The 259,900-nt window shown below is 43.5% G+C and overlaps 3 protein-coding genes across 11 annotated transcripts; 2 read left to right on the forward strand and 1 right to left on the reverse strand.

Annotated features, from left to right (window-relative positions):
• Positions 1 to 54,029: 54,029 nt before the first annotated feature.
• SLC46A2 (solute carrier family 46 member 2) lies at positions 54,030 to 65,961 on the forward strand. Its single transcript, XM_055271438.1, has 4 exons — positions 54,030 to 55,329; positions 57,421 to 57,504; positions 58,223 to 58,379; positions 65,062 to 65,961. The coding sequence occupies exons 1-4, from the start codon at positions 54,201 to 54,203 to the stop codon at positions 65,117 to 65,119; spliced, it is 1,428 nt and encodes a 475-aa protein (XP_055127413.1). The 5' UTR covers positions 54,030 to 54,200; the 3' UTR covers positions 65,120 to 65,961.
• On the reverse strand, positions 64,273 to 189,757 carry SNX30 (sorting nexin family member 30). Of its 4 annotated transcripts, none has more exons than XM_063636121.1 (10): positions 189,335 to 189,683; positions 140,897 to 141,088; positions 127,865 to 127,975; positions 114,301 to 114,459; positions 109,130 to 109,325; positions 106,856 to 107,055; positions 94,589 to 94,675; positions 81,079 to 81,231; positions 76,672 to 76,727; positions 64,273 to 64,488 (listed from the first exon to the last, which is right to left on the reverse strand). In XM_063636121.1, exons 1-10 carry the CDS (start codon positions 189,488 to 189,490, stop codon positions 64,437 to 64,439), a joined length of 1,362 nt encoding a protein of 453 aa, XP_063492191.1. In that variant the 5' UTR covers positions 189,491 to 189,683; the 3' UTR covers positions 64,273 to 64,436. The 4 variants fall into 4 exon arrangements, with proteins under 4 accessions (XP_063492191.1, XP_063492190.1, XP_063492193.1 ...); XM_063636120.1 differs by lacking the exon at positions 64,273 to 64,488 and adding an exon at positions 70,510 to 75,194; XM_063636123.1 differs by lacking the exons at positions 64,273 to 64,488; positions 189,335 to 189,683 and adding exons at positions 70,510 to 75,194; positions 185,232 to 185,854.
• A 33,190-nt stretch (positions 189,758 to 222,947) lies between these two features.
• INIP (INTS3 and NABP interacting protein) lies at positions 222,948 to 259,263 on the forward strand. 6 transcript variants are annotated; one of them, XM_063636134.1, is made up of 6 exons: positions 222,959 to 223,102; positions 224,557 to 224,637; positions 242,890 to 242,982; positions 247,648 to 247,750; positions 253,269 to 253,359; positions 255,233 to 259,263. In XM_063636134.1, the coding sequence occupies exons 2-6, from the start codon at positions 224,613 to 224,615 to the stop codon at positions 255,326 to 255,328; spliced, it is 408 nt and encodes a 135-aa protein (XP_063492204.1). In that variant the 5' UTR covers positions 222,959 to 223,102; positions 224,557 to 224,612; the 3' UTR covers positions 255,329 to 259,263. The 6 variants fall into 6 exon arrangements, with proteins under 6 accessions (XP_063492205.1, XP_055127469.1, XP_063492204.1 ...); XM_063636135.1 differs by lacking the exon at positions 253,269 to 253,359 and having other exon boundaries at positions 222,948 to 223,102; XM_055271491.2 differs by lacking the exon at positions 242,890 to 242,982.
• The last annotated feature ends 637 nt before the right edge of the window (positions 259,264 to 259,900 follow it).

Raw genomic sequence — 259,900 nt, forward strand, 5'->3', positions numbered from 1 at the left:
TGAAAATAGCAACTGTAATGTTGGGACATAAAAAGCTTAAAACATTTCTTCATCACCAAAAATTAATACAGTTGCTTTGTATTCAGTAAACCTGTGGTGCTTTTCTTGGCACATCAGAGACACATATCACTTTTGTTGAGGATTCTCAAGTTCTACCTTTACGTGGAATGTAACATGAACTTTCCCCACAGATTGTTTAAAGTGTTGCACTAAGTTTTTAAATGTAAGCAAATTTTTCCTAAACTGCCCAAAAAATATTGAGATACAAATATTCTATGATAACGTGGGTATTAAAAATTAGGCCAGGCACGGTGGCTCACGCCTGTAATCCTAGCACTTTGGGAGGCCGAGGTGGGTGGATCACCTGAGTTCAGGAGTTTGAGACCAGCCTGGCCAAAATGGTGAAACCCGTTTCTACTAAAAATACAAAAAATTAGCCAGGCGTGGTGGTAGGCTCCTGTAGTCTCAGCTACTTGGGAGGCTGAGGCAGGAAAATGGCGTGAACCTGGAAGGCGGAGCTTGCAGTGAGCCAAGATCACGCCACTGCACTCCGGCATGGGCGACAGAGCAAGACTGTCTCTAAAAAAAAAAAAAAAAAAAAAAAAAAAAAAAAAAAAAAAAAAATTACCCGGATGTGGTGGCAGGCGCCTGTAATCCCAGCTACTCAGGAGGCTAGGCAGGAAAATCTCTTGAACCCGGGAGGCGGAGGTTGCAGTGAGCCAAGATCACACTATTGCACTCCAGCCTGGGCAGCAAGAACAAAACTGTCTCAAAACAAATAACTAAAATAAAAATTAGAAGATGTTCTACTGGGACAACATTCTGTGGCATATGATTTATTTCTGGTTCCCCCCTGGGGCACAGAGAATTGCTCTCCCTATGCCATCCCCTTGAAGTTATGTGACACCAAGTGACTTGTCTGGCTGGTAGCAGAAGTGATAGATGTCACTGCTCGGCAGTAGTTTTGAAAGTCAGTTTGCAATTTATCCATTTTACCCTCTGCCACATCACCACCTCACAATGGCCACTCCACCTGCCTGGTCCTAGAGGACAATGACCCGAGGCCCAGAGTCCTCAGCTAGCCTGTGATGAACATCTAGGACAAATAAATTCCTATTTGTCCAGTTTAATCTGTGAAAGAAATCTTTGTGGTGTTAAGCCACTGAAATTTCAAGGTTACAATATAACACAGCCTGTCCTGCCAAGTACATGAAGTCAATCTTGGATACTCATGTTTTGCTAGGGAAGCGAAATTAGGTTTTTGAATTGCCAATGAGTCACACCCAATGTTCTCGTGTATTTTGTAATCTCTTCTAATTATGTTATTGGTTTGCCTTTCTCGTTCTCAATCATATTTTTACTCTCCTGCTATCTGAATCAACTTTACCAGAGATTTATATATTTCAGTTTCCAAAGAGCCAGATCCTTTTAAACTTCGCTGTTTCTAGTTCATTCAGCTTCAACATGAAGGAAAAAGTCTAGCATGGTGGTCAAGGTCATGGGCTTGGAGCCAAATTCCCTACATTGGAATCCCAGCCTTGTCAGTGTCAGGCTGTGTGATCTAGAACATGACTGATCCTCTTCTGCTTCTGTTTTCTCTGTAAAATGGTATGAGAGCACCTAATTCACTGAAAGGACTACTGCATGTAAAGCCGTGCCTGGCATTTGTATATGTTCAACAAATATTACTTATAATAAGTGTCTCTTCCTCTTTCTTACCAAGCTACTGAAATTAGCATCCAGCTCATTTTTCAGTCTTAAAAATATGCAAACACATGCCCTCAGATTTCAGCGTAAATTGTGTCCCATTATTTTTGGTATAAAATGTTCCCTTTTCATTGTTATGGTTTATCTTGATTTCTTATTGAATCTAGGTATCTATTCTCATAATTTCTCAATTCAAACTAAGAATTCATCTTTATTTCATTCCTAGTTTTATTAATCAGAAAAGACCCTTGAAAATTTTAAGTGGACAAATATATATCCTGTATATTCTACAGAAAGTATGTTCTTTGCATAGTTGCTTTATTCATATACTTTGTTTTGCCTACCAGATAGTCTGGTCATTGTTAAGAGGTATTTTCAACTGCCCCACTAAGATTATTCTTATCAAGTTTCATTTGTTTTTTGGGAGGTTTTTTTTGCTTTTACAGTTGGCTAGAGGTAGATCAGGTTTGACTACCATATTTCCAACTTAAGTCACAATTACAGTATATAAAATCCCAGTTTGTCCTGTTCCTGCTTAATAGTCTCAACCTTTCTTAAATTCCCATTTGTCCAATAACATCACCCCACCTGTTTTTTCATCTCTGCCTTCCCTTAATCTAAAAACAGTTGTGCTCTTTAATCCATGCTGACAGTCCACTTGGTAATAGGCAAAATTCATCTAGCTTCCATTTAGCTACTTGTATGTCCTATTTATTTTTGCTGAATTTACTTTGTTCCTTAGAGTGGCTGACCTGATATTTTTTCGCTTGTTAATTTAGAAGTGCTACAATTTTTAGATCTAGGAGCTGCTGTTCCACTCAAACATCTACACTTCTGTTTAATGTACTAACTATAAGTTACAAAGTGACCTAAGATGAGGTACAAGGAGCTGTTTTGAAAAGGTATTAGCTATTTCATGTTCATATACGTTGAACTGGATTAAAGTGGACTTCTGGGGGTTGGGGGCAGGGATTTTTGGGGGTACAGGAGGGATGGGGTCTCACTCTATTGCCCAGGCTGGAGTACAGCTGTATGATAATAGCTCACCACAGCCTTGAGTCCCTGGGCTCAAGCCACCTTCCCACCTTAGTCTCCAGAGTAGAACTACAAGCATGCTCCACCATGGCAAGCTAATGTTTGTATACTTTTTTAAAAAAACAGGGTTTTGCCATGTTGTCCAGGCTGGTCTTGAACTCCTGGACTCAAGCGATCTGCCTGCCTCAACCTCCCAAAGGGCTGAGATTACAGGTATGTGCCACCGTACCAGCTTTTTTTTAAAGACTGGGTCTTGTCATGTTGCCCAAGCTGGTCTCAAACTCCTGCCCTCAAGCAATCTGCCAACCTCAGCCTCCCAAATAGCTAGGATTATAGGCATGAACCATCATGCCTAGCATAGAGACCTTTTTGTAATATGCAACGTCAACACACTACATGTAGTAGGAAATCATGCTCTTGGTGTTCAATAACACATTAAAACTTACAGAAAACACATTATCAGGATGTGCAAATGGGGCAAAGCACAAGCTTGCCAATAAATTGAGTTCTTACATCTAAACAATTCTTAGGTATTCCCTGCACTAGTAACATTACCTCCATCTTCCAGGCAATGTTCCAACTTTCCTCAGGCTACCTGCTGAATGTATTTAACGATTTTAAAACTTAACATTCTAGCAATGCTAGCAATATCCCTAATACTTTCAAGGCACAGCTTATGAAGTAATATACTTACACATAAGATGTTGTTTGGAGCTAATGTTAAGGGACCCACCAATCAGATTCCTGTGGTTTGAGGAATATATAGTAGCTATATGGTAAGGCTGGTTATATTTAAGAAATTACCTCTCGTGCTCAGTTAGACATGGAACATTGGGCATATGGTTATCTGTGCTCCCTCCTGAAACCCCACTAAAACTCCATGAACTGAAAGGTTGGGAGGGGTTAGAAGTCCAGGGGGCAGAAGTAGCATTCAAAGACAAAAAGTGTGAAAGGAGAAACAGCAGAGGAGGAGGGATGCCATTTTGACTGGTGGCAAGCAGGTGTGCTAGGGCTGAGTTAGCAGAGAAAGCTGGAAGTGCAGCAGCCAAGGAGAAGGGAAAGCCAAGAAGTGCAGAGTATTCCAGCACAGCTCTCTGCAGAGGCTCCAGTCCAGGAGAGAAGCAGGGCAAAGGGGATATCTGCATGGATGGGCCAGAAATGCACTTAAGCCCTGCCTCTGCTGCAAGCCTAGACCAGAGACGGCCCAGACTGACACCAGTGTGGAAATAGAGATGGTGAGAAGTGGCAAGTTTCTGGATATATAGAGATACAGCCAACAGGATTTCAAAATGAAAGAATGACACATTAGATTTCTGGCCCAAGCAACAGAAAATAGTTAACATTAGTTGAAAACTAAGAGTTGCAATTTTTTGGAAAGATCAAGAGTTCAGATTTAGACATTAAGTTTGAAATGACTATTGGACAGCCAGGTGACAGTAGTAAGCCATTATCTTTATTCTGGTCAGGAAGCTAGTCTGTCCTCTGCCCCAGAGAGACCGCATCTCTACCGTCCCTGCTGGTTTGCCATACAAGAGTCCTTAAAAAGCTGGTCCAGGACATAAGTCATCACAAGATACGTAGAAACGCCTTTGAGGATTGCCCTGCAACAGCATCATTCCCTTGTTTCTATAGGGTCTTGGCTTCCGGCAGATTTTTTTCTGTGAGCATGCCATTCAACCAGTATGATTAATATGGCCAACATGAGCCAAGACAAAAATTCTAGTTTGTGCTCTAAGCATCACAATTAGACCAGCCTGTAATATTGAGCTTAGCTATAACCCGCAGTGTTCCAGCTGAACAGATTTCAAACCATCAACATCTACCTTAGAAAGCCAAGTAGCTTGCTCCTTAAGTTTCTGTATTAACCCAAAGCATTAACCCAGGTGGACAAGATGTATTAGCAATTGCACAGACTGCACCTTGCCTCACAAGGAAGAGGTCTAGGGTGAGTCACATCCGTAACAATCCTGGCCAGTGAGCTAGGCTGGCCTGGGTGTCTGCCAGGACCCAGGTAGAATTTCCCTAAACACTTCCAGGTCTCCTATGACCACCACTAAGGGTCTAAGTCAATGTGTTTTAGGAAAGAGGCAAACTGAAGTACAGCTTGAGTAGAAGCTACAGTTATGTAGAACAGAGCATCCCTGGACACAGCGTTTACAATTTTACCTTACCCAAAGTTAGATCTATACCACTTAGCACAGGTTGACAGTGGCTCCAGCATAGCCTCCCAGCCAGCTGGTAAGCCTGAAAATTCCTGGTTCCATCTATTCTGGGGGTCTGCCTGAGGAGAGTCAGTCTAGATTGTTGATAATGCCAGCTGGGTTGCATTTATCCACTTGACAAAATAGATCAGCTGTCTGGCTGACAGTGGCAGTCCCAGCAGTGAGATTGCTGTGGTTTGAGGGACATGTCATGGAATTTCCTTCTGTACCAAAACTTCAGGGCAGTTCTGAGAAGGGGGTCATTGTTCAATGACCCAACGTTCATGTTCAACATGAATTTCAATTTTCCCAGTGTTTATCAAAGGTAAGTGCCACTTTGTGGATAAAGCCATGACGACCAACAAATGCATCATCTAGAGGACGGGGCAAGACAGGCATTTAAACCATCAGCTGTCTGGCTGAGGATGGCAGACCCAGCAGTCAGATTGCTATACTTTGGGGGGGATGCCGTGGATTTTCCTTTCTGTACCAAGACTCCAGCACAGTTCTGAGAGGGGTGTCATTAATGCCCCTCTTTCTTTCTCACCTCCTAGGGTATAAGGTCACCTCAGTTGATGCTGGCTTGTCTGTTGCTCTCCCATCATCTCCACAAAATTGATGTCCCATCCCAGGAGCTACAACTTCAGCTATTATCTAAGCATTCCCTGCTCACACCCAGACCTTCTGTAGATCAGGTGAAAGGGATAGGACACTAAGATTTAACAGGTTTGAGTCCCCAAGACCTCCCTTTTGGCTTAGGGAAAATAAGCTCATAAGTAACCTGAGGAGGAATCTATGGAGAAACAGTCTTAGACGGGGGTCAGAGCTGACAAAGTCAATCTTCCAGGCAGGGAAAAGGGAACTACCTTTTGTGATATGGCATGAGCTTGTGGCAGGAGTCAGAAGTTTGGTGTGCAACAGTAGCCTATGCATCAAAACACACTTCAGTTCAATCAGCAGCTTGATTCTAGTTAGTTTCAGAACCAGCCTTTGCCATGGGTATCTGAGGGAGTGACCCAGATAGTTTCCAGTTTGAGAGGACTCTTTGATCTGTTCTTCCACTTAGAACATGAACTGGCAAACAGCTAGGCCATTTATAGCCCAGGAGTTTGAATTCTGCTCTGAGTGGGGCAACCACATTCACTCTTAGCTCTGCAGGGCTGGCTCTGAGGCTGAGGACTTGCATCAGCCCAGTGGACACTGAGGTTTCAACTCAGCCAGACCCTCATTGAGGCAGGCTCAGGCAAGCACAAAGGAGGGCATCTTGGGCCAGTGGCTTTTCCTCCCCAGTAGCAGAGTAGGTAGGATGCAGTTTCTCCATAGGAATTACAGCTACTTTTCCACATAAAGCCAAGATACCACTGGGTAAGGACTGTTTCATTCTTGGCTATGTCGTGGCTATTTCTAAGCAAGGCTTTTGGGGTGCTTTCTACCTTGTTAGTCTTTGGGTGCAAGCTGACCCATCCCAAAATGATGATTTCAGGACTAAGTCACAAAGCCTCTAGAGATGAGGTGTTCCATTTCAATGGGAACTCAAGAAGCAAGCCAAGAGCTACTTTCCAAAAGAGGTCTACCTGGGTAGCCCTGTCAGAGGGGCCACAACTCCAAGACACCAATGGCACCTCCAGGTGGGAGGCCGACTCCCTTTGCCAGAGGCCCCAGTTGACAAAAGTCAGACCTGTTCCATTTCCAATGCCCAAGGAGTCCAACAAGGCATTGTAGCTTACACCAGTAAGCCAGGCCCATTACTGTCAGTCTCTAAACAGCTGCTCATGGCTCAACCAGTTTCATTCACCCAACATCCTGTGTCAGCTTTAGTGACTCCTTGACCTTCCTTCTCCCCACTAAGAAGAAAGCAAATGACTAAAAGCACTACTGGGGCTACTTGTTTCAATCCTACCCCCCATGCCTTAGTCTCATTAACAGGACAGTGAAGACTTACCCTCACACTTGGGCAGCAGTGTTCACTACCAGACATAGGGTCTCAAGGGACTTGCTTCTCATCTCCCCTGACCCAGCCTGCAAAAGATCTTTGTCCTTTCTCTTGCAGAAATCCAGGTTTGTGTCTCATTCTCATCACCAAAACTTAAGAACCATCAAGAGTCAAGATTTTACCCTATTTTCAAGCTAACAAGTTATCCTGCCACAGTTTTATAGATGCCGAGACAGGAAACACCTGGTCAGAGAAAAAACGACTGACTTACTGCCTGGTAGGTGGCACAAGCTTTGTGTTTGAGTCCATTTCCCCCACCCCCAGCCTCCCCTGTGCAAGTCTCATGGCACTGAGGAGCAGCCTTGAGTAGCGTAGCTCTGGCACAGCTGAGGGATTTGAAGCTTAGGGAACCCCAATCCCCGATCATTCAAAGGAGCTGCTAGTATGTCTGATTTCACACCTATCAAGATAGACTTCCAAGAATATTCAGGAAGACAACCTAGTTTTCAATGACTTAATCTAATTCTGGTAAGATGATTTGTCCCTGCAATTAAGGGACACTGCCCTCCTATTCCTTGTGCTCCACCTCCCAAATCTTGCTGTGTTCTCGGACACAGACCCTCAGGCTGGGTGGCTAAAATCCAGAACTCGACTTGACCACCAGCAGCTGTTATGCAGTTCTGACAGGACTGCCTTCCTGCATGGGTAATTATTTTCTGATGGTTTAACTCTGCCTTGCTCAATGCTGGGAGTGGGACCAAGTTTATAAAACAAATGGAGAAACGAATTATCTGTTCTACTCTCCTAGATTTTCCCCTTCCCTAGCCTCCAATGGCAAGAATCTGGGAAACTACCTTGTTCTGACAGGACTGTTCTTTTCCCATCCCTTCAACATGAAGATTTTGCCGCAGTCTTCAGAGTCCTAGTCCTCACAGGTATCAATTTCCTCAAAAACAGATTTGAGGCCTTTGAAGTCTGGGGTATGTCAGGAAAATCTGGTTAGATGAGAGAAGAAACCAGAGCACCACAGGCCTAGGATATGGGCTGGCAAAAGTGGATTTGGTGGTTTGGTTATGTAAAACAAATAATAATAATAACCTGACATTTTAATTGGGGTCTAGGCTCAAGCCTGTGTTTCATCCGTTTTTCTTGAAAACTCTCAAAAGATCAAAGTTGTGGCAGAATTTGAAGACACTTAGGATTTGGAAGAAACATAGGCTTTTGTCACCATTACAAATTCCACCGTAACAGTTTAAGTTCCAGGTACAGTTGTCACTCCAAGATGGTTTTTCCTGAAAGCAACCTATACATGTTGAGTGACTAAGGTTCAATCATTCATAACAGACCCACCCACTATGAAGTATCTTTAAGTCTCCTACCAAAGACTAACCTCATTCTCAAGGCACCTAAACCCCATATCCCAAGATAGTGAAGCTTATCAAGTGCCTGTTTAACAGTACGCAGTCATACTTCATCTTATTATACTAACTCTTTGGAGATGTCCTTAGTCCTTTTGTCTTTTAGAGCTGCTGGTCATCTGAACTTGCTGGTTCCCTCCAGCCATTCTCCTCTGCATTTGGTGGGCAAATCTGGGTTCTGCCCAGCCAAGGGTCCTGCTTCCCTGGAATCCTCTGGAAAGGAAGGGAATGGGAAACAGCTGGAATTGCTAGCTAATGCCTGGGAGGTTACCTCCATGTGTTTTAATTTATGCCCCAGGATCCTACACACAGGAGAGGAGATAGCCTTAGCATAAAGATTCTCAGCTGGGGTGGGGAGGTAGGTCTTGTATGGCAAGGGGACATTTGGCAATGTGTGAAGACATTTTTGGTTGTCCTAACTAGGAGGTGGGTGCTACTAGCATCTGGCAGGTGAAAGCAAGGGATGCTGCTGAACACCCTACATTGCACAGGACAGCCCCACCCCAAACAGAATCATCCAGCTCATAAGGTCAAGAAACGTTGCAAGGAGGTAGTATAAGTCCATCCTCAGATGAGCTTGATGGGCGTTTTAAGGTATAGCATTGCTGTGAAACAAGTTCTTCATGAGATCTCAATACAGGTGCACTGAGTTTAAATGATATCACATTAGATTTGAAAGAGCATTACTGGCCGGGTGCAGTGGCTCACACCTGTAATCCCAGCACTTTTGGAGGCCAAGGCGGGTGGATCACAAGGTCAGGAGATCGAGACCATCCTGGCTAACATGAAGAAACCCCATCTCTACTAAAATTACAAAAAAAAAAAAAATCAGCCAAGTGTGGTGGCACTCGCATGTAGTCCCAGCTACTCGGGAGGCTGAGGCAGGAAAATCACTTGAAACCAGAAGGCAGAGGTTGCAGTGAGCCAAGATCACACTCCTGCACTCCAGACTGGGTGACAGAGCGAGACTCCATCTCAAACAAAAAAGAAACAGCATTACTACCTTCCTGCTTTTATCTCTAAAACTCCAGTTTTTGCCTTCAGCAGAAAATCTGATTCAAGTCAAGTCTTGTCACTTCCTTCCTGACTGTTTCTCTTTGTCTCTAAGTAGCTTCAGGATTTTTTCACTTCTTCCCTTTTCCCTGCTCTTCTTTACTCCCTAAGAATAATTTAAGCTCCCAGGGGGGCTTAGGCATTCTGGTTTGGGAGAAGCAGCACCTGGGCCACTATCATCACCCACTGAGGCTGACTTTGGAGGAGTGCAGCTCTGCTGGAGTTAGTCTGCACCCACTTTCATCATTGCTGAAGCATTCACAGCCTATCTCCTGCTCCTGTCTCCAAGTCTCTATTCATCTTCTAACAGTGGGCCATTCCCGCCTGCCAATTCTCTTTATGGGAAGAGTCACCATTCCAAAGCAATAATGAGTTTTCTCATGTTCTCCTGGGACACTCTGGAGTCCTGGGATATAGCAGGGGATGGGGAGTGGACTATGTCAGGGCTTCTCTTGGCCTTCATGAGCCCTGCTACCATTTCCACTCTGCCACCATTGCCCTAAGTGCGTGAGGCTCTTTCCTAGCCTAGCATCATAGCTATATGCAAGTGACCTTTGTTCTCTGGTCCCTCTGAATATGAACCTGGGGTTGCTAATATAACCCTACACCTCAGGGAGGGGGTGTAGGGTTATGTACAGGGAGGAAGTAGCTCCGGGTCCCCCAGGAACACACACCGGCACATAACTCTTACAATCCCTTCAATCCATTGCCAACTCAGGTCTTTCTTTTGTGGTCAGAGACATCACTCTTCCACATCCTTTGTTAGGAAAGCAATGCCTTCCAGACAGAGGCACTTGTGAACACAGAGTCCAAAACAAGTGGGCACACTTTGGCCTCAACTTAGGACAGCTGTAACCGGAAACCTTAAGAAGAAAAGAAGAGTCTTCAGTTAGAAGCGTGTTTAGTTGTGTTTTTATGTTGAGAAGCAGATAGAGGAAAGAAAAGAGAAAACACAGGAGGAAAGCCAGCTTCCTTGCTGCAGCTCTATCAGGGGAAACCAGCTACTGCCACATCCTATCGCCAGCCACTGGGAAGTGTTGGGGATGGACACTGCCAGCTTCACACTTTCTCCAAAAGCAGCCAGGAACCTACAGAAGTATATAGACCGTCTGGATTTTACGTGATGCTGAAATAATGTGAACTAAACAAGACTGGTTTCTGGGCCTCATTTGTCCTGGGTGCTGTAGGTTGGTCTCAACATGCCCCTCGGTTCAGCACCATGACTGACAGTTAGTAGATACAGAGACAGAGAGTACGGCTGTTCTTCCAGCCTGAGAACAGAGGCTACCTACCTGGAAGTCTCTTTTGAAGCCAGAAATCCCACTGCCAGCAGCCCGAAGTCCACTCTCTCAGTTCCTTAAAGTGCTAAGGCCAAGCATTTTGAAGTCCCTGGAGGGTAGGGCTCACGTACTTAAATACTTTTCTCCTTTAGCCAGCTCTCAGCTGGAGCCAAGGCTGTTTCAGCCTAAAGCTGGGTCCAGTGACTTCAGCTGTGTGGAAGCGAAAGCAGCAGCCTCTGATCTGTGGGTTTAAAGGGATGACTGGTTTCAGGAGCCTTTTAGGAGCCAGGAAAATGGTTCTGTTTCTCTGTGTAAGATGCTGATGTACCTAAGGTTAAATTGTAATCATCTTAAGCTTGAAAATCAGTTTTCTATTTCCCTTTTCCTTGTCTAATGAATATGTTAAGACTTTTGCTACATATACATGACCCCTTGAAAAACACATAGCGTGTTTTGCTTGAATTAATACTTTATGTCAATGGTGTCATTCTACTTTTCTTTCTGCGACAGATTTTCCTCGTTCAAATCATTTGAATCATTCGTCTTTGTCGATACATGAAATCTAGTTTTTTCTTTTTTACCAATCTAGAACACAGGTCGGCAAATCCGAGCAGCACCAAATCCCACTCACTGCTTGTTTTTGTAAAGTTTTATTGGGATACAGCCAAATCCATGTGTTTACACACTATCTTCGGCCACTTTGGGGCTACAGTGGCAGTGTTGATTTGCTGTGACAAAGTCTAAAATATTTACTATAGAGCCCTTACAGAAAAACTGTATCAGTCTCTGCCCTGTGATAGTCCATTGAATTAATTCTCCACTTTTTAACTTAGCAGTACTCTGGGATTGATTGATATATATGTTCTTTTCAGTCTTTTAATACTAAATAATGCTAAATAAACGATCCTATACACATATTTGGCATGTGGACATGCTGACAAGTGAGACTCTGAGATGTTCATGCAGATCTTGAACATCTTTCATTAGATTTATTATAATTTATCTTTTTCTTCCATTTCGATGACACATGGTATCTTTTTAAAAACTAACACACTTTACAGCCAGTGAATAAGGACAGAAATAATTGTTCACATTGATTTTGTATTCATTAACCTTATTGAATTAGTAAGAATTAGGCTTGACCGTGTGTAACCAAAACCTGATGAAAAAAACTTGTCCAACTATAACTTTGTCTTTTCCATACCAAGGGCCCTCAGAGACGGTACAACTGCTCAGTTTTTTGTTGTTGGTGTTGGTGGACAATTAAAAAAAATTATGTGCAACATAATCACGATTTTCAGTTAAGAAAATGATTGCAAACTTCACACAATTTTGGAGGTGGAAAAGTATGGTTTAAATGGGGACTGAAACACAGGTAATATGTAAAATCATATTAGTACTAAATTGACAACATCAATATAAAACCATTTTAAAAACTAGGTTTCTGGGTTTTATTGGGATGCCTTAGCATAAGTGCTCCTGTAGAACAATCTGGAGTCAGGAGGTGCATCCCCATGACCCTGATGTTGGTCTCTAACACAGCCTGCACCAGAAGGAAGCACAGATCCTTGAAAAGTAGCTGTGTCTTTGACTTGGAACAGGTGAAATTTGTGAGCCTGGAACATCTAATTATCGGAAAGCGAAGATACTTTCTTAGGTTCTAAAGTGTAGCCTAAAAGAACACAGAGACCAGCTGGGCGCCGTGGCTTACGCCTGTAATCCCAGCACTTTGGGAGGCTGAGGAGGGTGGATCACCTGAGTCAGGAGTGAAACTCTGTCTCTCCTAAAAATACAAAAAATTAGCCTGGCATGGTGGCAGGCACCTGTAATCCCAGCTACTTGGGAGGCTGAGGCAGGGGAATCGCTTGAACCCAGGAGATGGAGGTTGCAGTGAGCCAAGGTCACACCGTTGCACTCCAGCCTAGGCAATAAGAGCAAAACTCCGTTTCAAAAAAAAAAAAAAAAAGAGAGAGAGAGAGGCCAGGTAGAAGCAGCTCGCATTGACCAAGATGGGACAATTTGGATGTCAAAAGAAATTTTAAAACATAATTAATTAAAGTAGTCTTCAAAAAATGAGTCCATAATGATATTCAGAAGAAGAAAACTTTAAATAACTAGTGTTATATTTTGGGAAACATAATCAGAAATATTTATATAAACATGTTTGATTGTACCCGTATTTTCAAATAGGAGCCTGTCGTTTACAAAGACTAACAGACTCAATGTCATTTTTAAAAGAATTTTAAAACTTAAATCCCATGCTTGGAATACCCTTATCCATCACTAGGGATCAAGATACTCAGGGGCCAAATTTAAAAGGGTCCAGCCGGGCGCGGTGGCTCACGCCTGTAATCCCAGCACTTTGGGAGGCTGAGGCGGGTGGATCACGAGGTCAGGAGATCGAGACCACGGTGAAACCCCGTCTCTACTAAAAATACAAAAAAATTAGCCGGGCGTGGTGGCGGGCGCCTGTAGTCCCAGCTACTCGGAGAGGCTGAGGCAGGAGAATGGCGTGAACCTGGGAGGCGGAGCTTGCAGTGAGCCGAGATTGCGCCACTGCACTCCAGCCTGGGTGACAGAGCAAGACTCCGTCTCAAAAAAAAAAAATAATAAAATAAAAATAAAAAAAAAAAAGGGTCCAACTGAGGCTCTTTGTCTCAGAGAAGTATCCGTGCTTGTGAATACTGGTTTTCACCAACATCCAAATATTAACATTGGAAATCATAAACATCTAGTTTTTTCTTAATAATTTAAACTCCAACTATAACTCTTATTATTTTCTCCACAAATCCAGTGATTTTGTAGAGTAAGAACACTCTCCCTAGTTCTTCATTTAACAGATTAAATCCCTCAAATAATTAGCTCCATTTACAAACTTAATTAACTAATTTCCATTACAAATTTAAACCACATAAAAAAATTTAACTTTTCTAATGCCACACAAGGTCGACTTACAGACTGAACCTGTCTTTGACTTCTTGGGGAAACTGACCTAAGAGAGAAATGATGCAATTTGAATTGAAGTGATCATATACTCCCTGATCAGAATCTCTCTCTGCCTGATCAGGTTAACTTTATCTATCTTACAGACCACCATTCCACAGTCATTTATTGAAGGAATTGCCTTTTTAAAAATATGATAGCCACACCTATGTGGTGGCCCCCTCTAACCCTCACCTACCCTTGTGTATTCCCCTGTCTTGAACAACTTGCTCTGGGGAAGGCACCTACAATGTCAGCACACTCAAAGCAGCCCTATGAGAGGTCCACGTGGCAAGGAACTGACATTTCCTGCCCACAGCTAACACCAACTTGCTGGTCATATGAGTGAGCCACCTTAGAAAGAAGACCATCCAGCCCCAGTCAAGCCCCTCAATGACTGCAGCAGCCTTGAATGCCAGCTCATGAAAGATCTCAAACCAGAACTGCCAGCTAAGCTGCTCCCAAATTTCTGACCCACAGAAGCTGCCATAATGAATGTTTATTGTTTTGAGCCACTAGGTCTTAAGGTAATTTAAGTCAATAGATAACAAATCAAGAAATAACATGGGTTGGAGTTTTTCAAATTAGAAAAGGAATGTATGTTCATTATAGAGAACAAAGGAAAAAACTAAAAGCACCCAAAATCTCTCATTCCTGCCCTGAATATATCTTGTATCCACTGGACAACTATCCTGCCAGTCTTTGTTCCAAGCATGTGTTTCACAGGCATATATTTAAAAGTTGGGGGCCAGGTACAGTGGCTCATGCCTGTAATCCTAGCACTTTGGGAGGCCAAGGCAGGCAGATCATTTGAGGTCAGGTGTTCGAGACCAGCCTGGCCAACATGGCAAAATGCTGTCTTTACTAAAAGTAAAAATAAAAAATTAGCCAGGTGTCATGGTGCGTGCCTGTAATCCCAGCTACCTGGGAGGCTGAGGCAGGAGAATTGCTTGAACCCAGGAGGCGGAAGTTGCAGTAAACCGAGATTGCACCACTGCACTCCAGCCTGGGCAACGGAGTGAGACTCCATCTCAAAAAATAAACAAATAAATAAATAAAGTTGGGACCATTCTACACTATCTTTGCATGTAAATGTAAAATACAAAATAATTATTTTAAATTTGGATATGGAAATTTCTTTCATGAATTGTCAGTTTATATCTTTTTCATTTACATTGGGAACCTGGTCTTGTTAAATGGGAACACTTTTCTCATCAACCACATACTGTTAATTTTTTCCCAATATTTTTCATCTAAGTATCACTTTTACTGTGGTGACCAGTGTCTTCATGGTCCATGACAGGAAAGTCCAGCTTTGACTTGGCCTTACTAAAGTAAGGCATCCCTGGATTCTGCTGTTTGTGAGTGCATCTGGAAATCCTCAGAAAGATGTCAACAGGAATAGTGGCCAACCCTGGGGGCCAGAGGTCTGGGAGGCTGGTGGCAGGAATGTCTCAATCTTCCAAAGAAGCAGAGTATCTGCTATGTGGGCAGCCCATTGCAGTCCCGTGCTGGGTGGGAAGAAGCTGAGCCAGGTACACTGCTGAGCCAGGGGCTGTAGTTCAGGAGCAGACACATGTAGGAAAGAGCCTTCTGGAGACTGCAGCTCTTCCAAGGCCTCCAACACTGCCCCCATCTGAATGAGAAGCAAGGAGACCAGGCTAACGCTGGCACCAGAGAGGAATTCTCCAGGTGGGGGCGGATGTCCAGGCTACTCAGCCCTTTGGATGCTCCTACTAATTACTGCCACCACCACCATGCTGGTCTCAAGGTTGCTCCTCCCTATCCCAGCCCAAGACCCTTATGGTCAAATATATTCTTCCACGTCTAGAACACCCACCCAGAGAGCTCACATGAAATCAGAGCCCACAGGCATATGAGCCCCATCTGGACTTCCCCACCCTCCCACCCTTGCCAGATAGGAAGCCACTTGGATCTTGTGGGCCTCCTGGACCAGCCCAGCCCTAACAAATCCATCAGCATTCACCTGGAACACTGGAGATCTGCCCCATTCTCGCAGGAATGCTCGTCTTTATCCTGCTCTATAGCTAGTTTGCTGTCTACTTCTTTCTTCTGAGTCCCAGACTGCATCTAAATTATAGTTTCAGATTCTAAATGGAGTGGGCCAATGGCAACAGGGGAGTCAGATAAAGGGATGCTGGTTTTTGTTACCTCTTCCACTCGTATCTCCAAACTTGGATGTTTGTCCAGGTCTCTGCAGGCAGAAGTATGTTTGCCCAGTGCTGGCAGAGAAAGGCTTTATATAAATCTCAGAAGGTGGTACTCTTTGATGCCTAGGGCAAGATCCTGCTGGGATTTGGGTGTAATCAAATACAATTTCCTCTGGAGATTCAAGATCCTGAAAGAGGTTATTTGTGTAGCAGTTGGGGCATTGGAAGAGAGTTGCACAGAACCTATGTAAAAGATTGAAAGTGGCTAGTAGGAAAACACCTCACTAATTCTTTGACCTAGCGCAACCCCTCAAGCGAGAGTCACTAACTCGTTTCATTCACCTCTCAAAATACATTTCCTCAACAGTATTCAATGGAAAATCCTGTTGACAATTTTTCAGTGATCTCAAATTTTAATTGAATTCTTGCAAGACGAATGGTCCCCACAATCAAGCGTCACCATCCTCAAGTCTTCTATCCACCCCCATCCTCTCAAAAAAACAGCTTTTCCCTGAAAAATCAACCATTTAACCCATATTTTCCTGAACATTTCTTGCATGTGCTGTTTTCACTTCCAAAATTATTTTCGTCTTAGTAAAATCTCTTAGAACAATAAATGAAAATGGATAAGATCATAAGCATAATGGAATTTTTAATCCAGAAAAGGACATATCGGATAAACAAATAATGAGAATATAGAAAATTTAAATAGCCATCATTAACAATCCAAATATAATAGAAAGGGGAGACTGTAAAAAGAACATAAATTCACTATAAGAAACTGGGGATCTTTGACGAAATGGCTGATCTCTGGGGCAGGACATATCCAAGGTAATCCTGGGACACCTTGTTGTGCTAAAAAGCAAACGACAAACCATAAAGACTACTAAGACCTTGTCAATAAGCACTCAGAAACCAACTTGAGGAGGTTCCCTCTGGCTTAAAATGGGACAATTCAAGCACCAGTGTCATGGACTACAATGGATTTAAGCACAAAACAAGAGCTTATAATGATAGTTAAAAGAAATTTTTAAACCCCATTGATCATCCTGGGAGGGTGCTAGAACAACTCAATACTATGAAAAACAACAAAGAAAGGGGAAAAATCAAATATGTATCTGCCTTTCCATACAATCTGTATTTCATAACTGATGGGGTTAATTTCTATTTACAGAAACATTCCAGCAAATAAATAAGGAAGAAATAATAGGATTTAAAAATTGACATTTGCAACTTCTGTATCTAGGCAACAACCATCAAGGGATGCTAGACCATTAGGAAAGTTGATTGCGACTTTATAATGGGTGGAATAGATGGTCAACTGTAAACCTCCTAATTAGTCTTGACATCACTCAAAGTGGAACCAACAGACACTAGCTTCCTAATGTGAGGCAGCCGAAACCACTCAGCACCAGCTGTGAGGGCTTCACACCTAAAAAAGAATTGAGCCTTAATCTCATCAAACCTCTTGATCTAACTAACCATTTCAGGAAATGTGGGAGACAAAGGAAGCACCCAGCAAATTTGGAATGTCATGTTGAACAGTCTACAGTGCAAATACCCCAGTTACCCATGAAAGAAATGGGATAGAAGGGTGGGAACTTTTTTAAGAACTCAGAGACTTAAGAAACAATGAAATGCCATGAATGGACTCTGGATTCAGATAATTCAACTAACATACTTCTTTTGAAACAACAGATAAATTTGAATATTATCTAATAAAGGGAATTATGTTGACTTTTGTCAGGTGTACTAATGATGAGGTGTTTTTACATACTGAAGTATTTCTGAATAAAACAACATGATGTCTGGTTCTTGCTTCATACTACTCTGGTCAATATTTTTAAACATGGGGCAAGAATAGATATATTAAGATTGTCTTGGTTGGGTGCAGTGACTCACACCTGTAATCCCAGCACTTTGGGAGGCTGAGGCGGGCGGATCTCTTGAGGTCAGGAGTTTGAGACCAGTTTGGCCAACATGGTGAAACCCCGTCTCTACTAAAAATACAAAAAATTAACCAGGCATGGTGGAACGCACCTGTAATCCCCACTACTCAGGATGCTGAGGCAGGAGAATCACTTGAACTGGAAGGCAGAGGTTGCAGTGAGCTGAGATCAGGCCACTGCACTCCAGCCTGGGCCACAGAGCGAGACTCCATCTCAAAAAAAAAAAAAAAAAGATTGTCAAATGTTAATTACTGAAGCTGGATGGTGTGCCCAGAGAGGGTTGGTGAATTATTCTTTATGCATTTATTTGCAACTGGGCTGGAGGGTAGTGGGGTGGGGGACAAATCCATCTTCAAATGTAGGCTAGCCATTTGCAGCTAAAGTCCTTTTAGTGTTTCCTGGGCAACTCCAGACGACTCTTCCAACCATGTGTGGATGATCTGCTAATAAGAACTTCATTATTGCTTTGAAATACTGAATATAAAAAAGTTCCATTGGATTTGAAATGAATTTACCACAAAATTTCAACATTACATTTGTCAATGAAAGAAAATAAGTGATGTTAACTGTAATTTTAACTTTTAGAAAATTTCAAATGGTTGTAAAGAAAAATGGTTAAACACTTGGTCACCTACTGATGTAGAGTTTCAGTGATGAGAGCTATCAAGAATTTGAAGAGGTTTTTACTTAAAACTCTTAATCATAAATTTCACAGCAGTATTTCCAGCATAAAAACTGATAGTAGAAAGCTGAAGTTTTTCATCTGAAAAAAACTTAGATTGTCTTTGGAAATTTTCTGTAAATCAAATATTTAATATATTTTCTAATATTTGCATTTGATATTTATCATAATTATATAATGAAAAATAAGTCGCATATGATGCTCCTAAATCTCCTCTAGCACACCACAGTGCATCATGTCAATATTATCACTTTCTATAAATGCCAATAGTCTGAAAAATACTGGGAAGCTGGGAAGCACTGCTATAAATTCATTAAACAAATAATACAAAGCTTTGCATTCTTTAAGATTGAAGGTTATGTTCCAGGAAGATTAAACAGCAACTTTATAGTGAATAGTCCAAGGAGAAATTTAGAAAGCATTTTGCCTCTAAGAAGTAAAACCTGCTGACATGTGAATATCTTTAAAAAGAAGAAAACACCATTCCACCTCAAAGCTGATCTTATTTCTATGCGCCGCAGTTTACAATGGCAGCCATTTTCCTTCCCTTTCTGGGGAGAATAACGACCAGCCCATTATGGTGAATTCTCACAGTAACTAAGGTGATCCTTCCCTGTGGCGTGAACACTGTGAAGTTAGGTGTCTAGCATAATCCTGTGTTTTTTTATTTTGACATGTTTGAGCCACTTAAAGATAAATTACAGAGCACTGTGTATCAAGATGACAAAGACAGTCTTAAATTCATTAAAGTGTTGTGAAGGGCAGCGGGTACTTTAAAATTCTAAACAGGATTTGTCAACATGAATATTTTTCAAGAGATTACACAGGTCACTCGATAGGGCAGAAGGGAAAACATGCTTTACAATGGTGACATCTGGCGGTCACCATCTAAATCAAATGATTAAGCATCATCAATAGTGGGGCAATCTGACATTGCGTCTTCTTATGTGATACAAAATGACTCCCACCGCATCGCCTATGACACATTCTTGCTAAAAATGTTAAACTTGAACTTAAGCCGTTAGCCCTAGTCTCCAATTTACAGGAAATTCAATGGATACAGAAACAGGTTAAAAAGCACTATGAGGAAATTATCAAACAAATCCAGAAGGTGGGGTGCTTGAAAAGATAATTGTCTCTTTAAAAAGTCAGTATCATAGAAGCGAAAGTCAGGGGTGTAGAAAAACGAGGGAGAACTGTTCCCAGGGCACTGTTGATCACTGATCTATTACCTGAAGTTTCTATAAATGCCAATAGAACTGCATATTTTGGTAGACGAAGTGAAGAACTGTAAGGTGTCTTTTCTTTCATTGCTTCTCCCAGTAACTTCAGCCAGAAGCAGCCTCTCCAAGGTTTAAAAATAGTCAACTTCTCTTTGATTTAATATCTTCATCTATAAGATTACTACATTCGTCCCATAATTTGGAAAAGATTGAGAAGAGCTGATTGCAACAGTAACACAGTGCTCCTGAGGGTATAGGTCTGAATGGTCACCCTCCCTTCCTTCCCCTGATCCCAGGCAATCTCCAGGTTTCCATGGGCCCCAGAAGAGCAGGGAATCAGATCTGGTCCCAGTGGCCGTCACCTCACAAACAAAACAATTGTCTCCATTCCTTCCCTGAAACCCACTTTTTCCTTTAAGCCCTCAAAACAGAGCCAGACTGTTTTCCCTTTCCCCAGACAATGGGGCTACTCACCTGTCCCCCTCCCCAAAAGGAGGCTACACTCAGGGACTCCAGAGGAAACCCTCTCTTACCTTCTAATGAAGGATACCCTAAGTAATTCTTCTAAGGGACCTACCCTTTCTTAGGGAGCTTCTTCAGAAGCTGCCTCTAATAAATACAAGGAGTGGAATTATTGGTTCATTGTAACAGAAGATTGGTGGGGGAAGAGGACCCTACAAATTTAATCTCTAGTAATACATCACTCTGGTAGGATACACCACTGTATCTTATTCTGAAACATGATTTTTATTTCACCTAAAAAATAATATGACTTCACACCTTCTAAGTTAGCAATCCTCAGAAGGGAAAAAATAGAAAATAACAAGTGTTGGTGAGGATGTAGAGAAAGTGAAACTCTTGCACATTGCTGCTGTGAATATAAAATGGTGAAGTCAAGGTGAAAAACAATTTGGCAATTCCCCAAAACGCTCAACATAGAATTTCAATATGACCCTGCAATTCTACTCCAGGGTATATACCCCAAAGAGTTAAAACAGCAACTCATACAAGTATTGGTCCACTCGTGTTCATTACAGCATTGTTCACAGCAGCCAAAATGTGGAAACAACCCAAGTGTCCATAAACAGATGAATGTATAAACAAAATGAGGTACAAGCACACAATGAAATGGATTCAGCCCTAAAAAGGAGTAAAGTTCTGACCATACTCAACATGGACGGACCTTGAAAACATTATGTTAAATGAAATAAGCTAGATATAATAGGACAACTTAATTTTTTTGAACCCATACATATTTATTGATAATCTAACTTAACCATGACCCAAGTTAATGGACAATACAAGAGGTTTGCATGTAACCCAGAAGTTTACAAGTTAAAAACTACAGAACAATCATTTGACATAAGACTCAAAGTCTGTCCTTCAGGTCCAGACCCCTAAACTTCATCCCAGCCCTTCTCTCCAAGACAGGGGGAGTCAACCACTTGCTAGGCCTCTAGTGATTATTTGCTTCCTATTTATGTGTTTTCTCCTGATTAAAACAGAAAAATTAAATCATGATTCTTGTCGTGATTTGTGTCCACATTTCCAGAGCAGCTGATGCTGGTGCACCAACAGCTCAAACTTCACCCCGACTTCAACTCAACTCGGCCAGATTCCAACTAGGAGCTTGACTCACTTCATTTTTTGGTGATGAAAAATGTGAAATAGTCTAGTTTTTCAGTCTCTTCCCTGATTTTTTTTAAAGGGCATCTTACTTACCAAAATTCATTTTCCTAGTTTTTAAGCTTATTTTCTTTTGTTTTTTTTTTGTTTGTTTTTTTGTTTTTTTTTTTTTTTTTGAGACGGAGTCTTGCTCTGTCGCCCAGGCTGGAGTGCAGTGGCGCAGTCTTGGCTCACTGCAAGCTCCGCCTCCCGAGTTCACGCCATTCTCCTGCCTCAGCCTCCCGAGTAGCTGGGACTACAGGCGCCTGCCACCGCGCCCGGCTTATTTTTTTTTATACATTTAGTAGAGACAGGGTTTCACCATGGTCTCGATCTCCTGACCTCGTGATCCGCCCGCCTCGGCCTCCCAAAGTGCTGGGATTACAAGCGTGAGCCACCGCGCCCGGCCAAGAGCTTATTTTCTTTTGTAACTAAGCTTTCTTCTTTCAAAACATTTGATCAAAACTGGCATATAGGACAGCTTATATAAAATATCTAGAATAGGCAAATTCAGAGAGATGGAAAGTAGATTAAAGCTTACCAGAGACTGGGGATACAGTGAGGAAATGGGAAGTTATTGCTTTGTGGTCACAGAGTTTCTATTTGAGGTGATGAAAAAGAGTTTTGGGAACAGAGGTAATGGTTGCACAGTATTGTAAATGTAATTAATGCCAATGAATTGTACACTTTAAATGGTTAAAATGGCAAATTTTACGTTAAGTACACTTTTACCACAATAAAAATTTTCAAAAAAAATGTGAAAAGATAGCCAGCATATATTGTTAACAGTTTTATAGTATTCCATTGTAGAGCAGTACTATTATCAGTCAGCTGTTAGAAGTTTGCAATATTTGCTCTTTTATAAAAAATGAACACCTTGTACATATACCATATATACAGCTTTATGTACTTGAATGAATGGTTCTGTAGAATATATTCCTAGGAGTAGAAGTAGGTGTTAAAGAGTATGGACTTCACAAAAAACTTAGGTGTGTTTACACACACACACACAAATGCAAAATTTGGGCCTCCAAAGGGGCCATCAGTTTAAACTCCTGCGGCTGCTGTATGAGTGATCATGGCTTCATTGTAGCCAGTGGGCTATTGGCCACCTTTTTATTCTTTGCCATTCTGATTTTCTCCCATCTTATGATAATTGTAATTTTTGTGTCTTTAATTATTAGGGACATTTAACATCAACATTGGCCTAGGCCAATTGGTCTTAAATTGGATGTCGAGTAATAAGTACAAAATTCCTGAAGAGTCAAATTCCTGTCAAAGGAAATAGTCAGACATGGAAAGTGGCCAAAAGCTCTATGGACATCAGCAGAGGAGACTCCAGATCCAGGGTTAGGAGTGGTCAACAGAGAAACTTGTGTGAAGGCCTCCATCTCACCACATCCAAGGTTGACACTGGTGTGAGGGAGGTGGAGATGGTATAGAAGTTTCCTGTCTCAGAGATCCCATCCTGGAAACTCAAAGATCACTGGTGGCAGGAACCTTGGAAGTCTCTGGGATAACATTTTGGACAAAGCAAGCTTAGGGGAGAATGAGATCATGATTGCCTCTTACATGGACAGTCAATAAAGGAAGGCACATTCTCCATTGGTTGTTGGCATTCAAAACATGAAGAAACCTATTCTTTTTTTTTTTTTTTTTTTTTTTTTTTTTTTTTTTTTTTGAGACGGAGTCTCGCTCTGTCACCCAGGCTGGAGTGCAGTGGCGCAATCTCGGCTCACTGCAAGCTCCGCCTCCCGGGTTCACGCCATTCTCCTGCCTCAGCCTCTCCGAGTAGCTGGGACTACAGGCGCCCGCCACCACGCCCGGCTAATTTTTTGTATTTTTTAGTAGAGACGGAGTTTCACCGTGGTCTCGATCTCCTGACCTCGTGATCCGCCCGCCTCAGCCTCCCAAAGTGCTGGGATTACAAGCGTGAGCCACCGCGCCCGGCCGAAACCTATTCTTAATGCTTTCCCAACCTACACTAAGTGAAGCCACGGGACAAGATTCTCTGCATAAGACTCCCGTAATGACCACACTATCTGGCCTAACTGTTATCATTTCCCTTTGAGCTCTAGCACCTTGAGATAACATGCTGTGGCTTTAGATATCAAGGTCTGAGTGATCTAAACCCTCAGGCTGACCTGTAGGACAAGAGAAACCCAGCATTCCGAAAACGTATGCTGGTGACTCTGAGGCTCTTACTGACATCTGCTGTCTGGATAGCAGATCTGCAGGCTGTGACTCCCTGAAAAGTCCTTCCTCCATGTAGAGAAAGAGGACCTCCTTTCAATCCGTGAGCCAGTTATGAATCTCATCATGATACAGGATGAAATAAATTTGGATCATCTTGGAGATGAGTCTTAGCCTCCTGTAAATGAGAATCTCCCTCGGCTTCCACAAGTGTTAGATTTCCATCCTCCATTTATGCTTTGAACCTAAAGTAGAGTACGCAATTCATCTGATAGCATCTGAGGCTTTGATGTGTGTTTGGGGGAGGGGAAGGGAGATAAGGATAGATAGCTATGGTTGCAGGACGCTTTCTGTTTTGATCAGTCTTCTACCATCATTACCAACATTTTCTGGGAAAGAAGAAAGGACTGATGATTGAGTCTAGATATTTAGATGGTCCGGGTTGATTCATGGCCATTGAAGTTTAATAAAGGCCCTCCTTTGCTATAGTAGGAGGTTTTTAATCTAGATGTTTAAGGTGGAAGTCTTGGCATAACAGCAGGCAAAAGAACCGACTCTTTTCTGAACTTTGTGAAATTTATGGTCTTCTCTTGCAGAAGACATACAATTCCAATTGTTGTTTGCTACATCATCCTAAGGCTCAATAATGCTCCTGAGCTACAGTCTCTAACTTTACAATCTCATTAGACATCCTTCCTGAATGATGCATATATAGTTAAGGGACAAGTCAGCAACAAGCAAAAATTTCTTGAATGAAATCTTGCGAAGCCATCTCTTGGGGCTAGAAGCCAAGTATTTCAACTTAAGTGAGTGTGGCTCTTCCTCAATGGACTAACTCCTCATTTTATTATTGGCAAAATGGCACGGTCTCTCAGGTCTCATAGCTCAGATATTCCAAACATTCAACTGCCCTAAATCCAATGTAATTGGTTTTCAGCTTATGTATCTTGTTGTGTTTCAATAGCTCCTTTGAGTTTTCGGAGGTTAGATTCCGGTTCCTCTTTATACCCTAAACAGTAATTCAACAATTAAGGGGGTAGATACTTCCAATTGTATCTGTGTTACTGGAAGAAGGAAGAAAGATCCAGGCCTTTGTCTCTGGAAATTTCTGAACTCATGCCAGACCTCTGCAATCCATAAAGAAGTACACACACACACACACACACACGTGCACACACACACACATCCCAAGATAACAATAAACCCTTGGTTCAATGCAATCTTCCTTTGAAAAGGACACCATAGATATATGTGAAAAGTCCCCTTATTCCAGGCTGGGGTATAAGAAATGACTTCCCACAGAGGTGACCCAGAGCCCAACATTCAAACCCCTCCATCTGCAGATTATCAAGGATTATGGTCTTTCCTCCCCTGGGTCCCTCTTCTATGCAATGTTTAAGAACCCTAGGGTAGCTACTTAGTCATAGAGTCAGTCCAAATTAATTTTGCCTTTCAATAAAAGCTAGAATACCTGCTTTTTGAGGAGGAGTAAATCATTCTCAAGGCCCTGCTTTTCTCAATTTCCTGCTGTTACCAGTAAAACATGCAGTGGCCAAGGCACAATGAAGCTATCTGAATAGGGCTTCCAGGCCTCTTCTGCCCAAGGAATTGCTGTGGAAGCAGGGGTTGAGGGAGATTTAGATTTCAGAAACAAGACATACATAGAGACAATCTCTACCTTAGGTGAGGTTTCCAAATTGAAGAAAGCATAAGAATTAAAGATCCCAGGGGAAGATGAGCTCAGGGCTAAGTGAGCTCACAGCATGTTCAGGTTGGTCACATTCATCTGGGGCCAATATTCTACCTCCTACTACCTTCGATCAACCCTGTTTCTTTCCCTGAGTTTGCCCAGCAGAAAAACAAGAAGTCCTTTGACTTCCTGAGAAAAGCTCTGTAAGTATGACAGAAATTTCTTAGATGAAAGGCCAGGTGAAGGCATAATTAAGGGAACTAAGAATACGAAAGGCAGGAGGAAGAGAGAGATTTTAAATGGAACAGGTTATAGGAAATAGACATTTTCCCTAAAACAAGCACAAGACGTTAAAGAACAAGCACCAAAGACAGAATATTTCAATTTGTCAACATGCCACACGTGAGCCCAAAGATGATGTTTTAGCAACACTACAGAGTAAAAATGAATGAAAACATGTTGATGACCTGTGGCTGGGCCCAGTAAGCATCAAGGTTGGCACAGGAGACTCTTTAAACCCAGGATTCTCAGATCTGCCAATATGTTCCTGAAAATGATGACCCTGAAGTTGTTAGTTTCCATCAGTGGAGCTGGTGAGGCTGTAAAATGTTTCCCCAGCCCAGAAGTTTCCATGGCCCCACTGGGAGAATCACAGTGGTGGTTCCAAGGATTTAGGAGGAAAGCCACGATCCCTTTGGGAAGAAATTGTTCTTTTTTTGTGAAACTCTTCCTGACTTGCTCCTGGGCTCTAACAGAGACTCTCTAATCAGATAACCCCATGATCCAAACTGTCCATCACAAGCTGGCTGCCACCCTATCTGCCCAGGATAGACAAGCGTGCCCAGAAATGCATCCTCAAATGGGACAGGGCCTGAAGAGTCCCTAAAGGCATAAGATGCATGAGCAGACAGTTTATACTCCCTACCTCAACCCATACCTGCAGCCTCACGAGGAGCTTCCTATGATTAGTAACTACAGATCAGTAACTATAAAATTCTTAAATATGGCTTATTAATGGATTTGAATGAAGTGCTGGTAACACTCATAATCTGCAGTGGTATAATAACTCACTCAGTAGTGTCCATGAAAGACAGTAGAGGAAGACAATCCACCTTGAGGCAGGCCTATTTTTGTTTGTTCATTTGTTTGTTTTTAGTTCGATTTTTTTATTCAAAACCAATTGTGGATTCATATGCAGTTATAAGAAATAGTGCAGAGAGATCACGTGTATCCTTTACCCAGTTTTCCCCAATGGTAATATCTTGCCAAACTATAGGGCAATATTACAGCCAGGTATTGGACATAGGGTAGAACATTGGATATAGGACAATATCACAACCAAGTATTGACACTGATGCCGTCAAAATACAGAACAGTTCTATCACCTTGGCAGCCCTGCTTCACTTTTTTATAGAAGGAGGGCTTCCCTCCCTCTGCCTCATCCCTGGGGCAGGATTTTTAACACATCTTATTGTCTTATCTTGCTTTCAGAGAGAGGGAAACTAAGGTCAATATCTAATCCATCCCTGATTAGTGTCTAATCAGATCCAATGATCAAGAATTTAAAAGGCATTACACAAGATGATGGATAAAAAAAGGAAGACTGAGGAGGAAATATGCAGAAGGATCTGTCTGATGGTCCTAGACTATGAGAATCTATGTGTGCCCTCTGAGTGTTCTGCAGAAGTCTCCTAGTGCTGAAGGGGCTCAGTTGGGCAGATAGAATAATCTAGTTTGTAGATGTTGGTTGGCCTTTATTCCAGTGAGCATAGTGCTTGCTCCAAATATCCATGATGACAGTGAGGAAGGTTATGCCTGGGTTAAACATCACATATATCCCTTGCCAAGGCTGGCATGGCTGCCACCTCCAGCATATCATATCTGAAAAGGGCTAGTCATTTGTCCCTGGGGAATTAAACATTTATTTGCCTCCTTTCCTGTCATACCTTTGCCATATCAACATCCACAGCTTAACTAATGTCTTTTGTGCTCTCATGATACATTTTATATCACCATTATGTTGCTTTTAACCAAGAAATATGTGTCAAAGTAAAAGTAGTGAAGAAATGAGCTGATATTCAATAAATCAACTGGTTTTACAAGCCTCTTTATTCAGAATCAGCTGGCCTTATCTAAAGGCAGAATGGCTCATTGCGGACTCACCTATGACTCCTCCTTGGACATAAAACCCTGCAAGGATAAGGTTTTCCAAGATACAGTATATGTAGTTTCTCCTGTATGCAGGATTTATAAGTCTAGAACTCAAGGGGTAGAGGTAGGAGTAACATCTCTTGTGATCATATCTAAATAACTCACTCATAAATTGCTTACCTCTTATATCTGGATTTGGGGATCCGGTTGCTTAATGGTGTTAGTATTCAAGGTTAGAATGCTTCTATGAATTCTACTGAAGTGGAGATTGTCATCTGGCCATTTGAGAAATCTCATACCATTAGGTGGACAGGCAATTTAAGGGGGTCACATTGTTAGCTGGGTGACTTATCCTTATTATCATGCATAAAAAGAGTTTCTGCCACATGATAGGGGCCAGAAGGCCTATGTGTAGAGTTCAGGAGACTCCCAGTGGTAAAGTTAATGGAAGAGCATGCAATCTTCTACAAACAAGACCAGAAAAGGGGTCAAAGTCCTCAGAAATAAGTATTCAATAACTCCTATGATAAACTAAATTATTGGTCTCAATTCTTCACTCTCCTGAAGTAGAATTTTCTATATCTTCTCATGATGTGTGAAGGATACTTTTCAGTCTCTTGAGTTTGGACTTGACCACATGACTTCCTAATGGATGTTATCAAACATGATGTGATCAAAGGTTTGAAATACACTGGTGTAGTTGAATTTGTCCTCTTGTATCCCGGCATTTTGAATTAATAAGCATATGTCTTTGGTAGTCACTTGTTGAAAGAGGATGAGATATATGGCGAATGGATTTTGACCTAACCCACAGTTTAATGCCAAGCCCAGTTAAATAAACCCAGGTTAGATCAGATGAGCCACAGCTAACCCACAGACCTGTGAGTGAGAAATAAATACTTGTTACTGTAAGTCACCTAAATCTTGAAGTTGTTTTATATATGGTATTACTCTGGCAACCGCTGACTGATACAACATCTAGCAAAGAATCCTGACTAGCTGAAATATTAGCCAAAGGCAAGAGGAATATAAAATTCATGGCAAAAAAACTCCTCAAATATCAGTAGTACCTGAGGATCTAATAATTAAGTGAGGATTACAGCTGCTACCTTTCTTATTATGTATCATATACCTAATTTCTCTTCTTTTTTCTTCCTTTCTTGACCATTGAATGCAGGGTATTATCAATGCAAGTTTATCAATCAGCCATGGATTTTTTAAATAATAGAGGATCATCTCTAGAATTAGAAAGAAACAGATATTAGATAGAGAGCCTAAACAAGAGTCTCGATACAATGAATTAATATGGTTTCATGTTTTCCCTCTCTTGGAAAGAGAATGAGTATATTTTCCCTTTTATACTGGTTATATTGTCAGGCAGGGATATTTTAAAAATTATATGGAAAGAAGTGAATGTGGATATAGTAGACAGCCAAGAGGCAGAATGTAGAAAGTGTAGACATCACTGTCCTCTACATCTGCCCACTAATCCCCAAAACAACACTAGAAGGTCAAGGTAGTGAATACCCCAGCCAGGAACCAGAGCTAGGAGTACATGACTGATTCTAAGAAGCTGTTAAAGTCACAGAATTAGAACGTATATAATGCTAAGGATTTTAAGACAAGGCTAGAAGGGTTTTTCTGCCATCTGGCTTGGAGGAAACTAGTTAGATGCATTACATTTGGGTTTAGTGGGAAATTTTAATGTGGGGGACCTATTGCAACCTGATGCGAGAGTCCAGAGAGAATGGATAAGGGCAGATCTCTATAGCTTATCAGTCCTCTGTCATATCTACAGTCATTGCAGCTTTAATCAATAATAAGGTATTATATATTTAAAATTTTAAGAGGGTAGATCTCTTACTAAGTCTTCTTACCACAATGAAACGAAATTCAAGAAAGAAAAAAGAAAGGGTGAGGACAGACTTTCTATGGCTGAAGACCCAGCCATGAATTTACCCAAACTTCAGGAAAGATTGTGGGCAGAAGGGTTGCTGAAAACTCAGTAATCAGAATATTCCCCTTTAACATTTCTGTTTAGACATATATTTTGCTTTTCTATCCCCTTTAAGTATGTCTGTAGAAACAATTTATTATATGCATCCTACAATTTCATCAGATTGTAGGTGTTTCTACATTGGAGTATACTTCATTTTACTTATAAGCAATATCATAAGGTACGATAACTCAAGCATCGTACCACCAATTGGCATAAATTATCATAAAACTCACAGGAGAGCTTGCAAGGCAAGTTAGATCAACAAACATTGTGTAATATTTTATGCAATGAACCAGTGTTGCTCCTCCCACAGTCAACCTGGGTCAACTTCCTATTTATAAAACAAAACATTATCTAGCATTGTTGATTTGGAAGGCCTGCCTGTTCTGAGATTTCTCCAAATTGCCACGATTTGTGAGAAAAAGATCAATCATTTAGTGATTGTATCAAAGGGGAATGGATAACTTCAATAGCCATCTTTTTCCTCTGTGTATTAAATGGACTTGAACTGGCAGAAACAGTCCAGGGTAGTGCCGGGTATATAATAGTTGCTCTAAGAAGATGCTTTATTATATCATAGTGTTATGCATTAATTCAATTCAACAGCTGGCCTTTACTAAAAAATGCCAGAGATCCTTAAATGTTTGGATTAGGCGTGAGCAAATGACAAAGATAAGGAACTCTTGCATAGAAATGCTGAACTTGAGCAATGATTCTGTTGATTTTTAATCTAAAAGACTTTTATACTAATTAGCCTGTTTAAGTGTGAATTGAGAAATTATTATTTCCAGTATTTCACTGGGAAATGAGGCCTTATATTTAACAGAATTCATGATGTATAATAATAGATTGTGAAAAGCTAAATTATATACCATTTTAACCGTGTAGACAACATCTAGACCAGTCAAAACACTGAAAGATTTTGGTATGGCCTTGTATGAGGAGAGTGCAAATGTTAATAAACACATACTTTCCACTTTAAGTACACACTCTTCCAAAATAAAGTGGATTCTTATGGAACATTATCCAAGCTGGAAATAGACAATGCTTGTGGGTTGCTCCTGGCTGGTCATGCTGAGCCTGCTGGTCCAAGTGACAGAGTTGGCTTCAGGCCAAGGAAAGTAAGATCAAAACATTATGCGAGGAGGAAGAGAAGGAGAAATGAGTCTCTCCTCCTCTTTTTTGTCTGTACATAGAGTCCACATCAATAGTGGATTATTTAGTAAAGCACATATTTATATGCCAGGGGTTACTTTAAGTCACAAACATAGTCTTGATTCTGAAATGATGCTGTCCACTATGATATATTTAATCAACATTTGGATGTTCGTTGTAAAGATACGTCTTCTCCTTTCTTCTTTGTCTTCTTTTTTGTTTTGTTTTGTTTTGTTTTGTTTGTTTGACAGAGCCTTACTCTGTCACCCAGGCTGGAGCGCAGTGCCACAATCTCGGCTCACTGCTGCAACCTCCGCCTCCCGGGTTCAAGCAACTCTCTTGCCTCAGCCTCCTGAGTAGCTGGGACTACAGGCACAGACCACCACACCTAGCTAATTTTTATATTTTTAGTAGAGACGGGGTTTCACTATGTTGGCCAGGCTGGTCTCAAACTCCTGACCTTGTGATCTGCCTGCCTTAGCCTCCCAAAGTGCTGGGATTATAGGCATGAGCCACCGTGACCAGCCCTTTCTTCTCAGGTAAAGTCACTGCAGGGAAACTGCAGGCTTCTAGGAAGTGTCTTTTTCTCTTTTTCCCATTGCTCCTCTCTCAGATGCCTAACAGCTGCTTGTGGCCTCCCTGGGATTGGAGTCCAAGGAGGGAGAAGGAAAACGGAGGAGGAAAAACTCAAGATATATAACTTGCCTGATGATATCATATTGCTTTGTGCTCTCTGGACTTGGCAGGTATCTAAAACCGATCCTTTCTCAAGTAAGTTCCCCTGAAAGGTTCCTCTGATGACCACTCCCATTCTGTAGGCAGAGCTCCCCGACTGCCTTCTTTCTACCCATACCATTCACCCCACCCAGCATCTTCCTGTAGGACAGCCCAGAATCTCCCCTGGCGGGCCATCTTCCTAGGCAGAATTCTTGTTAATCCAGACCAACATTTCTGCTATCATTTCTGAGAATTCATGGGCTTTGCTCTGCCTTTGTGGGAGAGTGCACTTATTTTCCAATTGCAGACTCTCCTGTATTTCATGGCCACTTTGGCTTTCTCAGCTACAAATCAGATGCCAGTTCCCTGGGTCTCCAATAGCCAAGAACATATGTTCAGATCTGCCAGGTTGACTGGATCCCTGAAGAATGTGGAATGATAGATTCTAAACTGGAATGATAGAGCAACCACAGATAAAGAAGACTGCCAGTCCAGGCCAGTTGGAAGCACACAGCCTAGAGTACACAATGAGCAGCCATCCCAAGCACAGGGTATGAAGGCCAGGGCTTGACTGCTATGAAAAGAAGAGAACTACAGTGCAAAAGAAGGAATTCCGTTTCTAGGGGCCCAACAGCTCAGCTGCAGGAACCCAATCTGAAGGATCCATTTAAAAGCAAAACATCTCTCTTCTATTCTTTCATCCCAGGATCCAAGAGAATAAGTGATCTCAATAGGAGTAACATTTGGATTATATTTGCAAGGTCCCTGGAAATGTCTAGGTCTATTTAAGGAGCTGTTCCAGGGAAAATAGTACACTTCAGGCTAGTAAGCCAGTGGGGGCTTGGAATGGGTAGCTTAAGGGTACTTTCTGAATATGATAGTGGACTCCAAGAAAGTGGGAATTTGTATCTATTTTGCTTGCTGCTATATCCCCAGAGCCTGGAATCTTTCTGTGTATTAAAGAATTAGCCTTACCCAAAGGGAAGTCTGGCCTTTGCCTCAGTTACTGGGAGGTGATCTCTAGGCCCAAAGAATGTCCTGCCTGATAAGAGTGTCTTTGTTTACCTAGGCTCCTTGAGAGACACTAGACTGTCTAACCATGTGATTTATCACAAGCATTTTGGGCCACACAGTATCAGCTTAATGCCCATAGGGGCTGGAGACTAAAGGTCAGGCATACAGGCTATCCACAGCATGTCTACAGGATGAAGCCCCAATAAAAACTCTGGACACCGGCTGGGCATGGTGGTTCATGCCTGTAATCCCAGCAATTCGGGAGGCCAAGGCAGGTGGATTGCTTGAGCCCAGGAGTTAGAAACCAGCCTGGGCAACATGGCAAAACCCTGTCTCTACAAAAAATACAAAAATTAGCCATGCATAATGTCGCACGCCTGTAGTCCCAGCTACTTGGTAGGCTGAAGTAGGAGGATCACCTGAGCCCAGAAAGGTCAAGGTTATAGTAAGCCACGATAGTGTCACTGCACTCCAGCCTGGGCAACAGAATGAGACCCTGTCTCAAAAGAAAAAACAAAAAACTCTGGACACCAAGGTTCACGTGGGCATCCCTGGTTGACAATACTTTGTGCATGTTGTCACACATTGTTGCCGGGAAAGTGTTATCTGCAAGTCCACTGAGAGAGGACACTACAGCTTCTGCTCTAGGAAACTTCCTAACTCTGCCCTATGCATCTCTTCCCTTGACTGATTTTAATTTGTATCCTCGTGCTGTAATAAACCATAACTGTGAGCATAACAGCTTTCAGTGTGTTCTGTGAGTCCTCCAACTGAATTATCAAACCTGAGGGTGGTCTTGGGAATCCTTCCAAATTGTAAGTGTCAGAAGTAAGGGTGGTCTTGAGGACTGTCTCCCTGACATCTCAGGTGTCTTTCACAAGCAGGTGTCCAACAAGTCCTTATTAAATGAGGGAATTCATGAAGGAATTTGTACATACCAGCAGATGAAGTCATGCCAGTTACCTAAGGGTAGTGTTTTCTCAAATATTGCATTAAAAAGTTTTGTGTGCACATGATTTGCATGACAAAATTAGACTTAGCAATTCTGTGGCCTCTTTCCTAAATACATTTAGACTTTTCTGGTCACATTTAGGTCACATCTTAAACATATTTCAAATACCCGACTGGTTCAAACACCAAGCATATTTCTGTGTGAAGAATGGGAATAAGAGCAATGTCATAAATTTCTTTACAGAGCATAAGCTGGGTTCAAAACTGGCCTGGAAGGAAGGTGTCATTGCCCAGGCTTTCTTCTGGAAATACTCCAGTGTGGACACCAAGAGGGCGGCTGGTCACAAAAGAGATACACCCTCCATCCATAGTTGTCAAAAGTGTCACACAGTCAGAAATGACCGCTCCAAGAAACCTCAAGGACACAGCATTCCAAATGAGTTCTCTCCTGAGTATGAGATCTTGTTATTTTGATGCAAGAGAAGGATAAAGTCTATAAGATATGACTTTGAGGCCTCCCTTTCACCCCAGGAGATGCAAAGAAAGGTCTCCTCTGTCTCTTTTGCACCTTTGAGCTCAGGGACAGATAATATCCCAATTAACAGGTTACTTTCCATAGACACTTCAGGCATGCCATTTACTCCCACAGAGTTTTTGAAGAGGAACAGCTAGGAAGCAGGTGCCATAAAATCATTAGCAGAGAACAGAGCATTAGTATGAACATGAGGCCCAGCAGCATTTGAAAAGAACTTCATATTCCTGATTTGTATCAGCTTCTTGATGGTCTGTATCTCATTTTTCTCCCAGGAGACAGTTCTGACCTCAGAAATCACCAAAGAAATATTGACTACATTATCCAGACCTGGGATCACTGCCCTTTCAACCTTGCAGCCCTCACCAGGACAATACAGTTTTGATCAGATATGCTCAACTGTTACAAACTTTTGCTTTGAATACCCATATTCTCTTTTCAAGCCAGAAATTTGAAGTCAATCTCCATTTTCAAACTTCCCAGGCAGATCAATTCTGCACTGGTATAATCCGGTCATCAGGTGAGGTCTCTCCCAAGTTCTAGAAAACACTGGCTTAAACTCCTATCCTACAGTTTATGGAAATTCAAAGTTTTCTCAATATTTCCTACAGGTTTCCAGTCCAGGGAGATTCTCATATTCTCAGCTGTGGGCTGGCAGTATGATATTACCAGAAGTTGAGGATTAGGTACATTGGCCCTGAAGGGGGCACGTGAGTGAATACCACAATATCCACTGCAGCTCACCTCTCATATTTCTCTGATATCCCTTTGGGAATGACTTTCCCATAATTCTGGTTGGCTTGGTTTGCTGGGAAACTTACAAGAGAAAGATTAATAGGACGAACTATAGCCTCTACTGCCGCAGCTATCCTGACACCATAAATGATATTCATCATCCCCTCCACCATTTACAATCCTGTCTTCTGCTCATTTTTGGCTAGTACCTCTGCTGGTCTAGGTGGCTTACCTGGTGAGGTGACCCAAACCATTCATCCCTAAGTATCTGAGCCTTGATTTACTATGCCTTTCTCAGACTGTGGCTGCTCCAATTCTCCATTTACCATTACCACTGGGTAATGGTAAATTACCAAGACGTGCTTCATGGATCTCCCGGGCACCAAACATATTCTTCCTGTCCCCCTTGAGTAGCAGCAGCCTTAATTTCCCCTGCATTCCCTTTCTTACTGCTGTTCTTTTGACACATGGAACTGGAAGTGCCCCAGTGACAGCCATAGCTTAAATTTCAGTGGGATTCTTACTGTCTCCCCTGGTGGAGGCAGCCCCTTTTAGTACTAAAGCTGCAGGAATGGAAAGCACAAATTTCCCAAGATCACTGAGAGAGATGAGAAGTGGGGCCAGGCCTACTTCCATCCCCCAGTTTCCAGGCTCATGTGGTCTACCTTTTGGGGACAGAAAACAGCACCATGAAATGGTTATTGATCTAGGGTCTCCTGGAGGATGGTACCCCATCCTTATAGGTTGTTAATTCTAAACTGAGATCTTGACGGTCTCATAAAGGCCATTCTGCCACTCTAAGAGGGTGGCTTCTGGGTGACAGTTTGTGATAGAAGAAGTGGGTCCTATGGCCAGGTGTCCACTATATACCTTTTTTTGCTGTGAAGTAGAACGCTTAGCTCTGATATTTTGCTGTTATCAAACACTCCATACGGTCTCAGATCATGGTACTGGCTGAGGCCCCACAACAGGAAAGACAACCCGATACACAGAATACGAGTTGAGCCTGGTCAGGATGGTATCTACTCCTTCTATTGTGCAAGAGATCCAATGCAGTCAAATAGCCACCAAATGGCAGCTTAGTTTCCTAGGGGATGAAGCTATATCAGGATTTCAGTACTGGTCTCTGGGGCTGATAAGCTGGACTTTGAGCAGAGGCAACAGCCAGATTAGCTGTTGTGTCCATGCAGAGTCTCCATCCCTACCACTATGGCTACTCTATAAATGCACTTATTATTCCAACACCCAGGTATGTAATGACGGAAGCCAAATGATGTCAACCGGCTGAGTCACTTGGTCTGTATTGGTTGGATAATGCCTCTTCTATAACAGATACTCCAGCTGGCTAACGCACATGTGAAACAAAGATCTTCACACCTCCCATAAGTTTGCCCACATGCCTCCTCCTCAGAGCTCCTTAACCCTGATCTTTTAATCTATCTCCTTCCAAACCCACCAGCAGACCATTTGCTACTGCTCATGAAACCATGTATATTCATACCTTGGGGAACTTATATGACCAGACATACCTGCTAGAGATTTCCCCATTGGTAGGATTTCTCACTGCTAGCTTTCAGTACCACACATATGTCCATCTGTTTTTGTGTTGATATAAAGAAATATCTAAGACTGGTTAATTTATAAAGAAAAGAGGTTTAATTGGCTCACAGTACAGAAAGCATGGTGCCGTCATCTGCTTCTGGAGAGGCCTCAGGAAGCTTACAATCACGGTGGAAGGTCAAGGGGGAGCCAGCATATCACATGGCAAGAAGGAGCAAGAGAGAAAGACAGCAGAGGTCCCAACCTCCTTCAAACAACCAGACGTCATGTGGATTAACTGGGCAAAATCTCACTTATCACCAAGGGGATAGTGCCAAACCTTATTCATGAGGGATCCACTCTCATAATCCAATCAGCTCCCACCAGGCCCGACCTCCAACATTGCGAATCACATTTCAACATGAGATTGGCAAGAGACAAACATCCAAATCATATCAATACCTAAGTGAGGGTTGTGATGCAGCTACTGTCCTCTGGTTTGTACTGAGATATCGAGTTGACCCATTTGTGAACCAAGCTTCAACCTTTTTTCCCCCTCCATCAGCTGTCATAAGAGGTCCCCCATGTGGCTGGTGCTGAAGGAGAAGCACTGGACAACATGGGATCTGGACCACCTGCTCTTGTGGCTTGCTTGTTCCCTCTGACCCTACTTGTGCCCTGTCCCGCTGGTGTACCACTTCCATCTTATAGATTGCTGCTGGGCCCACCCAAACTTATGATGTGGTAGTCTGAAAGAAAACTTCTCATAATGGACAGTTCTGGTTGCATGATCATCTGATGTCTCTTGCTCACTTGCTTCATATTCACCAGGACCCAACAAGGATGGTGGAGAAACTGCTTTCTGAATAGTGTACAGTCATCCCTCCATATAGGTGTGGGATTAGTTCCCAGAATCCCACAGATATCAGAATCTGTGAATGCTCAAGTACCTGACATAAAATGACGCAGTATTTGTGTATGATCCTCCAGTATGCTTTAAATCATCTCCAGATTACTTAATACCTAATACAATGTAAATGCTATGTGAATAGTTATAGCACTGCATTGTTTTTTATTTGTATTATTTTTGTTGTTATACGGTTATTTTTCCTGGATATTTTTATTCAATGGGTGGTTGATTGAATCCATGGATGTGGAACCCATGGATACAGAGGCCCAACTATGTAGTTCTCTGCTATAGATAGAATAGCCTTTCTCCAATAGGCACAATATCCTCTACTGTTCTCCTTCATGGGATTTGGGATTTGGGCAGTTTAATATTAGTTCTCTCTCTGGCATAAGTTATAGTTTAACCCCAAAAGTCAGAGATATTCTCCAGCTATTTTCATTGATGGATATCAAAGATAATTGGTCACTGCATACCTTACCTCACAATTAAAAACATCACTACTATTATGCCCTCCAAGCATCTCCCTAGTAGTCTAAACAGCCAATTTCCTTACTCTGTATTTAGGAATTTTCACCCAAATGTCCTTGCCCATCCTGTGGACTCTAGAGCCAGGCTGTAAAGTAAATTCTGCCAATTCCCATGGGGAAAAGCTTTCGGGCACAATGGTATTGAGCTTTCTACAAATACCTTTGTACTATGTATCTCATAGTAATTTTCCTCTGAGCTAATGACATTATTTGGTTCCTTACCTACACTCTTTCCGAGTGATGACATTTATTCTCATGGCATTGACTACTAGTATTTTAAACCTTAAATTAATCACCCTTTACCACCCCAGGATCTAAAAGCATACAGGTTATCATTTTCTCTATCCATGGCCAATCTCTTTTAAAAAATCATGAGTCTGATAGGCTAAGAGCGATCTATTCTTTAATTTTTCACGTAATACTAACAATGTCGAACATTTGTTTCACATTCTCGCTGTTAAAATGATTTCTTCCTATTTGGTTTATCTCTTCTTGTCACTTGGCCTTTGTACTGGATGCTGTGAGGCACTATCCGGACTCCCCTTTCAAAGCTGATGCATTCATTCTCTCACTGTCAGTGGCTAAAAGATCTCAGCAGAGTCACTCTCCGGGAACTGGATTCAGCAGAAGAGAGCTGCCTAGCCCAAAATCAAGCCCCCTTCTCTCCAGGGCAGCCTGAATCTAATGGCTGATCAATGTTGTATGGTGGGGAGTATAAAGGCTTGGCCCCCTGGCCTCAAGGTGGGGCAACATTGAAGGATCCTGTCAGCTCCCCCGTTAAATTCGCTGAGGCCTTTGTTGCAACTACATCACAAGTCAACACCTCCCTCTGACAGATCCCACTTCTCTCATCCCCCTGGGTGTTGATCCCCAGAGCATGTTATAGCCCAACGAGTTCACCTTGCCCGCTGCCTAGACAGAGCTGACTTATCAAGACAGGGGAATTGCAATGGATAGAGAGTAGTTCACGCAGAGTCAGCTGTGCAGGAGACTGGTGTTTTATTATTACTCAAATCAGTCTCCCTGAGCATTCACATCTGGGGATCGGGGTTTTTAAAGATAATTTGGTGGGTAGGGGCTCAGGAAGTAAGGAGCTGTGATTGGTCAGGTTGGAGATACACTCATGGGGGTCAAAATGAGGTTTTCTTGCTGTGTCTTCTGCTCCTGGGTGGGATCGCAGAACTACCTGAGCCAGATTACCAGTCTGGGTGGTGTCAGCTGATCATTGAGTGCAGAGTCCGCAAAATATCTCAAGCCCTGATCTTGGGTTTTACAATAATGATGTTATCCCCAGGAACAACTGGGAGAGGTTCAGACTCTTGCAGGCAGAGGCCGCATGACCCCTAAACCTTAATTTCTAATCTTGTAGCTAATTTGTTAGTCCTACAAAGGCAGTCTGGTCCCCAGGCAAGAAAGGGGTCTTTTTCAGGAAAGGGCTATTATCAATTTTGTTTCAGAGTCAAACCATAAACTGAATTCCTTCCCAAGGTTCGTTCGGCCTACACACAGGAATGAACAAGGACAGCTTAAAGGTTAGAAGCAGGATGGAGTCAGTTAGGTCTGCTCTCTCTCACTGTCATAATTTCCTCAGTTATAATTCTTGCAAAGGTGGTTTCAAGCACTACACAATAAACCTTCTGAACACAAATCTTTCTCTTAAGTCTGCTTTTCGGGGAGCCCAACCTAGGCACCCATTTCTTAAAGCTGGGAATATTTGTCTTATTCTTAATGATTTTTTAAATTTTTATTTATTTATTTATTTGAGACAAAGTCTTGTTTTGTCGTCCAGGCTGGAGTGCAGTGGCACGATCTTGGCTCACTACAGCTTCTGCCTTTCAAGTTCAAGCAATTCTCCTGCCTCAGCCTCCCGAGTAGCTGGAATTACAGGTGCCCACCACCATGCCCGGCTAATTTTTGTATTTTTAGTAGAGACGAGGTTTCACCATGTTGGTGAGGCTGGTCTCGAACTCCTGACCTCAAGTGATCCACCCACCTCGGCCTCCCAAAGTGCTAGAATTACAGACGTGAGCCACCGTGCCCAGGCGATTGTTTTAAACTTTAAAATTGTATTAGTCCTTAATGTTGTATGGGTTAATTGTCACTCAATTTATTTTTATTTTTGCAAAACAAGTTAAGTAGGTGAGGTAGTAGAACAAAGAACATACTATTGTTGTAGGGCAGGAAGAGGTGGGAGCACCTATGTGCACATAGGGTGACTTATGGGGCAAAAGGGTTAAATAAACAGCTTCCTGATTCCTAATCTCAGCCTTGCTATCAGCTTTGCTCCCGTGAGTTGAAACATGCATATAAAAGTCTTTAATAGACACAGTCAACTCTAATCAGATGATTTTAAGACTATGAAACGCTGGGTGAGTGGCCTGCGGAGAAAGTACCCATTAGCCCCACAGTGCACTTGCAACAAATTCTCTGCAGGATAGGAATGCAAAGGTTGTTCGCAGTTCACACAGCCTGGGCTTTCCCTGAGACTTAGATGTGTTTCATCCCGGGCAGCTCCTCAGGAGGCAATGGAACAAATGACCTCCTCACAATGTGACCATGCAGATTCCAGTCTATGCACCTACACCCTGGGCCTACTTTTAGCACCAATTTCCTCCCAGTCCCCAATCTACAGGGCTCTGGAGTCCTGCTCCTTAACGCGCAGGAATCCTAAGGCCCTGAGAACCAACTGTACTCTCTTTTTCAACCCTAGATTCAACATTTTTGTCACTCCTACACCCACACACACACACACAGAGAGAGAGAGAGAGAGAGAGAGAGACACCACTATTCTTTTCCTGGCAGCCACAGTGGCATGCAGTTGCCCTATCTGACCAGCAGTCCCTACCCCTCACAGAAATGGTAGCTCTTCTTCTTCTGAGACAAGACATCATGCTTTGGGTTTTGTTTTTTTTTTTTCAGTTTTTTGTTCTTGTAGAGACAGGGCCTCACTGTATTACCCAGGCTAATCTCAAACCCCTGGGCTCAAGCGATCCTCCCACCGTGGCCTCCCAAAGTGCTGGGATTACAGGTGTGAGCCACCGCGCCTGGCCAAGAGTTCATATTGGATATGGAAGAGATTGTTGGCTCCAGTTGGGGTCAGTGACAGACTCCTGAACTGAGGGGCTCCAGTGTCTGATCCCTTTTCTCAGCACAGAATAGGTGTTCCAGTATCTCAGTACTCAGAGGCAGTGAGAGAGTGAGAGATTGAGCCCTATCCTCTACCTCTACAGCAAAACTGAGGCCACAGCTAGAAAGGGTTGAGGACTGAATTTACCAAAACAGAGTGCTAGGAGCTTGGGGTTTTGGAAAAGGAGGAATTGTGGACAAGTTGAGGATTGAACTATCTCCATTGGAAGAGAATGAGTAGTCATTAGTCATCTGGACCCAAATCCCCAAAAAAGTCTAGGCCTGTGCTTGGCTGATCTTCTACATGACAGAGGGACAGAGTCAAGAATCTCTGCTTTCAGATGTCAATTACAGCAGGTCTCATTTTCATAGTGAAAATTGGTAAGTTTGAGAAAATTCACCCCACATAATATTTTCCCAAGATATGTTCAGTGGAAAAGTATTTATCTTTAAGTAGTTTAAAAGCTCAAAACTGTCCAGAAAACAAGACAATGCTCTCTCTTAGGGTGTCCTCTTCCCATATAACAGCTCATCTACATCTGGCCCATCTCACCTTCTTCCCAGCAGCCTTCTCCAGCTCAGAGAGGCCAGCCCTCCATCTCTTCCTCTTTACTGTATGATGTTCCATTACTTGCTCACCGTCTCTCTCTGTGTCCTAATCTGTTTTTGTTTTCTTGTTTTTTGTTTTTTGTTTTTTTTTTGAGACAGGGTCTCACTCCGTCGCCAAGGCTGGAGTGCAGTGGCACAATCTCAGCTCACTGCAACAACCTCCGCCTCTCAGGTTCAAGCAATTCTCCCACCTCAGCCTCCTGAGTAGCTGAGAATACAGGCACACGCCTGTAATTTTTGTATTTTTAGTAGAGATGGGGTTTCACCATGTTGGCTAGGCAGGTCTCAAATTCGTGACCTGAAGTGATCTGCCCGCCTCCGCCTCCCAAAGTGCTGGGATTACAGGTGTGAGCCACTGCCCCTGGCCTCTCTGTCCTAATTATTTAATCAGTTCCTTGCTACTCGCTCTTCTCTCTAAGACTAAAATCCTTCCCAATAACCACGTTAAACAGTGTTCCTCCCGAAAACACACCCCCAGTGTACTTTGTCACATGTACCCGTAAGCTTTTGTTCATGTATCTGTGTTCACCAAAAACTTGTGACCTCCTTGAGGGACAGAGACGCCATGTTGCCCAAAGACATCATAGTCTGTGTGAGTAGTGTTGGGTGGCGCACGTGATGGAATGAATGAACAATGACGAATGGCCAAGAGGAACATTTCCTCAGCTCGCTAGGTGGCGCTCAGGCATTTTTCAACTACACGATGCGGCAGTGGTTCAGAGGTTGACCACAGCAATCCGGTGAGCTCACTATCATTTTCTTAACTAAGTAAACCTTTATTGCAAGGACCCTGGAATTATAGACTCAGATTCTAAAAGAAGCTTTGGGTTTTCGTAGCCTCGGGGTAAAACATCTCTGGTGGAAGGAGTACAATTCTCACATAAACAGCTCTATCTACTCAGTCATTTGTTCATGTATTCACCCAAGAGGCATTCATTGAGCACTTCTGTGCCAGGCACGATGCTCCCTACTGAGGATGCAGGTGGGGAAAAAAAGGAAAAGATGTGATCTCTGTACCCAGGGAACTTTCAGGCATTAATCAAAAATTCATACAAATATCATTACATTATAACAATGGAAAGAGCTACACAGGAGAGGTACATGCTGCTATGAGAACATCTAATAGACCAAGACAGGAAGTTCAAGGAAGGCTTCTTTGAGAATGGGATGGTTGAGCTAACATCTAAAGGGAGAGTGGGCGCTCATTAGAGAAAATGGAAATGGGATGTCATAAACAGAGATAAAAGCATGTTCTAAGGCCCGGAGGGGAGTTGGAGGAAGTGAATGATGGAGACCTGGTAGGTGGACCATTGTGAGCAAGGGACCATGTCATGTGAGATGAGGCTGAAGAGTTAGGGAGGATCAGACCCGGTAAGCCCATCATAATTCGGATTTTGGTCTTTATGCCAAGAGTAGCTGGAAGTCATTGAAATATTATAAGCAGAGAAATGACAGAATCATATCTGTGCTTTGAAAAGATCATTTTAGCTTCCATAAGGCTAACATATTGGAGAGGGCCTTAGGGATGTAACAAACAAGTTAGGAGATGATAGTAGTGAAGCAGGAGACAGAAGCTGGTGGCTTGTACTAAGGTAAGTTTGGAAAGCTCTGACTATTAAAAATTCCTTCCTTATACCAAACCAAAACTTACATCCAGTGGTCCCAGCTCTTGTTCTGGGACCACAAAGAACCAGTCAATTCCACATCAGTGTGGCAGTATTTAAGTAGCTTAAGGAATGTATTGTGCTTTCACCTCTTCCACTCTACCCCACCTTGCCCCCATTACTTAATCCTCCTTTCTTGGGTTTAAAAAGCACAAGTCTTTAAACAGGATCTCAGATAATCTGTATATGAATTCCCTTCACTGCCCCTTCTCAAGACAATCTCAGTTGGCCAATAAAGACTAAATCCTTCAATAAACCAAAGCTCCTGGAGATTAAATGAACACAGAAAATAGGATTGATATTTTAAAGCCATAATTACAGCATGAAAACAAACTAAAAATAGTTAAACCTACAAACTGACAATTAGAAAATTATAATTTTACATTTGACATCTTCATCAGGCTAATAATAACAGAAACTAAAGTTCATTGAGACTATTTTAAACATATTACATGCATTAACTCTTGCATGCATTAACTCATTTAGTTTTCACAATTCTCAAGGTAAGTCCTAATATGATTCCCATTTTACAGATGAGAAAATATCATACGAGAGACCTTAAGGTCACACAGCTAGTAAGCATCAGGATAGGACTCAAGTTCTAGTCTGATTTCAGAGCCTGCACTCTTAGCCACCACACTACACTGTGTTCAAGGGAAAGGAGAATTATCTTTAAACTTAGAAAGAAAAAATAAACATGATGACAAGGAATAAAATCCCCAAATAGAGAAGATAACCAGAGAACTTCTAATTGCTTGATTTAATTCTAGTCTAAAGCCCAGATGAAAAATATTTTAAGACACTGAAGGAACAGTCAGACATAGCCCCAAACATCAGTTGGTCATCCCCAAAGCCCCTAGCAACCATAAACTTCCTATCTCTATGGATTTGCCTATTCGGCACATTTCGTAGAAATAGAATAATAGACTATGAAGCCTTTTGTGTCTGACTTCTCTCAGCTAGGATGATGTTTTCAAAGTTCATCCATGTTGTAACATGTTTCAATATATCATTCCTTTTTACGGGATAATATGTGAAATAATATTCCATTTTATGAATATACCACATTTTGTTTATCTATTCATCAATTGATGGATATTTGGGTTGTTTCCACTTTTTGGCTATTAGGAATAAGGCTTAGCAGCCTGCTAAGAACAGTCATGCTCAAGTTTTTGTATGGACACACAGTTTCCATTTTCTTGGGTGCATACCCAGGAATGGAATTGCTGGGTCACAATAACTATGTTTAACCTTTTGAGGAATTGTCAGAATGTTTTCCAAAGTGACTGCATCATTTTACATTCCACCAGCAATGTACAAGGCAACATTTGTTATTGTCTTTCTTTTTTATTTTAGCCATCCTAGTGGATGGGAAGTGGTTTTGTGTTTTGATTTGTGTTTCTCCGATGCCCAGTCATGCCAAGCAAACTTTTCTTGTGCTGAGTGATCATTTATATATGTTCTCTGGAGAAATGTCTATTTATATCCTTTGCCCATTTTTAAATTTGCTTATCTATCCTTTTATTATTGAGTTGTAGGTGTTCTTTAGGTAGTCTAGACACAAATTCCTTATCATATTTATGATTTGCAAATTTTTTTTTCATTCTGTGAGTTATTTTTGTCACTTTCTTGATGGTGTCCGTTGTCCCACAAACATTTCTAATTTTGAGGAAGTCCACTTGTCCAGTGAGTTTGAGCAGAAGTAGTGGACGTCACTTCCTGGGCGAAGCATCTAATTGCCAGTGTGAGACTTCTAGAGCTCTCTCTTTAACTGGTGACCAGAAATGTTCAAGATGGCAGTAGTTTTGTCAATTTGGGTCCCTGGAGCAGACTCCAGCCCCCATCCCCCAACCTATAATAGACGTGTAGCCTGAGAGAGAACTAATTCTTGGTTGTTTTAAGCCACTGAAATTTGGGTTGTTGTTGTTGTTACCACAGCACAACCAAGTCTGTCATGACTGATAAGCACATCTTTTATAACTTCACTGGTTGTCAGAATATTATCAAATAAAAACTAAAACACTTTGAAAAGTAAACCAGTTTAGAGTTTAAAATTTCAGTTCCATGTACTATGGAGCACTTTATACCTTTTCCATATTCAGTCAAGAATTTGAAAGAGTCATTTCATGATATGGGAAAATGCCCATGTTATATTAAGGGTTGGGGGTTAAATTTAAAGACAAAGTGCTAAACGTTCACGGTGGTTATGCCTCCTTGATGCAGAGCTTGTCGCTGTCTTTACATTTATTTTGTAAAACAATAGCCGCTTATTTAAAAATGTATTTCCACCTCAGAAATGGCATTTATAAGCCAGGCAAGGTGGCTCAATGCCAGTAGTCCCAGCTACTTGAGAGGCTGAGGCAGGAAGATCGCTTGAGCCCAGGAGTTTGAGGCTGAGTGAGCTGATTGTGCTCACTCCAGACTGGGTGACAGAGCGAGATCCTGTCTCTGAAATAAATAAATAAATAAAAATAAAGACAGAAAAAAGAAATGACATTTACATGTATTTATTTTTAGAAAAATTGCAGCATGAACAATGTCTTCCATTTTATATACTTTTATCTTCCATTCTAACAATGTCTGTAAATAATCATGAAAAGAATTCATAATCAATAGACTATATTTTGGCCGGGCGCGGTGGCTCAAACCTGTAATCCCAGCACTTTGGGAGGCCGAGGCGGGAGGATCACGAGGTCAGGAGATCGAGACCATCCTGGCTAACATGGTGAAACCCCGTCTCTACTAAAAACACAAAAAATTAGCTGGGTGTGTTGGCGGGCGCCTGTAGTCCCACCTACTCGGGAGGCTGAGGCAGGAGAATGGCGTGAACCCAGGAGGTGGAGCTTGCAGTGAGCCGAGACCGCACCACTGCACTCCAGCCTGGGGGACAGAGCAAGACTCCGTCTCAAAAAAAAAAAAATAGACTCTATTTTGTACCATAATTTTCTAAGTAGCTAGCCAAACAGACACAATTTTACATGCATTAAATATGAGCACAATAGACTACATTAATTTTATGTTTTTTATTTAATTTCCAGATTTAGGAGTTAGGCATTATAATCATAAATGCAGATTTATGCCCGGTGAACCACAGACTATCTTTATTATCTAAGAGCCTCAATACACTCAGATAAAATGTGGCTTTATCTCAAGATAGTGGGTGAATATATGAAGTACCTCTTCTTCTTCCCAAAATATTATTGAATGTGGAGGGAATGTAAATAAGTATAAATAAGAATAACTGCATTGAAAAAAAGGCAAACAGGATAGATTCCATCAGTGAACCATCAAATGATTCCATCTGAACCATCAATGAACTTCTGGAAGATGCTATGCAGATAGAATCAGATTGAAGGCAAAATCCATGGAACCAAGAAGTCCCAAAACACAACCCAGAAGAAAGAGGAAATGACACTGTTCTCCTCCCTTATTATAGGGAGGTGATGTGGAGTAAACACCAGCCCCACCATATGATGACACAATCTAAATCTTCAAAACATTAACTTGATTTCCAGAAAGGGAAGCAGATGTATTTTGTTTTCTCCTCAGTCCTTCTGTGATTCTACAAGTTTGAGCAATATTTTCATGTGAAAATGACTTTGACTGTTTCTTTTATTCCTCTACACTAGATTTTTTTGTTGTTTTGTTGATTTTTTGAGATAAGATCTCCCTCTGTCACTGGAGCACAGTGATGTGATCACAGCTCACTGCAACCTTGACCTCCTGAGCGCAAGCGATCCTCCCACTTCAGCTTCCTGAATAGCAATAACTACAGGTGCATGCTATCATGCCCGGTAAAAAAAAAAAAAAAAAAAAAAAATTGGTAGATACAGTGTCTTACTATGTTGCCTAGGCTGGTCTTAAACTCCTGGCCTCCTAGTTTTAGCCTTTTTCACAGTTTGTGCTTCCCTGACACTTTTCACTCCCTGAAATCAGAACGTGATTATGTGCCTGACTTTATTTTGCTTATTACAGATTTGTTTTCAGGCCTATGCCAGCCACATCTCTCCAGGCTCTATTTTTTTTTCAGTTCCACAAAGCAAAATGTGACTGATAAAATGATGTGCAGACAAGCAAATACGGAGCTGGGATGACTCATATAAATATATTTCAGTTTTTAAATAGTAGAAATGCTGCCCTTTTTTCTCTTGCCTCCTTTGCTCCCTGATTTACACAATGCAGTTTGTTTGCAGTTTGTTTTTTAAGACATATTTTTTAGCGCAGTTTTAGGTTCACAGCAAAATTGAGCAGAAGATGTTAAAATTTCCCAGGTTCCCACACCTACATAGCCTCCTCCACTATCAATATCTCCTACCAGAGTGGTACATTCGTCACAATCAATGAACCTTCATTGACATATCATTATCACCCAGAGTCCATAGTGTACACCAGAGTTCATTCACTCTTGGTGTTGCACTTTATATGGGTTAAAGCAAATTCATAATGACATATATCTGCCATCATAGCATCAGAAAGATGAGTTCCACTGCCCTAAAAATCCCCTTTGCTCTGCTTGTTACACAGGGCACTTGTTGAGACAAAGCTTCAAGTACTCAGAAATTTTTTTCTCATGTCTTCATTTTTTTAACGTAGTGGAGATTTTCACTTTGATATAGCTGATCATGTGTTAGGTAAGGAGGATAGCTCAGAGTCTCACTCCCCAAATGAAGGGACCTCAAGTGTATCAGCTCCTGAAAGGGGGGATTCTTTAGTGCATACAGAATCCCGATGGTGATACATCAGTCCTTTCATGTCTTCTGCACTTTTCCAGCCCTTTGGTTCTCAGGAAACTGAGAACCTAATAATACCAGCATGTGAATTTACAGTGAGCAAAATGCAGTAAGAGAAATGGAAAAGTTTCTACTCTCAAACGGTGTGATAAAATGATGTATCGATGGCATACATAATGCCGAAGAGGTTTTGTGTAATTAACTGTTAAATACCAGCTTCTCTACCTGGGCTGATGAGTCAACAGATTTTACTAATAAATTTTATGCATTTGTAAGATTAACAAAGGATGATAAATTCAAGAAAACTTCTGCTTCAAGGGGCTATCCTAAAAAAGGAAAGACAAGATGTATTTAGTAACTTGTTCTGCATATTTGGAAACAAAAGGTCTGTCTTGGGTCCTCTGTTGGCATTTAGACCGATAGGGCCACACCAATCATTGACTCCATGAAAGACTTCACTTCTCTTGTTTAAAAAAAAAAAAAGTGACCAGGTGCAGTGGCTTACGCCTGTAATCTCAATACTTTGGGAGGCCAAGGTGGGAGAATTGCTTGAGCCAGGAGTTTGAAACCAGCCTGGGCAGCATGGCGAGACTCTATCTTTATAAAAAAAAAAAAAATTGAAAATTCGCTGGGCATGGTGGCATGCTCTGTGGTCCTAACTACTCAAGAGGCTGAGGTGGGAGGATTGCTTGAGCCCGGGAGATCAAGGTTGCTGCAGTGAGCCATGATCGTGCCACTGCACTCCAGCCTGGGCGACAAAGCAAGACTTTATCTCATAATGCTTTCTTTAAAGAAAAGGGCTGGTATCAAAACTTATGCCACAAAAATAGTTAACTTTAATTCATTTCAGAACTCTTTAAAAACAGTCTGAAACGTGGACAAAGACCCCACAGACAAAACAGAAAAAAAAAAAAAACTGCTCTTGCACATACCATATACCACACACTATACCTCATTAACACCTTGTAGAGCAGGATTTTGGTAAGACTTTTGAGCCCACTTGGATGAGGTTTAAAAAGAAAGTAAGAAATTGAAAAAAAGAAAAGAAAACCAAAGTTTCCTCTATCTGTGTCCTGATTTGCATCAGAGTTATTTCCTTTGTAGGGAAGGGAAACCACACAAAAAAACATAGGCTAGTAAGGTCATTCAGGTTGATAGCAGAGCCTGGAGTGGAGAGAAATTCCTTGATAAAAGAGGAGACATGGCCTGGCGTCAGTGACTTCGTGTGTAAAACAGAGCATATAGTGTTAACATGAGTGCCTTTTGATAACTCTTCAGACTAAAAGATCCTTAAGGGCAAAGGAATTTGCATCCCCCATACCTATTGGTGGGCCTGATACTCAATAAGTGCTTAAAGATTAACACAGGGATGGATGGATGATGGATTGGATGGATGATGGGTGGATGGATGGATGGATGGGTGAATGGGTGGATGGATGGATGGATGGGTGATAGGTTGGTAGATGGATAGATGGATGATGTGTGGGTGGTGGACAGATGAATGGATGATGGGTGGGTGGATGGATGGATGGATGGATGGATGGATGATGGGAGGGTTGATGGGTAGATGGATGGATGATGGGTGGGTGGATGGATGGATGGGTGGATAATGGGTGGGTTAATGGATAGACGGAGGATGGGTGGTGTGGATGGGTGGATGGATGGATGGATGGATGATGGGTGGGTGGATGGATGGAAGGGTAGAAGGGTGAATGGGTAGATGGATCGATGGATGAATGATGGGTGGGTGGATGGATAGATGGGTAGATAGATAGATGGATGATGGGTGGGTGGGTGGATGGATGGATAGATGTGTGGGTAGACGGATGGATGATGGGTGGGTAAATAGGTGGATGGGCAGATGATGAATGAGTAAATGAACAAACTAACCACTGAGTTTGAAAATGTCTTAGATAGAAATATAGGCTCACAATATTTGGTGGGAAACATTCAACAACCAAACACCTTCTTAAAATGCACCCCTTCTACTCATTACCTCAGAAATGAAGCATTGTGAAAATAGATAGACTCTGAAGTCACAGAACCCTAAGTACCTGGCTGTGTGTGACCTTGTGCAAGTGATTTAGCTACCCTAAGTCAAAGTTTCTATAAAACTGGGCAATGTTAGGGTGCCACCTCTAAGGGAAAAGGCCAATGAAACAATATTCCAAAAACATCCATGGGTGGCAGTCATTATTTTGACGAATTTACTATGGACAGGGCCTGACTCTCAGTCTAACTGTAATATACTTCATTTCATCAGTATACAGGGAGGGAAGCCATTTCCCAGATACAGACCCAGAAAGGCAGATAGATAAACTAAAATGCTAATTTATTAATTTATCAGGGGAAATTATTTGGAGAATCAAAGTAACTAGCACATTTTCTCCCTGTTTGCAACTATAATTGGGAAGTAAAACCACAATTAGAAAGTTGCTCAAGGTCAGGCAAAGAGACTTGGGCAACATCTTGCAAGTAATGATGGGACAGTCATTGGGAAGCTTGAAAGAAAGTCCTTGGTGGTCACTGACAAGACTTGTCTCTGTCTTCTTGAATGAGTTTGTACATCTTTACTTTTTGCCACTATATATTTATGCTTTAGGGGGTATCTTATTTTCATTGCTCCCAATTTTTGAGGGAAAAGCTTACCACAGCCCCTGAAATATTAACAATAAAGAGAGACAGAGTCTCTTTCTGTTGCCCAGGCTGGAATGAAGTGGTGTGATCACAGCACACTGGAGCCTCAAACTCCCGGGCTCAAGCTATCCTTCCACCCCAGCCTCCCAAATACCTGGGACTACAGGTATGCACCACTATGCCCAGCTAATTTTTAAGTTTTTTTCTGTAGAGACAGGGTCTCTACAGACCTAGGCTGGTCTCAAACTCCTGGCTTCAGGCGATCCTCCTGCCTTGGCCTTCCCCATCAGTGTAGTCTGCACATCAGCTGAAGGGTCTCTCTGCCCCTCAAGATCTGGGTCAGATGGCTTAACTCCCCAATCTCATAGCCTGTGCAGGTCCAAAGCCTATTCCAGATTTCAGTGAATCCTTGGGAGATTTGTGTTCTCATGGCTCCCTTTTCCTCCCTTGTGGTCTCTGCTCAGCATTATGTCAATCCAGAGATGAATCATAGCTTCTTTAGCAGTTTCTACCAAAATAAAAAACAAAAAATAAAAATGTCACTTGCACGAAACATTTATGAATAAACTTTTCTAAAGAACTCAGGAAGGCCAGATGCGGTGATTCACACCTGTAATCCCAGCACTTTAGAAGGCTGAGGTGGGAGGATCACTTGAAGCCAAGAGTTTGAGACCAATCTGAGCAACCTGGGCAACATCGTGACATGCTGTTTTTACCAGAAAAAAAATTAAAATTAAAATTAACTGGGTGCAGTGGTGCATGCCTATAGCCCAGTTACTTGGGAGGCTGGAGCAGGAGGATTGGCTGAGCCCGGGAATTCGGGGTTCTAGTGAGCTTCAATCACAACACTGCACTCCAGCCTGAGCAACAGAAGCAAGATCCTGTCTGAAAAAAAAGAAAAAAAGAAAAAAAAAAAGGAAAGAAAAAGAAATTAAGAACTGAGGAGCAAAGGGAGGTCACAGGAAGGATTCACATGTACATGATACAGCAAGATGTTTATAATCCACAGTAGACATTCCTATTCTTCAAAAGTTCCTTCACACCACCCTGATACCAAGAGTTCTAGTCCTGACCCTTCTCACCAATACCCGCTGATCTTACTTCCTCCCTGAACTTCTTTCCCCTCTCTTCTCCCTCCTTGGTTCTCTCTCTCACCCTTCCCTCTTGTTGACTCATGCATAAAGTTTCCACCCCCTCTCTGGAAACTCTTCCACAGCTGGAATCCTCAGACCTGAGGATTTCACTCTCTAACACTGACCAAAGGTGTTTTTCAAAGACTGTTCCTTTCTAAGATGAATTTAGGGGCCAGGAATTTTGTTAAGAAAATAAAAGTATTCCTTGCCTGAGTGTAAAGTGCCTGGGATATAGGTTCAACAGATAATCTATCTACTCTTTTGTTCCTCTCTATTTATGCAATACATTGTTGATCAACAATAATCACAACATGATTGTGTTGTTTCTACTCCTCTCCACATTCCAATGTGGGTTAAGAGGACATCCTCAAATAAAATCTTCTGGCAACTGTATTTTCCCCATAGCTGTAGGCTTGCAAAGACTGTCTGATGCCAAATACTAGTTTCCTGATTTACTGGCCTTGTGATCTTGTGCAAATTGCTTAACCTCTCTGGTTTCAGTATCTCAGTCTGTAAAAATGGGGTGATAGATCAGCTCACAGACTTCTTGGGAGGATTAAATTCATTCATGTAAAATGCTTAGTACATAATAAGGGCTCAAAAACTATTAGCTGCTACTTTTTTTTTCTTAGTTCCTTTCTTCTGGAATAGTGTGATTTTTTCAATCTAAACATCAGAGATTTAGTACTTGCACTTTAATGAAGCCAACCTTGCACTGGAGACTAGATTCTATCTTGGAGTGGCAAGGTCAGGGCTCCACTTGCTGGTAGCCTGGGCTGCAGAGGATGACCAGGTGCTAGCTCACCTGGGGCCTGCATTCAGAGATGGAGCAAGAAGTGGGGACATGATGAGAACATAATCCAACCCACAGTAGCCTAAACTGGGACAGACACTGACTACCCTGAGTCTAGTTCATTTCCAGGCCAGAGAACTCAGAAGCCCGGGGGTTCCTAGGGCTGGCTAGCATCCTGATAACCCAGCTCCCACTAGATCTGTTCTAGATCTGATGTGAATCTCTCAGAGGCCCTTCCAATGTCCCTGGTTTCCCAAGACAATGGGAAGAACTGAAATACCACAGACCCTCCCAGAGATGACAAGGGCTGCCCCCTACAGTCTAGAGCCCTAGAACGGACAGACTCCTTGATCAAGTGGCCAGAGTGGTCCATCTGGTTCAGGTTGTTCTCATGGCCATATTTGATTGCGGAATACCACCTGGCCCCATAACCTACTCATTCCCTGGAGTCTCCACCCCTCATAGGATCAAGGTGTTTGGACTGTTTGCTGTAGCCTCTGGAAAAAGTAAGAATGGAGTGGGAGAGCCAGGCTTGGGTTGGCTGAAACATGTATCTCCCAAGGTGACCCTAGGTGAAGGGGAGGAAGAAGGAAATGGGCTGCTGGGCCAGATCCACGGGGCACATCTTGAAGGACAAGACTAGGTGTGTCTTTCTCTTTGCAGAAGGCAGAGTTGTCTGGGCCTAGACACAAGGAGGCTGGGCCATGCTGGAGGTTGAGGGTGGCATGGGAGGAGATTATAGCCCACCTAAACACTACCAAAAGAGCACATAGATACGCTAAATCATTTGGAATCCAGTCCCTACTCCCTACATGAGTATATTATCCATGTGGCGTTTTAAGCTCTCCCTGCAGACCTGTGTCTCCCTTTCATGTCTTTGGGTTCCTGATCATCCACTCTGCCACAGCTACAGTGGATTGTGGGTAGAGGGACAGGAAGGCTGTGTGCTTTGAGTCTCCATCCCTGGGGCTGACCATGGAACAGGTCATGCTCCGTGGTACATTTTGGCCCCTGCACTCTCCATCACCCTGGTTTTCTTTGCAGAAGTAGGTACCTAAACAAGAAGCGAGGCCACCTGGGAAGTGGAGGTCCCAGCCCAGGGGAGTAAGCCCACAGACAGAAGAACAGTGACTACTAACAAGCAGAAAGGGACCTGGGCACCTGATTCAGAAGAGGACCCTGGTGACTCTGCCACTTCCAGTGGGCTCAAGCCCCTGCCCAACAGTCTAGTTTTATCATCTAGGGGGACATCTAGGGCTGGCAGGATCTTGCCGTCTCTCCCTTGGCCCTGGGGTTTGAGGCAGGAGCCTTCTAGACAAGGCCCAGGCACTAGGCCCACCAATGCAGGTGTACCAAGCAGGACTCTTCTCTAAGAGGCCTTTGGCTTGGAGAAGAGCCTGGACCTAGCGGCTCCCAAGTTTTTACTTCTCTCAAAGTGCTACCCAGCTGCCTATAGCACGTGGGTCCCCGTTGCATTAAATCTATAAATAAAACTTTACACCCCAATACTTATCCTAGGCAGAATCCTAGGCGTCCCACCCCTCGCCCAAACCTGCCTTCTTGGGATGGGAGAATTTTAAACGCTCCCCGAGCCAGTCCGGGGGAGCTTCCTTCCAGCTAGGTCTCAGCCCCTGCCCTGGTGCTGGGGGGTCCCCAGAGATCCGCGGGAGGTCCAGGCACGCCTGGCTGTGGGGAAATTCGGCCCCGTCAGGCGGCCGCGCTCACAGGAGCAGCGTGACCCGTCGGCCCCGGGGGTGCTGGCGCCAGGAGCCGACACTCGCCGTGCGCTCCCCCGCGCCTGGCTTCCCTGGACTGTCGCCAGTCCTACTCCGCCTGAGGTGGCGAGGGCGGGGCGGAGGGCGGCCTTTTCTGGCCTGAGGAGGAGCCACTCGGGAGGTCACTCGGCTGCTAGGCTGGCTGCTGTCACAGGCGCTGCGTGCCTTGGGTCCGCTCGCCACTCTCCGGCGCGCTCCCCCGCGCACGGCGCACACTCGCGCTCCGGGACTGAACCCTGAGCCGCCGTAGCAACCAAATTTGGGAGCATATCCTTGTCACTGCAGCCAGAAAGCCCCTCGATCCCCCATCAGAGAGGTCACATGAGGCCCGAGGTCACCTGCCCGTGGAGGGGCCACCTGCCTCGCTTCCACCCGAGGACCTGGGTTGAGCCCGTGGTGGCCTCGTCCCAGGTGGCTGCCTCCCTCTATGACGCGGGGCTACTCCTCGTGGTGAAGGCGTCCTACGGAACCGGAGGCTCCTCCAACCACAGCGCCAGCCCGTCGCCCCGGGGGGCTCTAGAGGACCAACAACAGAGAGCCATCTCCAATTTCTACATAATCTACAACTTCGTGGTGGGCCTGTCCCCCCTGCTGTCTGCCTACGGGCTGGGATGGCTCAGCGACCGCTACCACCGCAAGATCTCCATCTGCATGTCGCTGCTGGGCTTCCTGCTCTCCCGCCTCGGGCTGCTGCTCAAGGTGCTGCTGGACTGGCCAGTGGAGGTGCTGTACGGGGCGGCGGCGCTGAACGGGCTATTCGGCGGCTTCTCCGCCTTCTGGTCAGGGGTCATGGCGCTGGGATCGCTGGGCTCCTCCGAGGGCCGCCGCTCCGTGCGCCTCATCCTTATTGACCTGATCCTGGGCTTGGCGGGGTTCTGCGGGAGCATGGCTTCCGGGCATCTCTTCAAGCAGGTGGCTGGGCACTCTGGGCAGGGCCTGATATTGACGGCCTGCAGCGTGAGCTGTGCCTCGTTTGCCCTGCTCTACAGCCTTTTGGTGCTAAAGGTCCCTGAGTCGGTGGCCAAACCCAGCCAGGAGCTCCCCGCCGTGGATACCGTGTCTGGCACGGTTGGCACATACCGCACCCTGGATCCTGATCAGTTGGACAAACAGTATGCAGTGGGGCACCCTCCATCTCCTGGAAAAGCAAAACCCCATAAAACCACCATTGCCCTGCTCTTTGTGGGTGCTATCATATATGACCTGGCGGTGGTGGGCACAGTGGACGTGATCCCTCTTTTTGTGCTGAGGGAGCCTCTCGGTTGGAACCAAGTGCAGGTGGGCTATGGTATGGCTGCAGGGTACACCATCTTCATCACCAGCTTCCTGGGCGTCCTGGTCTTCTCCCGCTGCTTTCGGGACACCACCATGATCATGATTGGGATGGTCTCCTTTGGGTCAGGAGCCCTCCTCTTGGCTTTTGTGAAAGAGACATACATGTTCTATATTGGTGAGTCTGTCATTCTTGAGGAGGCAGGACATTGCTGGCCCTCTGCATCATGGGGCTGACACCAGGGATGCCATGGTCTGGGTGTCCTAGCTCAGCACCAGGGATTGAATCTGCTACCTAGGAGGCACAAGGGACACAAGATTATATGCCCCTGAGTTTATCTGTAGTGTATTGTTAATTGTCTATATTGAGAATGAAATGTTACCAGAGTGGTGTTCATGGTTCTGAGCAGTCAAGAAGGTGTGGTCAGTGGTCCTGGAGTCAGTAGGGGAGGCTTCAGGATGGCCTTCAACAGAGATGGAGTTGGGTTTCTTCCCCCACCTGCCCGTCCCATTTTAAAGGGATGGAATTTCAAAGGCTGAGCACTGAGGCTCTCGCCTGTAATCCCAGCACTTTGGGCAGGAGGTGGGAGGATCATTTGAGGCCAGGAGTTCAAGACCAGCCTGGCCAATATGGCAAAACCCCATCTCTACCAAAAATATAAAAATTAGCCAGGTGCGGTGGTGCGCACCTGTAGTCCTAGCTACTCAGGAAGCTAAGGCACAAGAATCACTTGAACCCAAGAGGCAGCAGTTGTAGTGAGCTGAGATTGTGCCACTGCACTCTAGCCTGGGCAATAGAGCGAGACTCTGTCTCAAAAAAAAAAAAAAAAAAAAAGTAGAGGGGTGGAATTTCAAGTAATTCTACTGAAAAGATCTCTTAATTAAAATCATTTGGAGTTAAGCAAGGGCTTTTTAAAAATGCGTAAAAATACTCGGTAAATGCCTTCCACAACCAATGTAATAAATTCTCCAAGGAAGCAGCATTAAGTTTCCATCTGAGGACACAGGTCAGACAACTACAAGCAGAAAGCTCGAGATGAATACTCCAATAGAACTTTCTAGAATGATGGAAATAGTTGCTATCCATTCTGTCCAATACAGAAGCCACTGGCTCCATGTGGCTATTGAGCAGTTGAAATGTAGCTAGTGCAACTAAAGAACAGATTTTTAAATTTGATGTCATTGTATTTAATTTAAATAGTCATATGGGGCTAGTGGCTATCATATCAGAAAAACAACTTCAGACAGTTATCTGAGGCTGGATCTTGGCCCAGGCAGGTCACACATCTTAGAAACACCTAACAAAATGGCAAGCTAACCTCTGGTCAGTTCTCAATTAAACAGCATAGGACAGAGTATGCCCTTCCCCTTTTGCCCCCACCTCTCTCTCTGTCTCTCTTTGGGTTTTTGTTTCGTTTTGTTTTGAGATGGAATTTCACTCTTGTGGCCCAGGCTGGAGTATGATGGTACGATCTCGGCTCACTGCAACTTCCACCTCCTGGGTTCAAGTGATTCCTGTGCCTCAGCCTCCCGAGTAGCTGGGATTATAGGCATGCACCACCATGCCCAGCTAATTTTGTATTTCTAGTAGAGACGGGGTTTCACCATGTTGTTCAGGCTGGTCTCAAACTCCTGACCTCAGATGATCCACCCACCTCGGCCTCCCAGAGTGCTAGGATTACAGGCATGAGCCACCACGCCTGGCTCTCTGTCTGTATCTGTCTCTCTCGCGTGTTCTCTCTCTCTCTCTTTCTCTCTCCCTCTCTCTCTCACACACACACACTGCATCTGGATAGTCAATAGAGCTTGAGAGCTATGCAGTGGGCGCCTTCATGGGACACATTGCTGGAGGCAATTTGCCAAAGCTCCCAGGACCGTCTCCCAGAGATGTTCATTAATGTCAAGGACAGACACTTAACTCCTGGAGAAACAAAGAAAGGGGCCTTGTGTCACTTTGGTGGCACCAGTTCCACTTCCCTAGGAATCACTCAACCGCACCAGTAAAGACACATTTCACCATCTGTCACCATGTCAACCGTGCCCGGCCACCTTGCAGACTGGTATGCAGCATACACAGCAGCATCAGAGCTCAGAGGGTCACAGAATGGTCAAGGGAGGGCGCTAGTGTGCCAGCAGAGAAATGACTTCCTCCAGGTCAAGCCACATTCGGATTGTGGGGAGATGGGGGTTCTAAGAGAGGCTTTTGCTAATTTCCTCCTTGGCCCAGCCTGGGCTACAGCAAGGAGTGTTCTTGTGTGATCTCTTTCAGCTCGAGCCGTCATGCTGTTTGCTCTCATCCCCGTCACAACCATCCGATCAGCTATGTCCAAACTCATAAAGGGCTCCTCTTATGGTGAGTAGTGAAAGGAATCTCTCTGGAATCTTCTGCCTGGGCTGTTTCAGAGCTGCTAAGCATGAGGCACAGACCTGCAGAAGGCACTTCAGACCAAAGTTCCAGAAGCATCTTTGAAGACACTAGAAACACTGGTTTCCATCCAGAGCACAGAGTGGAGACGGGGGTATAGGAGTGACTTAGAAAGTCAGGCACTGAAAAGCCACAGTCAAAGAAGGATTCTATCGTCCACAGGCCTTGGGAAGATTCAACTAGATAGAGGCAGGATTCTTAGCGAATTGATCCACACAAAGACTGAGAAGGGGCCAGGTGCAGTGGCTCAATTCCTGTAATCCCAGTGCTTTGGGAGGCCGAGGTGAGAGGATCACATGAGGCTGGGAGTTCAAGACCAGCCTGGTCAACATAGTGAGACCCCATCTCTACAAAAAAAAAAATTAAAAAATTAGCCGGGCATGGTGGCACATGCCTGTAGTCCCAGCTACTCGGGAGGCTGAGGCAGGAGGATTGCCTGAGCCCAGGAGTTTAAGGCTGCAATGAGCCAGGATTGTGGCACTACACTCCAGCCTGGGCAACAGAGTGAGACTCTGTCTCTAAAAAAAAGAGAGAGAGAGAGAGAGTAAGAAGGAAGGGTCCCCTAAGAGCTCTCCAGAGACTCAGCTAATGGGGAGTGAGGCAGGGACAGCAAGGCACTCTGGAGTAACCTCTGTCCCTTCCACAGGAAAGGTGTTCGTCATACTGCAGCTGTCCTTGGCTCTGACCGGCGTGGTGACATCCACCTTGTACAACAAGATCTACCAGCTCACCATGGACATGTTTGTGGGCTCCTGCTTTGCTCTCTCCTCCTTTCTCTCCTTCCTGGCCATCATCCCAATTAGGTAGGATGGGAGCAGCATCTGCTGCTTGGGCTGGGACCCTGATGCTTAGGTCAAGGAATGTTGGACCTTCTCCAGCCCACCATCACCGCATTATTTATTTTCAGCATTTATGCAGTGGGTCCTGAGTAGGCTCTCTCACAAAGAAAAAGTCATCTTGTTTCCCAACACTAAAAATCTGGCCATTTCAGAATTCCTCAAAATCACAAGAAACAGGGTCGTTAGGCCCTGGCTCACTCTTTGGCAGTTTTGTAATGACTATTTATATAAGTCCCATATACTTCCTTATAATTAGAGGCTGTGATTGGAAACCTTCATGAACCATCAGACCTCTTTTGTTCAGCTGCCTTTAGGTGAAAGTCATCAGACCTCATTTCAGAGCACAGTTTCTTCCCCGTGCCCTCACAGGGCTCCGTGCTCAGTGCTGCTGAAATCTCCCGGCCGCTGGACTATCTGAGCTCCAGACAGGGCCTCGGACAATTCCCTTGACTTCTCTGGGGGAATTGTCTCATTTGTAAAATCAGAGCACTCAAGTATTGGAGATAAGAGGCAGGAGGAAGGCTGGTCCCATGGTGACCACTAGCCTAGGTCATCAACAAAATGGAAAGACAGCACGGAATAGTTCTGTCTTCAGCCCTGTCCCACAGAAATACAGTAGCAGCCACAAATGCAAGCCATATGTGTGATTTTCAATTTTCTAGTAGCCACATTTTAAAAAGAGAAAAGTGACAGGTGAAATTAATTTGAATATTAATAATATATTTAACATGCACAATATCATCTCCACATCTAATCCATTTACAAAATGTGTCAATGAGATATTTCGCTTCATTTTTACACTAACTCTTTGAAATTCAGTATGTGTTTTATGCTTACAGTACATCTCGATTTGGACAAGTCACATTTCAAGTATTTACTAACCACATGTGGGTTGAGGTTCCCATATGGGACAGCACTGTTCTCTTTAGACTGTTAGGCCCTTTTACCACTTCCTTTGAAGTGAGGTTCTCTCATGCTCCTACCACTGCTGCCACACGAGAAAGGAATATATATATATATATACACACACACACACACAGAATAAATGTATCCACAGTAAGGCACAAGAATTTGATATAGATTTGCATTTTCGAGGGACCTGCCTAGTAGCACATGAGGACTCTACAGATCAGTAATGGTGGTATAATAGGCAGCAGAGTAGAAAATAAAGGAAGGCAGGTTCAAGGGAACAGTGACAAAGCCCTTTTGGAATTCTCACATCACATCATATTACAAATCTCGGCCTGAATGGAAAGTTGAGCTTCCTAGGACAGGAGCCGTCAATCATTAGGGCTCTTTGCATTATTTCATAATTGAGAAAAATAAGATAGGAAGACCAAATAGCTGAGAGAATGCATGGATCAGCAGGCATGACCAGGTCTCATTCCTAAGGTGCAAACTGAGCCAGCTCTGTCTTCGAACTGTCCGACCCTAAGGACTTTTCATGTGTTCCTGTTTTCGTATGAGTCCTGGCTGAATGGATTGGATTTTAGCTAGAGCTACCATGCACTGCAAACTCCTCAGGAGTCCCAGCCTCTGGCCAAATGAGTAAAGGATGAGTAGTTTTTGCCCGCTTGAAAACTATCCAGTCCAATTTTACTGGCAGTTGGTTAATGTAGTCTCTTTAACCTAAACAAAACCCAAAAATCAACAAAAGGAAATGAGTCTTACTAGTTCATGTGTGTCATAAAGACATCAAGAGACAAATGAAAGCAATGGGAAGATACAAGTAAGCAATTGATTGAGTGCTTATGCAGATAAGGCACTTAGGCACACTGTTTCCCTCTGTTGTAGACATTTAGCAATAGAGAGACACGTGCAAACAAAACCAGATTTTAAATTGGCTGCTATCAGGATCCCACCCACCAGAGATTCTGACTCAATTAATCTGCAGTGCAGCCTGGGCATAGGAAATTTTAAAAGCTCTCCAGGTGATTCAAATGTACAACCAAGATTGAGAATCTCTGGTGTAAAGGGAGTGTTTCCATTACTTTCCCTTCCGCAAAATCACTAAAGAAATGAGATCCTGAAAAAGTTTCACAGCTAGGAGAGGCCAAGGCTGTACCATCAATCTTCAAGGACAGCAACAGGAAAGACCAGTAAAGCTTTCAAACCACAGGAAGAAAAGCTACATTCCAATGATATAAAAACCCAGGCAGACATGCCAGAGCAGGGGAGGACTCAGAGGGCAGAGGCTGGACTGGGTCACAGCCGGCATCCTCTTCCTCGATGCCAGGAGAGATCCCAGCCTGTTTGCAATCCCAGGGGGCTGTGGCTGCACCTCTTCCTGGTACCAAAGTGAGCCGATTTCATGCCACCGTAAGAACTTGCCCTCTCTTGTTTGCTCTTTAGATGGAATAGGGAGATGCTGAGGAAATAATTGTGAGGTTCTGCTTATCTACAACCCTTTCCCCTCATGCCCTCCAATATACATGCACTTAACTAATGCCTCATTCTTCATAAACAGAAGCCAGGCTGGGCACGATGGCTCACGCCTGTAATCTCAGCACTTTGGGAGGTCAAGGCGGGTGGATCATAAGGTCAGGAGTTTGAGACCATCCTGGCCAACATAGTGAAACCACGTCCCCAATAAAATACAAAAATTAGCTGGGCTTGGCAGCATGCGCCTGCACTCCCAGTTATTTGGGAGGCTGAGGCAGGAGAGTCGCTTGAACCCAGGAGGCGGTAGTTGCAGTGAGCTGAGATCGTGCCACTGCATTCCAGCCTGGGTGACAGAGCTAGACTCCGTCTCAAAAAAAAAAAAAAAAAAAAAAAAAAGAAAAGCGAAGCCAAGCTATCCCAACAGAATAACCCAGTCTTCTCCAATCCACAGCCCTATGTTCATTTGCATCCATCTTCTTTTTTTAATGATAATAACAGCAAACTCTTAAACAGCCCTACGTGCCAGGCACTACTTTATTTCATATTTTTTAACTAATCTTCCCAAACAATCCTTCATGGTAATTACTATTATTATCCCTATTTTGCAGGTGAGGAAACAGCCTCCAAGGTATTAAATAACTTGCCAAAGGGTACACAGCTAGGAAGTGGCAGAGACAGGATTTGAAGGAAGCCAGACCGTCTCTCCCACCCACTACATGCATTGCACCTGGTATCTGGGTGCGGCCTCTCCTACCTCCTGAGAAAGCTCATTCCACTTCTTCACTCTCTCCTGAATTCTTCTACCAGGGCTGACATATGCTCTTCCTCCATCTCTCCTTCTCTTCATAGTCAAGTTCTCCCAAGGCGGGTCTGCACGTGCTGTCTCACTCCCCCACTCCCATTCACTTTCTACTCACTCCAGTCTGACTCAATTGATTCCCCCTGCTCAACTCCATCAGAGCTGCTCTCACTAAAGCCACTAATGACTTTTTAGCTGCATCCATTAACCTGCTGCCACCTTCATCTCGCGTGATTTCTCGGCGGCTCCTAATGCTGTTGACCATTCTTTCCTCGGGAGATATTTGTCACATGGCTTTCAAAGCACCTCATTCTTCTGGCTTTTCTCCCATTTATCTGATAGCTTCTTCTCTACAAACCTCCCATGTAGGAATTGTTTGGGGTTCTGTTCTGGGCTGTCTTCTCACTTTACATTTTCTAAGCAACCTAAAGTACTTCCAAAGGTTCACACTACCATTTACACTTCCAAAATAGGGTTCTTGATACCCTCCTAAGCCTGCTCACACTCCCGTCTTTCCAATCTCATGATCTCATTAAATGGTGGCACCACCCACCGAGGGTAGAAACCTTTCCTTCATCTCCCCCCACCTCCAATCAATCAGGCCTAATACATTGATTCTACCTCCAAAATATCTCTCAAACTTATGCTTTTCTTTTTATCTCTACTGCTACCCCCTAATCCAGAGCACCTGGATGACTGAGTTAGCCTCTGAACCACTCTCCATATATCCACTCTTGTTCTCCACTCCCACCCTCTCACCAGCAGGTGGCCAGAGCAAGGTCCTTAAAGTGTGAATCAGGTCATGTCATCACCTGCTCAAAGCCCTGCACTTGGCTTTCATTGCTCTTAGGATAAAACCCATATGTTTGGCTGGGTGCAGTGGCTCACACCTGTAATCTCAGCACTTTGGGAGGCTGAGGTGGGGGAATTGCTTGAGCTCAGAAGCTTGAGACCAGCCTGGGCAATATAGTGAGACCCTAACTCTACAAAAAATTAATAAATCAGCCGGGCATGGTGGTGCATGCCTGTAGTCCCAGCTAGTTGGGAGGCTGATGTGGGAGGATTGCTTAAGCCCAGGAGGTTGAGGCTGGAATGAGCAAAGATCACGCCATTGTGCTCCAGCCTGGGTGACAGAGCAAGACTCTATCTCAGAAAAGAAACAAAAACAAAAACAAAAAACGAATGTCTTAATATGGACGACAAAGCCCTGCAAAAGCTGGCCTGGCCACCCTCTCTCACCTCCTATTCCTGCCATTGACCACCCTCCCCAACCCTCAGCCACAGTCGCCTCCCCTCCCACTCTTCTCCCTTCTCCATCCACAGCTCTTTCCCACCCAACTAGTTGTGGTCTTAACTGAAACACCATTTTCTCGAAGAGAATTTTCCTAACCCTTCTCAATCTAAATTAGATCCTTCTATTACATGCTCCCAGAGCTTCCTATATTCTCCTTTGTAGAATGCAGTGATGATGATTTCATGATTAGCTGTTTAATTATGCTTGCCCACCAGACTGAAGGCTCCCTGAGGGCAGAGACCATGGCTATTTGGCTCTCCCTGTATCTTCTGTGTCCAGCACAGATCCTAGCATATAAGAAGCAGTCAAAAAGAATTTGTTTAATGAATGCATGCCCTGTCAGAGGGTGTAGCATCTCTCAGAGCGCTGACTTATGCTGACTAATAAGTCAGCACTGCTGACCGCCCACACCCCAGAGCTGCCTGGGGCTACCCATGAAGTCAGATGCTGGCCATGGCCTTGTGGCTGTGCTGCAGTGGTCCACAGCAGGGGTCAAGAGTCATGTGGCCCTGTGCTGGCTGCTTCCAAGTCTTCACTCTCCACTTGCCAGCCCTGTAATACAATGAGTCTTAAGTACAGTCAGTGCCTCTCCCAGCAGTGCACTAGCACTCATAGAAGGTGGGAAATCTGAGCATTGGGAAGTGTCTACAAAGTTTCCCTTAAAAGGCTTGGATCTAAGCGCACAACCCATTTTAGCAACTCCAGGTGTTGTTCATCCATCAAGAAGCGCTGTGCTGTAGCTTAGAACCTGAGGATTCTGGAGCTCAAGCAGATGAGAAAGCCCAGGGTGCCAGAGGTTGAAGGACATGCCTAAGTCACACTGGTCCAGGACTTCAGTTCAGACCTCCTAATTGCTGTGCATCCATTTATTAAGATAATTTTAAACAATGTAATGGATAAAGGAGCTATGGAAAGGCAGACAATGAGGCAGCTAATTCTGCTTGCAATTAGCAAGCAAAGGCTTAATCTTGACCTTGAGATATAGATGGGGGTTCATCCTCAGGCAGAAGCAAGATGGAAAGAGATTCCAGGAAAAAGAAAATGTGGATGCAAATGGCTCATGATGTTATGGGAAATGGAGAAGTTCAGTACTTGCAAGACTGGAATGAACCTGGAGTAAGAGAAGTTCCTTCAGACAATCTCTCTCCACTCAGTGCCATAAATTCCATTCTGATGCCATAAATGGATGAAAAAATTTCAGTCTACCAGGGATAAAGAGATGGCCTAATGGATGGAGAGGAAAAGGAACACCCTTTGTTACAGGACCACCAAGTTCAATTGCCCATTGCACAGTAACAGACTCCGAAACAGCGGGAGTTGCAGCAGAAAAAAGTGTTTAACGATATACAGCACCCGAACAAGGAGATGGAGGGAAACCTTAAACCCACCTCCCAGAGAGGTTTGGGGATGGGCTTCCAAGGGGTCTGGATGGGTGATGGGCTAGTGTAGGGATCGCTGATTGGTCAAGAAGTGAGGGGTGAAATCATGGGACAGGGAGATGAAGAAACGGCATTCCTGTGCTGAGTTGGTTCCTTGGTGAGGGTCTTCAGGCTGGTTGGCGCCAGCCATTCTGCTGGAATTCAGGATCTGAAAAACACCTTAAGCAATTCTTAAGTAAAAAGGTCCAGTATCAGAGATTCTTTTTTTTTTTTTTTTTTTTGAGACAGAGTCTCAGTCTGTCACCCAGGCTGGAGTGCAATGGCACGATCTTGGCTCACTGCAACCTCCGCCTCCCAGGTTCAAGTGATTCTCCTGCCTCAGCATCCCGAGTAGCTGGGATTACAGGCACCTGCCACCATGTCCAGCTAATTTTTGTATTTTTAGTAGAGTCGGGGTTTCACCAGGCTGGCGAGGCTGGTCTCGAACTCCTGACTTCAGGTGATTCACCTGCCTTAACCTCCCAAACTGCTGGGATTACAGGCGTGAGCCACCATGCCCGGCCCCCAGAGATTCTATCTAAAGGAACAATGGGGAAGCAAATGTTCAACATGCTCCTTTTAGCTAGCAGCTGCAGGGAAGTGGGTCACAGTGCACCAGCACACCTTGGTCAATGCCTACCTATGATTTTGCCTAAAGCCTGGCTTGTAATTCTTATTAACCCTGTGAGGGCAGTTTCACCTTTACCCCATTCCAGCTGTTCTCTTGTAACTCTCTGTGGTCAATTCTTACAGCATCGTGGCCTATAAACAAGTCCCATCGTCACCATATGGAGACATCACAGAGAAATGAAGATGCTTACCTGCAGGAGCTGAAAACACCAGCCATGGCCAGGCCCTCAGAAGACAAAAGAAGGGACCAGGGAACTGGTGACCAAAGCAACCCACTTCTTAAGAAACCCGCGTTCCAGCCAGAGTTGGCCTCAGAATGACCTGCTCTGGCTCAGGGATCCCTGGTGGATGGGGAAAAGCACTTTCCTGGTGATGGAAAAACATTCTCAGCTTTAAGACACCCCTATTAGGCAGAGACTGGGTTCTGTGACAGCACAGCATGAACTTAAGTGTTATAGGCAGCCTGCACATAGCAGTCCCAGGCCCTGTGAGGGGCTTCAGACTCCAGCTACAGCGAGCCTGCCCCTTTTCTTCAAGGGATTGTCTTGAGGGCTCCAAGGTATAGCTAACTAGTCACCTGGGTGCTGTGCTGAAAGTCCCATGGGAGAACTCAAAGCGTGCATTATCACAGCCTGAGGGGAATGTGGAAGGGATGTTTTGTAAGAACTACCAACAGTTTTGCACGAACAATGTCTTTTAAATTAAAATAAAACCTTGAAAAAAGTCAGCTTTCTTTCCTGAGTCTTCCTTAGCTACAAACATTCAGGAAGGCGATGGAGCTCAGGCCCTTGTCTTCTGGGTAGTTTTATTATTACTGTTGCTTTTAAGAAGCAAATGTCACAAGGCTTTCTTCAATGGGATATTCAATTGAGTACTTCCAATCAACAGTGCTTCCCAAAGTGGGTGGTGTGAAGGAAGAGGAGGTACATTAAGAGCTATTTTATTTGAGGTACTCATTTTTATAACCTCGTCTACTTGGATTTATAAAAGCAAACTCACCTAATAAAATTAACATTCATTGTATGAATGTGTGAATCGTTCTTTCCCAGGTCAGATTCTGTCTGTGACTACAGACTTGATGTTCTTATACAGGGTAAAACACAAGGCTAGAGAATACATTTAAATCTCAGGGTATTTGGGCTCAGAGAGTTTGTATCTCTAATCCTCTTGCAGGGAATGAACAAAACTCTATGACACATCTAATAAGGTCCAGGCCCCATGCTAGGTGCTGAGATACAGAAAGAATAGCACGTGACCATGTCTACCCTAGCAGAGCGTACTGTCTAACAGGTGAAGCAGACAGAACAGCAGATAGGGAGGTCTCCTTCCACTGGGAAGGAGCTAGCACGCTTGCACTGAGTCCGGCAACATGTGCAGAGCAGATGGGATGGGAAAGATGCGTTCAAGAAGTTCAAGATCACGTTCAACCTCTCCAACCTCACTAATATAAGGGAGCATAGAATCCAGATTTGGGAGAGCAGGGAGGGCATCCCAGAAGTGACTTCTATGATAAGGCTGGAAGGGTAAGTAGGAATTACTAAGGCCAGATGTTGGGGGACATTCCAGGCAGAAGGAACACCATGCTGGAAGGCCTGAAGGTGAAAATATATCAAAGGTTTAGGAATTCAGTGTGAAGGGAGCAGACAGAAGGACAATTATTACAGAGGACAGTAAGATGAGACTGGGGTGGTAAGGACGAATAACATAAAATATCCTTTCAAAAGAAGAAGATGTTTCTCTTCAGAGTAAATGGGGACAGCTGTTGGAAGGTGTTAAGCAGGAACACAGAGTGCTTAAATTTGCATCTTAGAAACAGCTCCCTGGCAACATTGAGGACAATGAATTGGTGGAAGCAGTGAGCAAGCTTGAAGGAAGGAGATGAGCTGCGAAGCCCTTGCAGTAAGCCAGATGAAGGATAATGGCAGACTGACTGGCCAGCCTTGGTGGCTCGGGCCAATAATCCCAGCACTCTGCGAGGCCAAGCTGGGAAGAACATTTGAGGCCAGGAATCCAGCACTAGGCTGAGCAAATAGCGAGACCACCATCTCTACAAAAAAAATTAAAATTACCTGGGTATGGTAGTGTGCACCTATAATCCCAGCTACTCAGCAGGCTAAAACGACAGGATCGCTTGAGCCCAAGAGTTCAAGGCTGCAGTGAGCTATGATTGGGCCACTATACCCCTGCCTGGGTGAGAGAGCAAGATTGTCTCCTAAAAAAAAAATTAAAGTAAAAAAGAAATAGCAGACGTAGGGTAGGAAGCTACAAGCATGGAGAAAAGTAGATGGATATGGAAAAATATTTGGGAGTTAGAGGCTACAGGAGTTGGTTAATGAATGGATGATAGAGGGTGAGGTAGTTGGAGGCCAGAATGACTCAGATTTGGGGCTCAGGCCACTGGGAAAAAGGTAGTGCCCCCCCCTCACAGAGTCTGGCAACATGAGCAGAGCAGATAGGATGGGAAAGATGAGGTCAAGATCATGTTCAACCTCTCTAACCTTATTCATCAATATACTCATTCCCCAACTCCTTACCTTCTGGTCCAGCTTCTGGACCAGCTCCTCAGCCTGAATGAATCTAATCCTTCCTACTCCTGAAAAGCCTTTTACTGTTTAGAGAAATGTCCTTTCTTGTCCACATTGACCCTGCTACAAACTTGTGTTTTTTAACCTGAGCTGAGTTCTCAAAGCCCAAGTATTGGCTCCTTTTCAACTCCAGCTGTCATCAGGGTAGGAGTTTCAAACCTTGTCAGCTTTCCCAGGGTCATCATTTCTTCCAACAGATGTTCTAACCCAGTGGTTGGTTCTTGGGCCAGCAGCAGCAGCATCACCTTGGAACTGGTTAGAAATGAAAATTCTGGAGTCTCACTCAAGTCAAACTCTAGGACTGGGGCTCAACAATTGGTGTCTCACAAGCCCTCATTTAAGAATCACCATTCTCGGCCGGGCGCGGTGGCTCACGCTTGTAATCCCAGCACTTTGGGAGGCCGAGGCGGGCAGATCACGAGGTCAGGAGATCAAGACCACGGTGAAACCCCGTCTCTACTAAAAATACAAAAAAAAATTAGCCGGGCGTGGTGGCGGGTGCCTGTAGTCCCAGCTACTCGGAGAGGCTGAGGCAGGAGAATGGCGTGAACCCGGGAGGCGGAGCTTGCAGTGAGCCGAGATTGCGCCACTGCACTCCAGCCTGGGCGACATAGCGAGATTCCGTCTCAAAAAAAAAAAAAAAAAGAATCACCATTCTCACCTATGGGGCCCGATTTTTTCTTAAGAATTTTCCCTGAGTCCTCCTTCTCTCCCTGAACCCTTAATTTTTTTTTTTTTTTTTGACAGTCTTACTCTGTTGCCCAGGCTGGAGTGCAGTGGCACAATCTCAGCTCACTGCAACCTCCACCTCCAGAGTTCAAGCAATTCTCCTGCCTCAGTCACCCGAGTAGCTGGGATTACAAGCACACACCACCATGTCTGGCTAATTTTTGTATTTTTGGTAGAGACAAGGTTTTGCCATGTTGGCTAGGCTGGTCTCCAACTTCTGGTTTCAAGTGATCCATCTGCCTCGACCTCCCACAGTGCTGGGATTACAGGCATAAGCCACTGCGCCCTGCCTGCATCCTTAATTCTTGAAGCCCCCAAGGCCCTGTCCTTGGTTCTCTTCCCATGCAATCTAGTCCATCCCCACGGACTCCAGAACTCCATTTCCAACAGCCAAGTCAACATCTCCACCTGGATTTCCTCAAGCCAAACCAAGTTCTCCCTCTCCCACCCCACCACCTAAGCTCATTCCATCTTTTTTGATTTTTAATTTTTGTAGAGACAGGGTCTATGTTTCTTAGGCTGGTCTTTAACTCTTGGGCTCAAGTGATCTCATGCTGTGGCCTCCCAAAGTGCTGGGATTACAGGAATGAGCCACCGCACCCAGCCTCTATCTTTCGTCTTTCTCTCCTGATTTTTATTTTTTATTGAGACGGAATCTCGCTCTGTCGCCCAGGCTGGAGTGCAGTGGCGCGATCTTGGCTCACTGCAAGCTCCGCCTCCTGGGTTCATGCCATTCTCCTGTCTCAGCCTCCGGAGTAGCTGGGACTACAGGCGCCTGCCACCGCGCCTGGCTAATTTTTTGTATTTTTAGTAGAGACGGGGTTTCACCGTGATCTCGATCTCCTGACCTCGTGATCCACCCGCCTTGGCTTCCCAAAGTGCTAGGATTACAGGCGTGAGCCACCGCGCCCGGCCTCTCTCCTGATTTTAGCTAATGGCATCACCCCCAAATCCCAGACTGTCAATCTTCCAGTCATCTCCAGTCCATTCTCCTCCCCTAAACAATTTCTTAAATCGGCTATTTTCACCTCCTTTTATCACTTCTTGCCATGGCTTTTGGAATTTATTCCTCCACATTCTCCAGGCCTTCAATCTGACACCGTCCTTCAGTATTCTATTTCCATCATCTTCTTAAAAAGAAAACAGGGCCAGGCACAGTGGCTTATGCCTGTAATCCCAGCACTTTGGGAGGCCAAGGCAAGCGAATCACTTGAGCTCAGGAGTTCAAGATCAGCCTGGGCAACATGGCAAAACCCCGTCTCTGAGAAAAATACAAAAATTAGCCAGGCATGGTGGCACGCACCTGTAGTCCCAGCTACTCGGGAGACTGAGGTGGGGGGACTGCTTGAGCCTGGGAGGAAGAGGTTGCAGTGAGCTGAGATCATGCCACTGCACCCCAGCCTGGGTGACAAAGCAAAAGAAAAAAAAAAAGGAATATCCTGTTAAAAAAACTGGCAAAGCATACATGAAGGATTGTTATCCTTAATATTTAAATTGGCCATATCCTTAAGGATAATATCCTAATAGCCTTAATATTTAAATTAGGAAGTCTTTAGAAAGGGGCTATCACAGTGAGAACCTGCCTGACATTTAAGTGCTTTGTATACCATATTGCTAGTCCTACCAACAACCCCACGTGGAAGTCTTGTTTTCATCTCAAAGATCATAATACCAAATGTTCAGCCAAGTGTGACTTGCCTAAAGCCACATACCTAGTAAGTGGAAAAGCTGAGATTTGATCCATGATCCATGTCTTATTCACCTTGCTGTCTTATTTTGTATGACTGCAGTCTTAATGATGTCTGCTATCAGTAAGTCAAGTTGAGCACCATTTTAAGTATACTCAAGTTCAATGCATTACCATCATCAGGTCAACTTAACTGGCACTGACTCAGAATATAATGTTGTGCTTTGCTATAGGATAACACAGGAAATCTTTCATGTAGTAAATACCTCGGCTGGCTGTCGGCCTGCCTGCCAATCATGATGGCTACTACACTAGGAAGTTTCTTCATCTCCCCAGATTGGTGCAGATGTAGAAGATGCAGAAGAGGGTAAATTGAGGGTAAATTGGGCCTATAAAGAAGTGAAGAAGAATAAAAATAGTTCAATTATATATATTTTTTCCTGTCGCTCTATATGTCTTGATTCTTATAGGCAAACTGAAAACGTGTAAAGAGAAAATAAGAAAACAGAAAAACAGGCACACATGTTTTTCTGCCTTACAAAAAGGTACAAATGAGGACATGACTCAAGATAAAGAAAGCATCTTTTATGGGTTTATTGGTCCTTTAAGTTAATTGAAGTAAAGAAACTTTAAATTTACAAGCTAATATTTATCAAGCAATACAAATTCTTTTGTTTACCTCAAAATGTAATACTAATTCCATAGTAAACAACAATTTTTTATACACAGATATATGAAAAAAGTGGACAAAAACCTCGTGCCAGCATCAAAAAGTCAACAAAAAACGATTCTTTTTCCATTTTACAATCTCTGGTTTCCATAACAAACAAAAAAAAAGGGTGACATTCTTTTTAAAGTTTGGTAGCTTCATGAAAGAAAGACTTCCATCTGTAAATAAATCACTTTCTTATAAACACACTCTCTCAAGCACTTTTTTTTTTTTCACAGCTTTTGTTTTGGCATAATGGCAGCATGGAGAGAAGGTAACATTTACACGGCGGACTACATCAATACCTCAGAAGGTTTTTATTTTAAAATTTTAAACGTAAAGAATGACTTTTAAAAATAAGAAGTGACAGTCCATAATGTGGACATGTCCAAAGCTGAAGTTTTTCATCTCTTCTTTAACAATTAAAATACAAGTTAGAAAGTTTGCTGGCAGTTTATTTCACAGGAATATATCAGATGGACATCATCTCTCAATTCACTCCCAACTCACAGCGATGAAGGGAACAGGCACACAGAAATACAACGGACAGGGAATCCACCAGACAGGACCCAAACCTCAGGGGTGTCCAGGCCAAAAGCGCCATTAAGAGATGCTGGTTTGTTATTGGATAAAGGCCCAGATGAGAGAGCCACTGCTTCATCACACTGACTCACATTTTGGTTTGCAACCCACTTTCCTCTCTCCTCACTTCCACATGGAGGAAAAAAAGTGATTTTCCTTTCCTCCTCCCAGTATCATTTCTGACTGAAGTGTTGCTCTAAGACTGTGAACAATCCTGTCCAACAGGGGTGTTGTTGGGTGTCACCTACTAGGACCAGCCTACAGAGAGCCCAAAATCACCTGGTGCGGGGGTGCTGCTGCCGACAGAGAATATGCAATGCTCCTCGCCACTGGTGTTAACACTTAAGGTTCTGTTAAAATGGACTAAATTATGTGAGTCAACATCATGTTTTCTGTTTTTGGCATTTCAACCCATGGAGAATTCCTATCTGAAACAAGCTGCTCTGAGGCTTGAAGATACCCCCCAGTATCTTCAAAAGCTGTTCCGCAGAATCAGGAGTAACATTTAATACTGTTGTCATCTATAGCATTCTTTGTTTCTAGTGATTTGTCGATGCCGATACTATATCCTCTAAAATCAAAAGTATGCCAAAAGGCACTAATCTTTCACACTTAAAAAAAAAAAGGTTTTGTGGTCCCTGTGTTTCCTTACATTGTCAAAAATATTATTTGGCAAAAGCAGTCCTTAGTTTTCCCCTCCCCAAAGCCAACCCTAGTGATGGCCCTCACTTTCTTGCTTGTTTCTTTAGGGGGCCTGAGGACTGACTATGTTAGATCTCTATATTATTGAAGCTGAACAACTGATTACATTTCTAAGACTCTTTCTACCCAGGACTTTTAAAACATTAGTTGAAGAAGAATAAGGCATATTAGTAGGTACGGACAAGCTCTCAAAAAAGTAGAGTTGGGCTTTAAAAGTCTGTGCCATTTTTTTAAATTCTGGACTTGTTGATTTTCAAGGGCTAAATACACAGAATGTTTATATAGGAGACAAATATCTTATTGGTTTGTTATTTTTTTTAAAGCACTTATTTACAGACTCTCTGTAGTAGTAAAAACTACCTGGAAAACATATTTTTCTGCCACATAGGGTTAGACAGTCATACTCAGAACGTATCTCAAATTTTTATGACGAAGAAAGAACAGTCTGATCCCCTGCAAGAAAGCCCCCACCCCAACCTTTCCAACACAGACAACTTACACACACTCTGATACGTGTAACTGTGAGACCAGGCATCCCTCAAACGAAAAGCTGATAATCTACAGGGCGGGTTGGTGAGAAAATGGATTCCTGGTTTATTCACTGAATTGAAAAAATCACAAGGCAGAACAAGGCAGAAGAGAACAATTCCAACACACACAACGCAAGCTGTGAGGCTGGCCCAGGAGAGAACATTTTCCTCAAATTTACTGATACATGCCTCTTGCCATCTGACAGAGAAGACATAAGAAATGAGAGGGTGTGTCCATCTGCTGCCATCTTGAAGGCTTTTGGAAGTGAGACAGGAAATCCAAACTCCCAACCTAAGTTTGTAAATGAGGGTGGCCAAAGCAGGGTTGCCCCAGCCCCGTAATTGGATCACCCAGTTTCCACAGGTCCTTAAAGTAGGTGTCTGGGAAGGTGGAGTCCAGACTGGTGTGCCCTGTCCTGACCACAGGCAGCCCATCTTCTGAGAGGAATCACCCTCAGTGCAGCCAGCAATCCACCTGGCCAGACTGGAACCCAGTTCTAACCCACCCCAAGACCCAGGGAGAAGAGGCCGACACAGACCTTGGAGGTTGCTCTTGACTTCCCTCTTCCTCCTCTCTCACCAACTCAAGAGACAGCGTAAAGAACGACTGTCCCACAGTCCAATGAATGGTGTCAAAACAGAGCCCGATGCCTGTGATTTCAAAGCTAACAATGGCAGGACCAAGTCACACAAACTCTGGATGTTCCTCGGGCTGCCATCCCAAGAGAGAAATTCCACTTGCAGACTGCCACATGGTCATTGTGCCCTCCTCTAAAGCAGAACTTCCTGTTATTTGATCACAAAAGGCAGCCTCACACGAAGTGAGCAGCAGGTGTGCATTCATGCAACTTCCCCATGTGGAGTGGGAACTGGGAAAACCATTCAAATCAACAACATCTAGAACACACTTTGGGTGGGGCTGAAATCTGGCATGAAAACAGACTTAGCTTATAGTCACCATGATCTCCAGGTCATGCCGGTTTATTTCAACTAAAGAAAGGTGTCTGGTGAGTTGAAGGAATGACATGGTGAAATATGGAGCCAGTCATCTCCATAATCACACTTTAAGTTGAACAGGAATCATTATAAAACTTTTATTAAAGGTTAAAACCCAACGCTAAGCCTGGCTGGGTGGTATGTTCCCTCCCCATTGAGGAGCAGCGGTTCCTCGCTCTGAGCAGAACAGCCTAGAATGTTCCTATAGATCTACATTAGTAAGAAAAAGCAGTGTCCATGCTTGCTACAAATCACAAGGCTCTCTTAAACATCATTTGCGTCTCTAAAATCTGCTCAGTTCCTAGGACTCCTCTCTTCTGTCTTCCTCTGGATTTTTAACCCGGATGAATGAAATCTACCACTTTCCAGGCCTGGGGCAGCTGCTAGGGAGGGCCTTGTATTCCACTGCCATGTATTCAAGCCTCAAAACCTATGTCTGTCTGTCTGCTTGAGGTAAAGTAAAAAATAATAATAATAAATACTTAAGAGAGGAGTCGTGATCTCAGGGCCACAATTTTGTGAAACCAAGAAGTGTGGGATGATGAAACCTCTACAAGGCAGTCTTTGGCACAGAAGCCTCCATGTGACACTTCTAGGGAATATCTCTTTTGTGCTTGGTCAAAACGAAGAGGCAAATGGTTGGGACTGCTGGCCCTCAGAGGCCTGGGGGAGCCTGCTTCACCACCTAACGTCCCCTTCCTTCTGGGCCAGCCTCCTCACCTCATGAGACACCAGCCTGGAGGCTGGGAAGGAATCCTTTCTCTGGAAGGACTATTTCTCCCAGAAAATCTGTAATATACACTGGACTTCTGGCTCTGCTATCAATAACATGCCAGGAGGACAGAAAGTTTGCCTTGTTCCAGGTCTTTCTGATGTCTTACAGCACAGGGCATCACATGGGGACCAAACAGAGCAAGACCAAATCCCACGGTGCCTGGCTCCCTTCAGTGCCAGCCATCTGCCTCTCACTAGGAGAGGGAGTGACCGCGTGCATCCCATGCCCCTTCCCACATCTCCTAGTAAGGAACCTGGTAAATTTTTTCAAGTGCTGCCTTCTTTCCCAACTAACCATTACACAGGAAATGTTTCTGGGTTTTGGCAACTAGCAGATAGTCAGATTTCATTTTCCTGTAACTCCAGTTTTTTCCAAACATTCATTACACTGGACATTTGTAAGGCATACCTTCCCCAAGGCAAAGCTTCCTATGTTCCCAAAGATGAGCATTTGCTGCTGGGCTGGTCTGGTGTCTTCTGCCAAATATCAGCAGAAGGCTGTCAGCTCGCCATTTGACACACACCCTGATTCTCCCAGCACAGTATCAGGTCAGACCCAGGCGTCCATACCCACACCAACACGATGGCTTAGAGGTAGAATAAAGCACGGAATCACTTGGGGGTACATGGGTTGTTCTTACCTTTCCGCATCAATGAGTCATTTCTAACTGTACCAAACTGAAAATTCACATCAAAGGACTTGAGAATGGCACAAATAGGGTTTAACACTACAGGCAAGTACCAACTGATTTAAACATTATCATTTAAACTGCAACATTGTCAAACACAATGAAACAGAACCAAGCCATCCTACGCTGTCCAACTGCGGCATCAACAGCACCACAGCCTTGGCCGATGCGAGGATGACCTGCAGTTAAAAGTGGGCTCCAGTGGCCTTGACGTGCTGCCCGCTGACCAGTATTTCCAGGTGAACTTGCATCTGAAGCAGCGCCTTAACACAGCTGTTTCATTAAAAATAAAACAAACAAAAAACCACCGCTTATTTGAGGCTCAGATTCGTAGTTTTACTGGGATGAGCCACGGATGAAAGAACACAAACATGACACGTAGCTTCATTTCAGCAGAAAAAAAAAAATGAGTTGGAAGATAGATCCTTGGTGACTGCTTTGTGATCTGAAAAGTAAACCTGATCATCGTCTGAAATGCAGCCTGTAACCACAGTCAGCAGTCCCCAGGAATCTGGCTGCACACTGAGGAGACTTTAGCTTAGCTGGAAACAAAGGGTTCGCTGTTGCATTTGTCATTTTCGAGGCCCGTCCAGGTACTGACTTTCCTTCCTGACCAGGAAATGTTAAGGGTTAAAGCACTTTATGTAGAACATTCACGCTGCATTGACAAATTTCGACTGTATCATAACAACACAACATACCAGCCCTCTCACCAAAAGCTTGCCCAGACATTCAGAGGACACAGGAGGAAATGTTAAAGTAGGTATTTTTGGTGAGGTAAAAGGCAAATTGCACAAAGCTGACACTGGGGGTGAAGCTTGGTATATGCCCACTGATCTCAACAATGGGGGAGCTACTCTGACTTCAAGACAATAGATATTCCCTAACAGGTCTAATCCCTGCTCTGATGACAGTGAACAAGCAAAACACTGAAGACCGTCACAGGGGGAAAAAAAAAAACAAAAAAAACAGCACTTTTTTTTTTTTTTTCATTTTACACAAAAAGTTTCCAATCTGTTGCATTCTAGTGTCAGAAACAAGCTTGGGGAACATTCCCCTGAGCTTCCCAAAGGCATCGCAGGAGGACAAGGACGCTGGCTTGCTCACTCAAGCGTGGACGCACGTTGACATTGATTTAAATGTCCCTATGTGAAACACAAACAGTAAGACGGTATCACTCATCACAAGCAGGCAGCAGGCCACACTCACAGCTACAGGTACTGTATGCTAAGGACTTGCCAGGGAGGCACCAATGCCTCCTAGTCCAAGACAAGTCAATGCCCACAGAGGCCAATTCCAGAGGGGCCAGGTTTCCACCGAAAGCAACAGCTGCCTTCTGTTCCTGCCTCCTCCTCATCCTTGAAAAGCAGGCCCCGGGTTCTCTCCCACAACTGGCAACTCAGCTGTCCCTAAAGAGGAAACTGTCATGAAGTGTCAGAGCGTCAGCTGCAGGTTGTCTTGTCCCTTGGTTGCAAATTTTCGTAGTGCTTCACTGAACAGGTGCCTTCATAACACGGAGGTATGCTGCTCTTGCTGAGAGATGATTCTAGCCTCACAGACTCCACCATGGAATAAATACTAATTGAAAACCACTGTGGGGTGAAAGGTGGGGGAGGGAAAAATACACAAAGGAGAGATGTTTCTGTGGTTGTTTTCCCAGCGCTGCGTCTCTGGCACTGCAGGGACATTCCGGTATGGGGTGCCAGGCCCTGTGTAGGTAGAAAAGTCTCCGTCCCAAGAAAGAACTTACTTGGCCTCTTGTTTCTCCTGCAGTAGTGGAATAATCGACTCCCACGCCATGAGGCACTGGAACGACAACATACACACACAGTATCAGCTTTGAGTTTCCGATTTCGGGTCAGCTTCTCAATTCTGCTCTTTCGTTGTCGATCCCGCTGGGTTACCTTTGTCTAATGATGCCTGCATGGGTCATCCATAACTATTACAAATGGGGAGGTAACAAGTGTTTGTTTTGAATGTGTCACCCCATCTTTATGAAAGACAGCAATATCTCTGCAAGGCTTAAATGCATTTATGTTAGTCTGTAAAGCTCATATCCAGTGAATGGAAATGGATTTACTGGAGGAAATTCTTTTCCTTTCAAAAAAGCAGAAAAGAGCCCCAGCAGGAAATCCCTGAAGAGGCCCTAGTATCTCGGCAGGGATGGAGACACTGCTCCAGGTGTGGGTGGCGCTTGTGCAGGATGGAAATCAGAGTTGGGGCAGGCCAGCCACCTGACTCGGAGCAGGTGGAAAGCCCACTCTTCCTCACCAACCTCAAGTTTGCTTGTTTGGGCCACACCTGAATCTCCAAAAAGGGAATATGGAAGAGGTAAGCCAGTGTTTATTGAGTTTTATTATGTCCAAACATGGTGACATACTTTACATTAGTTATCACCAGTCCTCACAGCTCCTCTATGAAGGAGAATTATTACTTGACACATACACACTGATTTCATGGATGGGGACGACAAGACTCAGGTTAAATAACTGGCCCAGACACACAGCTTCTCCATGGCAGAGCTCATGATTCCCGCGCTGATGTTCTCTCCACTACACCAACCTCTTTTCATCCCAGATCCTTGTGAAAGGCCAAGAACTCAGAACACTCTGGCATTGTCCTCTGAGAGCAGAAATGATTCTCCCTTTGGAAAGTCTCTTGCATAAAGAGAGCAAGTGAATCACATAAGGCTTCTCAGTAGCAGCCCAGGGGTGGAGGAGGACTTTGTACTGAGTCATTTAGGGAGGAGTCCTGAGGAGGTGGGAGGAGTTTTGGGGAAGTGGAGAAGGGTTCTGAGAAGGTGGGAGGGGTTTTGGGGAAGTGGAGACGGGTTCTGAGAAGGCAGGGAGGGGTTTGGGGGAGGTGGGGAGGGGTTTGGGGGAGGTGGGGAGAGGTTGTGGGGAGGAGTTCTGAGGGGGTGGGAAAGGTTGTGAGGAATGGGAGTTCTGAAGAGGTGGGAGGAATTGTGAGAGGTGAAAGGAGTTCTGAGGAGGGAGGAGGAGTTCTGAGCAGGTGGGAAGAGCTCTGAAGAGGAATCCTGAGGAGGCAGGAGGAATTCTGAGGAGGTAAAAGGAGTTCTGAGGAGGAAGGAGGAAGGAGGAAGGAGGAATTCTAAGGAGGTGGGAGGAGTTCTGAGGAAGGAGGAGGAGTTCTGAGGAAGGAGGAGGAGTTCTGAGGAGGGAGGAGGAATTCTGAATAGGTGGGAAGAGTTCTGAGGAGGGAGGAGGAATTCTGAGGAGGTGGGAGGAGATCTGAGGAGGTGGGAGGAGTTGAGGAGGTGGGAGGAGTTCTGAGGAGGGAGAAGGAGTTCTGAGGAGGGAGGAGGAGTTCTGAGGATGTGGGAGGAGTTCTGAGGAGGGAGGAGGAATTCTGAGGAGGTGGGAGGAGTTCTGAGGAGGGAGAAGGAATTCTGAGGAGGTAGGAGGGGTTCTGAGGAGGTGGGAGGAATTCTGAGGAGGGAGGAGGAGTTCTGAGGAGGGAGGAAGAATCCTGAGGAGGTGGGTATGAAGTCTCCCAGAAACTTTCTCCAAGAGATAACAACATAAAACCTTGAGTTCGTGTCCCGCATAGACCTTACATCTAAGTTTAATGAAAGATTTAAAACCTTGCACCTGGTACCGTGGCTCTTCTTGTAACCATTTGTCTTTTAAGTTGTTTATGACTATGTAACCATTTTGATTCTTTTGTTCTTGCATGTTTTTACTTCTGTAGAATTATTACTTTTGAGTCCCCTTCCCCTTCCTAAACCCAGGTATAAAAGTTAATCGAGCCCCTTCCTCGGGGCTGAGAGAATTTTGAGCATTAGCTGTCTCTTTGGCCGCTGGCTTAATAAAGAACTCTTAATTAGTCTCAAAAGTGTGGCGTTTTAATTAAATTCGCTGGTTACAACAAAGGAATTCTGAGGAGTAGTTCTGAGGAGGTGGGAGGAATTCTGAGGAGTAGTTCTGACGAGGGAGGAAGAATTCTGAGGAGGTGGGAGAAGTTCTGAGGAGGGAGGAGGAGAGAGGCATCCTAGGTCAAGCCGGAAAGAGGAGTGGTGAAATTGCTCCCTGATTCCTCCTTGGTGACTCTGAGGTTAGAGAGGAAGCGAAACTCTGAAGCCCACCTTATATACAGAAGATGGTCTGGGGTCTGTGGCATTCTAGGTCCTGCTCTCTCCCTAGGCCATCTCTTCAGATCTGCAATGGACTTTGTATGTCAGCCATGATAAACCAAGGCCATACCAGTTTTCTATTGGTCCTCAAATGTACCAAACTCTTTCCTACCCCAGGGACCTTGCGTATGTTGTCTCCTTTACCTGGAATATATGTTTTCCAAGCCTCTGTCTCTGAGACTCGGATGAAATGTTATTTCCTCAGACTGGCCTTTCCTGCCCACTCCACCTGCCCCTCCCACCCTTAGTCTGCATTATGCCCCCTGGTATTTTCTCCCCCAGTTTCCTGTTCTTTTCCTTATCTCACTCTGAAGCTGTGGGCTCCTTTGATGAACACATACCCTCCACAGGGCAGGAATCCCGCTGTTTATCAATTTGGTACACACTGCCCCTTGCACACAGCAAGTGCACAAAAAGCATTTGTTAAATATGTATAGAAGCAATAACAGGCCCCAAGACGGTGGCCCTGCCTGTGATATAGTGGGAAGACAGATAAACACATACTTAAGGCCAGGGTTAGGTCCTCCTGGGACCAGGACTTTAGGAATGCTGGGATTAATTACCAAGGGGAGTGATGGAGACATTTGACATAGTTAGTTTTGTAGTAGTGGGAAGGCCGCTGAACAGCGGAGGGAAGGTGTGGGAGTTACAGAAGAAAGGAACTCTGGTAACAGAGTGCACTACTGTGCTCCAACCTGGGTAACAGAGTTTTTGACCCTGTCGCAATACACACACACACACACACACACACACACACACACACACACATGAATGTATCTGTGTGTGTATATATATGTGCGTATGTATGTATGTATATATGTGTGTGTGTGTGTGTGTGTATATATAGTGACAGGGTCAAAAACTCTGTTACCCAGGTTGGAGTGCAGTAGTGCACAATCATGCCTCACTGTAGCCTTGAACTCCTGGCTCAAGCCATCCTCCTGCCACAGCCTCCCGAGTAGCTGGAACTATAGGCACACGCCACCACACCTGGCTCATTTTGTATCTTTTGTAGAGACAGTCCCACTACATTGCCTAGGCTGGTCTTGAACTCCTGGGCTCAAGTGATTCTCGCATCTCGGACTCTCAAAGTGCTGGGATTACAGGCATGAGCCACTGCACCTGGCCTCGCATTGGCTTGCTGGATATACGAATCAAGCAAACCTTGATTGAGGGGACTGGGCTGTAGCCTGATAAGAGTCATCTCTATGTGTGTGTGGTGTGTGTGGGGGTTGTGTGTGAGGGTTGTGTGGGGTGTGTGGGAGGGTTGTGTGTGGGGTGTGTATGTGGGGTGTATGTGTGGGGGATGTGTGGTGTGGATGGTGTGCATGTAGTCTGGGGGGTGTGTGGTGTATGTGTGGCGTGTAGTGTGGGGGGGGGTGTGGTGGTGGTGGTGGGGTGTGTGTCTGTGTGTGTGTGTGTGGTGCTTAACCTGGGGTCCACAGGTCAAGGGGATCCATGAGTAAAACTTTTTAATAGAATTGCTTTCCTTTGTAATCCTACATCCCTTTATTTTAGGAATTTAAAATCAATATTTTGAACTCTATTTAAAAAAAAATGCACAGTATTTTGGTGAGGGGTCTATAGGCTTCACCAGATGACCAAAGGGGTTCACTGCACAACCAAAGTGAAGGGCCCCTGTGTACAGAACCCCAACATACAGTAAAGTAACCCCAAAGCCTCCATTTGGTGGCAGCATCGCTGTGCTGAAGGTCTGACTGGCTCTGGGAAGCAACCAGCGCCAGGCCCAGAGAGCATGGAAGACCAACGGGCTGCTTCCCCAGCAGCATGTGCGAGAGGAACCCCTGTGAGCACCCCCTCTGCTGCCAAACCCAGCACTGCAGCCACATGGCTGGGCAAGAACATGAAGCGGGAGCCAAGACTAAGCAGCTACAATAAGGGAAGGAGATGAGACTAGCAGGATTCCCAGCTTCTGGATTTCTGGTAGGCCCATGTGAAAGGCTCTGACCATTAGAAGCCAGTCTTGTTGGGCACGCTGATTACCTTCTCATAATACTGGATGTTCTTGTCAGCCATCCCCATGAGTAGCTGCCGGAAGTCCTGCCTCTTGTTGTTCTGCCACCTCTCCATGTCAGCTTTCAGGTCAGCATTGAAACACTCCATCCGATCCTGACATTTCTCGACATCCGCTGGTACCTGGAAAAGGGAGGCACACATGGGTGCCCTGCACAAAGAACTGGCATCTCTTGCCTTGAGCTCCTCTGGGCACACATTTGTCAAAGGCCAAAGCTCTACATTAAAATGCCATCAACGCGCTCCCTCCTCTGGAGGCATTTATTTGAAAGCAAAGCCTTGGGTTTTCAAGTCTAAGGAGGAGCTCTGAAAAGGGGCTCTCCTAACCCAAATCTTCAAACCTATCCAAACACAACAGAGACTCGTGGGGGAAACACCCCCATTTACACACAGGAAGAAGAAACATTGCAATTCAGACTCATATGTCTTCGGTTCCTTTTAGGATTTACTCATCCACACTTGAAAGTGTGTGCAGACTTTGCAAATACACAGCATTTGTATTGCCCTGCTATTCTCCTGTGTCCCATATTGGAACTAGAAAAGAGGTAGGTTCTCCCAGATCACATGAACTATTCCATTGCTGTGACATTTGATGATGCCTTTCCTCATTAATCAGAGAATTGCAATAAGACAACTACTGGCCAGCTGCCTCCTCTGAACCCCACATTATAAATAAACTGGAGGCTTGTTTATGCTTTTCCCAATAGCAGATACTTTTAAATGGAGAGTTAGAGAAGTCTGAGAAAATAGGTGGAAAGTTATTTATGCATGTCAAAAAAATCTGAAATTCAAAGAAGAAATATACAGCAGGCTATTTCAAGTTTTTCTTAAAGAGGTTTAGAAGACTTTCTCAAAACGGAACTAAGTCACTTGAAGTTTCACAACTTTCACTTTGCTTTGGTGAATTTCACTATCCTGTGCAGCTGGAGTTTGGGCTTTGTGGCTGCAGCGCTTCCCAAAGCTGGCTTCTCTCTCCTAACTCAAGCACTCCTCTGGGTCCTGATGGTGGCCAGGGAGCTGACATGCCCAAAGCCAGGTCAAACCCCTGACCTGCCAAATGTATCCCAACCACAAGTGAGGCCTTGTATGTTTGGTATGCTGGGGCCCATGAACCAAACTGTCTCCAAGCCATGGCTCACCACTGGGAGTCCATTTCCACCAACTGGGGAGGTTTATACCCAAGCCTCGTGGGCAAGGAGCTGACCCAGAATGATGCCAATGAGAAAGACAGGCCTGAGGGAGCTGGACACCTTCAGGGTACTCAGCCGTCTTCTCCACAGACCACGTGGAGATGGTTGTAGAACACAGGAGTCAGGGAAGAGACACGGCCAAGGCAAGCAAATTTGAATGTGCCTGACACGGGAACTAGACATGGGTGAAACCAGGATGAGCTGGAGAGAAAGAGATAACTAGACACTCTGGGAAATTTAAAAGCAAGGCATTTTTCTGTTAAGATGGAGAAAGAGGCCTTCTACAAAGCACAAAAGCTTCTGGAAGAGGGAAAAAAAATACTGAGCTGAGTCAGTGGTTCATGCCTCCCAGCACTTTGGGAGGCCAAGGCAGAAGATCGCTGGAGGTCAGGAATTTGAGACCAGCCTGGGCAACATAGTAAGACCCCCATCTCTACAATAAGTAGGATGTGGTGGTGCTATGTTGTCCAGGCTGGTCTCAAACTCCTGGCCTCCACCGATCCTCCCACCTCGGTCTCCCAAAGCACTGGAATTACAGGTGTGAGCCACCACACCAGGTCAGAGACTGACTTTTTCTTCTGATGCCATGATTTAAGTCTCTTTTGCCTCCTCCCAAGACCACCCATTACTATTGGTTACCTCAGGAAAAACTGAAATAAAAACCAGAGTATCCCAGTCTTGCCTCTCCAGAGTCACTCCAGGAATCAGCCTCAATGGAAAGATGCCCAGCGAGCCAGGGTCTCTGGCTGGCCTCACCCCCCGACAGGCACAGGCCAGTTCCCTTACCCGTCTCCTGGCCACTGCTCACATTTGCATTGGGGTGAGGGTGCCTATGAGCAACTTCCTGTTTGCTTAACGAAACTTCTGCTGTGAGGAGAAAACGGAAAGCCCTGGAAAGAGAACCTCACCGGGACACGTGGAGAAGAGGGCAGCCAGGGTCTCTGAATTGGAGGACTTTTTACAGAGGAAAGATTCCCAGGCTTAAAGATTCCCAGGACTGTTCTGGAGATGGGAACTCTGACTGACCCACAAAAATCAGGGTCTAAACCACGGCTGTGGGTTTTATGACTGCCTGAGCCTCGGTCTGGGAAATATTTGGCTTCTCAGTTTCACAACACATTCTGTGCTTGGCACTGAGGAATACAAAAGTGCTTGGGTCTCAACAGGCAAATCTTGTCTCCCGTAACCTACAGTCTAGTTGGGAAGAAACAGGAACATGCCTAGACACTGAGGCGAGATATCGTTAAGTGTTGTCGCTTCCCCTGCAGCCCCCGTGATAAGCATGCTGAGGAGGATGGAGAGGGCAGCCAACCTGGGAAGATCGGGCCTCATGGAGGAAACAGCACTGAGGCGGCTCTTTAAAGATGACAGATGTGAGATGTGTGACCACTCAGAAGGCACTCCAGAGTGGCAGTACACGCAAGGGACAGAGGAGAGAAGACATCAGGACCCACCGCAGGAATCGTGCACAGGCCACAGGGCCCACAGAGGCATGGAGAGGGAACCGCAGCTCGCAAGATTGGCAGAGGGTGGCAGGGGATGAGCCTGAGGCTTATCCCAAAGGCCCGGTTTCCTGAGGCCCAGTTAACTCATGCCCACTTCTGGAGAACAGAAAAAGCCCCACACTTCCTCCAGCTGCAGTGGACAGCTCTAGAACCAAACTTCCAGAGCTTAGCTTGCACACCCCACCTGCCACTTACCAGGGGTGTGGCCTGGGACCTGGCCTCACCTTCTCTGTCTGGCTAATAATATCCTCCACCTCACAAGGCTGCCATGAGGCCAAACAGGCTAATATGTGTTAAGTGCTTTATGGCGTCCTAATTAGGAAGGGGGAGTTGGGCTGGCAGGACCAAGCGAAAGCAAAAAGAGAAGGCAGATTAAGCTGTACTTCTGCTTTTCTTCATGGTCCAGGACACATAGCCTTCCTGCACAAATATTAATAACACAATCTTCCTGCACCCAGCTATCACCAGACCCTCAGTTAATAGAAAAATGCAAGTTTGCTCACTGCAACCTTGGAGTTATCAGCACTGCACGAAGCCCTCTTCAGTACACAGCACAAGCACCATTCTATGAAATCCCCAGCAAGCCTTTGTTTCCTGGTAGTCAGCTCCCTTCTTGCTGATCTGCCTGTTGCACCCTTGCAACGTATTTTCCTACTTTCTCTAATAAATCTGTTTTTCTTTACCTATAATTGTCTTGGTAAATTCTTCTTACGACTGCAACACTGGTTCCAGATAGTCATTGCACACCTGTGACACACTTGTGCCTGGCATATAGTAAGTGCTCAATAAACATTTGTTAGCTCATATCAGTATCAATATTATAATTTGCTGTTCACAAAAGATAATCTATCCCTTGCACAGCTCCTCAAGCTTTATTCCACGTGTTATAAAACAGGTTTTCATCTTCCAAATACAAACTATATTATTATATGTTCTGCCAAACATTATGCCACCCTTTGCCAATGCTACTCCACCCTGAGATTTCATTAGACACCAGAGATGAATCATCTCCAAACTACATATTAGCACGAGATTGCACTGGGCACCCTGGAACTGGGGTTGTGGGTCTAACACCAGAAGGGAGAGGATGGAGTAAACCAACCTGGTGGAGACAGAACTGACAGATTTGGCAACTGGCTGCCCATGAGAAATAAAATACAGGGAGTCAGAGAGAAGCCTGAAGTTTCTAGTCTGTATGACTTGGGTGACACTAATGCCACCAAAGGCTCAGAATGAAGGACAGGTCCACAGATCAGAGAAAGGAGGGAGTTGCAGCCAGGGGAAGAGTGACACCTCCCTCCACAAAGCGGGGTGAGATAACAAGAAAACCAAACACAGCTCTTCTATAAAGGCTTATGGAAAAGAATACACAACCAAATTTAAAAATGAGCAAAGGACTTAAACATATCTCCAAAGAAGATAAACAGTCGGCTGGGCGCAGTGGCTCACGCCTGTAATCCCAGCACTTTGGGAGGCTGCGGCGGGCAGATCACAAGGTCAAGAGATCGAGACCACCCTGGCCAACACAGTGAAACCCTGTCTCTACTAAAAATACAATAAAATTAGCTGGGCATGGTGGTGTGCTCCTGTAGTCCCAACTACTTAGGAGGCTGAGGCAGGAGAATTGCTTGATCCAGGGAGGCAGAGGATGCAGTGAGCCGAGATCACGCCACTGCACTCCAGCCTGGTGACAGAGCGAGACTCCATCTCAAAAAAATAAAAATAAAGAAGATAAACAGTCAGTGAGGACATGAAAAGATGCTCAACATCATCATCACTAGTGAAATGCTAATCAAAGCCACAATGAGATAGCACCTCACACTCATCAGGATGGCTACTATAAAAAAAAATAACAAAAACAGAAAATAGGCAAGTTGCAGCGGCTCACACCTGTAATCCCAGCACTTCCAGAGGCCAAGGCAAGCGGATCACCTGAGGTCAGGAGTTCGAGACCAGCCTGGCTGGTCTCCGGGAGGCAGAGATTGCAGTGAGCCAAGATCACGCCACTGTACTCTAGCCTGGGTAACAGAGCAAGACTCTGTCTCAAAGAATAAATAAGTGTCGGTAAGAACATGGGGAAACTAGAACCCTTGTACATTGTTGGTGGATTGTAAAACAGTATAGCCGCTATGGAAAACAGTATGGAGATTCCTCAAAATTTTAAAATAGAACTACCATATGATCCTGCTGGATTCCACTTCTGAGTATATATCCAGAGAAATTGAAAGCAGGGTCTCAAAGATACTTGTACACATGTTTATAGCAGCATTATTCACAGTAGTCTAAAGATGAAAGCAACACAGATGTCCACTGATGAATGGATAAACAAAATGTGGTATGTATATGTATGTGTATGTATGTGTGCGTATGTCTCATATATATGGGATATTATTCAGCCTCAAAAAGGAGGGGAGTTCTAACACGTTACAACATGGATAAACCAAGGACATTACACTGAGTGAAATAAGCCAGTCACAGGACAAATATTATATTATTCTAGATACGAGGTATCTAGAATGGTCAAAGTCATAAAGACAGACAGTAGAACATGGGTTTCTAGAGTCCGGCAGGAGGGGGAATGGAGAGTTGTTTAATGGGTCAGAGTTTCAGTTCTGCAAGATGAAAAGAGTTCCAGATACCGATTGCACAACAATGGAAATGTGCTTAACACGACTAAGCTGTACACTTTTAAATGGTTAAGATGGCAAATTTTATATTCTGTATATTTTACCACAATATAATCTTTTTTAAATATATGGAGGGAAAGGTGGGGCTGAGGGAGGCAGGGCCCAAGGTTTGAACTCACAGAGAAGCCAGCATGTGTAGGGTTAATAAAGGACTCAGCAAAAGTCACTCAGAAAGGCAGAAAGGCGGGCATAGAAGGAGGAGGTGGTGAATCAGAGAGAATAGAGCCAGAGAAGCCCAGGGGTGGCAGGAGTTAGAAGAGGATGGAAGGATTAAAAATAAGAAAATAAGAGGAACTGGGGTGAGCTGTCTGTGACCAGCTTGTGAAGTTCCCCAACTTGAAGAAGAGGAGTGCGGGCAACTCACGCTCAGGCATGTATTCTTCTCGCCTTTGATTCTTTTTGGATAGTGTCTTTGTAACAATCAATTCACTGACCAGTAACACTAAGCATTCTTTTTATTTTTATTTTTTATTTTATTTATTTTTGAGACAGGTCTTGCTCTGTTGCCCAGGCTGGAGTGCAGTGGTGCAATCACAGCTCACTGTAGCCTCAATGTCCCAAGCTCAAGCAATCCTCCTGCCTCAGCCTCCCGAGTAGCTGTAACTACAGATGCACACCATCACACCCAGCTAATATTTTTATCCGGAGTAGAGGCGAGGTCTTGCTACCTTTCCCAGGCTGGTCTCGAACTCCTGAGCTCAAGCGATCTTCCCGTCTTGGCCTCCCAGAGTGCTGAGATAATAACAGGTGTGGGCTACCACCCTCAGCATTTCCTCTTACTTCAATGTTTTAATTTTCATGACTGAGGTATTGTTATGGTTGTGCTACCATGTGTCTGAAGGATGTTGACATGGCACAGCACTGCTAATGGTTGGGTGTTGCTTATCATGACACCAAGGAAAAATATCACCAGATAAGACCTCAAAAGACAAAAATTTATATAGAGGGGACAAAATTGCATTTTTCACATTGGTTCTCAATCTCTCATGAGAATTTCCATTACAGAATACAGGTTGTTAGTGCAATGACAGAAGAGTCACGTGGATGGGACTGTGCATTTCTGTGTGCTGGGGAACGGGACAGTAACTTAAATTCACTCAACATTCATTTAAAAATGCATTACTCAGTGAGCCGAGATTGAGCCACTGCACTCCAGCCTGGCAACAGAGCAAGACTCGGTCTCATAGATAGATAGATAGATAGATAGATAGATAGATAGATAGATAGATAGATAGATAGAAAGTAGATGGATGGATGGATGGATGGATGCATTACTGAGCTCCTTCCACGTGCCATGCATTTCCAAGCACTAGAACAGAAATCTCAACCTAAGTCTCCTTCTTGGAGCTGGGTTGGAGATGTCACATTATCTGCTCTCATGATGATAGTAGGTTAGGAAAATCTCCAAAGACTACACAAGACAGATATAATCCCAAAGCGTGGAGGAGAGGGGAGCTTGTGGCTGCTGTAGGACAGGCTCCAGGACCAGTGACAGCCACATGCTGCTGAGTGAGCAGGGGACAGGGCTCCCTAACTGGCAATGTGTGAGTGGCAGAGAGATTGGTCCTCTGCCCTCTGGGAAGCCAGAGCCCCCAGGCTGGTCACCTCCAGCTTCCAGCAACTGCGTTTTCAGTGTCTATTTGAGCTGCGAGGTGAAAACAATGAGACAGGGTCAAGTTTGAAAAGAGGCCATGGAACTGGGCAAACAGAAAGTCACTGGCTCTGTGAATGAATGCTTTTTTAATAATAGATAAAAACAAACTTCAGAGAATGGCCAGTGGGGAGTGAGGGAGGGAGAGATGAGGGCATGAGATGAGGAGCAGAGAGGCTGACAGCAAGAGAGCCATGAGCTTGCCTGAGCGATGACACGAGAGTGAAGCCCCAGGGAAGGCCACACGCACTCTCCATGCCTGCCTCGGGAAAGGCAGCGCACCCCCTCAGGGAGCACAGCTGCTGGGGCCTGCGCCCTGGGGAAAGGTGCCAGCTTTGGAGCCAGATGCACCTGGACCCCATACTGGCTCCACCATTTGTTGACTTTGGCACTTAAGTTCCACACTTCCCCTGACCCCGGGCCCCCATCTGTCACATGGGAACCACTGCACTGGCAGAGGGTGGCTGCGGTGGGACTTAAGTCAGCTGAGGCGATGGGGGAGTTCCGCCTGCTCTGGCTGGAGGCACCTGGTCTTCTGCCCCACGCTGAGGGTCCTCACTTGCCAGAAGGGTCTGGAGACAACAGACACCAGGCCCCACTCTCCGGTCTGCGGAAGCTCAGTATGTAGAAGTCTCCCTGCTGCCAGTTTACAATTGGGATTCTCACTTCACTACCCGCCGCCACGTCTTTCCCATTCTAGAACATTCACTATCCTGGTGGTTCTAAGAGCTGTCCAAGGTCTACAGCCTTCAAGAGGTTTGTCCAGAGAGCCCAATTTCCACTTTCCCTCTGCTCTTCTCTCAACCAGAGGGGCAACAGCTCTGTGCACCTTTCCATCCCAGTCACCTCCACACTACACACCCGCTCTTCCCACACCTATGCCCCACTCCTCTCCATGCCCACACTCCCCCTAAAACATCACACCCGCCCCCACACACCACATACCCCACATACACCACACGCCCTCCCTACACACCACACGCCCTCCCTACATGCCATGTGCCCTCCCTACACGCCACATGCCCTCTCTACATGCCACATGCCCTTCCCATACACACATCACACACCCACCCCCCACACACACCATGTGCCCATCGCCCCCCACACTGACACCCCAGGTCCCCTCCACACGGCCCATCTCTCCTCATCTGCACTCCGACACCACTCATTTAAACTTCTTCAGCTGGCACTACACCCAGGATGAGGCTACCCGTGGGTCAGGGCCTAAAACAGCACCCCGCTTTTTTTTATTTACCTTTTGAAGATAACTAGGAATTTTGTGAAGCCTTCTCCCTGGCATCCCTTCTTTGTTCTTTTTGGAGCTAGTTATATCGAGTGTATTAGCACTGAAAAGAGTCCAACGCGGAAGACAGGAAAAGGCAAGAGCTCCCTCTCTGTTACCCTCACTGTCATTCGAGGGTGTAGATGCTCCTGGTGCCATTTAAAATGCAATTCCTCAGCTTCTCCTTATCTTCTGTAAGAGCTCTGATGCCCCCCACCTTCCACAGCAGGTTAGATTCTAAGGTGTACACCAGGCTACGGCCCAACAGGTCCAGCAGAAGGCAGCCAGCCCCTACTAAATAAGTGCATGTCGCTTCTCCAACCTCACAATTAACATGGAGAAGGCCAAGTCTCCAGAGTCCAAAGCTCCATCTGCCTGGTAATCACCACCCCAGTGTCTGCTGAGCTTTCTCCAGCCTCAGCCCAACCACAAAGCAAAACTTTGCATTCTTGGACACCACCATTCTTCCCCAGCTCCAGAGGCCTCCGCACCCTCTGCCCTCAGCACACGCTCCTTCAGCCCAAGACGTCCTAGGACTCCCCTAAGAGGATCAACCTACTTTGAAATTCACAGGGAAGGTTGTGGAGACACGTGAGGCCACTTTCTTCTCCTGGGTTACAAAAAAGTGATCAGATTTTGATGCTACTCCATGACTCCACAGAAATCAACTTTCCCTCCTTATCCGGCGCAAGTGTTTCAAGGTTTCACCTGACAACGAGGTAAGCCCCCAGACTCCCTCAGATCTTCTGTTGGCCATGCCCATACCAGGGGCCCTCTCCTCCCTGGCACTCCTGCGACAGTCCCCTGAGCTACCTCGCTCCTACCATCAGTTCCCAACAGACCTGGCCGAGGCCTTGGGATAGAATCAGCCCTAACCCACTTCTGAATTCTCTGGCTTTTTAAAAAAAAATCTCATCAACAGCAGCTCTGGCTTCATGAGCTCACAAGCACATCAGGCAAAGCACAGCAAAACCTTAAGTTGCTCATTTCCTCGGCATCCACCAAACCTCCCGATGGGCTGTCGGGGAGGACAGGAGTGTGGAGGCTTAGGAAGGCAGGGGAAGCTTGAGGACACAGGAAACAATGTCTAAAACACTGTGTTCAGAAAAGGGACTTCTTTAAATATGTGACAGCAAACCCAGAAAACAAAGTTCTCCGCTCACATTCCTACTGCAGCCAGTGTGGACACGGGAGGCTCCTCCAACGGAGCATCTGTCACTATGTCAGACACTGTGCCGAGCACTTTATGGTATCACAACAATCACGTGTGTGAAGCAACCGAGGCCCACAAAGGCTGAGGAGATCAGTGCAAGCTGGGGCACAGCTGGGCTTTGAACCCAGGGCCATCCCATTCTAAATCCTGTGCTCCAACCATGCTAGACTTGGACAGGCTGCACTCTCCTCTGCCCACCAACGCAGCTGCTGCCCCAGACCCAAAGGCACCAAAGGATTTCTGCTGCTGCCACTGTTACATTACATTCACTGGCACACCACCAGGACAGTCCATTTTGTCTTTAAAAATCGCAGTTGCTAAATAAGCAGCAAAGTGAATGTGGCATGGCTCAACATCCCACCAGGAAGAGGGAAGGTGAAGACGGCCTGGCCACGGTGTGCTAAGAGAATGCAGATGTGTGTTCAGGACTGACTAGACATTTTCATGGACTGGGGGAAACCCTTAGCCTTTGGTAAGAATTCCCGTGGCCAAGAGGATGAGCCATGCGGGTAAGCAGTGTCTGGGAAGGCGGAGAACAGCAGCAGCCAAAGATTTCCACAGCACGGGGAGTGGACAGGAATCACCCAGACCCGCAGGAATGTGAGGCCAGGAGCCCTGGCAGGCAGCTGTGGGGGTATGAGGGTGCCAAAACCAGAGTCTCCCTCTGCTCGAGACTGCTCCAAGCCTGGTGTGTGCTTCCAGCAGCCAGCAAGCCAGGCACGGTTAAGACTTAACTCAGCCTACTATTCCAAACCTTCGGTTCCTGGCTTTGGAAAGGAATGTGTCCTGTATAGGGCTGAACATATTAAATGACAGCAGCAGCCTCTGGGAAAGCTCGTATTCAGTGCTGAGCTTGTACAGATGCTGTTTACAGAACTACATACAAGACGTCTTTAAAATGCAGGATCCTCGGTTTCCAAACTAGGCCAGCGGCAGAACTTGTTGGTTCTCCTTCCCTCCCTAGCCGAAAAAGTGACTTCCATTTTTCCTTAAATATTAAACTGACACATAAAATTACATACATTCCAGGCATATGACGTGATGATTTGATACACGTACACACTGTGTAGTGATGATCACAATCAAATTAATGAACACATCCATCACCACCCACACTGTGCATGGAATCCCCAGGATTTTGTTCACCTTATAACCGAAAGTTTGTACCTTTTGACCACGATTTCGCCATCCTGAGTCCTGGCAACCACCGTTCTACTCTCTGTTTCTATGACTTCAACTTTGTTAGATTCCACATATAAGTGAGATCATGCAGTTATTTGTTTTTCTGTGAATGACTTCTATCTTTACATTTGCGAGCTAAATGCAAACTTTTAAAATGTATACAAACAAATCATCCTATGTCATCCCTTTAAATCCCTTTGTTGAAAGGAAACTTTTAAAATACATACAAATAAATCGTCCTATGTCATCCCTTTAAATGAGACCGAGACATGGCTCAGCAGATGGCACCATGTTCCAGAATATCACATGCCAGCTCAGAACTCATCAGTGGGGCTGGCCATAGGCAGGCAGAGGGCAGCTGTGTGCACATGGCTCTGCATTTCTGTTGTCGCCTCCCTTGTGACAGACACACAGGATGGAAGAAGGCCGACAGCCTGTGGCAGGAGGAACCAGAGGGAGGGTGCCAGCTGCATACGCTGGGCCAGTGACCACAGTTCCAATCCTCATCATCTGCCTTTCCGCAGATATATGCAGCCTTTATGCTCTGGTGTAGATCACTAGGGGTGATGCTGGAATCAACACAACAAACATGCACAGGATGGAGAGCCACTCGGCATCAAAGAGGCTGGGCAATTTGTCCAGCTCCTTTGTGCCTCATTTCCTCACCCATGAAACAGGGAAAGAATAATGCCTTCCCTCTGGGCCTCAGATGACCACTGCAGTGATCCTGTGATGCAATTAACATTAAAGACACTACACAAAGCCAAGGTGTGTAATTTCTGAGGTGTGGGTTTCAAATTCCAAAGCTGGTTCCTTTCCAGGTATGTCTTGGCATGGCGGCAGCAGCAGGAACCATGGCAAAGAAGGAAAACCCCAGCAGCTCTGATGTGAAACCATTTCCCTGAAATGCGAGTCCCGGCTATTATCTTACTAACATTCCCCACCCTCACTCCCTTCTTTGAAAACAAACACACCTTCCACTTACAAACCAAAAAGAGGCAGAGTGATGGAATGGTAGGTGGCAAGATTCTAAAGTCAAACTGCAGGGTACCATCCTAGCTCTGCCAGTGCTATCTGTGTGACAGTGGGCCTTGGTTTGCTCATCTCTCGAATGGGGATGATAATGGTACCTAAACCTCATGGTTGTGGTATAGAATCAATGAGATCTTACACATACATGCACATATACACACACACAGTTGTTGCCTCGCTATCTGGTGGGGTGGGGTGGGGATCGGTTCCAGGACTTCTGAGATATCAAAATCTGTGAATGTTCAAGTCCCTTACATAAAATCATGTAGTGTTTGCATATAACCGATGCACAGCCTCCTGTATACTTTAAATCATCTCTAGATTACTTATAATACCTAATACAACGTAAATACCTTGTAAATCATTGTTATACAGGTTGGGCGTCCCCAATCTGAAAACCCAAAATGCCCCAAAATCCAAAACCTTTTTTTTTAAGATAGGGTCTCCCTATGCTGCCCAGGCTGGGGTGCAGTGGCCATTCACAGGTGCAATCATAACACACTGCAGCCTCTAACTCCTGGCCTCAAGGGATCCTCCCACTTCAACCTCCCCAGTAAGAGGAGGCCTGCCTATAGCCAGCCCCACTGATGAGTTCTGAGCTGGCCTGTGATATTCTGGAACATGGTGCCATCTGCTGAGCCATGTCTCGGTCTCATTTAAAGGGATGACATAGGATGATTTATTTGTGTATGTTTTAAAAGTTTCCTTTCAACAAAGGGATTTAGAGGGATGACACAGGATGATTTGTTTGTATATATTTTAAAAGTTTGCATTTAGCTCACAAATGTAAAAAGGTGGTAATCTGGCTCAACCCATTCTGCAATCCCACCCAGGAGCAGAAGACACAGCAAGAAAACCTCACTTCCACCCCCTATGATTCCATCTCCAACCTGACCAATCAGCACTCCTCACTTCCTAAGGCCCTACCCACCAAATCATCTTTAAAAACTCTGATCCCCAAATGCTCAGGGAGAATGATTTGAATAATAGTAAAACTCCAGTGTCCCATACAGCTGGTTCTGCATCAATTACTTTCTCCAATACAATTCCCTTGTCCTGATAAATCAGCTCTGTCTAGGCAGCAGGCAAGGTGAACCTACTGAGCAGTTACAAACACTGGAGCCAGAAAGCATCCTAGACAAGCTAGATTAGTGCTGCTTGAACTCTGTGAAGTAAAGGGCCACTTTTTGTTGGCTTTTGTTCCCCAATTCAACCAAGTTGTAGTCCTGCTGTGCAGAACCAGCATGCAGCTTGCTCCACACGCAACTCCTCACGTGAGTTTAACACGCTCGTCTTGAGTGTTCAACACAATATGTTCAACTGGTTCTACAGCAACATCAAATTCCTATAGAAGTTTCCAAGTGCGTCTATACTTTCCTCATCATGGATTGTACAGTTTGCGGGCCTATGAACCACACTTTGAAAGCACAGATCTAGGCTATTCTTTCCTCCTCTCTGCAATGCCATTTTATGGAGCAAGGAACTGCCAATGAATGGCAGAGCTGTAAGTCTTTTAAAAAAAAAAATTAGGCCCAGGAAACAGTGGAAAACTCAATCCCAAGTGAACACTAGGAACTCGCAGAAATAGGACAGAAAAGGGAGTGAAAAAGGACAACATCATCAATGTAGCCCAGCTGGCACTGACCACTCTTAGTCATACAGATCTAGAGACGAGAATTTACTCAGCACCAGCAGGGAGACTACAGCTTTGCAGCCCTTCCCAGGTGGCTTCCCTGACCTTGGGGCGGTCTTCCTTCCGCAGAGCCACAGCTTCCAGTTTGGCTTCATACTCTGCTTGAACTTGGTCCCTCTTCTTCAGTACACTCTGTGGGAGGCAGAGGAGAGAAGCATGTAACACTGAGTCTACAAAAAGGCCTCCCATCCCCAGGCGATTGCTTCTTTTCCCCCATGCCTCCCCAAATCAAGGCCTACCCCGGGCCCAGCCATGTGCTTCTAGGACAGTCTGGCCATGGCAGAAACTCTGGAGGAAGCAGGGGAAAGGAGGGAAGAGAGGAGAACCACTCCTGAGGCTGGAGTTTCTAGTAAAGTAACTAAAACCTGATGCTGAAAGGAAAGAAATTCCAGGGAAAGGCAAGTAGAGGAAACAGCACCCATCCATTGTCACACTGCTGGGAGGACTCTCCGTGTCACTGTGTGCAGCCAGAGCCCAGCTGTGCAGAAATGTGGAGCTTTGCAGGCTACAATGCTGGATGTTCTCTGAAATCTTAAAAGGAAAAGTCTAAGAGAACTCTTCACTCTTTAATTCACTGAGTGGACCCCTAGTGGACTGATCTGTTCATTGATTCATTCATTAGCCACTTACTAGTCCTCTACTCTGGTCCAGGTATAGAAAGAGCAGGGAGATGCACTCCCTACCTGAGGGGTTCAGTGTCACAGAGGCTCAGACACAGTATGCGCCTGTATGTGCTAAAGGGGCTATACCTGTGCAAGTCCAGAATTCCTAGAACCATGCAGCCAGCCCACCAGAGTGAAGGCTCAATGGGCCCCAAGAGAGCCAGCCCTGGATGGGACAGGAGTGAGGCAAGCCAGGCACCAGGGGTGCAAAATGTAAGGAGACACTCCCTCTTTGGCCCATGTGAGTACAAGGTTGGCGCCTGAGAGTGAATGCCCCCGTAAATCTGTGCCCGGGGCTCCCCTCACTTAGTCCGAGCTCTGCTGCTATGAACCCACCAAGCAAAACCGAAAAGCTCGCAGTAGACCTTCTAGAAAGGTATCTGTTTCATCAACGGGTTTCTTTTTTCTTCCTTTAGTAGAATCACAAGTGGCAAACCAAGAGTGATGAGACCTTTCTTTTCCACTAATTCAAAAGAAAGAAATTGCTATGAAAGTTTCTAATCATGCACTTTCCCCATAGGGGACCTTCCAGCAGAGTGTGCAGTCAAAGCAGGAAGGAGTCACTCCTTGGCTAAGCACGGACACCCCATATCCCTGCCTGTGCTAAAAGGTGACAGACAACTGAAGAGTTGAGAGTGCTGTGGGTTCAACCTTCTAATGGAATATGTCAAAACTGGGAACCTCAAGTCTTCCTCTGAAAAGTTTGCTTTGAGAAGTGTTTTATCATGAAATGAAAATGAGGTTAAAATCGCAACAATTTTTCATCAATTGCCACTCAGCTGTCTCCTAAGTGCCCTGACATTCCCTCCCCACACTCATTCATCTTTGAGTAGGAATATTTACAGTGCTGTTCAATGGAACTTTCTGCTATAATGGAAACGTTTTACAATCTGCACTAATCCAGGAACCACTGCCTGCACGTGCCTATTGAGCACATGAAACAAAGCTAGCAGGACTGGGGAACTGGATTTACATTTTTAAAGTTACTCATTTGAATTTAAACTTAAATAGCCACATATGGCTAGTGGCTACCATACTGGATGACACAAATCTATAAAGTAAAAAAGAGTCCTCTGTGGACTTCCTATAGCCCAGAAAATAATCTAAATCTATTGGTCTGGTACCAGCAGTAGTAAAAATCCTCTTCTCCATGGACGTGCAAAAGTGGTTCCCCAAGGTGCAATGGAACAGCAGGGTGAGGGCCGTGTGGGATGCTTATCACTGGTGTACACTTCCCTTCACAGGATGCCTAGCATCTTACTGGAAAAAAAAACACATATCCAGACTAGCACTTCTAGGAAGGAGCATGAGCTGTCCCAGTGACACACACTCTGTCAGTGTGGCAAGAGCCTCCTAACTAAAGCTGTAAGACAACGCCCTGGAACAATGCCAGCACAGCGTGTGGGCTCCTGGGGGCACTGCTGGGGTTGCAAGACCCCTGGGACTGTGAGGGGTAGGGAGGAAATGCATCAACCCCACTCAGCTACAACAGTGCAAAAGCATCTCCTCTCCCCATGCCCAAAACAGATGAGGGAGCCTGCAGATCCAGCCATATCCCTCCCTCCAGTTAGCCTGGGCCTGCCCTAGCCCACAGGAGAGGCAGGGTCTCTGTCTCTCAGTGTTATTCGGCGTGGCCAGAATGCTGCCGTCTTGCGCAGGCTGACTGGAGGATACGCCCTAACAGCCCTGCATCGCTGGACAGCAAAAAGGCTCCCAGCAACCCTGCAGAGTGAACGCGCATCATTCCTATTCTACAGATGAGGAGACTAAGGGACGGTGGTGGGCCCTGTTCAAGGCCACACCTGGCTCATGGCACAGCAGTGGCTCATTCAGGCTGTTCCTGCTGCCTTCCAGCATGTGGCTTCGCAGCTGGCCCATAATCCAACCACGCTAAAGGTTGGGCAACGTGTTCTGAATCAAGACAAATTGCTGATGACCACCACCCTCACTGGGACACCTCTGCACGCTGTTGGTGATGTTCTGAGAGGATGGGCCCCCAGCCCAGTCTCTACTGATAAAATTGGCCAAACCAGCCTATGGCTGTGAGATGAGGCCCGAGCCGGCGGTGGGGTGAAGAGGCCACGAGACCAAGCCGGCATCTGCAGAGAGGCCCCTCCATCACTGAGTGACAAGCAGAAGACAGTCATCATCTGAACTTCTCACGGAACTTTATAGGGATCCGCATCCCATGGATACGACACATCAAAAAGGCGAAGGGCACAGTGAGACTTCCCTCCTCACGCCTCGTGCCACCTGCCCTCCTCTACACATCCATCCCCACCCTGCTTCTGCCCTGCCTTCATACGTCTTCATTCATCTAGCCAGGGGTGGGGATACAGCAGAGAACAAATCACAAAACCATGTGGAGCTTACATTCTAGAGGGGAGGCAGACAAGAAGCAAGTAAAATATATAGTAGGTAGCTCTAGGCATTAGGAGGAAAAATAAAACAGGAATGGAAGGTAAGTACCAAGGGTTTGGGGAAGGCAAAATCCTACATAGGGTGCCCGAGGAGGGCCTCACGCTCACAAGATGACTTTTAATTACAGCCATGGAATAAATTCCTCTCAGATACTTATTTTTTAAAACATTAGAACATTTTGTTGTGATTTCAAGTGGTCCTAATAATCTGGAACTTTATTATCTCTCTTTTCCAATGAAGAGAAGACAAATGACTCTTTAACAAATAAATTACAAGGAAAAATAAATGGACAAAGAAGGATTTTTTAATATTTAAGAAACATACCAATCAATGTATAGATCCTGTCTGGATCTCAATTTGGAAAAAGAAACAGAAACTGTGTCTGAGACAAACTGGGGAAATTTGAACACTAACTGGATATTTAAACATAATTAGGTAGTCCTTTTTTTAAAAAAAAGAATGCTTGTATTTTAGAGATATGTACTAAATGTTTCTGTATGAAACAATATGATTCCAGGATTCGTGTAAAATTAAACCACAGGGTGGGAGTTGGGAGCAGCGTGAGAGAGACAGAACCACATGAGTCATGAGTGGGCAACTGCTGATGCTGGCTGGGATACGCGCGGGATGGCTGGGATACGCGCGGGACGGCTGGGATATGTGTGGGACGGCTGGGATATGTGTGGGACGGCTGGGATACATGTGGGTTTATTGTTATCATTCTATTTTGTGATGTTTGAATTTTCCTATAATAAAAAGGCTAAACAATAGAAACATAGTATCTGTCATCCAAATGTAACAAATTAATAACAGTCATTAAGAGCTCTATAGTTATGTCATCCATGAAATACTAATCAAACAGCCTTTATCTACTATGACAAAATGTTTGGAAGAGTTGGATGACAGATGCATCCTGTGGTTTGGCTTTCAACATCTGCACTGGATTTGTCCCAAAAAAGACCACAGTGGTATCTACGGGAAAGCACAGAATCCCTTCTCCACCCTCAGACTCATGCACATGTCTGACCCTGCCAAAGCTGTGGGCTCACAAACTATGGGAGGGGGAAAGGCAGAAAAAGAGCCCCAGCGCCAAAGGTCAGCAGCTACCAAAAAGCCTCTTCAAGCCTACCAAGTTTTTCAGCTTCAAAGCTTTGTGGAAGAGGGGTGCTAGGATGCAGGGCTGGCAGAGGATACCAATGCAGCAGGAACAGCTCAGCCCCCCACAGAGAACTGCAGGATGGGATGGTTCATATTCCTGTAGGCCAGGGCTGACGACCCAAGACCCAAGTGGAATTCATGTAGAGTAATGGCTGTTCAGTAATAAAGAACAAATGAGAATAAAAATAAAATACCCACATAGCCCTGTGGCTTAGGGCAGCCCTCTAGAAGGGCACTTTCCTGCAGGCAGGAAAATGAGTCTGATTTGGTCCTGGTGATATCACTAGCTCTGGTTAAATGACTGAGTTCAGGTTACCCCTTTCAACATGCACCTGCGAGTTAGATGTCCTGGGGCAATGTTGGTAATACTGAAACCACACATTATCCCCTCATTTTAAAAGATATTTTTACACAAAATTTGGAAAATTTAAAGGACGGGGAGAAGTCATACATAATCTCATCACACAGACACAATCAGTGATACATTATTTCTTCCCTTCTGGTCTTTTTCCTTGAATGGCTTCTTTGATGCTTCCCATTTCTCTGTTTCTCTGCCTGCACACTTGTTATTCAGATTGTCTAATCCTCTAATTTTCATATTTTCTTCTCCAATTCTCTTTTGGTTTCTTTTCATATGTGACTTGCTTAACTTTTTCTTCTAACTCTTCTATTAATTTTTTATTCCTATTATGGTTTTAATTTCCAAGAGCTCTTTGTTTTCTGAATTTTTAAAAGTTATTGTTTTATGGCTGTGATATCTTCTCTTTTGGAAAATATTAACAATTTTTTTTTGGAAATTTTCTTCCCCAACAGTGTTTCATTCAACAGGCTTTTTCTTCTTTGTTTTTACTCCTGATATTCATATTCAATTCTTTCCCTACATATCTGGTGACCCTTGTCTGTCCACTCATCCAAGAGGGAAACCCCATGGAAATAGATTGAAAGCTCTCTGCACAGAGGGCTTATTGACATTCTCCATAGGAGACTCGGCTGGGTCCTTTCATTGAGGGACCACCCTGGTTCTCCATTGCCAGCCAATATCAGTATCTGTGGGTCACTTCTCTTGGCCCGTCCAGATTTTCTAGAAAAGGCTCTTTTCCTCCTTGCATGGAAGATCTAAGGCTGAGAACCAAGCAGGAGAAGAGTCTCAACATCACTAATCTTTCAGTGAACACCCTCAAGTGTGCCTAGAGTCTCTTGCTCTAGAGAGGCCCCCTCCAGAGAATCAGCCCCCAGTTCTGCCAAAGTGGAGAAGGAAGTGGCCCCTGTGTGAGCAGGGAGGAGAGGATCGGAAGCTAGGATTCTTAAACAGCCTCTAGATTTATTCTTCAGCTCTACCTCAGTCCCAGAGGGGCGTGGTGCTGCCAACGCTTGACCTTTTTGGAGGGTTCCACGGTGTAAACCAGGTGGCTTCTCAGTTTTTTCCCCCCACAGTCGGTTTCAAAATCAGCTTGAGTCATTTAAAGTACTTATTAACTCTCAATCCGTTCCCAAAATCGTACTGCTATTGCCTCCTTGCCTGTTGCTCTTGTCTGTGGGCTTGTGACTTTTTTTCAAAATCCTTTTAGTGTCATTTTGGTGAAGTTTAAATGTGTATTCAGTCTGCCATTACTGGGAATCTAAGAGTTTTCATTTTAATATTTTTCTTATTTTTTAAAGCCTTTGAAATCATGTATATTTCACATCCTGCTTCTTCACATTATTTTTGCTGCAAGAAATTAGCCACTCTGTATAATCTCTTTTGTTCAGGAAAGGGGACATTTTTTCCCTGCCCACTCAATCTTCCAGAAAACTCTTCATTTCAGTTTTGGAAAGGTACGGGAAATGGCCAACCTAAAGCACCAACTGGTAGCGTTCCCGGAGTTTGACTCATCAGCGCCACCTTGTGGCCCTGTGGGGGAAGAGGTGGGCAGGCTGAAGAAACCGCCTGACAATTTAAATTGGCTTTTGAAAAGGACTACCCCGGAATGTTGTCGAAGTTATCTCCAAAGACTTTGTCTTTAAACCAAAACTTCTGCATCCACATCTCACACCTGTAATCTCGATCACCAACGATGTCCATATTATTAAATCCAACAGATATATTTTGCCCCTTCTTAAAACATTTATCTTGGCTTCATGGAGACAATCCTCTACCTCTTCCCTCCTGCCACACCAACCCTTCCCCTTCGTGGGCTCCTTTGCTACTTGTTCTTTCCTCTTAAGGTGACAGATCAATAAATATTACCATGCCACAGGCACAGGCCTTCACACTCTACGCACCTCAATCACATCTCCTCATATGATCTCCATCAGTCTCAGAGATTTAAACACCATTCACACACTTGTAACCCCCAAATTTCTATTCCCACTCTAGACTAATTCATAACCAACTGCCATGACATCTCCACTTTAATGATTAGGAGGCATTCTGAATTCCACATGCTCAAAATAGTGGACTCCCAACTGCTCCACCTGTTCCTCCCTGGACCCTCCCCGTCCCAATAAACAGTACTGTGATCCACCCAGCTGCTAAAGCCAAAAACCCCAATTCCTTTCTTATTTTGCATCACTACAGTAGCAAGTACAATTGGCCCGTCATCCAAAATATACCCCAAATCCACCCACGTCTCTACCACTGCAGTCCAGGCTCCACCACCTAGTTTCCTGCCCTTGGCTCCCTGTGACAGCCTTTTCAACGGTCTTCCCAACCACCACTCTCATCCTCTACAATCTAGTCTCCATACTGTAGCACTAGTTGTCTTCTTAAAGTAAAAATCACATGCTGTCATCTCCCTGCATAAAACCAAATGGCTTCCCTTCTAGTCCTTAGAATAAAGTCCAGACTCTTACCAGCCTTTAAGATGGTCTTTAAGATGCTACTGCATTTGGGAGGCTGAAGGGGGCGGGGGGGGGGTTGCATCACAAGGTCAAGAGTTCGAGACCAGCCTGACCAACATGGTGAAACCCCATCTCTACTAAAAATACAAAAATTAGCCAGGCGTGGTGGTGCACGCCTGTAATCCCAGCTACTCAGGAGGCTAAGGCAGGAGAATCGCTTGAACCAGGGGGCGGAGGTTGCAGTGAGCCGAGATCACGCAACTGCACCCCAGCCTGGGCAACACAGTGAGACTCTGTCTCAAAAAAAAAAAAAAAAAAAGCTACCACAGGACCAGGCTCCTACCTCTCTTGGACCTCACCGCTTACTACTTACTCCTTTGCTCACCGGGCTCCACTCACCAGCCTTTCTGATCTGCAAAGACTGAGCTCATTTCAGCTTTTGGACCTTTGCACCGGCTGCTCCTCTCTGCCTAAAATGCTCCATCCTCTGACCCTTATGCAGCTCACTCCCATATGTCTTCCAAGTCTCCAGCCACAGCCTTCTCCATGTGGCTTTCCCTTATAACCCACTCTTACTTTAGACCCTCACCCCATCCCAGTCATTCACCAAGACCCCCGAGATAAGCATGCGCATTGACATATCTCTTAAAAATAAGATGTACAATGCGCAATCATTGTATATTTGTGTCACAAATTTACCAAATTGTCCGATTCAATTACATACTCACTGACCACCTGCTATGGATAAGGCAGTGTGGGAAATAAGACAGTCCTGCCCAAACCTTCAGGAATAAAGCTTCTCCAATATTTGGCCTGATCATGACAACGCTAATACTCAAAAGGCACTACCAGAAAAGTGGTGAGGACTTCAAGAGGGCCTCTTTCAGCCCATCACTACCCTAATTTCATTATACACACACAGTTTATAGGATGTGAAATCCTATATAAGGGCTCACCTGTGGATGTCTGCGAGGTATTTAACTTGAGTCTGGTCTTAAGGGTAACTAACCTTTTGTACCTTCCTGCCCCCCGCACACACATCCTTGTGACACATGCCTTCAACCGTCTTTCTAGTACAAGCTGTTCTCATTGTTCACTGCTTAAACTCACATTGTGCCATGTGTTCCGAGTGCCTTGATAATGACTCTGTCTCTCTATGCTCTCTACCTCCAAAGGGAACAGAACATACCTAGCCACAACTGTCCTGAAAGAGATACAGTTGGAGGCCAGGCTTGAAAAGCCTAAAGTCACCTAGTTTGCCTCTTAGCAAGTAGTAAACACACAGCTACAAGCTGACTGGTCACTAAGGAGTATAGTCCTGTGGCCATGAGACAGAGAAAAGATTTACCCACAAGGGTCTGTTTCTTCATGTCAACAATGAGCAAATGAGACAAATGATCCTAAAGGCCCTTTCAAACTCAGAGAGGAACCCCAACCACAGCCCCATCAGGACAGGACTTTTCCCTGGCATTTTCCCATCCAGGGATGGACCAGCCCTCCATCATTTCAAATTCCTAAGGCACAGGCCACTACCTCCAAATGATGAGGACAAACACTCACCATTAGGTTCCCTCAAGGCCATGATGAAGATAGACTGACAGAACCTCACCACACCAGTAACTCCTCACCAGAACCAACCCAGGACTTTCTCAGCTCTGAGGACCATTCAGCAGCTGATGAAGAACGGGCCACAGGCCTGATGTGGGGGCTCACGCCTGTAATCCCAGCATTTTGGGAGGCCAGGGCAGGCAGTTCACTTGAGGTCAGGAGTTTGAGACCAGCCTGGCCAACGTGGTGAAACCCGTGTCTATTAAAAATACAAAAATTAGCCAGGCGTGGGGGTATGCACCTGAAATCCCAGCTACTCGGGAGCCTGAGGCAGGAGAATCACTTGAACCCGGGAGGTGGAGGTTGCAGTGAGCCAAGATCGTGCCACTGCACTCCAGCCTGGGCGACAGAGCAAGACTCCATCTCCAAAAAATAAAGAACGGGCCACAGCCAGGCCTGTGGCAAGTCCTCTGCTCCATGCTTAGTTTCCATACTGCACAGCAAAGTCCGCCCTACTTAAGTTTCAAAAATCAGAAAGCCATTTTGGAAATGGAACTATATGACTCTCTTGGAGGAAGAAAATATACTTAAAAATTCTTACAGAGCAGCAATGTGAAAAGGTGGGGAAGCCACTTAAGACCATCTATCATTCTCCTAGTGTCTTCAGTCCCAGCCACACAGACCCCAATAATCCCAGACAGTCTTTGCTTTGCCATCCAATCACTCCTATCGTGCCCAGGGCACTCTGCAGAGACATTTTCCTGGTGAAAAGAGGAGGAGCAGTGGCCCTGTTTCTTATTAATTGGACTCAGCTCAGCTACTATCGGGGATAGAGCTTGAGTTTCAGAGACTGCCAGTCCACACTTCCTCTTTTCCACGCCCTTCCCCAGACAAGACTGTGTATAATTAATCCCATTCGCTCAGCCTGACTGACCTGATTTTTCAGGCTCAGTAAACAAGAAACTCAATACATATGCCCCACACATAGCGGGTAAAGAAAGAGCAAACAAATGTTTCTTTGATGTCTAACTTAAATTACACAAGCTTATGTCTCCCAGTGTAATAATGTTTTACAGATGCCAGATAAATCCTTGCTATATGACCATTTTTAAATCGTGCTTCAAATACAAATATATACTAAGTACTAACATACTTGCCACAGGCAAAAACAGAGCAATTGTACTATAGTATCCCAGTGCTGTGTATGCATTTCATCTGGCAAGGTTAAGAGAGTATTTGATGAAGGGTGTGTATACATAAGAGACAAATCCAGGGACACTCCAGGAATTGTAAAAACTTATTTTTGTTTATAAGAACAGATACCGGGGCTGGGCGCGGTGGCTCACGCCTGTAATCCCAGCACTTTGGGAGGCCAAGGCGGACGGATCATGAGGTCAGGAGATCGAGACCATCCTGGCTGACACAGTGAAATCCCGTCTCTACTAAAAAAATACAAAAAATTCGCCAAGCATAGTGGCGGGCGCCTGTGGTCCCAGCTGCTCAGGAAGCTGAGGCAAGAGAATGGCGTGAACCTGGGAAGTGGATCTTGCGGTGAGCCGAGGTCGTGCCACTGCACTCCAGCCTGGGCAACAGAGCAAGACTCCATCTCAAAAAAAAAAAAAAAAAGATACCAGCCGGGCGCGGTGGCTCACGCCTGTAATCCCAGCACTTTGGGAGGCCGAGGCGGACAGATCATGAGGTCAGGAGATCAAGGCCATCTTGGCCAACATGGAGAAACCCTGTCTCTACTAAAAATACAAAAATTAGCCAGGTGTGGTAGTGGGTGCCTGTAACCCCAGCTACTCGGGAGGCTGAGGCATGAGAGTCACTTGAACCCAAGAGGCGGAGGTTGCAGTGAGCCGAGATCATGCCACTGCACTCACTCCAGGCTGGTGACAGAGTGAGACTCCACCTCAAAAAAAAAAAAAAAAACAACAAAAAACAAAAAAACCCCAAAACAGATACCATTAACTTGGTAAGTGAAATATTCTAGTTCATTTTAAGGAAGTCAGGATGTCTTTCTATACCTGTTTTGGCCATAGGATCAAAAATTCAATGTGTATATCCCAATTTTTTTTTAACAAAAGTCAATGTGATACAGGAGAATGAGCTGCAAATTCACAGCCTCAGTTCCAATAATTTCCAACTAGTAGTCTCAAGCTAATGATCTCACATGTGACTTTATCCTATCACCACCATCATTTCCAACTTATAGATAAGGAAATTCAAACCATTTCCCTGGTCACGGAGAGATCCAAATTCAATCCTGCCTTTGAAAGTGTTTTATTAGCAACTTTATAGTGCACACATGAGAATGGGATTCACCAGAGGCTCCATTTTCCACTGTCCGCAGTTTAGTACATATCAACCCCTCACACCTGATGGGACAAGATGGAATAAGGAGAATGGGTATGTGGCAGTTTATCACTATTCTTTCTGCTTTGGCATGTGCTTAGAGTTTTCCATTGTAATTTGTTTTTATAACTAGTTGATTATTTTTTATTCCTCTTCTCAAGCTGTACAATGTTTTCATGGATCTACGATCTTTCTGGTTTAACATTTTTACAACCCGATGTTGACTGACAGGTTTCTCTCTGGAATTCAGGTCAGTCCCTATTCAGGTCTTTCCTCATGGGATGCCCTTGACCTGCCCCAAAGACAGATTAATCATTCAGAGGTCTCCTTTGGAAAGTAGGAGGGTGCTATTTAGAGGTGGGAATGTTCAACACTGAGCCACATATCTTTTTCTATTGGTCATAAAGACTGGGCCTTTCCACCAATCAGTGCCCCCATCGTTGGAGTCTCCTGAAGCGATGTTCTCCAACCAGTCTATGCGCAGGCCGGGGAAGTTTCCGGTGTGGGCACTGGCACATTTCCTCCTGCACTCCACTCGGATTCTGCACACAGAATTTGAGGCCAAAGATGTTTCTTGTCCTCATAGTTCCTCTTCTCATTCACTGCTGCTAGACCAAAGCCATTCTCACTCTTGTTCCTTTTATATAGCATCTGTCCCTCCCTCTGTTTTAAAAAGCTTTCAAATTCATATCACTTTTGTTCTAAAATTCCACAATAATATGCTTTGGGTTGGTGATCTTTTCAATCCTTTTGCTGGGCAATTATCATGTCCTTTTAATTGGACAATTTATGTCTTCAGCTTTGGGGGATTTTCTTGTATTATTTCTTTTACAATTTCCTTCCCTCAGTCTTCCCTGTTCTTTCAGGAACTCTTATCAGTCAGATGCTGAACATTTGGGATTAATCCCCTATGTCTCTTTTCTTACACATTTTCAGTACTTTTGCATTTTTGTTCTATTTTCCAGCAACTTTTGTTTTGTCTTACTTTAAGATTTCTTCAATTTCACCTTCCAACTTGATTATTCAGTTTTATTTCAGCAATCATGTTTTAACTTCCAAGAACTCTAATTATCTATTACTTTTCAATGGCATCTTTGTTCTTGTTTCATAGGCATTATATCTTCTTGAACTCTCGAATTTCTTCCCAAACTTTTTTTTTGTTTAATTCACGTACTTGGTTCACTATGTATTCCATTTATATGTCCATGATGTCAGTCCACATGTCTGATCCTGCCCACCCAGGAAGAAGGAAACTTATATCACATGCAAACAGGCAATAATCCATTACTTTCTGATAATTGCTATTACAAAGAAAGTATGCAAGTACACAAGAAGCAAGCCAGCTTACTTTCATGGAGTCAGAGTATAAAATATATTCCCTGAGCACAGGTAGGAAGTCTTCTGTCATGTCATCTGTCAGCTCTTCTAAGGCTGTAGAGCAGTTCCCAATGCAAGCTGACACACCCTCCAGGGGTTCGGCCAGCTCACCCTCCAAGGTGCTCCACGTGGAGTACACAGGCCCGTATTCTCTCAGCTCCACAAGGTACTCTGAACAGGGAAGAGAAACCAATTAAAATCCGGCTGGGTAGCAGTTGCTGCTATTACTGACTCAGTAATCACCACAGCCAAGAGCTCTCTACATGAACATGTGTTTCTTTGGCCATTCACTCACCTGATCCCAATCTTCTTTAAACACAACACTGTTTCTAGCACAACTGCTTAAAAACCTCTGACAGCTCATGCTACATCAATCCCTTCCATCCCGTGATGGGAATGCCATGCCTCTGGATAATGGGCCTTATGGGGAAAAGCAGTAGCAGCCACATCCACCAAACATCTTTGAAAATAACCACTCGCTGGCCTGGTGGTGGCTCATACCTGTAATCCCAGCACTTTAGGAGGCCGAGGTGGGTGGATCACAAAGTCAGGAGATCGAGACCATCCTGCTAACACAGTGAAACCGTCTCTACTAAAAATACAAAAAAATTAGCCGGGCATGGTGGCAGGCGCCTGTAGTCCCAACTACTCAGGAGGCTGAGGCAGGAGAATTGCTTGAACCCAGGAGGCAGAGATTGCAGTGAGCTGAGATCACTCCACTGCACTCCAGCCTGGGCAACAAAGCGAGAATCCGTCAAAAAAAAAAAAAAAAAAAAAAAAAGAACCACTCTCCTACCCATAGTGTGAAGCAGAATTTTAACAGGCAATGGAGGCAGAGTTTCTAAGTTTAGGGAGATGTTTTTAAAGGTTAAAAAATAAAATCAGTGGCTGGGCACGGTGGCTCACGCCTGTAATCCCAGCACTTTAGGAGGCCAAGGCGGGCAGATCATGAGGTCAGGAGATCGAGACCATCCTGACTAACACGGTGAAACCCCATCTCTACTAAAAATACAAAAAATTAGCCAGGCATGGTGGCAGGCGCCTGTGGTCCCAGCTACTCGGGAGGCTGAGGCAGGAGAATGGCGTGAACCCGGGAGGCGGAGCTTGCAGTGAGCCGAGATGGTGCCACTGCACTCCAGCCTGGGCGACAGAGCGGGACTTCATCTCAAAAAAAAAAAAAAAAAAAAAAAAAATCAGTCACAATGGATAAACAATGGAATTTTAGGAAACATTTTGATACAAGAGATGCGGTCTTACACTGGCAGACTCACTCTATCACTCGGTGGTCACCTCAGCCCCTTGGATCCCATCAGAATTTACTCCACATGATCCTTAGGTGTGGATGGCATCCAAAGCTATCTCCAAAACCTATGGGCCCCACATGGTATCATCAGTGGATTAAGTAGAGGGAACAAGTACAAGAAATGAGAAAAAATAAATGTTGATTTTTTCCCCCATAAAGAAAATCTGGCCCATCATTTGTCACCAGGAGTCTTGCCATTGTTACAACAGAACACAGTCATCACGGCTTAGTGACCGATGAAAGGCAACTGCTGGGGAATCCTTCTCAACGTGCTTCCCATGCCAGTGAGATCATTTACACTGTTCATGTCTGTCCACCCCACACGTATGTAAGGAGATAAAAGATCCCAACATTCTGGGATGTGGCAAAGCAGGTGGCCCCGAGAGGGGTGGGAAGGAAGTGGAGGCAAAAACAAGGAAGGATCAATACAGGCCCTGGCAACTCCCCCATGCAGGAGGAGTGGGTTTAAAATGAACCACGGTGGGGTGGGTGAGTCAATTACAAGTCTGAAGATTCATCAGGGTCATAACTTTGGCAAACACAGGTCCCTGTGCTGTCTTTTTGAACCATCTTTCTGCCAGAAAAGGTATCTAAGTTTGTTTACTAAATTATTGTTCCCTATGGATGAAGGGCAGTTGAGTCTATGTCTCCACTTTTAAAGCTAACGTTAAGAGAGCATAAAAGAGGAAACACCTGGCGAATCAGCAGTGCTGGCCATGGGAAAAGCAAACACAAGTCTGATACAGCAGGACAAAGGACGGGGTGCAAAGTGACATTCCAGTCACACCTAACTCCTCCCCTCCTTGTATTTCTTTGATAAGCAAAAGACGGCCTAGTTCTGTCACTCCAGCATTTTGCAGTTTGATTCTCTGTAGCACACATGAATGGCATTTCTGCCAATGTGGCTGCAGGGCATAATCAAGACCTCAACAGACAGCTCACCTATTTCTTCTTTGATGATCCGCTGGGCTATTCGATCAATGGTTCCCAGTTTGAGTGCAAACGTATCTAAGTAGTCACCTACGGCGGCAAACTCAAGCGGCCGAGTCCTCAGCTTGTAGCCGCCAGTAACGTGCTTGACTGACTCACCCATTCTGGTCAGCAGTGCTATCCCTTGCTTCTTGTAGGCGTTCAGGTCCTGAGGATGATATGTGAATAAGCTCAAAGCACTCACTCACTCACACAGGCAGGACTAAATAAAACAGCTTCTAAAAGCAGCTTCAGTTTGGAAATGGAGGACTCGGGGAAACAAGGAGCTAAGTTAGAAGCCCTAATCATGTTCACACGAGGACCCTGGCCTGGACGTCATAACCACCAGACTCAGGCTCCCGTAGGTTGACACCTAAATCCCTTTCAGCAGAGCTGAACTCCAGTCCTTAATCAAATTCACTCACCTGAGCACACTGCCCTTTAAACACAATGCTGTTTCTAACATAATTTTTTTTAAGTATCTGTTTCTCCCATACAAAGTACCCTATGTTGTCTTTAGGAGCAAAACTGAAGAGCAGAGGTTCCGAGATCCATCACTCATTTATTTATACCCCAACTAAAGCCACATAAGGGGAGTAAAGGGTGGAAAGCAGGAAACAGTGACAGAAAAACATTGCTAGAAAACTCAGGCCTTGGATGGATGCTGTAAACAGCAAAACATTTTAACCCTGGATTTCTTGAAGGCAAAACTGGAAATATGTTGAGTTTCATAGACCATTGTATCTAAATATAAAGCTTATTAGCCAGGCTAGGCACAGTGGCTCATGCCTGTAATCCCAGTACTTTGGGAGGCTGAGGTAGGCAGATCACCTGAGGTCAGGAGTTCAAGACCAGCCTGGCCAACATGGTGAAACCCTGTCTCTACTAAAAATACAAAAAAAAAAAAAAAAAAAAAAAATTAGTTGGGTGTGGTGGCATGCACCTGTAGTCCCAGCTACTCAGGAGGCTGAGGCATGAGAATCACTTGAACCTGGAAGGCAGAGGTTGCAATGAGTTGAGATCGTGCCACTGCACTCCAGCCTGGGCAAAAAACAAAAGCATATTAGCCTGCCTGATAAAACAAGCTTCCTCCTATCATCAAACCCTAAGAGGAATCTATACCATCTTCAGGTTGTCCTGTGTCACCTACTGAAAGGGTAGCTTCCAAAATGGTTTTACAGAAGGTACAGGTGTGTCTGTTCCTCATATCCACCCTCAATACTAACAGAATATTAATTCCCAGACCTAGAAGGGTATGACTAGAGGGAGAAAAAGGAACCCAGAACAAGGACACAGCTTTCTGGTGATGTGGCCTGATGCAGAGGATAGAGCAGAGAATGTGGAATTCACAGCTAACATGGCCCGACAGCCCCTCCGCATTTGATGTACAATTTCAGGCTGAGGTCTCTATAGTATCTGAGTGTAGGCACCTTGTGAATTCACTTCCTTCTTCGCTTCCTCCTTCAGGCCTTCATTTTTGTTCTTGATCCACTCTTTCCTATTGAGGTGTTAGAGTGTGTGTGTGCGTGTGTGTGTGTAGGTTTTTATCCACGGTTCCTGGCTCATAACCTCCACAGACCTTGTTCCAGTCTTTTCACTATAATGTTGGGTGTGTTAAGCCTCAGGAAACAGAATCTCTCTGTCTTTCTCCTGCCCTCCTTTCACCTGCCCCAAGGCAGGACTCGAACCTTCCCCAGCCTTTCTGACTAGGGTCCCTCCCCATACCCTGCAGGATGGAATGCTGCTGTCACGAAGCTTCCACAAAAACCCAAGAGAGCTGGGTTTAGAGAACTTCTGGAGAGCTGAACATGTGGAGTCTCCTGAAGGTTGGTACACCCAGGGAGGGCATGGAAGCTCCACACCCCTTCCCCCACGCCTTGCCCAATGCAACTCTTCATCTGTATCCTTTGTGATATCCTTTACAATAAACTGGTAAATGTGTTTCTCTGAGTTCTGTGAACTGCTCTAGCAAATTAATGGAACCCAAAGAAGGGGTCATGGGAAGCCCAACTTGAAGCTAGCTGGTCAGAAGTTTTGGAGGCTTGAACTTAACGTTCGAGATCTGGAAGCTCTCAGACTTGGGGACTGAGTCCTCAACCTGTGGGATCTGATGCTATGTCCAGGTAAATAATGTGCGAATTAAACTGGTGGACATCCAGCTGGCAATGGCTGCTTGGTGTTTGGGGAAAATCTCGCCCCCACCCCGCAATTTGGTCACAGAAGTCTTCTCCTGTGTTGATGACAACTGTTGTTGTCTGAGAGCAGAGGAAAACCATGGTTTGAGAGTTTTTCTGGAATACCTATCCATACCTTCCCCCAACCGAGGGCCTTGCCCTACCAATTATCCCCTCTCCTGTCTGTATCTTCAATTTCTAATCCTTCAGCATGTAAAATACACCCAAGGCTGACCCATCTTAAAAACAGCAGCAATCTCCTCTAGTTCCTTTCCACCTCTCTCCTTCCCTTCAGAGTCAGGCTGCCTGAGAGAGTGTCCTAAAGATTCCATCTCCCCTTCTGACCTCCCACATTCTAGACAAGAAACATCCCCAAAGGCACAAGGCCTTCACAAGACTATAACTGAAGCCTCAGAGTTCTTGGAATTACCTCTGCAGACAGCGTTTTTACGAGTGGGACTAGAGTCAAATGGGCTCGCTGGACTGTACAGGCTCCGCTTCAAGTAGAGCTTTGAAAGGGTGTCCCAGTTAACCAAGTTAATTTATGTGTTGAATAAAGTTATTCAGTAGTATCTATCTGATTGCTGTACCCACTTAACCAAAGATGAAAATATTGACTTGAATATAGTTGCTATTGAGCGTCCCCATTTCTCCCAGTATTACTACTGGCTGCTACTGCTTCTTCTTTTTAATATATGGAGATGTGGTCTCACCATGTTGCCCAAGCTGAACATGAACTCCTGGGCTCAGGTGATCTACCCCCTTGGCCTCCCAAAGCGCTGGGTGTTACAGGCATGAGCCATTACATACAGCCTTTTGGCTTCTTCTTAAAGACACTTCTAACTTGTTGAAAAGCTCATGTCATCACAAAGAAAACGAAGAGTGTCTCTGCATTCCCTAAGGCAGAACACGTAAGTGGCTCATCTAAGAACAAGATCAAGTAATTCAAGGTATGTTAAAGGAAAAAATGAGGCAGCTGGAAGAGGGGTAATAGGGTGCTGCCATTTAATAGGCATAGAGTTTCAGATCTGCAAGATGCAAACGTTCTGAAGATGAGCTGCATAACTAATTTAAATATACTTAACACTACTTAACTGTACACTTAGAAACTGTTAGGATGGTAAATGTTAGGTGTATTTTATCACAATTTTAAAAATTTTTAAAGAAAAGATAAGGCCATTTAGCACATTTTGTTCAGCAAGTGATACTGAATTAGGGCTAAAATTTGTTCTGTTTAAAGCCACCTCTCCTGTATTCACTCACATGGAGTCGGATTTTGATCGAGGCAGTCAAGGATCTTATATTTTTTAAGTCATTTTCATACTGCTTGGCCCACAGATAGATAAATCTCCTTCTCTCTCTCTGTCTCACACACACACACACACACACACACACACACACACACACACACACATACACTCTCTTTCCTACTTATTCTTCTTACAGATTCCTAACAACCAGAGGTCCAAGCTTTTCCCTCCCTTTTCTTTTTTGTTCAGTAAGCATGAATGTGCTTGAGGGCTTTCTTGAAAATGGACCTTGGGGGAGAAAGTGTGTTGTGCTTTTGGAGAATAGGATGTATTCTACTTTGAGTATGAGTTGAAGAATTATACTTGAGGATTAGTTTGCCAGGAAATACTTATTTTTAAAAAGTGTACCTGTCCAACCTGTAGTGGGGGAAAGCCTCTGGGAAAAAGAGACGCTGAACTGGAATGTCATCAGTAAGACTCAATGCCAACTGAGGTTATAAAAACTAAAGGACTTTGTCATGTGGCTTCCATTGAATGAAGAATGGCACACTCTCCGAAGTCTTTAATGTCAACTAATGTTATCTATAACTATTTCTCAATTTTGCAGATTTAAAAACTAGAAAGTATCTGGACCACAATACCCTTGGCCAACATGGAACATGGTACATATGGCCTGAACATGGGAATATGATACCTGAAACCAAACAGATGCGACTGGAGGGAAGCTAGCAGGAGGGTCTGAGCATGTGACCCCATTTCTGCAGACAGCGAGAACGCAGCACCTCAGGTTTTCTGGCCAGTTCTGCCAAGAGGGAAGTGCAGAGAAAGGCCAGTGGACAACCAACTTGAGTTTGAATACACAGAATCTGGCAACTGTGTAGGACCCAAATGTTTTATCTGGCAAATGTCCACCTGATAGGAACATGATTGGAGGTTAAGTAACAATCAGGCAGTCTGATACACAGGGAAGGTGTGGCCTCAGTAGCCACAAAGACCCAATTTGAGATCCTAGTGACGCTACCTGAACAAGGACAAGCTCCTGGAACTTGAGTTTGTCTGTAAAATGCAGCTGCAAGTAATCACTCAAAGCGCCCTTAAGAACACCCTCACCAAACACTCAAATGTTCCTTCTGTTCCATGCCCATTGCTGGTCAGACTGGCCTCACCCAGTAATACTGCCAAGTGTTTAAGGAAACACTTAGCTCTGCTTTTGGCAGAGCAAATATTCTAACTTCCTCTGCTGCTGCAAGTGGGTAGGGCCCCAGATGGGGTGGGGATAGATCTCCTAAATTCTAACATAGAATCCATCTATATGGATTTGCTAATGCAAAAAAGCATGCTAATGCACACAGGCACCCAAAAAAAGACCAATTTTATGACAACCCTGTTACAGTGAACCATTCGCTCATGAAAGTGGCTTCTGAAAGATCAAAACAGCTTTTTTTTTTTTTTTTTTTTTTTTTTTTTAAGAGACAGGGTCTCACTCTGTCACCCAGGCTGCAGTGCAGTGGCACGATCATAGCTCACTGAAGCCTCAAACTCCTGGGCTCAAGCTATCCTCCTGCCTTAGCCTCCCAGGTAGCTGGGACTACAGGCGCACAACATCACACTTGGCTATTTGTTAAAAGTTTTTGTAGAGACTGAGTCTTGCTCAAGACAGCTTTTAGGAAAGAGCCCCAGGAATGGTAATATGGGGGAAGAGTATGTAAACTGCCCTTACCTTAGCAGTAAGGAAAACATTAAAGTGTTCATTGAAAGAGAGCACAGGATGATCCGTAATTCTTTTTAGAAATTTATCCAAAGCTTTTCTTCTGGTCTCCACAAACTCTTCTGAAAAACGATCCACAACACCTTTTACCACAAACTTCTCGGGAAGAGGCTATGAAGACATGAAGAAAAAAATCAGAGTAATTGATGAGATGGTGCAAGGAAAACAACCAAGCTAGCACACAGTTCTATTACCCCTCTGTCCAAGAAAAGTATTTCTTAATCAGGCAGATCTTCATGTAGTTATTAATATAAAGATTTCTGAAAAATATACATGGAGTAAATACCCTGTCAATTTTATAATGCAAGGAATAAAACACTAAATTACAGCCTCTGAAACACAGAAAAGTAGATATTTATCCAGTAAATTCAACAGTAATTTTTACATTGCTTGATGTACACGTGATATGATGGAAAAGTTATGGCAAGAAGAAAAGAAGAAAAAAGAAAAGAAAAAGAAGGAAGGAAGGAAGGAAGGAAGGAAGGAAGGAAGGAAGGAAGGAAGGAAAGGCAGGCAGGCAGGCAGGCATCAACCACATAAAAATTTATTTAAATGTTTTCAGATTCTGCTCCCAGTGCTTCATTCCCCATTCATACTTGGTGAATGAATAAATTAGGTAAATTCATGTATCTAAAAAAAAATACCTTTTATAAGCCAATTTTTTGGTTTAGGTTTATACTCAAAAATTCTCTAAAATGTAATTTCCCTTATTCCCCTTATTCAAATACATTTCTCTATATACTGACTTAGAGTCAATACTGTGGGCAATTTAAAACTACCTGCCTACCAAGGGATCTTTGAGCTTTTAATCTGTTTCCATAGTAGTTTGATCAACTGCTTGATTAAAAAGCTTTCTTTATTATTACTACCACAGGGAAAAGAAGTATCTGCTATGCACATTTTAAAATATTTGAGCTATGAAATATTTTTAAAATTGTACATTTAAAAAACAGGCAACTAAATCTAATAGATATTTCTCTAAAGAAGATACCCAAATGGCTAAGAAGCACATGAAAAGATGCTTAACATCAGTAGTCTCAGGGAAATGCAAGTCAAAACCATCATGAGATGCCATTTCATACCTGCTAAGATGGCCATAAGCTTAAAAAAAAAAAAAAAAAAAAGTGTTGGTGAGGATGTGGAGAAATCAGAACCTTTATACATTGCTGGTGGGAATGTAAAACATGCAGCCACTGTGGAAAACAGTTTGGTGGTTCCTCAATAAGTTAAATTTAGAATTACCACAAAACTCAGCAATTCCACTCACAGATTTATGCCCAAAAGAACTAAAAGCAAGGCTGGGCATGGTGGCTCATGCTTGTAATCCCAGCACTTTGGGAGGCCAAGGCAGGTGGATTGCCTCAGCTCAGGAGTTCGAGACCAGCCTGGGCAACATGGTGAAACCACATCTCTACCAAAAATATTAAATATAAAAACAATTACCTGGGCATGGTGGCTTGCACCTCTAGTCCCAACTATTCAGGAGGCTGAGGTGGGAGGATAGCTTAGGCTGGCAAGATGGGGAGGTTGCAGTGAGCAGAGATTGCGCCACTGCACTTCAGCCTGGGTTACAGAGTGAGACTTCATCTCAAACAAACATTTTTTAAAGCTTTAAAAAAAAAAAAAAAAGAATTGAAAGCAGGTGCCCAAACAAAATTTTGTACACAAATAGTCATAACAGCCTTGTTTACAATGACCAAAAGGCTGAAGCAATCCAAATGTCCATCAACATGTGAATGGGCAAACAAAATGTGGCATATCCATGCAATGGACTAATAGTTTGTCATAAAAACTAAGTACTAAAACATGCTACATCATGGAAGAACCCTGGAAACATTATGGTAAATGAAAGCAGCCAGATACCAAAGTCCATATATATGATTCCATTCATGTGAAATGTCCAGAATAGGTAAACCCATAGAGACAGACAGTAGATGTGTGGTTGCCAGGGGCTGGAGAGATCAGGGGAAATGAGATGTGACTGCTTCATGGGTACAGGGTTTCCTTCCAAGGTGATTCGGAAACTTTTCAGAAGGTGGTGACAGACGCACAACACTGTGAATGTATTTGATGCCACTGAATTGTAGATTATAAAATGGTGCTGTTTTTTAGCATGATAAAAGAGCGTATTATATACCTCAAAGTCATAAGGCATAATAATAAAACCAGCACTTATTAATCTACCACTCAACTTGACAGAGAGAACACTGCCATTGACAAAGCTCCCTGTCAGCGGATCCCTGATCAGATCTCCACTTATTCCTGCCCCCGTGAAGGAATTACAGTCCTCAACTTTTTGGTCATTGCTCCCCTCTAAGTTTCAGTTTTAAAACAATGTACTGTTCGTTGAACTTGTTGTTTAACTTTGTAAAAAATAAAACTACAGTTAATGTGTCACATAATGACAGAGATACACTCTGAGAAAAGCATTGTCAGGCGATTTCATCATTGTGTGAACATCATAGAGTGCACCTACACAAACCTAGATGGTGCGGCTACTACACACCGAGGCGATACAAGTATAGGCTATTGCTCCTAGCATGTTACTGTGCTGACTACTGTAGGCAATTGTAACACAATGGCAAGTACTTGGGTACCTAAACATATTAAAACGTAGAAAAGGTACACTAAAAATATAGTAGTATAATCTCATGGGACCACCATCTATATGCCATCCACCGTTGACAGAAATGTCACTATGCAGTACACATCTGTATAGTTCGCTTTTGTCATTCAACATTGTCTTTCTGCGACTTATCCATATCGATGCATGTTTAGCTACAGGAAAATAATTTTACTGTTCCATAGTCATGCACTATATAACCAACTGTGTGACAAATTGTCCACCTACTCTCCTGCCTGTGAACGTGTGCATGATCATGTGAATGGTTTACAGTTTTATGGCCCTACTAACAATGCTGCTGTGAACACTCATGCAGATGCATGAGTGTTTAGAAAATGCAAGCCTCTTTGGGGAATAAACCAAGACAACGTTGGCCAAGTAGGTCTATCAGGACAATCACATGCTTTTTCTTTTAATATGGTAAGTGGTAAGTTAATATATTTTCTAATGTTAAACCAACCCAGCAGTTCAAGTTCAAAGTAGGACATTAAACACAAGCGTTTAACTCCACAACCTCCTCAAACCCCCATAATATGGCAATAAAGAGGATTTTTTAAAATTATAAACCCTGAAGGACAAAAACAAACAGAAATAAGACATAGCAACAAGGATTAGTGGACTTAGCCAACCCAAAAAAGTGGAATACTAGGCCACTTGGAGTAGGCCTAGTAAACCTAGATTTAGAACACAAAACCTTGAAAAGATTTAGGAATTAGTAACACCAACACCCCACCCCCTGGAAAAGAAGTATTTGGAGTATGAGGAAATTCAGTGCCCTCAACTTGAAAGAGCTTTAGAAAGTATGTTTTAGTTATCAAGAGTAAAGATTCTGATGCGTTGCTTCCTGGGTTTATCTTTTGACTTTGCCATCTACTAGCTGTTTGCCTTCCGTCAAGTTCTATATATCTCTTGGTACCTCAAGAAGTTGGTGCTAGGTAAAAACTAATAGCATCAACTTCACAGGGTTGTCATGAGGATTAAATTAGCTAATATGTTGAAAGTGCTTTGAATGATTCCTACCACAGGGTAAACACACACAAGTTTGGGTGTCTTTGTTGTAAGACTGGCAGCAGCTTCAGGGGACTACTAATCTTCAGGGACATCCAGTGTTCATTTAAACCTTGACATGGTGGGAATGTTCAGAGAAGATGCTAAGAATACTGGGGGATTCTTTATAAAAGAGCAGGAGTTCCAAAGGGCACAGTGGAAAGGTTTGTAAATGAAAGAAGAAAGGGGAATAGAGTCAGGAATAAAATTACAGAGCCACACAAGGGTAACATATCCACATGTGATACCCAGCAGAGCTTACACTTGAGTAGAATATTCGTAATGCAGTGCTGGATCAGACGGACGGGCCACTCAGCCCAATGCTGGCCGAGTCCAAAGCACCGAGAAGTTATCTTAATGGGATATGGCTGTCCTTTAGGATAATTCCTTTATTCTGGTCAGTTCTTCCCTCTCCCGTTCCTTTAGGCAGCCATTCTTATACCCCAGCTTTTCGTGCTAAGCAGATTACTATCTTTCGGAAGTGAGAACCAGATGTAAGAGCATCAGATGGAAATTTCCTATTTTGCTTCCTCTGCAGAAGCCCATCCACTGGGCATCACCCTCACTTCCTTAGTCCCTGTGGACAACCCCTCCTCCCCTAAAGCTAAGCATTCCATCTGTGTCCTTGACCCATTTGTTCATTAGGGTGCACCTGTCATTAATCTCTTCCCTGTATCTTCAACATCTGTTCATCCAGCTCTATTCCCAGAATCTATAAAAATATGGTTGGTTTTTCTTCCTAAAAAATATGAATCCAACCACCCCTTGACCTTGTATCTTCTCCCTTGTCCTTCCTGGCTCATTCAATCTTTTTGAAAGGAGTCACTTACCTTGACTTCACTGTATCCCATTTATTTCTCAACCCCCAGCCTTCCCCCAACCCTTAAAACAAAACCAGCTGTGATACTGCCTTCAGTGCTGGGTTTCTCTGCCCTATCCCCACCCAGTGCAGAAACGGCCCTTTTAAAATTTAGTGCCAATGACTTTCTAATTACCAAATCCAGTGGATATTTTCCTGTTCTTACTTCATGAGTCCTGTTATGATACTCTCATTTGCTTCTGCTGAATAAGACTTGAGAGGATGGCCTGAGGCACAAGTAAGTGGTTAGGAGTGCCTCATTTAACATAAAGATGACGTTCTACAATAGGGGTCCATTCTTCTGATTTAGCACATTGAACTTATGTTTCATCAATCGGGGGAACTTGCTATTTAAAGGAACCCTAGAGAGAACCCTTCTGCAAGCAGAATTTCCTCCTGTCATAAGCGTTATCATTTCCAAATGTATGTAGCTTCAGAAATTTCTTCCTATTTCAAGATTCCTTATGGGACACACCTACTCTCAGCTTCACCTCTATTACTATCTGGGTTGTTTACACATAGGAATCTGGGTTGCTGGTGAGATCACGTCCATCTATAGTCTGTAAATCACATCATGTAAATGAAAAGAGCTCAACACAATTCCAAGCACAAAGCAGATGTCTAACAAATGCCAAGTATTTTTATTAATTTGTAAGCACTGAGAACAAAAAGCAAAAAGGGGAGCGGACTTCCAGGTAGAACATCTATATGACGTTTAGGCCAAAATGTCTTAAAAAATCAATGGGGGAAGCAGGCACAGTGGCTCATGTCTATAACCCTAGCACTTTGGGAGGTTAAGCTGGAAGGACTGTTTGAGGCTAGAAGCTCCAGACCAGCTTGGGCAACATAGCAAGACCCCATCTCTACAAAAAATAAAAAATTAGCTGGGCATGGTGGTGCACACCTGAAGTCCCAGCTACTATGGAGGCTGAGGTGGGAGGACTGCTTGAGCCCAGGAGTTGGAGGCTGCAGTAAGCTATGGTCATGCCACTGCACTCCAGCCTGGGTGACAGAGCGAGATCCTGTCTCAAAAAAACAAGTCATTTGGGATCTACTTCTTCATACTCACTAGAATTTTTAAAGTAAAATAGCAAATGTTGGCAAATACGTGGAGACATTGGGCCCTCATACATTTCCAGTGGGGATATAAAATTATAAGCCACTGTGGAAAACAGTTTGAACAATTCCTCAAAAAATTAAACACAGAATTACTATATGCTCCAGCAATTCCATTTCTTGTTGTATAGCCAAGGCAACTGAAAATAAGTGCTCAAACAAAATCTTATACAACCACCAGTGTTGATAGCAGCATTCTTCATTATAGCCGGGCTGGGAAAAGGAGGGAATTGAGAGTGGTTCCTTAATGGGTACAAAGTTTCTTTTGGGGGTAATGAAAATGTTCTGGATTAAACAGTGGTGATGGTCATACAACACTGAATGGTGGTGATGGTCGTACAACATTGTGAATGTACTAAAAGTCACTGAATTGGACACTCCAAAATGGTTAAAATGGTGATATGTAATATGGATTTTACTTCCATTTTTTAAGAAAAGGAGATGTGATGGTGGAAGCAGAGATGATGATAGATATGCTGCTGGCTTTGAAGATAAAGAGGCCATGAGCCAAGGAATGCAGATGGCCCCAAGAGCTAGAAAAGGTAGGCAAACAAATTCTCCCCTAGAGCCTTCTGGTGGAATGCAGCCCTAGCGTATATCTTGATATTAGCTCACTAAAACTGATTTTGGACTTTTGACCTCCAGAGCTGTAAGAGAATAAATTTCTGTTGTTTAAGGCACTTAAAAAAAAAAACACCTGGGTGTAGGGGTGAGGGAGTGGACAGCGATGAAACAAGATTGGCCATGAACTGATAAATGTTGAAACTGAGTGATGGAGTTTCAAGGGGACTCATCGTACCGAATCTCTTCAATATGGTTAATATTTTCCACAATGAAAACATTTTTAAAAATTGAATACACACATATATATGTTGGATCCTGCAAAAAAAATCCTATTTGCAAAGTATTACAATCATCCATTAAATATTTCAGGGTTTAATCTTGAAATACTGATATTAGTACTTAGTACTTTAGTAAAGCACTTTCATCTATATTCCATATTAGTTTATAAAGCGGTTTTATAATCTGAAAAAATAGCATATTTCTTGTAGACTGTCAATGGAATGCTGCTATTTCTGGGTAGGAAATCTAGACAAATCTTTCAGTTGCTGAATCCTGAAATGTCCAACTTCCTCATCAGCAGTTGACTTGCTTCTTCTAAGCAACTCAACAAATATTTAGTGCACATTAAATATTTACATGCCAGAGGCCTATTTCTCCTACCCTTATCAAACTAATAGAAAATATTGCTTCTAAGCAAAAATTACTACCAAATAAATAAAGGAGCATAGAGATTAAAAGCTTGTCACCAAGCACAGAGATTAAAAACAATAATCACCAAGCCCAGTTTAATGCAAAGCATTAGGAAGTTGAACCAATGTTTCAATACTTATTAACTTATCCATTGAGTTAGCTAAATGCAGGTATATTTTTAACAGTACAAAAAAGAAGAAACCACTAGAAAATGGAGTTATTATTTCATATTAAAAAAACAATTGTTGCATTACAAATTTATTCTCATTAATTCCTATGAGTTTACTACTACTCAAAAGAAAACTTGGACATAATACAAATGTATCCTTCCAGAAAGCTTTCTTCCTTAAAACTGAGGTAAACATTAAATTTCCAAGTGAAAATTAAACACTCAAGTGTTTACTAAATGTATCTGCTTCATCTTCCAAATCTAATACATGCACCCATCTAATCATGAAATTGCTCTGCTGTGTAACTAGTGCTCCAGGAAATGAAGAAGTGTCAAACCCACTGAACAAATACAGAAGCAGAAAATAGAATGGTGGTTGCCAGGGGGTACGGAGAGCGGGAAATGGGGAGTTGTTCAATGGATATAAAGCTAGTGTCATATAACATAAATAAGTTCCAGATATCTGCTGTACAAAGTGGTACCTACAGTTAACAATACAGTCATCCTCCCTTATCTAGGGGGATACATTCCAAGACCCCCAGCAGATGCCTGAAGCCATGGATGGTACTGAACCCTGTATATACTATGTTTTTCCTATATATACATACCTATAATAAAATTTAGCGACAAGGTATCACTGTGTTGCCCAGGCTGGTCTTAAACTCTTGGGCCCAAGTGAACTTCCCACCTGTATATACATACCTATATATGTATATGTTTTTTCCTATACATATCTATAGTAAAATTTAGTTTCCAAATCAGGCACAGTAAGAGATTCACAATAATAAAACAGAACAATTATAATAATATTCTGTAATAAGTGTTATGGGGATATGGCCTTTCTCTTTCTCTCTCAAAACATCTTATGGTACTGTACTCACTCTTCTTGTGATCTCCAGCCTGATGACCAAGAGGGCTAAGGGACTCACAGGTGGGCCGTGTCTACAGCGTGGATACACTGGACAAACATAATTTATGTCCTAGGCGGGACTGCATGAGATTTCATCACACTATTCAGAACAGCAAACAACGTAAAACTTACGAACTGTTTATTTTTGGAATTTTCCATGTCATATTTTTGTTCTAAAGGTAACTGAAACCATGGAAAGCAAAACCACAAATAAGGGGGAACGACTGTATGGTGTTGCATGCTGTAAAATGTGATAAGAGGATAGATCTTATGTTACATGTTCATGTTACACGCTATGTACATCTTATGTTACAGATTCTTACAAAAACAAAACAAAACAAAACAGCAAAGGGACACAAGAAAACTTGTGAAGGTGATGGATCTGTTTATTACCTTGATTGTGGTGATGGTATCAGGGGTATATACAAGCCTATAGAATTGTATGCATTAAATACGTGCAAGGCTATTCTGTATATCAATTATATCTCAAAAAAGCTTTAAAAAAAACAGAGGAAAAAAGTCATAATGAATGCTTTCTGGCAGCTCCAACTATTACATAATGAAGAAAAACACAGTGAACTGCTGTTATGAGATGACAAACATATATACCCAGCATACTTCTGGTTCCAAGATGGCATTTTAAGAACATATGGTTACTCTTGGCCAGGCCCGGTGGCTCACGCCTGTAATCCCAGAACTTTAGAAGGCAAAGGCAGGAGGATCCCTTGAGGCCAGGAGTTTGAGACCAGCCTGGGCAACATAGCAAGACTCTGTCTCTACCAAAAAAAGAATTAGCCAGGCATGATGGCATAGGGTGCCTGTAGTCCCAGCTATTCTAGAGGCTAAGGTGGGAAGATCACTTGATCCCAAGAGTTCAAGACCAGCCTGGGCAACACAGTGACACCTTGTCTCTACAAAAAAATTTTAAAAATCAGCCAGGCATGGTGGCACGTACCTGCAGAGGTTGAGGTGGGAGAATCGCTTGATCGTGGGAGGTCGAGGCTGCAGTAAGCTGTGATCATACCACTGCACTCCAGCCTGGATGACAAAACAATATCCTGCCTCTTAAAATTTTATATATATAATGGGGCCGGGCGCAGTGGCTCAAGCCTGTAATCCCAGCACTCTGGGAAGCTGAGGCAGGGGGAACATGAGGTCAGGAGATGGAGACCATCCTGGCTAACATGGTGAAACCCTGTCTCTACTAAAAATACAAAATATTAGCCAGGCCTGGTGGCGGGCGCCTGTAGTCCCGGCTACTAGGGAGGCTGAGGCAGGAGAATGGCGTGAACCCAGGAGGCGGAGCTTGCAGTGAGCCGAGATCGTGCCACTGCACTCCAGCCTGGGCGACAGAGCGAGACTCTGCCTCAAAAAAAAAAAATTTTATATATATATATATATATATACACACACACACATATATATACAAATATATAGACAAAATTTTAAAAAAGAATTATGAAAATTTAAGGATGAAAAGGCACCCCAATTTTTAAATGGGCAATGGATCTTAATTGATATTTCTCCAAGGAAGATATGCAAATGCCCAAAAGCACATGAAAAGATGCTCAACATCATTAGGGAAATACAAATTAAAATCACAATGAGCTAGCACTGCACATCCAGTAGGATGGCTACAATCCAAAAGACAGACAGTAACAGCATTGATGGAGATGTGCAGAAACTCCCATACATCACATGTGGAAATGTAAGTTGATGTCATCGCTTTTGAAAACAGTCTGGCAGTTCCTCAAAAGGCCAATTATAGAGTTATGTATGATTCAACAATTACACTCCTAAGAATACACCCCCCCAAAAATGGGAACATGTCCACAGAAAAACTTGTACACGAATGTTCACAGCAGCATTACTCGTAATAGCCAAAAGGGGAAACAACCAAAACGTCCATCAAGGGTGAATAGACAAAATGTGGTATTATCGATAAACTGGAATATTATATGGCAATAAAAAGGAATTAAATATTAATATATGCTACATGGATGAACCTTGAAAATATGCTAAGTGAAAAAACCCAGTAACGAAAAAATCACGTTGTGTATCATTTCACTTACATGAAATGTCCAGAATAGGCAAATATGTAGAAAGTACATGAGTGGTTGCCAGGGGCTGGGGGATATACAGTGTTTATAAGTGAGAGCTAAGGGATGTGAGGTTTCTTTTTGGGGTGATAAAAAGATTCGAAAATGGATAATGCTGATGGTTGTCCAATTTTATGAATATACTAAAAGCCTTTGAACTGTACATTTTAAATGTGTGAATTATATATGTTATATAAATTAAGTCTCAACAACTCCTTTTTTAAAAAGGGAAATGAACATTTCTGCATGTTTACTGGGTCTCCAACTGATAATAAGTTCCCTAAGGCAGGGGTCCTTTGTCTTCCTTATAATCTTCTCATCCCACCCTCTCTTCCTCCCGAAGATGATGCTTAAATAACAGACAGACACCTCCTAGCAAAGCTACTATAAAATTTTTTGTAGCAGATGAGGGGGTTGGTTTCTGGTTTGACTTTCATACTTAAATCAGAGAGGCTTTCCTATATTAAATCTCTCTCCACTCCAGATATGTGAGTACCAAGAATTTATGAAGAAAAATTAAGTTTCTGCTTGTTTCTAAAGTAGCTTCCTACCAACTGCTTCTATCCAGACCATCGGAAACCACACTTAAAGATATTCTGGATCCACCTTGGGCATTCTGGAAACTCTTCCATTCTCTTCTAGTGTCTATGGAAGAGTAGAGTAGACACTATATTTCACCAGCAGGTGTCACTGTCTTACCTTTGAGCTTCCAGTAACAACCTCACAGGCACCAGCTGCCAGGAGGGCAGCTCCCTGATGCATGGTGTGGGCTATAAATAAACACTGACTTTCTTCCAAAGAGTACAGTACAGAAAGGCAGGGAGAAAGAGTAATTAATTGTACAGTGAAGAAAGCTGACCAGCACTACCTCAAGTCAGGTGATGGAGGTTCACATCAATGGTGAGGCACACTGTTGACAGCACGTGCCCTGGATAGGTGATGAGGGTGGCAGCTCACCTCTGTGGTTTCCTCCCCAAACACATTACCCCGATCGGGAAAGCCATCAGACAAATGTCAACTGAGGGACAAGTCTACAAAATTCCTGACTAGTACTCCTCAAAACAGTCATGGTTATCCAAAAAAGGGAAAGCCTGATAAACCATTACAACCAAGAAAAGCCTAAGGAGACACGACTGCTAAATAAAATGTGGGATCCTGGGTAGGATCCTGGAACAGAAAAATGGAACTTGGGCCGGGCGTGGTGGCTCATGCCTGTAATCCCAGCACTTTGGGAGGCCGAGGTGGGAGGATCACCTGAGGTCAGGAGTTTGAGACCAGCCTGGCCAACATGGTGAAATCTCATCTCTACTAAAAATACAAAAATTAGCTGGGTGTGATGGTGTGCACCTGTAATCCCAGCTACTCAGGAGGCTGAGGCAGGAGAATCGCTTGAACCCTGAAGGTGGAGGCTGCAGTGAGCCGAGATCACGCCACTGCACTCCAGCCTGGGTGACAGAGCTAAACTTCATCTCAAAAAAGAAAAAAGAAAAGAAAGAAAGAAAAATAAAAAGGAACTTGGAATAAAAGACTTTTAGTTAATAATGGTGTTTATTTTATAATGACTGGTTCATTGTGACAAATGTGCCACACTAATATAAAATGTTAATACCGGATGTGAGGCTTGAGAATTCTCTCTACTACCTTCACAATAATTCTGTAAATCTGATAATGTTCTAAAATGCAGTTTATTTTTAAAAAATTATTCACTAGCTGCCTATTTTGCCACCTTACGATTCTATTTTAAGGAATATTCCCAACTGTTTAAAAACTACTGTTTCCTCTTCAGGCATGTTTTTAAGTGGTTAGAAGACAGAAAAAGCAAAACTTCAGGCTCGGAGAACAGAATGGTATGTGGGGAAAAAGGAGATACCCTGAGAAAGAACTGAGTCCCAGGTGAGAGCCATCATTCCTATCACAGTACTAGCAACGTGGCTCTTTTCACCCTGAAAACCGAGAAAACTGCCAGTGCATTCACAACATACACAGCCTCTTCTAACCATGTGGGGAAAAAGGCTGGGAGATGCAGTGGTAACAGAAAGTTGGTAGTGCTAGAAGTTATCATTCAACAAAGGTTTTTGCTGAAAGATAAATCAGCCGCTCTGAGGAGTTTTATGACTCAAACTGCTCTAAAGCCCCCAAGGCCCAAAGAAACATCTGGTGTCCAAACTGTTATTATTTCTACTTTTAACAAAAGTAGTCAGAAAAGTACTCAATATAAATGTTGAGGCCAGGCGTGGTGGCTCACACCTGTAATCCCAGCACTTTAGGAGGCCGAGATCGGTGGATCACCTGAGATCAGAAGTTCGAGACCAGCCTGGCCAACACGGCAAAACCCCGTCTCTACTAAAAATACAAAAACTAGCTGAGCGTGGTGGCATGTGCCTGTAATCCCAGCTACCCAGGAGGCTGGGGCAGGTGATCCACTTGAACCTGGGAGGCGGAGGTTGCAGTGAGCTGAGATCATGCCACTGCGCACCTGCCTGGGCAAGAGAGTGCGACTCTGTCTCAAAAAAAAAAAAAAAAATTTAAATTTCTTTTGCTCTGGTTCTGTTTTTTAAAAACTGTGCGGATGGAAGCACTGGAGTAGATAAATGTCACGTTGCTTCAATAAATAGTGTTAGGTGGTTTCCTTGTTTTTTACATGAAAAACTGTGGCAATGGATTCTGTGATAGATTTCTACCGCTGTGGCTAAAGAAAGCCTAGCCAGCCGCAAAACTGGCTATTTTTTTTTCATTTCATTATTATTATACTTTAAGTTTTAGAGTACATGTGCACAACGTGCAGGTTACATATGTATACATGTGCCATGTTGGTGCGCTGCACCCATTAACTCATTTAGCATTAGGTATATCTCCTAACGCTATCCCTCCCCCCTCCCCCCACCCCACAACAGTCCCCTGTGTGTGATGTTCCCCTTCCTGTGTCCACATGTTCTCATTGTTCAATTCCCACCTATGAGTGAGAACATGCAGTGTTTGGTTTTTTGTCCTTGTGATAGTTTGCTGAGAATGATGGTTTCCAGTTTCATCCATGTCCCTACAAAGGACATGAACTCATCATTTTTTATGGCTGCATAGTATTCAATGGTGTATATGTGCCACATTTTCTTAATCCAGTCTATCGTTTTTGGACATTTAGGTTGGTTCCAAGTCTTTGCTATTGTGAATAGTGCCGCTATAAACATACGTGTGCATATGTCTTTATAGCAGCATGATTTATAATCCTTTAGGTATACACCCAGTGAAAAACTGGCTTTCTATATAGCAAATCAGAAACTAAAACCTAATAGGTGAAATATTATATACAGTGTCCATTAGCATGTTTTACATACGTTTGCTGGGTGAGTCTGTATAACTTAAGGGATGAGAGTTGAGTGAACCCCTTCAGGAAAGACAACACAGGACAAGTGAGAACAAGTTGTAGTGACTTACTACCTACGGGAATGAGATGAGTGGGCTGGGATTCTTCCAGTTTGCTCCTCAACCAGTCAAAATCCTGGTATCTTCGACGAACAGAATATTCTGGCAGGTCAAACTCCACCCGAGTACTCTGCAAAGAAGAGAATGGAAAAAAAATAAACATAAGGGAATAGCATATCTTGGCTGAAGGGAAGGAAAAAAGCTCTCTTAGAATAACCAAACTAGGCAAGATCACATTTTCCTTCCACCAAACACACCAGCCAAATGGCAGAGTTTACCAACACAGAATAGACCAGTCTAGGACACTGAGCCCAGTTAAAAATTCAAGGAGCTGGAATAAAAATGCCAGTTTTCCGAGATTGCGCCACTGCCCTCCAGCCTGGGTGACAGAGCGAGACTCCGTCTCAAAAAAAAAAAAAAAAGCCACTTTTTTTTTCCCTACCCTCAGGAAATAGAATTCAACTAACCCCCAGAATTGTTTAGAAACATTTGATTCATTTCCTCCAAGCTTAACTCTAACAATTTCTTTTAGCAGAAAAAATCCACTTAGGATATTGCTACTAAATCCAAATCTGTGAAAAGAAATTGTCTCCACCTTCTGCTAAATATGCTGACAAGTTTTGCCAGAGGAAATAAAAAGAAAAGATAATAGATCACTGCTCATTTCAGGGGCAGATTAGATGAAAATAGAAAAGGTTTTGCTTAATCTGCCACATTCTTCCAGAACCACAACCCTGGAACTGTTATATTTTAGATGGATAAGAAAAAATCTAGAAATAATACAAAAATGCCATTGCATTGCAGAAAAATATTAATAATCTCACCCCTTTTTCTCAATTTTTAAAGTTTTCTGAAATGTGATTGCAGCACTTTAATAACGAAAATCAATGTTAAATAAAATTAAGTTGATTTATACCAAAACAAGATTTTTACTCATTTACTGGCACAAATTAAACCGTGTCTCACATAAGCCATTTTTCCCTATGAGGATACACACTATATGACTGTCATGGTTCTCAGAAATTAAAGTACAAGATAAAAATGGGTCAAGCTACATCTCATAAATTTACTCTTTCAAGCCAAAAGTCTGTTTTAATTCACAGCACCAAGAAAATCTTTAAGCACATGAACGAGAGTCATTCATCAAAGAAAAAGCTGTGAACAGCTCTAGCATCAAAAATTATGATTTCATCCTCCCCAAAACCTGTGTTCACAGTCTTAGCAAAATGGTGAAGTTCAAGGACTCGTTCTTGGACTGACCCCCAACTAACTGCACTGTTTCCCCTCTTCAAGTCCCACATACCAGCATATAACTATGAAACCGACCTTCCCCTGTGTTTGCAAGGGTGAAGATGTGGGGAAAATTCACTCAATGTAGGTATTTGTGACTTATCAGACGATTTTCCCAAAGGAACTAGCATTGTAGGATTGGAGAGAGAAAAAAAAGACAACACTTAAATCCAGAGAGCAAGTCATTGTTGACAAATTTTCAAGCACAGCATGACAGAAATATTGGGAACAAGTGGCCTGATACTCCCATCCTCACACTGCCCACACAGGAGGAGTGGGAAGGACTCTGTGCCTATGCAGTTCTTGCATCCCTACCAGATCCCTAACATGTCACTAAGCCTCTTTGAGCCCTAGGTTCAACAGTAAGAAGAGAGTTAGGGCAGGGCGTGGTGGCTCATGCCTGTAATCCCAGCCCTTTAAGAGGCCAAAAAGGAAGGATCAGCTTGAGCCCTAGAGTTTGAGACCAGCCTGGGCAACATAGCGAGACCCCATCTCTGCAAAAAAAAGTTTTAAATTAGCCAGGTGTGGTAAGTGCATACTTGCAGTCCCTACTACTCAGAGGCTGAGGCAGGAGGCTCATCTGAGCCCAGGAGGTTGAGACAACTGCAGTGAGCTGACTGTGCCACTGCACTTCAGCCTGGGCGACAGAGTGAGATCTTGTCTCAAAAAAACAAAAACAGAGTTGGAAGGGAAGTTCAAGACCTCCCATCTCCCCACAACAGGCTCCATGTGAGAACTTGCCAATGATTATGGGCTAACGAAAGGGATATTTTGAAAGGTGACAAATTAAAGCAACTCGTTTTCATTGTAAACCAAACTGATGCAAGGCTCTACTTTTTGCCTTAAATGTTACACGATTATTGGCTGGGCGCAGTGGCTCACGCCTGTAATCTCAGCACTTTGGGAGGCCGAGGCGGGCTGATCATTTGGGGTCAGGAGTTCAAGATCAGCCTGGCCAACATGGTGAAACCCCGTCTTTATTAAAAATACAAAAATTAGCCAGTTGTGGTGGCGGGTGCCTGTAATCCCAGCTACTCAGGAGGCTGAGGCACAAGAATTGCTTGAACCCCAGAGGTGGAGGTTGCAGTAAGTCAAGACTGCGCCATTGCACTCCAGCCTGGGCAATAGAGCAAGAGACTCTGTCTCAAAAAAAAAAAAAAAAAAAAGTTACACGATTAACTGATCATTTCTCTTATGTTTTTCAGATCCATTTCATAAATTACAGTTTATTTAATATTTCTACTCTAACTTTGAAATCATTTTTGGTAACTACAAAAGACAGCACAATAGAACACACGTTTTATTTTTGCCACAACCAATTTCACTTTTGGGAAACAGGCTTTTTTTTTTCCTTCTATTTATTCAGGTTATACACTTATTTTAAAACTTCAAGAAAAATAAATAGAACATAAAAGATCAGCCATAATCCCTCTAAATAGAGAAAGACACAATTAACATGGTTTATATGTTTCCATATTTTTCTATGCATATTCATTCATTTACTCATTGTCTGTATCTCTTTTAGCACATCTTGGACATCTTTCTACAGCAGTAAGTTCAGATGTACATAGTCATTTTTAACATATACATAGTATTCCACTGAATGGTTACACGATGATTAAACCAAATCCCCATTTGTTTCCAATTTTTCCATCAATAAACAATGCTTTTGTAAACATCATTGAGCACCTGATAATTCCCTTAAAATAAATTCCTAAAGATAGAATTGCTGGACAAAAGTGTACATATATTTTTTAATTGACAAACTGCTTTCAGAAATATAGCAATTTATATTCTTACCACATATTCGCAGGAACTAGTTATCTTTGGTGGGCTGATAAATGAAAAATAATACATCATCTTTGTTTACAGTTGTTTCTTTAATTACTATTGGGATTGAACATCCTTTCAAATGTTTATTGGCCAAAAGAAGAAAAGTATTTTTCTTCTTTTATCAGGGGTCTTTTTAAAAATTATAAGTCCAGCCAGGTGCAGTGGCTCATGCCTGTAATCTTAGCACTTTGGGAGGCCGAGGCAGGCAGATAGCTTGAGTCCAGGAGTTTGAGACCAGCCTGAGCAACATAGCAAAACCCTATCTCTACAAAAAATCCAAACATTAGCCGGGCATGGTGGCATGCACCTGTAGTCCCTGCTACTCAGGACGCTGAGGTGGGAGGATCGCTTGAGCCTGGGAGGCAGAGGTTACAGCTAGCCAAGACTGCACCACTGCACTCCAGTGTGAGCCACAGAGTAAGACCTCAACTCAAAAAAATAAAAATAAAAATAAAATTGTGAGTCAAGTCTTTTTCATTTGTGTAAGTTCTTTATTACCATTTGCCTATCATGATTTCCAAATGGTTTGTCTGATACAGAATCTTCCCATTGTTTTATTGTTGATTTCATCCATATTTGCCCTTCATGCTATTTTTGGGGTCTTCAATAAGAAGGCCATCCCCACTACAAGCTTATAAAAATATTCACCTATAGTCTCTATGATTTTCTTTTCTAGTTATGTCTAATCACTGCTTTTCTACTTTAGGAATCTACCATTGGAAAATAATGTCTAAACTGTGGCAAGGATATTTGCATAATGATCTTCATTGCAATATTATTTAAATCAACAAAGAATCAAAGCAACCTAAATATTCAACAATAAAAAACTATTAATGAAATTATGGCATATTTATTCTATGGTTGTCAGTAATTTTGTTGGTAAGACCTTTTTTTTTTTTTTTAAATTTAGATAAGAGCCAGGAGTGGTGGCTCATGCCTGCAATCCCAACACTTCGGGAGGCCGAGGCAGGCGGATCACTTGAAGTCAGGAGTTCAAGACCAGCCTGGCCAACACGGTGAAACCCTGTCTCTACTAAAAATACAAAAATTAGCCAGGCATGGTGGTGCATACCTGTAGTCTCAGCTACTGTACTCGGGAGGCTGAGGAAGGAGAACTGCTTGAACCTGGGAGGCAGAGGTTACAGTGAGCCAAGATTGCGCCACTGCACTCCAGCCTGGGCAACAGAGCGAGACTTTGTCTCGCAAAAAAAAAAAAAATTCAATACAGTCCCCCAGGCTGGAAGGCAGTGGCACAATCATAGCTCACTGTAGCCTCAAACTCCTGGGCTCAGGCAATCCTCCCACCTCAGCCTCCCAAGTACCTGGACTACAGGCACATGCCACCATATCTGGCTGATTTTTGGTGGTTTTTTTTTTTTTTTTTTTCTAGAGATAGGGGTCTCACTATGTTGCCCAGGCTGGTCTCTAACTCCTGACCTTAAGCAATCCTCTGTCTCAGCCTTCCAAAGTGATGGGATTACAAGCATGAGCCACCACAACCAGGGTGTAAGACACTGTTGTTTTGAGGGGTTTTTTTTGAGACGGAGTCTCACTCTTGTCGACCAGGCTGGAGTATAGTGGCGTGATGTCGGCTCACTGCAACCTCCACACCTCCCAGGTTCAGGTGATTCTCCTGCCTCAGCTTCCCAAGTAGCTGGGACTACAGGTGTGTGCCACCACACCCAGATAATTTTTGTATTTTTAGTAGAGATGGGGTTTCACCATGTTGACCAGGCTGGTCTCAAATTCCTGACCTCAAGTGATCCACCCACCTCAGCTTCCCAAAGGGCTGGGATTATATGCATGAGGCACTATGCCCGGCCTGTTGTTTTAAGGGAAAATGGGAGGATACAAAATTAATTGTACATAAGGATTTCATTTACATTAATATCTGGATATTAAAAAATTTAGAAGAAAAATTTAAAGCTGATAATGAGAACTGTCCTCTTTATATTCACCCTTATTTCCAAATTTTACACCATTCTCATACAATATTTTTATAGTCTCACACACACACAATGCTCATTTTTTAAAAGCTCCTTTAAGGACATCGGGAACTTAATACAGCAAGAAAAACTTGTTTGATGCTTTGGAAAGCAATAAGGTAAGAAGTTATCATGAAATGGATGCTCAAGGTCAGGCGTGGTGGCTCACACCTGTAATCCCAGCACTTTGGGAGGCCAAGGTGGGCAGATCACTTGGTCAAGAGTTCAAGACCAGCCTGGCCAACATGGTGAAATGCCATCTCTACTAAAAATACAAAAATTAGCCAGGTGCGGTGGTCCATGCCTGTAGTCCCAGCTACTCGGGAGGCTGAGGCAGGAGAATTGCTTGAATCTGGGAGGCGGAGGTTGCAGTGAGCCGAGATCGCGTCACTACACTCCAGCCTGGGTGACACAGGACGACTCTATCTCAAAAAATAAATAAATAAATGGATGCTTGCACACTCTCTGACCCAGTATTTATTTTATTTATTTTTACCATAATTTGTTCTAGAAAAGATATAGTGATAGGTAAAATACGATCAAATGACATGAATTAGAAGTAGGTGAAAAAGATAAAGAAAAAACAAGGACAGAGGGAAAAAGTAGAGCCAGGAATGAGGCTAGCAAAACACACTCACAATGAAACACTGCACACCAGCTAAAACTGGGCCAGAGACACTACTTGGAATTTCTGGATAGAAATACATTTATAGGACTCACAGTATTCATAAAACAGGCAGACCAGTAAAACTCCAAAGATAAGTTTGTAGTAAATTTTCCTCCGTGAAATTCAGGATCTAACTTAGGAAAATTTAAAAATATACATTTATCTCTATTTTTGAATAGCTATAGTAAACAATTTCTAAAAAAGAACGAAGAGCATACACACACAATTCCATAATCAGAGACAACCACTACATCACTTTGTTCTATGTCCTTCCACATCGTGTGTCCACAATGCAGAATGTCCAAAGATCACAAGGTCACAGGCTCACAGGTACAGTCAGGTCTAAGAACAGGTGACCAAGCACAAGAATCATAGTCAAGAAGACTCATTTTTGCTATGCTAGAAGTGTAACACCATCACTCCACGTGAATACATCTCTGGTCATCTCCAGACATCCCTGGCAATTTTTTTTTCCTTTGAAAGTTCAACATTTTAGAAGACCCAGCACAGAATCACAGTCTAATCGGTCACCCAGCAGGGCACTCCACCTACTGGGCCTCACTCACCCTACCACATAAGGTCTCCCCTTATGCCCCAAGAGTTGACGTGCCCAACAACTGTGGCCCAGGGCCATTCCGAAGAACGTCCATTTGATCCAAAATTTACAACTGAGTCACTCCAGAGAGACGTGGTCTTCATCACAAGTGCCATCTGTCCAGGCCACAGCTGGGTCTTAAGATTTCTAGGCAACGCCCATCTCCCAACAAAGGGATCTCTTCCCTTATCAAAGAAAAACCAGCTAGTCCCATTCTGCCTCAAAACCCCACTGCCCTGAGAATGACAATTACAGAGGCTTCCAGCCTTTCATCCTCACGCTCCTCTGCCTTCCTTTCTTCCGACATGGACTTCCACTTATCTCGTCCCTCTCAGATCTTTCTGCCAAGCTCTCTGGAAGACCCATGCCATAGTTAATAGAGTCTTGGCGTTCTTCTGCCCATTCAAATTCTGAAACCTGGCTCTCCCTGAGAATGGGGCTTCTCTGCCATCAGTCCCTCTGTGAGCTGCTCGCATTCCACAAGCCTCACCCGGCCCAAGGCCAGGAGCTGCTGCTGACATGCTCCTCTTTCCACACAGCCCCTGACCACCACTCCTCCACCACCCTGTGAAAACCCTTCTGAGGCTCGTGCCATCCAGTGACATACATCCTCTATCTCTCCCGCACAGCTGTCATCCACTGACAGCTCTGCCATTTCTCCTGATGCCCTGAAGGTTCAAGCAGCTGGCTCTCAGGCTTCCTTTCCAAGCCCTTCTGCAACCTAGGTGCCCTCGAGATCTAGGTGGCTCACACACACAACACCAGCCTCTAGGCAAGCAATGTCTCCTTCCATTCCACAGCCTCTCCCAAATAGTCACCAGGGAGAAACCCACACATCTCCCTCTAAATGACATCCCCTATATTTCAGACTCTTCCTCTTCCCAACATCCCTGGTTTCTCAGCCTCTTGGGACCTAAGTTCCCTGACATTCCATCCATTCATGTCTTTACTTCCTTCCTTCTTTACTCAGCATCCATTCCATGGCCCAGAACTTCAATCACTTACTTACAACAATATCTAAATGTTCCCTCCCCACCGCCCATTCACCCAACTCGTAAAAACCCACTTGCTCTACCAGACCTGGGCATGTGAGCACAACCAGACCCTCCAACATTGCCAGGCACCCTTTTCATACTCCTTTAAGTCAGCTCACTCTCACATTGTCCAAATCATTTATCAAAAAGCCCATAAAAGTTTTGAAAGTTTCTAATCCCCACTTCAAACCACCCCCACCCTTAGAAGACTTCATCATCTATTCAGAGAGAAAACTGCAGATATAAGCAAAGAACCCCTTAACTTCCTGCCACAAAACAAACTTCCCTTCCTTCTCCACAAACAATGGAAAAAGTACACCGCCCCTTCAGTGGCAATTCTAGCTTCCTCCGTCTTCCCAGAAGCCTCCATCCTACTCTCCAATCTTCAACCTAATGCCTTCTTCTCTACCAATACTGGGCAACTGGCACTTAAACAAGTCTCTTTCATCCTTAAAAACAGCAGCAGCCCCCCACCCCCCGCCAAAAAAAAAAAAACCAGCCTCCCTCTCCCTCAAACCCACACCCACTTCTGACCACTGCTCTCTATGCTTGATTTCATTGCCAAAATTCTAACACTCTTCTCTCTCTTACCCCTCACGCACTCTAACCCACTTGGGTTCTGCATCACTACACCAATGAAACTGCTCACACCACAGTCAGCAGTAACTGTGCCATTAAACTAACGTCCACTTTGCATTGCACATAATTCAGCCTCTGAGCAGCCTTTAGACTCTGTTGACCACTGAGGCATTTAGAAAGAGGAACTAGTTGGGGTGTTATGACTCTTTTTTTTTTTTTTTTTTTTTACACACCACTGGTAATGAGGCTAGACACAAGAAAATAACAACCCCTGAAGGGAGCTGAAGGCTTGCCTCTGTTTCCTCACCCTCAAGTCTATTGTCAGTTTCAACCACACAGATCATGCTACTAGACCACAGTGCTGGGTATCGGGGCCATCCCTCTCTTGAAAATCATGTCTTTTGGGCCAGGCGCAGTGGCTCATGCCTATAATCCCAGCACTTTGGTAAACCGAGGTGGGCAGATCACCTGAGGTCAGGAGTTTGAGACCAGCCTGTCCAAAATGATGAAACCCTAACTCTACTAAAAATACAAAAATTAGCCAGGCACAGTGCTGTAATCCCAGCTACTCAGGACGCTGAGGCAGGAGAATCGCTTGAACCTGGGAGGCAGAGGCTGCAGCGAGCCGAGGTCAGACCACTGCACTCCAGCCTGAGCAACAGAGCAAGACTCTGTTAAAAAAGAAAAAAAAAAAGAAAATCATGTCTTTTGGGCAAGATTATTAAAATTTATTATCTTTAGAATCTGAGAGACCTGGACTCAAGTTCTAGCTCCACCACCCATGAGTTGCATGTCTTTGAGCAATTTTCTTAACATCTCTGTCTCTGAATTTTCTCATTTGTAAGACAACGGTATTTATATCTACTTCATTGAGTGTGAAGATTAACTGATAATATACATAAAGCATTTAGCACAAAATAAATGAGGGCACATCCATACAATGAAACACTATTGCAGTCTTATAAACAATAGCATAAAAGCATGCTTACTGGCATTTCCTAGCATAGAAAGATGTTCACAATGTATTAAGTGAATTGGCAGTACACAAAATACTCGTTTTTGTAACTGGATGAAGAAAAGTAGTATAGAAAGTCACCAACAATTATTTCTGGCTGGTGAGCATATAGGCATTCTTTAGTGTTTTAGCTTACTTGAACTTTCTTTTTTTTCTACAACGAACATACATTACTTATAGGACATAAAAATAAAAGGGTTTCAATTGCAAAAAAGTGCATGGTAAGTGTCCAATAACTAGCTGCTGTTATGATGTTACTTTCTTGGAGTCTGCAGAAAAAAAGAGCCAGAAGCTGCCTGCCCTAAGAAGGCCGAAACTGGCTCTCCACCACTGGGGAGAGAATACTGGTACCTTAGATTTGGGTGGATAATTCTTTGCCTACATTGGCTGTCAGCCCTCAACTCATTTTAGCTCAGGTGAAAAGAGCTCTGTACTTTGTCCAGCCCTGGTCATCAGGAATCTGAATTAGGCTAGAGCATCAAAGCCTTAAGGTAATAAAGCAAAGCATTTGAACAACCTTGTCCTCTGACCATTAACTTTGAGGACCTCTGCAGAAGTGGAAGTCCCAGGACGGGGTTAGGTGTTAGGATCCCGTGTTCCTCCTGTTTGTTCTATTTCTCTCATTCTCACACACCCCCACCATATCCTTCAATACAACTTCAGAAAGAAGCCTCTGAATGCACCACCAAAATATAAACCCAGTGTCACTATTAGAAACAGGAAAAGAAGACAACTCTGGTTTGGGATCAGACGTGAAAGAAATGATAAAAAGTAAAACTCAGTTCTGCAACAAGATTATCTTGAGGTGCTGGCATCACAGCCAAGTGAAAATGTGCTGCTAGAACTTGGAAAACGTTACTCTAAGGCATTTAATGACTTATAGGAAATCAAGCCCAAGAGAAGGGATAGAAATAAGAACACAGAGGGAAAAAGGCAGGGAAGGAAAGAGAAGCAGCACAGGAAGGACTGGCGAGTTGCAGCTGCGCGTTAGCCTCTGAATCAGTTAACGGCAGTCCTGCAGTATTTGCATTTTGGGGCAGAAGAATCAAGAAGCCGAGGGAAAATGTCACGGTGGGCAAGCACTGCTGTGCCAGCAAGGCGGTCACTTTGTCATTTGGCTGTTTACAGCACCAACTCAAGAAAAACAGGCTTACCTTTCACTGACTACAGGGTAAAAAATAAGGTCACCCTAGAAAAAAATAAATAAATGGATGTAATTCCTGGAAATATGTATATTAATCTAGGTCCCCTGAGGAAATAACATATGTAAGCATCTAGCCCAATGTCTGGGCTAGGCGCCCAGTGGTGTAGTGGGCTAAGACTGTGCATGTGCACACGTACGTACATAGACATATCTTTACATGCGAACCTGGTGAAGAAAACACAGCATAGCAGCCAGACATAGTGGCTCACGCTTGTAATCCTAGCACTTTGGGAGGCCCAGGCAGGCAGATCATCTGACACCAGGAGTTCAAGACCAGGCTGGACAACACAGTAAAACCTCATCTCTACTAAAAATACAAAAATTAGCCAGGCATGGTGGCACACACCTGTAGTCCCAGCTACTCGGGAGGCTGAGGCAGGAGAATCCCCCTGAACCCAGAGGGTGGAGGTTGCAGTGAGCTGAGATCACGCCACTACACTCCAGCCTGGACGACAGAGGGAGACTCTGTCTCAAAAAAAAAAAAAAGAAAGAAAGAAAGAAAAGAAAAGACAGAGTAGTAACATCAAAAAACTGGAGCAGGCTTAAATGTCCATAGAGAAAAGATATTATATAATTATTGCATAAATAATAAGGCAGAGATTGAAAGAGTAAGCTAGACATGGTCACATGAACATGGAAAGGTCTTCAAAAATACTATAAAATGGAAGGGAACATTGGAAAGCAATATTACACTGAAATCTAAATCATATACATTTTAACTATACATGTGTGCGAATTTAAACGCAAAGAAAAACGACTAGAAGGACACAGAGCAAATTTTAGCCATGGTTGCTTTCGGCAAGAAGGACAAGGTAAGTAAGAAGGGGTGAGGGAGGCTTCCTGCTTCCACTCAGTATGTGGCCTTCAGCATTGCTTCTTTTATTTTTTTACAAATATAAAATTTTCATCCAATAAGAGATGAAGAAACACTTGAGTGTTTCTCAATATATATAGAATATTCAAGAAACTTGAGTATTCTATTCCCTGCTTGTCTTTCCAAAGAATTTTAAAAGGTACAGAACTTACAAAACTTTCAAAATAATTTTTTTCTACAACGAAGAAGAAAAACGGCACAGTAAAAGACGAGAGACATGCTCATCACAGCTTCTCTTAATGCCTTCCATAAAGACACCATCTATTAAAGGTTCCAAAAATATCTGTAAATCATTGTTATGTGACTTGGTGGGGGTGGGGTACCAAGAACTAGGATAGCTTCCTGACTAAACACTTTTTGTCCCAAAATATAAAGTGATAATGTGAATTCTCTCCCTAATAATGTCAATATTGTCATTCTTCCTCTAAATATGTGGCTTTCAACTGGTCGGGGGCGGGGTGGCAATCCTGTCCCCCAGGGAACATTTGGCAATGTCTGGAGACATTTTTGGTTGTCACAACTGGGGACTAAGGGAAGAACACTCCAGGGAAGAACACTCCTGCCATCTCATGGGTAGAGGACAGGGCTGCTGATAAACACTCTATAGGACAGCCCCCCCACAGCAAATAACTCTTCAGTCCAAAAGGTTAATACTGCCAAGATTGGGAAACCTTGTTCCAAGACTAAAACTTTAATACTATTTTAAATATTCAAAAAATAATTTTCATAAGTAACAAATGATACATTAAAATTATTCTTTTATAAGTGGAATTATGTAAAGAGTATGGTTTTAAAAAATTAAAATATAGGCTGTATAGTCCTACAAATTCAAATTAGAATCCTGGTTATCAACTTTGTAACTTTGAGCGAGTTATTTGAACTTTCCACCTCCATTTCCTCATCTGAAAAATTGTAACTAAAGGATATGTTTTATTTTTATTTTTTTTGTTAATTTTTTTTTTTTTTTTTTTTTTGAGACACTCCAAGTAGCTGGGACTACAGGTGCCCGCCACCACGCCTGGCTAATTTTTTTGTATTTTTAGTAGAGACGGGGTTACCGTGGTCTCGATCTCCTGACCTCGTGATCCGCCCACCTCGGCCTCCCAAAGTGCTGGGATTACAAGCATGAGCCACTGCACCCGGCCGGATATAAGTTTTAAGATTGTTATGCTCTTGGCTGGGCATGGTGGCTCATGCCTGTAATCCCAGCACTTTGGGAGGCCAAGGCAGGTGGATCACCTGAGGTCAGGAGTTCGAGACCAGCCTGGCCAATAAGGTGAAACCCTGTCTCTACTAAAAATACAAAAATTAGCTGGGCATAGTGGCACAGGCCTATAATCCCAGCTACTCAGGAGGCTGAGGCAAGAGAATTGCTTGAACCAGGGAGGTGGAAGTTTCAGTGAGCTGAGATCACACCACTGCACTCCAGCCTGGGCAACAGAGCAAGACTCTGTCTCAAAATAAAAAATTGTTATGATCTTAAAAGTTATTTAATTAATCAATTAAATCTCAACACCTGCCCACTACCTATCTGACATATACCAGAAAGACAGTATTAGTTTCTATCCTCCCATTATTCCTCCTCCTGCTACCATCAACCCCACCTAGGCCAAATTTTATTCATGGTCTCATCACAGTGATTTAGGTTGATACAATGATTCATAAATTTCAGAAGCAATATGATATTAACATGTTAAATAGTATCATGGTAAAAAAAAAATAAGCGCACGTATAGGGATTGTTTATTTGAAAAATCTTAGTCACAATTTCTTCCTCATTCTAAGATTTAAAAAACTATTATATATAATCCTTTTCATCTGAATTACATCTATGCTCTCAAAAAGCCACACCCACAATTGTAATCAAGGTGAACAGAGTTGTACAATGAGGGGGAGAGCAAAGGCAAAACGCACTGAGGTAGACCCTAATTCCCTGAGACCACTCAACACGGGCATTCTATAACACAGGGACCTACTTTGGTGGTGATCCTATAGGTGATGTAAGTCTCCATTGTACACACATGCTTCTTGGGATCATCGACTATAACGAAGAGATCTCTAGTCTCACCATCAATATCATCATCAAGCTGAAGTCTGTTGAGAAGGGAAGATGAAGAAGCTGGACTTGAAGTACCTGCTGGAGTACCACCGTTGGGCAAAATGAGATCCTAAAAGAAGAAAAGAGTACCTTAAAATTAAATGAAAACACATACTGGAGAATATCAGCAAAAAAATCCAAAAATAACTTTCGAAACACCTGAGCCTCTCCTTACTCAGTGTTTCTTGAGTGAACAAATCTTTTACGACCAAGAGAAACAAACTGGGGTAGTGCTTTGAATCAATTTCATGCCAATTCGTCTTTCGGGAAGTGCTGGAGAAACCAACATAAGTAAGCAGTTCAAGGGCAGAGAACATAATGGCCCCACCATCATCAAACCTCAACAAGGGGCTGGGCGCGGTGGCTCACGCCTGTGATCCCAGCACTTTTGGAGGCCGAGACGGGTGGCTCAACTGAGGTCACGAGTTCGAGACCAGCCTGGCCAACATGGTGAAACCCTGTCTCTACTAAATATACAAAAATTAGCTGGACATGGTGGCGCACGCCTGTGATCCCAGCTACTTGGGAAGCTGAGGCAGGAGAATCGCTTGAACCTAGGAGGCAGAGGTTGCAGTGAGCTGAGACTGCACCATTGCACTCCAACCTGGGCGACAAGAGCAAAACTCCGTCAAAACAAACAAACAAACAAAAAACCTCAACAAAGAAAGCTCCCTGTGAGCATACTCCGTTTTTCCCACTTTGTCAAGACCACCACGTGGGCTCAGGTAAACGTTAAGAAACCTGGCTGGGCGCAGTACCTCATGCCTGTAATTCCAGCACTTTGGGAGGCCAAGGCGGGCAGATCACTTGAGGTCAGGAGTTCAAGACCAGCCTGGCCAACATGGTGAAATCCTGTCTCTACTAAAAAAAAAAAAAATACAACTATTAGCTGGGCATGGTGGCATGTGCCTGTAATCCCAGCTACTCGGGGGGCTGAGGCAGGAGAATTGCTTGAACCCTGGGAGGCAGAGGTTGCAGTAAGCCGGGATCATGCCACTGCACTCCAGCCTGGGTGACAGAGCAAGACTCCATCTCAAAAAAAAAAAAAAAAAGAAAAAGGAAAACAAGATGTAAAGAAACTTAAGAGATCAACCAATTCCATTAAAACAAGATACAAAAAGATAAAGATTTTGAGATATTTAGGGAAATTTGAATATTGATATTAAGGAATCATTGGGTATGATAATGGAAGTATGATTTTACAAAATCTTCATCTTTTAAAATTATATACTAAAATATTTATTAATAAAGTAAAATGTCTGGCATTTGCTTCAAAATAATTAAGGATGAGTAGGTGGGGATATAAATGATGTAAGATGCCCAAGTTGATCACCATTGAAGCTGGTACCTGCAGGTTCATTATACAATTCTCTTCCCTTTTCTATATGCTTAAAATTTTCCATGACGTTCTTAAAAGAGAGTAGTGGGTAGGAAGGTAGTCAGTGGGCAAATGCCAGGAAAGGAAGGGAAAGATGGATTTTTAAAATTACAGACCTCGCTCTTTAGGTCTTGGTAGGAAGCCAGTGAATAAATTATGTCCCTACAGTATTCAAAAAATGGCTGTGAAACTGAGAAGGCCTAGTTAGTTATCTTGTTTGGTTTGAAGGTTTGGTAACAGAGCAGAGCCCTGCCTAGCAGCAGATGTGAAGGCCTCTGAATGTCACTTTGGAATAACTGGGAGACAGAGACTAAAGAATATGGCAAGAAAGTGACATGACACCATGGGAAGAGCCTTGGTGACCTGTGGGCCATCAGATCACAGGCTGGGGAGCAGGGGGTGCTTTCCCCATATTCTCTCCTCTTGGAGCTCTGCAGGTGAGTTATGACCTAGCCCCCAGGTAAGAGAACGTACAGGAAATTAGAGGTTAACCTAGCAGTCACATCCATGAGCTCTAGCTGATGATGGGACATCTGGGAAGAGCAATGGGACACACTGGAGTGAAGAAGCGTGGCCTGGGGTCAAGGGCAATGTCACCCAACTTGGGGGGTAACGGAAAGTACACAGAAAAGGCACCTTCAACTCCTATTTCTGCTGACCACAGATCATTTAATCACATACTTACGCAGTATCAAGAAAACTGTAATTACTAAAAGGGTACCATTTTCACAGAAGGTACTCATGGCAATAGACCTCCCCCCTCCACTTCTCTCCCGCTGTGCTTCTGACTACAGGGCAGATGGACAAGCTCATCAGCTGGGACGTCACACCTTCAACAGCCCCTCTCAGTGTGGACATGACTGCAGAGTCCAACTACAGCAGCGGCCACTGATGGGACTGCCTTTTCAATGTAGTGGTACCACGGGACACACAGTGTCCACACCCCAGTGTCTGAGGAGTTGTAGGGGGACAACATCTTCTCTGGAACTCCAGGATAAACATCATGTCTTGGTCATTTCAGTAAACATTTAAACACTGACCTCAGGCAGGATGCCATGCTAGGCATCACAGGGGCCCTCCCTTACATTTTATCAACACTAGCACACTGGGCCTCAGAACAGCTCTGTCAGTGGACAGACACTGCACAAAAGAAAAAGAATTCACAATCTTAAGGCAGAGATGCCAAAAGCAGCTCAGACAGTGGTTTCCCACAATCCAGCCTGGCTTGATCTCAGCAGCCTCCTTTCTTACCACCTCCTTCCACATCTGAGGGACCAGTTCCCAAGAACCACTCAGCTGTTTCATGCCCCTTATCTTTGCTGGAAAAGCTCCCCTGTTGTACATCATAATCTCCAAATATCTTCCAGGAATCTGCTTGAATCCCCTCTCCTTTAATGCTTTCCTTGACCCACTCCCTGGTAGAATTACTCACACCCTTCTCAATACTTCGAAGACACCTCCACTGAGGCATTTCGTAGTTTTAATCATTTATTTATACATCAAACATATCCACAAACACTGTAAGTCCCCAGTGACTGCAACTGTGCCTTGCTCATCATGTGTGTGTGTGCATGTGTGTGTGTGTGTGACTGTATTGCAAGTGTGTTGTGTGATTATCTTCCTGTCTCCCCAGGTCGGGTAGTGACTTCAAGCCAACTCCCCTAACATTTGCCCTGGGAACCTCAGCCAATAACCTTCCAGGAACAGCCCACATAAAGATCTGAAATGTCTTGGGCCAGACAGTATGAAGTTAGTTCTCGAATCAGTTGTTGGGAGTGAGGGAGGGGAGAGTCAGTCAATCAGATCTTGCCACATACTCCAGATTCTTCCCTCCTATGCTACCCTGGCCCATGGTAGGTACTCAGTAAGTATTTCATGAATGAATGAATCTTCGAAATGACCAAATTCAATCCCTTGCCTATCAAAAGTATTCAATAAATGTCTGTGGAAGGACAAGCAACTGAGGCTAACCTGAGCCAGACTGCCCAGTTCTGAATCCCAGTACCACTAATTACTACCAGTGCAACTTAAGCAAGCTTCTTAATCTCTCTAAGCCCCAGTGTTCTCACTTATAAAATGGATATAGTGGGATTGAGTTAGTATATGGAAGTAGTTGGAATAGTGTCTGGTACATGGTTGGTGCTGTATCACTATTCCCTCTCTCTCTCTCTCTCTCTCTCTCACACACACACACACACACACACACACACGTGCTTGTAAGTATTCTTGCATCCTCTTATAAACTATGAGGCTGGGTTCATAGCAGACACACAATAAATGTTGCTGAAAATAAAAATTGCATTGAGACCCGCAGTCTCAATATTTTCTTAATGATTTTATTATAACAAAGGATATCCAGAATAGCCTTTGTGAAGAGTTACAACTACATAGTTGATTAATAATGAAAACTCCCCATTGCTGCAAAATACCAATTTTCACCATGTAGGTCTCCATTATAAGAGCATTTCTTCCTCCTTCCCACTTTTACTTTACCCTAGGAAGACAGATGCAGAGTGAGGTTGCTTTACAAACTCCTTTGGTTCAAAGAATTTCAATTTTAAGATACACCGTTATGGTCAGCCAGCCACAAGACAGAATATTAAATTAACATAAATCACTAGCAAAATTTTATATTACATTAAACATATGATTTATGAAAAGAGAGTGGTATAGACTAGGAGCCAATATAGTTTTAATAAAAATAAGTCATGCTAAAACAATCTAATTTTTCTTTTTGATTCTATTGGAGGAATATGGGCAAGTGAATGATCTAGTCTCAGAGGAGCCTGACAAAGCCTCTCAAGGCATCTTTACGTTAAGGGTAAAATGATGGCTCTCTGAATACACAGACTGCATATTACTTGTCTTAATTTACCTCCCTCGTGCCAGGTACACAGCAGATGCTTAAAGAATGTGTTGGCCGCATGCAGTGGCTCACACCTGTAATCCCAGCACTTTGGGACGTTGAGGCGGGTGGATCACGAGGTCAGGGGGTCAAGACCAGCCTGACCAATATGGTAAAACCCCATCTCTACTAAAAATACAAAAATTAGCCGGGGGTGGTGGCACATGTCTGTAATCCCAGCTACTCAGGAGGCTGAGGCAGGAGAACTGCTCGAACTTGGGAGGCAGAGGTTGCAGTGAGCTGAGATCACGCCACTGCACTCCAACCTATGCGACAAGAGCAAGACTCCATCTCACAAAAAAAAAAAAAAAAAAAAGAATGAATGAATGTGTTCTACACAAACTGAATATTCTTGATTGTTGATTTTGTTGTAAAACTAAAGCTAAGCCCACTTTGGAGAATAAACTCAAAGGGACAATCTCAAAAATGTTCTGTTCAAAGATGTTCATGACACAAAGAACACAGAGTGAAACCTAGAAAAATCCCAAAGGCTCAATAACCAGGAAGCAATCATGTTTGTATGTGTAATGTGACACACTCGTTTAAAAAATTATTAAGCCAGACCTCTAGATAAACTCAGTGAGTTGAACACAAGCCTCTGCTTTCTCCCTTTTTCCACCCTCCAGATACTAATTTAACCCAGAGAAGAAAAAAAAAAAAAACAGTGGAGGTAAAAAGAACATGAAAAACAGTGACTGGAGTCATGTCAATACTGGAAACGAGGAAAGGGTGCCATCCAAATGCCAAAGGTCTCAAAGGCTGGCTGTCTGCTGGCTCTACCTGGGCCACAACTGAAAAAAGAACCCAGAGGAATCTAACCCATGTCACTGAAGTTACTTCAGGTTATCAAGGTTACTTAATAAGTAGAAAATGTCCTTGATCCCCCTTTACACGCACCCTAATTTGAAAGTGTGATTGTCAGTGGGGAATAGAGGACACGGAAGGTTCGGCAGTGGGGCAAACCAGGACCACCAAGGTGTTGGCTGCTGTGACTGTGACCAAGGGGATGCCAAGCACAGGCAAATACACCAAGTGTGGGCCACCAGCAGAGGGCACCCTGCCCACATGGCCTTCTCCCCCGGCCATGATGGGTAGAGATGGAAGCAGCAGCTCATAGGAACATGAAGGCATCTGGGTTGGCTGCCCCGGGGTGTGTCCAACAAGCCCAAAGCAGGCCAGACTGCAAATGCTGGGGGAACTGGGCTCTACTGAGATGGGGGGAGCAGCTAAAACACAGAGAAAGCCAGGCTTCTTTCCCATCTGACAGATAACTAGTAATCTATGGATCTAAACAATGCTAGCAACATCAAGTAGAAACACAGGGGATCCAATATAATTCACTTGTTCTGATGGGGGCAAATAGCAGGCCTGAATTATTACCTCACCAGAGGCAAGTAAACCATAAAAACAAGTCAAAATGGCATTAGCTCATCACTCAGACCCAAGAAAACCGAAACACAAAAAAAGCAAGAGTCCTCAATAACAGATAAATATGCATTTGAAAAAGATGAAGCCCTTAAAACAGAACCCTTTAGGCCAGACTTACTCTGTGGTCCCAATAAAAGAAAAAGAAAAAAAAAAAAAGCCTAAAGAAAGTGGAAAGAGAATCTAAAAATGAAAGCATAAATTAAAACAGAAAAGAACAAAAGTTATACACAAAAGCAAATTTTAATCTTCTAAAAGATGAATCAGATAAACTAAAACTTAGGAAATCTGAACAATACAGAAAAAGGAAAATGGCCCAGGCGTAGTGGCCTCAAACGTATAATCCCAGCACTTTGAGAGACCGAGGCAGGTAGATTGCTTGAGCCCAGGAGCTCAAGACCAGCCTGGGCAGCATGGGGAAACTGTCTCTAGTAAAAATACAAAAAGTTAGCCAGGCATGGTGCCTCAAGCCTGTAGTCACAGCTACTCAGGAGGCTGAGGCATGAGAATTGCTTGAACCTAGGAGGCAGAGGTTGCAGTGAGCAGAGATCGCGCCATTGCACTCCAGGCTGGGTGACAGAGCAACATGCTGTCTCAGTAAAAAATAAAAAGAGGAAAATGGAAAAAGGGAACGGGAAATAACTATTTAGAACTTGTGTCTATGTATGATTGTAAATTAAAAGGTTGTGCTGTGAATAACTGTGCCAACAAATTTGGACATCTATATGAGCTAGCTGGCTTTCTAGGAAAAATTATGTGATCAAGGTGAAATTAAATAGAGATAAAAAACCTAAACAGATAAATAACCACAAAACTATTGTCAGAGAACATCCACTAAGAGGTAAGCTGGGTCCCAAGTGTTTTATGGTGAGCACTCATGAACCTTCAAAGAGTAAGTCCTACTTTATTCAAATATTCTAAAACATAATTTTAAAATGGAGAAACCTTTCAAATCATTTCATGATGACTATCTATATCCGGTATCAAAATATTAGGACAAAAAAAACTGAGAACAAGTATAAACATCATTAATAAAGTAACAGCTAACAGTACACTAAAAGAATTTTTGGAAAAAAAATATATACCACGATCAAGTCAAATGTATTCCAGGGAAGCAAGAATGATTTAACACTAGGAAATTTATCAATACAATTTATTACATTAACTGATTCTATATATAACCATTGTTGAAGATACTCATGTCCAAAACTACCAAAATATTTACTGGTATCACTCATATCAGCCATTCCATTTAAATCTCTAAGTAAAATTACGAAGTAAAAAGAAAGTTCCCGGCGAGGTGCAGTGGCTCATGCCTGTAATCCCAGTACTTTGAGAGGCCAAGGTGGGTGGATCACGAGGTCAAAGACTGAAACCATCCTGGCCAACATGGTGAAACCCCATCTCTACTAAAAATAGAAAAATTAGCTGGGCGTGGTGGCACGCACCTGTAGTCTCAGCTACTTGGGAGACTGAGGCAGGAGAATCGCTTGAACCCAGGAGGCGGAGGTTGCAGTGAGCAGCGCATTTGCGCCACTGCACTCCGGCCTGGTGACAGAGCAAGGCTCCATCTCAAAAAAAAAAAAAAAAAGCGCCACTGCACTCCAGCCTGGCAACAGAGCAAGGCTCCGTCTCAAAAAGAAAAAAAAAAAATTCCTAAATATGTTTAAAAGTATTTATCAGAAAACATCAGCAATTCATCTTGAAGACATTATTCTAAGTGAATGAAGCCAGATGAGAAAAGCCACATGCTATACAATTCCATTTATATGAAATGTCAGAACAGGCAAATCCTGAGAGAGAGAAAGCAGACATGGTTGCCAGGGGCTACAGGTAGGGGGAATGGGGAAAGCCAGCTTAATAAAGACCAAATTTCTTTTTGGGGTGACAAAATATTCTAAAATTAGATAGCGATGATGGTTGCACAACACTGTGAATATACATTCAATTATATACTTTAAAATGGTGAATTTCATGCTCTGTAAATTATCTCTAATAACAATAAAACAGTCAAAAATGTAGTGGACATATTTTAAAAATGAAGACCTTTTAAATCACAAAGGCATGTCCACTACATTCAGATATAAAGTATTTGCCATAATTCAAAACCATTCTGGAAAGTCTAGGTACTGCAATAATATAGAGAAGAATACTTAAACTCATACAGTGATCTGCCACATCAGTTCATGCCAATAGGTCAGGCTCCTCCCAAATTATCTAAAATTTTTAATACATACAATAGGGAGCAAATGTGTTTAAAGCATTTTTAAATGGTAAACATGAACTGCTATATTTACTAAGTGTTCTGGGAAAGAAGTGGAGGACAAAGACTATATGGTAGATTGCATTAGTGTTCATAATTATGAACTTCCCTTCCTCTAAAAGGATCATATATTCTTCTTATTGCCAAGTGACTTCCCACAGGAAGACACATTCCCACCACAGTGACTTTGGCCTTGGACACGTGACTTGCTGCGGCCACTGGTACATGGTACATGAATGTACATCGGATTAGAGCGGATCCTTTAAGGGCCAACGCATGCTGCCACCAGCTCCCTTGCTCCTCGACTTTGAAAGTAGTGTGTCCCAAACAGGGGCTGCTCCTTTGGAATGGGAAGACTTGCAGGAGAGGGCCAGAGAAGCTGACTCACAGCCACTGACACACAACATGACCTAGAAATACATGTTTGTTGCACACCTTTGCATTTTTGGAGTTATTACCACAGCAAAGCTGACTAGTACATATAATCATTAAAATGTCTGTATAATTTTTAACAATGTAGATAGGACACAGTGATATAAAAAGTAGGGAATATTAACACATAGAGATTTATCTTGTTTTTTGGAGAGTTATTCAAATGTATCTTAACTATTGATAGTAAGTCTCAAGTTCTGCACTGCTACTTGCTTATTAGTAGGAAGTTCAGTTTCCCTTGCCACACAGCCCAGGAATTCCCATTTCAAATATTCTCCAAAAACTCCAAGGTTGCTTGTACAAGTATCTCCAAGTTCCCAAGGCCCATAGCCTATGGTTTCTAAGTTAGTATCCCCCCTGAACAGTTTTACGTGTTTCTACTTTGGATTCAGGACCATTTTTTATAAGGCAAGGCGTTTTCTTTAGACATAGTTTAAGAGATCACCTGTTTCAAAGCTTTGTTGCTAAAGTTGTTTAGAAACTGAAAATGTTTTTCATAGATTTTCTATTAGAAAATCTGCCCTTCAAGCAAATTCCACCCATTGGCCTGATGCAAAAGAACACCTCTTAACAAGATCATAAAGTCAAAATGAAAGAGCCCAGGTCCACATTCCTTGGCAAAGTTACCAGAGTCTGTTAATAGATTTTTCTAAGAATCTCCAGACTAACATTCACTTCTCCAGACATTCTTATGATTCTTAGGAGCCAAGATTTTCCCCAACTCTCAGCTGCATTTACCATATATGATTCCTGTTCATTCCTTCTAAGGAAGATCCAGTATTTCAAGCACATACAAAACACCGAATACACAAGGCCAAAATCCCAATGCAGTGCTACCAAACAAAACAGAATATAGCATCTGTGTTTAAATAACTTTAGTTGGGGATATGGACACAAGACCTCTAACTCTGATGCAATGCAATAGTGGTTATGAACAGAGCTCCATGAATGGATGGGGGAAACCTGAGAAGAATAAGTAGACTTGCCAAATGGAAAAACAAGGCTGGGGGAGAGCTTGGCCACGACATTCCAGGCTGAGAAATCCCCAACAATCAAGGGTGAGAGGCATTTCCGAGAGCCTGTTCCTAACAATAACTCAGATCCCCAACACAAAAATTCTGCCTCTGCTGCTGGTCAAGAATGTGCATGCCACCTGGAGGACTCAACAGTCCAAGCAGACAGCTTTCTACAAAGACAGAATTCACCTTTCCAGAGGGCACAGACAGAGAGAACACAACTCGACCTAAAATCCTGCTCTCGGGGTCAGGTGCAGTGGCACACTCATATAATCCCAGCATTTTGGGAGGCCAAGCCAGGAGGACTGCTTGAGCCCAGGAGTTAAGACCAGCCTGGGCAACATAGTGAAACTATCTCTACAAAAAATACAAAAATTAGCTGGGCGTGGTGGCGCATGCCTGTGGTCCCATCTACTGGGGAGGCTGAGGTGGGAGGATCACCTAAGCCCAGGAGGTTGAGGCTGTGGTGGGCCAAGATCGTGCCACTGCACTCCAGCCTGAGTCACAGAGCAAGACCCTGCCTCAAGAAAGAAAAAAAAAAATCCTGCAATCCTGCTCTCTTTTCTGCCCACTTTGACCCTCATTCTCAGGATCTTGCCAACTGAAAACTTATAAGGCTAAGGAAGGCATTCCTCCACTGAAACTTCTGCACCAAAATCACACAAGGGTCTAGGGTGTAGAAGCCCCCAGAGATCATCCAAGTTGTCTCTATTACACATAAGGAAAAGTCTTATACGTAACAAGCATGAGGTCCCTCGAGTGGTGTGTGAGGAGCCCAGGTAGGGCTGTGCTACACCACAATCCAGGTGTTCCTTAGGTAGGAAGAAGGTGCCTAGAACGACCCCTTCATAAACAATAGTTCCTTTCCTACCCTTTGCCCAATTCCTCTTAACTATACCATCTGTTCATCTTACAAAGCCTGGTTCTCATCGACATGTTTCTGTGCTACCATCTGACATGGTACTACACATGCGGAACGCACTCGGCATGTGACCTAACAAGTCAGGTGCCTAAGGAAAGTCCAAGAAAAGGGCATTTTGAGTTTTCAGAACAAAGGCCTAGAGGAAACAAAATATCATACAGAGCTGAGTATGTGCTTGTTGATTAATCATCACCCCAGTCCAAACCTTCTCAAGGACAAAAAAAAAAAAAACACTCAAGTGAGGAACAGGGCAGGACTCAACTACCAATAGCAGGTGCCAAGTGGTTACTGTTAATCCACTCTTACAGCCCACACTTCTCAGATGTGCTGCAAAAGCCTTGCACTTTTAGCAAGACTAAAAGTGTCCTTGCCTTGGGTGGATCCCCTAAGGTCAGGAGTTCAAGACCAGCCTGATCAATATGGTAAAACCATGTTTCTACTAAACATACAAAAAAAAAAAAAAAAAAATTAGCCAGGTGTGGTGGCATGTGTCTGTAGTCCCAGCTACTCGGGAGGCTGAGACAGAAGAACTGCTTGAACCCGGGAGGCAGAGGTTGCAGTGAGCCGAGATCGCGCCACTGCACTCTACTCTGAGCGACAGAGTAAGACTCTATCTTTAAAAAAAAAAAAAAAGTGTCCCTGCCTCAAAAATTACCGAAAACTCACCATTCCTCTACAATAGGGACTGTCTCTCTGAAACCCACAGGCACCTTGGGGACCAAAAATTATGCACCAACATTGCATGTGCACATGCAAATGTCAACCTTCTTTGGGAGCTTAGATGTTACATCTAAGCTTCTTAGGAGAGAACCTATAATTATTAGAGCCTCAAAAATACCTAGGGAGGTAAAAAAAATCACCACAGATTCTAAACTGTCTCTCTAAACTAAAAAGAGGAAACAGAAATACATTTCAACCTCTCTGAGCTACCCAAATTCAAACTGCCCTCTAGTACAGTACTTCCACATTTAATGATTTGTGACACCTATACCCTACCTATGGGGCTGGGAGCTGTCCTTAAATCCTCAACCTAAACCTAAAATGAACACAAGAGGATGTGCTAAATGAGAAGAAAACGTGTGACTACATTCAAATAGGTCATACTTCCTTCCACAGTGTCTTCACTTCATTTTTTTCTCCCCATACAGAACAGGTTCTCCCTGTACGGTACTAGTTTTGTGGCACTCGATAATGTTGTATTGATTCAGATCTGCATCTCACCACAAAGCAGCTAGAAGAGATGTTTTTCTGTGGAACTTTTCAAGGCCTGAGACACAGTTTCCCCAGAGCATCTTTTTAGAATCCTGAAGTGTGCTCGCCTACAACCCAAAAGTACAGATGGCCTTCCAGGCTGAAGCGCCACCTGACTGGCTACCTGGCTGCCCCAGATCGAATTCCCACATTCCCACTGACATGACTCAGACCGTATGTGGGTGATTTCTATTCCCATGGTTAGTGTATTCACTGGAAAAGAAAAAGGCCCTGAACCAAGAGTCTGATCATAGTCAAAACATTAAAGAATAAGAGAAAAAACAGGAAGAGGGTATTCTAAACCAAAACGGCTCAAAGGAGTTTCACACCTAAGTAACCAGACAAGGAGAGGTAAGGAAAATTTTAAAAAGGCAAGAAGGGGCCAGGCGTGGTGGCTCACACCTGTAATCCTAGCACTTTGGGAGGCCACGGTGGGCGGATTGCTTGAGCCCACAAGTTCGAGATGAGCCTGGGCAACATGGTGGACCCCCATCTCAAAAGTTTAAAAAAAAAAAAAAAAGTCAAGGACAGATGTAAAGGGGCCTTAAATTTAATACTGGTCACACAGTCTTGCCCTCTCACATGGGCATTCTGAGTTCAGAGACAGAAATGAGCTCTGTAAACAAGGGCCTTGCACTACTAGGAGAGGGACAGACACAGATGAAGGAATGAATGAGGGAAAAAAAAACTCTTACATCCTTACTTAGCTGTAAACTATGAGGTGTAAAATGAAGTCAGAAAAGAGACAAGAGGCCAGGCAGGGTGGCTCAGGCCCGTAATTCCAGCACTTTGGGAGGCTACAGCAGGCAGATCACTTGAGTCCAGGAGTTCGAGACCAGCCTGGGCAACACAACAAAACCCTGTCTCTACAAAAAAATACAAAAGATTAGCAGAGTGTGGTGGTGCACGGCAATAGTCCCAGCTACTCAGGAGGCTGAGGTGGGAGGATCACCTAAGCCCAGGAGATCAAGGCTGTGGTGAGTCAAGATGGTGCCACTGCATTCCAGCCTAGGTGACGGGATGAGATCTTGTCTCAAAAAAAAAAAAAAAAAAGGAGACAGCTCCTACATGTTGGTACAGCAGTAACTACAGAGTATCCAACTGTATGGAGAGGCTTGAGGGCTTATCTTGAAGCCAATATGCAAGAGATCAATAAGCTGTAAGGACTTCTAAAGTTGCTTTTATTTCCACTTCACATATGATACAGAAAACCATCAGCTGAAGAATATTATTATTATTTAGTTAAGGTTATTGTGGAAAAGGGTGCTGATGGATTAAGGGAGAGGTGGCTTTCCTCAAAGCTTCTCCTAGGTGTAGTGTTGTTAAACAAAATTTAGCTAAAAATTACATTCCTAGGCTGGCAAGTAATCCTAGCACTTTGGGAGGCCAAGGTGGGAGGATTGCTTGAGCCCAGGAGTTCAAGACCAACAACCTAGGCAACCTAGTGAAATCCTGTCTCTACAAAAAAATTGAAAACTTAGCCAGGCATGGCCAGGCGTGGTGGCACATGCCTGTAATCCCAGCATTTTAGGAGGCCGAGGCAGGCAGATCACTTGAAGCCAGGAGTTTGAGACCAGCCAGGTCAAGATGGCAAAACCCCATCTCTACAAAAAATACAAAAATTAGCCAGGCGTGGTGGCAAATGCCTGTAATGCCAGCTACTCAGGAGGCTGAGGCATGAGAATCGCTTGAACCAGGGAGGCAGAGGTTGCAGTGAGCCGAGATTGTGCCACTGCACTCCAGCCTGGGTGACAGAGCGAGACTCTATCTCCAAAAAAAAAAAAAACTTAGCCAGGCATGGTAGTACACACCTGTAGTCCCAGCTACTCGGGAGGATGAGGTGGGAGGATCGCTTAAGCCCAGGAGGTCGAGGCTGCAGGGAGCTGTGATCACACTATTATACTCCACCCTGGGTGACACAGTGAGGTCACGTCTCAAAAAAAAAAAAAATTACATTACTAAAATACATATACAGTTAAATGTGTTGTAAGCAACCTTCTTCAAGTAACGAAATACTTGATTACGTTTCTATGAGATGGCAGAAAGAGTGGGACAAAATAATCACTCCCTATTTATTCTATAGACCGAAACATAGATGTTTTCCAACACACAGGAGTTTTAAGCAGCCTAATTAACATGGTGCTGTACTCTCCCAAACCACGTATTAGAAGATACGGAAAGCAAAATCTATTCACTCATGTATTCATCCAAACACTTATCAAGTTCCCACGGACTGCTAGGTGTTATTCTAGATGTGGAAGAAAGTGAGCCAGTAAGGAATTTACTTGAGGAACCTAGTTTAGGTGACCTGTGTACTGGAGCCCAGAAGAAAGCCAGAATAATTCTGTTCTCTGAGGAAGGCTTCAGAGAGGGAGGTTTGACCTGGGCTTGGCAGGATGGCAGAAGACCTGGGTTTAAACTCTAGTTCTCCTACCAGCTATGAGGTCATAAGAAAACCACTTAAACCTACTGACGTTCACTGGAAAACAGCAAAACCTGGTCCAGGCTAGGCTGCATGGAGATTATTGGGAAGTGTGTGAAAGTCCTCTATAAACTCTAAGAGCTGCTCAATGGAAGAGAAAGGTGTTCCTGACACGGAGAAAGGTGTTGCTGACACCACATCAGCAAAATCGCCAAGGGGTAAAGTGCAGAAGGCAAAAAAGAAGGCACAGGCAGGGGACCAGTCATCCTGAATGGACCTGAGCTGCTCCAGGGGAAGCAGCAGGAAATAAGGCCTGGAAAGTGGATTAGCTCCAGAATCCTAGGGAATCTTAAATAACAGGCTTAACAATCCGAGGTGCACCCTACAGGTAACGGCTGTTAAGCAGCAAGTGGCAATCATGGACACATTTTACAAAAAGACTTCAGAAAAAAGCATGCAGAAAAAATAAAGAGGGAAATACAGGAGACACGAAAGGGAGCAGTTGGGGAGCTGCCAACCGTCCAGGTACCCCTCTCCCAGTAGTACCTGACCTAGCGGGTAGGTGCCAGGAGAGGCAAGGGCAGATGAGAGGTGTTGTCAATGCTAAGGTCATATGGCCTGGGATACTCTGACGAATGTTTCCTAGGTGGAAAAAAGCAGTCTGGCCACACCAGGAGGAATCATGTTTCAAATACAGGTGAATTACAGAGGATTAGAAACTGCTATTATTCTAGCAAAATTGAATAAACCCCAGTTCAACAGCCCTGTGTGCCATCTACAGAGCCCATCCTTAGGATATGAGGGCAAGTCCTACTGAAACAACTGTGTTCAGCCAAGGCTCAAGCCAAGGTCACTGGGTACACCTTAACATATTCTTACCCACGTGACAGCTGCCTCTCACAGGTCACTCACCTTCAGTAATTTGCTTCAGTGATACCTGATTCAAACCATTTTTTCCACTCTCCCAAGCCAGCAGCCCTCAGCACAGAAACTGACATGGGGAATCTTGACCATAGTCCATTTAAGGAGGCCAGCTGCACAAACAGCCCACAGACCGTCATCGCAACCTGGCTCTGACACCTGGCCTGAGTGTTCTCCTTAGGACATATGGACCCACCCTTGGCAGAGAGCAATAGGTGGACAGCTGATTGCCCGGGAACCTGGACTATGAGTTGACTCAAAACCACAACAAAACCCCAAAATAGAAAGCAAAGTCTTGGGGCTAAGATGGACTTGGGGACAAAATCCATCCTTTCACAGCAGTCTATACATATAGCTCTAAATCAAGGGAAGGGAAGATAAATTAAATGTTTAAGTTCACACTCTCTGCCAAGTATTGTGTAAGTCACTTTACATATTAAATGTCTCACTTAACCCTTAAAATAACTTGGTGGCAGAGGGGAGGAATTTTATTATCCTTGTTTTATTAAGAGAATAGGTTACAGACCAGGAAAGTTAAAAGACAAGAAGTCACTCAGCTAGTAAGAAGCAGAGGCATAACCCAGCCTGGAGACTCCAGAGCAGAGGCTAGTAGCCCTCCACCGTCTGCCTCCATGGTGCCAGAGATTTCATTAAACCGTTACCTACTGGAGAATAAACCCCCAACTACCACCACATTCACCTTTGCATCTGTGGCATCTGGAGAAGTGCCTGGTGGTAAGCAATTATTCATTAGTGTTTCTTAAAACAATGAAACTCCTGAACCACCAGTGGCAGAAAAATAAATCAGCCACTTCTCTTCTCAAGGGAGTTGAAGAGTCAGCCGACTCCAGAGAAGATCCAACCCAAAGTACCAGAAACCATTAACACACAGCTCCACTTAGCCATCAACAATCCCCAACAGAATCCAGAAAAATAAAGCGAGACCCACCAGTGTCTGCTCTTATTATATAAATAAATGTGAGTGGTCAGACAGCATTGTGCAGGGGCACATCTGACTTGAACATTCAGTGTTAATGCAGGAGGTAAGGGGAAATCTCATCCCCAGGGAACTCTTGAGTAACATCTCTCTCGACCAAATAGCTTGATGACTCACCATGTCAATCCCTAAACTGATGGAACAGATCTGAGTTTTAATACATGATAACTACGGAACTTCAAAGAGTGAAGAGAGAATAGATTATTCAATAAATGCTGATGGATTTTTCAGTTAACTATTTAGAAAACAGCTTTTCTAATGCTAAAAGCAAAAATAAATGTCAGGTCATTTAAAGGTTTAAAAAAATGAGTACTACATGATGATTTATATCGGGGTCAGCAAACTTTTTTGTTAAGGAAGAGTTTGTGGCCACAGTGTCTCTCCTGCAACAACTCAAGTCAGCTGTTGTAGTGCAGAGGCAGCTATAGAGAATAGGTAAACAAATGAGCATGGTTATGTTCTAATAAAACTTTATGGCAGGGCGCGGTGGCTCACACCTACAATCCCAGCACTTTGGGAAGCCGAGGCAGGTGGACCACCTGAGGTCAGGAGTTAGAGACCAGCCTGACCAACATGGTGAAACCCCATCTCTACTAAAAATACAAAATTAAACGGGCATGGTGGCACATGCCGGTAATCCCAGCTACTGGGGAGGCTGAGGCAGGAGAATCTCTTGAACCCGGAAGGCAGAGGATGCAGTGAGCCAAGATTGCACCATTGCACTCCAGCCTGGGCAACAAGAGCAAAACTCCGTCTCAAAAAAAATAAAAATAAAAAACCTTTACTAACAAAGACTGAAATTTTAATTTCACTAATTTTCACATGGCACAGAATGTAATTCTTTTTATTTTATCAGCCACTTAGAAATGTAAAAATCACTTTTAAGACTAATGGTGGGTGGGGCGCAGTGGCTCATGCCTGTAATCCCAGCACTTTGGGAGGCTGAGGCGGGTGGATCACCTGATTTCAGGAGTTTAAGACCAGCCTGACCAACATGGTGAAACCCCGTCTCTACTAAATATACAAAAAAAAAAAAAAATTAGCCAGGCGTGGTGGTGGGCACCTGTAATCCCAGCTACTCAGGAGGCTGAGGCATGAGAATCTCTTGAACCCAAGAGATGGACATTACAGTGAGCCCAGATCACGTCACTGCACTCCAGCCTGGGCAACAGAGCAAAAATCTGTCTTTAAAAAAAACAAACCAACAGTTTTAATAAAATTAAACAAGACAATAAAAAAGCATTCTTAACCCATGGGCTATACAAAAACAGGCAGCTGGACAGATATACCCTTTTGGCCTTAGCCTGCCAATCAATTTCTGATCTCGACGAACAGTATATAAAATCTTGTGGTTGGAAAGGCTTTCTAAACCCCAACAAAAAGCAGAATCCATAAAGGAAAAGCATAATAGACAGCAATTTTTCTTCTATGTCAAGAAGACATAAAGATTAAAATATAAATAAACTGGGGAAAGGATTTGAACATACATGAAAATAGGTTGTTTGCTTTAACATATTAAGGGTTTTGAAAAATCAGTATTTAGCTGGGCGCGGTGACTCACGCTTGTAATCCCAGCACTTTGGGAGGCTGAGGCGGGCGGATCACGAGGTCAGGAAATCGAGACCACGGTGAAACCCCATCTTTACTAAAAATACAAAAAATTAGCCGGGCGTGGTGGGGGGCGCCTGTAGTCCCAGCTACTTGGAGAGGCTGAGGCAGGAGAATGGCGTGAACCCGGGAGGCGGAGCTTGCAGTGAGCCAAGATCATGCCACTGCACTCCAGCCTGGGTGACAGAGCGAGACACCGTCTCAAAAAAAAAAAAAAAAAAAAAAAAAAAAATCAGTATTTAAAAGGCAGATTCCAGTACAAAAATGAACAAATTATGTAAATATAGCCAATAAACAATCATTCATCATCAATAGTAAACAAAATGAAAATGAAAACAAGATATCGTTTCTCCCACCAAAGTAACAAAGATTAAAAAGATTACCTCTCTGATTGCAAAGCCACATTGTTTCTACTACAACACACTAAAAAAATATTGCGGACACCACCACCAAAATAAAATGGCTTTTTCAAAGCTCCATTCAGTGCCAAAAGAGCAAGGAAGGACTTTGCAAACAAGAGAGAATATAGGCTGGATGACAATACTATGGTTAGGGGACTCTGTGATGGGATGAATCGTCTTGGCTAAAGAGAAAATGTTGTTAACAGAACTGGCATCCCCTCCTTCAATTTTCAGCCATGGCTAAGTGTTATCAATGTCTAAGCCGGGTACAAAGATTCAGAACACATTACCGCATCCATTTGTTTGCAATGACCCAAGTGCTTTTCCTCTGTCAGTGGTAACTAATGACAGATGGTAATATTTATACCTAGTGAATTTCATCTTACTATGAAATTCAAGCCCCGGGAAAGCGGACAGTCCTCAAAATCACTCAAGGTAGCAGAGGACACAAGTGGCAGTCAGACAAATGCTGTGCGGATGGTAGGTGTAAAGAACATTTTAAATTCTATGCATGATGGCGCTACCACACCAAGGGAGGAGCCCACATAGAGAAAGCAAAAAACCCATTCTTCTTGGATTTTGGTGCAAGGAAACTAGCTTCCAGACGTACAAATAGAAGGCTTAGAGATCCCCTTCCAGGTGCCATCAGCAAATCCACATCAGGAATTTTGAGGACTCTAGAATGATTTCCTTAGGCTGTGCCAAGCAGGAATTACAACTTTCTTTCTCTCTTTTTTAACCGTAGTAAAATACACATAAAATAAAACTTACCATCTTAACAATTTTTAAGTATACAGTTCACTAGTGTTAAATACATTCACAGTGTTGAAGGAAACAATCTCCAAAACTCTGTTCATGCCCTTTTTAACCAAGGGATTTTTGGCTGTGATTGGGTTTGCCCTCTCATCCTAATTCTGCCTGCTCATATACATACATGTACATGTTTAAACAGAAAAATACAGACATGTACGCATGGCCACAAAAACATGCACCCCAGTAGTGGCACCAGAACAAAGCTCACTGCTTAGGAGAACAGCAGGTGCCTCCTCCAGAAGGTAGAAGCAGCGGGTTGGTCCCCACAGTTGCAGACTAGAATCTGAGTGCACTCTAGTCTAACAGCAGTCAGCCCCATCCTAGGCCAAGATCCTCGCCCTTGCACACATATCCTGAGACGTGCATGTGTCAAAAGCATTGGCGGGGTACAGTGAAAGCCTGCCGTTGCTCCTCACCGGCTGAGAAATTCCCCGCGTCCCCTCAGAGCTCCCATTTCCTCACGTGTAAAAAGTGCCTGCCTCGTACAGTATGAATGAGAGAAAACTAGTGGAGTGCTCCGCCAAGCGCACCCTGCATGGAGTAGCTTCTCCAACGCCAGCTCCCTTTCCTCACCTGCCCTTATCCTTCAGCAATGAACGTAACTCTCTTGTTTGTTTTTTGAGACACAGTCTCACTGTGTCGCCCAGGCTAGAGTGCAGTGGCACAATCTTGACTCATTGCAACCTCCACCTCCCAGGTTCAAGCAATTCTCCTGCCTCAGTCTCTTAAGTAGCTGGGACTACAGGCACCTCCCACCATGCCTGGCTAATTTTTCTATTTTTAGTAGAGACGGGTTTCACCATGTTGGCCAGCTGGTCTCAAACACCTAACCTCAAGTGATCTGCCCGCCTTGGCCTCCCAAAGTGCTGGGATTACAGGCATGTGCCACCAAGCCGGGCCCAACATAACGCTCTTCTTTGTGTTCACTTGAGCCAACAGACTGGGAAGGAAAAAAAGACAATATGAAACAGAAGGAGAGATGAATAGCGGAGAGTGAAGGGAATCCACAAAAAGCTCCCCACAGTGAAGCTAATGAGGCTCACTCCTCTCCCCACTCACACAGTCTATTCATCACCTCCTAAGGAGACACCTAAACATCCCGCTAATACATTGCACGCAGGACCAGCTAGAGCCCTCACAGGCAAGGCCACAGATGCAGAGAATCTAAAGGGAGAACACACCTTTGCCACCTCCCATCAGACGTGCCAGCAGCACCCAATTCCCTGCCAATCCTCAGACCATCAGCAATTCCCCCAAGTGCCACGAGCACTTTGTATGGGATGCCTTACTCACCTAGCTAATGCCCATTTGTGCTTCAAGACTCAGCTCCAAAGATACCCCCTCTAAGATGTGTTCTTTCTCAACAAACCTCCCCACCCACCAGCACTTGCCCAGTCTGGGCTGTGCAAATCCCACCCCCCCAAGTTCTCTCATCACACCCCTATACCTAGCCCTTTCATAACACTTATGATCTGTGCTGTCACTGCCTGTTCATCCACCTGCCTCTGGCACTGAACCATAAGGTGTGAGAAAGCATGGACCTGGTAGCTGTTATTCTATCTCCAGCATGGTATCTGTGGCAGTTGGTATTTTTTAAAGGAAGGTCATAACGATATCTCTGGTCTTACATGCTTATCTGTCATGTGACCTGGCCACTTCCCCATCAAGAGATGGTGTCTATCAACCCATCCTGGTGAATCTGGGTAGACCCTCTGACTACTTTGACCAAAAGAATATGGCCGGGCCGGGCTCAGTGGTTCATGCCTATAATCCCAGCACTTTGGGAGGCCAAGGCTGGCAGATAACCTAAGGTCAGGAGTTCGAGACCAGCCTGGCCAACATGGCAAAACTCCCTCTCTACTAAAAATACAAAAATGTGCTGGGCTGGTGGCAGGTGCCTGAAATCCCAGCTACTGGAGAGGCTGAGGCAGGAGAATCACTTGAACCTGGGAGGCAGAGGTTGCAGTGAGCCGGGATCGCACCACTGTACTCCAGCCTGGGCGACAGAGCAAGACTCCATCTCAAAAAAAAAAGGAATATGGCCAAACTGATCCTGTGCCAATTCCAGGCATAGCCCTTATATGGCCCAGCAATTTCCACTTCCTGATCTTAGAATGCTCATTCTTGGGACATGCCCTCCAGGTACCCATCTACAATGCTTTGAGTAGCCCAAGCCACATGGTGATGTCACACACAGGCACTCCAGTCAACTGTGGCCATAAGTGAGTCACCTTATGCAACCAGTCCAATGAACCTCCAGTTGACTACAGCCCCAGCCAACTTCTGACTCCAAATGCATGAGACACCTAGAGCAAAAAACACATACTTGAGGGTAGTCAACCCACAGAAGCCTAAAAGATCACAGTACATTTGTTTTAACCTACTTAGTTTTGGGGTGGTTAAGCAACAGTACATAACCAAAACAATGTCTGCCTAGCAAATGAGGGGTAAAAAATAAAGGAACAATTAAATTGGGTATGATACAATGCATGGCACATAGCAACTACTCAGGTTAAAAGCTGTTGCTATTAATACTATTAAGATTACATGGAGGCCAAGTGTGGTGGCTCACACCTGTAATCTCAAAGCTTTGGGAGGTTGAGGCAGGAGGATCGCTTGAGGCTAGGAGTATTAAGACCAGTCTGGGCAACATAGTGAGACCCATCTCCACACACACAAAAAAAAATTAAAAACTAGCTGGGTGTGGTGGTATGCACCTGTAGTCCCAGCTACTTGGGAAACCGAGATGGGATGACTGCTTGATCCCAGGAGTTTGAGGCTGCAGTGAGCCATGATTGCACCACTGCACTCCAGCCTGAGCAACAGAGCAAGACTCTATCTCTAAATAAATAAATAAATATCTTAAAAAAGATTACATGGAAGACAAACAAACTAGGAAACTGGTTAAAGAGGGTGTTACAGAATCCCGCCAGTGAAAAGTAATGAGATACACTGAGTCCACAATGGTGACGGGCTGAGCTCAATGTTTGATTCTTGTGTCACTCCAAATTCCAAGGGAATGACAAAAGGAATATAAAAATAAGAATAAACCCATTAAAAAGCCAGAAAACAGGGATGGATGCCATCAATCAATAAGAAATTTTGAGGAATTTCTGGAACAGATACAGCAAACAGAATCAAATTTACAGAAAAATCAGATTTAGCCAGAGTTGAGGAACCAAAACCTAAATAGGTCAGTGGGAAATGCTAAATCTGGGAAGACATGGGATTTGCTATATAGGGTCTGGAAAAATACTCAAAATCGGAGACCACAGTGACTGAGAACAGAAGTAGGCTCTGGGAAGGCAGGGGGCGGTGAGCAAAGGACTGTGGAGTGCCGAGTTGCTAATGCAACTGGAAGAAGGAAAAGAGGAAGGGTATTGTGGGAAGAGCATGAAATTCTCTACCTGCAGGGTAAACTCTTCCCCACTTCCTTAGTTCAGAAAGGGTCCATCCAGCCTGCTGTCCTCTTATCAGCCAGACAACCTGAAAGGAGGCCTGCCTAGGAGCAGTTCCAAAGACCTAGACTCTATCCTCTCCCATCTCAGACTTACCCCACCCCTATCCACTCACCACAGCCAGGGCAAAGGCTGACTGCAGAGTCTCTGTGCACTGCCTATACATATATGTACGTGTTTACACACACATAGACATGAATGTGTGGCTACACAAATATGCACCCCAGTGGTAGCAGAAGAGCAAGTCTCAGTGCTGGGCAGGAGGAACAGCATGTGCATCTCCAAGAAGGTAGAAGCAGAAGATCCGCACATCTGCAGACTGGAAACTCATCATGCTCAAGTCTAAAGGGAATCAGCTCTTGTCCTAGGCCAAGATCATCATCTAGATATCACAGTCAGAGGAGGTCCAAAAACACGGGAGCGCTAAACAAACATAAGAGGGTTTAACTTTAAATTAACCAGAAAAGTAGAAATACCAGGATAGAATGAAATGAAAAATAAATGCATCATATAGAACATCAAACCAAGGAATTCTCTCAAGAGACACAGTGAAAATAAAATGCAATAAAATGAGACAAGAAAAGGTGAAGCTAAAAAAGTACAGACCAAAACTCAGATATCCATAAGTGCTTTCTCCAGAAAAAGAGAATCAAGAACAAAAAAGGATGCAGATGAAGCAGTAAAACTGAAAGGGTCCACTGGATTTCAAGTGGGGATTAAAAAAAAAACAACATAAAATACCAGAAGAATGGTGAGATTTCTAAATTTAAGAAGAAAAATCTAAGGATATGTAGAAGACTACATAAAGAAGAAAAAGACTCACTTGCACAGACTTCTCATCTGGAACAGTAAGTGCTGAACTAATTGAAACAATGGAATACTATGTAATCATTAAAAAGGAAGGAAGAGTGTGGAGGCAACTGGTGGGAAGGAAGGTCTCTATGTGCCAATATGGAACAATCGCCAAGAACTAAGGTTATGTGTAAAGCATGGTAAAAAAAAAAAAAAAGTAAAGTATGCTACCATCTTTAAAAAAAAAAACAAAAACGACTACACATGGGCATTTTTATATTTATGCATAGCATATCTTTATAAAATTTCCCCAGAAATTGGTAACACTCGTTGCCTCTGAGGAGGGAAACCTGCTGACAGGGGAAGGGGATGCTAGGCCCTGGGCAAAAGGGAGATTTTTCACCAGACAAATTTTTGTAACTTCTGAATTTTGTGTGAAGAGAATGCATTGCACACACACACACACACACACACACACAAATTTAAAATAAAAAGGACAAGCCACAGAATGGGAGAATATACAATATCCAGACAAGAACTCTTAATAAGAATATATAAAGAAAATTTAGGCTGGGCACAGTGGCTCACGCCTGTAATCCCAGCACTTTGGGAGGCCAAGGTGGGCCTGAGGTTGGGAGGTCAAGACCAGCCTGACCAACATGGAGAAACCCCATCTCTACTAAAAAGACAAAATTAGCCAAGTGTGGTGGCACATGCCTATAATCCCAGCCACTTGGGAGGCTGAGGCAGGAGAATCACTTGAACCTGGGAGGTGGAGGTTGCAGTGAGCTGAGATCACACCATTGCACTCCAGCCTGGGCAACAAGAGTAAAACTCTGTCTCAAAAAAAAAAGAATATTTAGGCTGGGTGCAGTGGCTCATGCCTGTAATCACAGCACTTTGGGAGGCAGGCGTATCATTTGAGGTCAGGAGTTTGAGACCAGGCTGACCAACACAGTGAAACCCCGTCTCTACTAAAAATACAAAAAATGAGCCAGGTGTGGTGGCGCACGTCTGTAATTCCAGCTACTGGGGAGGCTGAGGCATGAGAATCGCTTGAACCCAGGAGGCAGAGGTTGCAGTGAGTCGAGATGGCGCCACTGCACTCCTGCCTGGGCAACACAGCAAGACACTGTCTCAAAAAAAAAAAAAAAAAACCATATAAATAACTCAGTATATATATATAATATCTATATATTATATATAGATATATATAAGATATCTTATATATAGATATATATAAGATATCTTATATATAGATATATATAAGATATCTTATATATAGATATATATAAGATATCTTATATATAGATATATATAAGATATCTTATATATAGATATATATAAGATATCTTATATATAGATATATATAAGATATATTATAATATAATATATAGATACATATATATGATATATTATATGTACAATATATTATATATAGATATCTACATTATATATAGATATATAATATATCTATATATTATATATGATATATATCATATAGATATATATTACATATGATATATATGATATATATTATATGTATTATATATGGATATATATTATATCCATTATATATAGATATAGATATCTATATCTATAAATATCTATATAGATATCTATAGATATAGATATCTATATCTATAGAATATAGATATATAATATATAATATACATTATATAGATATATATATTCTATATATAGAATATATATATAGAACTGAGTAACAAAAACAACCCAAAGGCAAAAGATTTGAACAAAGACTTCACAAAAGAGGATATACGAATAGCCAATTTGCATGTGAAAGAGGCTCAGCATCATTAGTAATCATGTAAACACAAACTATAACCACAATGAGATATCGCTACATATTCACTAGAATGGCTAAAACTAAAAAAGTTGACAATACCAAGTCTTGGCAAGAATGTGGAGCTACCCAACTCTCACACATTGTAACTTGACTCTCAGATATTTACTCAAGAGAAATGAAAATACGTCAACCAAAGACTTGCACATGAATGATCACGGCAGCTTTATTTGTGTCTTTCTAGGAATTTGTCCATTCTGTCTAAATTACATAATTTATTGGCACAGGTTCACAGTCCTCCTTGCAATGTAAGGTCATGTGACATGACCTTACAGACCCACTCTTTCATTTCTCATTTTAGTAACTTGAACCTTTTTTTCTTAGTCATTCTAGCTAAAGGTCTGTCATTTTTCTTGATTTCTTTTTCAACGAGCCAAATTTTGGTTTTAGGTTTTTCTCCATTGTTTTAGACTGCTATTTTTTTAATCTTGGGGTAGAAGAAGAGAAACAGAAACCTGAAAAGCCCTGAAATGCAACAGACTCTCCAGTGGGGATTTGGCTAGCAGCATCTAGCACAGTGCCCGACACTTGATAAATATTTGATGAATAAATGAATGGAATATGAACTTCCTAAGTCCAGTTTCTCTCATCCGTTTCCTCCAGGAGAGAATTCTGTTTTCTGGCCAGTTGAAATAAACCTTTCTTCTGAAGATGTACAGGTCACATAGAAAGATTCCTCTTTTCTTTTCAGCATCATCATGTTGAATGAGCCAAGAGTAATTTACTCTTATTGAAACAAAATGAAAATCAAATTAAGGAGAAGACATGAACATTTCTACTATAATCAGATCCATGGTAATATAAATATAACATAATTGTGAATATTTATTGTGAGCTGCTTATTTGTTAAGGCTATCTGTAATTCGGCCTTGAAGTCATAATTTATAGTAAATGAATCCTAGCTCACTCAGGATTTTCTTCTCCACAGTTTATGTACTCTTTCTGCAGAACTGGTTGCTTCCCCTTCCCCATATGCCTTGAGGTTTATCATAGTCTCACCATATAATCTTACTAGTCTAGAAAGCATTTTTCCTTTTCTTTCATCTTTTACTTTCTGAATATTTAAGGTACACCACACACCTCAATATGCACCTGTTCCTACTATCAGTATCTATCTAAATATATGTAGTCTTAGCTACTTGGGAAGATTGCTTGAGCCCAGGAGTTCAAAGCTGCAGTGAGCCACAATCACACCACTGCACTCCAGCTTGAATGACAGAGCGAGATTCTATCTCTTAAAAAAAAAAAAAAAAAAAAAGCAAATAATCTTCTTCGTAGTCATATAAAGTATGCTGTTCATATGAGTTATGACTATCAGTTATGAGAAGAGCTTTTGGACCCTATTGTACATAACCTCATTAAGTTATCAAAACAACCTTATGAGACAGGTACTATTATTATCCCCATTTTATGGATGGGACAACAGGGTTCAGAGGAAGTAAGTGATTGCCAGCCAGTGATTATATTAGAACTCCCTTGGCCAACTCTAAGGCTCTATTCTCTCTACACAGCTGCAATGACCTCACACCTACATTGCTCTAACCAACCTCTCTAACAATTCTAAACTTCTTTACACAGTGTGCTTCCTTGCTTTGGAACAAGAGGTGGTAAGTATACTTTATTCATTTAGCTTCTGGCAACATTGTTTCTCACAATTAACAGATTAACAGATTCTCTTGACCCATTTACTGCAACACCACAAATCTACAGATAGCTGAGAAGTTCCTTGAGTCATGAATAAATCAATAGCAAGACTTTTCAAGTAGCCTTTTCCTAATTTAAACACAAGGAAAATTTAAAATGGAAAATGTGTTTTTGTTTTAAATCAAGGAGCAAACACGCCAGGATCAACACTTGAAGACATTCGTTTATGTAATAACAAAACTGGTTTATGTGAAATGCAAACATTGCTTTCATAACTTACGATCTTGGAATACTGCAATGTGTCTTTAATAAACACTACCCTTTCTACTCACACTCAGTACTGGGTACAGCAAAATCTAAGAGAATTTGAATGATTTGAGAAAAGCAAAATACAGTGGCTACCTTGTTCTTCAGAATCAGACTGGAAGTGAAGATGTGACCATTTTGCTCAAACCATGGCAGGGGAGACACGCCTAGATATCTCCACATGCACACACGAGTACCACAGCCCCACACCTGTCAATCCACAAATCTCAACAATGTCTAGCCTATCATACTATATGAGATACTTTCTAGGTTACTCAAAAAGCTTCAAGAATACCTAAAATAATGTGCCAGGTCTCCCAGCACACCTGGAGAGGAGGATCTGGTTACAGCAGAAGAGTGAAGGCAACTCAACTGCATCCTCTTACAAAGAGGTGTCAGTCTAATCCCCAACAGAGCCACCTCCCAGAAACACTTCTTCCATTTCCACTTGTTGACAAGTTGGTCGTTCCTCTCTCTGGGGAGAAACTGAAATGAAGCTAGAGTAACCCCTCACTAGAATAAGGATTGTTCTGAAGGAAACCAGAACAGAGCTAATGTCACTGGGCTGAAAACACCTCTTCCTCTTTCACGGAGACTGGCAATGTTCTAGGCAAGGAATGTCCTCTGCCAGGAAGGATGGGGGCAAGGGCATGAAATGGGGTCCAATAAAGTCTGGACAACTGTGAAACAACCGAAGGTTTGCCCCTGCTCCAGGACTTGAACCAGGAAAGAAAAGAATGTCTCAAGCCAGAACAAAAAGTTCACAAAATCGACCACAGAGAGAAAGGGTAAAACTCACCACAAGCCAACATTCACCCATATTTGACCTGAACAGATTTGAAAAACTACCAGAAAAGCACTGTCTCCTTCTTCCCCTTGTCACAGTTTAGCCTTATCTCTTTGGGGTTTTGAGCAGTTATGACAATGTGGCTGTTATCCCTTCTCAAAAACAGTCATATCTGCTCAACAGGACTATGAGTGAGAGCCCTCACTGGCCCCTTTTTTTGAAGCATGATCAGAGTTGTTCGGTATCAACCATTATTAACCAAGAGAGAGGGAATATTCTTTCTCCCTAATTTGGTCAAATAGCCACTCGGGGAGACTATACTCTTGAAGGCTGGGAGAAGGACCCTTCTGACACAGCAATGCTGCATCCTTCCAAGGCTGGCAGACACACTGACATAAATTCTTTCACACACACGCAAGATAGACTATACACGACTTATACATTTTTTCAACTTAACATTTTTTTCCACTGTTGCATATAAGTATATACAGGGCTGCCTTATTCCTTTTAATACTGCATTTCAAAAATTACCATAGTTTACAAAACCAGCACCCTACTAATAGCCATATAAGCTTTTATCTCTTGCTATTAAAAGTAATACTGCAACAGGTATCCTTAAACACACAGCATTTAGCACAGGTCCATTTATTGAGTCACCAAATGTCTGTATACTCCACCCATACCAGGTTTGGTTCATGCATGGAAATTTAGCAATAAGCAAACCAGATCAGGCCCCTTGCCTTCAAGAAGTTTACAGCACAGTACTGGAGAAAGTAAACCAAGTATGTCTGGTGGTTTAAGTTCTGTGAAGCAAGATTAAAGCCAAGTAAAGAGGGAGAATAACTGGGCAGGGAGGGGGCTGCTACTAGTTTGTTTTTCATTTGTTTGTTTGTTTTTGACACGGAGTCTCACTCTGTCACCAGGCTGGATGGAGTGCAGTGGCCCGATCTAGGCTCACTGCAACTTCTGCCTCCCAGGTTCAAGAGATTCTCCTGCCTCAGCCTCCCAAGTAGCTGGGACTACAGGCATGCACCACCATGCCCAGCTAATTTTTGTATTTTTAGTAGAGATGAGATTTCACCACGTTGGCCAGGATGGTCTCGATCTCTTGATCTCGTGATCTGCCTGCCTTGGCCTCCCAAAGTGCTGGGATTACAGGCGTGAGCCACAGTGCCCGGCTAGGGGCTGCTACTAGTTTATACAGGGAGGTTGGAGGAGGCCTGAATGAAATAGATGAACAAGCCTGCAGGCTGTCTGGGCCAAAAGGCCTGAGGCAAGGGAGTGGGCAGGGAGAGAGAAGTGGACGGAGGACAGAGAAGCAGCAGAGCCGTATTACACATGTACTTGGAGCCCATGGAGGATTTGAGGGGAATGTGTGAGAACTGAGAAGTCTCTGGATGGTTTCAAACAAAAGCAAAAAAGAGGCCAGGCATGGTGGCTCACGCCTGTAATCCCAGCACTTTGGGGGGCCGAGCTGGGCAGATCACAAGGTCAGGAGTTCGAGACCAGCCTGGCCAACATGGTGAAACCCCATCTCTACTAAAAATACAAAAAGTTAGTCGGGTGTGGTGGCAGGTGCCTGTAATCCCATTACAGGGAGGCTGAGGCAGGAGAATCGCTTGCACCCAGGAGACAGAGGTTGCAGTGAGTTGAAACCATGCCACAACACTCCAGCCTGGCCAACAGAGACTCCATCTCAAAAATAATTAATTAATTAAATTTAAAAAGCAAGAGACATGATGCGACTGATGTTTCTTATGTTTTAAATAATCCCTCCGGATGCTGCCTGGATAAATGACTGAAGGTGGGAAGGTGGAAGCAGGAAGACTAGTCAGGCGGTTGGTACAGTAATGCAGGCAAGAGGGGATGACAGCAGTCAGGGTAGCAGCAGTGGAGAGAGTGAGAAGTGATGAGATTCTGGATATGGTATTTCAGAAGGACTTGCTGATGGCTTAGGTATGGGATGAAAAAGGGAAGAGCCAAGGCTAATTCCAAGGCTTATCCTTGGAATTAAGAGTGGGCTAGATAACTAGCTTGACATGCCTGTTGGAGATGCAGGGCTAAACATCAAGAAGGCAGTGGGAGACAGGAATGTGGAATTCAGGAGAGAGGTTTCTGGCCTGGAGTTATCAGTGTATAGATGTGTGAGGCTGGATGAGATTGCTTAGGGACACCATGCAGATGAAGAGAGGCCATATCAGCATGGAGTCCTAGAGCATTCCAACATTTAGAGCTGGGGAGATGAGAAGAAACCAGCTAAGGAGACAGAGGAGGAACAGCCAGTAAGGTACGAAAGGAACCAACAGTGAGTGGACTCCCAGAAGCCAAGTGAAGATTCGGCTCTTCCTGTCTGTGCCAGGGTGGTGCCTGGTCCATGCCAAGCTACAGAGATGCCTTAGTTATGCCCTCAGGATGACCGCATGGACATGGCTGCACCCACAGTAGTGGAGACTCCTGGCATCAAGCTCTTGGGGAAGTGGACATTTTCCTGCAGGATGGCATCGCAGTGATGGAGAAGTGATGCCAAGTGCCAGCCCCACAGCCCAGGATGCTATGCAGCCAAGCACTTCTGCAAGTGAAGGGAGGATCAAAAGACAGAAACGACCTCAATGTAGAGGTCTTTAATGATGTTAACTAGAGGTGGAGAGGAAAGAAAGCCTTCTCCCTTCATGTGCTAGTTTATCCGCAGGACAGACAGAAACAGAAAAGAACTTGTTGAATCAAAAGAAACATACATATTTATAATTTTGATAGATGTTGCCACACTGCCTCCACAGGTGTTTGTACCATTAGTCATATATGAAACTACACCTACTGGGCAACGCTGAATGAGAAAAGCTGAAGGCATGCTTGTCTGATAGTGAACTTCCTCTGAGTGAATTAGAGAATTCTCCTAAGTCAACTGAGCTCAATCTTGGCTGCCCATTAGAATTATCATGGTGGCTCACGCCTGTAGTCCCAGGACTTTGGGAGGCTGAAGTGGGCGGATCATGAGGTTGGGAGTTCAAGACCAGCCTGGCCAACATGGTGAAACTCATCTCTACTAAAAATACAAAAAAATTAGCCGGCATGGTGGCGGGTGCCTGTAATCCCAGCTACTTGGGAGGCTGAGACAGGAGAATCACTTGAACCTGGGAGACGGAGGCTGCAGCGAGCCAAGATTGCACTCTAGCCTAGGCAACAAGAGCAAGACCGTCTCAAAAAAAAATAATAATAATAAAAGAAGAAGAAAGAATTATCTAGAGAAACTTTACAAAAATATATATATATACTGCTCCCTGGGCCATCCTATTAGATCTAAATTTAGTGAGGTAGGGACCAGGCATCAGTATTGTCTAAGAGATCTTTGGAGGATCTGAATGCTTAGCCAAGACTGATAACCTTGTTCTAAGACAGTGTTTCTCAATGTTTAATGTGCATACAAATCACTTAGGGATCATGTCAAAATGCAGATTCTGAATCTCTGTGTCTGGAATTAGGTCTGAGAGTCTGCAGTTTCTATTAGCACTCAGGTGATGTCAATGCCACTCATCTATGGGCCACACATTAAGTAGCGAGGTTCTAAAGCAATAGATGTCGGCTGGAAACATATTGAGAGGAGGATGAGCTTAGCACAGGTAGGCAAGCAAGAATTTGCATGACATTCCAGGCAGCTCATGAAGAAAATCACTTGGCAGAGACGTAACTTCCCAGGAGGGGACCAGGGAGGTAAACAGGTACCTGATCACAGAAGGCCAGGCTAAGGACTTGGATCATTACCGTGTAAGCAATGGAGAGTCAATGCAGATCTCCAAAGATGGGAATGATGCATACAAGGCAGCACTTTATGAAGGTGGATTCTGGCTACAGTACTCAGAACAGACTGGATGGGAGAGGAGGGCCTGACTGAATGAAAGCCAGGAAAACCATTTAGATAATCATACATCCAATTAGGATATCAACAACGGAAATGAAGAGCGACATTAAAGAACAGTGGTTGGCGAGACAAAATGGCTCACGTCTGTAATCTCAATACTTTGGGAGGCCAAGGTGGGAGGATCACTTGAGTTCAGGAGTTTGAGACCAGCATGGACAACACAGGGAAACCCTGTCTCTACAAAAAACACATAAATAAATAAATAAATAAATAAATAAATAAATAAATAAAATTAGCTGGATACGGTGGCATGCGCCTGTGGTCCCAGCTACTCAGGAGGCTGAGATGGGAGGATCACTTGAGCCTGGGAGGTTGAGGCTGCAGTAAGCCGAGATCACATCACTGCACTCCAGCCTGAGCGACAGAGTGAGACTGTCTCAAAAAAATAAAAAATAAAATAAAAAGTAACTCAAAATAAAGAGCTAAACATCAGACCCAAAACCATAAAACTCCTAGGAAAAAAATCATAGGGGAAAAGCTTCATGACATTGAAGTTGGCAATAGATATGATACCAAAAGCAGACAGCAAAAGCAAAAACAGGCAAACCTAAAAACTTATGTTTTGTCCAAAGGACACAACCAACAGAGTAAAAAGGCACTTACAGAATGGGAGAAAATGCTTGCAAAACATATACCTGATAAGGGGCTAATACTGAGAATATATAAACAACTTCAATAACAGTTTTAAAAGACTCAATTTTAAAATGGGCAAGAGACTTGAATGGACACTTCTCCAAAGATGACATATAAATGGCCAATAAGCATATGAAGATATATTGAACATCAGAAAGCTGCAAACCAAAACTGCAATGAGATATAACCCCACACTTTCTAGAATAACTACTATCAAAAAAAAAGAAAGAAAATAATTAGTGTTGGCAAAGACATGGAGAAAACAGTACCCTTGTATACACTGTTGGCAGGATTGTAAAATGGTGCAACTGCTTTGGAAAATAGCATGATGAGTCCTCAAAAAATTAAAAACAGGTTATCACATGATCTGCCAATCCCCTTCTAGGTATATATCCATATCCAAAAGAAGGTCTCAAAGAGATATTTGCATAACCATGTTCATTGCAGCATTGTTCACAATAGCAAAGAGGCAAAAGCAACCTAATGTCCATCAGAAAAACGAGTTAAGAAATATGATACATATACACAATGAAATACTATTCAGCCTTTAAAAAGATGGAAATCCTGTCACATGATGCAGCATGGATGAGCCTTAAGGATGTTATGCTAAGTGAAATAAGCCAGTCACAAAAAGACAAATATTGACAATTCTATTTACAGGAGGAATTTAAAGTATTCAAATCAATAGAAACAAAGTGGAAAGGTAGTGACCTGGGGCTGGGGAAGACAGAGAACGGCAGCAGTCATTTAATGGGTATAGAATTTCAGTTTTGCAAGATGAAAAAGTTCTGGAGATCTGTTGCACAACAATGTGAATATACTTAACACTACTCAACTGTATACTTAAAAATGGTTAAGATGATTAAAAACATGCCAGGGTACTTAACGCCATCTTATTATACATTCATATCTAAAATTACCATTAACCTCAAATGTCAAAATTATTGTAGAAAAGTCATAAATTGTATTTAATGTCTTTTCTTTGGGAAAAAAAAAGTACACGTGCTTAGGAAACAACCCAATGTCCATCAACGGATGAATAAACAAAATTTGGTATATCCATAAAATGAAGTATTATTCATCCATAAAAAGGAATGAAGTAATGCTGGAGGGGTGGAAGAAAAGGAGAGATATTGGTCAAGAAGTGTGAATTTTCCATGACAGGATGAATAAGTTCTGGAGACCTAATATACAGCATGGTGACTATAATGTATTTTATACTTAAAATCTGCTAAGAAAATAGATCTAGGCTGGGCGTGGTGGCTCACACCTGTAATCCCAGCACTTTGGGAGGCCAAGGCGGGTGGATCATGAGGTCAGGAGATCGAGACCATCCTAGCTAACATGGTGAAACCCCATCTCTACTAAAAATACAAAAATTAGCCGGACATGGTGGCGTGCACCTGTTTTCCCAGCTACTCAGGAAGCTGAGGCATGAGAACCGCTTGAACCCAGGAGGCAGAGGTTGCAGTGAGCTGAGATCACGCCACTGCACTCCAGCCTGGGCAACAGAGTGAGACTCCATTTCAAAAAAAAAAAAGAAGAGAAAAGAAAATAGATCTAAAGTGTTCTCACCACAAAAAGGCAATTATGTGAGGTGATGGATATGTTTAGTTAGCTTAATTGTGGTAATCATTTCACAATATTTAAGTGTATCAAAACATGTTGTACATCTTAAGTCTATACAATTTTTATTTGTCAATCATACTTCAATAAAGCTGGAAAGGGAAAGGAATGAAGTACTGATACACACAACATGGAGAAGGCTTTAAGACATTAGATTAACTGAAAGAAGCCAGGCACGAAAGGCCACACACATTGTATGATTCCATTTATAGGAAATGTCCAGAAAAGGAAAACTCCAGAGACAGATGGCAGATTAGCAGTTGCCAGGGGCTGGGAATAGGGAAAATGGAGAGTGTTTGCTCATAGGTATGGGGTGTCTTTTTGAGATTATGAAAATGTTCTGGAATTAGATAGCAGTGACCATTGCATTATCTTGTGAATATATTCAAAACCACTAAAGTGTATGCTTTAAAAGGGTGAATTTTATGGTATGTGAAGTATATCACAATTTGTAAAAAGCATATATGCCTTAGAAAATCTATAATTTTTGACCTACTTTTCCTCAAATTCCTGTTCTATTCTTGCCATCATTCAGCCAGTTCCTAAAGCCAGTGACCCTAGAGTCTCTTCCGCAGTGATCTTTCACTGTTTGTCCTGCACACCTCACAGCTGCTTCTGAACCCGGCAGCTGGAATTGGGACTGCCTTACTGTTTCAGTCTCCTCCCCCAGCCACTGTTGATTGGCCCAGGTTGAGCTCAGTTGATCAGCCTAAAGGCAGGCATGTGACCCAAGCCAGGTCTCCCTGACCTTTTCCCCAGGAAGATAGACTCACTCCCTTTCTGGAGGCACAGCTGTGCAATGTGAGGGGGGCGCGCTGCCACAATTCCCCCTACGTGGATGATGTTGGTCTGAGAGAATAAAGCCGACTCTCAGCAGCATTCAGACCCCTGGTTCCAGCTCACTCCTATGTTAAAGCAAGAATGTCTATAGGCTCACCTTTTTGCTAACTTAATGCAAACTAGATATTATTTGCAAGCAAAACCACTAACCAGTACACTCTCTGAATCCAGTGAGCCAAAGCTCTACTGAAACTGCCTCCTCTAACCTCCCACTGCAACAGCCTTCTTCTTGTTATTCCTTGCCTCCAGGCTCCACCCACCCAATCCCAGCTAGGTCTTGATCCGTGACTCTAAACCCAAACACAGCCCTGCTCCTCCCCTGCTTAAAACACTTGATTGGAATGAAAAGATTAGCCAGGCACAGTGGCACATGCCCATAGTCCAAGCTACTCAGTAGGCTGAGGTGGGAGGATTGCTTAAGCCCTGGAGTTCTAGTCAAATATGATTGTGCCACTGCCCTCCTCCACCCTGGCCAACAAAGTGAGACCCTATCTCTTTAAACAACAACAACGACAAACATTTAATTGGTCTCCCAATTGCTCAGGTTAAAGTCCTTACTATTTGCCACTACAGACCACAGCCAGGACCCTACCAACCTTTCCAGCCTCATCAAATCCCCTTGCTCGCTGTGCCTGCATCACTTGACACTGCTAAGCTTTGGTATGTGCTGGTTCTTCCGCCTGAGTTGCTCTTCCTTCTGTCCATTTGTAAGACATGTATTCCTTCATTCTCCAGCTCAAACATCATCTTCTTTGGAAAAGCGACCATCCTCCAAAGCAAGGTCTCACCCTACTTTATTCCCTATACATAACTTTCATCATAACTACATGGACATAGGGTGTGGAATGATAAACAAAGGAGACTCGAAAAGGGTGGAGGGAATGGAAGAGGGGTGGGTGATGTGAAATTATTGAGTACAATGTACATTATTTGGGTGATGGGTACCCTAAAAGCACTGGATTTCACTACACAATCTATCCATGTAACAAAATTACATATGTACCCCATACATTTAAACAAATTTTTTTTTTTTTTAAGTCAGAGTCTCACTCTGTCACTAGGCTGGAGTGCAGTGGCACGATCTCGGCTCACTGCAATCTCCAACTCCCTGGTTCAAGCGATTCTCCTGCCTCAGCCTCCCAAGTAGCTGGGATTACAGGCACGCACTACTACGCCCAGCTAATTTTTGTATTTTTAGTAAAGACGGGGTTTCACCGTGTTGGCCAGGATGGTCTCAATCTCCTGACCTCGTGACCCACCCTCCTTGGCCTCCCAAAATGCTGGGATTACAGGCATGAGCCACGGTGCCCGACCTGCCACTCAGGTTTAACAAATAATCTTTTAAAAAACATAATAACTGGGCCAGGTATAGTGGCTCACACCTATAATCCCAGCACTTCAGGAGGCCGAAGTAGCAGGATCGCTTGAAGCCAGAAGCTCAAGACCAGCCTGGACAACATAGTGAGACTCCTCTCTCTACAAAAAAAAAAAAAAAAAAAAAATTAAATAGCAAGGCACACCGGTACACCACTAGGAGCTAAGACTGGTCAGGAGCTGAGGACTACTCAGGAGGCTGAGGCAGAAGGATCACTTAAGCCCAGGAGGAGTTTGAGGCTGTAGGAGCCAAGATTGTGGCACTATACTCCAGCCTGGGCAACAGAGCATGGCCCCATCTCTAAAATATATATATATACATATATAAACTGTAGCAGATGCTGTCAGTGCCCCACCCATACATCCCCTCACCCTGATCACACTTCAGTGCCCACTGGTCTGACTCCCACCTACCAGCATCTGCATGTCTTGGCCTGACTGCTTCCCCTGGCCACTGAACCTGCTTTGCCTACCCATGGGGCAGGCTAGAAAGCACCTGGTAATTCATGTCTAAACAACCCACCCAAGCAGCTGTCAACCAATGAGTAAAGAGAGCTGCTGTTTGAAGACCCCAGCTTCCTCACCTGGAGTGGGAATAACCGAGGCTCGTGTTCCATGCTGGCTCCCAACGGCTTCCCCTGTGGGATAAAGCTCCAGCTCTGCTCAGTGCAATTGGCTTGGTAACGTCGCCTCTGCTGATTGCCTTCCCTTCCCTGTCTCACTGCCTTGCTCCTCTAATGCCAGTTCCTTCACCTCTCAAACGAACTATGGGCGATTAAATGCTTTCTCAGGGTCTGCTTCTAAGGCAATAACAAAACTTAGCATTGCTGTGGTCTTTACTGTGTCCCAGACACTAAACACTCAACTAAGCTTCAGAATCCCCCTGTAAGATCATCCAAATTTTAGATAGGGGAAACAGAGGCATTACAAGGTTAAGAAACTTGCCCAAGGCCACAGAGCTAAGTAAATACATGCAGCATTTTTCACATGCTACTGCAACCATCTGTTGATGTGCTCTCTTCTTCGCTGGACCATTAACGTCTCAGGGGAGAGATCTTTTTTATCTTTCTCTACAGCCCCAGCATGTAGCACAGAGCCAGGTACGTAGCAGATGCTCACAAGCTATAGGGATTTTGAAAAGCACCTGCACTCGGCCACCCAAACACGCTGTATGCTTTTCCCGCCTCTGTGCCCCTTCTCAAGCAGGAACCACCAAACACCTTTTCCACTATCCCACTTCCCCCCACCAACACACACACAAAAATTCACACAAATGACAATTCCTGATCCCTGCGCTGGCTGCCAAAATTAAGAATTCTATGGGGCAAGGCAGACATAAGACAGCATATGAGTCCTCTAATGTCTAGTAAACAAACCCCATTGCTCATACATGAATCAGCGCCTGTTGGCCAGACTGTTGTTTATGTACTTATTTTACTTTGAGAGGCTCTCATTTATCGTGGAACACCTGCCTTCCTCCCAGTGGCCTTCACTAACACTTGATTTTCAAACTGTGATGACATCCTACCCCCTATTTTATTGTCAATATGCACTTTGTCTAAATTCTGACCTCAAACCTCTCCATCTTCTATTCCAATCTCTATTTGGATCTACTGGGATTACACATCTATTTAATAAAAAAGAGCTTCCTGGAGGCAGCATTTGTTTGAGCCTTGAAGTTTGAGTACGCTTGCAACAGTGGCCTTCAGGCACCCTCTGTCCTGAATGCCTGACTTGAAATCGTGTCCACGTCATCTTTACACTTCACTCGCACATGTGCTTCCCGGTCTGCGCTCCCCCTTTCAAAGAGGGCACCACTATTCAGCATCAATCTCCTGGACTTTCTAGTCAGTCACCTCCACTACACCAAAATCTGTCATCTTTATATTTTCTAATCTTTCTCTTCCCAGGCAACAAGTCCAACCAAAACCAGGTTAATTCTTCCTATCTTACCTCTTTCACTGCTGGTCTCTCCCCATCCCAAGCCCTGATCACACATCCCCCTGCTCAAAAACCCTCTTGGGGCTGGGAGCAGTGGCTCACACCTGTAATCCTAGCACTCTGGGAGGCCGAGGAGGGTGGATCACCTGAAGTCAGGAGTTTGAGACCAGCCTAGCCAACATGGTGAAACCCCGTCTCTACTAAAAATACTAAAATTAGCCTGGCGTGGTGGCATGCACCTGTAATCCCGGCTACTCGGGAGGCTGAGGCAGAATTGCTTGAACACAGGAGATGGAGGTTGCAGTGAGTCAAGATAACACCACTGCACTCCAGCCTGGACGACAGAGCGAGACTCCGTCTCAAAAACAAACAAACAAACAAAAAAACCCACACCCTCTAGGACTAGCTACTGCTGAAAGAACAGAAGCTAACCTCCACATCACAGCACTCAAAACAGTCTCAATCTCCTCTTGACCTGTCTACCCATCTCCTCTCTCACTAATCTCCACCTCTAGACTCTCAAAACCCACTCCCAACGCATGACCCAATTCAGTCCTCCTCCAGTGGCCACAGATCTTTCCTGTCTCTGCCCTTCACCTTGGGGCTTTTCCCACCCCACACCTGAAAGCCCCCTCCAACTTCATGGACCTGATGAAAACACAACCTCTGCGACCTCAGCTGATCTGCAGACATACCCCCAGCTAGTGGGGCTGCCAATAGGAATAAACACCCCCTTCTCCCTACTCCTCAGGTAAAACCCAATTTTCAAGTCATATTTTAAGGTCACGGTATTGGTAATTTAAGTTTCAAGTGGCAAACCAAATTGAAAACAGTATTAACAAAAGGGAATTTATGACGCCCTATAACCAGGAAACCGTGCTAACTTCAGGCACAGCTGGCACAGTCGGATCCTGAACTCAAATGATCTTGCCCCTCTTCCTCTACTAGCTCTACTTCCCTCTGGCTTCATTCTTAAGTCAAGCACTCTCTGCGTTGAAGGACACAACCATTCACAATCCAATAGAAAGACATTCTTTCCCCCATCATCCATCTTGTAAATCTCAGGAAAGATTGATTGCCTGGCTCTCTTTAGGGTCACACATCCACCAGGGATGCTATTTTGGCCAATATAAGATATTGATATTAGACCAGAATGGGAAGGATGAGGAGAGAAGCTGGGGTATTTCTGCCCCAGCCCGACCCCTGCTCTCTGCCTCAGATTGTGTCCCTGGCAGCGGCTGCCTCCCCTCCAGGGCCCCCTTCCTCTGAGGTCCCAGCTCCTGCTCAATGACCCCGCCACAGGTCTAGTTCTCACAGAAGCTCCTGGGTTCTACTTAACATCGCCTCTTCCCCTAACCCTCCAGTCCTGAGGGTAACAGCAACTTCCTGCTATTGCTACTCTCTGGGTCAACTTACCATCCATCACCTATGCAACTAACTCCTTGTATTATAGTCTCTCTGTCTGAAATACCTTCACTGGCTTTTATTATCTGATCAGACCTCAGCTGATATAGAAATTGACAAAGCATAGGCCAAAATGTAGAAAGAAATGTGGAGAGTACAATATCAAGGAATAACCACCACCACCACCTCCCATTTCTTAAAGGTTTGCTATATACATCAACCACTACTCTATAAACTCGCTGGGTCTTCCTATCAACCCAGTGATGTGGGCACGTCTGTTATCCCCTTTTCACAAATGAGAAAACTGAGGCTCAGAGACGTTAAACAGTTTGCTGTTACCAAGACTCTAAGTGGTGGGGCTGAGATTCAAATCCAGACAGCATGATTCCAGCATGAACACCATTTTTTTTTTTTTTTTTTTTTTTTTGAGATGGAGTCTTGCTCTGTCGCCAGGCTAGAGTGCAGTGGCGCAATCTCAGCTCACTGCAACCTCCACCTCCCCGGTTCAAGCAATTCTCCTGCCTCAGCCTCCCAAGTAGCTGGGCCTACAGGTGCATGCCACTATGCCCAGCTAATTTTTTGTATTTTTAGTAGAGACAGGGTTTCGCCATGTTGGCCAGGATGGTCTTGATCTCTTGACCTCGTGATCTGCCTGCCTTGGCCTCCCAAAGTGCTAGGATTACAGGCATAAGCCACCGTGCCTGGCCTGCGTGCATACCTTAAAACAGGAAGTGGAGGGGAAGCGTTTCAAGCAGGAGGTTATCAATAGGATCAAGTACTACCTACCAAGGGGTCAGGCAAAATAAGGAGTATAAAGCATCTACTGGATTTAGCAATAATGAGGTCACTGAAGACCCTGAAGAACAGAGTCAGAAACCAGGCAGCAGGAGGCTGAGGAGTACATCAGAGGTCAGGAAGTGGAAGCAAGGGCCGCAAACCTTCTCTTCAGAAAGTGTATTATAAAGAGGAGCCACAAAATAGGGCACAAGGCCAGGCATGGTGGCTCAGGCCTATAATCCAAGCACTTTGGGAAGTTGAGGCAGGAGGATCACTTGAGGTCAGGAGTTCGAGACCAGCCTGGGCAACAAAAGCAAGACCTTATCTCCACACCGCTCCCCCCCCCAAAAAAAAAGGCACCAGATGGAGGAGAAAAGAAAATCATGGCAGAGCTTCCTTTATTCTTTCTCTCTGTGTGTGCGCGTGCACGTGCGTGTGCTTTTGTGTGTGTGTGTGTGTTTAACAGAGACAAGGTCTCACTATATTGCCCAGGCTAGTCTCAAACTCCTGGCCTCCAGCAATGTTCCTGCCTTGGCCTCCCAAAGTGCTGGGATTACAGGCAAGAGCCACCACGCCCAGCCACTCTTTCTGTGTTTTAAAAATGAGGGCAAGTTGTCCAAGCATAGTGGCTCACACCTGTAACCCCAGCCTTTTGAGAGGCTGATGCAGGCAGATGGCTCGAGCTCAGGAGTTCAAGACCAGCCTGGCCAACATGGCGAAACCCCGTCTCTACCAAAAACACAAAAATTAGCCAGGCATGCAGGAGTTCAAGACCAGCCTGGCCAACATGGCGAAACCCCGTGTCTACCAAAAACACAAAAATTAGCCAGGCGTGCAGGAGTTCAAGATCAGCCTGGCCAACATGGGGAAACCCCATCTCTACCAAAAACACAAAAATTAGCCAGGTGTGGTGGTGCGCGTCTGTGGTCCCAGCTACTCAGGAGGCCGAGGCAGGAGAATCTCTTGAGCAACAGGAGGCGGAGGTTGCAGTGAGCCAAGATCGTGCCACTGCACTCCAGCGTGGGTGACAAAGCCAGACACTGTCTCAAAAAAAAAAAAAAAAAAAAGAGAGCGCAACTTGAGTGTGTTTAAATATTGATGGGAGTGAGCTGGTTGAGAGGGAGTCCAAAGATACTGGGGTAAGTCAGGAGGCCAAACAGAGCAGGGTCTCCAAGAGGATGGGGGGTGGCGGGTGGGTCTATACCCTCAATCAGCCTTAGACTCTCTCCATGGAATGAGAGCCAGAAAGAAAACATGGCTATGGAGTCAGATCATTCTGAAATTTGAAGAAGGGAAGTTCCTTTCTGGTGGCTTCTATCTTCTCTAAGGTGGAAGGTGAGGCAATCAGCAGAAGGAAGGGTGGAGTAGAAGGGTGGAGGGTATGAGGAGTAGAGAAAAGTTTCAGATAAGCCACTGTGCAGACGGAGGGTCTGTGGAAAAGAAGGAGTGTCCAGGAACACTGAAGCCCCAGCTGTGGCTGAAACCTGTGAACTTATATTGGCAGCAACGCTTGAGCTTCCTGAGCACCCTGGTTGTAGATGAAAGACATGAACAAATGGAATGAACCAATCTGGGTATAAAAAGAAGAGTGCAAGGGAACTGAATATACAGGCAGAAGCAACCATGGAGATGGGCCACAGAATCTAAAGGAGGTTGGTGGAATCCAAGAGGTCACAGAACAGAACAGGTATAGTCAGTTGTTAATGACTCAGAGACCCGGAAAGCCAGGAGGGGAAAGCAAGACAAAATGATATATGCGTGGAAAAGGGAACCTTTGTACAATGCTGGTAGGAATGTAGATTGGTACAGCCATTATGGAAAACAGTATGGAGGTTTCTAAAGACATTAAAAATAGAACCACCATATGACCCAGCAATCCATCTTCTGGGCACATACCCAAAGGAACTGAAATCAACACCTCATAAAGATATCTGCACTCCCACGTTCACTGCAGCATTATTCACAATAGCCAAAATATAGAAACAACCTAAGCAGGCCTCAATGGACAAACAGATAAACTGTACTGTGTGTGTACACACAAAACTGAATATTATTCAGCCCTAAAAAAGAATGACATCTTGTCATTTGCCATAACGTGAATAAGCCTGAAGAAAATTATGCTAAGTGCAATAAGCCGGACACAGAAGGAAAAAAACATTAAATGATCTCACTTATATATGGAATCTTTAAAAAAATTCAAATACATAGAGATAGAACACAAAATAGTGGCTACCAAGGGCAGGCGAGAGAGGAAATGGGAAGATGTAGGTAAACGGATACATAATAGCAGATATGAAGGAGTGTACAAGTCTGGAGATCTAATGTAGAACATGAGGACTAGAGTTATTAATAACAAAATTGTACTGTACTTGACAATCACACTAAATGAGTCGATTTAGATGTTCTTGCCACAAAAAATGAGTAACTATGAGATGATGACTGTGTTCATTTGCTCCACTATAGTAAACTTTTACTATCTATGTGTATCCCATAACATCAAGTTGTATACCTTAAATAAACACAATAAAATGTGATAATATCCAGTGGCACTATTTCAGAGCTGGAATGCTTCTAGGTATTACAACGCAGGGTGCGGCCGTGGGAGAGAGCAGATGAACTGTTAAAAAGGTGAAGGTGCCAGGCGCAGTGGCTCACGCCTGTGATCCCAGCATTTAGGGAGGCCGAGGCAGGCAGATCACCTGAGGTCGGGAGTTCGAGACCAGCCTGGCCAATATGGTGAAACCCCGTCTCTACTAAAAATACAAAAATTAGCTGGGCATGGTGGCGGGCGCCTGTAGTCCTAGCTACTCAGGAGGCTGAGGCAGGAAAATTGCTTGAACCCCGAAGGCAGAGGTTACAGTGAGCTGAGATCGTGCCACTGCACTACAGCCTGGGCAACAGAGCAAGACTCCGTCTCAAAAAAAAGGTGATTAAAGATAAGGAGATCAAGAAACTGGTAATTTTGGAGAGGTGGACAGATCAGCCATGTGAATGATTAAAGCCCTGTGGTGAGGACATGATTTCAGAAGACAGTAAGTTGGGGTCTAAAGATTTAATGAATGAGAGTGAGAAGCTGTGAAGTTGGAAAATGACAAAGAAAACAGTAGTGGAAGGTCTGTAGTGGATATTTGTTTCCTGCTTATCTAACATCTATTTCTTGATTTTGCTCTGGAAACCACCTCCTCCCTTCCCAGGCACAGAGGGGGCTTCCAAAATATTTGTAATATTCTGTATCTTAATCTGGGGGTAGGAACATTTTATTATTCTTTAAACTGTACAGATAACTTTTACTCTTTATATACACACATTGTTATAAACTTCATGTATATATTCCCCAATTAAAAAAAAAAAAATCCTTTCCTCATTCCAAAGATAAGTACCCGATTCAGGTCTGCGCAATCAGAATCAGAGACTGGTTTAGGCGCCTGACCCAATTTAGACCAATGAGACACCAGCCCAGAGCTTTGGCCAGAACTATCAGGAAAGGAGTGCTCTCCTTCTGCTGGAGCTGGGAAGCTTGTTTATAGAACATATCCCTTCACTGGCATGAGAACAAGGCTGACACAGAAGAAAGCAGAGCCAAGAGATGGAAAGTGACAGATCCCCAACATCACTGGAATACCTTGCTCTAGCTACTCCTGAAGCCAAAATACCTGGGCCTTTTCAGCAACGTGAGCCAGTAGATTTTTTTTTTCCTGTAACCAGTTTGCATTCAGCTCATGTCTTTTTAACTAATAAAGAATCCTAACTAATTCAGGGCAATGCTCAAGGTAGTCTCAATTGAACAGCCTATGTGATCCTTTTCAATACATAATCCAACTATGCCCCCCTCCTGCTCAAGACCCTGAAATGTCCCCTGCCCATGCTAACTTCCCACCCCATGGCCCTAGCAGTAAAGGCCAAAGTCCTCAGGGTGACTGGCCACACTCAATATAATCTGACCTCTCCCTTCTCTGCCCCCAGCCTCTAACTCTCCAATGCTCACTCTGCCCGGCCAAACTGGCCTCTAGGCTGCTCCCTGACACACCAGCCCTGTGCCTTCCGGCCTCTGCTTGGGCCAGTCCCTCCCCGGACACTCTTCTCCAGATACTCACCCACTAACTCCCTCACTCCTTCCAGTCTGCTCAAATGTCAAGTTCTCAACATGGCCTGCCAAATCCTCTTCCTCGTGGCCAGTTCTCCTTTTTCCTCCTTCCATGGCATTTATTGTGTAATACAGTACAAACTCCCTGAAATGTATCCAGTGAGGGCAGGGTTTTCAGCTAATTTATTCAAGTTCCTAGAACAGTGCCTGGCTCATAGTAGGCCCTCAAACATGTATCAAATGAACAAAAAGAATGACAGGAGCCTCAAAGGAGCAGAGCCTGGTTTGTAAAAGGTGATGGAGGAAAAGCCTTCTCTATTTTGAAGACTTCAGAGGATGTCTAAGTGACCTAAGGAGGCAGGAAGTAGATAAAGAGTTCAGAGAAGAGATTGAGGATGTGGGAGGAGGTGTTAGCCACACAATAGGGCTTAAGAATCCAGTATTAAGTTTTGGGAGGGGCACAGAAGTTAGAAGCTGAGTCAGAGGAGAAGCAGCCTGGAGCTATTTGCAGATGAAAGTTAAAAAAGGAGAGTAAGGCTAAGTGATGTATTTACATTTTAGATGGAGATAGCCACATAAGGTCCAGTGAGGCTCATGCCTGGAATCCCAGAACTTTGGGAGGCGGAGGTGGCCAGATCATCTGAGGTCAGAAGTTAGACCAGCCAGGCTAACATGGTAAAACCCCATCTCTACTAAAAATACAAAAATTAGCCAGGTGTGGTGGCGGTCACCTGTAATCTCAGCTCAGGAGGCTGAGGCAGGAGAATCACATGAACCCAGGAGGCAAAGGTTGCAGTGAAATTGCGCCCCTGCACTCTAGCCTGGGCAACAGAGTGAGACTCCATCTCAAAAAAAAAAAAAAAAAAAAAAGGCCCAGTGAGTTTAGCAGGCATCAAAAGAATTAGTCCTGGCAACTTCTGGTAGATAGAAAGGATTCCTCCTTTGGGAGCCTATGAAGGGAGGCATCACACCATGATTTGAACAATTTGAGAAACTGGTGGAGAGTCCATCATATTTAGTCTTTCTCTTCTATCCAAGCACTACAGAGTTCATTCACAAGTGTCAGCTGGACCAAGACACCAGGCTACCCTGTTCATCGCACCATCTTGGGCCCTCAGAAAGCAATTCCCCTCTGCATAATAATCCTGTACTATGATCAGCCTGTCAAACCTTCATTCCCCAGGCCCAGAACTGACGCAGAATCCCGGTCATCCAGGATCACAACCCCAGTATCTAACAAGACAAAACTGGCTTCTTTTCAAAGACAGACCATAGCACTGAACTGTCCTAACACCCCTCTGATGACCCTCATGCTGCTGAGGCAGGAGAAAGCCAGCCACAGGGAAGGCTTCCTTCTTCTGGCTCTGACTCACCTCTGTGGCTTGCTAGCTTCTCTCTACAGAAATGTCTTCAGAGTTATGAGACCATACGTGTATGCCAAGATTCAAGGAAAATGTTACTCCTAGTCAGAGAAAGAAATTACAATGCTTAGCCTCTAAGGAAAAGTGGCTTACTATAAATCAGGCCCTTGAGAATGGTATCATTTAGATGCTCCCCACGGCTGTTGAGATTTATTAAATATTCAATAATTAGGCCAGGCACAGTGGCTCACGTCTGTAATCCCAGCACTTTGGGAGGCCGAGGCGGGTGGATCACTTGAGCCCGGGAGTTCGAGACTAGCCTGGCCAACATGGCGAAACCTCGTCTCTACTAAAAATACACAAATTACCCGGTCAAGGTAGCACACACCTGCAATCACAGCTACACGGGAGCTGAGGCACGAGAATCACTTTGACCAGGGAGGTGGAGGTTGCAGTGAGTCAGGATCAGGCCACTGCGCTCCAGCCTGGGTCACAGAGTGAGTCTCTGCTCAAAAAATACATACATATTCAATAATTAATAATGCCTTCAAGACTCTCCCTCCTACATAGAACAGACCCTTTAAAGGAAGCCATCAGTAATTAGACTTGAGACTGACTTCTTGACCACTAACCAGATCTTGGTGGTACGGGGAATTTGTCTTCCAAGTGCTTATTAGTAAAATGCGCATACTTCTGAGTCAGGTATCATCCACGAGTGAATCGTTAAGTAAATACTTTAAATAGCTGTCTGTAGTAGCCAGTCTCCAAGATGGCCCAATGATCCCCATCTCTTGGTATGCACACCCTGGTATTCACACCCTCTCCCCACATTGTACCAGTGCCAATCTGTGTGACCAACAGAATACAGCAGAGGCATGTCATTTCCAAGATAAGTTATACAAGACTGGCTAGAGTCTTGAGCTCTCTTGGATCACTTGCTCTGGTAGGAAAAACCAGTTGCCACATCAAACAGCCCTATGGAGAGTAACTAAGACCTGCCAACAGCCATGTGAGTGAGCTTAGAAGTGGATCCTCCCCTAATCCAGCCTTCAGATGACTGCAGTTCAAGCCAACAACTTGACTGCAACCTCAAGAAAGGCCTAATTCAGAACCACTCAGATTGTCCCACAGACACTATTTCCAGGTGGTAAGTTTTGGGGTAATTTGCTACACAGCAATAGATAATTAATTCAGTGTCCCACACAGAACTGAGAAGGAAATGAGGTCTAACCCCCAGTTCCTACACTATTTTAAGACCAATTTTTGTCGACAAGAAAGCAAATTTATTCAGTCATTCAACATTTTTTGGAAACAGGGTCTCACTCTCTTGCCCAGGCTGGAGTACAGTGGTGCAATCATAGCTCACTGCAGCCTTGAACTCCCGGGCTCAAGCAATCCTCCCGCCTCAGCCTCCTGAGTAGCCTGGATTACAGGTGCATGCCACCATGCCGTGTGTGTATGTGGAGATGGGGTCTCGATATGTTGCCCAGGCTGGTCTCAAACTTTTGGTCCAGAGCAATCATCCCACCTCAGCCTCCCAAAGTGCTGGTATTACAGGTGTGAGCCACTGCACCTGGCCTCCGGTAGCTTTTTTAATTTTCCTGTTCCTAATGCTTTGGAACTTCACTCCCTGCTTTCACAAACCCTCTGCAGAAGGTACATCAAGTCCCACTCTCTAGTGATTTTAAGTGCTCAGTGCCCTTCTGACTGCAAGGCGGGCAGGTTATATTTTCTCATACTCCTTTTTTACTGTACCACATGGTGTCCCCTCTAACGGGAGAAGAAAGTTAGGTCCCTTGCTCCCATTAATATTGGGACAAGGGGGAATTCATTTAGTATTTTACTAGGGAGAGAAAATCTTGATCACAAGGCCTGAGAACAATTCTAATTTCTGCAATTAGTGACTAAGTGACGGCAGGAGCGCGGATACAATACTGCTCAAGTCTCCTTCACAGCTGAAATGGCCATGGGGGTAGGGAGGAGGCCGTCCCTTACCCCCGCCTGGAGTCTGCTGTCTCCAAGCAGCAGGAGGGTTGTGCTGCTCTAAGAAAATCTGGAGCCTTCTTCCGTACAAAGAAGGTCAAAGGGCGAGCTTTCTTTCCATCAACCACAAAACCAGCCTCTGCCAAACCTAAACAGAGTGGTAGGACGTCAGAGGTGAATGGAGCCCCAGACAGAAAACCACGAGGCTCTCCTCCCGCCGCCGGCTGGGGTCTGAGTCAGGTGACTCCTCAGGACAAACAGCAAACCTAAAGAAAGATCACTCCCCACATGACTGACTGTGGGGGAAGAAGACTCTCGCTGTAAGCCCAGGGCTGCCCGGTCCCAGCACGCAAAGCCAGGAACTCCTGCTTTCCGTGCAGTCTCGGGAAACTGGAGGAGCTACAAGTTATGCAGCAGCTCAGCCTGCAGGGATGCACCTGGAGGAACTCGGAACCCCATCCGAGGACACAGGCGCCCTGCCCTGCACACATGCCTCCCGCCCCAACACACAGGCTGGACCCCTCCCCACCAGCTGTCACCGGTGCTCGCGACCAGTCACAGGCAGCGAAGCCCGTCCCTCTGCGGCTGCGACCCCGCGGAGGCGGCAGAGGAGACGCTTTCGCCGAGGGCTCCGGGGCCAGGACACGCCCGTCCCCCGAGAAGGGGCGGCAGGGTGGGCGCGGCCCCAGGCCCAAGAAGGCTCCGGATCCATCATCCCCCACACGGGGAGCGAAATAAGCCTCCCACTCCCCGGCCCCAGGCGCCCCACCTTGTCACCGAAGCTGCGGGCCATCAGCAGGTCCGGGCTGGGCGTGCTGTCACCACCCACGGCCTCCTCGCTGCTGGAGCCGGCCAGCGGGTGCGGCATGTCGCGCAGGGAGTGGGGCCCCGTGGACGGCAGGGCCTTGGGGGGCCCGCCCGCCATGGCGCGCACCGCTCGGGACGCGCCGCCGCCGCTTCCTCCTGCTACCCGCCGCGGCGAGCTCCCCGAGCACCCAGGGCCGAGCCCTGCTCGGCCGCCGCTTAGCCCGAGGCCTTGCACCGGCCGTGCTGGGAGCCGCCGCCACCCGCCGGCTAGTCTCTGCGGGCGCTCAGACGCTCCGCTCCGCGCCGCGCGCCCCCGCTCCGCGCCAGAGCCCGCCGCAGGTCCGCTGGCAGCACGGCCGCGGCGCCCAGCCCACACAGCCACGCCGCCCACCCGCTCCGGCCCCGCCCCCGAGGCGCCGCGGCCGCCCGGGAGGGGGCGGGGAGGGCGGGGAGGGGGCACGTGGGGAAGGAGGGAGGAAGGGAGAGAGGGAGGAGGCGCGGCCCCGCCCCCGCGCGGCAGGAAGTGCGCCCTGGGCCTCTGCGGCTGTCCTCTCAGTGTCCAGCGCTGCCTCGCGGAGGCCGCCGTGCGGAGCAAACGTCTAACGGAAATCAGAGGTGGAAAAGAGGTTGGAGGAGCCTGTTCCGTTCCACCCGCGTTTACTGATGCGCCCACCAGCAGCCACGCTTGGGGTTGGGGGCTTTGAGGACACGCACATGAGTCAGGGTCTTCTGGCCTCTAAGGCACGCGCAGGAAGAACCCTAAATAGACGGAATTACGACCCATATCGGAAGAATAGCATAAAGGGCGACGAGGCTCAAAGGAGCTAGAGGACATCGGGTGGGGAATCTGGAAGGGACTTCAAGGAGGCGGTGTGGGGAGTCTTCAGGCTCACTCTGAGGTCCCCATTGTGGCTTGCTTCTGCAGCTGAGCTGGATTTGTGTAAAGTCAAACCTCGGAACAGCGAGCATGAGTAGAGAGCCTCAAATGATATGCGACTCTTCAACTCACACTTTGGCGGAAGAGACTTTTGAAAGAACCATGAGGTTCAAGTTATTTTTCACGCATTTGTGCTTCCTTTCCAGGCCTTGGGCTGAGCTGATTCTCAGCTTTATTTGCTGGCGTGGTGCAAATAGTCAAGGTGTTACTTCTAGCCCTTTGGGGTATTGGTTCACCTCCTTTTTCCACCTTACCTGTCCCTGGATCTTCTGTTTCCAAGCCAAGTCTTTAAAGGGTTTTCAGTCCCTCTAGCAAAGTAAGGGGTAGGGAGGCTCATCGTGAGGGACCACATTTTCCCTACCCATTCCAAACTCAAAGGTTTGCCTAGCTTACCTGCTAAAAGGTGATGACAGATCTTGACTCTGGGATTCACTAAGGCCTCTACCACAGTTTTCTCTAGAAACAAATAGAAGAGAATGCAGAGGGTTGAAACCTACCCAAAATATCAGTCAGAGACTCTGAGCTTCAAAGACCTAAATTAAGTAATTTATATAGGGTTGGACCCTTTGTCCTCAAGCTATCATCTTTATCTCCTCCACATAAGCCTGCCTTGGCTGGGAAAAATAGCATTCAAAGGGCACTGGGAACAATTTTAAATGCTGCATCTAAGGAATGCCAAGTTCTGGTCCTCTTGGAGTTGGATTAAAATTGTTGACACTTTCACATTCAAGGGCTTACAACTACTACAGACCCTATTATCTGTTCTTCTGAATTAGCGTGAAAACGAATAGCACAATATAGCTAGAAATGAGTATATACCGCTATAGATGTATAACAGGTTTTTCTTATTGAATGGTGCTACTTACTTTAACAACTAGGCTGCCTTAAATATAATGGAGATCCGTATGGATTCAAACTCTATACAAGCTTTCTCTTTAGGACACCAGGGGAAAGTGAAAAAAGAACCACATTTGAATTCTGCTTTGTCACTATAAGTGGGTGACCATGAGCAAGTTACTAACCTCAGTGAACCTGTTCCTAACCTAAAAAGGAGGAGAATGGAGAGCAGGTAATAATACCTTATGAGATGGTTGTGAGAGTTATATAGCGTTCTTTATATCATAGTCCTAGCAAAGTGCTGGCATGGAATAGGTGTCCCTAAATGTTAATAACCTACCTTCCTTTCCCTTTCTGTCAGATTTTCTCTACTATTCTTATGAAATAATAAAGAGTTTTTGTAATTAAATATGCTTTACTATTCTGAGTAGGGTCTGGTTGAATATATATATATATATATAGCCCAGGTAGGGTGCCTCACACCTGTAATCCCAGCACTTTGGGAGGCCAAGGTGGGAGGATCACTTGAGCCCATAAGTTCGAGACCAGCTTGGGCAACATAGTGAGACCCCCATCTCTATAAAAAATGTAAAAATTAATCCGGCATGGTGGCACATACCTGTAGTCCCAGCTACCCAAGAGGCTGAGGTGGAAGGATTGCTTGAGTCTGGGAGGTTGAGGGTGCAATGAGCTGAGATTGCACCACTGTACTTCAGCCTGGGCAACAGAAGCAGACCTTGTCTCAAAATAAAATAAAAATATATGCACATATATATATGTGTATATGTGTGTATATATATATATACATATATATGTGTATATATATGTGTGTGTGTGCGTGTGTATGCTGACCTCCAAAGTCTTCCATTTGCTCAGTTTAGATTGGAGTACCACTTTTCTATGCTCCCACCAAAAAAAGGACCCAGACCCAGAGTTCCTAAAAGGCCATATGAAATAGTTTATTACAGTTTATTTATTTATTTTCCAGTTTCCTGGTTGGTCGATAGCAGCTGGCCACAATTATCCAGTGGGTAGTCATCAAAACTAAAGAAAGTGAATTTATATGGGAAGTATTTTGGTAGAAAGTTTCCACCATGAAATTTAGCCCAGCCCTGCCCATTCATATTCACCATTTCCTGTGGTATTTCAGTGTTCCTTGTGGTGGGAAATTGTCACTGAAATAACATAAGTGTCCCAGAGCACGTGACTTTGCTTCTACTAAAAGGTTTTTTTTTTTTTGGAGACAGGGTCTCGCTCTGTCACCCAGGCTGGAGTGCAGTGGCACGATCTCAGCTCACTGCAACCTCCGCCTCCCAGGTTCAAGCGATTCTCCTGCCTCTCAGCCTCCACAGTAGCTGGGATTACAGGTGTGCACCACCATGCCCGGCTAATTTTTGTATTTTTAGTAGAGACAGGGTTTCACCATGTTGGCCAGGCTGGTCTCAAACTCCTGACCTCAAGTGATCTGCCCACCTCAGCCTCCCAAAGTGCTGGGATTACAGGCTACTAAAAGTTTTAAAAGCAGCATGGCGATAAGGAGGAAACGTGTAACGTTTCTCCATCAGAGCAGAAAGCTGTGGTGTTTGTTGGAATTTATGGAAGGAAGCTCGGATTTCTAGGGTTGAGCTCTGAGGAAGACAGTAGATGTATGTGTGTGCATGAGGGGCGAGGGAGGTCCCTAATGCCACCAGAACCCAAGAACACAGCATGGAGCCCTCCCAATCCATAAGGAATCTTAGACACTTAGGCTGGCACCTTTCAGGAGACAGGGCTTTGGGCCCCAGAATTTAGTATGCTTACCAAACAAATCCTATCAACCTCACTAGCAAGTGTATCGGGGCTGCATGTGAGCACCCAGACCTCAGAAACAAAGCAGTCTCAATGCATCATTCACTCATTCTTTCCCCTGGTACAGCGTGTGCTTAGGCCTTCTTCGTGTTTGTGTTAGCCGCTTATCCTCTGGTGGTTTTTAGTACAATCATAGCTTTATTCTATATGGCATCCCAAGCCCTGCCTCAGAATAACACCACCACTTCTGAAGTGGACGGCTGGTGAGGACAAAGGACGTTTTCAGAGAGCATTCAGGATGACATGTCGCAAGCCACAGAGGGCTGTATCAAACAAGGGGGGCAAGTGAGAAGGTACAATCCCCAACAGAGACAAAATTGTGTGGACAATTTAATTCAGCCAATGATGTCCCAGGAAAGAAACAAGGTCCACTTGAGTCCAGGATCTGAACAGTTTTGCTAACAAGAAATTGGAACTTGCTACTGAACCAGCAGAGGGGCTTGTGGGTGAATGATAGCATCATTTTATCTCTCCATATAGAAAAGCTCCCGGCTTGCAAAGCATGGAGACCCTGATGCAGTGAGTTATACAGTACAGTCATGGAGTCAGTGTTCCGAATCTCAAACTTTGGGTGCTTAACAATCACTTGTGAGCTTGTTAAAATGCAAACTTCCGGGCCCCACATCAAGAGATTCTGCTTCTGGAGTGAGGCCTGGAATAATTTTTAATTTAAATTAATTTTTAATTTAAAAAATGTTAACAATCTCCTAGGTGATGCTTATGCTGATGCTGGTCTATAGACTATATTTTGAGAAACACTGTTCTCTTAGCTCCTTCCATTTCTCTTGCTCACTCTCTCTTTTAACCTAGCATCAATCCATCAAGATCCTTCCATTTTTCTTTTTTTTTTTTTTTTAGACAGAGTCTCGCTGTGTCACCTAGGTTGGAGTGCAGTGGTGCAATCTCGGCTCACTGCAACCTCCACCTCCTAGGTTCAAGCAATTCACCTGCCTCAGCTTCCGGAGTAGCTGGGATTACAGGCGCGCACCACCACGCCCAGCTAATTTTTGTATTTTTAGTAGAGATGGGGTTTCGCCATGTTGGCCAGGCTGGTCTCAAACTCCTGACCTCAGGTGATCTGCCTACTTTGGCCTCCCAAAGTGCCGGGATTACAGGTGTGAACCACTGCGCCAGCCTTTCTCTCTTTTAACCTAGCACGAATCCATCCAGATCCTTCCATTTTTCTTTTCTATTTTTTTTTTTTTTTGAGACAGGGTCTTGCCCTGTCACCCAGGCTGGAGTGCAGTGGTGCAATCTCAGCTCACTGTCACCGCTGCCTCCTGGGTTCAAGCCGTTCTTCTGCCTCAGCCTCCATGTAGCTGGGATTATAGGCACGCACCACCACGCCCGGCTAATTTTTGTATTTTTAGTAAAGACAGGGTTTCACCATGTTGGCCAGGCTGGTCTTGAACTCCTGACCTCAAGTGATCTGCTCACTTTGGCCTCCCAAAGTGCTGGGATTACAGGCATGAGCCACCACTTCCAGCCAAGATCCTTCCATTTTTCTAAACTATAAACTGACATTCCAAACCTTTAAGTGCTTACTTTAAATAAATATCCTGTTCGAAAACTTGCTTAGAAAGCAACTTTCTATTAGAAAATTATATTACAAGGTCCTTTTGCTCCTAAACTTTTATGATTATTTTTAGTGAGCATCTACCAGGCGCTTAAAATATAAGAGAAGATTGAGGTGATGGATATCCCATTTACCCTGATGTATTATTATGCATTGTATACCTGTATCAAAGTATTTCATGTACCCCATAAATATATACACCTACTATGTGCCCACAAAAAATATTAAATTAAAGAAAATTTTTCAGGAAAGAGCTCAGATGAACTAACCTATCTGTTGATAGTTTGTTTTTTTTTATTGTTGTTATTGTTGTTGTTTTTAAACGGAGTCTCGCTCTGTCACCCAGGCTGGAGTGCAGTGGCGCTATCTCGGCTCACTGCAAGCTCCACCTCTTGGGTTCATGCCATTCTCCTGCCTCAGCCTCCCAAGTAGCCGGGACTACAGGCACCCACCACCACACTCGGCTAATTTCTTTTTTGTATTTTTAGTACAGACCGTGTTTTACTGTGTTAGCCAGGATAGTCTCGATCTCCTGACCTCGTGATCCACCTGCCTCGACCTCCCAAAGTGCTGGGATTACAGGCGTGAGCCACTGTGCCCAGCCGATAGTTTCATTTCATAAGTCTGGTCACGAAGTAGATCACAGAGGAGTGGATACTTTCCAGAGCCCCCAAAACCTTGGCCTACCCTGAAGGCTCCTAGTAGCCGGGCCACATCTGGCTATAGAAACACCTTTCACTGCCGTCACTGAAGGATACATGCTACCTGGCTTTCTTTACAAGCAAGTGCAGGTGTATGGAGTGTGGGCATGGATGTGTATTCCTTTGTGAGGGCTACCCATTAGAGAGGTTGGGCTGGAGAAGATATGGAACTGACAAGTACTGGACCCACGGGCACTGAGTCTTATTAGCAGTGATTCTTTGGATAGAATGGAAAACCTACTTACTGGCTGTGTGCCTCCACGAGAGGCATGTTTGATTCCATCACGAGGAGTGATCCTTAAAAGGCATCTGGAGGCTGGGTGCAGTGGCTCATGCCTGTAATCCCAACACTTTGAGAGGCCGAGGCAGGTGGATCACCTGAGGTCAGGAGTTTGAGACTGGCCTGACCAACATGGTGAAACCTCATCACTACTAAAAATACAAGAATTAGCCAGGTGAGGTGGCATATGCCTGTAATCCCAGCTACATGGGAGGCTGAGGCACGAGAATTGCTTGAACCCGGGAGGTGGAGGTTGCAGTGAGCCCAGATTGCGCCATTTCACTCCAGCCTGGGAAACAAGGGTGAAACCCCATCTTAAAAAAAAAAAGGCATCTAGAACATGGACATTCACACATGATATGGCCCAGCAGTTCTACTTTCAGAACACAATAGAAATGCATGCATACATTTACGAAAAGATTGATCCAAGAATCTCCTCAGCAGTGCTATTTGTAAGAGCGAAAACTGGAAACAGGTCACATGGCTGTCAATAGTGTAATGCGTGAATAAATGTGATACATTCACACAATGGAATATTGCACAACAGAATGAAGGAACAACATGGTGAATGCATCTCACAAACATAATAGTGAGTGAAACGAGCTAGATATAAAAGAATATCTGCTGTATGACTCCATTTATATAACGCTAAAAAACAGGCAAAACTAACGTAGTGTGAGAAATCAGAATAGTAGTGAGTTCTGGGGTATTTGTTTTTTGATCTGGGGGCTTGTTTGGTTTTTTTTGGTTTTATTTTGTAAAAATTCATCAAGCAGGCCGGGTGCAGTGGCTCATGCCTGTAATCCCAATACTTTTGGAGGCCAAGGTGGGCAGATTGCATGAGCCCAGGAATTCAAGACCAGCCTGGGCAACATAGTGAAACCTTGTTTCTACAAAAACTTAGCTGGGCATAGTGGTGTGTGCCTGTAGTCTCAGCTACCCAGGAGGCTGAGGTGGGAGGATCATTTGAGCCCAGGAGGCAGAGGTTGCAGTGAGCAGAGATCATGCTACTGCACTCCACCCTGGGCGAGTGAGACCCTGTCTCAAAAAAAAAAAAAAAAAATTCTTCAAGCAGTATATTTATGGTTTGTGAGCCTTTATGTTCTACTTCAATAAGAAGTTTACATTAAAAAGGGCATCTAGTCTTCGACCCTTGCTTCAAAAGTGTGGAAGCTGAGGCCCACAGGTAGTAATTTGCATGAGGTCAACCAAGAGTGCTCCTGGCAATGATTCTTTCCACTTTGATGCATATTGATGTACACGTGGATTTGGGGGATGCTAGTTTAATGACAAAGAAAGGAGGAAATAAGCAAAAAGAGAGAGAAGTGTCAGCCACTATCAGTTGCCTACCAGAGAGTCATTTGCTCCTTCTTCATTGCTCATTGCTTGTCTCTTCTGCCTTCCTTTCAAATGCAATCATGTGTGGACCAATGCCTGGAGCTGCTGCAGCCATCTTGTGGCCATGAGCGGAGACATTCCGGTTACCCTGAGGATAGCTGAGTGGATAAATGGAAAGAGCCTGTGTCTTTGGTGGCATCACCGAGCCACTGCATCTAAATACAGACTTCTTTTGTAGAATATAAACATCCCTATGGTGTCAGGCAGTTTAATTTGAATCCCTGTGACTTGCAGATGAACTCATCCTTATGGATTCAGAAGACAAAGAATACAAGCAAGCAGGAGAAAGTCTAAGAAGAGAGTTCACCTGGTGGGTGGCAATGTTCACAGCAAGAGAACCATCCTTCTGTAACATGCATTCTCAAAAGAGCCAATATCACCTTCAAAAGGATGTAAATTTGTTCTTGGGGTAGGGAGGCCAAAAAAAAATCTTAAATATTATACTGGTTTGTGGCCCCCACAAAGCTCAGCCCTATTCCTTAGTAATTTAATTTTTCTTTTAGGGAGCATTTAAACCTAATTAACTCTTCCCCTTTAGGGGCAGCGATAACAAAAAACAAATTGAGAAACACTGCTTTATAGAGATGGAGGGCAAGCTCCAAAACAGAAAAAGAATAGATTTCCTGGCTTCCTAAGGTAGACCTCCTAATCCTTCTGAAAACCTTGGAATTCCACTGACTTCCAGATCCTTGCCCCAGGTTCTGCCACTATGGTAGCTCCAGCCATGCCAGCTCTGCGCAGCCCTTCCTGTGCTTTGTAACCCAGGCCTGCAGACAAGTCCTCACTACACAGAGGTAGTGACAGAGTGTATGCAGGATGCCTTGTCTTTATGCATAACCGGCTAGCAATGTAGCTAGACAGTGCTGGGGGCACAGCAATAAAATTATACTTCGTGCCCAGATTATAGATCCAGGTGAGGTGACTTGCTAGAGAAAGGGCTTCCCCATTCCCCCCAGCTATATAAGGTAATGAATTATTTTAGGGTTTCAGGATTTCCTGATTGGCAGGGTAGGAGGCTTGGTTTTCCCCCTCTGCTCCCACTCAGGGCTTCCTGTGATATGGCAGGCGGAAAACCACCACCACGACCACTCATGAAAATGGGAGACAGGCCGGGCCCAGTGGCTCACACCTGTAATCCCAGCACTTTGGGACGCTGAGGCAGGTGGATCACATGAGGCCAGGAGTTCCAGACCAGCTTAGCCAACATGGTGAAACCCCGTCTCTACTAAAAAAAAATACAAAAATTAGCTAGGCATGGTGGTGCACATCGTAATCCCAGATACTCGGTAGGCGGAGGCACAAGAATCGCTTGAATCCGGGAGGTAGAGGTTGCAGTGGGCCAAGATTGTGCTGCTGCACTCCAGCCTGGGCGACAGAGGGAGACGCTGTCTCAAAAAAAAAAAAAAAAGAGCTACACAGTGTCCACTCCTTCTCCTTCCAGCTGAGACCCAGCTGGGCTTGGGCTAGTTGAAAAAGTAAAGAAGGATGGAAGGAATATCTCCCACCTGCAGCTCTAGGTGGTACAGAAATCAAGGGATTGATTGTGCAGAGCTGAGTAAAGAGAGGACCTGAGACCAGAGAACCAGAGTCAGGGATCTGAATTAGTCACTAAAACAAGGGGAATGGTGGTGGTGGCACAAGCAAATGACAAAGGTCAAGAACAGAGCCAGGGTTCAAGACCCAAAAGCAACAGGTCCAGAGAATAAGCCTTCTGGTAATCCTGGGCAGCATCTGGGTGGGCACTGTTGTCATTATGAACCATGGTGCTTGCTGGGGTGGGATGCATGGTGTGGCCAGGACAGCCAGAATGGAAGGCTTCCTTTGGAAGGCTGCTCTGAGCTAGGAGGAAGATTTGGACAGGGGAAATGATTTCTCACAACTCCTTCCTGACCACCCACATAATTGGTTCAAATTAAGCACTAGGCTGTAGAGGTACCAATTCTTTGTTTCTGGAGGCAGGATGCTTTCTTGGCATAGATAACACTCCCTGAGGAAGGATGTGGCTAGCAATAATTGTCCTCTCCTCTTTTAATTTAAGCTTTTAATTTTAGAATAGTTTGGATTTCCAGAAAAGTTGCAAAGATAGTACAGAGAGTTTTTGCATACTCCTCACCCCGTGTCTCCGTTGTTAACATCCTACATCATTCTGGTACATTTGTCACAACTAAAGAGTCAACATTGGCAAATTGCTATTAACTAAACTGTATACTTTATTCTTATTTAACTAGATTTTCCCCAAAGTTCTTTTTTTATCCCGAAATCCCACCCAGGACACCACATTACATTTTGCAGTCATATCTCATTAGCCTCCTCTGGTCTGTGACAGTTTCTCGGACTTTACTTGCTTATGACAGTCTTGAAAAGTATTCATCAGGTACTTTGTAGATTGCCCCTCAGTTTGGTTTTGTCTGTTGTTGTCCTTATGGATAAAGTGGAGTTCAGGGGTTTTTGGTCGGAAGACTACTGAGGTAAGGTGCCTTTTTTTTCTTTTTTTTTTTTTGAGATGGAGTTTTGCTCTTGTTGCCCAGGCTGGAGTACAATGGCACAATCTCAGCTCACTAAAACCTCCAGCTCCTGGGTTCAAGTGATTCTCCTGCCTTAGCCTCCAGAGTAGCTGGGATTACAGGCATGCACCATCATGCCCGGCTAATTATTTGTATTTTTAGTAGAGATGGAGTTTCACTATGTTGGCCAGGCTAGTCTCAAACTCCTGACCTCAGGTGCTTCACCTGGCTTGGCCTCCCAAAGTGCTGAGATTCCAGGTGTGAGCCACCACACCCAGCCAGTAAAGTGCCATTCTAACCACATCTTATATGTTAATCTGTGTTGCATTGCTGTAAAGGAATACCTGAGACTGGATAATTTATAAAGAAAAGAGGTTTATTTGGCTCACGGTTTGCAGGCTGTACAAGAAGCATAGTGCCAACATCTGCTTCTAGTGAGGCCTCAGGAAGCTTATAAAATCATGACAGAAGGCAAAGGAGAAGCCAGCGTATTACATGGCAAGAGAGGAAATGAGAGAGGAGGAGGTCCCAGGCTCATTTAAATAACCAGCTCTCTTGCCAGGTGTGGTGGCTCATGCCTGTAATCCCAACACTTTAGGAGGCCAAGGCAGGCAGATCACCTGAGGCCAGGAGTTGGCGACCAGCCTGGCCAACATGGTGAAACCTCGTCTCTACTAAAAATACAAAAATTAGCTGGGCATGGTGGTGCATGCCTGTAATCCCAGCTACTCAGGAGGCTAAGGCATGAGAATCACTTGAACCCAGGAAGTGGAGGCTGCAGCAACAACAACCAGCTCTCTCCTGAACTAACAGAGTGAGAACTCACTCATTACCGTGGGGAAAGCACCAAGCCATTCATAAGGGATCCACCCCCATGACCCAAACACCTCCAACTAGGCCCCACCTCCAACACTGGGGATCACATTTCAATATGAGATTGGAGGGGACAAACATCCAAACTAGATCATCATATCAAGGGCACATACTGTCAACATGGCTTATCACTGAGGGTGTTAAACTTAATTGCCTGGTCAAGGTAGTGTTTGCCAGGTTTCTCCACTGTAAAGTTACTCCCCTCCCCCATATGGCATATGAATTAGACATCAATAAAGCTATTACAAGAAAAGATGAATGATAATCTGGAGAAAGTTATTTGGAACACAAATGACCCACAAGGTATTAATATCTTTCTTTCTTTTTTTTTTTTTTTTGAGACGGAGCCTCGCTCTGTCGCACAAGCTGGAGTGCAGTGGCACGATCTCAGCTCACTGCAAGCTCCGCCTCCCGGGTTCATGCCATTCTCCTGTCTCAGCCTCCCTAGTAGCTGGGACTACAGGTGCCCGCCACCACGTCCGGCTAATTTTTTTGCATTTTTAGTAGAGACGGGGTTTCACCATGTTATCCAGGATGGTCTCGATCTCCTGACCTCGTGATCCGCCTGCCTTGGCCTCCCAAAGTGCTAGGAGTACAGGAGTGAGCCACTGCACCGGGCCTTTTTTTTTTTTTTTTTTTTTTTTGAGATGGAGTCTTGCTTGTAGCCCAGTCTGGAGTGCAGTGGTACGATCTCAGCTGTTGCCCAGTCTGGAGCGCAGTGGTACGATCTCGGCTCACTGCAACCTGCGCCTCCCAGATTCAAGCGATTCTCCTGCCTCAGCCCTCTGAGTAACTGGGGTTACAGGCATGTGACACCATGCCCAGCTAATTATTGTTTTTTTACTATAAATGGGATTTCACTATGTTGGCCAGGCTGGTTCGACTCCTGACCTCAAGTGTTCTACCCACCTCAGCCTCCCAAAGTGCTAGGATTACAGGCATGAGCCTCCACACCCAGCCTCACAAGGTATTAATAGCTTTAATACAATACAGAGCCCCTAAAATTAATTTTTTAAAAAATCAAAAAATGGACAAATGGGTATGGATAGTCAATTCAAAGAGGAAGAAATGTAATTTTTTTTTTTTTTTTTTTTTTTTTGAGATGGAGTCTTGCTCTGTCGCCCAGGCTGGAGTGCAGTGGTGCAATCTCAGCTCACTGCAAGCTCCGCCTCCCAGGTTCACACCATTCTCCTGCCTCAGACTCCCGAGTAGCTGGGACTACACGTGCCCACCACCACGCCTGGCTAATTGTTTTTTGTATTTTTAGTAGAGGTGGGGTTCCACCGTGTTAGCCAAGATGGTCTTGATCTCCTGACCCTCATGATCTGCCCGCCTCGGCCTCCCAAAGTGCTGGGATTACAGGCGTGAGCCACCACGCCCGGCCCAAGAAATATAAATGATCAAAATATGTATTCAGTCTCACTAGAGATCAATAAAATGTTGATGAAAACAAAAAGATACAAGTTTTGCTTGTCCTACCAGCAAATGTTAAAAGACCAATAAATAATAGGTAAGGATTCATGCTTTATGAAATTTAAACAAGTTGGGGGGCCTTCTTCAAGAAAAAGAATTCAAAATTTCAAATATAAAAATTAGTACAAGGCCAGGCACTGTGGCTCATGCCTGTAATCCCAGCACTTTCATAGGCCAAGGCAGGAGGATTGCTTGAGCCCAAGAGTTGGAGACCAGCGTGGGCAATATAATGAGATGTCTTTACAAAAAATTTTAAAAATTAACTGGGCATGGTGATGCGCACCTGTAGTTCCATCTACTCAGGAGGCTGAAGTGGGAGGATCACTTGAGCCCAGGAGTTCAAGGCTACAGTGAGCTATGATCATGCCACTGCACTCCAGCTTGGGAGGCAGAGAGAGGCCCTGTCTCAAAAAACAAACAAACAAACAAACAAAAAACCCTGATAGAAAGCTGAATATTAATTTGGAAAATAAATCGCCACAATTATAGGTTTTACAAAACTGATAAATACCGCAAACATCACAAAAGTATTAAAATTATTAGCTGCCTGGCACACCTCTATCATACTATTTTCCATAGTCTTTGAATGCATGTTCTTTACTAAATTCTTCATACGACAACTATCTTATAGTATTCCAAAGAGAATAGAAAGATAATGAATTCTTTCTTCTAGCATGGCTGATTGAAATTTGCTTTGCTTTTTTATTATTAATAGTTTACAAAACTTTTTTTCAACTTCAAATTTGTTGTCGGTAATGTGCTAAAACGCCCCCTGATACCTCAGCAGGCTTACCACCAGAAATTCTTACTGTTTGTTGTACTGTTACAAATTTTTGGCCTACAAACCCAGGAATTCTTATTCTGTTTCAGGTAAGTTCCACCAAAAAGAAAGAAAGAAAAATAATCTAGGGCCGGGCGCAGTGGCTCACGCCTGTAATCCCAGCACTTTGGGAGGCCGAGGCAGGCGGATCACAAGGTCAGAAGATTGAGACCATCCTGGCTAACACGGTGAAACCCCGTCTCTATTAAAAATACAAAAAATTAGCTGGGCATGGTGGCGGGTGCCTGTAGTCCCAGCTACTCAGGAGGCTGAGGCAGGAGAATGTTGTGAACCTGGGAGGCGGAGCCTGCAATGAGATCGTGCCACTGCACTCCAGCCTGTGCGACAGAGTGAGACTCTGTCTCAAAAAAAAAAAAAAAAAAACTATATGGTGAGTGTATGTTGCATTATCAAGGATATTCCTGATAGAAGAGAACTTTTGGTTTTGTTAGTCATCAGTGAGGAGTGATTCATTCATTTACAATTATATAACTTTGACAACGGGAAGAATTTTTTACATACTAGCTTCTGGATCTACATTTCAGACTTTGTTTCTTCTCTAGTACTCTCATTCATCTAGTGCCGGTGCCTCAAGATACATTCATTTCATCATGTGGCCTTTGGCGCTGTATCTTCATAGAAGCATACCTACACCAGGATGTCCAGCAGTAACATATCTATGCACAGAAGTGACGGCGAACCTTGTAAATACATCCTGCTGGACTCAAATAAATGTATCCCAGCTCAACTTTCAACCAGCAGCCACTGCAAGCCATAAAACCCAAGGGCAAGAGTAAGGGAAGGGGAATTTGGACTGGAGAGGTACAGTTGTCTTATCTGGCTGCCATTAAAATAACTTACTTTGTCAAGTTTTGACTCTGTGAGCACATTGCTAAGGCTTGTCCCAGGGCTAGGGGAAAGGAGACTCACATGTTCAAGCAAAAAAATGCCCTGAAATGTAAGCTTCAGGTTCAGAGGCAATCAGCCTCCACATCCACTGCTAGTGAGAATACTGAGAAACAGGTACTCTCAAACGGTGTTGGCAAAAACATGAAGCGCTATCAAAATAAAAGCACTAGACTTTGGGAGGCCAAGGTGGGCAGATTGCTTGAGCCCAGGAGTTTAAGACCAGTGTAGGCAACATGGTGAAACAAAAATTAGCCGGGCATGGTGGCATGTGCCTGTAGTCTCAGCTACCTGGGAGGCTGAGATGGGAGGATCACCTGACCCCGGGAGGTTGAGGCAGCCAGTGAGCCATGATCACAACACTACACTATAGCCTGGGCAACAGAGTGAGACCTTGTCTGAATCAATCAGTCAATCAATAAATAAAAATAAAAGCACCGGCTGGGCACAGTGGCTCACGCCTGTAATCCCAGCACTTTAGGAGGCTGAGGCGGGCAGATCACGAGGTCAGGAGTTCAAGACCATCCAGGCCAACATGGTGAAACCCTGTCTCTACTAAAAATACAAAAAAATTAGCTGGGTGTGGTGGCACACACCTGTCGTCCCAGCTACTCGGGAGGGTGAGGTGGGAGAATCACTTGAACCCGAGAGGCAGAGGTTGCAGTGAGCCGAGATCATGCCACTGCACTCCAGCCTGGCGACAGGGAGAGAATCTGTCTCAAAAAAATAAATAATAAATAATAAAGCACTAATACCTAAGGAAATAAGTGCAAAGACATTTTTTGCAGCATTATTCGTAGAGGCAACGAAAGTGGAAATAATCTCATATACATCATTAGGGAAAAGGTTGAATAAATTATGATACATCCAGCCAGTCGTGATGGCTCACTCCTGTAATCCCAGCACTTTGGGAGGCCGAGGCAGGCAGATCATGAGGTCAGGAGTTCGAGACCAGCCTGGCCAACATAGTGAAACCTTGTCTCTACTAAAAACACAAAAATTAGCCGGGCATAGTGGCATGCACCTGTAGTCCCAGCTACTCAGGAGGCTGAGGCAGGAGAATCGCTTGAACCTGGGAGGGGGAGGTTGCAGTGAGCAGAGATTGCGCCACTGCATTCCAGCCTAGGCAACAGAGTGAGACTCCGTCTAAAAAACAAAACAAAACAAAAAAAATTCTGATGCATCCACACTGTATTATGCAGCATTAAAAAAGGATAAATTTGAGCTTTATGTATGGGAAGGTCTGTAATACATTTAAAAGGGCAAACGGTAAAGTAATATGCATGCTGGGATCACATTTTTGTAAAGAAGAAAACTCCTCCACATATGTGTGTGTGTGTGTAAATATATATATATATATGAATATATATGTATAGATTTTCTATGAGAACAAAAGAATATGCAGCCAGACTTAAGGTTTTCAACTTGGTGAGGGTCAGGGAGCAGAGATTAGTGGAGGGGACAGACCAGATTAATGTTTGCTTTCTACAACTTTATGTTGTTTACTTTCACAGAGTACAATAGGCATTTATTTATTTTGTAATTTAAACATTAGAATAAAATTTTAAAAAATCAAAACATATGAAACATCTGGGTCCGGGCACGGTGGCTCACGCCTGTAATCCCAGCACTTTGGGAGGCTGAGGCAGGCGGATCACAAGGTCAGGAGATCAAGACCATCCTGGCTAACACAGCGAAACCCCGTCTCCACTAAAAATACAAAAAATTAGCCGGGTGTGGTGGTGGGCACCTGTAGTCCCAGCTACTCGGGAGGCTGAGGCAGGAGAATTGCTTGAACCTAGGAGGTGGAGGTTGCAGTGAGCTGAGATTGTGCCACTGCACTCCAGCCTGGGTGACACAGCGAGACTCCGTCTCAAAAAAAAAAAAGAAACATCTGAGCTAAACATATTCACAGTGCCTCCCACTTCTTTTCCAAGGATTACCAATGTTCTTTGTAAAGCCAACCCTGTGTTTACCTTTTTCCACTCCCAAAGTAATAGAATTATATGAAGAGCTTTGAGAAATCTCCACTGTACCCCATGGTATAAAATTCCATGTCTGTGGTACTTTTTAAAAACCTCTATGACATGTATAATTTCTACTTTAAATTATATCTATCTAATCCCAGCACTTTAGGAGGCCGAGGCAGGCGGATCACCTGATGTTAGGAGTTTGACACCAGCCTGGCCAACATGATGAAACTCCGTCTCTGCTAAAAATACAAAAATTAGCCGGGTGTGGTGGTGTGAGCCTGTAATCCCAGCTACTCAGGAGGCTGAGGCAAGAGAATCACTTGGACCCAGGAGGCAGAGGTTGCAGTGAGCAGAGATCACGCCACTACACTCAGCCTGGGGAACAAAACTCTGTCTCAAAAAAAAAAAAATTATATTTATCTGCTACTCAATAGCAACAAAGACAATTTCCTTGCACAATCTTAGACTTCTGCCTTTCAGCTGTGTCTCACCTCTCTCCTCCACTTTACAGACACACTCCTTCCTGTCCTACCTCATTTTTATCAGATGTATCTTGAAATGTGTTAAAAAGCAAGGTTGCATTAATGTCATACAATTTGAGGTACACTACAGAATCATTTCCAATTTTAGAAAAAAATTCAATTTTACTTCTGATTAGAATTTTTTTTGACACTTCAGAGTTCTGTGTCTTTTTGCTATTAAGGATGTAATATGTATATTTATAACTGAAGAGGTATATTCCTTTTTTTTTTTTTTTTTTTTTTTTGGAGATGGAGTCTTGCGCTGTTGCCCAGGCTGGAGTGCAATGGCACAATCTCGGCTCACTGCAACTTCTGCCTCCCGGGTTCAAGTGCTTCTCGTACTTCAGCCTCCTAAGTAGCTGGGGCCACAGGTGTGGGCCACCACACACCGTTAATTTTTGTATTTTTAGTAGAAACGGGGTTTCACCATGTTGGCCAGGCTGGTCTTGAACTCCTCGGCTCAAGTGATCTGCCTGCCTTGCCTCCCAAAGTGCTGGGATTACAGGCATGAGCCACCATGCCCAGCCTTGAGTTGATATATTCTCAGCATCTTCATTTTAATTATAATCTTAAAGGATTTTCTAATATTCTCAATATAAAATACAACATAAATTTTCTGGATGGCCACTATTAGCTAATGAAATGAATATTATTAGCTCCTACATTTACATCTGTTTAAGATCAATAAATTACCAAATATTTCAACTTTAATTTCCTTTTGCTATTGAGAAAAGAACAGCGGCAGGCTTAACGTGTGTAAACCTTTGCCCAGTCAGTTTCACCTGAACGTTTTTGGGGCCTGAGGAAAGAATACAGATGAAGGCTCACATTCTATATGTCTAAATATTTAAAAGTTACGAATCCAGGTAACAAATATATATTAAGACTATGGTTTTGGAATGACTGAAAGTTGACTAAATATCAAAGACAACTAACTTTATGACTTTTTATATCTGGGTGTTCTATTGACATTTGATATGAGTAAGAAAATAAATATACAAGTAGCTCATAAATTAGTTTATACCATAAAATTTCTTTTTTTGCCTTTATATCAGCAAAAAAATTAATTACATTATTATGAGTGTAAGATTTTTCACATAAATTGTGTTCTATGACAATAATATCAATTGGACAAACTTTCTCACATTATTATTGTTCTTAGTTTTCTATTAATTTCTACTTAGAGAAAACATGTTCTCTGGTAAGGAAGAAACAGTTGAAACTGCTAATGAAATTCTTTTTTTTTCTTTTTTTTTTTTGAGACAGAGTCTGGCTCTGTCACCCAGGCCGGAGTGCAGTGGAGGGATCTCAGCTCACTGCAACCTCCACCTCCCAGGCTCAGGTGATCCTCCCACCTCAGCCTCCCAAGTAGCGGAGACCACAGGCACATGCCCCAACACCAGGCTAATTTTTTGTATTTTTTGGTAGAGATGGGGTTTTGCCACATCACCCAGGCTGGTCTCAAACTCCTCAGTTCAAGCGATCCTCCTGCCTTGGCTTCCCAAAGTGCTAAAATTACAAGCCTGAGCCACTGCACCTGGCTGCTAATGAAATTCTTAAAGCAATATTTAGATTCGTAAGTGAATCACAAATTTTACACACTGTATTAAAAAAAACACTGTCTTGGTCTGCTCAGGCCGCCATAACAAAAGACCACAGATTTGGTGACTTAAACTACAGGAATTTTTTTCTTACAGTTCTGGAGACTGGGAAGTCAAAGATCAAGGGTCCAGCAAGGCAGGTTTCATTCTGAGGCCTGTTCTCTTGGCTGACAGATGACCATCATCCAGCTATGCACTCATGTGACCTCTTGAGTGTGTTCTAGGAGAGAGAGCCAGCAAGCTCTCTGGTTTCTCTTTCTTTCTTTCTTTCTTTCTTTCTTTCTTTCTTTCTTTCTTTCTTTCTTTCTTCCTTTATTTATTTTTTGAGACGGAGTCTCACTCTGTCACCCAGGCTGGAGTGCAATGGCGCGATCTTGGTTCACTGCAACCTCTGCCTCCCAGGTTCAAGTGATTCTCCTGCCTCAGCCTCCTGAGTAGCTGGGATTATAGTCGCCCACCACCACACCCAGCTAATTTTTGTGTTTTTAGTAGTGACAAGGTTTCACCAGGTTGGCCAGGCTGGTCTCGAACTCCTGACCTTAGCTGATCCACCCACCTCGGCCTCCCAAAGTGCTGGGATTACAGGCGTGAGGAGCTACCTTCTCCACTAAGAGCTGCAGAGACAACCTGCCTGCAGAGGGGAGCCACCCTCTCCAGGGCCTCCTCTCTACTGAGAACTGAATACTGGACACATGACCTGCCTACAGAGAGGAGCTGCCCACTCTGGGTCTCCTCCGAGCTGTTGTAACACTAAATAAAGCTCTTTGCCTTATTCACCCTTCACTTGTCTGTGTACCTTCTTCTTCCTGGACACAGGACAAGAACTCGGGCGAAGGTGCTGTGACCACAGAGGTTTCTGGCCAGAAAATTGACACCCCAAAGATCCCATACACATTCAGTCCATAATACATAAGATCAATTATCACAGAATAGTAGGATATTTTTAATTTTGTCATAAATTATATGTATTGCAAATTGTATTATCTTAATACATTTGTTACTAGAGAATCAGTATCAAGCTTCACTTATGTTACTTATAAACCTATATATATACACAAACATAACAGGAATTATCAAATGTTTAATATTGCAGAAATAGTTCCTTAGCCAACAGTGCAACTGCTGTGAATAGTGAACTAATTCTGATGAGCTCCAGAATCACAAATGAGAATAAGGAAAACAGGAAAATGGACACTCACTAAAGGGAAACAATTCTTGGTTGTGCACAATTCCACTGAATTCCTCTGATCTGAGAGGAGGTATTTGGAAGTTAATAATTTGCCTTTTCTCTTACCTAAGTTCTGCTGCTTAACTATTCCTGGCACTAAAATGCACTGTCCATTTCTGACCTCAACAGAGGCATAACTTGTAAACCTTCACAGCAGTCCAACCCAGCTGCCTTTCTTTCAAGAACACAGGGCAAGAGGTGTTTCCACAGAGTATAAATGGTGTTAGTCACAGAAGCAGACGTTCAAAGTTCCAGGTTGTTCTGTGACAGAGCCAAATGCCAGATCCCAAGCACAGAGGTTGTCATCTGTCCTTTAACAAATTTATGTGCGGGCGTGTGTATACTGGATCCTCTAAAATGTGGCGGCAGGAGTCCCTCCTGCTTGCTTAGGTCTATGGGCAATACTGAGCCTAATGAAGCCCAAATGGCTTCATACTGTGCTATATAAATGAAGAGTTTATAAGCTTTTGAAAAGAGGCAACTGGTGGAAGAATTGAGGTACCATGGGGCATGCAGTGATATAGGCAAGCAAACCCAAAGAAATGCATGCCGTTGCTAAGGGCATCCTCTTTATACCGTGAATAGTGATTGCATTTGCCAAAACATCGTCACATAAAATTTAATGTATTAGCTAGATTGTGTCTGTTTTGTGAGTTTGGTTGTGTTTAAGTTGTAAACCTAAATTCCAAACAATTCTTAATTTTGAGAAACATCATCATATTTATTTTGGAAATCTTATAAAGGTGAATAATCTTCATATACAGACACAGGACTAGTGTTGACTGATAACTGTTAGAAATGGATGATCAAAACTTATCATTTCTGTTGACAATTACTAAAATATTTCTCAAAATAAAGCTGGGCCTGGTGGCTCACACCTGTAATCCCAGCACTTTGGGAGGCTGAGGCAGGCAGATCACCTGAGGTTGAGAGTTCAAGACCAGCTTGGCCAACATGGTGAAATGCTATCTCTACTAACAAATACAAAAACTAGCTGGACATGGTGGTGCATACCTGTAATTCCAGCTACTAGGGAGGCTGAAGCAGAAGAATCGCTTGGACCCAGAAGGCGGAGGCTGCAGTGAGCCAAGATTGCACCACTGCATTCCAGACTAGGTGACACAGTGAGACCCTGTCTCGAAAAAATAAAAGATAAAATAAAAAATTTCTCAGAATAAGATGATTTCTTTTAAAACGTTCTAGGAGAACTACATACTAAAAAGAAGCTACATAAGTGGCAGCAAGAGAGACAAGCATGTTATTAATTCAAAGCTACAGTCCCACATTTAAGTATTAGAAGGTAGATACTGAGCAGGAAGCTTCCTTTCCAACAATGGTGAGGGGGCCTGTCTGAACCTATTCTGATTCAGGGGCTGCCCAATATAAAATTAAAGAATTTTTTAAAATTTATAAATAAAGGGAAAATACCTGTAAAATACTGCATTTTAAGCTCTTCTAAGAGGCAATATTAGCTAATGTCAATGCAAAATTTTATCTAACTTGTCTTTTCATCCACACTGCCCAACATGGTGCCTTGCACGTAGAAAGCCCTTAATAAGAAAGCAAATTGCAAAAGGTTATACAGTTGACCCTTGAACATCACGGGCTTGAATCGTGTAAGTCCACTTATACAGGGATTGTTTTACAAGCAACTGCAGATTGATGCTACAGTGTTCATAGTATGCAAAACCCGCATATATATACAGAGGGCTGACTTCTCCTATACATGAGTTCTTCAGGGCTGACTGACAGACTTGAATATACTCGGATTTTGGTATACAAGAGGCTTCTTGAATCAATCTCCCACATGTACCAAGAGATGACTATGTGTATATAGATAGATAGATAGATAGATAGATAGCTAGCTACATATATATATATATATATGGTGTATATATGTATATAGTATTTATATGTATATATTATGTCAGCATTTTTATAAAGTTTTAAAACATTTACAACAATGTAATTTTAGGGGATTTAATGTGGTACAAATTTTTCTTTTTTTTTTTTTTGAGACAGGGTCTCACTCTGTTGCCCAGGCTGGAGTGCAGTAGTGCAGTGGCATGATCTCGGCTCACTACAACCTCTGCCTCCTGGGTTCAAGCGATTCTTCTGCCACAACCCCCCCCAAGTAGCTGGGATTACAGGCATCTGCCACCATGCCTGGCTAGTTTTTTGTATTTTTAGTAGAAACGAGGTTTTGCCATGTTGGCCAGGCTGGTCTCAAACTCCTGACTTCAAGTGATCTGTCTGCCTCGGCCTCCCAAAGTGCTGGGAATACAGGTATGAGGCACTGCACCCGGCCAAATGTAGTACAAATATAAAGATATGTATTGAAACAATGAAAACTAAATTCAGCAAAGTGGTTACCTCCCAGGTGGAGGTAGAGGAACACAATGGAGAAATGATGTCCAGGAGGATTCCAATGGATTTGGAATGTTTCATTTTTTAGGCTAGGCAGTATGTTCAAGGGTGTCTATTATATTGTTAGCTATGTATTTTTATAAGTCTGAAATATTTCATTAAAATGCAACCCCAATTAAAAAAAAAGTCATTCCAACATTTGTTTCTCAAAAACTTTCACATGTTGCTAGGCATGGTGGCTCATGCCTATAATCCTAGCAATTTGGGAGGCCAAGGTAGGTGGATCGCTTGAGTCCAGGAGTTCTAGACCAGCCTGGGCAACATAGCAAAACTCTGTCTCTACAAAAAATACAAAAATTAGCCAGGCGTGTTGGCACACACCTGTAATCCCAGCTACTCTGGAAGCTGAATGGGAGGATAGCTTGAGTCCGGGAGGTGGAGGCTGCAGTGAGCTGGGATTGCACCACCCCACTCCACCCTGGGTGACAGAACCTAAGACTCTATCTCAAAAAAAAAAAAAAAAAAAAAAAAAAAAATTCATGTGCTCTGAGCTACAGGCACTGTAACGAATTACCATAAACTTGGTGCCTTAAAACGACAGAAATTTATCTTTTCACTGTTCTGGAGGCCAGAAGTCCAAGCCAATTTCATAAGCCAAAATCAAAGTGTCAGCAGGGCCACACTTTCTCCAGGGGCTCTAGGACAGCATCCCTTCCTTGCTTCTTCAAGCTTCTGGGAGCTGCCAGCATCCCTTGGCTTGTAGCTACATCACTCTAATCTCTGCCTCTGTGGTCACATTGCCTTCTCCTATGTCAAATCTCCCTCTCTTCTCTCTTGTACAGACATTTGTGGCCAGGTGCAATGGCTCATGCCTGTAAATCCCAGCATTTTCAGAGGCTGAGGCAGAAGAATCGCTTGAGGTCACCAGTTTGAGACCAGCCTGGCCAACATGGTGAAACCCTGTCACTACTAAAAATACAAAAATTAGCTGGGCGTGGTGGCCAGTGCCTGTAATCCCAGCTACTCGGGAAGCTGAAACAGGAGAATCACTTGAACCTGGGAGGTGGAGGTTGCAGTGAGCCAAGTTCGCACCACTGCACTTCAGCCTGGGTGACAGAGCAAGACTCTGTCTCAAAAAAAAAAAAAAAAGACACCTGTGCACTTGTGATTGCAGTTAGGGCCCACCTGGATAATCCAGGATCATCTCCCTATCTCAAGACCCCTAATTTAATCACATGTGCAAAGATGCTTTTTCCATATAAGGTACCAATTACAGGTTCCAGGGATTAGGACCTGGCCACAAGTACCTTTAGTTTTAGTCACCATAGGTACTCAGTCCTTTCCTAAGGTTCAGGTTGAATAAAATTAGCTCAAGGGTATTAAATAAAAGATACTGATTAACTATCAAAGAACTTCAAGAATGCTCAGGGATTTGGAACATGCAGCATAGGGCTGATATTTTGTCATTAATCTTAAATAAGAGCCTTTTAGCAAATTTGTTAAATTTATACATGGCAGCAAGCCTAGAAGAACTGTTTTTTGTTGTTGTTGTTGTTTTTCTGTTTGCTTTTTGAGATGGAGTTTCACTCTTGTTGCCCAGGCTGGAGTGCAATGGCGTGATCTCAGCTCACCACAACCTCCGTCTCCCAGGTTCAAGTGATTCTCCAGCCTCAGTCTTTCGAGTAGCTGGGATTACAGGCATGCACCACCTCGCCTGGCTAATTTTGTATTTTTAGTAGAGACAGGGTTTCTCCATGTTGGTCAGGCTGGTCTTGAACTCCCGACCTCAGGCGATCTGCCAGCCTCAGCCTCACCAAAGTGCTGGAATTACAGGTGTGAGCCACCATGCCCAGTTGTAGAAGAACTGTTAACAATGCCAGTGCAATAGTTTCAGAAGACCAAATACTTTGAACTTTGATAGATCAGTAATGCTAAAGGGCATATTAGCTGCACAGTGTGCTATGGTTTGGATGTTTTTGTCCCCTCCAAAAGTTCACGTTGAAACTTAGTCCCCAATGTAACAGTGTTAGGAGGTGGGGCCTAATGGGAGATGTTTAGGTCACAGGTGCTCTGCTGTCATGAACGAATTAATGCCACTATATAAAGCGGCTTGTGGGAATGGGTTTACTATCTTCTGCTCTTCTCCTACATGAGTTCACAGCAAGAAGGCCCTCCCTCAACACCAGATGCTGGTGCCCTGATTTTGAACTTCCCAGCCTCCAGACTGTGATAAAGAAACTTCTCTTCCTAATAAATTACCCAATCCTGGCCGGGAGCAGTGGGTCACGCCTGTAATCCCGGGACTTTGGGAGGCCGAGGTGGGTGGATCACTTGAGACCAGGAGTTTGAGGCCGGTCTGGCCAACACGGGGAAACCCTGTCTCTACTAAAAATATTAAAAAATTAGCTGGGTGTAGTGGCACATGCCTATTGTCCCAGCTGCCTGGGAGGCTGAGGCATGAGAATCGCTTGAATCTGGGAGGCAGAGGTTGAAGTGAGCCAAGACTGTGCCACTGCACTCTGGCCTGAGCAACAGAGTGCGACACAGTCTCAAAAAAAATAAATAAATTACCCAGTCTCAGATATTCTGTTATAGCAGCACAAAATGGACTAAGGCAGAAATTGATACCAGAGGAGTGAGGTGTTGCTATAACAAAGACCTAAAAATGTGGAAGTGGCTTTCAACAGTTTTGAAGTGAATGCTGAAGAAAAAGCTTGTATTGCCATGAACAGAGCATTAAGGGTGACTCTTGTGAGGGCTTAGAAGAAGGGGAGAGCTGCAGGAGAGTCTGAATCTTATAAAATATTATTTAAGTTGTTGTGAACAGAACGTTGGTAAAAATACGGATGTGAAGGCCACTCAGATGAAGTCTCGTTCCTCAAACGAGGAACAAAGTATTGGAAATTGGAGGAAAGGTCATCCTTGTTATAACACGGCAAATAACTTGGCTGAATTATACTTGTGTTCCAGGACTTCATGGAAGGCAGAACTTAAGAGTGATGAGGCCAGGCATGGTAGCTCACGCCTGTAATTCCAGCACTTTGGGAGGCCAAAGCAGGTGGATCACCTGAGGTCAGGAGTTCCAGACCAGCCTGGCCAACATGGTGAAACCCCTTCTCTACTAAAAATTCAAAAATTAGCTGGGCATGGTGGCGGGTGCCTATAATCGCAGCTACTTGGGAGGCTGAAGCAGGAGAATCGCTTGAACCTCGGAGGCAGAGGTTGCAGTGAGCCGAGATAGCACCATTGCACTCCAGCCTGGACAACAAGAGTGAAACTCCGTCTCAAAAAAAAAAAAAAAAAAAAAAAAGGAAGTGATGAACTATGATATTTGGCAGAAGAAATCTCTATGCAGCAGAGCATTCATTTCAGGGTGCTGTGTGGCTTCTCTTAACTGTTTATAGTAAAATGCAAGAAGAGAGAAACAATTTAAAAATGGAATTTATCATCAAAAGGGAAGTATAATATAAAGATAGGGAAAATTCTCAGCCTGGCCAAGTAAAGAATAAAAAAATATATTTGGGAGAAAAGAAACCAAGGATGTGGCCAAGCTACCTTTGGTAACAAGATTACTAGGAACAGAAGGGAGCCAGGTGCTATTCATCAAGACAATGGGCGAATCACCCTGAAGGCATCGCTGATAATTTTTAGGCTGCCCCTCCCACCACAAGCCCAGAGTGCTAGGACATTGAAGGCCGAAGAGTCTGGGTAGAAGGCCTGAGGAACCCATAGGGGCTGAAGGCTCACTCTGCAGAGTTTCAGATGCAGTACTCTTTGCTGCCCCAGCTGTAGCTCAAGTGGGACCTGGTTGGCTCAGGCCACTGCTCCAGGCCACTCAAGCAGTGAGCCTTGCTGGTGTCCACGTGGTGCTAATTGTACAGGAGTGCAGAGTGCAAGAACTGTGGTGGCAGGGCTTCCTTCATCCTGATTTCGAAGGCTGCCTTAGAGAGCCTAGGGACCCACGCAGACACCTGCCCCAGCAGCAGAGCCATGCTGGGAGCCATGTGGCAGAGAGTACCCACTAGGGCAATGCCTAGTGGGAGTGAGGACACCCCGAGACCCCAGAACTGTAGAGCCACTAGTATGCAGTGTCAGCCTAGGAGAGCCACAGGCATGCCATTTCAATGCATAAGGGCTGAAGCATGGGCTGTGCCCAGGAAAGCCATGGGGGCAGGGCTGCCCAGGGCCTTGGGCACCCCAACCCCACTCCAGTGTGTCCAGGTGGTGGGACATGGTGTCAACAAAGATTATTCTCAAGCCTTAAGATTTCATATTGTTTGCCCTGTTGGGTTTTGGACTTACTTGGGGCCTGTTGATCTTTTCTTCTTTCCTATTTCTCCCTTTTGGGAAGGGAATGTCTATCCTATATCTGTTCCATCATCATATTTTGGAAGTAAATAACTTGTTTGATTTCACAGGATCACAGCTGGAGGGAAATTTACCTCAAGATGAATTATACTTTGAGTCTCACCCATATGTGATTTAGGTGAGACTCTGGATTTTTTTTTTTTTTTTTTTGAGACGGAGTTTTGCTCTTGTTGCCCAGGCTGGAGTGCAATGGCACGATCTCGGCTCATCGCAACCTCCACCTCCCGGGTTCAAGCGATTTTCCTGCCTCAGCCTACCTAGTAACTGGAATTACAGCCATGCACCACTACGCCCGGCTAATTTTGTATTTTTAGTAGAGACGGGGTTTCTCCATGTTAGTCAGGTGGGTCTCGAACTCCCCACCTCAGATGATCCGCCTGCCTCAGCCTCTCAAAGTGATGGGATTACAGGCATGAGTCACCGCACCCAGCCGAGACTCTGGACTTTAAACTTTTGGGTTAGCGCTGGAATGAGTTATGACTTGGGGCTATTGGGATGGAATAAATGTATCTTGTATGTGTGAAGGACATGAATTATGGGGGATCAGGGGAAGAATGCTATGGTATGAATGTTTTCATTCCCTCCAAAAATTCATGTTAAAACTGAATCCTGGCTAGGCGCGGTGGCTCATGCCTGTAATCCCAGCACTTTGGGAGGCCGAGGTGGGCAGATCATGTGAGGTCAGGAGTTTGAGACCAGCCTGGCCAACATGGTGAAACCCCTTCTCTACTAAAAATACAGAATTTAGCTGGATGTGGTAGTGAATGGATGAATGCCATTATAAAAATGGCTTGTGGGCCGGGCGCGGTGGCTCACTCCTGCAATCCCAGCACTTTGAGAGGCTGAGGCAGGCGGATCACAAGGTCAGGAGATCGAGGCCATCCTGGCCAACATAGTGAAACACAATCTCTACTAAAAATACAAAAAAAAATAGCTGGGTGTGGTGGTGCCAGCATATAATCCCAGCTACTCGGGAGGCCGAGGCAGGAGAATTGCTTGAACCCAGGAGGCAGAGATTGCAGTGAGCTGAGATCGTGCCACTGCACTCCAGCCTGGTGACAGAGCAAGATTCCGTCTAAAAAAAAAAAAAAAAAAAAGGCTTGTGGGAGCATGTCCTGGCTCTCTTCTGCTCTTCTGCTATATGAGTACACAGTTTCATTCCTTCTTGTCCTTCTGCCACGAGGATGCAGCAAGAAAGAAAGCCCTTGCCAGATGCTGGTGTCTTGATCTGTATTTCCAGCCTCCAGACCATAAGAAATAAATTTCTGTTCTTTATAAAATTAGGCAGTCTTGGCTATACTGTTATAGCAGCACAAAACAGATTAAGTGGGAACCCACAACGCAATATTTGACTAAAAGATTAGATCAGCTTTTTATTTTTGATACAGAGTCTTGTTCTGTCACCAGGCTGGAGTATAGTGGCATGAACTTGGCTGAATGCAACCTCCACCTCCTGTGTTCAAGCGATTCTCCCACCTCAGCCTTCTGAGTAGCTGGGACAACAGGCATGCACCACCACGCCCAGCTAATTTTCGTATTTTTAGTAGAGACAGGGTTTCACCATGTTGGCCAGGCTGGTCTTGAACTCCTGACCTCAGGTGATCCACCTGCCTTGGCCTCCCAAAGTGCTGGGATTACAGGTGTGAGCCACTGTGCCTGGCCTAGATCAGCTTTTAAAGCAGTGAAAAAGCAAAAGTGGGATTCTCTCCTAGACAAGGACAGATCATTTTGTTTGTATTTTCAGTGCCTGACATAGCATTGTTTATTGAATAAATGAATGAAAGGGCACATTTCAGCTTTAATTAGGTTTACATTAAAGATCAATCATCAGGTATACCTGCTTAGCACTCTTCTAGGTACTCTAAGGATACTAAAACATACTGGCAACCTGGTCCCTTAGAAGTGACCAAATTAGAAGTAGATGACATAAAGGATTACATTTCACTCCTGCAGCCATTTTCCACAAGCAGCTTAGTGCAGTTTAGTGAGTCCTTTTCATAGTTCATTGAAAACACTAGGGTTTGATCTATTTACTTATTTACTTATTATTAATATTTATTTATTTATGAGTTGCGGTTTTGCTCTGTCGCCTGGGCTGGAGTGCATTGGCACAATCATAGCTCATTGCAGCCTTGAATTCCTGGGCCCCAGCTATCCTCCCACCTCAGCCTCTCTAGTATAGATGTCATGACAGGCCCCCGCCACCATACGCAGCTAGTTTTTTATTTTTTGTAGAGACATGTTCTTGCTGTGTTGACTAGGCTAAGTATTGAACGCCTGGTCTCAAGTGATCTTCCCACCTTGGTCTCCTAAAGTGTTGGGATTATAGGCGTGAACCACTGTGCCCAGTCCCAATCTATTTAATGAAGAAAAAAAACAGTGGCAAAATAAAACACTTTTCTTTTCTCTTTTTTTAATCTTTAAACATATTTTTAACATTTTGTAGAGACAGGATCTTGCCTTGTTGCCTAGGCTGGTCCTGAACTCCTGGCTTCAAGGGATCTTTTCACCTCAGCCTCCCAGGGATTACAGGTGTTAGCCACTGTACCCAGCGAAAACCTATACTTTTTATTTTATTTATTTATTTATTTATTTTGAGACAGAGTCTCACTCTGTTGCTCAGGCTGGAGTCCAGTGGTACGATATCAGCTTACTGCAACCTTTGCCTCCTGAGTTCCACCAATTCTCATGCCTCAGCCTCCCAAGTAGCTGGGACCACAGGCGTGCACCACCACACCTGGATAATTTTTGTATTTTCAGTAGAGATGGGGTTTCGCCATGTTATCCAGGCTGGTCTCAAACTCCTGGCCTCAAGTGATCCACCCCCCTCAGCCTCAAAACAACATTCCCCCAAAGTTCCTAGAAGTCTTCCTTCCATGATAAGCCAGTTCCCCTTCACTGTACCATTAGACCATCTGTCTACCTCCTGATTTAACTAAAATCCACTTCTCTTTCAAGGATAGCTTCCCTTGTGTTCATGTAAGGTGGAAAATCCTCTTGTGTCCAACCACATACATCATGGCATGGGGTTAGGGGAAGGGTGCTTCAGTATTTCCAGCATTCACACTCTCAATTGCAACTATTCATCCTCCTCCATCATGTAAAAACTTCAAATCTTTAGAAGCAGGTGCATCTGGTTATACCATCTTTATCCTCTTCTCATTGCTGTCATCTACTGACATATTCATGGAGGACTTTGGCCCCTGGCTCAGTCTTTCTTCTTATCATTCTAGATAATATCATTGTCCATGTGGAGAATTCATTCTAAATGAATCCTACCATCTCCCTTAATTAGATAATCCTCCAAGGCTAATAATGGTCAGAAATCTTCTGCATAGAAGGTAGTGGTACAGAGAGGGGTGAAAGGCATTGTGGCGATTTTTACATTTTATTTTAGACTTTTTTTTTTTTTTTTTGAGACAGTTTCCCTCTTGTTGCCCAGACTGGAGTGCAATGGCGCAATCTTGGCTCACCGAAACCTCTGACTCCTGGGTTCAAGTGATTCTCCTGCCTCAGACTCCTGAGTAGCTGGGATTACGGGCATGTGTCACCACACCTGGCTAATTTTGTATTTTTAGTAGAGACGGGGTTTCTCCATGTTGGTCAGGCTGGTCTCGAACTCCCAACCTCAGGTGATTCGCTCGCCTCAGCCTCTCAAAGTGCTGGGATTACAGGTGTGAGTCACCGTGCCCGGCCTATTTTAGAACATTCTTAAACGTTTATTTTTAAAAAGGCTAGTCTGGCCGGGCGCGGTGGCTCACACTTGTAATCCCAGCACTTTGCTGGGCCAAGGTGGGCGGGTCACGAGGTCAGGAGTTCGAGACCAGCCTAGCCAACATAGTGAAACCCGTCTCTACTAAAAATGCAAAAATTAGCTGGGTGTGGTGGCATGTGCCTGTAGTCCCAGCTACTTGGGAGGCTGAGGCAGGAGAATCGCTTGAACCCGGAGGCAGAGGTTGCAGTGAGCCAAGACCACACCATTGCTCTCCAGCCTGGGTGACAGAGTGAGACTCTGTCTCAAAAACCAACAAAAACAACTACAAACAAGCCATATTTACTATCCTACATAGTTTCCGTGGATTAGAAATTTGTGAACAGCTTAGCTTGGTGGTTCTGGCTCAGGATTGCTTTCGAGGCTGCAATCAAGATGTCACCAGAGCTGTAGTCATCTGAAGGCCTGCCTGGGGCTGGAAGATCCACTTCCAAGGTGGAACACTACTTGACTGGCAACTTGGTGCTGGTTTGTTGGTGGAAGGCTTGCCTCAGTCCCTCTTTATTGGGCTCTCCACATGGAGTGCTTTAGTGACCTCATGACATATACATGGCTTCCCTTAGAGCAAGTGACCCAAAAGAGGCCAAGGTAGAAACTGCAATCAATGTCACACACTGACACTTCCACAATATCCCATTGGTTACTTGGGTCAAGTTTATTCAATGTGGGAAGGGATGACAATAGGAGGGCCATCTTGGAGGCCACCACATTTGGTTGTACAAAATCTTCATGATGTTTCATATTGTTTTAATACTCTAAAGAGTTAATGTTTAATAGAAAATAATAGCTTATAGGTATGAGGCATCTGGTTTGATTTTATTTAATCTTTAAAACAATGGCATAAGGTAGGTGCCTTTAATACCCCTTTCCACAGATAAGGAGGTTGAGGAACAGATAAATAACTTGTCTAAGTGTTCACCCAGTAAGTACAGGGCCAGGTTCTAAACCCAAGTTCTAAACTGCCAAGATTCAGGGTAATTTGTTACATAGTAATAGATAACTAATACAGTAATTGTCTCAAACCGCTACACACTTGATTTTAAAGGTTGTCTAGCCTCACGCAGATCCCCAAATACTTTATCACAAAATACCAGAAAAGGAGGTTAGAGTGGTTTCAGTTGGAAATTAGGAACTATTGTCAACTCTACCTTGATATTGAAGGTCTGTAACCACAATGGTTTCAGGATAAAGTGATTCACAGATGGCTATTAGTTAATACGGCCAAGGGGCTATAACATGCACTCCTTCTGTCTTGGACTTTCCCCTAGTATATTTCTCAGCTGACCTTTTTTTTCTTTTCTTTTCTTTCTCTCTTTTTTTTTTTTTTTTTTTTGAGACAAGGTCTATTGCTCTGTTGCCCTGGCTGGAGTGCAGTGGTGCGATCATAGCTCACTGTAGCCTTGACCTCCCGGGCTCAAGCAATCCTCCTACCTCAGCCTCCTAAGTAGCTGGGACCACAGGCACGTACCACCATACCTGGCAAATTTTTTAGACTTTTTTCTAGAGATGAGGTCTCACTATATTGCCCAGGCTGGTCTCAAGCAATCCTCCTGCCCTGGCCTCCCAAAGTGCTGTGATTACAGGCATGAGCCACCACACCCAGGCTCAGCTGACCTACTGACCACTTGCCAAGATACCCAGTAAAACAGATTGTTCATTGTCTATATTCTAATAGTCAACATTTATTGAGTTCTTATTAAGTGCCAGGTGCTACTCTAAGTGATTTACATACACCCAATCATTTATGTTTATTCCCATTTTATAGATGACAGAACAGAGGCACCAAAAGGTTAAACCAGGGCTCACAATCATTAAGTGGCAAAGCTCGAATTTGCATTCAAGTAAATTGACTCACTATTAACCATTGTGTTAGAGGTTAACACAATGAGGCAGAAGTTCCAAAAACTCTAGGAGAAGACAGAAGGGTTTCAAGGGCTATGACCTACCAAGTAAAAGGCAAAAGAATCGGCAGCAAGTTAAATTTATCTTTCTCCTGATAATGTTCTTTCAACTCTCAGAGGCTGAATTTGCTAGGAAATTATAAAATGTTGTTTAGGGTTAGAACTCTTTTTACTCCCACCTCCTTAAATAAACTTTGTTCAGAATGTCCATTTGAAACTTAGACTAGAACTTTCTGTGCCCTAGTTTCTATATTAGCTAGGCCACAAAACAAAAAAAATTCTAAGGTTCTATCAGCCATATAGATCTCAGTCATCTTTTTAGTCATACTAGAGCTCACAAAGTCCTCTTAACTGAAAGGACTCCTGGCCTACCATCAAAATGCTCATGTGTTAGGCTTTATATCTGGATTAAAGTAAAGTCAGCAAGAACTGCTCTCAGAGGAATTCATTCCTCCAGAGCAGAGGCAATGTGTGAGATTTAAGAACTCAGGCCTTAGCATCTGGCAGACCTTTCAATTTGAATCTTAGCTTGCTACTTGACATAGAGCAAGAAACGTGAGTCTCAAATATAAATCAGGGAACAACAGGACCAGAGCTGATGCACAGGAAGCACCTTGCATTGTAGAAGGCATTCAATAGCTGCTTGGTATAGAGTAAATACATGCTTGGTTTTGAGTAAATAAATACTTGATATTGAAACGATTATTTCAGTCATTGATCCATGCACAAGAAAATTGTGCATCATAAACATTTTACTCTTGAGCAAACATCGATTATTAAAAACATATGTTCAAATTCATTATCCATTCTATTTAATTAAATGATTGAGGCGCTTGGGGAGCTTACATTTGTGATTTAAGTCTGTGCGTTTTTCAAATGTATCTTTCGGAAGAGATTAAGACACTGCAATTTTAAGCAGGGCAGGTGGCTCACGCCTGTAATCCCAGCACTTTGGGAGGCTGAGGTGGGCGGCTCCCTTGAGGCCAGGAGTTCAAGACCAGCCTGGGCAACAAAGCGAGACACTGTCTCTATAAAAAACATTTTTTTAAATTTAAAAAAGTGCAATTTGAACACATGTAAATATAAGATTACCTTTTAATTCAAATGTGTAGGTATCTATTGTGCTGGAATCAGGTGGGCAGCAGGTGATCCCACTAGTGGCAACTTGGTGTTCTGCGATGTGGCACATCCACTTCTTAAATGCAGATTATTGCACTGTAATAAAAATCCTCCATATTCAGTGCTTTCATTGTGTATAATTATGTAAACTGTAGACAAAAAATATTCCTGAATTTGTGTGTGTGTGTGTGTGTGTGCGGATGCGCAATCCGAGATGGTTGTTAAAGCTCGAAAGCGAGTTTAGCCTCTAGAGTCGCCCCTCCTCCGAGGCCCAGCCGAGGTGGACTCGCACCGTCACAAGACCGGCCAGGCGGTGGCAATGAAGAAAAAGCCAGTCTTGGTGCTAGGGACCCAGATGTTCTCCGTCCCGCCCCTGCCTGTCAGCCCCGCCCCTCCCCCGCCCCGGGCCACGCCCCACCCTGGCCCCGCCCCCAACAGTACCGCTTGCATCTCCCGTGAGCCTCTTCGACTGTCACTCTTTGGAAAAAAAGTGACGTCTGCACTGAGGTGGCCGCTAAAGTGCGAATCACGACGGGCGGTGGCCGTTGGGTCCCGGCGTGAGGCGGGGTTTCCGCTCCCTGGGGCTCACGTCAGTCAGGAGGCGGAAGCGCAGCGGGGGCGGGAAGGTTGTAGTGCCGCGAGTTGAGCTCTTCTTGCCTAAGTGGTCGCGCCCCCTTTAAGAGCAGTGATTGGAAGACGAGGCGATCCCGGTGTCCTAGGGTCCCAGGTAAGTACGACAGTCTGGTGGCACCGGGCAATAGAAAAGTGTGGCTCCGGTGATAACCTGTCGCCGCTGTCTTTGTTGCTACAGGCGGCGACCTCTCTTCCGACCTTGCCACCAACATTTCTCGCTCCTACTTGCTTCCTTCGTCTGGTTCATAGCCCGGGCCCAGCCGGCTCTGCACACCCGCAGGCAGGGACCTTTCTGGCACGCCAGTTTACCCTGTCACAAGATGGCCCTGTTGTCCTCCAGTCCTAACCCCGCATTGCTCGCTCTGTGCTTCAGCCGCTGGAGACACCTAACGATTCATTTACTAAAAGCCGGTGTCTGTTTTCTATCCCTTATGTCTTTCCCGGGCTCCCTAGACTAAGGCATCACTCTTTGCTCCCAATGAAATCAATTCTTTGCCTCCGGCACTGTGCCCACCTTTTAAAGAGCGGATTTGTTAAGCTTTTTTTTTTTTTTTTTTTTTTTTAATAGTATGGTTGCTTGAATAAGACTTTATTTTCCCATCGGATTATATGTTCCTTGATAGCAGGAGTAGGGTCTTGCTCATTTTGGATCTCCCCAGGATTTGGTACGAAAGAACGAAGTTTGGAAACCAGCAGCCCAAATAATTCTTACTAGCTCTATGACCCTGGGTAAGGTTTCCTCATCTATAAAATGGTGATAAATAAATAAAGGAACTAATTTCGAGCATCTTACACAGTGTATGGTGCAGAGCAGGTACAGTACTCCTTTACCTTTTTTAGCTTTCAGTGTACACAGTAGTTTATGGGTATGTGTTTTAAACGAATGCAGAGACACCACAGATTAATGATTTTTCTTCCTAGCACCATGATTGTATTGACTCTATCAATTGGTTGATATATTTGGTAAATACAACCTAATGATGTTTATTAAAGACAGTAATACTAAATGGTATGAACATCTGCAAGAATAAACAATGCCATATTTAATTAAATGCTTGAGGCACTAGCAGAGTTTACATTTGTGATTTCAGTCCGTGTACATTTCAAATGTATTTTTTTTTTTTTTTTTTGAGACCAAGTCTCGCTCTGTCGCCCAAGCTGGAGTGCAGTGGTGCGATCTCGGCTCACTGCAACCTCCGCCTCCCAGGTTCAAGTGATTCTCCTGTCTCGCCCTCCCGAGTAGCTGGGACTACAGGCGCGTGCCACCACACCCGGCTGATTTTTTTTTTTTTTAATTTTATTTTTAGTAGAGACGGGGTTTCACCATGTTAGCCAGGATGGTCTCGATCTCTCCTGACCTCGTGATCCGCCCGCCTCGGCCTTCCAAAGTGCTGGGATTACAGGCGTGAGCCACCGCACCCAGCACAAATGTATCTTTCTGAAGAGATTGAGAAACAGCAAACATTTCATTGTAGGGAGGCTAGCTGTTCCTTTTAGTTTGTGATTAAAATATGGTGCATTGTATATGTGTGTACACATATTTTACAGGTGATTGTGAAGTGCTGACCAATTGCCACTGGACATACTTGAAACAAAATAGGAAAATGGCAGCAAACTCTTCAGGACAAGGTAATGACAGCAGGAATTTCTTTACTACGAACATTTTCCCCGTATAGTAAATGTATTTGAATAAGAGAAAATTTAGCATAGGGCAGTTACTGTAGCCAGAATTTAAAAAATGAATAGCAGGCCGGGAGCGGTGGCTCACACCTGTAATCCCAGTACTTTGGGAGGCCAAGGTGGGTGGACTGCTTGAGGTCAGGAACCCCGCTCTACTAAAATACAAAAATTAGCTGGGCATGGTGGCGGGCGCCTCTAATCCCAGCTACTAGGGAGGCTGAGGCAGGAGAATTTCTTGAACCCAGGAGGCGGAGGTTGCAGTGAACCAAGATTGCACCACTGCACTCCAGCCTGGGCGACAGAGTGAGACTCCGTCTCAAAAAAAGAAAAAGAAGGCCGGGCGCGGTGGCTCACGCCTGTAATCCCAGCACTTTGGGAGGCCGAGGCGGGCGGATCACGAGGTCAGGAGATCGAGACCACAGTGAAACCCCGTCTCTACTAAAAATACAAAAAATTAGCCAGGCGCGGTGGCGGGCGCCTGTAATCCCAGCTACTCGGAGAGGCTGAGGCAGGAGAATGGCGTGAACCCGGGAGACAGAGCTTGCAGTGAGCCGAGATCGCGCCACTGCACTCCAGCCTGGGTGACAGAGCGAGACTCCGTCTCAAAAAAAAAAAAAAAAAAAAGAAAAAGAAAAAAAGAAGAACAGCAAAGTAAAACTCTAAATTTGAAATACACTCATGTGCTGAATAATGATGTTTAGGTCAATGACAGACTGCTTACGGGATGGTGGTCCCATAAGATTATAATGGAGCTGAACAATTTCAGTCGCCTAGTGACATCTTGATAATCCTGACCCTGTGTAGGCCTAGGCTAATGTGTGTGTTTGTGTCTTCATTTTTAACAAAGAAGTTTAAAAAGTAAAAAAAAAAAATTAAAAATTTTAAAAATAGAAAACTTATGGAATAAAGATATAAAGAAAATACTTTTTTTTTTTTGAGATGGAATTTCTCTCTTGTTGCCCAGGCTGGAGTGCAATGGCATGATCTTGGCTCACTGCAACCTCCGCCTCCCGGGTTCAAGCAATCCTCCTGCCTGAACCTCCCGAGTAGCTGGGATTACAGGCACGCGCCACCACACTTGATTAATTTTGTATTTTTAGTAGAAACGGGGTTTCTCCATGTTGGTCAGGCTGGTCTGAAACTCCTGACCTCAGGTGATCCGCCTGCCTTGGCCTCCCAAAGTGCTGGGATTGCAGGCATGAGCCACCGTGCCTGGCCCAGTGTTTTGTGTTTTAAGCTAAGTGTTATTACAAAAGTCAAAAAGTTAAAAAAATTTAAAAGTTTATAAAATAAAGTTACAGTAAGCTGGCCGGGCGCAGTGGCTCATGCCTGTACTCCTAGCACTTTGGGAGGCCAAGGCGGGTGGATCACGAGGTCAGAAGATCGAGACCATCCTGGCTAACACAGTGAAACCCCGTCTCTACTAAAAATACAAAAAATTATCCGGGCATGGTGGCAGGCGCCTGTAGTCTCAGCTACTCTGGAGGCTGAGGCAGGAGAATGGCATGAACCCAGGAGGCAGAGCTTGCAGTGAGCCGAGATCGCGCCACTGCACCCCAGCCTAGGGGACAGAGCAAGACTCCGTCTCAAAAAAAAAAAAAAAATAAAAATAAAAATAAATAAATAAATAAATAAATAAATAAAGTTACAGTAAGCTAAGGTTAATGTATTATTGAAGAAAGAAAAATTGAATAAATTTAGTGGAGCCTAAGTGTACAGTGTTTATAAGTATACAGTACTATACAGTAATGTCCTAGACTTTCACATTCACTCACAACTCACTCACTGACTCACCCAGAGCAGCTTCAGTCCTGAAAGCTGCATGCATGGTAAATGCCCTATACAGGTATACCATTTTTTGTCTTTTAAACCGTGTGCGTGTGTGTGTGTGTGTATATATATATGTGTGTGTATTTTAAGATCTCAATTGGCTTTATTTGTGATTCTAGAATCAGGCAACACTTCATTTCATAAAATAGAATAAGTGTTCCCTAAACCATATTTTTACTGTACCTTTTCTATGTTTAGATACACAAATACTTAGTATTGTATTACAGTTGCCTACACTATTCAGTACAGTAACATGCTGTACACGTTTGTAGCCTTGGAGCAACAGACTGTTACTGTACAGCCTAGGTGTGTAGTAGGCTATACCATCTGTGTTTGTGTAAGTACACCCTGATGTTTGCATAACAGAAAATCACCTAACAATGAATTTCTCAGAATGTATCCCTGTTGTTAAGCAGCATATGATGGTAGATCTGACATTGGATCAGATATACAACATCCTTTATATTATTAATCTTATATTTTAATCTACATTAAGATTATTTACATTGAAATTGTATTCACATTATTCACGTTATGGCCTCTTCTGACATCTATGTTCGCTTGCTCTTTTACTTGAAATCAGAACCACTTTTAAAGAAGTTTTATTGTCATCACGCATTATCCATGCCTTTATCTTCATTGCTGTACAAACTTTTGTACACATTTCACCTGTGTTAAGATAGCTCCAGAACAAATCAAGTCAGACACATTTGCTGCTATCAAGGAGTTTTTATTTTAAAATGTTTATAAAAGTAAAATTTACTCTCTATAAAGTATTGAATCTCACTTGGCAAGTAGTTAACCACTTAACTACTTGAAGGACGCCTCTATTTCCATTCTGTATCAAGTCTGAATTCCTGTTTGACTCTATGTAGGTTTGACCCATCTTCATATTTTTAAATTATTCATCTCTGTTCTGATTTTTTTAATCTTAGTTTTATCTTAAACTTACGGACTCTTAAAGTGTATACTCATTTGGTCCAGCTTCTTTCATTGACCATACTCTGTGAGATTCATCCACATTGTGCATGGATCAGTAGTTCATTCCTTGTTATTGTGGAGTAGTATTCCACGGTAGGACTATATCACATTTTGTTTATTCACTCTTCTGTTTGTGAGCTTTGGTGTTGTCTCAGTTTTGGCTGTTGTGAATAAAGCTGCTATGAGCATTTATAAGTCTTTTTTGCAGGTACCTTTTTTTTTTTTTGAGATGGAGTTTTGCTCTTGTTGCCCAAGCTGGAGTGCAATAGCATGATCTCAGCTCATTGCAACCTACGCCTCCTGGGTTCAAGCGATTCTCCTGCCTCAGCCTCCTGAGTATATGGGATTACAGGCACGTGCCACTGCGCCTGGCTAATTTTTTGTAGAAACGGGGTTTCACCATGTTAGCCAGGCTGGTCTCGAACTCCTGACCTCAGGTGATCCGCCCGCCTCGGCCTCCCAAAGTGCTGGGATTACAGGCATGAGCCACTGTGCCCGGCCTCAGATACCTTTTTTTTAAGAGACAGGGTCTTGTTCTGTTGCTCAGGCTGGGCTCTGAGGTGGATGATAGCTCGCTGCAGCCTCAAACTCCTGGGCTCAAACGATCCTCCCGCTTCTACCTTCCAAAGTGCTGGGACTGCATGCATGCATCACCATGCCTGGCTAATTTTTTTATTTTTTGTAGAGAGAGGGTCTTGCTTTGTCAGCTGGGCTGGGCTGGTCTTGAACTCCTGGCCTCAGGAAATCCTCCCATCTCGGCCTCCCAAAATGTTGGGATTACAGGCATGAGCCACCATGCTGGGCCACTTGTACCATTTTATTATTTTAGTATATGTGCTGCCGAAGTGAGCTCTCTTTGTACTGTTTTATGTTCTCTCCAGCAATATGTGAATATTCTGGTTGATTCACATTTACTGTTGTCAGTCGTTAATTTTAGCCATTCTAGAATGTATGAAGTGCATTCTCATTGTAGTATTAAAATGCATTTCCTTGATGACAAATGCTGAGCACTTTCTTTGTATTTATTGGCCATTGTAAATCTTCCTTTATGAAGTATTTGTTCAAATATTTTACTCATTTTTTAAAAATTGGGTTATTTCTTTTATTAGCAAGTTCTTTTGTTTTCACTTTTCGGTCTGGATACAAGTCCTTTGTCAGATATGTTTTGCACGTATTTCCTCCCAGTCTCGCTTGCCTTTTTGTTTTCTTAATGGTGTTGTTCTTATCCTGTATGTAATGTGTTATTTTTCTCTGGCTGCTTTTAGGATTTTCTCTTTGTATTTCAGTAGTCTGACTATGGTATGCCTAGAAGGGTGGTTTTCTTGTTTGGGGTTTGTTGAGCTTTTTGGATCTGTAGGTTGATGGCTTTCACTAAATTTGGCATGTTTCCATCCATTATTCAAATACTCCAAGGCTCTGCTTATTTTTCCTCAATATTTTTTTCTGTTCTTCAGATTGGTTAATTTCTAATGCTCTAACTTAAATAACTTCTGCCATCTCCAATCTGCTGTTAATTCAATCCAGTGAACATTTTGTTTCAATTTACTTTTTAGATCTAGAATTTCCACTTGGTCCTTTTCCATAGTTATATTTCTTTGCTAAAATACCCCTTTTATTTATTGCGTCCTTTTCCCTTAAGTCCTTGAACATATTTATAATGGTTGATTTTAAATCCTTGACTGCTAGTTATATCATTGGGGTTATCTCGGAGTTGGTTTTTGTTGACAGCATTTTGGTGCATATGCATCACGTTTTCCTTTTTCTTCCTATAACTCGTGATTTGTTATTGGGTAATGGACATTGTGGAAACTCTGGATTCTGTTATATTCTTCTGAAATGTGATTTTTGTTCTAGCAGACAGCTTGACTCAACTCATACTCAACTCCAAACTCTTGTCTCTCCTGTATTGGGCAGCAGCTGAAATCTTGCAGTGTTTTTCAGCTTCCACCTGCTGCTTTATTGATGGGTTGCCTGGGATCTCCCCTGGATATGTGTAGTTCAGCAGTGAGTGAATTTTATATGCATGAATTGGGCTTTATTCCTTCTGCCTTTCCCTCAAGCCTTGCCCCTAATATTTTGGCTACTTTGTCAGCCCTAAACTTGAGTTCTCCTCTGACACTCAAGCTAGTAAGGTGAGGCTAACCAAGCTGTTAGTGGATTGGGGAGTGCTTCAGGCAAAAGGCCACAAGTTCCCAAATCTCACCAGTTGCAGTTTCTGCCTGATACTGGTCAGACTCCAGTGCCTTTAAATAGTGAATTTTTAATATTTTAGTGTTATGTTTGTGGCAGGATTAGACCAACCAGACTACTCTGCCAGTACTGGAAATTGAAAGCTTCCTGATTCTGTTTTAGTTTATTAGTTATATTTAGGACAAACTAAAGGTTACACAAATTTTGTAGAATTATAGTATTGTAAAAAGCAAGTTGTGGTGACAGCTTTTCCAGCTATAACCAGCTAATACCATTCTGTTCTCCTCTCACATAGCCATGTGTGATTTGTGTGCTCTGTGGACTAATCATAGGTCCACATTCCCTTGTGGTTGTTGACCTCTTTATTTTTCCATTAAATTATAAGGGCCCATATTAAAAATAACTTAATTTGAGCTCAAATGAAAGCTAAGAGAAGTCTATTTTGGAAAGATAATACGCTGCTAAAAACCACACAATGCACTGCAAATGAAAATGAATTTTAAATTATCCCACTATTAGCACAAATAATTGAGATTTACAATATGCTGGTTACTTTTTTTGTAGTTGTAGTAAAAACGCAATCATTTTTAGTATTGCCTTTGACTGACCCATAGTCAGATCCACTATGAAACATCCCCTAATCTAAATAGAAATGAATTTAGATTAGCCCTTTGGCTTCCATTGCTCCTTTGTCAGGGATTTTTGTTGATGTCATGGAACTGCTGCTACTAGGAACCAGCAGAGGGAGTCCGCATCATGTTCTAGAGACTCCCGGACTCCAGTGAAATTTTAAAATTCTTATTTATTCAGATCTATTGTATTTTTCTCTCTCTCTTTAATTTTTTTTTAAGAGGCAGGGTCTCGCTCTGTTGCCCAGGCTGAAGAGCAGTGGTGTGATTGTAGCTCCGTGCAGCCTCCAACTCCTGAGCTCAGCATCCCAAGTAGCTGAGACTATAGGCACATGCTACCATGCCTGGCTAATTTTTTTTCTTTTTTCCTATAGAAACAGGGTCTCGCTTAGTTGCCCAGGCTGGTCTTGAACTCCTGTTCTCAAGCAGTTCTCTCACCTTGGCTTCCCAAAGCATTGGAATTACAAGTGTGAGCCACCATGCCCGGCTGTATTTTACTTTCTGTAGTAAATCATTTCTGTACTGTTTGTATGTATAAGAATTACTTAATATGGAGATTAATATGAAGGGCCTTAATTATCTTAAAATGATAACTGAAAGAACCATGATTAAAAAAAATCTTTGTGTGTTGTAATTTATTAATGTAAATAAATAGATTTTACTTATTATGTCTGGTGTAGAGAACAATTCCATTGTATCGGGGACTAAGCCCTCTTTCAGATCTAGCAGTCTTTCATGCCGTCATAGTAATCAGGACTGCTAAATTTCATACGCCCTTGACAGTCACTGCCGTCCCATGTTCTTCATACTGTCCAATGTAGTGTGGAACATTTGGTAGGCTTTCAATCATGAGAATTTTAGTATGCAGAGGCAGATTGTCAACCTGAGGTTTGGACAAGGTACCAAAAGCAGCAGAGAGTCCTTCATTATTGGTAAATGTCAAGGTCCTATGATGATGTGATGACATTGGATTGGTTCAGGCTGATTTCAGAGAGACCTGGTGAAATACTGAGTAAGGAATATGAATTCTTTTGTTTGATTTTTTCAATTTTACAGATAGCTGAAAATGCTTATAGTAGTAACCATAAGATCTGCAGATCAGGTAGTAGGAACTATTGATTTTGGGCCAGTCCTGGTGCTCTCAGCTGTGATTTCAGCATGCTGCATAGGAGTGGAATGGCAAGGCTCCTGGGAAGTGTCTTGTTTGACCTCAGACCCAAGTACAAGTCTTCACCTAAACCATATATGGTCCAGAAGGAAAGCAAGTTTATTCTTCAGGTTTATACTAAAGTATGCCACCTCTCAATTATGAGTTTATCTCAGTGATGCATAAAAAGCATCTGAAAATTCTTGTATTTGTACCTTTTTAAAGATGAGAGTATGGATGCAAAGACACAATTTGGAGTAGGTTTCTTAAGGCTAAATTTCTTTTTGTTGCATTTTAATTGCTACAGCAAAGAGAATAAATTAGATTTCTGATGCTAGGCTTGACCTGTAGGCTCCAGATTGAAATTATCACTGGGAAGAATATTATGTAAAGTAATCTGAGACTGTTTGTGTAGTTAGGAGAGAGTATGGGATCCACACATGCACTCAGACTGGCCTGGGAGTTCTGAAATGTGAATGTAATTAGAAAGCTGCATGCCAATTAGTTGTGGCCTATCTAATGAAAAACTGTTCACTGACAGAGAATTGTCAATGTGGGATGACAGGAATCTAGTGATGTTAACCTGATGACTAGGGAGAAAGAATGCTAGATAATAATAACAATAATAGCATATATTTATTAAGCAACTACCATGTGGCAGGCAGTGTTCTAGGTCTTTTACTTATATTTTTCTGTATTTCCTGTAACCACCCTTTAAAGTGTTACTGTTATCCCCTTTGGTCCTGAGGCATGGTGAGGTAATTTTCCTAATATTCAATAGTAAGTGGTAGTGCTGAGATGAGAACCCAAGTTGATTCCATGTCCCAAGTTCCTTATTCATTCTGTTTTCCCATACCGCCCTTCAGTAGGGGGAATTACAACATTCTGATGATAGATCTGATACAAAACCACTGGGCGCTCGAGACAAGGGGCAAAAGACCTCTTCTTGATCTTTATTGGGATTAATCTAATCGTCTACATTGGTTATTAAGCAGAAAATCCTTTAAATGAAAAGGGCCTGTGAGTTTATATGTGAGAAGAAAAGAAAAACGAGTGGGGAAGAAAGGTTGATTCAAGCAGAAGATACATCATCATCTTACAAACCTCAATGGGTAGAAAAAGTGGCAGTAGTTTTAAAGGAGTAAGTCCTTAGGTCTAGGTGAAAAAGAACATGAACACAGATCACCTGAGCAGACATTAGGGCTTGATTCCTTTTCTTTGTTACTACGTATTTTTGGTAAACTCTGAAAGGTGGCTAATGATTGAGTAATTTTTTAATCTTGCAAGATATAGGAAACGTTCATCATTAACTAGATTTAGGACAGAGCAAGAAAATGGATTCTTTCCTATAATCCGTTTAGAGACCCTGTCTTTGAAAAAAAAAAAAAAAGTTAATAAAAAAAATTAGCTGGGCATGGGGCTGAGGTGGGAGGATCGCTTGAGTATGGGAGGTTGAGGCTGCTCTGAGCCCTGATCATGCCACTGCACTCTATCCTGCACAACAGAGTGAGACCCTGTCTCAAAAAAAATAAAGAAAATAAATGCAGCCCTGGCAACATCTTGATTTTAGCCCAGTGAGACCTCTGACCTATAGATCCGTAAGGCAATAGATTTGTTTCGTTTTAAGCCACGAATTTTGGGTAATTTGTTACAGCAGCCATAGAAAACTAATGCATATTTAACTGCAAGAACCAAAAAAATATAGGAACCCTCCATGACACCTTCTTCCTCATTCCTTCATATTGAATCCATCACTCTCCTCCTGATTTAACTTCCTAAATAGCTAATGGATCCGTTTGTATCTCTGCATTTCCATCCACTAATAACTTTTATTATCTCTAGCTCTTTCTACTGTGATAGTTTCCTGACTATTTTCTCTTGTCTATTCTCAACATTGCAGTTAGAGTGATCTTTTTAAAGGGGGAAAAGTTATTTTGTTCCTCACCCCTACTTTTATGCCTTAGATCTTTCAGTTCAAGCATCACTTCCTTTGAAAGCCTTCTCTGACACTGCTCCCCCCACTTTCACGCTAGGTCAAGTTTATTTAGCATTCATTCCTACAATAATGATTGTTATAAATGCTCATCAAATGGTTTCTTTATTTCAGACTACTCATGTTAGATTTTAATTACACATTCATTCATGTGATTATTTGATTGATCTCTATTTTCACTGGACAGTTTGAAAACCATGAAAGCTAGAATCATGTCAAGTTTTGCCTTATCACTGCATCCTTAGAACCTAACTTTGTGCCTGTATGTGATAGCATGAAAGACTGCTAGATCTGAAAGAGGGCTTAGTCCCCAACACAATAAATACTTGTTCAATCAATAACTGAAAACATGTTAAACACGTTAATAGTGCCACAGTGACGTTCCTCTAGTACTAAACTATAGGAATAAACCTATAAACATAGGTGTCTCAACTATGGTACTTTAATGTACTATATAGTTGTGAAGAGTATATAGCTTGTAGGATAACCACTCGACAGGATTTAAGTAATCTTTTAAAAATTATTGTTATGAAAGTGTAGTAGATTGTCCATAACTATATAATCAAAATAATTTTCACTTTTAGCTTTAGATTTTTTTTACAATAAGAAGAATTTCAGTTAGTCTTTAAGTGTGATAGAGCTGTTAAACGAAAATGAGTATCAGCTCTTAGATTTTAAATGCAATCTGATGTAATGCTAGTTACTTGAGAATGTTTTTAGTGACAAAGAAATGTGCGGGAGGAAAAAAAAGAAATGTGTGGGAGTCAAAATGTTTCTATGAATGAATGAGAAAATGAGAACATACGTGATTATGAATGGAGATAGTGTTATAGTTCCAAAAGTGGAAATGTTTTTTCAAACAAAAACCAGGCAACAGAACGAGACCCTGTCTCTTAAAAAAAAAAAGTTTGAAACAGATTTTTTGTTTTTTAAAAAGGTTAGTTATAAAAGGATATTAAACATGGCTTGGTTAAAAAAAAAAAAAAAAAAAAAAAAGAGGCCAGGCACAGTGGCTCACGCCTGTAATCCCAGCACTTTGGGAGGCCGAAGTGGGCGGATCACCTGAGGTCGGGAGTTCGAGACCGGCCTGACCCAACATGGAGAAACCCCATCTCTACTAAAAATACAAAATTAGCCAGGCATGGTGGCTAATGCGTAATCATGGTGGCATGATTACGCATGCCTGTAATCCCAGCTACTCGGGAGGTTGAGACAGCAGAATCGCTTGAACCTGGGAGGTGGAGGTTGTGGTGAGCCGAGATCACGCCATTGCACTCCAGCCTGGGCGACATGAGTGAAACTCCGTCTCAAAAAAAATAAATAAATAAATAAAAGAAAAATAAATAAATAGTTTCTGCCAGGTTTGGTGGTTCACACCTGTAATCCCGGTACTTTGGGAGGCTGAGGTGGAAGGATCACTTGAGGCCATCAAGACCAGCCTGGGCAACACAGCAAGAACCCTGTATCTATACTATTTTTAAAAATTAAAGTAATAGTTCTTACCATACATGAGATAACATATTAAACATCTTTGTGCTTCTGAGACTGAAAAGAGATGCATTGAATTATATCAGGAGACTATATGGGTTAAAAAGAAACCCTCATGTAGTGAGTATAACATTGTTAAAAGTTATATATTGATGCCCTAGTTAGAGAAAGTTTGAACCCTGAAATTAAGAGAATCTCACCATAGAAAATTATGGGCTGGGTGTGGTGGCTCATGCCTGTAATCCCACTACTGTGGGAATCTGAGGCAGGAGGATTGCTTGAGGCCAGGAGTTTAAGATGAGCCTGGGCAACATAGTGAGGTCCTGTCTCTACACAAAATTGAAAAAAAAATTAGCCAGGTGTGCTAGTGCACACCTATAGTCTTAACTGCTTTGGAGGCTGAGGCAGGAGGATCACTTGAGCCCAGGAATTTGAGGCTTCAGTGAGCTCTATTTTTAGTTTTTTGAGGAACCTCCAAACTGTTCTCCATAGTGGTTGTGCTAATTTACATTCCCACTAACAGTGTACAAGGGTTCCCTTTTGTCCACGTCCTTGCCAATGTTTGTTACTGCCTGACGTTTGGATAAAAGCCATTTTGACTGAGGTGAGATATCTCACTGTAGTTTTGATTTGCATTTCTCTGATGATCAATGGAGTTGAGCACTTTTCATATTGCATTATTTCTTGAACAAGTCTCTATCTCACTGCCCGTCTCTGATCCTGGATTAACTTTTCCCTGCGGCAGGTCTCTTCTACCCTGTAATCTATTCTCTGTTACCAACAGAGGGTGTTCGTCACTGTGCCAAGACTGATCTCTGCCTCTTCCTTTTCTAAATACTCTCAGTAGCTCCCCATTGCCTATTTGATCAAACTAAGAATCTACATGTAATACAAGGTCCCTAAATATCTGGCTCCTTCTTAACCTTCCCAGCTGCTTCTTTCACTGCTTTTTCCACACATAATTTGGGCTAGAGTCACTTGTATTTATTTGCCAATTCCCATGCATTCCATTCCATTTCATTCTTTAATGTCTGAAGATATTTGGGGCATGGAGAAAAATACTCATCACTGCTCATAATTTAATACTTAGTTTAGTAAATCTACTTATCTAATATACTAAAGTTCTAAAATAAAATTGTTTTAAACATTTAGGCTGGGTGTGGTGGCTTATGCGTGTAATTCCAGCACTTTGGGAGGCCAAAGTGGGAGAATCACTTGAGCCCAGGAGTTTGAGACCAGCATGGGCAACACAGGGGGACCCCATTTGTACAAAAACTTTTAAAAATTAGCCAGGTGTGGTGGCACATGCCTGTGGTCCCAGCTACTTGGGAGGCTGAAGTGGGAGGATGCCTTGAGCTGGGGAGGTCAAGGCTGCAGTGAGCCTTGATTATGCCACCTGCACTCCAGCCTGGGCAACAGAGCGAGACCTTGTCTCAAAAAAAAATTTTTTTTAAACATTTAGACATTGTTTATAAGCTTATTTAGTTCAATTATGTTTAATAACAGTTTGTTACAATTATAATTAATTATACTGTCTGTTAAACTTCACTTTATATAGTGGTCAAAAATTTACTTAAAATTAAATGTATTTTAAAATATTAACCTGTTAGTTTAATTTATTCATTCTATACTTTTTTTTTTTGAGACAGGGTCTCGCTCTGTTACCCAGGGTGGAATGCAATGGCATAGTCATGGCTCACTGCAGCTTTGACCTCCCAGGTTCAAGCCATCCTCCTGCCTAAGCCTCCTGAGTAGCTGAGATCACAAGTGTGCACCACAACATCCAGCTAATTTTTCTTATTTTTAGTAGAAACGAGGTCTCACTATGTTGCCCAGGCTGGTCTTGAATTCCTGGGCTCAAGTGAACCTTCTGCCTTGGCCTCCCAAAGTGCTGGGATTACAGGCATGAACCACTGCACTCAGCTGATATACTTGCATTTTTATATTTCCCTAGAGTTATAATACTCTTCCAGATTTCTATTTCTATACTTTTCCAGAATTATAGTAATTTTTCTATACCTTTGTAGGTTACAGTAATCTTACCACTACCAAAACAAAGCAAAATTTTAAATTACTGAGAGTTCGGAGTTGTTGATGGATTTGATTCTCAATTAAAACACAAGGTTTGGTTATGCCTAAAGCTTACCCAAAGGCTGTGTTGATGGGCAACCTAAAGTCATGTTGGTGTGCATTAGTTCTCCTCTATAATTGCATGTTACCTGCTTAGGAGGATTTTTTTTTAAATTCATGCCTTTCTCATAGACTGTTAGTTTCTTGCAGCCTAGAATTATTCCATTAATTGAAATATTCTTTATTTTTTGTGTGATCAGTGTTTCATAGCTCAGTGCTCTGTTGTCATTATAACTTGCCCTTTTCTGGTAGCAGTGGTGCCAGGAATTATAGATGTTTCCTTTCCTGAGCAATCAGGGATCAGGTCTGTACTGTGAGCTCTCTAGGATATTGGACTAATTCACCCTTTTAGAACTCACAATGTCTACTTGGTCATTGTGTGTGATCATAGGCACTCATCAGCCACTGCGTCTCCTTTAAAAATACATATTGCTGTATGTGTTAGGGCCTGTGCTGATCTGAATTTCTTGTTTTTGGTATGTGACCTGCTTTTTTTGGAACTGTTTGGCTTAGTCACACACAATTCCTTGTATCTACCCTACCCTCCTTGTACTGAAACAAAAAAGTACACGGCTATACTTCATAAATAGACATATACTTAACAGGAGAAACAAAACACCTAAGTATTAACACCAACCTAGTTATTAATATAATAAGACATTGGATACCCTATTATTTTCACCCTTCTTTACAACTATCTTTTTATGTATCTTAGCTTTTCCTTTTGCATCTCATTATGAATTCATGGCTTATCACAGACTTAATTTATTCCACTTAGCTGTAATTATTATTCTCTTTTTAATGTTCAAATTGTGACAGCCTGGCTAACCTCAAACTGGCTTCTTTGTCCTTTTAGCACTTACCCTTGGACGTTTTTTAAAAATTCTTCTCGGCTGGGCACAGTGGCTCACGCCTGTAATCCCAGCATTTGGGAGGCTGAGGTGGAAGGATTACTTGAGACCAGGAGTTCAGGATCAGTCCGGGCAACACAGACCTTGTCTCTACAGAAAATAAAAAATTTAGCTAGGAGCATGAGTGGTGGTACACACATGTAATCCTAGGTACTTGGGAGGCTGAGGTGGGAAGATGGGTTGAGCCCCAGAGTTTGAGGCACGGCACTTGAGCTCTGGGTGACAGAGCAAAACATCTCTAAGAACAAAAAATAAATGGATAAATAAAAATGTTAAAGTCTTCTTGCTTTCTGACAAGATAGTCCAATCCCATTTTGATATTTTTTTTTCCTGCCTTAAGACATGGAACTAGTACTCTCCCTAAAACTCTGTTTTGTGTTGTTATTGTTTTGTTTTGTTTTTAAAGAGACAGGGTCTCACTGTGTTGCCCAGGCTGGTCTCAAATTCCTGGCCTCAAATGACCCTCCCACTTCGGCCTCCAAAAGTTCTGGTATTACACTTGTGAGCCACCATGCCTGGCCTCTGGTTCCTTCTTAATGGAGAATAGTATTAGAGACCAAAATCTGTTCAACATGGAGTTGAGGATAAGGAGGGAGGCATTTTTGCTGGCCGTTGTAGTGACAGAGCAGGAGACCATGTTTCTTTTAGGGCATATGTTAATAATGGCAGTCCAGTTTAACATTACTAAATCTTTTTCTATCTTACCATTTGTCTTTATTATAAGGTTGCATTGACCATGAACACTATCATATTGGCATATAACTTTCTGTATGAAGATCCCTCTGCCAGGAATGCTTCCTCTCACCCCTTTTCACTAGTTGGCAAAGTTCTTGGCCAAGTAAAATGAGAGGAGAAGGGGGTAGAATGAATTTCATTTAAAGCTCAACCTAGTTCAAAAATGTTAAACAAAACCAGACCAATTGAATATTCTTCTGATATCTTGCAGTATTTTTGTTGAATTCATTTTCTTCCACTAAAAAAAAAAAAAAAATTCATACAAACAATATTGAATCAAGGTATCCTGTCAGCTTGGTGTTATATTTGAAAATCGTTTGTCAAATTATATTTACATCAAACTCTTAGCATTTATAAATTTTTCATCCGGGGACAGTGTCTCATGCCTGTAATCCCAGCACTTTGGGAGGCAAAGGTGGGCAGATCACGAGGTCAAGAGATCAAGACCATCCTGGAAACATGTTGAAACTCCGTTTCTATTAAAAATACAAAAATCAGCCAGGTGTGGCGGCACGTGCCTGTAGTCCCAGCTACTTGGGAGGCTGAGGCAGGAGAATCGCTTGAACCTGGGAGGCGGAGGTTGCAGTGAGCCGAGATCGTGCCACTGCACTCCAGCCTGGCGACAGAGCGAGACTCCGTCTGAAAAAGAAAAAAAAAAAAAAAAAATTCTTACATTATTTGGAACATGAGCGTTTTGTACAACTTTTCTCTTTCCTATGCCACCCTCACTCTCATGTACTTTGAAAACAAAAATATTTTTGTGCGATTGTAATTTTCAATATTACTAATCAGACTATACACTTTAAAAAATAATTTTTAGAAGTTTATGTATGTTGAAGGGCATTGAAAAACTCAATTGTGCTCCTAGTCATATGAACATTATCAATCAGATTATCTTTATAGGCTTTTTAATGCTTTTTCCATTGTTGGCTGTACTTCGTATAATTTTTACGTATGTATAATTACTGACAGTGACCCCAAAATATTTTTGTGTGAACAAGTTAATCTTGAGGGAAATTGATATTGCTGTAAACAACAGATCAGGATTTTCCAATGTGGCCATTTATTTTGCTCATGACAAAATTTAGACATTATCAAATTTTAAAATTTGCTTTTCAAGAATTATGTGTGTGTGTGTGTGTGTGTGTGTGTGTATGTATGTGTATATATATATTTTTGAGACAGTTTCACTCTGTTGCCCAGGCTGTAGTGCAGTGGCACAATCCAGTCATGGCTAACTGCAGCCTTGAACTCCTAGGTTCAAGCAATCCTCCTGCCTCATCCTCCCAAGTGGTTGGGACTGTAGGCACACACCATCATGCCCTGCTAAATTAAATTTTTTTTTTTTTTTGTACAGACAAGGTCTCGCTGTGTTGCCCAGGCTGATCTTGAACTCCTGGCCTCAAGTGATCCTCCTGCCTCAGCTTCCCAAACCACTAGGATTACAAATGTGAGCCACCTGGCCCTATTTTATATTTATAGTATCTCTTAATCGCTAAAAAGATGGAACCACGTAATTATCTTCTAAAAATGTGGTAGTCTCCACTGAGAAAAAACAAGTCTTGTCCTTTAGTTGACAATAAGCATGTGCAATTTGTATATACAAATGGGAGAGTGCCAATTTCCCTTGGAAAACATTCTTCACTTTACAAAGAACTCAACTTTGGATTCCTCTAAATGACACATTCCAGTATACTTAAACACGTCTTCCCATAATTATCTTACCTTAATTGGTATTACATAACTTTTAGGGAAACGTCTGTTCTATAAAATCAGTAATACCTGTATTTTACACCTTTCCATCTGATTCATTGTAAGAGCATGATTTGTTTTCTTATTTGGGTAACAGGCTCACTATGAAGTAGTAAATAGAGCAATATATGAGAACAACATAACTCTCCTTAGTGGACTGCTTTTATTTTTATTTTTATTTTTTGAGACAGAGTTTCGCTTTGTTGCCCAGGCTGGAGTGCAGTGGCACGATCTTGGCTTCCTGCAACCTCCACCTCCCAGTTCAAGCAATTCTTGTGCCTCAACCTCCTGAGTAGCTGGAATTACAAGTGCCTGCCACCACACCTGGCTGATTTTTTGTGTTTTAGTAGAGACGGGGTTTCATCATGTTGCCCAGGCTGGTCTCGAACTGCCCGTCTCAGCCTCCCAAAGTGCTAGGATTACAGGCATGAGCCACCGTTCCTGGTCAGTGGGTTGCTTTTATAACCATATTAATATATAGTTGAGTAACAGTCAAAGGAAATTTTATATATATATATATGTTTTCTGTTTTTTCTTTTTGAGACAGGGTCTCTCTCTTTTGCACAGATTGGAATACAGTGGTGCAAAAATAGCTCACTGCATAGCTCACCACTCTTGGCCAGGAACTATATTAATGTTAGTTTGGAGCCTATAGTTACAGATTTCCGCCTTTGATTTCCACGGAAACAGGGAGGTTACTATACCTACCTATGCTCTGATTGTCAAACATGCATGAAGTTTTTGAAAGTGAGGCTCTTCCTTCTTGACCAAGCCAATCAAGACATACAAGTATGTAATTTTTTAAAAAGTTGATGAATCATATAAAATTGTTTTTGTAGGTAGAAAATCGTCAAATATAGGCAGTTTTAACTTAATGCCTAAAAATTATAGTAGTTATGTTTATATAATGTCCTTTATTATATAAACATGAGTTGAGACTTATGGTTTACGATGGTCATTGTCAGTAGAGAGAGGGTCTCTGCATCTATAAGAGATTTTTTAATAGTTGGAAGATATTTTAAGCACTTTATTTGTATAATACCTAATTTATAAGTCTTTTTGAAGATTGCCCTGATAAAATGGGAGAGAAATTGTCATTCAGTTGCTTGGGTAGTGGTTGAAGAAAAGATCTAAAGCTGTGGTTTGTGAACTATACACCATGGCATCCTAGGACCCCATGGAAAAATCCCAGAGGCCTCATGGAAAATTGTTTTGAAAGCAAACACAAAACTACCTATACTAGTTGGACACCACATGAAGTAGTTTGAGATAGTTTACAGTTTCAACAGTGCACTCCATTCCTTTCAATGACATCATATCTTTGCGAAGTTAGGTTTTTAGCAATTGCTTTGATAACCAACAACTACTATGTGAAAATCAGTGTGGAACAGAGAATGAGGATTGGTTCTGTCTGAACTGATTCCAAGGTTTGAAAAGTGATACAAAGCCCAGGCACACATCCATTAGTAAGTAATTAATTGTGGTTATTTAAAAATGAAATTAAATATTTTTTATTTCACATTATGTGTATTATTTTTTAAAACAACTACAAGATGTAAGGACACAAATACTTACTAGGTTGTTTGGACCTGACTACTTACTAAACAGAATGGTTATGTATTTGTTGGCCTGGGGTGTCATGCAAACATTGCTGAGATACTAAGGCACACTGTGAACCAAGAAATTGTGGGAACTTCTGGTTTAAAGTAATTAGACTACCCAATCAGAATTCACATAGCTGACCAAGTCATTGATACCAAGTACAAAGGTACATTCAACTGAAATTTCTCATGGATAGAGTTTTTAGAGTTGCCACCCCATTCTGCTTGTTTAATATTATGTGACAAACATCTGTACAGTAATCCCCCCTTACCCAGGAGGAATATGTTCCAAAAACCCCAGTAGATGCCTGAAATCACAGATGGTACTGAATTCTTTATATACTCTATTTTTTCCTATACATATATACCTACGATAAAGTTTAATTTATAAATTAGACACAGTAAGAGATTAACAACAATAATAATAAAATTAACAATTATAACAATATACTGCAATACAAGTTGTGTGAATGTGGTCTCTCTCTCTCTCTGAATATCTTGTTGTACTACCTTGACCTATTTTTGTACTGTAGTTGACCACAGGTAGCTGAAACCGCGAATATGGGGTGACTACTATACGTTTTAAATTCTGATTACTACTAAAGAGAAATAATCTTTTTCAAAATTTTGTTATTTTTTTTTAGAGACAGGGTCTTGCTCTGCTGCACAGGCCAGAGTGCAGTGGCACATCATAGCTTATTCCAGTGAGCCCGAGTGATCCTCCTGCCTCAGCCTCCTGAGTCACTGGGACTACAGGCATTCAGCACCACACCTAATTGAAAAAAAAAAATTTTTTTTTTTTTTTTTTTTTTAGAGATAGGGTCTTGCTATGTTGCCCAGGCTGATCTCGAACTCCTGTCCTCAAGTGATCCTCCTGCCTTGACCTCCCAAAGTGCTGAGATTACAGGTGTGAACCACTGAACCTGGCCCGTTTTTAAATAAAAATAATAATGCAAATAAGAAATAATTTCCTAAAAGATGTCTCAGGTATTAAGACACCTAGAAATTCAGAAAATCAATGAAAAGAATACTGTAGCCTGGAATTCAAACATTACTGAAGTCTGAAGAACAATTCCCTTCTCTACGTCTGTATCTGGAGGGAAAGAAGGCTATTATATGAGAGTCACTGTGGTATTCTAAAATATGAGAATGAGACAGACCATTTTTCTGCACCTCAAGGTAGTTATCTGACCAGCTTTGTTAAAACTGGGAATCTAAGGATCTCTTAACGCCATTTTGGTTTGAAGAAAGATATTAATATTGAAATACATAGTTGCACGCCAAATGGCAGTGGGGTCAGGGTTGGGGTACACTTTTATATCTGCTCTCATTTTTCCATCCCTGCCAGATAGTTGTTATTTCTGATTCTAGTTGTTATTTCTGATTCTCTAAATCAGTGGACTTGTAATTATATATTGCTTTGCTAATTATGTTTCCTTAACATTATTTTGACAAAGTTTCAGTTATTATTTACATATGGCTCCTTTTACCATCACATTGCCATACACAGGCATAAATGTCACAAATATTAAGATAGTTGAGGTTTTCAGAGCAGCAGACATTTGGGGAAAATTATGGAACCTTCATGTGTTGGAGCTGGAAAGAGCCTTTCAGGACTACTTTAATCATTTCTTTTTTTTTTTTTTTTTTTTTTTGAGACAGAGTCTTGCTCTGTCACCCAGGCTGAAGTGCAGTGGCATAATCTCGGCTCACTGCAACCTCCACCTCCCAGGTTCAAGCAATTCTCCTGCCTCAGTCTCCTGACTAGCTGGGACTACAGGCACGCGCCACCACGCCCAGCTAATTTTTTGTATTTTTAGTAGAGATGGGGTTTCACTGTGTTAGCCAGGATGGCCTTGATCTCCTGACCTCATGAGCCACCCACCTCAGCCTCCCAAAGTGCTGGGATTACAGGCGTGAGCCATCGCACCCGGCCTACTTTAATGATTTCATTTAACGTGAATTAATTTGCCTGTTTTGGGATACTTTAAGCAAACTGTCCTAAGCAAATAACAACTGTTTATGGAAGGATTTCCATAGGTAATGATGTTTTCATAAGTCTGATATAAGACTGGGAGGAATTTTTCATTGATTCAAACTTTAGTATTTCCTACTTCTGTTCTGCCTCATTTCTTCTTACTGAATCCTAAATTGTGTAAGTAATACATTCTTGGAATTTGGTTGTTGTGATACCATGATATAATAAGAAACATATTTGGTCATTGACCATGGTTCCTAACATAGAGCTCCTAAAACTCTTATAATTTCCTGAGCAGTAGGGGTACTAGGAGAATGTTTTGTTCTGATATTTGATTTTGTTTTGTTTTAAGTGACAGGGTCTTGCTCTGTTGACTAGGCTGGAGTGTTAAAGGCACGATCATGGCTCACGGCAGCCTCTACTTCATGGGCTCAAGTGGTCCTCCTGCCTCAGCCTCCCAAGTAGCTAGACTACAGGCACATGCCACCAAACCTGGGTAATTTTAATTTTTTGTAGACACAAGGTCTTGCATAACCATTCTGTTTAGTACATAGTCAGGTCCAAACAACCTAGTATTTATGTCCTAACATCTTGTAGTTGTTTTAAGTTGCCCAGGCTAGTCTTGAACTCCTGGCCTCAAGTGGTCCTCCCACTTTGGCTTCCCAAAATGCTGGGATTACTGTTATGAGCCACCAGCCTTGCTCTGATATTTGTCCTTGAACCCCATTTCCTAACACAGAGCTCTGAAGACCTTTGTGATTTCCTGGGTGATGGGAGCATCTTTTGTTCTAATGTGATGACTCTTTATAGGCCCTGGATGGAGGCTAGTTGCCAGGGAAACCAACCCTATAATTTGAGGGTTGGAACTTTCAGTCCCACCTACTGACCTCCAGGGAAAGGAGAGGGACTGAGGTTGAGCTGATCACAAATGGCCAATGATTTAATCATGCCTATGTAATGGAGCCTCCATAAAACCCCAAAAGGACAAGGTTCCCAGGAGCTTCTGGATAGCTGAGCATGTGAAGATGCTTGAAAGATGGTGTGCCGGAGAGAGTATTAAAGCTCCATGTCCCTTCCCACGTGCCTGGCCTGATGCATCTCTTCACCTGGCTATTCATGTCTAACCTTTGTAATACCCTTTATTAATAAACTAGTGAATGTAAGTAAAGTATTTCCCTGAGTTCTGTAAGCCACTCTAGCAAATTAACCAAATCCAAGGAGCGAGTCATGGGGGCCCCCGGTTTATAGCCAGTCAGTCAGAGGCATAGGTGACAACCTACTGCCTACTTGCCATTGGCATCTGAAGTGGCAAGCAGTCTTGTAGAACTGAGCCTCAGCTTGTGGGGCCCCACACTATCTCCAGGTAGATAGTGTCAGAATTGAATTATAGGACACTCAGCTGGTGTCCACTGAAGAATCGCTTGGTGTCAGAAGTTTTGTGTTGAATGAGAGTATAGTTTGTTTCTTCCAAAAACAGTTTGGTTTTTCCTCTGTCTCTCAAAGCTGTATTAAATCTTTCCTTGAGTAGAAGACTTCTCTCGAGACATGCCTATCTATAAGACTGGGTGGAGCAGGTCATGACGTGCAGCATGGAAAGGCCCCACCGAGCTTCTTCTACCGGAAGATTAAGCTCTAAGAGATCAGGCAGGAAAAAGGGATTGGAGTTAGGATGAGAGTAAATGATCAATACCCTGGAAGGCTTAGAAAACTCTATTCAGAAAGACCACAATGGGCTGAGCTCAGTTGCTCACACCTGCAATCCCAGCACTTTGTGAGGCTAAGGTGGGAGGATCGCTTGAGCCCAGGGGTTCAAGACCAGCCTGGGCAACATGGTAAAATCCTGTCTCTAAAAAAAAATACAAAAATTAGTAGGGCATGCTGGCTCACACTTGTAGTCTTAGCAAGTTGGGAGACTGAGGCAGGAGGATCGCTCGAGCCCAGGAGTTTGAGGCTGCAGTGAGATATGATCACACCACTGCACTCCAGCCTGGGCTACAGAGCAAGACCTCCGTCTTCTTCTTTCTTCTTCTTCTTTCTTCTTCTTCCTTCCTTCTTCCTTTTCCTTCTTCCTTCTTCCTCCTCCTTCTTCTTCCTCCTCCTTCTTCTTTCTTCTTCTTCTTCTTTGAATTATCTTATCCAAATAGAGGTAGTCTGCTATTACTAGAGTTTGATGACATAGCATGAGTGGGCAGGGAGGGAAAAATGGGAGATGATAGAAATGAATGTGCCGGAGATTTACTTTGCCCAGAATCCTGGCCACAGACAGTATGCTAACGCCTGATTGAAGAACAGATTTAGCTGAAAACACTGCAAAAGGAGTATGAATACTCCTTGTACAGCCTACACCATCCCTAGCTAGTCTCTGCTCCTCTCCCAAGGAGAGGAAAAAGTTTGCATCCTACCACCTAATTCTTTCTGTTTATAATCAGTATAAAATTCTTAGACTCCTTCATGTGGGTACCCTTAGGAGTGCCTAGGTCTCCTCTGCTTGGAAAATGTGCTTTCCTCCCATATTCATTCTTCTGGCCTAATGATTCCAGTCTCCTGAGCCATCATCGTCCTTATCTTTTTTTTTTTTTTTCTCTGTAGTTCTGTTTTCCAGTCCTTTAATCTTTCTTTTTGTTTTTCTAAATTAGGGATCAGAAACTCAAATGCTTACAGATAATGTAAACAAGGTGATAAGGAATGTAATGAGCTGGAGAGTGCCCAGCTAAAGGGGACAACTATTTCTTAGTTCTGGTGAATTGTTGCCGTGGGGGCATATAGATCACTTACTTGTTGCCAGGTCTTGAGATATATTTCAAGAGAAGCTAGGAATCTGAGAAATTAGTGTACAGTTTCTCAATGTTTACATGTTAGTATTTAATTCTGATTTTAAAAACATAGGAGTTGCTCCTGGGCCATAACTTGGCAACCTCTACCCTATATCTTATGTAAGTTTGAAGCTGAAAATCCAGCTCAGTATTAAGTATTTGACAAAGACCATATCTCTTTGTATCCTGTCAGTAACACTCCATTTCTTTCTCAGAATTGCTTTCTGGTCAGTTGAAATTCTTTGACATGTTCCTTGAACAATTGTCCAACATATCTGAATGGAAGCAGTTGAGAAAAAGAAATATTTTGATCTGAGTATGTTTACTGCTTTTTCCCCCATGAAAAAGGCATGCAGAAAGAGGCTTCAAATAGAAGACTAAGAACATTTGCCCTCCCAAAGATTGACTCTGCAGGATAGAGACTGCACAGGCCCCTGCAGCATTTGGGTCCTCAAAGATTTTGTTAAAAAACAAATGCTGTAACTTATACCTTGGTGATTAAAATTCTTTAGAACTAACTCTTAAAAATCCTCAGCTACACTTTAAATATAATTTGATTCTGCTTAAGTATTCATGAATTATGCTGTTAAAGTTGCTGGGAAGTAGGAGGGAAGAAGTAACCATTTAGGGAAAGTACTTAACTGGTGAATTCATTATCATGTTAGAGAATAGGAGTTTTGCTTTCTTGGTTCTAGATGGCTTAGGTTATAAAAATATGTCTAAAATGTTTCTTATTCCTCTCTTTCTTTCTCCCTTTTCTCCTATTCCTCTTTTTTTTTAGGTTTTCAAAACAAAAATAGAGTTGCAATCTTGGCAGAACTGGACAAAGAGAAAAGAAAACTACTTATGCAGAACCAGTCTTCAACAAATCATCCTGGAGCTAGGTATTGACACTATAATGTGGGTTTTTTGTTTGTTTGTTTTTGTTTTGTTTTGTTTTTGTTTTTGTTTTTGTTTTTGTTTTTCGAGACGGAGTCTCACTCTGTCCCCCAGGCTGGGGTGCAATGGTGCAATCTCGGCTCACCGCAACCTCCGCCTCCTGGGTTCTAGCGATTCTTCTGCCTCAGCCTCCTGAGTAGCTGGGATTAGAGGCATCTGCCACGACACGCAGCTAATTTTTGTATTTTTAGTAGAGATGGGGTTTCACCATGTTGGTTAGGCTGGTCTTGAACTGCTGACCTCAGGTGATCCACCCACCTCAGTCTCCCAAAGTGCTGGGATTACAGGCGTGATCCACCGTGCCTGGCCTATAATGTGGTTTTTGTATTCAGTGATATAATCAGTATAATCCTGTCTCTTGGACCAAATTTCTCAAATTTCTTGGACCAAATAACTCAAATTGGCTGGCAAGGATTTTTTTCTTTAACACTGCAATCTACTCATTGTGTTTTATTTGTATACGGGAGGCTAAACTTTACCTGTGCCCAACTTAGTTCTTATTGGGAGGGACCTCTGTAACAAAAGATAGATTAACAAGAGAAAAACAAATTTATGAGTGCATGCAGCACACATCACAAGGGAGAAACCTTAATGAAAAGTAACTCAAAATCGTATCTTAGAACTCTACTTATATAGCATCTTCAACAAAGAACAATAAATGTGGCACAAATGAAAGGGCTTTTAGGCTTCTGGGGGTGGGAAACTGAGAAGATAAATATATGGAGAAAACGAATGGAGTAAGGCTTGTTGGCAGTCCTCTGCCGCTGTCCCTAGGCTAAGAGTCTAGACTTGTCTCCAGTAGAGGAAAAGTTATATCCTGTCTTTAGGCAGAAAGTGGGGAGGGGAGAGAGAGAGCTTTTCCTCAGTTTGCTGCTGCCTTTTATTTTTATTTTTAAGCAACCCTATTAACTGAGCTGCTTCTTAATTGCCTTCAGCTCAAAAATAATTTTTATATCAAAGAAGCATATTTTAGGTGACATATTCTGGTTCCCTTCATTTCCTAGTCAGACTTTTAACAAACTGTTTAGTTGATTAAATTGTAAACATTCTATCTAGAATATTTAATTTTCCCTATAGACTTCATAGCCTTCAGACTTTTTTTTTTTTGAGACAGGGTCTTACTCTGTCACCTAGAGTGGAGTGGAGTGGCACAACCATAGCTCACTACATCCTCAGTCTCCTGGGCTCAGGTGATCCCCCCTGAGTATGTCACACTACAGGCGCACCCTACCACACCTGGCTAATTTTTTTGTTTTTTAGTAGAGACAAGTGAGGTCTTGTGTTGCCCAGGCTGGTCTCAAACTCTGGCCTCAAGTGATCCTCCTGCCTCGGCCTCCCAAAATGCTGGGATTACAAGCGTTAGCCACTGCACCTAGTCCTTATAGCCTTTTTTTTTTTAAGAGTTTTGTATGGTTTTTTATTATTGCAATTGCTGCTAGTGCCCCACTTTTTAATCATTCTGCAAAGTAGGCCAAATTTAGGTAGCTTGATGATCTTTATTATAAGTATTCAGTCTCTGCCATATTTAGTATCTTCCCTCAGATCCATTATTGCCAGGCATGGTGGCTCACGCCTGTAATCCCAGCATTTTGGGAAGCTAAGGTGGGTGGATCACTTGAGCCCAGTAGCTCGAGAGCAGCCTGGGCAACATGGTAAGACCCATCTCTACAAAAAATACAAAAAATTAGCTAGGCATGGTGGTGCGTGCCTGTAGTCCCAGCTACCTGGGAGGCTGGGGTGGGAGGCTCACCTGAGCCTAGGAGGTTGGGGCTGCAATGAGCTGATTGCACCACTGCAATCCAGCCTGGATGATACAGTAAGACTGTCTAAAACAGACAAACAAAAAAGATCCATTATCCCCTTCAGCCACCACCACCCTAACTCTCTTCTGTCTTTCTCTTAAAGCAATTGTCTGTACTCATCTTTACTTTCTCACTTATTGATGCCTCAGCCCACTGCAGTCTGACTTCCAGGCCCTCCATCAAGGAAAATGTTCTTGCCTAGGTCTCCTGTAACCTTCCCACGCTAAATCTGGCAGACCAGCGTCCTTTTCTTATCAGACATCTTAGCGTTATTTGACACCACTGATCACTTTCTTTCTGTTCTTTTTTTTCTTTTTTTCTTTTTTCTTTTTTTTTTTGAGACAGGGTCTCTGCTGTGCAGGTTGGAATGCAGTGGCGCAATCTTGGCTCACTGCAACCTCTGCCTCCCGTGTTCAAGTGATTCTCGTGCCTCAGCCTCCCAAGTAGCTGGGATTACAGACGTATGCCACCATACCCAGCTAATTTTTGTAATTTTAGTAGAGATGGGGTTTTGCCATGTTGGCCAGGCTGGTCTCAAACTCCTGGCCTCAAGTGATCTGCCCACCTTGGCCTCCCAAAGTGCTGGGATTACAGGCGTGAGCTGCTGCACCCCGGCCCACTCTCTTAAAGTACTCCCTTGGCTTCCATTTGCTCACTCGGAGAATATAAAACAGTAGGAGGAGACTATCTTGATTTCTTTTGTGGACATTTCTCTATTTGTCCCTTGAATGCTGACAGCCCTTCGAATTCTGTTCTAGACCAGGCTTCCTAGCCTGCCTGTTTTCACTGGACAGTTGCATCTTTTCCCACATGCTGTTATTTACGTGCTAATCACTTACGTATTTGCAGCTCTAGGCTGTCCTTTCTTCTAAGCACACCTCTGCCTCCTGGACTCTCTACTTTGATGTCCACAGGCATTTCAAATGTAGTATGTCCCAGCCTGAACTCATTCTCCCTTCCCGCTCTCCAATCAGCTACTGAATATTCTTGTGTATCCTGTCTCAGTAAATGGTTCAGGCTGCCATCTACTAGTTACAAGGTCAGAAATGTGAACTTCAATTGTTTACCATTCCTTTCACTTTCATCTCCAAGCATTCACCATTCTCTTGTGATTATACTTTGAAAGGTGTCTCACATCTGTCCATTTTCTTCATTGCTACTGATGCTATCCTGATTCCTGGCCACTCTCATTTCTTGCCTCAATTATTATAACTGCTTCAGATTTCCTGTGGTCTTACTCTTCTTGAATACATTCATCAGTTGTGTCATTTAGCAAGCTTTAATTGGGAAGTACCAGAAATATAACAAAATTGGCATAAACATTTGGGTATGTGTTAACCAAGAGTGTGAAGATAAGGTAGTTCCAGAGTAGCTTAATTCAGTGGCCACAATATCATTAGTGATGCAGCTTCATTCATCTTTCCTTTCTGCTTTACCCCATGGGTCAGTGGCTCCCTCAGGCCAGAATATGACTGCAGTGGCTTAGGCATCACCCCGCACTGAGCCACCTGTAGAGGAAAAAGCCTGAAAGGTTCCTATGGTGTGTCCCATTTGTAAGAGTGAGGCAAACACTCTCAGAAGCCTTCCTGTAGACACCCATCAAGTCTGGTTGCCCAGATTATGTACCTTTCTCTTGCCTAAACTAGAAACCAGCTAGAGGAATGACATTGTCTCACATCAATCAAGGTCTACCCCCTGGGGCATGAGCCTGGCCTGCCCTTGAAGCATGTGACCACTGATAATTGAACCAAGTTTGGGTTCCATCAGCCAGGAGGAAAGGAGACAAACAGCTGTTGAGGAGGTGACCAACACTGTCTGCCACAGTAGTGCAATAGTGGCCTTTCTGAACTACAGGGTGATAGTTCTTTTTTTTGAGACAGGGTCTCACTCTGTCACCCAGGCTGGAGTGCAGTGGCACCATCTCCAGACCTCCCAAGCTTAAGCGATCCTCCCATCTCAGCCTCCCATGTAGCTGGAATCGCAGGCGCATGCCACCATACCTGGTTAATCTTATTTTTATAGAGATGGGGTCTCACTATATTGCCCAGGCTGGTCTTGAGCTCCTGGCCTCAAATGATCCTTCTGCCTTGGACTCCCAAAGTCCTGGGATTACAGGCATGAGCCACTGCGCCTGGCCAAAAGGGTGATACTTCTGATCATGTAACTCCCCAGCTGCCTAACACTCTTTGGAGGTCTCCTATTACTGTTAGGATAAGGTCTACATTTTATAACATTTTCCAGACCACTATCCTTCCAGATACATTAAATGTCCTTATTTATTCTCCTGTTATTAATATACATCACACCTCATCAGGATTGCTGTTGTCTGTGAGCCTCTTGTCTTGCATATACCCCTAGTGTTCAGTACAGAGCTACGCATCTAGTAGCTGCTGTAGAATCTGGTAAGTATCTCTAAGTTTGATTATTTATTCATAATAGTTCTACCTATGTGGAACATGGTTATGATCATTTTAGTTTAATTATTATTTATTATTTATTTTGAGACAGAATCTTGCTCTGTCTCCCAGTCTGGATGCAGCGGCGCGATTTCGGCTCACTGCAACCTCCGTCTCCTGGGTTCAAGCGATTCTTCTGCCTCAGCCTCTCGAGCAGCTGGGACTACAGGTGTGCACCACCATGCCTGGCTAATTTTTGTATTTTTAATAGAGACAGGGCTTCAACATGTTGGCCAGGCTGGTCACGAACAAGTTTAGTAATCATAAAAACAAAAGGATATGGTTTTACCATTGACGGATATCTTGTGGTTTACTGTTTTTTTAAAATAATGTTAATAGGGATCATGGTAGATCATTGTATCTCAAATCTGTTTGAAAGTAGGAGACCGTAGATTATAAATTTTAGGCTGGGCATGATGGCTCATGCCTGTAATCCCAGCATTTTGAGAGGCTGAGGCAGGCAGATCACTTGAGGTCAGGAGTTCGAGACCAACCTGACCACAATGATGGTGAAACCCCGTCTCTACTAAAAATACAAAAATCAAATATAGCTGGTGGTACACACCTGTAATCCCAGCTACTCAGGAGGCTGAGGCACGAGAATGGCTTAAACCTGGGAGGCAGAGGTTACAGTGAGCTGAGATCGCACCACTGCACTCTAGCCCAGGTGACAGAGTGAGACTCTGTCTCCAAAAAAACAAAAGATAAATTTTTAAAAGATCATTTAAAATCTTAGTAAATAACAAAGACTTTCTTGTATAAATTCATGAAGATAGTGAGAGAAGGAAAAAAGACTTATTCTTGGAGGTCTTTTTTACCCCTATAAAGAATATATAATGAAAAGTTGTGATTCAGAAGTAAGGACATCTCTTTAAGAGATTTACTGTATAGCATAGTGACTATAGTTAATGATACATACTTGAAAATTGCTAAGAGAATTTTTTGCTAAGAAAATTGCTAAGAGATCTTAAATGTTCCACAACCAAAAATGGTAAGTATGTGAGGTGATGGATATGTTAATTAGCTTGATTTAACCATTTCACAACAAATGCAAATACTAAAACATCACATTGTACACTGGAAGTATATGCAGTTTTTGTCAAGGATACCTCAATTTAAAAAAAAGAAGATAATTTACTACCATCCAAAAAAAAGTAAGGATGTTTCTGCCTTAAGCAGCCGAGTAACCAAGATTCCCATTTTAGCATTGCACTCTCGAGACCCTCTCTTAATAAGGACTTCCGGGATCACGCTGAGCAGCAGCATATTGCAGCCCAACAGAAGGCAGCTTTGCAGGTGAGCAAAGTGTAACTGACATTCTTGCCTCGGTGGAGGTTTCCTGGGTCTCAGAAGCCAGCACATAGTTATTTTATATTTCAGTGGAGCAATATCAATAAAAATGTTCCACACATAATTGCAATGGTTTGCTGATGTTCAGTCAAGCCCAGAGGATTTGAAGGCCCAGTGCAGCAGTAATGAAAGTATCTTTTATGGTGTTGACTCGGTCATGATTGATTCTGTGCTTCTACATGCCAAGGGATTGCTTGTGCACAAAACAGTTTAACATATTTTGATGGACAGGAATCATCTTAAAAATTGAACTGGCTAAATAGTACATGCATTTTTTTTCAAATCTATCATGTCATTACATCCTTTGATAGTTGTATTTGTTTATTATTGTTGCCTGGATTTTTTTTTTTTTAAATGCTCAGCACAACTGTTGTGCAGGGAATATTTAATAGCTAACTCTTACTATAGGACTAGAAATGTGGTGCTTCATCAGTTAAAAAAAATACTCTTCAGAGTAATAGTTTTAGTGTTACAGTCTCATCTTGAATAATTTAAGATTTCCAGAGACTTTGGACAAGACATTTTTTTTCCATAGGCATAATTTAATCACTTGTATGTTTAAACCTTAGAATCCCAGAATTGGAAGAAACATTATGAAGACCATCTCACTTTATTTTATTTTATTTATCTATTTTTTAGAGACAAGGTCTCACGCTTTGTCACCCAGGCTGGAGTGCAATGGTGCCATCATAGCTCACTGTAACCTCAAACTCCTGGGTTCAAGTAATCTTGCCTCAGCCTCCTAAGTAGCTGGGACTACAGGCACATGCCACTGTGCCTAGCTAATTTTTTAATTTTTTGTAGAGATGGGGTCTCACTGTGTTGCCCAGACTGGTCTCAAACTCCTGGCCTCAAGTGATCCTCCCACCTCAGTCACCCAAAGTGTTGGGATTACAGGTGTGAGCCACCATTGCCCAGCCCTCCATTCACTTTAGATGACCTAAAAACAGTCTTTTTTTTTTTTTAAATGACAGAGAGAAGTTACTGGTGGTTTTCTGTTATTTACATTGCAACATTCTCTACCGAATGTTGGTATTTTAATCACCAGTAATCTCACTGCCTTTTCCCCCCTCTCCTTCCAACTACTACCCGTCTTTCTCAAGTTCCTGGTTTGTTGACCAAGATCAGAGTACTTTGGGATCTTTGATACTTGTTTTCCTCACTGGAAGGAACAAAACAGTTCATGTCTTTGAGTCACTTATTGACTGAGGACGATCACAGGGTAGATAGAGAGGATGATAAATGAGTACTTGGTGTAACTTGTTAACCCAGATTCTGTATTACTGTCCATTTCCTGTCTATTTAAACACAACCAGCAGCAGAAGAACTTATTTATTTATTTATTTATTTAATTTTTTTTTTTGAGATGGAGTCTCGCTCTGTCACCCAGGCTGGAGTGCAGTGGTGCGATCTCTGCTCACTGCAAGCTCTGCCTCCCAGGTTCACGCCATTTTCCTGCCTCAGCCTCCTGAGTGCTGGGACTACAGGCACCCACCACCGCACCCGGCTAATTTTTTTGTATTTTTAGTAGACACGGGGTTTCACCATGTTAGCCAGGATGGTCTCGATCTCCTGACCTTGTGATCTGCCCACCTCGGCCTCCCAAAGTGCTGGGATTACAGGTGTGAGCCACCATGCCCAGCCAAGAACTGATTTTAAAATAAATTCCATCTGGACCATAACAATGAAAAATAAATGAATAAACAAATAAATTTGGTCTCAAGCATTCAGAAAGAATAAGTAATTGTAATGCCTTGGTCGAAGAATTGTGACTCTATTTAATAGCTTAATTGGCCTTTTTGTTTTTAATCTTTCCCAGCATGCTCATGCACATTCATCTGGATACTTCATCACTCAAGACTCTGCATTTGGGAACCTTATTCTTCCTGTTTTACCTCGCCTTGACCCAGAATGAAGAAAACATTTGCGATGGAAAAGTGACTTTGTAATATCAAATGCCAAAGCTACTATCATTCAGTGCTATATGAACTGTGACTTTAAGAATTTTGGTGAACTTTGATATTTTTTGTTTGTCTGAAAGAAAGGAATGTGTAAGTGAAAGCAGAAGGAAGAATAACCAGGATGATGAGAGCTGTGGAAGCTGTATTGTCCAAGGAATTGATTATGTACTGTGACGGTAACTTTTTTGTAATGCTGTTTAACTCTCAATCAGACTCTGAATTGGATGGTCACGAAATCATTCCCCAACTCCTAGCAAGTTTGACTGAATATATCATGTCCACAGTAGATTTTCAAGAATCATTTATAGTACTTAACTTTAAAGAAACAAGGGTGCTTTAAAAAAATGAACCAATAGGCTTAAATCAATTGCATCCTTATTTGCTGTTTATAGGATTGCTATCAGTATACCTTTTGAGTTTATAGTCAACATGTATCATCCTGAAATAATTCTTTCTGGACTTATAACTACTTCCCCTTTTTCATTTTAAAACAAACCCCAAGAATAAATTACTAACCAGTCTTAACCATCTTTTATAAACATATGCTCTTATAAATGTTGTGACTAAATGCAATTAAAAATAATAGGAAGTGTGGTAGTTTTTTTAATTTGTACATCCTCTTATTTAGTGTTACCACATAAATGATGAGTTTGTGTGGTTCTATTTTCCATTTTTGTTCTAATTGAAAACTTTTTGGCTGGGCATGGTGCCTCACGCCTGTAATCCCAGCACTTTGGGAGGCCAAGGCGGGCAGATCACTTGAGATCAGGAGTTTGAGACCAGCCTGGCCAACATGGTGAAACCCTGTCTCTACTAAAAATATAAAAAATTAGCCAGGTATGGTGGCACACGCCTGTAATCGCAGCTACTCGGGAAGCTGAGGCAGGAGAATTGCTTGAACCTGGGAGACAGTGGTTGCAGTGAGCTGAGATGGTGTCACTGCACTCCAGCCTGGGTGACAGTGAATCTTCGTCTCAAAGAAAAAAAGAAAAAGGAAACTTATGCAAGTCGAGCTCCTTTTTAATTACTTTAAGTAGGAAGGGATTAGGTTAAGAAAGTCTCTCAACATGACCCATCTTTAGCAGTATCTGGGGTGCTTATTTAAGTATGCAGTCCCACTACCCTACCCTAGTCCTACAGAATTAGAATCTGATTCAAAATAAAGTCTGAAAACCATGAGATAGAGAATTCTATGAAATATCTTGTACAGATTTTCGTGATATATTTATACACGCATGGGTTTGTAGATCCCTGAAACTTATAGGTCATTTAGCTAAAATCTACATTTTTTTTAACTTTTAATAGGATTGAAATGATATTTTACACTGTATCACAGATAGAGTATTTTATATAACTTTTTGTAACTGACCTCATCTTGGCCGTGAGTCCCATCCTCTCTGGTGGTAGGGTAAAACTGAAAATTCCAGTTAGGGTCAATATTTAGTGAAAGTTCTTTCTTTTCAGAGAGTTTGTTCCCCCCCTTCTTCCTTAGATATTTTCCAACACACAGCCCCATCCTACTCAAACCAAGTGAAGCAAGGGTGGACAGTTCTAGAATTGGCTGTGCCATGTAGGTTTTTTTGAGAATTTGAACTGATTTCCTTCATTTTGATGAGGTGGCAACCGTCCCCATTGTAATGGTCACCATTGCAGCGAGGATTGCCTTACTTCTGCAGCATAGAGCTCCTCAGGGGACCTCTGGCTCCTGTCCTTCCTCAGGTCCATCCAACTACTCCTTGGGCCTCCTTATGGTAGCCCTCATTGTCTTGAGTTAATTTCACTAGGTTTCTGTTCTCTGTGATCGGCAACATAACTGACATGGTTCTAAATCTGTCTCTAGGGGAGATAACACATTAGTATATTTTCTACACTATTGAAGCCTCTACCTAATGTATGACTTTTGTAGCTCAGGTAAAGAGATCTTTTTACCAGTGGTATCCTTTCTAGTCTGTTAGCCTTTCAAATAGATGTGGCCTAAATCCTGTAGTCCTGGCTAGGAAGCACTTCTCTCCACCCCTCTGCTTTGAGTCACAAATTCAATTCAATTTCCTAGGTATTTATTAATACCTACAGATAGATAAAGCACTGTGCTTTGGGGGACACAAAGGTGATTGGCACCTGCTCTTTTAGGAGGTCACCGTGCAGAGGATCCTATTCTGGTAGACCAATAGTTGTAAAGCAAGCCACAGCCTGGGCAACATAGTGAGACCCGTCTCTACTAAAAATTAAAAAAAAAAAAAAAAAGATGGGCTAGGTGTGCTGGTGCATGCGTAGAAGTCCCAGCCACTTGGGAGGCTGAGGTGGGAGGATTGCTTGAGTCTGGGAGGTTAAGGCTGCAGTGGGCCATGATTGCACAACTGCACTCCAGCCTTGGCAACAGAGTGAGACCCTGTCTCTAAATCAATCAAGCGAGCCAGAATGCAGTAGTGGCCTGAGAGAGGCATCCTGGAACGTAGTGCGGTCTGGCTAGGCTTAGAAGTATTCATGTGATTTTTTATTTATTTATTTTTTGAGATGGAGTCTTGCTCTGTCGCCCAGGCTGGAGTGCAGTGGCGCCATCTCGGCTCACTGCAAGCTCCGCCTCCCGGGTTCACGCCATTTTCCTGCCTCAGCCTCCCGAGTAGCTGGGACTACAGGTGCCCGCCACGACGCCCGGCTAATTTTTTGTATTTTTAGTAGAGACAGGGTTTCACCGTGTTAGCCAGGATGGTCTCGATCTCCTGACCTCGTGATCCACCCGCCTCGGCCTCCCAAATTGCTGGGATTACAGGCTTGAGCCACCACGCCTGGCCTCATGTGATTTTTACCTGACAAGGGAAGGAAGAGCTGCTCCATGTGCAGAGCAAGGTTTCAGAATGAGAAGAGAAGAGCAGGCACCGCAGAGGGTGAGGGAAAGGGCAGCAGTGGACTGGGAAGCCCTCAGGTGGAGGTCAGCATTGCTTCCCTCAGATCGTGGGTGAATTTGAGGAACTCAGTTAATATCTTTGCATGTTCCTCCCTCCCTAAGGTGAGAACAGCACATGCTCTGCCCATGTCAGAAATTGTCTAGACTAGTGTTTTTCAAAGTGCAAAAGCCTCAACCCATTACTGAGTTGAGAAGCCAACTTAATGGTTTAACAGGATGTGATCAGCATTTTTTCCGAAAAAATCAAAAACATCTGAGTGTACTGCATATAGAAATAGGTGGTTTTGCCTCATGAATATTCTGTTTCTGTGTGTTCCTATATGTGTATATTTTACTTTGTATTTTGTTGGTTTTTTAAGAGACAGTCTTGCTCTGTCGTCCAGGCTGGAGTGCAGTGGTATAATCATAGCTCACTGCAAGACTCCTTGAATCCCTGGGCTCAAGCAATCCTCCACCCTTATTCTCCCAAGTAGCTGAGACTACAGGCACATGCCACTATGCTCAGCTAATCTTTTTTTAAAATTTTTGTAGAGACAGCGTCTTGCTATGTTGTCCAGGCTGGTCTTGAACTCTTGGCCTCAAGCAGTCCTCTCAATCCTCCCACCTTGGCCTCCTAAAGTGCTGAGATTACAGGTGTGAGCCACTGCACCTGCTTACTTATTTTGTCTATTGTCTGTTCCACTAGTATGTAAAGTCTTAGGGGGCAAGAATTTTTGTTTATTTCCTTCTCTTCCTCCTCTCCTTTCTTCCTCTTTTACTTCGTTCACTACTGTATTCCACATAAAATATATCTGGCATATAGTAAGTGTTCAATATGTTGAAGGAATGAAAGAATTTATATGACTTGAGTTGCAATATAAAGTGTATATTTTTTTTACTGTGAGTTATGGCAAAAAAAGTTTTGAAAGCCGCTTCTAAATAATGCAGATGTCAGTGCTTTGTATGACCCTGGAATAAAAACTGAAATGACTTAGTAATTTCAAAGACATATTTGTTTTCCTGAACAGTCTATAAACTGTCTACTGTCTCATTAAGTTGTCTCAGTTATTTGCTTCACTTCGGCAATAGAAGCTCAGCCTTTACATGTGTTTAAAGCCTCTTGAGGCAAGGGATTTGGCAAATATGGTTGCATGGAGAATAGAAGATAAGGAGAGAGAGTATCAATTCATTAGTGCAGTTGAACCCCTCTACTGGAATCCCATCAGCGAGCACAAGTCCCATTTCAACAGCATTAAATGCAACAAGTATTTGCTGAGTGCTTTTCTTATTCACCTCTATATCCATGGTGACTTCTACACAGTTGATAACCCACAATTCTTTTTTAAAGAGATGGGGTCTCACTGTGTTGCCCAGGCTGGACACTGGGCTCAAGTGAGCCTCCCACCTCAGCCTCCCAAGTAGCTGTGACTATAGGTGTGTGCCACCATGCTCAGCCACAGGCTTTTTTTTTTTTTTTTTTGTACAGGGTCTCACTCTTGTTGCCCAGACTGGAGAGCAATGGCAGCATCTCAGCTCACTGCAACCTCTGCCTCCCAGTTTCAAGTGATTCCCGTGCCTCAGCCTCCTGAGTAGCTGGAATTACAGGTGTGCACCACCACACCCAGCTAATTTTTTATGTTTT

The sequence above is a fragment of the Symphalangus syndactylus genome, chromosome 3 (assembly GCF_028878055.3).
Source record: "Symphalangus syndactylus isolate Jambi chromosome 3, NHGRI_mSymSyn1-v2.1_pri, whole genome shotgun sequence".
NCBI lineage: Eukaryota > Metazoa > Chordata > Mammalia > Primates > Hylobatidae > Symphalangus > Symphalangus syndactylus.

Coding starts and splice junctions, on each gene's coding strand:
- SLC46A2 (XM_055271438.1), top strand. CDS start 54,201: ATGAGGCCCGAGGTCACCTGCCCGTGGAGGGGCCACCTGCCTCGCTTC. Junction 55,330..57,420: donor GACATACATGTTCTATATTG/GTGAGTCTGTCA, acceptor GATCTCTTTCAG/CTCGAGCCGTCATGCTGTTT. Junction 57,505..58,222: donor CATAAAGGGCTCCTCTTATG/GTGAGTAGTGAA, acceptor TCCCTTCCACAG/GAAAGGTGTTCGTCATACTG.
- SNX30 (XM_063636120.1), bottom strand. CDS start 189,490: ATGGCGGGCGGGCCCCCCAAGGCCCTGCCGTCCACGGGGCCCCACTCC. Junction 107,056..109,129: donor GATCATCAAAGAAGAAATAG/GTGAGCTGTCTG, acceptor TTCCCTGTTCAG/AGTACCTTGTGGAGCTGAGA. Junction 75,195..76,671: donor CAGGAGAAACAAGAGGCCAA/GTAAGTTCTTTC, acceptor TTAATGAAACAG/CTGTGTTAAGGCGCTGCTTC.
- INIP (XM_063636134.1), top strand. CDS start 224,613: ATGGCAGCAAACTCTTCAGGACAAG. Junction 242,983..247,647: donor CCAAAGTGCTGAGATTACAG/GTGTGAACCACT, acceptor CTTTTTTTTTAG/GTTTTCAAAACAAAAATAGA. Junction 253,360..255,232: donor AACAGAAGGCAGCTTTGCAG/GTGAGCAAAGTG, acceptor AATCTTTCCCAG/CATGCTCATGCACATTCATC.